This window comes from Thermobia domestica, chromosome 13 (genome assembly GCF_964235325.1).
Source record: "Thermobia domestica chromosome 13, izTheDome1.hap1.1, whole genome shotgun sequence".
Classification (NCBI taxonomy): domain Eukaryota; kingdom Metazoa; phylum Arthropoda; class Insecta; order Zygentoma; family Lepismatidae; genus Thermobia; species Thermobia domestica.
The window spans coordinates 133,176,986-133,438,870 of record NC_137466.1 but is presented as its reverse complement, the minus strand read 5'-3'; the positions used below and the strand labels follow the sequence as shown (position 1 = coordinate 133,438,870).

General features: G+C 35.5%; 2 protein-coding genes across 3 annotated transcripts; one reads left to right on the top strand and one right to left on the bottom strand.

Annotated features, from left to right (window-relative positions):
* Window positions 1–34,395: 34,395 nt before the first annotated feature.
* Window positions 34,396–192,915, bottom strand: LOC145668524 (uncharacterized). Its single transcript, XM_081736501.1, has 20 exons — window positions 192,815–192,915; window positions 110,156–110,290; window positions 109,366–109,462; window positions 105,256–105,412; window positions 103,054–103,191; window positions 88,204–88,317; window positions 87,492–87,599; window positions 86,376–86,489; window positions 85,687–85,794; window positions 84,587–84,700; window positions 83,609–83,716; window positions 80,106–80,213; window positions 78,941–79,048; window positions 75,604–75,711; window positions 73,438–73,590; window positions 71,618–71,776; window positions 66,976–67,140; window positions 62,104–62,238; window positions 51,507–51,608; window positions 34,396–37,358 (listed from the first exon to the last, which is right to left on the bottom strand). The coding sequence occupies exons 4-20, from the start codon at window positions 105,277–105,279 to the stop codon at window positions 35,670–35,672; spliced, it is 3,555 nt and encodes a 1,184-aa protein (XP_081592627.1). The 5' UTR covers window positions 105,280–105,412; window positions 109,366–109,462; window positions 110,156–110,290; window positions 192,815–192,915; the 3' UTR covers window positions 34,396–35,669.
* Window positions 159,378–207,969, top strand: LOC145668525 (uncharacterized). Of its 2 annotated transcripts, none has more exons than XM_081736504.1 (4): window positions 159,378–159,535; window positions 178,278–178,453; window positions 202,291–202,446; window positions 206,686–207,969. In XM_081736504.1, exons 2-4 carry the CDS (start codon window positions 178,280–178,282, stop codon window positions 207,568–207,570), a joined length of 1,215 nt encoding a protein of 404 aa, XP_081592630.1. In that variant the 5' UTR covers window positions 159,378–159,535; window positions 178,278–178,279; the 3' UTR covers window positions 207,571–207,969. The 2 variants fall into 2 exon arrangements, with proteins under 2 accessions (XP_081592630.1, XP_081592628.1); XM_081736502.1 differs by having other exon boundaries at window positions 206,644–207,969.
* The last annotated feature ends 53,916 nt before the right edge of the window (window positions 207,970–261,885 follow it).

Genomic DNA, 261,885 nt, shown 5'->3' with positions numbered 1-261,885 from the left:
CGTCCGGACTTAAGCCCCCCATAAATTTTATTTACTATTTTAAAGTAAATGAAATATCTTGCAGAATTTTCACATTTTCAGCAATAAGGTTAGCAAAGCTCTCCCCGAAACAAAATCGTAAATACGTCATTGTTTTTTCTGTAGTGTCTTGTTGAGGAAGGGTATCAAAGTCTGGATTCTTCGTCGTTTGCATATACCTCTACTTTTGTATCTACATGTATTTTCACAGGTAACACTAACTCCGTGGTGAATATTTCTATATGAAAGTTTACGTTAGAGTAATACAATGTTGAGTCATAAGTTTAGGATTATTCAAATACACAACATCTGTGTATTTGTGATGCAGTATAATGAAAGCACGTTAAGATTCGAAGTACAGTCATTCGTGTTGGACTTGTCTGCAGACACGTTTCTGTCAGTTCCTTGATTCCACGTCTCCATAGACACAAAGAAGTCAGTCACTTCTATTTCCACCTTCTGCTGCTTAGTGAAGCATCGTGATTTCAGTAAGTCCGCCAAGAACAGAAACAAGTAGTAATCGTGGGCAAGGTCAGGACTATATGTCGAATGTGCCATCAGTTTGATGCCATCAAGTTGCTGAATTTTTGTTGAATTTCTCGAGCTGAACATGATTTTGTGTTATCCTGTTGCAGGTTGACGCGCTTCCGGTTCACCAATGCAGGATATTTTTGTTGTAGTGCAGCATACATCCACTGCAACCAGTGTTCGAAGTGGGAAAAAAAAGTAGAGACGGTATGTTTTATTACGATTTTGACTCGACATACCGACTATCTAAATGTTAAAATACAATGAGGGTATGTTGCCTAAAACACTGCATTTCTATTTACATAATGACTGAAAACCACTAAGGAGTTTCTCTTTAGTTATTGGGGAGGGGGCATGGAGAGATTTTGATCCCTCGCCAACAATTTTCTATAAAAAAAAATTAAAAATATCCCCTTACGTTGTATTATAGAAAATTATACATGAAAATGCTCAAAAACTGACACACACGAGTTTTTATATCAACAGTTTCCTGCGGGAAAACTTCACAATCCCTCCCACTCGACTGAGGAGTATTGCAAACCCCCGGAAGAATCTCCCAGCAGAAGATAACCTCTAAATCCGCTCATGCTCAAAACACGACATTTATATGAATTACGACAAGAAGACACACATACAGTGGCGTATTTACGATTTTGTTTCGGGGGGAGCTTTGTTAACTTTCGGAGGGCTTTCATATTTCATATACTTTACAATAGTAAGTAAGATTTCGGGGGTCTTAAGCCCGGAAGCCCCCCCCCCTAAATACGCCACTGAACACATACATACGAAAGAAACAATTCAATATGACACATCAAAATATAAACTAGATGAACTTCTTTGAAGACACCTCATTTGAAAAACAAAAGATAGAAAAAAGATAACAAAAATGTTGGTGTTGTCAACTTAGAAATTATTTCTACATAAGAAATAAAATCTCTTCACGTGGAAAGCTATTCGTCAATTACCGTATATAAAAATGGATTTATTAAGGGTATAGTAGCATCTACTTTCCAGTAACGGTATGTCTTGATCACTAAAAAATCAGAGGCGGTATGCCTTCATCACTGAAAAACCAGAGGTGGTATGGCATACCACCGCATACCGTCTCACTTCGACCACTGACTGCAACTGTTTAAAATAAAGGTCGACATAGATAGTATCACATTAGGAACAAACTCGAATGAACTAGGGGCAGCGGTGGTTCAGTGGTAGAGCGTTCACCTCTGATGCATGGAGTCTTTAATTCGATCCTAGCTCGCGCCAAGTGAACTTTGTGGTGAACAAACACCTGTGAGTGGGTTTTTTCGGGGTTCTTCCGTTTCCTCCCACTTTCTTCATTCAACCATTTTATTAATTTCTTATCATCACCATCTTCTTTAGCCTAGCCGGCATAAGCGAGTTCCACCACACACACTGCATGTCTTTGTGCTTGAAACTACCCTGTTTGGTGACCAATGGAGGGTTTTGGTTCGTCGCATGAGACAATCCATTTCAGGAAACTTACTTCACGCGGATTTTACAGCAATTATCATCACACATCTACTCTTCTCTGGGCCTCAGGTGAAGTCAACTCCTATGGCACAATGCAGCAGCTCCTGATGGACTTCCGGAATTTGTGAAGATGATGCACTACAGTCCACCGGGACATGCCCAGTTGGTTTAACAATCGTCGTGTGCTGGTGGATGGATTTTCCTCAATAGCGTGTTGTATGACCTTAGAATTTGTTAACCTATGGGACGGCCGTACCTTGGCCCAACTTCGACACTTTTACAACCTGGATGAAATTTCTGGAACCAATGAGTATTACTGTGTTTCATTGTACCTTCCCCTTTCGTATAACAAGTATTGAGGCTGCTGCCTCAGCGTTATATCCAAGTTCGAAATTATACAGTAACAGTTGACGTATCAGACGTTGTTGATCTACCTGTCACTATCACTGAGAATAACTGAAGATACTGAGGGAGTGATGTCCTCCGTGTTAAATAGTGCGCTTGCCAGTATTTCTTGGGCAGTTTTAAATTATACTTATGATCGATCACGACGGCAGAACTGAATTACAAACTCAGTTGCTGTTTGAGTTGTGAAAATATTGCCAAACAGATTAACTCTTGTAATTAAGGACGAATAACTGTAGTAAACTATACCTGCATGGAGACACAGTGGTTCAGTAGTATAGTGCTTGCCTTTGATAAAAGTACTAGATCGATCCTAGGTGATGTGATCCGGGGACAATTGCCTCCCCCCTCTAATTACATATGTATATTTAATTAAAAATAGAGCTCCTCCATGGCTAAGCGGTTAGCGTACACGCCTTTGGCGCGGGAGACCCGGGTTTGATTCCCGGCGGGAGCTCACGTGGTTCGGATTCCACGTTAATCAGTAGGTCCACGTCTCATATAGCCTCGCTGCTGAACGGGACGTAAAACTCAAAATCAATCAATCAATCAATTAATTAAAAATAAATGTTTCCACGTTTGACGACTATCTACTTCCAAACCGCTGCAGCGATTGTGATGATTTTTGGCACATGTATAGACTAATTTAGGTTATTACTGCATTTTCGGAATGAGGGAGGATGAGGGTTTTAGGGTCTTAAGGGGATGACGTGAAAAAATAATTATGAAGGATCAATATTAGTGTTTAATCCATAGTTTTTGGTAGCCCTGTGATGTATTGTGATACTCCTGATCAGGGATAAAATTGAGAGGGAACGTCGTGTATATGGCGTCCTTCCACTTCCTGAAAAATTACAATTGGCAAAGATAGGAACGGGGAACGGCGTGATCTCATGCGTCCCCTACCTTTTCAGATCCACTTTCACCCCTGCTCCGGATGCCATTTAATTTCAAATACATTCCAAATTGACATGGAGGATGAGGAATATGGTAGTGACATTATGGATTTCTATCATTACACTTTCATTGAAATGGATATCCTAAGAGAAAGAAAGGTTTTAATACTTTTCATAAATATATTTTCCCCACTAGTGTATTATATTATCAATTGTATGATAAAATCCCCCATTCTTCCCAAGACAAACCACCTAAACAATGTATTATATATGTGCTTGTGATAGACAACACCGTGTGAGGGAGTTGTCATAGGTTTAACGGTCTCTTGTCAGTATTATTATCATAAGAAGATAACCAACAATAATGTTCAGGGATGGGGACTCAACTTTGCTTTTGTACAGTATCCATTTGGAAAAAAAAAGAAAAGTCCACTGACTTACTCATAGACACAGAGGCGGATGTAGAAAGTAAAAACTGGGATCCAGCTCAGGGGCGGATTCAGGGGGCGATCGGGGCAATCCCCCCCCCAGAAGAGGAAACTTTCTTATTTTATGTATATAAATAAAACCCATCCCAAAGTTTGGAGCCCTTAAAATTAGCAGTATGACAACCCACCGCTCCCCCAGAAGTCGGTCCTGGATCCGCCCCTGGTCCAGCTAGAACCCAGACCATGATAGGTATATCATGAATCTGCAATTTTTCATGGCTCCAACAAAAGTTTCCAACTTACTTCTCTTCCGATGGATATTATACCTAGGTTCGACATTGACGTTGTGGGCCTCAGGTATTGTTTTATACATTGCATAACAGAAAAACTGCAAATGAAATTATATCTAACAATAAGGTTTCAAAACATTTCCAATAAAGAATAAAAGACAAGGCTTACTTTAAACTTTCAAAAACATATAAATAATAGGTTCAATTATTTTTGCTACTCAAATACTGCGGGGCCTAGCCCCGGGCAAGATCTGCCACTGCACAGACACATTCTTCACCAGATCTTCGAAACTGTAGAACGTAGGAACTTGAAATTTTATACAAATATTCTTCCGGTACCATGGACTTTGTATAAGACTTCTGGTTCGATCCCGGCTCGCGCCGTGTGGACTTTGTGGTGGACAAACACCGTGCTCGTGGGTTTTCTCGGGGTTCTCCTGTTTCCTCCCATTTTCTTCATTCCACCATTTCACTCATCTCTCATCATCACCGTCTCCTTTAACCTAACCGGCATAAGCGTGGGATTTTCATTTTTACATTTTGCGTAGTTTGATTCTTAAGAGGGAAGGAAGAATGAACGTTTTTGTTATACTTTACCAGTTCCAAAACTGTCCCGCAGACGAACTACTAAATTTTGTACAAATAATTATTATCTACGGACAATATATTATATGGTATGACAGGCTTTGAGAAATCCCACCTCACAGCGGTGGAAGTAAAGGTTTTGTTTATCCATTTGTTGAAGTTTAGCGTCCCATTTCAGCACTGAGGTTACATGGGATTAGGTCTACAGTCTTAAGGCGAAATCCGAACCATCTAATGCGTTCAATGCTCTCCCACCGGGAATCCAACCCGGGATTATGTGCATCAAAATGAGCACGTTAAATGGAGGTAAAGGGTTTAGAAGTTTTACACTATTACTATATACGTTCGTTGAAATGCTGGACGTAGAGGAATGAAATACAAAATAGGTGCTGTTGATAGACAAAATTTGAACCATTATTTATTTGCATGAATTTTGGAAATGTTGCTCCAAAAGGCTTGGGGGAAAGAAATACATTTTATACAATTATTCCACAACATCATTAAACTATTAAACTGGATTTAATGTTATGAAGTTTGAGCTTTTTGTGAGACATAAAACGAATCTCATTCACTTGCACGTATTATTATGGGAGACTCAGGAAGAGTGATCAAATGGAAGACTCCGCAAAACACTAAGTGCCGGTTACACATTAATATATGAACGAAATATCAGTGAGATAATAACTACTAGTTCTTCGGAACTCCGTGATTGACTAAGATTAAGTGTCTGCAGGTTTTTACTCTTAACTCATTCTTCATGCCTGCTAAAAGATCATATTTTTTTACAGTGGTGCCCACCTCCTCATGTCCATGACGCCCCCTCCCTCAATTGCCTATCCGTAGGTGTTCTGTCATGAAAAAAAAATCTTCTCGATTAATTTTTACACCCCCTCAAACATATTTATATAGATTTTTACCCCACCCCCAAATATTTCAATGACACAGTTTGCGTCATAGTCCCCCTTTGTGGGCACCCCTGTTTTTTTTAAAAAAAATCAATTCCACATGAAAATGTATTTCAACCAACCAGAAACGACTTTTAAAGTAATACATGATACAAAATTTGTACCGTACATGAGGGTATTTTATTTCAGAGAATGAGAATATTGTCACAAATTATGTAAATATGAACGATGACTAGAGAGAACTTTTTTTTTAAGCAACTTTAAACCAACTGATATAAATGCTAGTATCTGGAAGCTTTTTTATTTCAGACAATGCGAATCTGTTGCTCACTTTCACGGAATCAATATAGATGATCGAAGAGTTGAAGCATGAAGTAGAAACTCTTTTTTTCAGACCCATTCCACATAACGTTTTGAACCATTTAATGCATCGAGATTGAACTTGGTGGCTAAGAGCTTTCAGTTTCTCAGAATACGAGTCTGCTATTCACTAGTACCAAGTTAATTTCAGTGAATTAGGGGCGCAAAAATACTAACCACCGTCAAAACTGGAACCAATCAATCGATGTTGCCTAACATTTTCATGATATTGGGTAAATCACTTGAAGTGCAACATAACTCTTTTACGTAAGTCTCGACTTTGGCAAAAGTCATTCAGGGTCATTTTCCACTAAAGCTTTTAGAAGAAACGTGTGCTTTATTATGTGTATACATTTCATGGGCCACTTAACTTGATTATGAAAGTTTTTTATTTATTTATTTTAAGACAATCAAAACTAATCCAATTTTCATAAAATTTCAAAATTGAAAATTTTTCAGGATACAGATTTTTGGATTAAAAATTAGGAAAAGCTTTCTCTATTTGTCCTAGTTAACTTTATTACTAGGTTGACTTTGAGACAAGAGTTGAGGGTATCTCGTCTCGAAAATGTGAAATGCAAGTGACATGTCTCCTGAGAAAGTATACCTGTTTCTACTGGAAGAACTCGAAATTTCGTCACTAAAATTCTGTTTCGTCTCGTTTCCTGGGTAATCACTTTTAAGCCTATACGCATTAGGAAGGAAGACCCCACATTTTCTCAGGTAATACGGACAGCAGCACACTCGGCATTCTTTCCCTTTGGTTACCCCAAGATTCTATTTGGCAGAACTTAGGCAAACTTCATTATGGATGAGGGCAGGACAAGAATAGATCCTATAGAACTCGAGTCATCTAGTTGGTAAGTAAAATTCTTACGAAACCTACGATACCGCAACTAAGGCCTTGAATTATTATCTACTAAACCTTGGTGAAGTAGTAGCACCATGACAAAGGAAATTTCTAGGGGAAATAGTGTCATCTTGCTCACTAGTTTCACCCCATCTCTAAAGTAAGTCGAGGTTTGAAGAGGGAGGGCACAGTAGCTTACCTCTGGTGCGAGAGGTCCCCGGGTTCCATAAACCGACCACGCGAACTTGTGGTCGACAACATTATTTTCTTGGGTATTCTCGGACCTCTCGTTTTCTCCTACATTTTCATTCCAACAATTATTTCATAATAATTCATGATTGGACATCCGTCTCCTTTAGGCTAAGTAGGATATCTCAACCTTTTTCCATTGGCGTACCACTAAAGCATATTATTATTAAATACTACCATATGTCGTACCTACCACCAACAGCAACTCACGTACAACCACTGGTACGCGTACCATAAATTGAGAGCAATTGTTCTAATGGGAATAACAGTGGAACGTAAAAGCAGAAATTTCATATTATTTCATTTCTAATAAAAGTCAAGAGAAAAGTATGGAATATAGTGTTATTCCCCCTAAAGAAGACAAAGCATCTGTTTCATTGACACAAGATTTCCATTGTGCAGTAAGGCTTGTAGGATATCAAATGATTGGAAAAGAATTTAATCTCTTTCCTCCGTATGCACATCTATACATATTTTCCCAATTAGTCGGTAACCGTAAAGCTGGGAGCGTACAAAGTCATTGTCATTGTATGCAATTAGTTACTTGATTTCCATCTTAAGGTACAAGAGGTTTCTTTTTTTTTTGGGGGGGGGGTTACTCAGGACGTTTATATTTGATATGAATATTAAACGATACCTTCCCACTTCACCCACCTTCTGGATTTGAATGGTAATTCTTCTGCTTGGTAAGAAGGGTTTATGTCTCATTCCGTGCATTAAAAAAAAAAAAAAAAAATCTTTCTGCTTGCATATCTTAACCCGAAATTCCCTACGCCGCGACAAAGAAATTTTCCCTCAAAGTAGTAGACCAATCAGTGCATTCACAACAATAGTTCTCTGACAGTGTTTCTATTGGAGCCTCTACTGGGGAGGGCGATTAACTAATTCAGCTTATGGGTCAAAATTGATTTTATTGATAATTGATTTTAAACTTCAGTGTTGTGATTAAAACTACTTATTGAGAAACGACCTTTCTTGATACGTATGTTTCACAATAATTAATTTCATAATGCATTTTAACTGTGATGATTTTAGAGACTATTCCTCCCATCTTTTTGTTTTTTATATCATTTTAGTCTCTCGAAGATTTTCTTTGATTTTCATATACACATATTTCTTTCTCACATACACTATTTCGTTTCTCCTCTCTATTTCGTCATCTATTTATTCCAAAAATGGAGATTAACTTTTTGATTTAACGTTTAGGCTAAAAGAGGCGAATGGTTAATGACTATGAAAGAACTGGTAAAAAAAAAGTATGTGGGAGGAAATGGAATGATCCCGAGAAAATGTGGGGTCACGATGTTGTCCACCATAAACCTACATGGTGTAGGATCGAACCAGGATTTTCTGGTATGAAAGGAGTGTGCTCTTCCAGTCGGGCACTAGGTTCATTTTATATTTATTACTGTTATTTGTTTACGGGCGAGATTTCTTAACCATCCAATATACGTAAATTCTTCGTACTGACTCAGATCCCAACTAAAACTGTAGGGTATAGTCCTCCTTTTATAGTCTTGGAGTAAATTCCAATTGTCAATCAGCTATACGCTAAAAGATAAGATCTGTTTCTTGATGTTGCTACCAATATGCAAATTATGCATGCGTCATTCAAAGGTAGATGCTCCGATTCTTCAGAAGGCTGGTTCGCTGATTATGAAAGCAAGTATGAAACAAAACAAGAAAATTAGAGAGAAAATCCTGTGATGAAGTCTGGTTCTTTGATGTGTTTAATTATCAGCAGATGCTCTGGATTGGGTGTTGCTAATCCGCAGCACGCGGCCACTTCTTGCGTACTATTATTTTGCAAACTCGCCACATATATGATATACTTTTTTGAAGTAATATCGTATAAACATTTGTCTAGGAGAGCTGTGTTATAAAGTACCTAAATAAAAGTACATGATTTCATTTCCTTTTAAATTTCTTTATTTTCCAAACAACATTTTCTTCATCACCATCTCCTTTATTCGTAGACCAGTAAACACTATACAAAAATAATTTAAATCAGACAATATATTGTAGTCCTGTAGTAACGTGATCGAAAAGACGTCTAACTTTCAACTGGGCGTCCCAGGTTCGATTCCTACAGCGATGGGGGTGCGAGGTTTTTTTCTCTCGCTCCCAATGCGCTTCTGAGAGGTTTACCCAGACTCTTTAAAGTGGATACATGGAGCACCCTGAGAAAGTAAAGAAGCCGGTGCGTGGTGCTGCATCACCCCCATGAATGCCAGAGTTGAGAAAGTGTGAGATCTTTGGCTTGTCCTGAAAGGAGAGGAATTACGTAAAGTCCGAATGTATAACTCAATAGTCTACATAAAAGTTGACGCATGGTGTACTGCGGATTAGCTGTTACATCGAGATAATATATAGACCTAGAGGTGCCCTGATGCGAGACCTTACATGGTATTGAACTCGCATATATCGAATCGATCTTCCATATTGGAACGGAAAAAAGATGCATTTTCTCGTAATGCTCCATAGTAATTTATGTCTGTTTTTTTGTTGATTGGCTGTGTTCCTAACTACGAAAGAAATATCAACGTTCTTTGAAATTTCATAATATGTCGAAGATAAGTCATTTTCTTTCTTCTTTTACCATGTAATAGTAAATATTATAGTGTGATTGTGTACTTGTAATAACACTGGATGAATGGGAATATACACACTACCAATAGGCTCTTAAAGACTACTACCTAGGGAATTGTCAAACTATTATTAAGTTTACTTATTTATTGAGGGGAAAGGTTGTATACCAATACACACTTTTCCCTCATGCCTATTCCGTTTATCAATACAAAACTTAGTACACTCATTCCTTATTCCCTATAGTATTTTTCGAGACACATTTGGATTGTGTGCTTTTATCCGGAGCCACTCCAGAGGAGTCCAAAGTTGATAGGATGGATTTCTGGAGAGAATTTTCCCGGTATTCTCCCAATTTTCCCTGTACGTTGTAAGCCTCAATACATAGCACATCTGGACAGCTTGTTTCATGCTGAAGAGAATAAACTATAAACCATGACTTTCCAATGAACAGTGCTGATGCAATAGCTATTTCGTTGCGAGTCTACGATTTTCTTTATACTAACAAGGTTAATGGGCCCCAGGGGCTTACTCCGTTGTCTATGGCATCTATTTTTTGTGCATGAAAAAATCTTTGTTATGTTTATCGAATGGACTAGGTTAGATTCGGATGTCCGGATGACTGGTTCATGTCCGTTCCTTGTCAGTGCCTTAAAAGGACAGGACGTGTGAGTTACAGCAGTTTGTCTCGTTACCCAGATGTGTGTGTGTTTACTAAGCTCGGCAATATGCGCTCTATAATCTATATTTGATATAAATGGATAATCAGAGTGTTGACTTAGCATTTGGATTGTCCTGGGATCGATTCCAGTGGTCAGCCATTCTGGTGTGCGTTTCATGTTTTTTCCTCAATTACATTAGGCGAATACCGAGATGTTACTTAAATATCAGGACCTAACTCCTAACTTCCTCTATTCCGGTCTGAGTCATAGATACCTGAAGACTATACACCTTTATTCAAGAAATGTTAAATTGAAAAAAAAGAAAAAAAAAGAACTATTCACTGATTCCCAGAAATGAACAATATCCACTGCACATATTTGATTCATTGGACACTAACGGGTTAACAATGCAGTTCGTGGATATATTACCACATACTTTCAAAAAATCTGAACTTCAAATTTCCATAACATTCATTCAATAAGTGTGGAAATCCACAACGCTGTAATATAATAAAATTTAAATGTATTAGTAGGTTACAATAAGATATATTAGAGAGAGAGGGAGAGATAAAGAGAGAGCAAACAAACAAACAAAAAGATGAAAATATCCAACGGCAATTGGATATTCAAATTTCCTATATTGTATTTGAAGGATATCGGTACCCTCCAGATTTCCCATATTTTATTTGACGAAAATTATTTAAAGATAATCATTACTCTCTGGCTTCCCCACATTTTATGTTTTATTAAATAGCAGGAATTACCTACTCCAAAACAAAACCTATTAACCCGTTACCGCATGCCGGGCCATATATGGCACATACCCTTTTTTCACTTTAGTTTCTTTGTGATTTATCAAAGGCATCAAATAACTGTTTTGTCTGCTGTGTGAGGTATTGACGTGTATGAATAAGAGATTTTGGTGTCATCTGGCATGTTCTTTGTGAGTTGTAAGTGTGTCATATATGGCACTTACTTATTTCTCGTCGAAATTAAGTGAAAAATCTAAAATTCAAGTTTTAATTCATTTTTCAAGTTCCCATATGAGGATTTCCAGTACTGATTATTTTTTTTTTCCGCTAAAAGAAAACAATCATGCAAAAAGGGATTTAAAAAAACTGTTCTGATGTTGTTTGTAGGACGATACAATAATAATAATAATAATAATCATAATAATAATAATAATAATAATAATAATAATAATAATAATAATAATAATAATAATAATAATAATAAGCTGTAATAGAAAAATGGACACAACAAAATTCCAAAGACAAGAAACGAAACAAGACTACACAGTGTCTTTTTACTTGCCAACTTTAGCTAAACTGCAGAAATGTATTAGGTAGCAGACATTACCGGCCGCGTGTGTATCCACTTATAAGAAAGCATTGCTCGTGACAAAGCTGGTACGCCGGCATTGTCGGCGGCTTCTCCGGCTGCATTACCGTCGCTGGCAGTAAAACTGGCAACGCTGGTGTTTGTTGAAGCTAGGATTTGATTACATTGAAACCGAGTCCATCACTGTCATTGCCGTATACGGCGCCAGCATTGCTGGTGTGCAAATGCACTAAGTGAATGCAAAATCAGCTGAAGCTTTTTAACTTGTCTCTCCTGTCGTTCTAGGTAAGTGCAAATGAGCTGAAGCCTTCTAATTTGCCTCTCCAACCGTCTTCGATGGGACAGTTTACTCGGTGGCGTTTGTCCAGTTGTTCGTCCGCAAGGCGTCAATTTGTACTTTCATCTGTTCTTTTGTCTTTAGTGTTCATGTTTGACACGGTGGTGATTAAGAGGTTTCCCTTCTGAACTCTTGTATATTTCCTTTAATATTGGCATCCTATTTAAGCTTGTGTGTATTGAGAGTAATTCTTATTTTCGCTTTGATTATTATCAACCAAATCCTGAACTGTGGATCTTCACAAACGGATTACAAAAGAATTAAATTCTGGACTATTACTATATATATATATAAATGAAATTGTTCATTAAGACCCGGAATAGACCCGGAAACGCACTCCCCATTGCCGTTATTCCATTAATTGTAACTATTATTTCTCAGATGTAAAAGACACCAACCTGCACCTGGGATTAGAATTTTGCACAGAGGATTGGATTCCTTCCTCTTTTGCCTATTCCTGTTTCGCCTACTAGCCCCCCAGCAATATGTATCAACATTTCTAAGTTATCAAGATTGTAGGCGAAACAGGAATTCCTGTTTTTCCTATTCCTGTTCCGCCTACTGTTAAGACAAAGGGAAATTTTTGAGTTGGGGATTTTTCTTGGGGAGTTTAGCTTTATATGAATTCAGGATATTGATTTAATACAAATCACAAAAAGAAAGTTAATTCGTTTTAGCATGGAATAAAACTAAGTGATCAGGATTAAAAGAAATGAAAATTACAGAAGAGCTATGTTATTGTAAATGTTCATTTACTTTGTACACTTTCTGTCATACCCTCATACTCAGTTTTCCAAATGTATGCAATAGGATACAGTATCATCGTAATCCATTAAACCTGTAGCTCTAGATTTTAATCTCTCCTTCAAAGTATTTGGTCTAGGAATTAATTCGTGCGGGTGGACAAGAGATGGCGCAACGAACGGAGCGTCCCACAGTTCCGTGTATCCACACATGTGTTGCAAACCCCTGTCATCGCGTATCGTTCGTAATATAGGGCAGTGGATTAAAGCGTCAACAACACCAGTTTGTAGTTAAGTGAACATGGCGCAATTTGTGCCTGATAAAGTGTTTTTGCGGGGTGTCCTGCTGCATTGCTTTAACATGCAGAAAAGTGCGACTGAAAGTCATCGTATTTTGGTGGAAGTGTATGGTGACCATGCTCTAGCTGAGCGAACGTGTCGGAAGTGGTTTGCACGGTTTAGAAGTGGTGATTTCGGCTTGGCAGACCAAGAGCGAGCTGGACAGCCAAAAAAATTTCAAGACGAAGAATTGACAGCATTGCTCGAGCAGGATTCGTGTCAAACGCAGGAACAACTTGCAGCAGCATTAGGCGTTGATCAAACAACAGTCTCCAAACGCTTGAAAGCCATGGGAATGATTCAAAAGATGTCACATTGGGTTCCACATGAATTGAAAGACAGAGACGTTGAAAGACGAAAAACCATTTGCGAATTGCTGCTTCAACGACAGAGCAGAAAGGGGTTTCTGCATCGAATTATTACGGGTGATGAGAAGTGGATCCATTACGAGAACCCTAAACGAAAAAAGGCCTGGGTGAAACCAGGTGAACCAGGTCCATCACAACCAAAACGAGATATTCACTGTGCAAAGGTTATGCTGTGGATATGGTGGGATATGAAAGGTGTGGTGTACTATGAGCTGCTGCAACCGGGTGAAACTATGAATGGAGAACGTTATCGACGACAATTAATGCGTTTGAAGCAAGCTCTGGCCAGAACACGACCAGAATGGGAGAACAGACATGATAAACTTATTGTTCAACATGATAACGCTCGCCCACATGTCGCAAAACCGGTCAAAACCTATTTAGAAAATGTCGGATGGGAAGTTTTACCCCACCCGCCGTATTCACCAGACGTTGCTCCTTCGGACTACTACTTGTTCGATTGCATGAACAACGATTTGATTGGACAGCGGTTTACTTCTTCAGAAGATATCGAAACATGGGTCTCTGACTGGATCGCTTCCAAGGATGAGGACTTCTTTCGCCACGGAATCCGTACATTGCCTGACAGATGGGCGAAAGTGGTGGCTAGCGATGGACAATATTTTTCTTAAGGTATTTATGTATTTTGTGTTTGTACTACAGCTTCAATGTGTGCGTACCAACCGCACGAATTAATTCCTAGACCAAATATTAATTCGCTGTACTTCAATTTCTGCACTTTTGGCCGGTTCCCTACCTCCAGCAACATCATTAGACTTTCATTCTCCTGCTGTTCTTGCTTCAATAATTCCAACAATGTAAATATATTGGGATGATCATGAGACAAATTTCCATTCAGTTTTGAATTCCATCCCTCAACAATGTTAGTCGTTCTTGCCCATTTGTTACATTTGTTAATAATCCATACAATACAATAAAAATAAATGGGTGAATAGGATGACTATGAAATTTCCTTCACTCTTCCACTTGTAATTAAACTTATCATTGGTGAAATCTCACATGTGCTTATTATACTACGAAAGTCTGTGACTTGTACTAGGATAGCAATAACCTTTCGAAATAATAATAATAATAAAACTAAATGCTACTGTGTTGTGCCTTACAACAAAAGAATGAACGTACCTTTCAAATCTTTGGAAGTGGTTAAATTGGATCCTCGACTACCCTGTTCGTCATTTTATCCACAAAACGAATGGCTTCAATTGACGTTCCTTGTGGCTCATTGGAATGTATAGGCCTACCTTACGATTTTATGGGCTCATCTCCAAGAAGAACTGCAGTGGCTTTGCATCCGAGTGTACATTCATGAAAGTCTTCTGACTATAAATCCTGTTAACCCGATATATATATAAAGGTAACCAAGAAAGTTCTGTCGTTTTTTCACCCACCACCTTCGAACATCGATATGTCACCTAAGACGTACCTACAAGATTAAAAATAGTCTCCATCAGCATTGACGACCTTCTGCCAACGTTCTGGAAAGCCATGGGTTCCATCGCGGTAGAACTTGGTAGGTCGTGAAGCGAAGAAGGTATCAAGTGCATTTTACATCTCTACTAGGGATTTGAACTGGCCTCCTCTACAGTGATTGTCCAAGGAATGGAATAGATGATAATCAGACGGTGCCTTGTCCGGGAGTATGGCGGATGCAATAGTGTTTCCCATACATGGCGTAGAATAGTTTCCCAGGTCATCCTAGCTACGTAGGGTTTAGCATTGTCCTTTAACAGGAGGACCCCTTTGCGATTCAGAAGTGCTGGCTCCAGAATTTTGAGTTTTTCTTGAACACGACTAACTACCGGCAGTACACAATTGCATTGATGCTCTGAACAGCTGGTAACAGTTCCCGATGCACGATGCCGCGAGCGGTCTACCAAACATACAGGAGGACTTTCTTGTGGTGCAGTGATGGTTTCGGCTGGTTTGGAACCGGTTCATGGGATGCTAACCAATGATGGTGGCACCGTGGAGCTTCATATAGGACCCACTTCTCATCACACGTTAACACCCTATCCAGAAATGGCTTCTTTCTCAGATCAGACAGCAAAGAAACACAGGTGTCTGCTCGCGTTGCCTTCTGGCCCGGAGTCAAATTATGTGGGACCCATCGACCCAACGTGTAGTGCTTCCCAAGTTGATGGAGATGCTGCCGAATGGTTTCTCCACTCACACTGAATTGTAGTCCCAGTTCCTCACATGTCTGGCGACTGTTCACCTCAATTGCTGATCTTCATTTTGTACAGGTGTTGGTCTTCCGGCACGTGGTGCGTCTTCGAGTGTTTCGTCACCGTTCTTAAACTTATTAAACCACCGCTGCACTGTTCGCGTAGTCACGACATCCTCACCAAAGACCTGGCATATCTTCCTCTCCGCTGCAGCGGCGTTTGAGCCCAGTTTGAACTTCTACAGCATATACGCTCTTATGACGCTCTGTGGAGGTCCCATGTTCCCCTGTCCTTACGCAAGTTCGCGGTGTAACTGAACTGTCACAATCAGGTATTATGTTGAATATACTCACACCAACAACTGGCCTTCGCCTCATCTCCATTCGCATTTAATTCATGGTGTGAGGGCCAATTGAACACAAACCTCCACAAAAAGAGACAGAACTTTCTTGGTTAACTTTATATAACCTCATATTCAAATAGTTTGCTTCCACACTTAGTGTTAATAAAGTTCGACGTATCTGTGAGGGTAAGGACACTTGTTACTAAAATATTCTCACAAAACACTAAGAAGATAGTTCTATCTATAGTTTTATGATATGCGACACGGGCCCAGGAAAATTCTGAGCTTCCACAATTCTGACAAGGAGTGGAACTCCGAATCAAACCTAGCCCTTTCGATAAACCTAACAAAGATATGTTCATACACGAAAAATTAGGTGCCGTACCCAACCGGGTATGCCCCTGGGGCCAATTAACCCTGTTAGTATAAACAAAATCGTAGACTCGCAGTGAAATAGCTATTCTATCAATACTGTTCATCGGAAATTCATGGTTTATAGTTCATTCTCTTCAGCATAAAACAAGCTTCCTAGGAGTGCTATGTATTGGCGCTCATAACGTACTTGAACACAAAAAATGAGGAGAATATCGGGAAAATTCCCTCCAAAAATCACTTGCTAAGATGATTATTGGTAAGAGTGAAAATACGTACATCTACTTCCCCTCTTTGTTGTTCGTATTGTACTTATTTATAATCGCTAATATTATTGCATTTTCGTTAATATTAAATTATTTTACGAAATAACTGAATTCACTTTAAATATAAAATTCCCAAGAAAAATCCCAAACTCAAAAGTATCCCTTCATCTTATAGTAGGCGAAACAGAAATAGGCAAAACAGGAATTATTGTTTCGCCTACCATCTTGATAACGTAGAAATCTTGATAAATATTACTGGGAGGCTAGTAGGCGGAAGGAATAGGCAAAACAGGAAGACACCGAGGATTGTACGTGTACAGGGCCATGTTTTTAAATCAATCTGAACCAAATCTGGTTCAATGTTTATGGGGGTGCGGTGGCTCAGTAGTAGAGCGTTCACCTCCGGTGCTTGGGGTCCCTGGTTTGATCTCAGCTCGCGCCGTGTGGACTTTGTAGTGGACAAACATCGTGCTCGTGGGTTTTCTCGGGGTTCTCCCGTTTCCTCCCACTTTCTTCATTTCACTCATTTCTCATTATCACCGTATCCTTTAGCCTAACCGGCATAAGCGTGGGACGTTAAACTTAAACATTTCATTTTTTTTCAATGTTTGTTTAAAATGGCACATGTAGTCATCTCATTTAATTGTTTCCAAGAATAATTCCTTTGTACGGATACAAGTCAGATATACAATTTATTTACTGAGATCAGTGTACTTTTGTTTCTGCCTACTATTGCGAAGGATTTTGTTAATGGTTTCTTTCTTGCAGAAGTATGTGGAATCAGCGTGATAGCAATGGACAGGATGGCAAATGGGCTGAAGAGTTGCATTACAAAATATTTAAAAAAAAATTTAAAAAAAGCAGCAAATCCAAACCTGAAATATAGAGATTTATAGATCTATTAAAGCAGAAATAAGTAGAAAATAAAATGACACTGGACCAACTTCTGATCTGGCACGTTGCTAATACAAAGAAAACAGTGGCGGCTCCTGAGAGAAGATAGATCGGTAAAAATTAATATTTTCTCGCTAGAAGCTCAGGGAAGAAAACTTACCTAGTGTCCCAATAAGAACTAGGAATTCCCTCAGACCACCCATTGAAAGGAAGCGAAGTGGTGTCGCCTTAATTGACATATTGTTGAACAAAAAAAAAAAAAAAAATGGCTAGAATCACAAGAAATTGACATAATACAGCCATTTATTCAGTATTTCACTGCACTTCGTTTATTTGATTAGTGATTCTTGGTGATTTGTAAATAAAATGAAATAGATCTGTAGTTTTACGTTCCAGACTAAAGGGGATGGATGGTTAATGTGAAAACGAATGGTTATGAAAGAATTGGGGAAACAAAAATGTGGAAGGAAACGGGAGAACTTCGAGAAAATAATGGACGATGTTGTCCCCAAAAACTCACATAGCTTGAGATAGATCCAACTATCTCTCGTACCACTCTTATCACTGAGCCATCATACACCCCTTGATGATATGAGTAGGGTCTACCTTTATTATGGCTTATGCCAATTGTATTATATATATTCTTTTTGTAACTTTTTGCAACTTTTTACAGTCCTGTTTCAAGCTTATCTAGACATGCATTGGGCGTAAAATATATTCATACCTTAGTAGACATAATTTTTGAGTCATTCCTTGCCAGTACTACCAACATAATTTCACATTAGGCGTATCTTAAGAGATGAATATTGAATTCAAGATTCGATTACATTTTGTTTCAAGATTCGACATGAACATTCCATTGGCAAAAGTTATTAGGCGAAACTTGATGTCACCTTTCGGGAAGGAGGGAGAGACTTTACTTAGTCATGTCCACGGGCGTTAATCCTAGCGGGGACAGCGGGAACGTGTTTCCTCCAATATTTGTAAAACGGTTTTCGTCACCCCTAATTTTTTCAAGTAACTCAGGTCAACTACAATCCTAAAGAGAATCAATCATGTTGCAGTTTGCTACGTTCACAGCGGGGGCTTTCTAAGTCAAAAATGCTTCAAAATGTAATATACGAAGATTATATTTTTTTTTCTAAACTTTGACTTTCCGGGGAGGATCCCCAGACCCCGCATTCCTGGGGGTATTCCATATATATCACAGTCCCCCTGGTAGTCTGCCTCCCCCCAAAGTTTAGGTGCTGCTAACGCCAATGGTCATGTCTGACATACATCTGTTTCATATTTAAATTTTGGTCAGTGTGTGCAACTTGAAGTGGGAAACCAGTGTTTTCCATTCTCGATAAAAGCTGATATGGTTCGGATCTCACATTAAGCTACAGGTGCAAGTCTCGAAAAGGACACTAAAATCCAAACCAACCAACCAACATACACAGTAGTATCACAAATTATATCCGTCATTTTGTTCGCATGTTGTTAAAAATTTAAAGCATAAAAAAAAATCAGTTTTATGTTCCACGATTATGCCGGGTAGGCTAAACGAGACGGTGATGATGAGAAAAGAATAAAATAGTGGAATGATGAAGTGGGAGGAAATGGGAAAACCCCGCCCACGGTGTTTATCCACTGCTAAGCGCACTTGACGCGAGCTGGGATCGAACCACGGACCCATGCACCAGAGATGAACACTCTACCACTGATCCGCCGCAGCCCCTTGAAGCACAAAGTATTGAAACATAAGGCATGAAAAAGAGAAATTCACCAAGTTTCAGTTACGAGTACTACAAGTACTCGATATGCCCCCATTTCGTTACGTGATACATCTTAAGACGGTAGACCTACTCCGTCCGCACACATTGGAGTATATTTTGGTCAAATTTAGGTATAGCCGCTCGGATTCGATTCTTCAGGTCATTAACATTAGCTATCAAGAGTGGTACATAAACTTCATCTTTGACGAAAATCCAAGGAAAATAGTCATCATATTAGATCAGGTAAGGTGACCGAGGAGATCATCTAATCAGAAAATGATCTTTGGAAACAGATCAGCATCCGACGACTTTCTTCTTCCAGGGATATCCAATTGTTTTAAACTTGGAGTTGGAATATCAATCACGTACTCTCTTTTCTCTCGGTACTTCCTTAATAAATCATGTAGAGAAGTGTTTTTGCATAGTGATTACTGATCTTGTAAGAAGAAAATCAAGAATCGAATATACACAATCCTCTACTGCAGTCGCCATTTCTCAAAAGTATTCCTTTGGTGGTCAACGAACGTGGTGTGCTAAGATCTGTCATGATATCTGAAACGAAATTTGGTTAGATGTTTCTTTTCTTTTTTTTCTTTTTTTTTTCGTGTTATATGTTTCAATACTTTACACCTTATACTCTTAAGGGTCTTCACTACAGTGAAATTAAACTACCGCTAATTTTAGTGTTTTTCTTTAATATCTTCAAAACAAATGAAAATATTCAAAAAGCAGAAACGTAGATTTTGCAATATGATTTTGCATGTGATACCACAACTCATCTATCTGCTTTCGATTTGCAACTGTAGATAGATTTAGCATTTTTTGCGGTTCTGTAAATAGCGGCATACCAAAAGCAGACAGGTGAATTGTGGTAAAGGTATCACATTTAAAACCGAATTTTCTAGTTCACTACGTTTTGTTTTTCGAACATTTATATTTGTTTTAAAGATATTACAGAAAAACTCTAAAATTAGCGGTAGTTTAATTTCGCTGTAGTGAAAACCCTTAACACATCATGCAAACGAAATCACGAATATACAATGGCTCAATAAAGAAGTCGGACATATACATATTCACACATTCGAAGAGAGAATAGACATTCCAAGAGTACGCTTCAGAAAACAAGAAATATATTCTAATTACTCTATATTATTTACTTATGAAAATAGAAACATCAATGATAAAACTCAATTTGATGACTATAAAAAATAGCAAAAGTGAAAACATAGCGTAAATCCATGTCAAAAAAGAACTCGGATAGGCAGACCACTCTCTTTCTTTTAGGACTTAATAGGGGAATTTCCAAGAGTTTGTCTATTTGACAGTGTTAGGTGTCCAAGTGAAACGAGTTGAAGCCGTACTGTTTGTACGTGGATAAAACTGAGTGTTTGAAATTTAAAATGGGAAGTCAATGTGGGTAAACTTCTTTAGCAGTAAGAGAACTTATTTTAAAATATTATAAAGAGGGAAAATCCGTTCGTGATACTGTTGAAATAGTAAATAAGTCACACTCCACAGTTCATGACATTATTAGACGTTTTAAATCAACACAATCAATGAAAAATAAATCAAAAAGACGTAGACCTAGAGTGTTTTCAAAGCCAGACGAGAGATAGATTGTACTATAGGTTAATAAAAACTCCAAGATAAGTGTCCTACAGTGGCTAAGAAGTATCAAAACATCTTAATAGAAGTGTGCATCCGAAAACGATAAGATTGATTTTATGAAGAAGCAATTTACGTGGAAGAGTAGCCCTAAAACTGTTCGTGAGCAAGTGCATTAGACAAAAGAGATTTAGTTTTGCGAAAACTTATAAAAATAAAGACTTTTTCATTTAGGAGCAATGTGTTATTCGCGGACGAAAGCAAATTTAATTTGTTTCGGCCAGATGTCAATGTTATATCTGGCGAAAACCTAATGAAGAACTTTGAGAGCGTAACCCACGATCGGCTGTAAAATATGGAAATGGCTCGGTAATGGTTTGGAGCTGTATGTCCGGTGCTGGTGCAGGTAAACTGTGTATAATCGATGAAATTATGGATCAAATAAAGTATTTAAAAATTCTGAAGCAAAATTTGGTACAAAGGGCTGAAACATTGGGAATAACTGATAACTTCCAGTACTACCAGGATAGCGATCCCAAGCACAAAGCACTCAATGTGCGTTTGTGGCTCCTGTATAATTGTCCGCATGTGCTGGAAACACCTCCACAGTCTCCTGATATTAAAGTTATTGAGCACTTATGGGATCATTTGGAATAAAACCAGTCAAAATATCATACTATTAGAACAAAGGAAGACTTGGAATCAGCACTTCAGACTGAATGGGCAAAAATTGATCCTTCCTTCTGCAAAAACTTGTAAAATCCATGTCCTAAAGATTGAAATGGATTATGAAAAATAAAAAAAATAATTGACAACAAAATATTAAAAATATCTAATAACATTCTAAAAATTTTGCTACAAATTAAGTGTCCGAGTTCCTTTTTTTGACATGCATTTACGCCATGGTTTCACTTTTGGTATTTTTTATAGTCATCAAATTGAATTTTGTTATTGATGTTTATATTTTTCATAAGTAAATAATATAGAGTCATTAAAATATATATTAAGCGCACTCTTGGGATGTTTATTCCGTCTTGAAATGTGTAAGCATGTATATGTCGGACTTCTTTATTAAGCCACTGTACTTAGTGTTATCACTGTATAATTCATTCAGGTAAAAAAAAAATAAGCAAAGAGAGAGTGAAGAGCGAAACACAATTCTTTGCCCTTTGCCCTAAACGTGAAATGGAGCAACTACTTCTACGGCTATCAGTGTTGCCACAGTCCTAGCTCCGGAGTGGGCTGAAAAATAGTAGCAAATTGAAACAAAAAGGGCTGAATTCATTATTTTATACCAGTGTAATGCATGGTATAACACGAAACTAAAAGAGGTAAAGTTCTACAACCCCTCCCCCCCTCTTCCACAAGTCCAAATCAAGAAAGTCTTTATCTTCGTCAATATGGCGTCACTAGTAAACAACTTATCCCGGTAAGCCGGCAACTATGTCAATGTATTTTTTCGTACTTTTTTTTTTTTTTTTTTTTTTTTTTTTAGAATCTTTGCAACGACATATAAATTGAATACTTACTTGAGCACACGCTGGTCTTCTTCAGAATGTTCAACACTTGATACAACGCCTTCTTTTCTTTTTTCTTTTTCTTTTCTTTTCTTTTCTTTTTTTTAAGATATCAAGCTAAAATTTCTACCACACTGCTTCTTTCTCGTCTCCTTCATGCGCCCATCTAGCGTCATTTGTTTCCCGGTATAGTTCGAATTACGAATTTTCCACACGAAGTTCGTAGTGTTATGCGATGCAACGTTACTGAATGAATGTTCAACAGCATTTTAAGAGTCCAACACACAGTATGAGTAACGTGAGATGTAGGAAATGTCTTACTGACACTTTTGAAAATGTGACAAGTATTTGCTAAATGGTGCTGAATTGGGTAGAATTGTACCAACTTTTTCACAAAAGGGGCTGAAAATGCCAGCGTGGTACCAACGGGCCGATGAATGACAAAAAGGGCTGAATTTGGTACAATTGTACCAAGTGTGGCAACAGTGACGGCTATCCACCCTTCTCCTGCAAGATCTTTCCAGGGCTGCCAACTTTTCAAACCTGCTCACCCGTACATTCACAGCTTGAGTCCACCAATTTCAATTTCGTTAAATTAGAAACTTATTTCAGATGAAGACATCCATGTATTTTTTTTTTACATATATTTGTTAGGGAAGCAAAATAAGATTGATTTAAAACTGTGATTAACATTTATTTTTGAATAGACTTAAACTTATAGGTCTACTACGTGTTTTCATTTTTAGCACTTTTCAATAGAGCATATTTTTATTTATTTTTTTACATAAGAGTAAAATTCTTTTTCAGATTTAGTTTCTTGCATCAGTAATAGCATTTCCCACACACTTTCACAAAATTCATTGCTTGCAAGTATTGATAATAGAAATGCAGCTAAATTAAATAACTCATGCTAGGAATAGTCACCGTGGCGACACGTAACTCAGCACCGGAAAACAAAATTGCTGGTTGTATGGGGGTTAGGCAATTACTATTGGGTTTATACATAGTTACACTCTGTTCGCAACTTGCTTTGTGATTCTGATCACAGTAAGGTAGGCAAATAAGACTGTTTTTAATTTATTTAGTTATTTAGATAAATGGTAATAATAATCGAATTGTTGCTTTTATCCATTAAAAGAAAACCAGTGTTAAAATTATTAGTATACCCGTACACACGTATCTGAGATGTTAAACCTGTACAGTTGGCAGCCATGTCTACAAGACTTCCTGCATAACAAGAAAATACTGCTTTAAAGAACAACATTAATTCTTGAATACTGTTTGAGGTTCGAGCAGTGTTGCCAATTTGGGGGAAAAGTCGCTAAATCTAGGGGATTCGACTTCCAGGATAGCGACAAAAAAAAAAATATATATATATATATATATATTTTCCGATCAGAGACTTTTTTGGTGATTTTTGAATGAAAATTTGGCGACTTCCTTACAAATCTAACGACTTTTGTGCTCCGAACAACTTATTCTCTAATCAAGTACTATTAGCTCGCATAAGTTCTGATATATGTTTATTTTCTTCTTGCTTATCTGAATTAACGCAAATGTTGACGAACTGGCAAAGGACGTAGCATTTATCTCCATATTCCCGCTTTGATTGTAGTTATCTGTTGCCTGTAACTGCGACCAACTATAACTTTTAATGTCCTTTAATTTGCGGAGCTTTCGTTTAGAAGCACAACTAATATATTACCGATATAAAGCTGATAATCTGTAGAAGCGAAAGTAAAAGAGAGGTGAATGTAAGATTTTTTGTAGACTTTAACTTTTCTTCGTTTTCTAAACTCATTTTAGATTTCGTTGAAATGAAATTGAGTATAAAGTAAAAAAATATATGTTGAATTAAAAGTGAAATTATTGTTATTTGCATTACAATTCTTTCATTTGCGTTTTACTTATACATTTTTATACCCATAGATAATATTATGGCATGATAATAATAATAATAATAATAATAATAATAATAATAATAATAATAATAATAATAATAATAATAATAATAATAATAATAATAATAATATATCGTCGTCGGCAATTCAAAACCTGCTATGTGCATTTTTCAGGAGAAGCGAAAAACAGTATCCTGGTTAGATTTTTCGCTTTATAAAAGTGATGTTATAAGTAATATTTGATGCTGCACGTAACTTGATACCTTCTTAAGTAACTTGGTATCAAGGTATCAAGTTACGTGCAGCATCAAATATTACTTATAACATCACTTTTATAAAGCGAAAAATCTAACCAGGATACTGTTTTTCGCTTCTCCTGAAAAATGCACATAGCAGGTTTTGAATTGCCGACGACGATATATATATATATATACATATATATATATATATATATATATATATATATATATATATATATATATATATATACTTACACATACACACATACACACACACACACACACATTTATATATACATACATATATATATATATATATATATATATATATATATATATATATATATATATATATATATATATATATATATATATATATATACCACGAATAATGCCACGAGAGAGATGAAATGCCAAGAATAATTTTTAGCGACTTTTCACCCAAAATTGGAGTGATTTCATATTCCATTTAGTGACTTTTTGCTGGGTTCGAGTGAGAACTACCTAAACAAAGGAGCAAACAAGTTTCTCTTCTTAGCCTGGTGTAATTTGCCAACAGCGTAGTGTAGCAAAGAATGTTAAACAGTTGCTTATCACTAAAACAGGGATTGTTATGGTTCATTTACGGCTTGGGTAAACGCTAGTCTACTGTATGAAAAAGTACGATTGCAAACTTGGTCTTCATAACATTTATCATTAACTTTTATTTGTTCTCTTTGCTAAACCAAGAAAAGTTGAATAAGCTCTGAAACCAAGTAAAAATTCTATATATTATGAGCGTTTCAGTAATATAGCCCTATATACAGGAGGGGTGGGGAATAACTCTTGAAAATTGTTATACATTTTTTTAAAAAAAAATATTTAACCAATTTTCATGAAACAAATTGCATTTTGCCTTTTGCGATTATAGAAATGTCATGCATTCCTCAAATTCTACATAAGCACCAACATTATTCACAGTTTTCGTAAATAGTTGGGGATATTTGCAACATACTTCTATAGATTCTCAAGCAGAACGTTTGCAAAAACTTGGCGAATTTGCTCGTCCAATTTATCAAGAGCTTTTGATTTTGTGTGATAAACTTCGTTCACTTCCAGAGGAAGAAGTTGCAGGTCGTTAGGTTAGGACTCCTTCCTAGCCATTCAAGGGATCCATGACGTCCGAACCAGCGATAATCCGTGGCAGTAATCTGGTTTCCTTCGACAAATATTCAACTCTTCCTTTAGAACAGTTCGGATTGTGTGTCGGGTTAAACCACTTTTGCGAGATGCCTGAGGACTTTGAGTGAGAGGTTTCCTGAACCAGTTGCGAATTTTCCTCCGTCTTGGATGTTGAGGGGCGATCACATATCCAACTATCAGCTACAGAACCTGTGTCAATTAGTTTCGAATGAAAATTCATTATGATCTTTGCATTTACCAAGACACGAGGCTCTTCAACACTTCGTCACTATCTCTGTGTACTTGTACCACGAACTGCCAAAGTTCCTACGGAATGCCAGCTGAGCCCACCACTGCACATCTGCATTGACATAAATGAGATACCACGTAATAAAGACTACCGTTTCAAGGAACAAGATGCAAATTAAAATAATAACAAATTTTCAATAGAGAGTTAATTCCCGTCTACTACAGTATATGTAAGATAGACATATCAGTAACGACGCTAGAAGGGAGCAAGGGAAAAGACACGTATAGAACTGTAAGTGATAAGCAACAATAGCCAAAGCTTACTTAAAAACTGTACACTACTTATAGGGGTCGGTGGCAAGATAATGTGATAAAAGGGGTTTTGTGATGCGAATAGTTGAAAAAACCTGTTGTAGTCTTCTACAGTATCCATTTTTAGGTTTACAAAAATTTTTTTTCTCAATTTTCTCGAAGAATACGCATTAGGATTTACAGTCACTCATATTATTTTGTCCAGCTTAATGGCATATATTAATTGGTATCAGTGACGACGCCAGCTTTAGTTTCTTGAGGGTGTACACATTTTTGGTTGGGAGATTTTTTTGAACATCGAAAATAATAGTTTTATGTATATTATTTGACGTACATTACAATACAAAATGTCTGGGGGTCAGTCTGGAAGTTGAACGATGCCACTGATGGGCGTCTGCCCACTTGCTCCCTCCTAATGTCATTCCTGATGAGTTAGCTGAAGAACGTGATGCACAAAAGTGTCTCAGTTTCTGACAAGTGACCTGCCAACAATGGCAGAACATCTATTATGATGATGATGATGAAGTCGATAATGTGTATCTTGGAGTCTAAGATATTTTTCCAGGTTAACATGAAAACAGAAATACAAGTGCCCCTATCTGAGATAAAAATCATGATCCATATCCGTAGAAACACACTGGTAGATAATCGGAACAGGAGCAACTGTATATACGAGCTCAGGCAATGAGCGTACAATGTAGCTTTGGCACTCATAACATTATAAAAATAAGTGAGTATCGTTTCACAGTGTGAAATTAAAACTTCCAAACGATGCGAATTCAATCTCAAACTTCAAGTACTGCATCTATAAGAATTGATTGCAATAGAGTAATAAGATCAAAGTTAGAACTTGATCCTCGGACGCTGAATCCATATCAGACAGTTATTAATCACTATTCCGTACTGTTTTTGGTGTATGGTAAGAAAGGTTGAAAAAATAGTTTATTTCAATCACTTCTGGTTTGAATCACTTCCGGGCTAAGGGAGAATATGGAACCTTTTCTTGGGGCACTGAGTCGACTCCAGGCCGGTAGCCAGCCCCAAAATGTAGGGGGGGCGGTAGAAATTAAGGGGGGCCGACCCAACCATATTATAGTATCTACATTTGTAAGCCTACCATGAAAATTTTAGGGGGGCAGCAAAAATTTAGGGGGACCGTCCCCCCTAGACCTCCGTGAATACGGGCCTGGTCGATTGCAAAAAGCCACATCTTGATATTTTTTAACATTTTTGCTGTAGGAAAATTAGTATTTAAACCGTAAATAATTGTAAATTTGAACCAGTTCAGGTTTCGGTAGAGTGTTGTGGATAGTTATGATACGTTGTCTTGGGATGCTGAATCGTTTGCAAGGAAACGTTTGTCGCTATGTATTACCGAATTTGTTATTTGGCGATAAACGTTGAAACCAAAAATGGTTAATTTTAACCATTTCTGGTTTGAATAGAATTTCAGTGGAGGAGATAAAACATATTATTGAGACGCAAATCGATTGCATAAACCCCAACTTGATAGCATTTACCGTTTTTGCTCTATGCAAGTAAGTATTGAAATAGAAAGTAATAGAAAATTTGAACCACTTCCTGGTTTGGTAGAGTGTTGCGGAAAGTCGTGGTATGTTGCCTTGAGACGCTGAATCGTTTACAGAAAACAGTTTCTCGCTATCTGTTACCGTATTCCTTCTATGGCGATAAACGTTGAAACCGGAAATAATAATGAATTTGAACCATTTCTGGTTGTGGTAGAGTATTGGGTAGTCGTGTTATATTGTCTTTAGACGCTGATTCGTTTGCGGAAAACCACTTCTTTTTATCTGTTACCGTTTTCGTTCTATGGCGATAAACGCTGAAATTGAAGAAAAAACAAATTTTTAGCAACTTCCGGTTTGAACAGAGAGTTAACGGAGTAGATAGAATCTTCTCTTGTTACGCTGAATCGATCGCAAAACAACCGTATTATGCCGTTTTTAATCTGATACCTGTCGACAGACGGAGACGGAGAAATACATTCTATAAGGCTTTCGACACTTTTGCATAGCATAGTTTGGAAATCTAAAAGCATGTGTATCATTTTAATAAACTATATTATACAATACCCAGTCAGCAATGCTTCAGTATTTTAAATTTTGTTTTGTTTTTTTTATTCTGTTCGAATAGCTTGTGAAAAACAGGCTTTCTAAAAGATGACAATTGAGATTTGGGAAATGTTCTAAATTCATTTTTGATGTTTCTCTTTACAAAACCATATTTGAGAGGTGATTTTGAGCGCTAATATTTACGTCTTCAACGACCAATAATGACGTCTGCCAACAATAATTATGGTGTCTTCTAGTATTAATTATGACATCTACTAATACTAATTGTAACGTGTCTCAGCACTAAAAATGTTATCTTTCAGCACTAGTATATACGTACGTCTTCCACAACGAGTAATGAAGTGAAAATGAAATTTTGAGTTTTACGTCTCACGCTGCCGGCTAGGCTAAAGGAAACGGTGATGATGAGAAATGAATGAAATGGTGGAACGAAGAAAGTGGGAGGATACGGAAGAACCCCAAGGAAACCCACGCACACGGTGTTTGTCCACCACAAAGTTCACTTGGCGGGAGTAGGGTTTGAACACGCGACCCCATGCACCAGAGGTGAACGCTCTACCACTGAGCCACCACGGCCCTACAACGAGTAATGACTTATGCCAGTGCTAGTTATGATATCTTTCAGCATTAATTGTGACGTATATTAGTACCTGTTGAGACATCTTTCAGCGCTAGAAATAGTGCCTTTCAGCAGTAGTATTTACGTCTTCCACAACCAGTAATGGTATGTGCCAACACTAGTTATGATATTTTCCAACATTAATTATGATGTTGATTAATACCGTTTGAGACATCTCTCTTTACTAGAAATGGTGCCTTTCAGAACTACTATTCATGTCCTCTACAATGAGTAATGACTTCAACACTAGTTATGGTGTCTTCTACCACTAACTTTGAAGTATTTCTTCAAGTAATAGTTAATTGCATATGCCAGGATTAGTTATAATGATTTTAAGTAAAAGTTGTGACGTTTACTAACACTAGAAAAGTGTGTTCTGGGAAAAATTATGACGTTCATCGACATTACTTATGATGCTTTTGAAATATCACGCCAATTATGTTGTCTTCAGCACCAGTTAAATTGTTTTTAGTGTAAGCATAATACCTTTGACTATGTAATATTATATAATTATTGATATAGTCACGAATAAATATAAAATAAACCACCATAGAAACTTTTAAATAGTCTGCAGTAGAAATTTTGAAATAATATTAACATAATCATTATAGTATAAAAAATATGTGGATAGGATTATGTTATATCCTATGTGTTATATGTTATATTACTTTACAATGATTATTATAAAGATAGACGTGAGTTGGTGCATGATATATATATATATATATATATATATATATTAATAAAACTTTCTGACTTCCTATAATATTTTCACATAATTTTGAAGTTCTAACCTTACTCTTTCTGGTCATTTTCTAACGTTTTGATTTAAATATTTTAAATTTTGGTTAAATATTGTTTAATGACCAGTGTAAGAAAATAAATATTTTGTTTATGAGCTTTTGAGAAATTAGTGCAGGAGAGGCAACTAAGAACACTTGAAGTGCACATGGGAAACACGCAATTGACGAGAGAACAGCAAGAAAATAGTTTATTCTGTATTCGCTAAAACAGAGAAATCTTGGCATACAGGATGTAGGCCTATAGCGTTCAAGACAAAAACGCGGCTGTGAAAGAAACTGTTTAGGCGCTTTGATTCAAGGTATTTCCCGTTAAGGAACATCTACCAGTATAGTTTGCCCCGCAACACTTTTTGGTGATCTACAGCATTGTGGAAAAAGTTCAAAAAGTAGATGCATGGATTTCTCTCAATTTAAAATAAACGTAAGTGTATTTTCTCTAATGCTTTGTTCACCTGTCTCATCTAGCCGGCCCGGCAGCGTCCCTTTCGGCTATATGATATCGTACGCACCTTTAATGTGGGAGACCCAAGTTCGATTCCTTGTGGGAGCTCATGTGGTTTGAATCCCAAGATTAAGTCGTAGGTCACGTCTTATATATAGCTCGCTGCTAAAAGGGACGTTTAACTCCAAATCAACCAATCAATCATTCAGCTTGCAATTGTTTTCTGATTATAGAAAGTGAATGTCTGTGTTCATTAAAAAAGAAAAGGATTCGTTGATCCCCGACCAGCAAGGAAAACAACAGATATAAAATGAGATCTCCCTGCAAATATTGCTGTACGTCTGTGAGGCAAATAGAACGTCATATACCAAATTGCTTCTAAGAAATACACCTATCTTCTATCTATTGATCCCTTTTATCAATAACTTTGTACACTCAATGGCAACTACACCTTTAGGTTAATAAACAAAGCTAAGGAAGAAATTTTGCACTAAGCCGATTTTTTGACCATGGTAACTTTGATTTCATTTTCTTTCTTTCCATCCTCTGTGGTTCTCTGACTTCGCCTGGTGGTAAGCAACACAGCGTAACATGAATGCAAATATGGTTGCATACTTGAATTGTAAGGCGGTGAAAATGAAATTGCGTAACATGTATGCAAATCTGGTTGCATACTCGAATTAGGAGGCGGTGTAGATCAAATTTACAACTTCAACAATACAATTTCTTGAGTTGAGTTGATTTTGGGTTTAACGTCCCGTTCAGCAGCGAGGCTATATGAGACGTGGACCTACTGATTAACGTGGAATCCGAACCACATGAGCTCCTGCCGGGAATTGAACCTGGGTTTCCCACGCCAAAGGCGCGTACGCTAACCGCTTAGCCACGAAGGAGCTCAATACAATTTCTTGTGACCCCACTAGTTGCTAACGGTATCGCCTTTGCTGCGGATGGTCTCGGTGGGAACACCCAATCGAAGAAGTGAAAAAGCTTTTCCAGACCAGCCATCCCAAGTGAGGTTTTTCCTGAATTTTTCTTAACATCAGCCAAATGTCGGGATTGTACGTAACATAATGTCTCAGGCAGCTTTCTTTCCTATCTCTTTCTTCCGTCCCAATTCGCCAGGTAGTGTGATAGCCGAGGAACGTCTATGTGACGAGCTAACATGGCCATCTCAATACGACTAGTTGGCATAATTACGTTAAACATAACATCAGAAGAGCATGTTGTAAGCTTCCGAACTCAATGCTTTTCTCATTAAGATACGTCTTAATTTGAAGGTGGAAAAAACTTTTAAAATGTGCAGTTTACCAGATTAATATGGCGTGGAATGAATCATAGAAGTCTGAATGGTAGCAAAGGAATATTACACCGTTCCGACTGCAGTGTATTATTCATCTCCGCGAGAGAGGATGAAGATTCCGTGTCTCCGAAACAGACCAGAGATATTCAGCTGTGTTCAGGTATTATGCGGGTCAGAAGGGGTGTTCAAAGTTCCTCAAACCACACCGCAACAATTCCAATTGTGTGAATGTGCACATTAACATCCTGGAATTTGGCGTTATTGCCCGCAAACAACTTCTAAAACCTAGGTTGTACATGGTTTCCTAAAATAGCGACATAATCATGTACAGTGAAGCGACAGGTGAGCATCAGAACAAAACCCACTGAAAATCACGGTATTGTGGCCAATAGTATTAAAAAACGCCTCACGGTTGGGTGGGTTCATACGTTTCCTCTGGAGTCCGCCACACATAACATAATCTGTAGTTTAAAATACGGTGAAAGATGACACCCTACGGAGCGGCGTGATCGTCCCATTTCAGCAGTTTTACCCGTGCAACCGATACCGTATGTTCATATTTTCGTATAACTGTGATTGTCAATACAGGCTTTGGGAAGTGGTGCTTGAGTTCCTCCGTTACTTGCACAGTAATCGTAAAACCGTTCTGAGTGGCAATCCACTCTAATGCTCGGTGCGACTTTGTCACTTAGAGCTTTGTTCCGATCACTGTTTCTCTTCGCCGATGTGTTTTTCCCATTAGTCTTGCAGGCCGTCATCATCTTGAAAACTCTCCTTCCCGATACAATTAACACGCCTGCTACTTTTGTCACGCTTGCACCACAAAACCGAGCACCAACCATTTGTCCTCTTAAGAACTCAGAGAGATCGCCTATTTTATACAACCATTGTTTGACGAGTTCACTGCATATTGTCATTTTACTGATCCTCACATAGTGTGGAGTTTTCTCTAACATACACTACCAACAGCCCGTTGCCAACCCCACGTGTATTCAACTACAGATGTTTCTATTACATTGATAAGAACTGAGTGTTCAAGCGTTCAACCGAAAATACATGTAACAACATGAATAAAGAGTTCAGGCACCATTAGCATATTCCTCCGCGAACGAGATTAATTTTGTAGAATTTAATGCTGTTATGTATTGGTTTCCAGAACACATTATATGTTGTTTTCTTACGAAAGTAACTGCGCAGTTTAAGAGAAAGTTAAATTTACTACAGTGGTAATTATATCTGCTTATCTTGTCTTTCTACACTCACTTAGTGTAAGACTTATATAGTAAAAATAATATAAAGATCGTAAAAGGAACATACAATAAATGTGTGAATTTTCCCGAGATGGTTGAGTATTTTTAGCATTTTGAATATAAAACAGTCTACAAGATTCTAACAAATCCTTGTTCAATACTGTATCAAGTTTTTAGTAATCGTTTTTTTAAATTTAGTTTTGAATGAAAATGTGTTTTTTTTAATTATTGTAAAATATTTATGTATCACAGCCATAATCAATGTTGCGTTACCACTTACCTACTTCTTTTTAAAAATTAATCTTAATGCTAGACAATACTTATTAGTCTTATTAAGGTGTAATTAGAACTCTTAGAATAAATGTTGTTCCTGTAATGAGAAGTTGGTATTAGATATGGAAATAGGTATTGAAATTTAAAAATATTTTCTTGCCATTTATTTTTTAAAAAAGCTATCACAGCTCTAATTACAGTTTAATTTTACTGAACATATACATATATTGCAGAGTTTTGAAATTTATATATGATGAACTACATTACAAAATACCTATTTACAAAATAAATACAAAAAAAATACAAAATAGCTACAAATTGTGTAATAGTTACTCAAGGATTTTTTGGTTTTGTTATTTACATAAGTTGTTAAACTTTTATAGCCTTAACTTGGACTTAATTCTACATGGTAATATCAAATATTTTACACATATTCAAAGATTTTTATTAAATATACTCAAGTTACTATACACAATGGGGAAAAATTCACACCTCTTTAAATTGTTAAGTTTAATATATTCTAGATTTCCATAATAAACTGAACGTTCAGTGGGATGAAGATTTATAGCCATGACACTGAGTGAATACTTTATAATACAAGTAACACTAAATTTTCAAATTTTGAAACGATATACAAAATCTTTATTAAAATTAAATTTAATGAATTCTCTATAATGGTAAAAAAATATCACACCCGTTTATTGATGAATATCTTGAATTGAATTATATGTTATCTGTAACACAACTGTATAGAGATTATAGCAAAACATATATGTACGCTTGTGAAAATTTCTCATTATTTTGTTGAACTGACTAAGCTTAGAATTATCTGTATTTTTAAAATTAAAGATTTGGTAAGATTGCTGTTGTATTTCTTATGATATGCTGGTAGTAGTTTTTGTAGTCAGATTTTAGTTGAGAGTATCTTGAACTATAAAATCATTTCGTTTAATCATAATATAACCGTAAAATATTCCACTCCTCCGTTTGATATCTGGATTATAAAATTAAAATAATTCCAATAAGTTAAAGCTTCGTAACGTGTCACTTAATTAATTAAAACTTTAAAATAGTATTTTATTTACAAAAATAATTTTTCAGAAAAAGAAAAACATTTTCTAATTCATGATATCTAAAGTACTCTACAAAATATTATATTTTACTTAATAAGTTCATTAAAATTACTGTACAAACATAAACTCAAATGAAGGAAGAAGTAAGAAATTAGTTCTAAAAGTAATCATTTTATTCTTTTTCTCTCCTTGAGAACTCAGAACTTTATCTTAGATGTACTTCTAAAAGCATTATTATAATGAGATAAGCGTGCTCTTTATTTTTTTATAAGTAATTTGCTTAATATTAATACAGTTGTGTTACAGATAACATATAATCCAATTCAAGATATTCATCAATAAACGGGTGTAATATTAAGTTGAATTAAAATGTAACTTTTTGTATACAAAAACAGTAAATTACATTTCTCATATTCTTTCAATTACAAAATTAAGAAAAATTGTTAACTTATATTCATATATTACAATATACTTTTAACGATTAATTTAGATAAACCTTGAAGTGGTCGAGATGCTTAAGCTGTCAATAAATCATTGGAAGATCAAGCTGTCTTTTAATTGTAAAATATTTGTGTCATTCACTAGGTGCAGTCTTCTAATTGGAAAATATTTGTGTCATACACTAGATGCATTCTGCCTAGCATTAGGAATTTGCTAATATACTACAGGAATTTGTTAATATTTTTATTGATAGTAACGAAAGTGTAAGGTAAATATATTACAACATATCTCTTTATAAACACCGTGCAAAGATCAATTTTTATTATTTGCTTTCCAATTGGATTTCAAATACAACTGAAAATATTTTCTAAGGATTTCATTACATACTTATAATTAAGAATCTATATGGACACATTACATTCAAATTATCGAATATCTCTTTTATCACTAATATACATAAACAATGAATTTAATGGTATGAGATTTTGTATAAGACCTGTTTGTTACAAATTATTAACAGAAATATGGTCTTTTTAAGTGATATGTGTCTTATATTAAAATCAATTATAAGTTAGCAATAATATAAATAAGAGATTTGTAATATTACTTGAAAAAGATTTTACATATGAAAGCGTCTTTTAATTTTAATTGTTCTATCATTAGCAAACTTTCTGATATTCTTCAACATCCTCATAATCAGATGGGAAATATTATATTCCATTTTCTTAACCGAAAAATACTGATCAAATTTTTCTAACACTTCTCAAAGTTGGCTTTGGGATAAAATCAAAGCTCTTTGAACGAATACTTGTTTACAATATCAATATTTAAGAGTTCTAAACTTACATGTTTCAATATTTGATGCCAAGAAGATTATATTCCTCTTGACATGCGAATAAATTTGTAATGTCATAATGTCACACTTTAGCAATATCTTCTAAATAGTATACGTTGTTAGAAATACGTAATGTTATATCCTAATAATAAATTTATCATATTTGATTTTCAAGATTCTTAAATTGATCCTGCATAAATTTTATACAGGCAACCCAAGTAGAATATCTTGAAACTTAGCAAAAATGTAGAGTTCTGAGAAAAATTAATTTACTCTTTTTCTTTTCAAAAAAACTTACGATTCCCATAAAATTTTCAACCATACATAAGTGAGCATAAATAACTTTCTTGAGCATTATAATTGCTTGCTGTCGTTGTTAGCAAATAGTTGTCCATAATGATCATATAATATTTCATTAACCATTTTGTCATTTTGTGCTCCCATAGTAGTAGGCATTCCAACACCAAATGCGTTTTGTTGAGTCTCAGTATTGTTGAAGTTATTATTGTTTGATCTGCATAAGCGATCCCACATCACACCATATTCACGTCCATCACTACTACTCATGTCAGGATTAAGCAATGATTGCGTTTCTCTTGAAATGTTCGCGTTCACGCTCTGAATGGACGTACTTGCAAGAAATGGCTCTTCACTATTATTTGTCTTTTCTTTTTCTTTCTCATGCATCAAAAATTCTACGATGTTATTTATTACTGTAGTCTTGCTGAGATCTTCCACTGGACTGTTATCAATGTAATTTGGAGCTATGAACTCTAGGTTTTCCTCCTCTGTTGAATTGTAATTAGATCCATGCGGATGTACAGTATCCTCCGTCTGTCTGCTTTCATTCAAATCACATTGCAACAGGCAATTACTTGTTGCTATATTGGAAGTGCTAGGTTGGTTGAAATGCTCTGAGGATGTGGTTTGGCAAGGGGAATCTGCATATTGCTGTGTTGGTTGTCCATACTGTAAATGACTGTTCCAAGGTAATTGTGATAGGTTGCTTTCCGTTCTAAAGTTGCAAAAGTTAGATGAAACTTCCGATTGTGGTCTCATGTTCTGATTTAAGAGCAAATTTCTTTGAGTTTCTTCGTCGCCACCACAATTTAGCGGTGCTGGCTGTAATATGTTATAACGATCTTGTGGCATATAAAAGTTTGTAGTTGCTGTTCCAGGTTCCCTTTGGTCATTATCTCGCACTGTCATATGATTTTGAACATTTGATGATAGATGACAGCTGGGTGGCACAGATTGTGATCGAGTATCTACACGGCCATTTCTGTTATTTAATTTCTCAAACTGTGTACATCTCCTCTCTCTAGTATATCCGCTTGTACGTCTCGCTGCCAAATTTACGAAAATTGGCACACTATTTGGATCATCTCTACGTTCTTTCGCTAACATCAATTTGAAATCTTTAGACAGATGCGTCAACTTGTGCATATTGAATTGCTCTTGATTATAATAAACTTCCCAACATAGAGCACATCCAAGAGAAATATGCTTTCTTATATGTTTATTAAGTCCAGCAAGAGTTTTTAGTTTACGTAAGCAGACCTCACAATGAAATCCATAACTCTTACGCACATAGCCTTTCTTCGATAAACGTTCAGCAAGTACAGATTTCAGTTGTGGATCATCCGATTTGTCATGAGTATTGGGATCCACATTAATCGAGAGCGAAATAGTATTTTGCATTAACTGATGTTCGTCAAGAACCGTTGATGGACCTTGGTAAACGCACTCCAATTCAGATGGACTGTCTAGGGCTTGAGGAGAACAAGGGGAAACAGGAGAAAAGGGTGCCTGAGGAGGGACAGAATTTTGGTCAAGGTAAGGAGATCTGTAAGGTGGAGGTGGTGGAAGTTGGACTTCTGATGAACTATGACTATTTTCTTGTGGCAATGTACTAAGGTACTCGTTATGGATTTGTGTTGGGACGTAAAACTTATTGCTTTCAAATCGCTGTCCAGAAGTAGAAGGAAAATTATGAATGTTCAACCCATCACTGTAGGAGGTGCTTCTAAGGGCATCCCCATTCTGAAAGAGAGATTTAACAATATATACCATCAGAGAGATTTAACAATATGTACCATCAGAAAGATCAGCAAAGAAAGTACGCTAAAGGGAAACAAGCAATATTATAAATATTACTATGCATTCTTAAAAGGTAATCTATGCCTTACTCATAACGTTGACTAATTTTATCACGAAAGCAAGGAATTAGATCGGATTGTTTGAAATTCATATCCTGAAGGAGGATAAAGATATTTTAAAGAATACAGTATCTCACGAGTCTCTGAAGTTAGAAAATTGAAACTCGGCATATAAATCCTTAATAAAAATTTTAAAAACAAAACTAAATAGAGCCTAACTGTTTCGACATTTCACCTCTAAAAAGAAGAATCTACTTCTATCATATTCACATTTTCGACTCTTTATTTCCTTATGTGAGGATTCGCATACATTAGAGATGCGAAAGTTGGTAATATAAACTTTTTCATTCAAGTTATAGGAATAAGTGCCTCAGTATTTTCGAAAATTCCTTTCCTAAAAAGCTCGATTTCTACAATATTCATATTTCCAATGTTATGTTCTTCAAAACCTATTCTTCCTGTTTAGATCTGCGCTGTGAGAGTGCCACGGAAAACAAGGAGTGCAAGCCCCCTCCAAGAAAAACAGGACTACACCATAACACCACCACCTCCGAATTTTACTATTGGAACTACACACGCTGACAGATGACGTTCACCGGGCATTCGCCATACCCACACTCTGCCATCAGATCGCCACATTGTGTACCGTGATTCGTTACTCCACACAACGTTTTTCCACTGTTCAATTGTCCAATGTTTACGCTCCTTACACCAAACGAGGCGTCGTTTGGCATTTACCTGCGTGATGTGTGGCTTATGAGCAGCCGCTCGACCATGAAATCCAAGTTTTCTCACCTCACGCCTAACTGTCATAGTACTTGGTGTGGATCCTGATGCAGTTTGGAATTCCTGTGTGATGGTCTGGATAGATGTCTGCCTGTCGGTGGTCTCTGTCAGTCAACAGACGAGATCAGCCTGTACGCTTTTGGCTATACGTGTCCCTTCATGTTTCCACTTCACTATCACATCAAACACAGTCAACCTAGGGATGTTTAGGAGTGTAGAAATCTCGCGTGCAGACTTCTGACACAAGTGGCACCCAATCACCTGGCCACGTTCGAAGTCCGTGAGTTCCGCGTCGCGCCCCATTCTGCTTTCTCATGATGTCTAATGACTACTGAGGTCGCTGATAATGAGTACCTAGCAGTAGGTGGCAGCACAATGCACCTAATATGAAAAACGTATGTTTTGGGGGTGTCCGGATACTTTTGATCACATAGTGTATAACATACAACTTTGCAAGCGGAGGCAAAGAGACCTAACGTAACCATACTAAAGACGTCGGGCATTTTTTTCACTTTAGGATTTTTGATGGCGATTGATCGGCGATGACACACGTTTTATTATATTCAGATATTTGAATACTCGGATGTTTCAATACTTGAACTATCAAATCTTCAGGAATAATAATAGTAATAATAATTATAAACTAATAATAATAATAATAATAATAATAATAATAATAATAATAATAATAATAATAATAATAATAATAATAATCTCGTAGAAGATTAAAGATTAGAAACTTAGGTCATACCATTATAAGCAGAAACGTGATATGTGGCAAGAATATTTCGGGTTTGTTTAATGTTGCCCACGAGAAGAAGAATTTCTCATCTCGATTCTGAAACAAAACAAACAAAATCGGGACGAGAATTAACATTTTACATTCGAGACGGGACAAGGCTAATTCAAGTTATCGTTTCGCTTTGGAGATGAGAATCGACAGGAGGCGAAAAGTATCGTAAACATTTCTCGTCTTGTCTCGATTCTCGAAAGATTGAATCTTATACGCTGTTTTGTTACTTTGTATTTAAGAGCTCACTGAATTATGGTATATCTATTTTTGTAGCAAAGCTTTATAATTACATCTGCATATTCTACAAGTTAGTTTATTATATGCCTTACTGTTCAATGATATTTAGTTATTTTTATTAAAGTTATTTTCCTTAAAATTACAGTAGAATACTTTCTACATGAAACTTTAGTGGGACGCTTTCGTTTAAAATTTGGGTAGTTGCAGAGATGTGTCTTGAAGGTACGGAACTCCTTCCCCGAAATCCCTAATTTTAAGTAAGTTTTGCCAAATTTTAGGGCAAGTTTAAAACTTTTATACCATTATTATTATTATTATTATTATTATTATTATTATTATTATTATTATTATTATTATTATTATTATTATTATTATTATTATTACTGAAGTGTTGTGAATTTAATGGTTCACTGTGTTCCACCCAGCTCACGCCTAATAGGCATTGTGCTGGACAAACGTCGCGTGTGTAGGTTTTCTCCGGGTTCCGCTTCCTCCCATTTTGTTTATTCCAATATTTCTTTCATTCTCATCATCGACCTCTTCTGTAGCTTAGCCAACAAAACCATTACTTAAAAACAAATTTTTTAGGGCTCTTGTGAGTTCAGTAGCCCTACTTTCTACATGATATTTGCCTGGAAACTTTCCGTTTAACATTTAGCTAGTTGTTGGGAGTATGCAGAAGGTCCTGACTCTTCTCTCCAATCCCGACTATTTTGTAACTTTTGCCTAAAGCTAGGGGCGATTTACAGATTTTAATACAATCTGTCCTCATACAGAATTTGTCTTCTATATAATAATAATAATAATAATAATAATAATAATAATTATTATTATTATTATTATTATTATTATTATTATTATTATTATTATTATTATTATTATTATTATTATTATTATTATTATTACTGAATATTTGAGACCTCAATATTACCTCCTATTCCAATGCAAATAAGCATAGTGAAGTAAAGAAAAATGAAAAGAAATTTTTTGGATCCTCTATAAGGATGAATTGCCTTATGAGAGATACTTTGGAAGGGAAAGAGGGGAAAAAAGATGTCAGCCCCTGGACAATATGAAAATCGAACCTTCGGATGCCTTAACAGAAACTAAGTAGGATTTGTCTTCATCACGATACATAGTAACGCCCTTTCTTTGGGTAAAAGACTTTGGATTATGTACGCGTTATATTAAGTCTATTTTAACTTCCTACTTTCCAATTTTGGTTGAACGGATGTATGGAACGTGTTGGAAATGACGAACGATAATATTATTATTTCTAGTAAGAGTGGAAGAATTTAGAAACATTCCACAAGGAGACAATAACGTTTCAGACACATTTATGACTCACACTAGGAAATAAGGATGACCCTTTTGTATTCATGAAGTGTTTGCGGAACACGCTAAGTTTTGAGACAGTACGAATCGAGATTGTAGACTGTGACGTCATGTTGTTAGTATTTCCCTTGTGAAGGAAGTCGTTTTCACTCTAACTTGTAAGAATGAGAGAAATTGTCTATTTTTCATGTATTGTACATCTGAAATATCAACGGGAATCGAACCTCGGACCCCTAAATTACGAAACGAATGCTCAAGCTACTACCCTAAGACTGCTCTGTTAAGTAAGAGTCAAACAACACTCGTGTATGTAGCAAATTGCACACGCTTACTATTCCAATATTTTATTAACGATGAAACACAGATTCGGGTCATGATAAAATACTATCATCCAGAGAATTCAAATTTAAATTTTAAAAATGCATACAAACACGCAAGAACATGAAGGAGAAAGTAATCTTAACAGTAATTCGAACCCTTAATTTTAACTTGGTGCCTCAGACCACCTTTTTGATTCACCTAAAGTATCTCCGTAACTTATCTCTATTACACTCGGTTATTCTCGTTTCACAGTTATTTCGAGTAACATTGAACGACAGGGACACGAATACAGATACATCGAGGAAATTTAATATTTCAAAGGCTCTCCCACTGGGAATCGAAACTGAGACCCCGCCCACTGAACAGTCTGATGGTGGGGTACCCAGTTCGTTCCCAAAGCAAGTAATCTTGAGACGGACATCGTACTCATTGGTTTTCTCGGGGCACTCCTACTTTCTGATTCCACCAATTTGTCCATCATAATTCACTTGCTTTAATCATAGTCTTCCTCAACCTAACAGGCATAATCGTGGGATATTAAAGGTAAAGATTTCATTTTCAAGCTGTTAACCCAAACCAATCCGAATCGAAAAACTGTTGTATTTTCTACTGCTCATTAACGTGTTTTCACAAAAATATAGAGAAAAAAATAAGGGAAGTCGTAATTCCACTCAAAAGTGAAACAGCAGATTCATAATACCTTAATTTCAAACGAAACAATTATATATCGTTTGGAACTTTCCCAAAATATGTACGGATATTCTGAAAAGTGTCAATATAGTGCTTCAAACAAAACTGAACCAAATTACCGCTCGTTTTCTGGAATAAAGGGACACATTCTGTTTCAAGCTTAAACCGAACCAAAACCAATTAACCGGTTGTTGGAACAAGTCTAGTACCTAGATTGTAGTTGATGTTACTATTGTCTCGTGAAATCAACTGCGATTATGTAGATCAAATTTGGAGATAAAGCCCCTATAGTCCGCTCTTTCCGCCCTTCTATATGTGAACATTTGAAATGTAGTCGTGCAGACGGCAAGAGGCCAGATGGTATGACCCTAAAACCGTGGAAGAAAGGAAAAGCACTTCTATGGGATTTTACTTGTTCCGACACCTTCGCCCCTTCAAATCTGCATTCTTCCTCAGCACAAGCTGGCAACGTGGCTGCTCGCCGGGAAACAGAAATGCGCAGGAAGTATAGCAATTTACTCGACAAATATCATTTTGTCGCTCTAGCTGTCGAATCAGGTGGTTCATGGGGTCCCGAAGACCTTAACTTTATAAAAGAAGTTGGTCACCGCATTTATTTATCGTCAGGAGTAGAGATGCAAAAAAAGCCGGCTTTTTTGAATCGATGTTTTTTTTTCACATAAAAAGCCGGCTTTTTGGGAAAAAACCGAGAATTTTGGAAATTTTGGCTTTTTTCAACTTCATGATTTTTCTATCTAAATAGCTTTCTTATAGTATATTCTATAGTTAGATAAGAATTCCATGATCTGAATGTGATATTTCGCTCTGAAATTCACCATCAAGATGGATGGAGCACATGTTTTACGAATTAAAGCTAACATGAAGAATGTAGTATTTGAGGGTAATTTTAGAGGCTATTTAACTTTATTTTAACTTTTGAGTTATCGACATCTTTTTTCTTCTCTAGTTTGTCATCCGTGTTTCATTTCTAAGAGCTTTTAGTACTCTAGCAAAAGTTAAACTTGCCCGTTTTTCTATTTATCCGTCAAAGCGTACGTTTTTCAATATATCCGTCAAACCGTACTTCCACATTTCTGTAGCTGTGAAGTGATTTAGCAATAATTTTCCGGACACAACCTTGAATACCAATTTATACAAATAATCAGTAGCGGATTTAGAAAAGTACTTTAGGGGGTTTTTTTCTGATTGTTTCGTTTCCTAAAAAGTCCTAATTTTATTTGGGAAGTGCTTGAAGTTTATGAGTACAGGCATAACTAATATTTCGATACGTTTATATGTTTAGCAATAATCTTCCGGATACAACCTTGAAGATCATTTTATACTGAGAATCCGTGGCGGATTTAGAAAAGTATTTTGGTAAGAGTTTCTTACTAATGTTTAGTTTTTTTAAACATTCGTAATTTTTATTTGACGGGAGCTTAAAGTTTATGAGTAAAGGCATAAATAATAGATATTTCGTTTGTTGCAGACATTCCGTAACATTGGGGAACGGGCTTCAGTCCGAAAGACCGCCCCCTAACCTTCGCAAAACCGTCACTGCTGGTAATTAGTAATAATAACGATTTAAAAACAATAAAAAAGGAAGTCGCCCAACTCACAGTACACGCACTATTTCTACATTCACAGATGGAATGAAGAAAAGCTTTGTCAGAATGGTCGAATGCTGGTTGAATCTCGGACTTCCCGATAGAAGCGCAAAAGCTAATCACTCAGTCATGTTTGTTGTGCAGTTGTATTTAGCTTAACTTAAATATATTCCGTAGTCTTTTTTTTGGGGGGGGGGAGTTCCGTAATGATATGTTGAATCCCTTTTGTTAAAAATTCAGAAAACTTGAGGATTGGGTAAACTGTGATGGTGGTTCTATAAAACTTAACTGTAGAATTTCAAGAATATACAAAACCAAAAGCTCTAGATGTGCAGCCTTTAAGTGTATCATATAAATCTAAGTATTTCTCTTATGTTTTATTTTAATTTTATTTTGTTTCAAAAAGAGGGTATGGAATATTTTGAAGTAAAAATACTACATACTATTTTGCTAGTTATTTGTGTATTCTTTAAAAAGAAGTGTTTACTTTTAGGGTTGGCTGATTTACACCAACTTTTTTTTTAATAACTGGTTTAAACCACAAAAATAAAAAGAATGAAAAATGCGAATCGTGTGAACTTCATGGTAACGTTTCCAGATATCAAACCACCTGCAATAGTTTTATTTCCCTTTCACCTTTTAATCAAGGTGTCCCATGTTCAATTCTCGGTCGAACCACAATCCTTCTTTCATGCGTAACCCAAGTAGCGGTTCGGATGTCAGTTTAAGCGAAAGTCTTCTTGATAACCTCGGTATTTCGTAAGGATGTTAAGCCTAAATATACGAAACAAACCAAATTGTATATTTCTACATGCCTAAATGCGTGTTGTTTTATAAAGAAGCTAATATTGCTTAAATATATTGATAGAAATTGGCAAAATTTATCGATTGCCTACGTAGCTTCCAACATTAGCTTGGATTGGACTTTCAATGATATCTACGTACCGGTACTAAATTTGTAATTTAATACCTCAGTTTTAGCGTACTGATTATGGTACGTTGACCTTTAAATTTTACATGCAAAGCAATAACAGGATTTTCCCGTTATTGTCTTACATTTCAAGTAATGACGGGATTTTCCCAATGGCTAGGGCAGGAGATTCTCAACTTAAGAAATTTACTGACCGCACCTCTTTAAGCTTATGGGAGTTCTTCCGGCATAGCCCCGCTGTTGCATAATAACATCAAGGCGAAACAAACTTAGGCTGTTTCTGTGAATATGTAATATAAATACATAAAGCAAAAAATCTAAGTCAAAAAAGCCTGGTTTAAACCAAAAAGCCTGGTTTAAACATCCCCCCAAAAACGGGTTTTTGGCATATTCAAAAACAACCACGGTTCTTGCCAACTCTGCTTACTTTTGTATATAGGAGGTTAAAAAATTCTTATTATATACATTGGTTAATCCTGTGGAATTCATAATGTAAATATGTTGAAGAAAAATTGTTTGAAATATATTTCGAAATTCATAGTTTATTTTCGATGTTTTATATTATTATCAGCATCAACCACTAATTAAATGATTTTTTGTGTTATAGAGAAGCGATACAAAGTCTGTTTTATCAATTTAAAGCAGTATTTTGAAAAAAGCCTAAAATTTCCGAAGCAAAAAAGCAAAGCAGAAAAAACCGAGTTTTTTTTTCCAAAAAAGCCGGTTTTTTCCGAGCCCTTGCATCTCTAGTCAGGAGACGCTAGAGCAACCTCGTTTCTACTGCAACGCATCAGTATGGCAGTACAAAGAGGGAACGTTGCATCAGTTTTGGGAACACTACCCGCTGGTAAGGAACTGGAGGAGATCTTTTGTCTGTAATCTCGGCGAAGGTTTGAGAATGCTGTTGCGAGGCTTATCACAATAAGGTGTATTAGTGGATAATTATATTTTGATATTCTGTAAACTGTAAATTGTGCACTGTTCAAGGAATGTAATCTTTTGTAGTTTTCCCAGCGGACTTAATGCAAAGTGGGTTCTGTGCGTAAAATTGTTCATGTCTGGTTCCTTATTTTTTGCTGTTTTGCTGTTTTTCTATCGCTGTTAAAATTTGCATGTGTTACTACTAAAAGACGCACAGAGGAATATTTGTACCAAAAACCTGGCCAAAATTATTTACTGTTTCTTTAAAAGTTCCTGAAAAAGTATGTATATTAAGGTGTGATGAAGATTTTTTCCGTGTTGAAGGGTGTATTACAGAATTAAAGATACTAAAATTTTAAACATTTTGAATAGTGTAAAACATATTTCAAAATCGTATAATAACTTATTTGGGAAGACTGTTTGCTCTTTACTTGCAACCAATATTACAGATTCATCCTGTATATACTGATTACGGCAACATTGATAAGGAATAAAATCGTTTGAATATATATATATATATATATATATATATATATATATATATATATATATATATATATATATATATGGCCCCAGGATACAACTTTCAAATTTTAAATGGAAACATGGGGCGAGTGATACCTAGTTCGATAGATCTTTAAAAACTAAAAAGTGTAGTGCCAAAAGATTTTTCATATCGGTCACAGTATTCAAAATGGCCGCCAAGACATGGTGCTTGTATCAGATAAAAGTCAAGTATCACTAACATCGAAACCGTTAGACATAAATAAACTAAACTAAAATTCAAATAGGAAAGACCATGGAGCACATCGAATGGGATTGTCGCGGTGCCTTCCAGGGCCATCATTCATAGGAGCCCAGGGCCCAAATTAAAAATTTTAAATGGAAACATGATGCAAGTGATACCTCGTTCGATAATCTTTAAAAACTAAAAAGCGCTGAGGTAAAAAATTTTCATATCGTTCACAGTATTCAAAATGGCCGCCAAGACATGGTTCCTGTATCAGATAAAACATCCAGTCCGAAGAAAAACTCAAATAGGAAAGGTCATGGTGCACATCGCCCTATCCCCCTGGAAGCAGAGCTAAATTCAAAATTTTAAATGGAAATAAGGGGCGAGTGATGTCTCGTTCACATTGCAAAAACTGCAATGTTCGACAATTTTGTTTTGCATTTCAGTTAATTGATTTTTGCATGAAATCATTGCATGCAATAAAAAAGGAGGGTACCATTTAAGACGAATTTTACCTACTTTTACTCATTACAGAGACATCTATCTCTTATACAACACATTTCAGATAACTTTGTTGCATAGATTCAATTTTCAAAAACTAAGGTTGTCAATTGCAATTTCACCATTCCTTCCCACTTCAGAGGAGGGAGGTTGCAGTGATAATTTTCTAGGAATTAGATTTCCTCCTTTGCATTTAGTCACTTTTCTGTTGCATCGTTCGCGAGGCATGGAATAATAAATACCCTCTGTGATTTCCCATACGAGTTTTATTCTGTTCATTTATCTCCAATCGTTTTCATATTAGTGGTACTGGACGTTTTATCTGATACAGGAATCATGTCCTGGCGGCGAATTTTAAAACGGTGATCCACATGAAAAATGTTTTGCCACAACATTGTTTAGTGTTTAAAGAACGGCCACTCCTGCGGCCCTGGAGTCACATTAACATCATCATTCGACGTACCTCATACCATTTTCCTGTTTCACTTTTTGTTCTGTTCATTTATATCCAAGCATTTTCTCACTAATGGTACTGGATATTTTATTTGATATAGGCACCATGTCTTGGCCGCCATTTTGAATACAGTGACCGATATGAAATTTTTTGCCCCAAAGCTTTGTAGTTTTTAAAGATCTACCGAACGAAATATCACTTGCCTCATGTTTCCATTACATTTTAAAGTTGGGCCATGGGCCCTCTTCAAGGGTGGCTCTGGAGGGCACCACGAAAATACTATTCGATGTGCTCCATGGGATTTACTATTTAAGTTTTTGTCAGTTCATTTATGTTGAGAAGTTTTCGAGATATTTTCGTGGAAAGATCAAAATGGGCCACCCTATATATATATACTGCAAGGATCCCCACATCACAACAGACGCACGTGTCAACTCCACACCTGCTATTGATTATAAACAACCTAGCAGACAAGAAGCCGACACGAAGGACACCGAGGACCACCGAAAGCAGACGGACCTCACGGAAGGACCCGAGGACTACAAATAAAAGGATAACCACCGAGGGACCCAGCATAAGTCGACCAACTGATCACCTAATCTATACCTTGCTATGTCGCTGTGGACTAGAAGCACCTCTTCCCTACCCTATGTCGCACTGGACTAAAGATTCCATCTTAATCTTATAATCCGAATCTAACCTACAACCTGCCAAAGTGTTCAGGAAACTGCCATGAGTGGAAGGGGCACCCGGCAAAACATTTAGTATTCCTTCACTTGGTCATTGAGGAAGAGACATTGAATTAGAGACACTTGTAATAAAACACTTGTAATAAATATATTTTGTAATAAAACTTGGTGAAGGGGAAAAGACACCCGGTCTATCATTTCACTCTACCAAAACATTACATGGTGCAGGCACCAGAGTGTTGTACGGGGCGCTCTTTTTCTTAACTTTTATCTAAACACTGACGAGGTTAGTATCATAATTCAGCTAAATTTGACACAATAAATCCCTTCCTCCCTCTCTTCTTACCTTTCCTGAGTACGATTTACGCCGGAAACTAGGTCAGGTAAACGGACGTACAGATCAGGAGAGAATAATACGAATATGACAGAGGGTGCATCTAATTTATCCTTTGATATGCCACATTTAGCGAAGTATGCGGGACACGTGCACGAGGATCCGGACAGGTTTTTAATGCTATGCGACCATATGGCAGCAATGCAGTGGTAATCGGCTAAGAAAAAGAAAATTCTACTAATATATTTACCAGACACGGCACTAGATCTCGTATTACAGCTTAAAAATCAAAATCAATTTGATACGATGACATATGACAATCTAAAATCTAAGTTAATAGCTTTATGTAGGTCAAACGTCCCGTAGTACAAAGCAGAACAGGAATTGTTCGAGGTACAACAAGGAATGGACGAGCCAATAGACTCTTACTTTTTACGTAAACTTCGAGCAATAAGGCAGCTATTACCGGAAGCGAATGAAGAACAAAAGATCCACCATTCATCTTTGGGTTTACAGAAGGATTCCTTAATAAGATTGCATTTAAAAGGTTTGCAACGGTAGAAGCGCTACAGAATAAATTAAACACACTGGGAAAGAGAACACGCATTGCTATCACAAAAATTACATATGTTATACGGCCAGAATAATATACCTAACCCGCAGAATATATCCTATGGTTTACCAACCGAACCATCGTCAATATATCCCGGACAACAGTTATATCATCATACCTATCCTGTGCAGATGTAACCTGTTACACAACCAATGAACATCTATATACCTGTATATCAACATAAAAGTAATCCTTCCATGAGAATCCCTCAACCCAACCCTCAAGAATTTCAAACCTCAAGTCAAAAACCTAAGACCGTTCCCCACCAAGAGCAAAATCCTCCACAAAGTGACCTCTCTACCTTGGCCAATAAAATGGCAGAATTGTCGCTGGTGATAGCCCAGGCGAATTACAGAAGTCAACCGAAAAATAGGAACCAGGGAAACAGAAGGAGAAATAACAAGAGTAACTGTAAGAACAATCAAAAAACTCCTCTCACGGAAGATCAAATTTTGGTGTGCGCAATACGCCGGAAGCAGGGGCATGGTGCATCTGTTTGCTACAAAACAAAACGCATAAGGCAGTCTCTTGACAAGGGGAGCCGACAGTCACCGCCACACGGAACGAGGAAACCTAAGACAAACTGGCGAAAATTACGAAATTCCTGCAATAAAAGAACAATCACGACAATTGGCGGAAAGACGGGAAAACATTGCATTAGAGGACGAAAATAACAGGTCGAATTTAACAATTAAAACTAAATTAGGCCTTCAGAATGCGATAATTGATACAGGAAATACGGTTTCCCTCTGGCCAGCTCAGGCCGTTCATTTGAACCAAATAACATTCATTTGAACCAAATAGCATTAATAAAATTTAAAATAGGTCAAACAACATTCACTCATTACTTTAGAGTAATTGACAAGACAATGCCACTAATTATAGGAATCGACTTTCTCCAACGTTCACATTCCACTATCTATTTAAACAAGAATACAATCTCATTTTTTAAACGACCGAGGAAACCGCAATTACCAGTTCAAAGCACAGAGAATACATTATCAGCTCTAACGACTCAGATAGTATCGCAGACAGACAACAATTGTTTATACGTGACTAAGCAAATAACTTTGCCTCCAGAGCTCCTCCGTGGCTAAGCGGTTAGCGTAAGCGCCCGTGGCGCGGGAGACCCGGATTCGATTCCCGGCGGGAGCTCATGTGGCTCGGATTCCACGTTAATCAGTAGGTCCACGTCTCACATAGCCTCGCTGTTGAAAGGGACGCTAAAACTGAAATTCAACTAAACTCAACTTTGCCTCCAAGATCGCATACATATATACAAGAAGCAGGAAAGAAAAAAAATAGCTGACAGAGAATATGCATATGTATCACTGCTTTCTGGATTACGCGAGAAGTATAGGTTAAATGCCCTCGATCAAAAGATAGAAACAAGCAAAATGATATTTTTAATTTCAAATCCAAATGGCAAAAGCGTAACTATAAAAAGGAATACGCCAGTGGCGGCTTTTGAGGAAGGGTACGAAATTTCTTTCAACACCCTAGAAGAACCAGATTTTTTTGAAAAAGCATATTAATTTAACACAAAAGAAGAAACGTAAGAACGTCTAAAATACACAAAAGCACTTTTCAATAAAAAGCTCTTTGACGTTAACCCCAACCTGGACAGAAAGCAAAAACAGGCAGTCTATGATTTGTTATTAAGTATGGAGACGTTTTTACATATGCCCCTGATGGTATCGGATATTTTAAGGGATACGTTCATAAAATTAGAATTTCTAAGTCTGCCGTATTCCACGACCGCTCCCCACCTGTCCCCTTAAATATCAGAAGTCAGGTAGATAAAGAGATTCAAGACCTTATCAAGGCAAACATACTCAAGCCTACTGACAATAATAAATTCTCTTCTCCACTTCTTGTGCTCAAGAAACCTAATATGAAGGAGTTTCGGATAGTTCTCAATCTGCAGAAGTGTAACAGTTACACCAAGTATTTATCAATGCCATTTCAATCAACAGAAGACGTTCTAAACTCCATAAAGGGAAAAACTTTCATAACAACGGCCGATCTTTCGAATTCCTACTTCCAAATTTTGTTGCATCCTAAGAGACGTAAATATATGACTTTCGAGCTCAATCATAATAGAAAATCATATGAATTTTTGAGATGAACAATGGGCCATTGCAGGTCGAGTCATAGCTTGTCTTTAGCCGCGAGAATGATTTTGGAAGGACTACCAGATAGGAATACAAATTTTGCCGATGACCTTGTCACTAGTTCGTATAATTTTCCAAAACACTTGCAGGATTTAGAATTATTATTCCAGAAGCTTAGGAAACACGATTTGGTGTCGGGAGGTGATTTCTGACACCAACACAAAACAAAAAGTATAGAGCATCCTGAGTGCAAAAATGCTTCCTTTCGGAGTTATAGACTGCCGAAAACATGAAAAAATGAACTTTAAAAGGTCCATAGCTCCAAAACTATGGGACACGTTTCAGACACATTTACGGGGGGTGTTCCGAGATCGAGCACAATGTTGTCTATCTCAAGCTTACTTGTTTTGGGAACGAACCAGGAACCCCATACACCAGATAATTCACTGAACGGAGTGTCGGTTTCGATTCCCGGTCGGTTTCGGTATCCCTTTGAAATATTAAATGTCCTCAATGTATCTGTGTTCGTGACCCTGCCGTTGAATGTTACTGAAAATAATTGTAGAACGGGAATAACCGAGTGTAAGAGAGACAAGTTACGGAGATACTTTTGGTGATTGCACATTTTAGTTAACTTTGCCTTTCTAAAGTTAATTGTTGAATTGCTGAAACATTAGTACCTTTAGAAAGAAACATCTATCTATTTCCTTCCTGATCTTAGAAGTTTATATTAGTAACGATTTGTATAAGAAATTATATTCAATGATCTAGTTCACATATATTAACACATTATTTTGAATTCATGTGTTTCATTTTATATTTATATTAAATAATAAAAAACTAGAATCTTCCTGTTTTCTTCTAACATAAAAGTAAACCAATTCATTTTTCTTTTAGGAAAATTGTCTGAAATTAAAAAGTACACATATAAGAGAATGTTAGTTCAACTTGTATTTGAAAATATTTAAAATACCTGGTTAACGTGGTACTGAAACTGCTGTGATGGTTCTGCTACCTCATTAGTTGGCATTGCATTCTGGACATAGTAACATTCCTGTCTCCTTTGTCCAGGATCCTAAAAGCAAGCAAACCATTTTGATTATTTCTATACAGATTGCTCAAGTATAAAGCTAGCGAAAATCTCTGACGATAACTTAAAATTATTACTTAGAAATACTTGGTGTGATTCGTTGTTATAGTAACTGAAGTGCATCCTGCTGGAAGATCATCATACACACGACTCAGGGCTCCCACTAGATCATAGGCATCAGATATCATAGGCACTAATCTACACAAAGGTCCTGATCTAGCTAACCAATTCAAACTTTTCTGCACTAAGGTATTTCTTTAAATGAGCGGAAGAGCAGGAATAAACGAAAATCACAGGGCGACAATTCTGGACTCTAAAGATGTTTCACTGCTCAGAGAAACTAACACACAGTAACAATTTTTGACACTCAACGCGTTATCAATAAACAACATTAAAAAGTATTTCTAAATGTTTGAGCTCAATAGCACTCACACACACATTGCAATATTCAATAATTAGTTGTACTGTTGGCAATCTCTTGCTCGTAGAAGATGGTTAACAGAATTTTTTCTACTGCTGACGCTTTAAATTTTACCACGAATCAAATGGTAGATACGCGATAATTTTCGTAAAGTGTGTCCGATTTTCACAGAACATAATGTACCTTCCTTTTGGATTAGTAAAGGAATATATTGTTTGCTACTTTTGATTCGAAAAGGATAAGAAGTAAAAGGGAGTAAAAATCAGCTGAAAGCTGCAAATTTTCACATATGAGATAAGAAAATCATTTACACTATAAGTTACTTTTGAAAATGAAGTTATATCGTAAATGCTTGCTTACGAGCTTCCTATTATCTCTATTGCCTAAGGTTGATATTGTTCGTAGATATTAGACACGAATTACCAAGAAATAAGGAGGTAATTCGACCTAAGCTTTCTAATGTGTATAATGTGACAATAATTGTATATTACTTTCATGTCAACTTTTGTAATCATTAATCGATTATGATCCAACATCGTGTATGTTTTTGAGATTTCTTAATCTGTGGGTTGAAATCGGTGAACATCTTAATTATTTATCGCTAATTAAAGAAAAATGTGTTACGCGGTAAATTTAATTTTTTTTTATTTTGATTTGATATAATGTACAATTTCTTCGAGACTTCATTACCAATATTACTTGAGGTTGAAATTGTCAAGAATCAAGATGTTATTTAGCCCATAATTTAATAAAATATATTCCAGAATGATTTAAAATTTACTCTATTTTAGCCTAATATTATGTGTATTTCCCCCATATCTTACCAACCAACCCTCCAATTTGAGGTTAAAATACATTAAGAATGTGGTGTGAATTTGTCCTCCTCCTTTAATTAAAGAAATACTATATGTTCACGACAATATGAAAACTCATTTTTAAATATGGCGTTTGTTTAATTTGAGATTACTTCTGTTATTTGGGATTTAATAATCAGATATACGGTGGCAAATCCATCTCATCATCTTACCAAAGAAACACTGTTTTATTAGTTTTTCTAAAAAATGACCCTATTTGTATGAAGCATTGTTTTTTTTATAATCATAACTTAAGTTCCCCATCTTGCTTAGTTTTACCCTAAAAGCGTACTATTTTCTTTTAAAAAATTATTGATTTAAAAGGTAACTTTCTAAAAAAAAATCTTATTTTCAAAATTTTGGTATGTGTTTTATTGGAGTGATACGAATTATTCCTTTCGATCGGAATTGAAATTGGTTATGGGTGAGGTTTTCGAAACCTTCCACGTAAAAAACTCTACCGCTTGTAGAGTGCACAGCACTAATATTTCGATAGCTTAAAAGTGATAGACAATCATATTAATTGAAGCAGACGTAAGCAGCCTTCCACCAATCGACTCAACTGGTGTATCGTTCTGTCTCCTCGTTTCTTTGTCTGTTCTACGATAACTTAAATAAAATTTATTCTATTTTCAAAAAACTTAGCACTTGGCTTCTTGCAAATTTAGGGAAAAAAAGCTCATTTTGTGAGGTTCAAATATTCACCATCAAGAATAAGGGGATAAAATCCGCCACATATTGTAGATTTGCACACATATATGATAGCATAACGACCCAAATTTTCAGTGTGACTTTTATAAAAACTATTCGACTTTCACGTAATAACGTACCTATTTTCTTTGGTGTTTTCCCTACTTGGAGTTGGAATCGTGAAGAATAAGGGAATTAAAAGGGTAAACTCACTCTCAATTTCAGTTTCCTTATAAAAATAACAAGAAAATATATTTCCACAATAACTTCCATAAACTTTGATTTCAATTCTTTACAACACCACTGCTTGAATTGACAATCGATCTATAAAATGGGTTGAATTTATCCCATCTTGCAGAAAAAGAATCCAATTGTATCTTTCAGAGAAATCATCCGATTTTCATGAAACTTAAGTAAGAGTTGTTTGATGTTGATATACGGAGAACACACATTGTGTTTGAGGCTTCCCAATTATCTAATTGTCTCTAAATAGGGTAATGCATAAAGTCTAAATCGTTCAAGATCGAAGGTAAATTTCCTCTTTTCGAATTTCAAAATATGTTCCACAATAAGTTTGGTAAAATTTATTCATTTTTTTGTGAAAGAAGATTTGAGACTTGCCCCTGGTGTATTAGTCAAAGCATGAAAAGATGAATTCACATTATCGTGAAAAAATCATGCTTAAATTAGCTTTCTTAATATTATCCGATTTTCATTAAACACGATGTATGTTTTAATAAGGATTTCGCAATAGAGTCTATCACTTTCCAAATGGACGCTATAGGGGACATTATATAGTGCTTAAAGTGAGATTGATTCAGTATTAAGATTTCTATCCGAAGAAATATCCACAGTGGGAATCGAATTCAGAACCACGTGCACGAAATCAATAATATTACTTATCATCATTGTTTGATAGGATTTCCTGTTAAAAGAATTTATCTGATATGTTGATGTGTACAGAGTGAAGTAAAAATTCCTGAAGAACTGCATGACTTTATATTAGCTCAGATGTGCATGATGGTAGAACAAACAGAATATATGTGTATGATAGTATATTTATCGTAAGCAAATGAACGTGCTACCCAGGTGTAAAAAATGGTTTCTAGCATTACCAGTCTTCCAGAACCCATGCGCTAGCACTGAATCTCAAGTTTTTAACATTATTTGATCTACTTCATTTGAAGAATAACAACGACATTGGATGTGTATTATGTTATACACAATTACCCACATAATATCACGATCCACATAATATCCTCCTCCAACATATAGTAGCTACCCAATGATCTGCCTTCACACGGCTGTAGCTATGCCAGGAGTTCGGAGATGATAATAATGTGTATTTAATCAAGTGGTGCATCATACGGCAACAACTACTCTGCGTTGTAGCCACCACTTAGGACAATTTTCTTTGTTACATAATCTTCCACAGGTACAGAAACAGTCATATGATGAATATGAATCATATGAGGCCTTTCGAACTTAAATTTTTCAGTTTGAAAGCCATCGCTCTTTTACGAGTTTGCTAGATGCATGGTATTACCCAACAACTGGTGTAATACTCCATTACGTTTCATTCTTCGTAGATTCTGTATTCTCTTGATTTCTTTACGTTCTTAATAACATCTTATTGTGCTTAGCAGATTTATATTCTGCCGAAATATATTCAATGAAGTTCGTCGCTTTTCATTCTTATCCTTCCTCATATTAATTTCTAATAAATATGTGAAATTGTTATGCAAGGCAAAGCTTTCACCTAATTTCTATATGGTAGGTGGGAAGTAATTACATTTTTTCAACAATATATATCTCGTCAATTTATGTGAACATAACAAGGAAAGTTACGTTGTTTTACTATAACATATATGCAATTATTTATACTATTTTATTTATTTCATGTTCTATATGTTTACCTTGTATTATATTGTTTGTTTCAGTATAAGAGATGGCTTTTGAACGGACCATTGAGGGAATTGCTGAAATTACTGCAGTGTATGAGGTATGAAGTAGATGCAAAGCGTACCGATGAAGTGGTGCATCATACGACAACACCTACCCTGAGTTCTAGCTACCACTTAAGACAATTTTGTGTCTCATAATCTTCCACAAAACAGAAACAATCATAATGATGAATGTGATAAAGCATCAACTTGATAGAGATGCTCTTCTTCTGTATGAAAAAGTAACCTAAAACTATTGACAGAACGTTATTGAATACAAGTACTGTAGCGGACATAAAAAGAACTAAACATCTTCAGCATCCTGCTCTAATAAAAAGAAAGGCGTCGGCAATAATAATAATAATAATAATAATAATAATAATAATAATAATAATAATAATAATAATAATAATAATAATAATAATAATAATAATAATAATAATAACAATAATAATAATAATAATAATAATAATAATAATAATAATAATAATAATAAAAGGTTTCACACTCCATGCTACGCGTGTTGTTCTTCATGAAGATTTATAAATCAACAATGAAGTCTTGTTATGTCCAAGAATTATTTCATGAAATTTGTGACACGCGCGTAGAACCTTGAGAAGTGATACTACAGTTAGGAATAGGATACTGGTCTATTTGACAATAAAATTTAGGAAGATGAATTTGTGTTTCATACTGGTAGTACGTTAATTGACATTTCAAACACAATTCGGCAGATAAAAATCCACTAGAAACGGTCAAAAGGATACAGTAAAATCAAAAGTACCAGTTTAATTAGTTGATATGGGTTCTAACGGGACATAAGTTCTGAGGTTATTTGTCCCTTTTACGAAAAGGCAAATAACCGTCACATGTACCTCATAAGAGAATAGCCGATGTAAAACAATGATCCAGAACATGAAATCTAGAGTAGAGAAAAGGACCTTGGTCAAATACGAAGTAAAAAGTGATAATGACAATAAAATATTATGAAAGTCAAAAATGCAATCATAAGTGGCGGAAAATCTGAAAGAGCAAATAGCAAAATACAAAATAAATAAAGGAAAGTAACTATAATAATAGTAAAAGAAACCAGGTAAGAGATTAAAAGGAGACTCAGATAATGTTTCAATCTCACGAATGGAAACAAGAAATAAGTTACTAAAAATTTTGGCGCCCTTGCATAGAGATTATTAGGTATCAATTAAATATAATATAATATCATCTCATATTCTTCGCTCTATCTACTACAAGATACCATGAACGTTGAACGTTACTTGAAAATATTGAGGACATTGCTTCCCTGAATTTTAATTATTCTGTTAGAATTCGGTTAAGTTACATTTTTCAGAACGATAGATAGTCGTCAAGGACTCACAGAATGGCCAGCATGAAATGTAGGCCTCATCTGCTGTGATTATTTCTATGAGACTAGGCCAAGGAATAAAAGTATTGCGGTAGCCCTCAAAATTTTAATGAACTTCGAAATAAGATTCGTGAAGTAATATTCTAGCTCTTACAAAAGACCGTAGAAAATACCCCTCTCCTTGAGAGAAGTGTTTTGAAAATGCAAAGGATCCCCCTGAAGAGTTACTTTAATAGAAGTAGGTATAATAACAAAGAATAAACAAGAAACCCTTTCTTTATTTTCTATATTTTAGGGAATATAAGATTTTAAATCACTGCATTACATATTCTGCTAGTGCTAACCATATAAGAAAAAAACATAGCCACTCTGCTAACCACCCACAACCACTTTACCAAAGCTTTCGTAAATTTTCAAATCCGAGATTTTATTAGTCTCATTACACTGACAAATATTATACGTCTTTTCGATTTTGAAAAAAAAAATCTGAAGCTATCTTTTCTTTACTGTTGTTGGTTAGATACGGCAAGCCATACTCCTCACCCTTCTCGACCACGATATTAAATCTGGCGCAAAAATACATTAATCAAATTTGTGCACTTACAGTGGCAACTAATTCGATATTATAGTACTATTTTTCTATTTCTTAATTTCTTTTTACCAAAACTACATCTTAAATCATACTTGTAGACTCCGCATCAAAAAAATTGCGACAGCTAACGCCGTGTAGTTAGGCCACCCAATATACACCTTATCCCATAATCGTGTCAGGTAAAGAGACCCCCCTCTCTCCTCCTTTCTTCTCTCCCATACTAAAATTAGCTAACAACATGAGCGCAATTCTAATTCCAAACTACACGACTATTAGTTTCGATAAAGTGAAATCACAAAACCGAGGCAAAACAAGATTTTTAGGTTGATGTTGGGAGAAATTGAAACACACACAATGAAAAATTGAAACCAACGAATGTCTATTACACAGAGATTCAGAAAAGAGGCAGAGAGAGAGAAAGAGAGAAGAGGAAAGAAGAAGAAAAGAAAAGGGAGAACAGATAAAGCTGTGGAATTCAAACATAGTAAGAAAAGAACCTAACATTATATAGTTCCGTTCCCAGAAATCCAACAGTAATATAGAAATAACGTTTGTTTTTACATATTTTTTCAGAACTCTTCGAATATATAGAGGATGCTTTAAACATTCATTATGTCACTTTCATAATGGATAGCATACTCAATTTCAAGTAGAACTGTAGATCTCCGAGACACATCTAGGATAATGTCAAAACTTTAACACTCATGCTTTGTTTCCGCGGGTTCGATTGCAAATTCGGTAGTGTTCATTGGATTTATTGATTCAAAATACATTCTAATATACACAGTAGTCATATCCTACATTTCAGACTACTAATGCAAACCGAACAAAAAAAAACGAAAAGAAAAGAGAAAGAAAGAAAGAAAGAGAAAATTGAAGTGTTATTTACTGCTAATTTCTATCAGAAATAAACTATATAAAAAGTCCAAACTGTATCGTAATGAAAAGTTACAAATGATCTAAGGGAAAAGTTTATGCTCCTCATAGATGTAGCATATTTCAAATTTCAATGTGAATAAAACATTAAATTATAGGATGGGAACAAATTTTGTGTCGAACTAGTATAAATAAAATTTTGTTTTCAAATAACCAAGGAGGTTACCATTTTCAAAGTCTCTTCCGAAGATTTATCTGTTCCGAACATCCAGCATTGATTTCATCTCTTCCGGATGTAACGTAATTAGCACAGATAGAATGGACACGCTAAGAGCTCAAACGGATCATCGTGTCAGTCGGATGATCTTGGTTGGGTTATAGACCACTACTTGGTCTTGGATTCAAATTCATAGTGATCCGGTAATTTGACTCAGACTCGGTAACCCAGAGGATAAAAAAGAGATTTTACTTATTCCCTTGCGTTTAAACAGTATTTATGTCAGAGATGACCAGGACTGGAGATGTTATCTCCAGAGCACGAAAAACACAACGCCGAAGTTTCCAGTTAATTAGATTCTCCAGACCAGGTATATCGGGCTCTTGCTCCGTTTTAACTTTGTAAAATGAAGTGCGTGTGTGTGAGAGGGAGAGAGAGGGAGAAGTGAAAGATGCAAAGACAGGATAGGGAAACGTCAAGAAAGAGAGAGAGGGGGACGAATATATGAAACATACTTATCATTGCAGTTTATGATGTAGAACGCACACACTGTTTACTCGAACTATAGCAAGTGATGCTTTGTAATTTCTCCATCAGAAGATGAATCTCTGTTTGCAGCTATTATTTTATGCGAAAAAATCATGCTCCCTGCTGGGGAATCGAACCAAAATTTTCCATTTGGAAGTCTGGCACGTTACTACTACACCACCGATTGCTTTAGCCAAACTTTGTTTAACAAATAGTGTAGTGTTTCTTTCTGAAAACGATAATACGAAAAGTGTATACTGGAGATCAATGATGTCTTTGGAATGTCCTGGTAATTCCCTTGTCCTTTCCTAACTAACATTCGTAAATCTTTTCTACCATGATACAGGTGGTTTGCTTCCACACATTCTTTTATTGCTTGTCCAGTATGATAAGCCGACTCTTCACAATGACTTTGTAAAAATTTAATTTTGGCGTGAACAGGATTTGAACCTATGTTAGATACCTGTATTATTCATAAGACCATTACGTTACCCCTACACTATCATGCCACCTGAAAAAAGAAGCCAAATTTTATTTACTTTAGCCCTCATGTTTGGAACGAACCAAAGTGCACAACGAAATCAATTTATTGGACGGCCTAGAGAGAAATTAGTGCCCACTAATAAAGGAAAATCATACAATCCAGGAAAAATTACAGAAGTAAAAATATTTTGTAGTAATTTCGTCGTGCAAGTTCAAAAGTACGTGAATAATAATAATAATAATAATAATAATAATAATAATAATAATAATAATAATAATAATAATAATAATAATGATAATAATAAACGTTCACATTCACAGTATAGTAGTCTATTATTATTATTATTATTATTATTATTATTATTATTATTATTATTATTAGCATCAATTACCCGCTTCATTGGGTTAAATTGAGAAAAAATAGTAATATATTCCGTTACCCAGTCACTGTTTTGTATTACTAAAGCGCTCTTTGATATCGGTCATTTTCGAATAGTTTTATATATCCTCTCCCCACCCTATGTTGTGAGGCACGACATCTGAAATGTCATTGTTGATCTCAGTGAGCCGGAAAACTATGAATTCGACACTGATATTGTTATTTCGATCATTTTATATGTCTCCCCCTCCTCCAAGTTGAGGGGCTGAATTTGGATTTAAACATCATTAGATGTGCCACTGTTAATCTCAGTTACTCGAAAAATTTATAGATTCGCCGCTAACACCGGTCATTTTTAGTTCTTTTTAAAATGTTGCTTCTCCCTCCCCATCTCTTAAGTTACACCGTCAAAGTGATATGACGGAAACTATCTCAGGTTCGAACTTCATCTAGGTTGAAAATTTGATCGAGATTGGTTTGGTGGTTCAAGAGTCATTAAGTTGTATTTATTTTCATATATATATCTTCCTTTCCCATTCCCCTCCCCAAGTTCTCCCGTGAAAGTGAAATGATAAAAATCATCTCAGGCCCGAACCTCACCTATGTTAAAAATTTGATAGTGATTGATTTTGTTTCATGAGTTATCAAGTTTTACTTATTCTTTTAACTCCTCCCTCCCCTCAACCCTAAGTTATATCATCAAAGTAAATAGATAAATACCATGTTAGGCCCGAACCTCATCTATGTTGAAAATTTAATCGAGATCGGTCGGGTGGTTCATGACGAAGTCACAAAGACAGTCACTTTCATTTTCATTTTTTACATATATATCTCCCTCTCTCCGGCCCCTAAGTTGCACCGCCAAACTGAAATGGTAACCTCTTTGGTTATTTGAAAACAAAATTTTATTTATACTAGTTCGATACAAAATTTGTTCCCATCCTATAATTCAATGTTTTATTCACATTGAAATTTGAAATATGCTACATCTATGAGGAGCATAAACTTTTCCCTTAGATCATTTGTAACTTTTCATTACGATACAGTTTGGACTTTTTATATAGTTTATTTCTGATAGAAATTAGCAGTAAATAACACTTCAATTTTCTCTTTCTTTCTTTCTTTCTCTTTTCTTTCCGTTTTTTTTTTTTTTCGGTTTGCATTAGTAGTCTGAAATGTAGGATATGACTACTGTGTATATTAGAATGTATTTTGGATCAATAAGTCCAATGAACACTACCGAATTTGCAATCGAACCACGTGGAAACAAAGCATGTGTGTTAAAGTTTTGACATTATCCTAGATGTGTCTCGGAAATCTACAGTTCTACTTAAAATTGAGTATGCTATCCATTATGAAAGTGACATAATGAATGTTTAAAGAATCCTCTATATATTCGAAGAGTTCTGAAAAAATATGTAAAAACAAACGTTATTTCTATATTACTGTTGGATTTCTGGGAACGGAACTTTATAATGTTAGGTTCTTTTCTTACTATGTTTGAATTCCACAGCTTTATCTGTTCTCCCTGGTTTCTTTTTCTTCTTCTCTTCTCTTCTCTCTCTTTCTTTGCCTCATTTCTGAATCTCTGTGTAGTAGACATTCGTTGGTTTCAATTATTCATTGTGTGTGTTTCAGTTTCTCCCAACATCAACCTATGAATCTTGTTTCGCTTCGGTTTTGTGATTTCACTTTATCGAAACTAATAGTTGTGTAGTTTGGAATTAGAATTGCGCTCATGTTGTTAGCTAATTTTAGTATGGGAGAGATGAAAGGAGGAGAGAGGGGGTCTCTTTACATGACACAATTATGGGATAAGGTGTATATTGGATGGCCTAACTGCACGGCGTTAGCTATCGCAAGTTTTTTTGATGCGGAGTGTACAATTTTCTTTTTCTCTGATGTAAATTCTTTGGATTCAAATCAAGTTTAAAATCAGTGGTTTTGTACAGAAATTAATGTTTAAATTCCTAATTGTCGGCAAACTGTCCTGATTCACAATCCTGAAATTTTACATTTGGATTGTATTCAATCATTTGATTTACCAACTTTTTTACAGAAAGGTTTTTAAACAGTAAAATTATTTAAGCATTACTGTGTTTCTGGGATATCATATGAAAATAATAAACAATACCTCTTTAATCTGGTATCTTATCGGCTCCACTGTCCCTGCAGCCTGATTGCTTTGTATGAAATTTGGCGTGATATGCATTGCACTCTGATTATCCTTGAGCTCCATTGTACTTGCATTTGAAACCTGAATTGGTTGCTGTAAACCAAATTGGCAAATTATATTACTAGTATGAAATAAACAAATTCTTCAATAAATGAAACATATTACCAAGCTACAAGTTTAAGAAACCAGTGTCCTATTTCTGAAAGCTACTAGTCTTGTAATATGTGTTTTTCTACAAGTCGTAGAATATCATGCAGCAGAAATACTACAATAATACGAAAAAATGTTTAAATATTAATGGTGATACATCTAATTCGTCATGATCTTACGGTAGGAGGTCTGTATTGGAAAGTTTCACACTAGTATTTCAAGACGAGTAGCTTTGAGAAAAAGGTTTATGCTTTATGAATTCTTCCATGGCATTCTAAGAGCACTTTTATTCATCAAATATTACTCTAATCGAGCTAGTTCGGTTCATCAGTTGGCCCTTCTTTTGTAACATTCTTTTCTATTATTACTTAAAATGGTTTATCAAAAGTGAAGCAACAGTGGCGTACCATGAAATAAAAAGGTGATGTTTTGTGTACCCAAGATAATCTCTTAAATATGAATGTTAACATAATCAGATGGGATCAAGAATTTCACATAATCTATTATGGTATGGGTACATATAATAATGTATGTACATTTTCAAATTTATATATTGTGTTCCGGTTAAAATGCACTTAGAATTTTGAAGCTCCCTCACTACTTGAACAATTGTTGGACTCTATATAACGTCTTTAAATTGTTAGATATCTTTGTGTTTATGTATTACAAAGAATATATAATCCTATAAAAGAAGTTTTGCTTTATTTAAATTTCATGTTTCAAGTCATTTAAATGTGAACCAAGAACCAAGAACAAGTCTCGGAGTACATGTCGTACATATCAGTTAGGAATATATTATTCTTATTATCAAATCTATTATTTTAAACTATGAAACACTTGAGCTAATGACTTTCTTTTAATAGAAAGAACAGAGATTGCCCATGTCCTGAAATGTTTTTTGAGTATTGTAAATTTGTTAAGATTTAAACAAAAGCTTACCAGTAGATCAGAGTTGCAAGTGGGGAATATCTATGTAATGGCTACACATCACACAATTGACTACAGAGCGCTATTCTTCAGGTCAAAATAAAGCAAAAATACTACATAATGGAATATCCTCCGGCTCCTCCTTCAGCCGCTATGAGAAATCAAAATTTCACAATGTGGCAACGTCGCATATTAACTTGGAACCATTAGCATTACTCTACGAATCCATCAAGCAGTTACATCCACTATTAAGTGGTGCTAGTGTCAACGCCTATCGACTTTAACTGCCATCTGGAAAGAATCGATATAACTATTGGATTGGTATTCTGTATGGTTCTTTATCTGTGACGTTGCCACATAGTGCAGTCCGTGTCTATAGATGAGGATCCGAAAAGTATATAATTACATATATTTTTCGCCTTATTTCAGTTATTTCGACTTATAGAGTATTGCATTGTAGTCCATGGGCGCCATTTTTAGAACACGATAATATACTATATATATGTAGGGTGCACGGTAACTTCGTGGACAAACTTGGGTGATAGTACATCTAAAAACAAGCAAAAAATTATTAGTGAACATGGGGGAAATTCCGTCCATTTAGGAGTGACAGAGCGTCGAAAGCGTGGGAGCATAAACTTCAGAGGCCAACAGCTTAAAAACAATACATCGTAGAGAGTGCGGTTAAAAACGTCACTTAGAAAGTCATATCTAATCCATTGAAAAATGCATGTTTGAAAACAGCTACATGTTCGCACGGGGTTAACAACATGTAACACTTCTTTTCTTTGCAGCATGTCCGGGAATCCCTCCGTTCCATTGGGGAATCCCGTGCGCACGCATAATTGAGTTTTCAAACATGCATTTTTCAATAGAGTAGGTATGATTTTCTAAGTGACGTTTTTGACCGCACTCTCTACGATGTATTGTTTATAAGCTGTTGGCCTCTGAAGTTCATGTTCCCACGCTTTCGACACTCTGTCACTCCTAAACGGACGGAATTTCCTCCATGTTCACTAGGACTTTGTTGCATCTTTTAGATGTACTATCATCCGTCCAAGTTTGTCCACGTAGTTACCGTTCACCCTGTACATATATCGACAACGCAATTCATATTACCTGTTCAACATAATTTTCTGTCAATGATCCTGTTGTACTTTGAAGCTCGCTAATTTGAAATTTCCGAAGTTCATAATTGAATCGAATGGGTGGTAACGCATTTAGTGTTCCATTGTCATGCTCGCTGTTTATAATCATATCTGTACCTCTTCTCATTACTGTTAACTGAAAACCGCATAAACTCATCAATAATTTAGACACCAATTTGAAACAAAATTTAAATCATTTCAATCATTTGCATGTTCTGGTATTTTTAACTCCATGATTTAGTAGATATAACATAAGAGAAAAAAGTATTCGAAGACTACTACGGAAACCTCCTTCTTAACTCTCTAATAATAATAGTACTAGCAGCATTGGGCGAGGAATAAATTAGTGTGTAATGATAATCGTACTTTACTGTCTAAAATAGTACAGCAATGTAGTAAAATCCGAATGAATTCATGCCAACAGAAAAGCATTTAAGCTTATTTTAGACAGTACTTTCAAATCTAGAAACGTAAAACTATACATAATTTTGATTCTTACATAGTACGGTAGTAGTTGAGATGCCTGATCTAATAACCCAGCTCTCCCAATTGCTATTATGTTTCAAAATTCATTTCAAACAGTACAGCAGTTACTTTATGTACAAAATGTAATTCCCCTAACCCCTCCCCTTGTCCGCTAGAATACGCATTTCAATTCAAGTGTAATGATGAAAATCCAGATCAAACCAAGAGCTAACTATTTCAAAAGTTCATTTTAAATGGTTCAACCATCTCCTTAATTGTGCTATTTTATGAATGCCAGCCAGCAAATTGCTTTCTCTCCCCTTAAAAGGTAAATATTAAAATGCGGTGGAGAACACGGCCAATTATTTTTGATAAGAAGTTCTATATCGCGTTTCTTCTTCCTAACTTGAGGAGCTTCTAATATACTCTACTTTTACTATAAATATTAAAGCTTCATCAAGAAACACATTTTAATGAAAGTCAGATGAATATAACACGGCTCGAAATACATGTTAAATTTATTTCCAAATTCAATTCAAATAGTTCAACGGTAGATTTGTGTAGAAGACAAACAAACAACATTCACCCTCGCACACATATAAGAAGTATGATTGGATATCTATCCTAACGTATTCTTGATATGCCATCTCATGGTTTCTGATTATGTAAACCATACTGGGTTAACCAAACTATCCGTAATTGGGAAAAAAGATAATATCTTTCTTTGTTTCTTTCATTGTATGTCACCTACGTTGACATAAAAATTAACGTCAATACATCTAATGAAGTTTTAACCACTGATTTCACAGCTTTAAACAAATAAAATATTTTATTATTACTAATTATTCCTCCAAGTCTTTGGCTCGCCTAGTAATTGGTCTAATTGTTAACATTTAACCTTTCATTTTTTTTTGTACACACTAAATTGCGGTTACACAAAATTAGTGCTCAAATTTAAATGTGGTTACTACCTGTTAATGATAGTATGCTTCGTGTGAGTTGCCGGTAAAGCTTGTTAAATATCGCATTGTCCTAAAAGCGAAGATAACAACTGCCTGTAGACCATATACTGTGTTAGTGTAGCTCAGTTATTAAATAATATAATGCTTAACATCGAATAGACGCTTGAGAATTTTATATAAGTAATTACGATCTTAGTGAATATTAATGATAGTACGCTTCATGTTGGTTAAAGATATAGCTTGTTAAATATAGCATTGTCTTAAAGGTGAACGTAATAACTGTTTATAGTTCATAAATTGTATTCATGTTGCTTAGATATTAAATTATATTATGCTTAACATGAATAAATACATCTGGACTGTATATTATAGTAATTACAATCTTATTTGAAGACCACAGGGAAAAAAGGAGATAAGTCAAGAAATGGTCGAAAACGAGTTAACAGCAGAATAATATAATCTGTAAGGTGTAGTTGCATGGACTAAATCCCATAGTAAGAAGGTTAGTCACTAAGAAATTTAATGCTAAAGGGTTTGCCTATAGAGGAAGAAGTAGGTAAGTCAGTAGAAAATAAGGCAATTATGTAAAATTATTTAAAAAAAACTGACTTATCTCCTTTTCTCCCTGTAGTCTTCATTTACATTTAATAATGAATGTTGTCGTAGAGGTAAACGCACTTGTAACATGCTTCATGTTAGTTGACAGTAAAGCTTGTTAAATGTAGTACTGTCTTAAAAGTAAACTGTAACAACTGTTTGTAGTTTATATACAGTATTTTGTACAAGTTACCAATTAACTAAATTATATTGTGTTTTTACAAACTTATTTACATTTAGTAGAGTACTTGTCTTAATAATAAATAGCAAGGCACGTTCATGTTCTGCATCATAACTATCTATTTTCAAATAAGAGTCGGCTGGCAGTGGAGAGGTGACTGTTAACTTTTAGGAAATAGCATTACTCACCGGCTGATACGTTTCCTTTTATAATAAGAATTATTATAAAGGATGTAAAGTTCGCATCTTTATCTCTTGTGATATAGCCATAGTGATATTTTCATCAATCTCTAAGGCAATTACCATGTTTTTCAACCGAATTACTTACAGGTCAAATATTCTATTTAAAAAAAATCATGTTAAAATATGACAGGATGTTGAAGTATGTATGTAGGTAATACCTCTGAAATATCATCCGTTGTAAATGGTCTTGCCACATTAACGGATTTTTCGGGTCGGAATCTGCCACTCTTCCTATTCCTTCTTGTGGGTGGTAAAATGGAAGAAACTCCATCGCTACTTCTGCATTCGAGCCAGTTACTTGTACTTGCAGTGTCCCTCGGTTTCTTAAAACCAAACAGAAGTGTCAACACACGTATAATACTGTTTAAGAAAATATTTACACAAAACTTATTTTAAAATTTGCCAATGTAGTTCTAACGAAAAATAAACTGTGATATGGGAAGAGTTGGAACTCACAGTGGAACAAATTCGCTTCATATTTTACTCCGAATTTTAATATTTGCTATTGTTTTCTGTGCGCAGTTACAATTTCTCTTCGGCAGGGCCGTTTTTAACCTCCCGGCGCCCTAGGCACTTCAAATTGTTACTCTCCCAACTATATCCAGAGCACCCTCGTCCTTCAGTTATTACCTTGCCAGCATTGGTTTGGGAGAAATTTTCCCTTACTCTTCCCTTTCTTTGTTTTTGCTCTTTCCATTATCCACCATCTATGGACCCTCCGTGTCCAGGACTGGCAACCGGCAGCCGTAAGGAAAGGATAGTGGCATGGTTTGGTCACTCTTGTTCATTTCTTACTTTACGCACCACGGACCACCCACATATTGAGTCAATATTATAACATTGAGTGATAACCTAGTAGTTTTAAATGGACGGAGGTTGCATTTATAGGTTTCTCGTAAATTATTATAATTAAAAAGTGCACAAGGAATCATTTCCACAGTCTCGGCTTTTGTCTGCTAATAGCAGAAAACATGTATTTTTACAGCTAATAATTTGTTTTCACCCCCAGTTATCCTCAGATAACTGTCCTTTAGTATTCTTATTTATCAAGCAATATATCCTCTATTTTCAATTAACAAAAGTAAAATTATATATATCATATTTACATTAGTCGCCAAGATCTAGTTTTTTTTTTTTTTTAACCAGGTAGCTCAACTGGAACGAAAATGACGTTGTTTTGTACACCAGCGTATTTCAATTTTTTCTCCTTTTCGCCCTCCAATTTCTTGCACTATAGGTACGTGCCTAGCGTGCCTAAGCGGAAAAGTGGTCCTGCTCTTCGGCAGTGATTTTCCAAAAAAATATTTTTAACTACTTTCTGGTTGTTAATGGGAATTTTTTATTGACTTTTCTTGGGAATGAGAATTTCTAAGCAGTCAAAAATAATGTATAATTTTGTAGTACAATATTTAAAGATATGAAAAATATTGTTCAGAAAATACAGAAAACCGCGAGAAAAGTGACTAAACCGTGAATACAAAAGTTGGATGTATGTCATCGATGATATTGGATGAAACTCAGAAATAAAAGCAAAAAAAAAATTAGTGCTTTCTGCTTTTGTTTTTCCGAAAGTATGACTTATAATTTAACTGCCCATAGTTTGAGAACCGAAAGGCTGCACACGCTTATACAACATGTCAAGGTATATCATCATATCAAGTTCGATCCCTATGGATGAGTTCGGTTTACACATAATCTGCATTATTTATATATATATGTTTATTTTAACACTTTTATACTATATTATAAAAGTAAGTGAAATTAAACTCGGCGAAAGTCCAAAAACTTACCTATATGTCAATACCTTCCGCGATTAGCAACACTTTCCTCACTATGATACTAGGCGACAGATATCTCAATGGAAGTATTTCTGAAGCGATATTAAATGCAAGGAAGACATAGAAACAGAACGGGAAAGGCGAAGGGATAATTTGATATATTATGCAGTTTATATCATCTACTGCCAGCTATGGGAAAATTCTGTAAAATACTTGATGCATAAATATCACTCTCCGAGTGACCGATGTTTATCTGGACTCTTTGGAATAGAACACATACAAAATACTTTCTGGTACATTTTATTTCAACGGAAATGGATCTCGTACGAACTTTCCCTTAACTTTCCAATACATAGAAATCCATACAGACAAATCAGAGATATACGGTAAGTTGGAAAGACCAGGACATCAAATCACTTCTCACATCTTGATCTTAATCTCTTCTTATAACGAACGATGCAAGGGTGTTGTATCGGTTAGTATTGACTGTCCCTCTGTGAGAAAGAACTTCGTGAGTTTAGGTCCGCGCTGTTCAAAAAATATCGTCAATTAATTGCCTTCTATTGAGTTTCATTTGTCTCTTATAGTTGAAGCTCGATTCAGAAAGTTAAATAAGTTTTTCGACAGTGAAATAAAACAAAATATTAAAAAAAAAACTTTTCAAACAAACAAACTTACAAACATATAATGGTAATGCTATTTTGAACATATAAGGAATTCTTGTATTGTTTATTTTTGTATACTTATATGATAACATAAAAATATAAAAACACAGTATAATACAAATATTAAATAACAAATTAAGCTTAGGAGAAACGGAATTATTTTCTCACGCCAGAACGTTCCTCCATATTTTGCTGGAAACAACTTTATCAAAGGCACTGAAGATAATAAAACAAATGACTCTGTTCAAAATTATGTTGTTTAATGTTTTTTTTCTAGGATGCTGAAACAGATAAATAATTTATTCCCTTTCACTTTACATTCGTGTACCTCGTAATATGAAAGAGAAAAATAATTGAAAAGAGCGTATTTATAAACTATTAAAATCATTATTGCTTTAAAAATATATCATTGCTTTTATAGTCTATAATAAAAAAAAATGCCTTTTCGAACAACCATCTGTTCTTTTGAGGATGGACATCTAATAAAAACACTTATTATATTTTACCATAAAATAATATTTCGGGATTCTAAGCAAGGGAAGAAATCCATTAACTAATAAAAGGGCACCATCATTATACAATTTGTTACATTGGCCGTAAAATTGCTAATGCAAACAGAGAGTATTATTTGATATGCTGTTTACTTTTTATGTAATAACTTCAAAGGATCCAGAATAAAGATATAAGAGCTCAAAAGAAAGTATTTTTTTAAAAAAGAGTCTAGATAAGAGTGTCCAACGGTCACATCAAAATTATAAATTGGGCAAATCGCCCACAAACGGCCATAACACCAACAAAAACAGTCAAAACGCTCAACGAGCAGATCTACCACAACATTGGTCACAATGTCCAGCCAATTGGTCAGAACGCACAACAGAAGAAATCTGCAGGTGACAAATCTCCCAACAGTCACCACGGTCAAAAATTAAAACGGAGAAATCGCTAAGAAAAATAGTCATATTGTTCCAAATTAAAAGGTACAGAACGTGCAATTGCCAAATCAGTCAGAACGTCCAACTGTCATATCATACATAAAAAGACCAGAACACCTAAACATACGATCGGAATACTCACATAAACAGTAATATCGCTCAAAAGCTAAAACGGTCAAATCACCTCTTCCCCTCCCAAAGAAAACGAACAGAATGCCCAATTTCCGAAACTTCCAAAACATTCACATACACGATCATAATGTCAAAACGCCAAAACTGTCAGGCCATCCAAATAAACTTCCAGAAAAACTCCGAAACGGCCAGAACGCCCAAAAGAGAAAACGATTAAAACGTCCAAAATGAAGAGATTATCAACTAAGGTGGACAAATTGCCCACTAAACGGAAATAGATAGCGACAAGCAGTTTATTCCAATTGACTCAATGTATCAAGAAAACATACAATCTGTACCCGTAACATACTATTAAAGCCGGAAGTGTTATAAATTTATTAGTACTTCCGGTTTAAATGTTGATTTTCATAGAGCAAAACGATAATAGGAAACGACAATAGATTCCCAAGATTCCCAGGAATAGATTTAATCGTAAATCTTGTTTTTCTACTGAAACCGAAAATAGTAAAAGCTAGTACAACTTCTGGTTTTGTTCCTAAGTTACTAATAATTGTCAGAAATGACGATAAACTGATTTTTAGTGTGGATTCATCGTCCGATGGAAAGATTCTAACTCTGGTTTTCCCTTAACACTTGTAGCTACGCTATTTACATTAACTAAACTGTTACTGACCGACATTAAACCAAAGACTTCATTTTTTTTCTGTTAGTTATATGATTTTTCTCCTTTCAAAATGTTTCACTTCTCTCCGTCTAGGTTTTTAGTCCTCTTAATCATAGGAATTCAGTATTGGATTTGACCGTGCTCTAAATTAGACGTTTAGTTTTCAGCATTTTTACTTTTTTCTTCACTTCTATCCTTCTTTACTGTCTTTGCTTTATCCTACACTATACAATATTTTATTGTCACTATATACATATTTTTCATCATACAAGTGTGGCAGTTAACGTATTAAGAACATTTCGCAAGTGTATGGATTTCAAAGTTACACCAAAGCACACAAATTTCTGAAATTACGGATAATAATAAAATACTCTAAATTTAACTAATCCATACGTAACTTACGTATAAATATGGAAGATTCCAAACTGTACCAGAATGTACTGAAGATGTCAAGTTAAAACAAGTAACATCGGAGTAGGTAAATTCCTAAGTTTAAGCTAAAGCATGGAAAATATACAAGACTACTCGTACTTGAACTAGGAAGTTCCCAACTTAAATGTGAACAATAAACAATGTATCAAAAGATAGCCTTATTTAAACAGCCAGATATCTAACTAAAATTGATATACCTGTTCAACATTTATTAGTTTCTTAGCTATGCGGTCAAGCTTATTGAGAGAGTCCGTCACATTTGTACCACCGTAATACTGTTTCCATTGGCGAGATTGAGTTTGACAGGATGTCTCTTTGGTCACGACAATATCTGGACTCGAAGACTCTTCAGGTTTCTTAGAACAAAACAGGAACAGGAAATATTTTAGTGCAAAATATTTTAAAAAATCACAAAATCAAATTTAAAATATTTTAAAATACTTTCAATTGTGGATTTCTTAATTTCTAGACTACTAATGTTTAAGCTTGATTTTCTCATGTGTACAAGTTAAAGTTCACTATAATACGCATCTACTTCAAAACGTCAACTACAGTTTGTTAGAAATAAGAGATTAAATTGTGTATATCATTCTACAAAAATACATAATAGAACAAGAATGCTCATTAGAAATTGCAGATCACACTTTGAACACGGGTAAGATTAGTTTGATAATATTGTAATAAAATCCACTACCTACTCATTTTTATAACTTCCATCTTTGTAGTTTTGAAAATACGCTCTTTAAGGTTCTACGTAATCTCTGGTTTCGAAAAAATATGCAAAATGACCTTTTTCCACTACTTCGAATTTCAACATATCTTATCGTGTTTTGAAAGCAATACTGTTTTGAATTTTTTTTTACACAAATGTCATTTAGTACCATGTACAGCAAGTTTTCATTGCGTTGTTCTGTTCCCAAGTTTTGCACTATCCTCCCTTACTTTACAATATAGGGTGTCCGAAAGATCCCGTACTATAAGAAAAATTGTAAAAATGATTTTTTGTTCTTTTGTTGTAGTGAATGATACTATCACAGGACAAACGTCTATAAATAATAATGCTATGGGTGTGAAGGTTGCCAGAGAGTTCAAATGATGACATTCTGAACGACAACCAGTGTTCCATACCGCTGTGGGATGATTGCTCAAGAAATTTAAAAGTATGGCTTCTGCTATAAAATTTGTTCCGGGTCAGGAACGCCACACAGTAATGAAGACTTTCTTGAAACGGTGTTTGTCAAAATCTTGGACTTCTTTAGATTGCTAAAGTGAATGTCAGCCCCTTCCCCCAAAAATACAAGATTTTGCCTGTAGTGCCGGACTTTTCGGACACCTTATACATCTTTTGACTACTGAGTGTTGTATGTAGGTCTATGATCTCTCTTAAGCTAATTTTCTCCCGAATTTCGAAGAAATGTGCAAACTTTAGTTGTTTTGCACATGTGCACCAGGAAATGGCACCACGGACTGATACGCGAACCCATTACCATCCAACACCGCATGCGATTACTTACCCGACCTCCTAGAAGATAACAAGTGAAGTATGAAAGGCGTCAGCTGTGTTTGCATAGGAATTTTCGCATACGAAATGCGGAAAAACCATATGGCGTCAGTAGCACGGTGGGAATCCATCGGGGCTGACGTCGTATGGTGTAAGTAGCAATCAAAGGCTTAATACTAATTTTTTTTTAACTGAAAATAGAAGGATAATATGTATCATTTCTATTTTCTTAACGTGGAATCACACCTACTGCCGATATTACATGAATAATTTCAAACTACTGATATCTCGAATACCTTAATACTAAATAATAAAAGAAGTATGTACTATCATATTTGTTTTACCTCTACTTTGATTTTCATTATTTTCTGAAGTATGTAAGATTTGATTTAATGCTACTCTTGAAAAGATGAAAGTAAAGGTGAAACGTAATACAATATGATTGTTATTCTTATTAGTTATGGTACGTATTACTTGAAACAACAGCATATGGGTATCATTGTAAGTACATTATACCTTTTTATCTTCTCGGAATAGCAGATTTTCTGATCCACCTCTCAACTGATTGCGATCTGAATTTATAAATTCACTGTAAGTGCAAGCTTGGGAAGAGGACGGTTTATCATAATTATCATTTCGTGTATTTTCAATCGCATCTGTACTTGAAGCCTGCAAAGTAAATAATATTAATGGTATTAATTTATTAATTTTAATGATTGTATTCCACCAAATCTTTATCTTTATAATCGCATATTATAAGTAACTCAAATTAATAATAACTCTCTGCAATCTTTTACTATCGTTTTGTTTCCCCAATACAAGCATATATATATATATATATATATATATATATATATATGGATAAGTTAAAATTACACTGGAAACCAAGAAAATGCGCCACTGTAACTTTAACCCGTCCATATATCAGAAATAAAGTAGTCAATCTCAAGCTACGACTTAATTTCTGTCTTGATATCATGTTTATACATGATTACTATCGACAAAAGAATAAACGTGTCTCCTGCGATATTTTCAAGATATATATTAACTACACACTTGATGGTTTAAGATATCCCAAGGTATTTTACGGCAAAAAAAAAAAAAAAAAAACGAAAACTCGTCATCTCTATCCTGTAAGGATTATAGTCCTCACACTCTATATTATCCTCCCGGTAACTAATGACTGATCAAGGATTTAAATGTAGTAGCGCTCTTTGCCACATTTATTGCGTGTGCCATTGAATCAGAATCTACAGAGACAAGCAGGCTAAAAAACATAACTATCTCTAGGGACTATAGAGCCCGGAGGTTCAATGCTAAATTCACAAAAGCTCTCTACCCACTTATGTTCTTAGCCAACTGCATCTTTTTTCTGTTTTGTACTCCTATTTCTGCTAGGTCCATCTTAATATTGTCCTCCCATCTGCGCCTAGGTCTTCCTAATGGTCGTTTACAGATTGGATTTCCAGGGAAAACTTTGGATGCAGTCCTACATTCTTCCATCCTGACTACATGGCCTGTCCATCTGAGCCTCCTAGATTTCATAACCCTAACAATGTTTGGTAAACGGTGTAAATTATGCAGTTTCTCGAAAGCAAAATAAATAAAAGTACAGCTCAACTTACTACACTTTCTCGCACCCATTTCTTACACTTAATCATGTCATACTTCAGTAATTTTCCGAGAAACTTCGCCCGAAAAAAAAAACTTACTCGAAAAGTAAACTTCTCTTTGTGGACTTTTTGAATGGAAATGACTTGTGGCGTACTGTAGGAATGGTTATAAAATATTTAAATATGTATGAAATATTAGCAAACTCAACTATGTGTCTGAGAAAATAGTCCGGGAAATACTAATCCTAAGAGTAAATTACTTCTTGAGGATTTTTGTATTAGAAATTGTTTACGTCATATTATTGACATTTACTTATCAAATATTTAAAAAATCCTAATCATGTGAGAATTACTTCAGAAAATTGTTCAAAAAAGCCGGAAAGAATGACTCTGTTTAATATAGAACATCAACTACAAACATCCGTCTCCTTCCAATTGTAACTCCTATAATATCTCACATTTCATCATTCCTATCTCACATTTGTCGGCTTCAGAAACAATTAAATCTATTTGTAATGTATTTCGTTTACCAAAACTCAACTCCTTTATACATTTACTCTGCCTGTCCGTCAGGTGGACATAAGAACTACTTAGTGAACCACCATCAACTTTGGCCCGGATATAGAGAGTCAGGTGTTCGGAATCGACTTTGTTGATAAAAATGTGATTCATTCATTACATCCCAAAATATGGACATTCAAAAGTCGGTTCCTCATGTATTCCTATGAGAGTAATTAAGGATATCATCCTTGCTGCATAGACTGCCCGCAGTGCTGTTAAGATTAACTGGATAGTATAATATTCAGGAGGCAAAATCTGTCCAAGGAATATAAGGCTAAAATGTAACTTAGATTGTATTACATTTAATTTGAGATAAAATGCTATGTTTAGGTTTGGTAAAATTTAGCTTGTTAAGAAGTGTTTGCTTAACTAAAACAAAACAAAACTCCTTCACGTGTTGACGCCGCTACTTGTTGATGTTTAAGCACAAAATTCGCGACAATATTTATTTAAATACTTAATTAGTACTGTTCAATATACTCTTTAATTCTAATTGTGTTTGGCTTACCTGCACTTTGACGTTACCATAGTTCATTACTGAGGAAGATGTAGCTTTTGGATCTGAATAGCTTGTACCATTGGAGTTTTCTGATACGCTAAATGACTGTATAGGTACCTTAGAAATAACAAAAAATCTTCTATGAAAATTATATTCAAATGCATATATATTATTACCAAGAAATTAAATGAATACTAAAAATACAAGAATGGTATACAGATTGAGAGCAAATGGCTATCATATAGTTCATTCTGATAAGCTTTAGGTGTCAATATATAGTTGTACCATACCAAGTAGGAGAATATTATCTCATATTAATTCTACCATCGTGGAAATAATGTTCAATTCCGCCAATTGAGAAAATTATGGAAACCAGCAAAAGTGATTAGAGAAATTAGACACAAACTTGATCGATAAACACATTTTGTCTTGGAATCTGCACAACAGATATGAAAAGACTCGTGGTAGGAGAAGGATTACCCAAGCAGAAATGAGGATGAATTTCTATTTTGCAGACGGTGTTCAGAAATACTTGGATTTCCTTGAGTTTATGAGCTTTGTGGTGGACAAACATCGTACATGTGGGTTTTCACGGTGTTCTCCCACTTTCTTCATTACAGCACTGTGTTCATTGTCATTATCACAATCTTCATTAGCCTCAGTGCATAAAGTAGGACGTTAAATTTACAAAATACAGTATATATGAAATTTAGTTATCGTTTAAATGCAAATTTCATTGTTAGAACACAGAGTTAAATTTCAAATCGCATAAAAGAACTATGCTAGCCCTTTGCATAGAATTGACTTTGTTCCTTTACAGACTAAATCAATTGTGTGCAAGTATGTACCTTAGCTTAGTTCTTTCATGTGGTACTGAATTCAATTTCTGATTGAGTGTATAATCTGGGTAAACAGAACGGAAAATACAGATCAAAGGAACTAAGACTAATACTCAGTTGCACCAACCGATGGTTAATCTGTGCATACGGATAAAACAAAAGTTAATTATCGAAATGAGGAAAATGTGTTGCGAAAACACTAATCTTAAGACTATTTCGACAAATCATCGGATTAATATAAATCATTTAAACGGTAGATTTATCCGTGTTCAACTTTGTTGTAGGGTTGCTCCCAAGAAATTACATAAATAATTTGGATATTTATGTGGTTATTTGTATGATTATCCAGATATAAATATTACTACGATTGTTAATTCAATTGTGTCACAAGCAAGAGTGATATTTGCACTACTCTCATTACTATAATGAAACGATTAAAGTACCTTATTGAATTATTTATTTTATTAATTAATTTACTACACTTTGTGAGTTGAAGAAATTTTGCTTTTAGTGACCACTTAGTACAGATGGACATAATAGGTTAGGCTTCCTCCTTTAGCGTGGGAGACTCGGGTTCGATTCCCAGCAGGAGCTCATGTGGTTCCGATTCCACGTTAACCTATAGGTCTACATCTCGTGTAGCCTCCCTGATGAAAAGGACGCTAAAGTGAAAATCAAATAATTAACTATGTCAATAAGTGTGAAAGAAAATAATTAAATAGAAGTAGTAAATCAAATAATTAACTATGTCTGTCATAAACTAGAACTGCTCCCATCTTTGCACTAAATTTGCTGGCAAGTTATGCAAATTTATCCAGATTCTACGGTACAATGAAAGCTATTGGCATACTTTAATCGAAAATATAAAATAAAACGGAATGCTAACGTGCTTTTAACAATGAGTCAAGCAATACCTTTTTCTTTTACCATCATATCAACCTCATGTTTGTAGATTTAATATATATATATATTAGCATCGTCAATTGGTAACATTATACAAACCAGACAATGAGTTTTAAAATAAATTTATTTACTTAGTTGAAAAAGTTATATTTATGTACAGAAGTGCTACTTTCTGGAGTGGAGAAAAACCAACTAGCGATACAAATATCAACTTAAACCAAAAGACTTGTAAACCGTTGTTACTTCTTACATCAGAGCTTCTTAACTCTGGAGAGCTACTTAATTCTTATTGGAGTAACTATTAAATTCAGTGCCATGGTGTGACGCTGCCATACAATGAGCTAACATAACCTAAACTAACCTAGTCTATCCTACGTTTGAAAATAATGGCTAAACGTTGAATGTAAGGTGAGCTAACGTAAATTAACATAAACTAATATCCTTTATATTTGAAAAATGATAGCTATACATTAAATGTAAAATGACTTAACGTAGCCTAATCAACTCAACCCTATCCTACATTTGAAAATAGTACTAAACATTGAGCTAACGTAATCTAATCTAATCTACACTACTCTACCCTACAGTACCGTATGGTGCCCTAATCTTCTCTATTCTTTCCAACCCTTCGCCATACTTGAAAGCAAGGGTCGAACGTTGGATCAAAGAGAATACAGTATTTGTGTGAAATTTTGCGTAATTTGTAGTCAAATATTATGTACGAAATTGGTACTATTCCGCTACAACCTACCTTTGCCTGAAAATGTCGCTTGCTGTAAACGCATTATGATCTTTACATATATTGGAAACCACCTTTGCGATTAGATGAGATACATATTTTTTTAAAGTTTTCTCGAAATAAATTATTTTGAAAAATCAAAATTTCAATCCTTTTGCCCTAGTAACTTTGTATATATTCATTCGAAATCCCTCATACCATAATCATAGTATTATACGCTAAAATATTTCCGGCGCGCATTGCCCTGTCTCATTTGTGTTATTACTAAGTAGAGGCCAGCAAGATTTAAATATTTGTGATACCATAACGTCCTTAATTTGCAACACAGAATAATAAATATAAAATTGTAAATTTTCGTTGATCATATATATCGGAAATACGTAGTAACCTGATGTAGTGCTATTTGAAAAACTAGAACATTATGTTGGGTTGCAACACTGTTAACTTTGTGCTATTATAGAGTATTTCAAACAATTTCCCTTTACCAATATTTGCATGGTTTAAAATATCGCGTGTTTTGTCCGTCAATTTAAAAGTTACAAGGGCGTATCAAGATACTGTAACTGTCCATCTTATATTGAGACAGACAGAGAGAGAGAGAGAGAGAGAGAGAGAGAGTTCAAGAATGTACACAAAGTTTCAAGTTAGTTTTTTCACATAACTACTTAACGACAAACAATATAGGTAAATGTTCCTTCTCTCTACGAATTTGTTTCATTTTTTCCATAATCCCTTTATTGAATTAAAAGAAATCGATTTATTTTTCTTTTAATTTTTAAATAATACAATTTGCTTAATGTGTACTCAAAGACTTTACTAATATTATTCACATATATTCTTGAGTTTTATACTTGGCTTCATTTACCTCCAAATTACTGAATGTATAACTGGTTCCCGAGGAAGAAGTTGATGGTTGATCCAAATCATTTCCACCATTGTAGTTTCTTGGTGTACTAGTTGTCGGTTTATATACCTAGAAAGGTAATAATAATGATTAAAATAATATTCAAACACATATTATATTGATAAGAAATAAAATTAAATACTAAATATGCAACTTATTTATAAATACTAAATACTAAATATGATACTTTGATTGTTAACTTAAATTCATTACATCGTTCATTCTGGCTACCTCTAACTATCAATGAATATCATGTAGGAAAACATTCTTACATATTAACCCTATCTACATGTATATAATGTTTAATTGTGCCAATTCTGAAAATTATGCAAACAACTAGAAGTCGTTATTTACATTATACACACAAACTAGTATGATAATTATTTAAATATTCATTATTTTACAATCTGGTATCTGTACAACAAATACTTAAATTTAGGTAGTAAAAGAAAATTAGGGAGCAAGAGGATTGTCGAAGAGAAAGTGAGGCTGACTAAACTTCTATTTTGTAGATGAAATTCAAAAAAATGTTCGATTTTGTTTTATATTCTTTATCGATTTTAATTTTAATTCTTACATTAAACTCTGGCATTAACGATGACAGTAGTATTCACTTAGATATTTACAATAATATCCAGGATGTGATAGAATAGAGGATCTGCCTATATGTATTTTCATCCTATTAACTCAATGAAGCCAAAAGCAACCGAGCATCGGCACAACAACCGAGTCTAATTGGCTACTCTCATTTCCATCATGAATGTTCGCTGAAAAACATTGCGATCTTATGGGGCGGAACAGGTAGAATGGGGGTAGCGAAACTGTGACGTATGGCTTCCAGCTGTTTATTACATAATTAATGTGTAATATCTCTATTTGTTTTATAACACAAAGTGTTTAATTAGTGTTTCTCAGCTCTATTTAGCAATTCATAATGTACGTGCATTTCTCCTCTTCAAAAAAATGATTTCGTCATTTCTACAAAACTTTTTATTTGCTTCAGAAACAATTAAGTTATTTCATAACAACTTTAATTATATAATTTACGGAAATATGAATTTAAACACCTTATGAATACTGTTTTATTTGTACAGTACTCTGAAGTGGTACCCATGATTTGACTTACCTGTAACTTGGTGAAATCATATGTCAGTACTGAGGAAGAAGTTGATGGTTCATCTAAATAATTTGTACTATTGGACTTCATTGATGTACTAGTTAACGATCCACGTACCTTAAATGTCACAAAAATCTATGATTAAAATAGCACTCAAAGATTATATTGGTAAGAAATTGCGTTATATTGATAAGAAATAAAACCAAATACTAAATATAGACGAACGATATTTTGATTGTAAGCACTAGTTCATTACATCATTCGTTCTTATTACCTATAAATATTAATGAATATCAATCGGAAACATGCCCTCACAATCTAATATTTAGATAATATTTAACACTACGAAGTCCGAAAACTATGGAAACTTAAAAAAATCTTTTAGAAAAATTATAACTATTCAAATTAGTATCAATATTATCTAACTATCCACTGTATTAGAATCTGCACAACTCACAATTATTATAGAGGAAAGCTGGGTAGCAGAAGGAACATTCAAGTGAAATGAAGATGAATAGAGTTCTCCTTTGCAGATGGTGTTCAGAAAATGTTGGAATTGCTTGTGTATTCAGTATCAATGTTATTTTGATTTTAAATGGAAATTACCTTGATGAATATAATGCCACCAAATACTCCTTTAAAGTTTGTTGATTGATCGTTGGTTTTTTAAAATCATTATCACGGATATGTAAGACATTGACATAAATTAAGCCTGCAATCGGAAATGCAGGAGCTACAAAACGAATTAAATACAGGACTCTGGTACTAAAGTTGACAGTGATCTTCACTTAGTCATGAGAATATTCTTTTTGATATTTGTATGCCAAAGTGTCTAATAAAAGCTATAATTTGAGTCCAATTGTTATTTTAAAGAAACAACTTAGGATTGAGGTAGATATATTTGAGAATACTTCCTATTCAAAATCTTTTCCTAAAATACGTTATATAATATCAAGCAAAGGCAACACCAAATAGTATTTAAGACTTATTTGTTTCACTTCGTATGCATATGCATGGATCTAATAACTTATATACTAGACTTGAACACGAATAAGAAATTATAAAAAATCGTGTGAGGGAACTGCACTATGGTTATTTGTAGAGTCGATTCTGTCTTTATCCTGATTTCTGTTGCTCCAATGCTAAAACAAACTTATGAGGCTGAGTTGTTTTCCAAAAATGTTTGGTTCTTACACTGTTTTGCTCCCCTATTATCTCAAGAAAACTGTTATTTGAGGACTCAGTTTAAAGGCTAATTCAAACCAGTGTTAAAGCTTGGTCATCCGTTTAACTTGCAGCATGACTAGTGAACCATGTACTCTAGTTACAGCAATGGCCTAATATTTTTCACTACATTGATCATACATATACGTGGAAATAATTTTAAGGGAAAGCAAGTGGATACAAATACATGGTTGCATCTCTTTTACTTATATGCGTATGTTTGCTTCAGTTCTACGTTATGTTTTCTAAATTAAAAATTACATAAATACTTTCTTTTAACATTCCACTATACGGGCTTGTTTCACAGTAGCTAACAGAAAATTCAGAAATGTAAATAGTTACGTAATGGGCAATTGATCGAATGAAGATAATAGAAGAAAACGATAGAAAAGAGAGACACTATTACCTACATCAGGAAAATACTATCTAAGGTCAAAGTGGTGACCTTTACTCCAAAGAAGAGTAGTATACATCTGAGTCACCGTAGCAATCAACATAGACGTAATTATTTGAAATATCAAGATTAAATTGATAAATACAAATATAACTAAATGCATAGTAATATTCACGACGGGACTTAAGTCATAATTAACATGTATCGTGTTCGCCACTCTAGCAGCAGAGACTAGAAAGGCAGTGAGAGACGCTAGAATTTGTACTTAAATATATTATTTTCAGATTCCATGATTATTTTTATTATTTCTAAAAAGCAAGTATAAATAAATATATTAGTTTCTCTTACATTCTTCGAAAACAATTTAGCAGAAACCGTCACGGACATTCTTTTGAATTCAATCGAGAATAAGGAAAATCTCGGCTACGGACATAAGGTACTCTATTCAATTAGGTTAGCCTAGTTTCTTCATTCGATCACAAATTGATTTCTGATTGGGTCTTAATCAGAGTGTACAGAACACAAATTACATGAGAAGAGATAAATCAAACAACCTAAATATTAACTTAAATATTCTATCTGTTGAATACTACGCTACAATTTCTAGCACAGTGTTAACACATCAATTTACCTTTTTTAAATTTATTTTTAAAACTAAGTCAAATTTCCGTTTGAAGATGAAGCTGTACTCTAATTATATATGCATCGCAAATTTGGACTCATACATGTAAGAAAAGTTATGTAGTGACAGAAACACACAATCTTTAGTACTGGAGACAATAATTTGATCTCGAGGAAGTTCTTGTATTTCCGATCCCACATGAAAATTTTAATTCATGTCTCATAATAGCATTGATACTAAAATAGATCTTCAACTTACAGAAAACTAACAACAAACTTCCAGTCAGTAAAAATTACAACGCAGTTTTGTGTGATTGCATAGTAGCAGCGAATAGGATTCGCCTTTAAGTGAAAGCAGAAATTGATGATTAAGGTTCAACATCGATAAATAGAAATCAACTGTGAGCATATTATTCAACATACATTCTCTTTATGAATTCTCTCATTATCTAGACTTTCTAATGTAATATAGGTACCAAGTGTCACACAATCGCCTATGTATAAAACATTCTTATATTTAATTTATTAATTTTTATAAAATATGGACGCTCAGATATTTATAAATGAGTGAGATCAAGTTAGTTTAGTTAGTTACCATGCACATTGTGCATTAACATGTCTTTACGAACACTTGTTTTAACTGCACACGTAATTTCACATGTATTTCAAATATGTGTTGTTAAAACCAGTTGTTTTAACAGAAAATTTATTAAGCGATTAATTAGAATGTATATTCATAAGAAAACTCGAGAAATATCACCACCATGTTTTTATTCTTTCGTTAGTAGCAAGTCACGTACCGTAAACTTGGAGATTCCGTGTACTAGAATCTTTGATTCATCTTGACGTAAAAGTTGTTCTATTTAATATCATACATCAACTTTCTTTCCACTGCTTCTGTTACATTTTAAACATACCTAAAACATAATTTCTTTCAAAATAATGTCCCAACGAAATCTATTTCCTCTTTGTAGTATTTCCACTTTCGATCATTTATTATATCACTATCGTGATGTCCATCCTTGTCTTATATCCAGCTCAACAATTTACATGAAATGTTTAACGACTTTTTCTTCGTAAATACACATCATATAACAATTCCTTCATTTCGTGTATCCATTTCTCCTACTCAGAAAAGATTCTTTCGTCATTCTTGTATCATTCTTTTACTGGGTTTCAGAAATAATAATTCGAGACAGTATATATTTAAACACTTTACCAGTACTGTTCCATATACACAGTACTTTTGATTTTAACCTATGACGTAGCTTACCTGCAACTTTGTACAATCATGTCTCATTCGTGAGGAAGAAGTTGATGGTCGATTTGGAAAGTTTGTATCACTATAGTTACTTGATGTGCTATTTGACGGTTCCCTCACCTTAAAGTTACAAAAATCGACGATTAAAATACTATTGCACCACATGAGTTGTAATAATATAAAAAAATTAATGTGACGTTAAATGTACAGAAACGATATTTTGATTGTGATCACAAGGTCATTACATCATGCATATTTGTAAGCTTTAATGGATACCACATGTGAAAATACTTTCAAGTTCTAACTTATCTACTTCTAAATAATGCTTAGAAATTATGGAAATCACTAAAAGTTATTAGAGAAATTATATACAAACTAGTACAATGATTATCTAAATATCCATTGTCTCAGAATGTGCGATGTCTGTACAGAAGGTACTATAAAGGAATTTCAGATAGCCGGAGAATTATTGAAGCAAAGATGAGGATAAATGAAGATGAATGTTAAAAGTAGATCCAATTTTATTGCATGTTCAGTATCAATTTTAGTTTTAATTGAAATACAAATTTTGTTGTTTCGTATTATAACATATTCCTTTAATGTTTGGTGAGAGAACTTAAGTTCGTTTTAAGAAAGCACCGAGAGTATCCATTTAAAATATTAATTAGAATCGATGACAAACTAAAACGCACATTTATATCACATTTTGAGACATATCACTAGTATAAATACTCTATCGTTAGAGTTAAGTCATTTGAAGCAAACTTCGAAAATTCCGTACGCTAGAATCTTTCAATAATCTTAATGTAAGAATTGGTTTCTTGAATATTATACGTCACTCTTAATGTTTTCCCTCGCTCTCATTAACTTCTCTAAGTTTCTAATAATATTCTAGCAAATACACGTCCATTTTTGCTTTAAAATTTTCAGTATTGCTCTCAGGTTTCGCTAACACATATACTCTTAAATTTCACGTGCGCTTTGCTTTACCTGCAAATTAGTGAAGTCATAACTAGTTCCTGAGGAAGAAGTTGATGGTTGATCAAAATAGTTTGTACAGTTGTGCTCGTAGTTTCTTGATGTACTAGGTAACGGTTCAGGTACCTTTGAATCACAAAAATGGACAATTAGTATGAAATTAAAACAGAATATATTACTAGGAAATCAAATATCAAAAGTTGCAAAATGAAATTTTAATTCGAAGAGTACATTTCATACACATACTTTCTAACGTAATGTAAATTATCAAATGTCATACAATCCTCTATTTATACAACAGCTATTATATTTTATTTCTCAATTTGTATAAAAGATGGACCCTCAGGCATTCATAAATGAGCGAGACAAAGTTAGATTAGATAGTTGTCACGCATATTGTCTATTAAAACTTCTTTGTACAAAAACTGCTTGTAACTGCACTCTTAATTCTTTTTTATTTCAAATCTATACAACACTTGTTTTAACAGAATATCTATTTAAACGATTAATTAGAATCAATGGTAAACTAAATTACATATTCATAGAAAACTTGAGAAATATTATCATCATATTTTTTTCTTTCGTGAGTAGCAAGTCACTTACTGTAAACTTGGAGATTCTGTGTACTAGAATCTTTGATTCATCTTAACGTAAGAATTGTTCTATTTAATATCTACATCAACTTTCTTTCCACTGCTTCTGTTACATTTTGTAACATATCTAAAAACATATTTTTTTAAAAGTAATGTCCCAGTGAAATCTATTCCCTCTTTGTAATATTTTTATTTTCGATCACTTATTATATCATTACTATAATACTCATGTTTGTCCTACATACAGTTCAAGAATTTAATGAAATATTTAATGAGTTTTTTGTAACTATCTTATAATCCAGAATATCTATTTCTCCTACTCAGAAAAGATTGTTTCGTCATCTTTTCTATCATACTTTTACTGAGATTCAGAAACAATAACAAACTTTTCTTGATTATATAATTCAACAAATTATATCGAAGTTTTTATGATATAATTCGAGACGACATATATTTAAACACTTTATCAGTATTGTTTCATATACAGTACTTTTGAGTTTCACCTATGATTTGGCTTACCTGCAACTTTCTACAATCATATCTCATTCCTGAGGAAGAAGTTAATGATTGGTTTGAATAGTATCTACCTCTATTGTTGCCTGACGTACTAGTTGACGGTTTACTTGCCTTAAAATTACAAAACAAACGATTAAAATATGATTGCATGACATATGTTATACTAATATATTAATATAAAATTTAATGGGACATTAAATGTACAGTAGCACAAGTTCATTAAACCATACATGTTCATAAGCTTTAACTCTCAATGGATACGCATGGAAAAACACTTTTAAGCCTTAACCCACCTACTACTAAAAATCCTTAGAAATTACTGAAAGCACTAAAAGCTGTTAGTAAAATGATACACAAACTAGTATAAGAATTATCTTAATATACATTGTCCCAGAACGTGAGGTGTCTGTACAACAGGTACTATGAAGGAAATTTAGGTAGCCAGAGGATTATTGAAACAATAACGAGAATAAATGAAGATTAAGGTTAGAAATAGGTTCAATTTTATTGTATATTCAGTATTAATTTTAGTTTTAGTTTTACTTTTACTTTTAGTTTTAATTTTAGTTATCTTCACGAATAAGTACTTTTGTTTCTTATTATTATTATTACTAAATGTACAATATTTACACACTTTATCGATATTCTTCTATGTCTATATACTCTTAAATTTCATGTATGCTTTGCTTTACCTGCAAATTACTGAAGTCATAACTAGTTCCTGAAGAAGAAGTTGTTGGTTGGTATAAATAGTTTGTGCAGTTGTACTCGTAGTTTCTTGATGTACTAGGTAACGGTGGAGGTACCTTTGAATCACAAAAATTAGTATAGAATATTAATTAGTATAGACAATAGACAATTAGTATAAAATGAAAACAAAATATATGTCTAAGAAATCAAATGTCAAAAATTTCAAAATGAAATTTTGATTCGAAGAGTACATATCATACACAAACTTTCTAACGTAGTATAAAGCATCAAATGTCATACAGACCATACAACTCTAATATTTTATTTCTCAATTTTTATAAAAGATGGATTCTCAGGTATTCATAAATCAGCGAGACCAAGTAAGTTTAGATAACTTCACGCATATTGTGCATTACCACATCTTTATGCAAAACCTGGTTTTAACTGCATTCTTAATGTCATTTCAGTCACTAGAATCTTCCAAATATATTCAACAACTGTTGTAACAGAATCAATGACAAACTAAAATACATGTTCATACGAAAATTCGAGAAATATCACCATCACGTTGTTTTCTTTTCTTCTTTTTTTCTATGTTCTTTCTTTAGTAGCTTACCGCAAACTTAGAGGATTCCGTATACTAGAATCTTTGACTCATCTTCATATAAGAATTGTTCTATTTAATATCATATATCAACTTTCTTTCCACTGCTTCTGTTACATTTTGTAACATATCTAAAAACATAATTTCTTTTAAAATAATGTCCCAACGAAATCTATTTCCTTTTTGTAGTATTTCCACTTTCGATCATTTATTATATCATTACCATAATGTCCATGTTTGTCTTATATTCAGCTCAAGAATTTACATGAAATATTTATTTATTTATTGTATCTAATTATATTAAAACCGTTTCTCCGTTTCGTTGTATCCATTTCTCCTACTCAAAATATATTCTTTCTTTATTTTATGTAACATATTTTTACTGGGCTTCAGAAGTAATAAAGTTCTTTTTCTTAATTTTTGTCATATAATTCTCGACGGTATGTATTTAAAGACTTTATCAATACTGTTCCATATACACTGTGCTTTTGATTTTAACCTATGATTGGCTTACCTGCAACTTTGTACAATCATATCTCGTCCCTGAGGAAAAAGTCGATGGTTGATTTGAATAATTTGCACTACCATAGTTGTTTGATGTGCTAGTTGCCGGTCCGCTCACCTTAAAATTACAAAAACTTACGATTAAAATATTAACGCACCACATGTGTTGTATTAATATATAATTTAACGGTACATTAGATGTATAGGAACGATATTTTGATTATGAGCACGAGTTCATTATATCATACATGTTTGTAAGCTTTAATGGATACCACGTTGAAAAATACTTTTTCTAAGTCCTAACTTATCTACTTCTAAAAATTTTTAAAATTGTGGAAAGCACTAAAAGCTGTTAGAAAAATTATATACAAACTAGTAGAGCGATTTCTAAATATCTATTGTCTCAGAATCTGGGATGTCTCTACAACAGATTGTTTTTGATATTTATCTTTTTCAAAATGCTCACATCTCTGGTTTTCATTGTAATACAGTGCAATAAATCATACGAAGTTTTTGATCAACTTTTTATTTTTTTGTATATTTAAACTTAAGAACCACACAATACATACTTTTTTCTCTTTCCTAAAATATTCATTCACTATTCCAATCATAATTTTATTAACTTTACAAGTAACTACACAGTATTTACACACTTTATCGATATTATTCTGATATTATTCTATATCTATATACTTTTCAATTTCACGTAAGGTTTGATTTACCTGCAAATTACTCAAGTCATAACTAGTTCCTGAGGAAGAAGTTGGTGGTCGGTCTACATAGTTTGTGCAGTTGTACTCGTAGTTTCTTGATGTACTAGGTAACGGTGCAGGCACCTTTAAATCACAAAAATGGACAATTAGTATAAAATTAAAACATAGTATATTACTAAGAAATCAAATGTCAAAAATATCAAAATGAAATTTTAATTCGAAGTGTACATTTCATCACACTTATTCGGATAAGTATTTACTATCAATTTATACTGGGTAATAAATATTATCTTATATGGAATATATCACCATAGAAAAACACTAAAGAAGGAAAAGTCACAAAGTCATGGGATTGGAAACGGTTCGAGAATGATAGGACCTAAAATAAAGACAAAATGTTTTAAAATGCCAAAAAAAAAATCATACAAGAAATGCATCATGTCTTACCCAAATATCCATGGTATTAGAATTATACTATATTTAAGGAGTTTATTTTCAAAAGGGAAAACTCCACGTTTTTTTCGAAATTAACTTCCCAACGATTTCTGAATATTTTGGATAAGCTCTATTGTGTTATGCATCAGGATTTATGGATATGAGAACGTATTTGGCATTTATCATAATGTAAAAATAGTAGTTTCTATCACATGCGTCCCATTCAGTCACCTCGGCATTTTTCATTCACAATGGAATATAAATAAAAATTTCGTATTTGTGTTAAGTTTTTTTTTCAAAATGGCACAGTACCAGAAGCATTTTCGAAGTAATTTTCACTTCTACTGTAAAATTACTAATTATGTAAATAAGCTCATTGGCGCAATAGATATTATAAAGGAAAGCTTGCTATTCAAGTGCAGTATAAAAGCAAAAATCAAACTTAATCAACTATTTTCGAGATGGTATCACAAACATGTCGGGTGTTTATTATCAGATTTTGTATTCTATTAATTGCAAATTTTATTCTTGAGTATTACAATAATTATTTCGAAGTTGGTTGCTTTTAAGTTAGCGCCAAGGCTATTTGAGCCATTTGAACCTTTTATGAGATGAAAAATACACGATCTACATCCCGAATTAAACCTACTCTGACACGAAACCTGAGAGAAAGGCCTATTTAGCCATGACGAATCTTTTTCTGATTATGGTACTTCACAACGTACGTAATACGTCTATATTTACAGAATTCAGTTTTGATGATCAAACACATGTTATGATGTAGTTTAAAAGTATAAATATCTAATACTTTTTTCACCCATAAGTAGTACTAAAAATCTATGAACACATCATCTCATAAAGAGAATACCAATTTTGCTTTTATTTAGTTCTGCTTTCTTCGTTCATTCATTCTTGTTTTGTATGTTAGACTCTGACATCAACTAACAATCGAACATAAACAACAACACCAAACGACGCCGTGGCCACTTCCTCATAAATAATTTTGTCTTTAGCCGAATTTTTCTTGTTCCCATATGGAAGATTTTTTAAAAAAAATCGCGGTTTTCTGCTCAATTTGTTTCTGATAATGTCTCAATTTCCAATTTTATTTCTCTCCATCACGTCAGGAAAACTGAACTCACAAGTAAATGTTCTCTCCCAAGGATCAGGGATCCGGAAACTGCGCATATATTTAGATAGAGGAGGACCACGAAGGAATACTGGTGAAATATGCCGGGCCGACAGCAAAGGATAAATCCAATATGGCCGCCCGAATGTCATGTCAATCGACTTTTGCAAGCAACCTCTCATCCACTTCCCATGGGCGGATTGACTTAATGTTTTGCAGATTGATATATGTATGAACACTACACATCTATTGGTTTGAAATTTCGCGGACGTTGACGTATTGAACCCAATATGGCCGATCAAAATGTCAATGTGTCAACGACTCGTGTCTGGAAAACGAATTGTACTATGGAAGTACAGTATCACTAGACGTGTACGAAGAGCATTCAAAATATCGCCATCTGAAAACCAATATGGCCGAACAAAATCCTGAATCAATATGCTCGTACTACAAAAACGAAATTTGGTGTAAAGGTCCATTACCGCTAGTAGGTGAGGAAAATAATACAAATGGGTCACAATTTCTACATCGTGTATCCAATATAGCCGCGAAATACACATATAAAATATACACTGTAAACAGTTCAGGTGGTTTCGCATGAAAATCACCTACAATTCACTGGAACAAATTCTGCAGGTGAAATGCCAGTAAATTAAAAATGTTGCCAGTGCCTCTCTTATCTGTTTGAAGTGTTACACGCAAACATATACCGGTACTGTTCATTTGGGAAGATCTAGAACGCACTAACCAAAAACGTCCTAGAATACGCGTCTTAAAGTTTGCAAACCATATCATATATAACAAAAATCTCTCTTGCCAACACTGGCACCGTGGTTACACAGGTAACATCATGGTTTACGCTCCAAGGGTCCTATGTTCGAACGCGGCGCAAATCAAAAACATATTTTACGTTACTCACTACAGCAAACTAAATACGTATTATTTTTAATGTATTATTATGATCCATTTGTATTATGTTCCTCAGCCTACTAGTGGTAATGGAACTTTACACCAAATTTCGTTTTTGTAGTACGAGATGTTTGGTTCAGGATTTTGTTCGGCCATATTGGTTTTCAGATGGCGATATTTTGAACCGTTTAATGCTTTTCGTACACGTCTAGTGATACTGTACTTCCTAAGTACATTTTGTTTTCCAGACACGAGTCGTTGACACATTGACATTTTGATCGGCCATATTGGGTTCAATACGTCAACGTCCGCGAAATTTCAAACCAATAGATGTGTAGTGTTCATACATATATCAATCTGCAAAACATTAAGTCAATCTGCTCATGGGAAGTGGATGAGAGGTTGCTTGCAAAATTCGATTGGCATGACCTTCGGGCGGCCATATTGGATTTATCCTTTGCTGTCGGCCCGGCATATTTCACCAGTATTCCTTCGTGGTCCTCCTCTATCTAAATATATGCGCAGTTTCCGGATCCCCGATTCTTGGGAGAGAACCTTTACTTGTCAGACTATAGGACAGAGTAAACACTGATAAGGATTGGCCATCATGACTTTAGTATTATGTTGCTCAGTAAGTTGGACATCTCTATTAATAGAATGTTTTGTTTTAGAAACTAAGGACAACCAAGTATACAACTATGTAATTAATTAACTAATAAAGATAATGTGAGAAAATATGGGAACGACAAGGAAACCTGAAACCTATTTTGTTTCTCACTCCAGGAAAAGGCGATCAACCATTATTTCAACAGTTTTTACCCTAAATTAAAAGGTATATTAGAGAAATGTGTTTCTAGGAGTAAGCCGTGCTCTTTTGTTTAGTATCAATATTATTAATTTGAACTAATTAATTACAAATTAAAAGTATTTTATTTTAAAATAAATTTAATTTATTAAAATATAAATACTCTGAATTCTTTGTAGCATAATCAGAAACAATATATACGAGGGCTATCCAGAAAGTAGATTACGTTTTGGAATAAAAAATCAACAAAGTATAGGAAACAAATTTTATTATATACAGATGAAAGCCACACACAAATACTACTTTTCGACATAGTCACCATTCAAATTAAGGCATTTATCGTAGCGATGTACGAGCTTGGAAATTCCTTCGTCGAAAAATTCGGCCGCCTGCGACTTCAACCACTTCGTTACCTCTTCTTGCAGCTGTTCGTCGTCATCAAAACGCTGCATAGCCAGCCACTTCTTCATTGCTGGGAATAGGTGGAAGTCGCTCGGTGCCAGGTCGGGACTGTACGGCGGATGAGGAAACAACTCCCACTGAAAAGATTCAAGAACTTCACGCGTGACATTTGCCGTGTGGGGCCGGGCGTTGTCGTGAATCAACAAGATCTTAGAGCTCAACATTCCTCTGCGCTTGTTTTGAATTGCTCTTCTGAGGTTTTGCAGAGTTTGGCAATACCTTTGAGCGTTTATTGTAGTGCCTCTTTCCAGGAAGTCCACCAAAATCACACCTTTTCTGTCCCAAAAAACAGTCGCCATCATCTTCCTTGCCGACATTGTTTGCATGCATTTCTTGGGTTTTTGGGGAGAACCTGTGTGCCCCCACTGCATTGATTGCAATTTCGTTTCACAGTTCACGTGTTTCACCCATGTTTCGTCACCAGTAACGATGCGATCGAGTAAAGAGTCACCATCCTTATTGTAGGCGTCCAAAAAGTGCAACGCTGCAGCCATTCGCTGATTTTTGTGGTCCTCTGTCAAGATTTTTGGAATCCATCTTGCACAAAACTTGTGGTAACCAAGCTTTTCGCTGATGATTTCGTGCAACAAACTTCGCGAAATTTGTGGAAAACTCAAAGAAAGTTCCGTTATTGTGAACTTTCGATTTTCACGGACTTTAACATCGACTTTTTCGACAAGTTCGGCAGTCACTTTGCTGGGTCTCCCACTTCGATCTTCGTCGTGAACATTGGTTCGGCCATTTTTAAATCTTATGACCCACTGTCGCACTCCACCTTCAGTGATAATGTTGTCCCCATACACTTCACACAGCTGCCGATAGATTTCTATCGGTTTACAGTTTTTTGCTGTCAGAAACCTTATTACTGCAAGCACCTCGCAGCTCGCGGGATTTTCAATTAACGCAGACATTTCAAACCGTCACAGTATCTTAACGGAGCACAGCACGAACCTCTCACTAGCACGGCTAGATGCCGACTGAGCTGCGCAACGCTCTGACCCCAAGATGGCCGCGCTAGCCCCGCCCCTAGCGGACACAGACGAAAACGTAATCTACTTTCTGGATAGCCCTCGTACGATAAATGTATAGTCTGTTTATACTATTGCTATTTTTATCTTCAACTTTTTAATTGATAAAGTATACTATTTTTCATAAAAAAAATAAAAGGTACGGGCCACCGCACTAAACTTTCTCGCTTCAATTCCTTAAAAACTGAATCATGTAGTGCTGCAGTTATTAATGAAACATTTTCTTGGGAAATATGAGAAAAAATATATTTTCGGAAAATTTCACGAAAAGAAAACTCATTCCCAAAAGTAAACTACCCTTTGCAGATCTTTCCATAAGAAATATTTATGTAATATATTAAAGTTATTAATGAAATATTTGTTTATAAATAATAACAAAGTCACATGAGAGGTATTTTATATAATTGTAAAAAAATCTCATCCCAATAGTAACTACCCCCTTGATATTCTCATGGAAATGATTTATTCAACATTGTAAGAATAATAATAAAATATTTATTTATGAAATACGACTAAAATCGCCCGGCAAAGTAGTCTGGAAAGAAACTCATCCCCAAGAGTATATTACCCCTTGTGATCTTTTCGTAAGGAATAATTTATACAATATTGTAGAATAGACCTATTAATTAAATATTTATTTATGAAATATGAACAAAATAGCTTGAGTTCTTTTTGAAAAAATCATCCGAAAAAACTCACCCTCAAGAATAAACTACCCCTTGTAGATTTTTAAAAGTAAATGAGTTATGCAATATTGCCAGGATATTAATGAAATACAAGATTAGGCTAAACGATTCGTCAGGTTTCAAATCACTGTTTAACGACAAGCATACGACGTACAAACACGGGTTATATATGGAAAGATAGATACACTCACGAAGTTTAAAAAGCCCTCCTCGTGGCTCGCGTGCACGCTATATGACAGCACTCTACATGGTTGTAATGCAGGAGAAGAGTTTTCGTGCGTTATAATATGCGAAGTGTTAGTCGGTTACCAGTGTTTAGCGTGCATTCGTACGCAAATACGGAAAAGCTGCACCTGATCACAGAGCATTTTGAATTGGTTTCGCCAGTTCCGTGATACTGGTTGTCTATGTAAAGGGAAAAATACGGGACGATTGCATGTCTCAAAGAAAATCGTGGAGCGCGTGAGACAGAGCTTTGTACGCAGCCCACAAAAATCAACAGTTCGTGCAAGCCTTGAGCTGAGCATTCCACAGAAAACAGTGTGGAATGAATTGCAGCGACGTTTGCATTTCAAACCCTACCGTTTGCAACTGTTACAACATCTGACTCCAGATGATTATACCGTATCCACCGATTGAAGTTTTGTACCCGAATGCAGCAAGCTATGAAAGATGACGATGACTTTGCGGGGACATTGATACTGAGCGACGAGGCCACTTCCAATCAGTGACGACGTCAAAGGGGGGCAAGGGGGCGAGCGTCCCCCTAGTGACTACTCGTGCCCACTGACTGTCGCCCAGATTGCCCCCTCCCAGACTCTTACAATCTTAAAACACCCTACATACTGAATGGTACCGGTACTTCATATCAGTATCATAACCAATCTTATTGTTAGATTGTATTATCCATGCATTTACTATGTGGCAGATTAGTGCTCAAGTTTTCTTCTTTGAACGTATATTTCTGTTTTCTTATTTAGGGCTTTTTCCAGTAAATTTTAATTATAGTTCTTTCTTGTGATTTTAAACTTCCAACAATGAGAGTAGGCAACATTGTAGTTCCGATTCAACTGAAAACGAAACTTTCATTGTGCCTAGCAAACAACAATAGTAGAGTTGGTCGACTTGTTTTCTTCGCATTGGAGATTGGATCAACTTTGATTGGAAACCATTAATTATATTATATACATTAAATAACTCGTATATATTGAAGTTTTCCATGTTTGACGTTTTTAGTTACATATTTTGTTTTATTTAAAGGTTCTATACTTTTTTCTCGGCATTCAATATTCATAGGATGGGCTTATAACAGCTTAATTTGTGAGCACCAGAGCTTAATTTTTGGAGGGGATAGAAAGAGTTGTACCTTTCCTTACTGCAAATAATAATAATAATAATAATAATAATAATAATAATAATAATAATAATAATAATAATAATAATAATAATAATAAATGTATAAAATTAACTTGATTAGCTCCGAATAAAACGTATTGTCAAAGTACTGATCTTTAGTTGGTAATTAGTATGTACTAGTGCTCCCTTAGTTATTTTGCTTCAAAGTACTGATGTGACGTCCACTATATTAGTAGAGATGTACGAGGAGCTCCTGAAAAATTCGTAGCCCAACTCAGAAAACTTCCTCGCATCACTGTTCGTAGTACTACCCTTATCTGATCTAAAATGGCGTCCTTTCAACTGTTATTTGAGTTTGGGAAGTAATAAACGCAGCTAAATCTGGAGAATAAGGAGGATAATCTAGACATTGAAATCCTAGGTCATACAATGTCAGTTGTGTTTGCAGTGCTTGATGGGCATGTGCATTCTCCTGAATTAACAGAATTCGTTTCTTTTCATTTTCCGCGGAGTTGCACTTTCAATTTTCTTTCAGTTTTCTGAATAATGCAGAGATCCTGCATTAAATGTCTGATCCTTGGATATATAGTCTATGAGTACGACTCCATCCTTATCCCAGAAGAATGCTGCAGACACTTTCTCACAGTGTTGCCACAATCCTAGCTCTGGAGTGGGCTGAAAAATAGTACCAAATTGAAACAAAAAGGGCTGAATTCATTATTTTATACCAGTGTAATACATGACTCTATAACACGAAAGTAAGAGGTAAAGTTCTAGAACACCCTCCCTCCCTCTTCCAAGAGTCCAAATCAAGAAAGTGCTCTTTCTAAAAATTACTTTTAAAAAAAAAAAAACATCCAAATAGGATGATTCTGTACAACCTTGGAAGTAGATGAAACTTTTCTCGCACGTAGGAAGTATAACAGAGGCAACAAATTAAAAGGAAAAATAGTTACAATCTTTCGTATGAATTGTAAGGAAGTCAAACGTGACTCTAATAAATAGTGACCAATAAACCAAAACGGTATTATAGCCATATATGAAAACATATATAAAACGAGGAACAAATCAATCATCTCCGAGTTTGTGTGTAAACAGCACGTTATAAATTATTAAAATATAAATTATTGCACCTTATTCTCGTTTATTTTACGACCGAAGGAGAATAATCGACTGTAAGAAGAATATAAGGTAAGTAAACTGCATGAAGTTAAAAAAATGTAAAACCGGTCCGAGGTGCTAGATCCTTCCCTGAAAGACATCACAAAACATTATTAATAATTTTAAGTTACAATCGTATATATTATTACTAACTAGTGCAGCACATATTCACATACAGAAGCAGTATTTGTTAAATGGTGCTGAATTGGGTAGAATTGTACCAATTTTTTCACAAAAGGGGCTGAAAATGCCAGCGTGGTACCAACGGGCCGATGATTGACAAAAAGGGCTGAATTTGGTACAATTGTACCAAGTGTGGCAACACTGCTTTCTCAGCCTAGTGCTTGAACTTCTTGGGCGAGGGGAAAATGAGTGCTACTACTCCATTGATTGTTCTTTCGTTTCAGAATCGTGGTGGTACAACTATATTTCGGCCATGGTTAATATTCATGATAGAAATTGATTGACCTTACGTTCAAAATGGGAGACTTCCCTTGGTGGCGCCACTCTTTTGATCTCCTGACAGATTTTTTGGGAACCCATCATGCCAAGAACTTGCGACTTATGAATTATGCTACTAGCGCGTTCCAGCTACTGCAATATCCACAATCTCTGACACACGTTTTGCTGAAATTCTGCAATTTTCAAGAATAATGACGAACTGCATCCTCGTTTCGGGAACAGTCACTGATTTTGGTCATCCTGGATGCAAAGCATCATCTGTTGAGAAATAGCTACGTTTAAACTGTCATTCACTTCTTCACTATTGTAGACCTATACTTCCGTTTATGAAAATTGTAACACCCAAAAACGAATGGCTCGAATGAATCCAAACCTGGCGAATATGTGTAAGGATATTGTATGAGGGAATGATTAAAATTTCAGACTACCATACAAGGTCAGTTCATGTCGTAGGAAGGCATTAGATAGTTGTCAATCGAAATGAAAACACGTAGGCAAGTTCCTGTATGCTTCGTTGACATCAAAGAGCGCAATATATGCAGTTGATTGAGTTCAAACGGAGCAGAATGATTAATCAGCGGGAAGCGGGTTTCTCGTACCGCAAAATTGCTGCTCGAAACGAACATGTTGCGACAACAGTGATGCGTGTGTGGAAGCAGTGGACAGAAGGGGGCCGTACAAAGCGATGAACAGGGACTGGACCACGAAATGTGACTACAGCATGGGATGACAGACATTTAGTCCAGATGGCTATAATGGATCGGACAAAGGCATCTATGGTGTTGCTCAATGCTGGAGCACTGTCAAGCGCATTGCAATGTCTGTGTCGACTGTTCGACGTCGTTTGCTAAAGGCTCTCATACTCGCATACCGTTGCGACGGCTCCCCCTTGACTAGAAACCACAAACGCAACAGACTTATATGGGCACGCAAATATTATCACTGGTATGCTGAATGGCAAAATGTGATGTTTTCGGTTGAATTCCGCTTCAACCTATCCAACAGTGATGGCCTCCGTAGTGAGTGCAATCTGCCATCTTGTATTGTTGAGCGTTATAGCGGCAAACGCTCAGTGTGCTGGTGTGGGGCGCCATTGGTTACAACATGTATCGCAACTCATCCGTATCCAGGGCAATCTGAACAGCAACAGGTACGTTGGTGAGTTTTCAGAGCCCGGAGAGATGCCCTAACTACAGGCAACTCCAAACTCCATATTTCAGCAGGACAATGCTAAACCACATGTAGCGGAGAGTGTGCACACTTTCGCAGAATGCCAGGTATCACTACTTCTCTGGCCTGCCCGGTCGCTTGACATGTCACCCATTGAGTGTGTCTGGGATATGGTTGGGAGCGAACTTCTTCGTCACGGTTCACACCGACAAATGTGGATGCTTTGTGGACTCACCTACAAACCGCGTGGCGGACTATCCCTCAGGAAAATACCCAGTACAATTTTGTAATTCTAATAATCTGTGTATAGTCATGTACGTAATCTTTGGAATAAATTTCATTGGTCTAGCGTAGGTCTTTCTGGGTGTTGCAATTTTCATAAATAGCAGTGTGTGTATAACGGAGGAGAGTCTCGTAGTGTTTCGCTGATTTCCTTATGTATTTACTTCGGTTACTTTCCTTAGAGGAACAAAAATTTTATGACAGTTGTGATCTCGATGTTCGTGAAATTGGCTGGTTAGGCATACATGATCACTTCAGAGTCGTTAAAAACACATTAAGAATTTCACTAATATGAAAATTACTATTCGTACATACAAAAATATGTTCTTTAAAACTGTATCATTTCATCATTCTACCTACTCTTCTTCTGGGTTGGGCTACGAGTTTTTCAACAGCCTCTCATAATATATTGTATATATATTACTACGTATGATATAGACGAATGTGTTACTTGTAGCATACGCAAAAGTCGTTCAATTTATGTTTAGACTATCAAAAGTTGTATTGAAAAATACTTCATGTTCAGAAGTTACCTTATTTGTTAGTTACACATTTTACTTAAAATAAGTTTAATTTGTAATTATATAATATGAAAACAACAACGAAATACACGTTGTACTGTAATGTAAGTCAAATATCATAAAAACTATCATTTTGAACATGATAAATAGCCCCTCCCCCGGGAATTTATCTGACCCTCCTTTGCCACTAAAAAAATTAGAGCTGGTATCGTCACTGCTTCCAATTTTGTGGATGATATTCTTCTACTACGAAATACTACATCAATACAAGCAATTAATAAGAATTTACAGCATACAATAGATCTATTTTCCTTATAGAGTCATGTCAAAACTATGGTGAAACTTCAATACCAATTGTACTAAAACAAATCCTAATGTGACTTCATGTTTTCGGTGTTTGGGTGACTGAGACACAAGCTTTAGTTATCCGACTATCGAAAACAATAAATACCATACCGCAAGTCCATCATGACTTAACACTAACTAGGAATGTATTTGGACCTGAACCCAGAAAGTGAAGGTGATGTGTATATATTAAGTGAAAGCTTGAGTCAAGGTAAGATCAAAAGATCGGACTAGTGTCCTTTACCAGTCAAGCGCATTTCAGTGTCTATATCCATCATAAAAAATAGAATGAGATACTTTTTCGTCTCACTTTTGGTAACATATTATGCATAGTTTCTGATATATATAGTACTATACATACTTTCTGAGCTTGTAATTTTTCGAAATAATATGTAATACATAGAAAATCAATGTGGTCATATATATAGCAAGCAAGTTGGGTCTGGGAAGTTTAATGCGATATTGTAGTCGTAAAACCTGACTTCGTGGAATTCACAGATTACTACAAAACTCATTGTCAGAAATTGAGAAGCTGTGTGTCAGGGACGGTGAAAGAAAGGTCCTAGGAAGTTCTAAGAATTGTATCAGGTTCTAGTTAGAGCTAAATGCTTGGGTAGATTTTCGTCGTTTGTTACTTTTCCTTTAATAGCTAGGCGGTGTGGTTTCCAGACAAACTTTGAATCCAATATCAGGCGTAGAATTTGGATGTACCTGCACATTGTATATCTTACCCGGTATGTACTTGAGCCTGAACCCACAAAGTAGGATTGATGTATATATTTCATAAAAGCTTTGGTCAAGATAAAATCAAAACCAGATACCAAAATTGGGGAGGTCTCATGTATTCCGCTTGGGGGCAGCACTTTATTAATTTTTATTAAAATCTTTAAGCGTGTCTATAAATTCCGTTGTAACCCCGAAAAACCTGAAACGGTGAGACAGATATGAAAATAGAAAGACATATCTTTCATCATTTCAAAAGTGCAACATATCAAAGTAAAATAAATTGTCCCAGGGTCCCCCGCAGGGTCCCAGACGGGGTCCAACTCGAAATTTTTAAATGGAAAGGGGGGTCGATGTGCATATCTTTGGTGTTAAATGAAAGAAGATAAATCAAGTATCGACTCTCTACGATAAGCGTGTGCAAAATAGCAGTGGGTCAAAATATCAACACAATCTTTATTGCAAAGTCTATGGCCACTCGTATGAATCTGAAACGGTGGAATAGGTGTAAAAACAAAACCACGAATATGTCATTATTTCAAAAGTATAACGATTCAAAGTAAAAAAGTGTTCCAGGGTCCCAGACGGGTCAAACTCAAAATGTTGAAATGGAAAAGGGATTCAAGTTGAGTATCGTATGAAAGCTGATGTTAAGTGAAAGATGAAACAAATATTGACTCTTGATGATAAGCCTGTGCAAAATGGCGGTGGATCAAGCGTGTTGAAACTTTTTTTTAGCTTTACAGCTGTCTCATCTTTTCAGATTAATAGAAGTGGGCATAGACTTTTTAATGACACTTGTGGTCACAGTTTGACAGACCATTTTGCACAAGCTTATCACAAGAGTCAAGACTTGTTTCATCTTTCACTTAACGTCAGCTTTCATACAATACTCAACTCGAACCCCTTTCCCATTTCAACATTTTGGGTTGGACTCCGTCTGGGACCCTGCGAGGGACCCTGGAACATTTTTTACTTTAAATCATTATACTTTAGAAATAATAACATATTCGTGATTTTGTTTTTACACTTATCCTACCATTTCAGATTCATACGAGTGGTCATAAACTTTGCAATGAAGATCGTGTTGATATTTGACCCACTTCTATTTTGCATAGGCTTATCGTAGAGAGTCGATACTTGATTTATCTTCTTTCATTTAACACCAACTTTCATACGATATGCAAGTTGACCCCCCTTTCCATTTAAAAATTTCGAGTTGGACCCCGTCTGGGACCCTGCGGGGAACCCTGGGACAATTTATTTTACTTTCATATGTTGCACTTTTGAAATGATGAAAGATATGTTTTTCTGTTTTCATATCTGTCTCACCGTTTCAGATTTTTTGGGGTTACAATGGACTTTATAGACACGCTTAAAGATTTTAATAAAAATTAATAAAATGCTGCTCCCAATCGGAATACATGAGACCTCCCCAATTTTGGTATCTGGTTTTGATTTTATCTTGACCAAAGCTTTTATGAAATATATACATCAATCCTACTTTGTGGGTTCAGGCTCAAGTACATACCGGGTAAGATATACAATGTGCAGGTACATCCAAATTCTACGCCTGATATTGGATTCAAAGTTTGTCTGGAAACCACACCGCCTAGCTATTAAAGGAAAAGTAACAAACGACGAAAATCTACCCAAGCATTTAGCTCTAACTAGAACCTGATACAATTCTTAGAACTTCCTAGGACCTTTCTTTCACCGTCCCTGACACACAGCTTCTCAATTTCTGACAATGAGTTTTGTAGTAATCTGTGAATTCCACGAAGTCAGGTTTTACGACTACAATATCGCATTAAACTTCCCAGACCCAACTTGCTTGCTATATATATGACCACATTGATTTTCTATGTATTACATATTATTTCGAAAAATTACAAGCTCAGAAAGTATGTATAGTACTATATATATCAGAAACTATGCATAATATGTTACCAAAAGTGAGACGAAAAAGTATCTCATTCTATTTTTTATGATGGATATAGACACTGAAATGCGCTTGACTGGTAAAGGACACTATATATGTGTTTATCTCTATCGTCATTCCTTAAGTTTCCCATCATAATTTATCTTGAAGAGCTGGCTGTCTTCGGTGAAAAGGAATTGATGTTTGGCCGTATCATGTTCCGTCGAAAACTAGTTGAAATGATACTCAGAAAGCATGTATAGTTTAATATATTGTCTACGAGAATCATGGAATTTATTCTTCCATTTTATGACTATCATTTTCCACATGAAATTTCAGATCGCTATACTAAATATTACAAAATGGTTTCTTTTTATCACAATTCTCGTTAAATTGAAAATTTGAAACGACTTTTGTGCATCATTGAGGGAAATAGTTTAACTTATCGGTATCCCGAATAAGGGTACAACTCGTGTATCAAATATTTCGATTGAGACCTTAAGTTGAAAATGAACAAAAAAGATTACAAAACAAACATGGTTAAAGTCAAAGTTAATTTATATTTTGTACTCGAACTGAATTTCTACGACAGAAGATATGAGTTTATGCCAAGTAGTATCTCCTTTTAAGTTTCGAAATCATGTACATCATAAATCGAAGAAATTTAGAACAATCATTAAGCCAGAAACATGAATACATTGTCTAGAGAAGTAGAAAAAAGTAAGTTCGATTATAGCAACACACTATATGATAAACAAAACTGAAACATATCTACCTCATACAATGTGATTACACCCGAGAATTGTTGGGTTAATAGGGAGTTGTAGAGAAATCATTCGAGCAGTCTAAATTGACGTAAGAAATAGCGAAATATAAAAAAGACAGAGTAAACTAATTAAGCAAATTTGTTATAATGTGATTAGTTAATGAGATGACTCAGATACGCTATGGTGACGTAAAAAAAGTTAATATTATTTTTGCTCTACATAAAATAATAACTTTTCTCATAACTATTGATTTTCGCTTTTTTCATATGTTAGTGTAATCTCAGTGTAAGTAGGATTCTAATCTTTGCCAATTCAAAAACAGCATTGTTCTTTCTGTAAAGGAAAATTTTTGGTCTAAATTACTAACTAGTTTACCATCGCAATAGTCATCTTTTGTTGTCTACGTTCATAAATGCAAGAATATTTTTATGACTAAAAACCAACAAATAGGACTCTATTTATACATATAAAAAACATAGTGGAGCAATTAAAATTAGCCTTGCAATTTCGAAGTAGTTTTTAGTATGTAGATACTATGCATATACGAATACAAATCAAAAAGCCTTGCTTTTAGCAAAATTCTATGCAATAAACAAAGAAATAAATTAATGCGTTTGTTCTCTTGCTTAAGTGATCTTTTCTTTCTAAAAAAAATCATATTTAGTAATACAAATGTAACGAAATATGTTGAGACTACCTCAATAATACTGTTGCAGTCCTGCTCTGGGGCATCTACTGTTTGGTTGGCCTGCGAACGTCCAAATTGACCGCTGTAGTCTTGAGCTTGATGTGTTTCTCTGGTACTGGTTCTTGTGTTTGAAGTCTTCTTCGAGACCTTAATAAACATACATATATAAATGATTAGAATTATTTACAAACGATAGATTGGCTGAAGAATGCTTGAAACTTATACAATCCATCTAGGTATTTGTTTAGCACTAAACCAACTCCTACTATTGAACATTATACAGTAAATTGTTGTAAAGTGTCATCACCAGATGATACTAAACTATTGGTTACTAAACATTATTGACCGAACTTTGAAAACAGAATTTCATGAGTATCAATATTTTTCTATATCATTTCAAGGACGATATAGTTAGGAATACATACTTCTTATTACATGTGAGTGAGGATTACATTTTATATCTTAATGGAAAATAATTGGAGCAATCTTAACCAAGATTTTACCACTTCAATTTACGGATATTTGTAAGTTTGTCTGTTCCATAAAAACTCTTATAAACTTACATGATTTTGATGAAATTGGTACACTCATGTCCAAAATGATTTCGCATATCTATAACTGTCTTCTTGTAAGAAAATAATTTGATAATGATTTTGCAGGGTACTTTTAATACTGATACTATGTATATCATCGGAAAATGTATATTTGTGATAAATTTCATAGGAAAAGAATTATAAATACGAAAATTAGAATGACTAAAACAAAATGTTGCTAATTGGGAAATAAGGTTTTATTTTCGTTTTATTGTTCTTATTTGCTGCCTCTTTTAACATGAAATTTGCCACATACATGTCTTTACTGATTATAAACATACTTACATTATAAGAAATACCGAGCGAATTCGTTATCAAATTATATTTCTACAACTACATATTTATAGACATGCGACAATAATTTTGGACATGAGTGTACATACCTCCCTCCAATCTTAGAAAATAAAAGCATGTTGTATACAGTTGAGTCCCGTCAAGAATGATGTGGTAAAAAAGTAAAATCTATACCGTGTGCCAATTTTAGGTAGCTTATTCAAGGTACGTGTATACAAAAACATAATAACGAAACAATTTTCTAGTAAAACTTCTAGAATTTCTATGCGCAATACGATGTATATTTTCTTTAAGCCTTTTCGATCATTGCTCATTACTTTTGATTGAAAACGGTCTTAAATGAGTGTAAATACACTTACATGCTTAAATATAAACGTGAATGCATTCCCTATTATAGCTACTTATTTATAATAATTAGGAGCAATTTAAATTATTCTGAACACTCTTTGAAAGATCATATACATCGACATTCTAACAAACAATTTTCTTTTGCATGTATTTCAGTTCATGTTTTCTAATTTAGTAATCAGCAGTTACATTTCTGAATACAGCTACAAATTAACAAACTTATCAATCTGAAGTTTACTCAGAAAATAATGTCACATAATAACTAACAATATTAAAAGTTCGATTATTTCTGCATCAAACTGCATATATAACGAGATTCATTAACTACACTCCTAATAGAGCTCTACAATCATATATGCATTTGAATACTAATAGCGATGTGAATTATAGAAACGAGTTGTTTTTTTTTTTTTTTTTTTTTTTAACTGTTACAATATTATTATTTACTTTTCAAGTTTCAAGTTTTCATTCTCTTACTCATTCCCAATAAACAGAAGTAATTCTTAAGCTATCTATAACACACACACAAGCCTTAAATAAAACGTATGCCATATTGCATCATACTTGAATAATTTGGGCGGAAATTATTTAGGATTATATTATTTGATGAGAAATCTTTGAAGTTAGGTAGAACTTACCCGTTTTATCTGCTCTCCTTTGACTGATTTCAAGCACTAACAAGAACTATAGGAAAACCCTAGAGAAAATTATCACGTTACGAATATGACGAAACATTTTTCATAAAATACTCCATCTTCTTATTATTGAAGAATTTCAATCCCAAACAATAGACCTCTTTTCTAAGGTTAGAGGAACATACATGCTAAAGTTTCATTAAAATTGAATGTATACGAAAGTTATTCTTTAACAGACAGACGGACAAATAGGCTACAGCCGATTGAATCGAGTGGTAGTCTGTTGAGTCTAACAAAAATCTTTACCTTAAAATGCTTATTAATTTACGTCAAAAAAATACCTTTCTAGCACGTCTGCGTCTCATCTGGACCCGTGCAGTATTTGTGCAGTTGAACTGGAAAAATTCAAATTGAGCGTTGGAATCCTGTACAAAGTTTGACGAAGCTTGAATATTATTTCCTGTGTCGAAGACAGTGGTTACACGATGTAGGGGTAACCTAAAAAGTTAATCATTTCAATTAATTTGAAGTGCAGTAAAAATAATTAAATCAATGCAATTAATTGAAGAAGTGATTTCAATGATAAAACATTTTAATCAAACAAGAGTTAAATAAATGTGTTTAAAATAAATCGTCTCCACAGTAATAATTCAATAAAGATTGTGAATTATATTTCATACCTATTTTTTTATCATTATTTCATTCTCTTCTAAGCGTTTTTAATTCAATAAGTAACTACTAAGCTTTACAATTACTAAAATAATAACCCAAGGTAATAGTGACTTCTCAATCTTTAGAAATAATGACTCATTTTATTGTTCAATTTCATATACAATTGAAATCATCAAGAGAAAATCGTACCAAACCGTCAAGGGCATCACCTAGAATCGTCACATAATCACGACAGTAGTTCCTGCTTTGAAGATGACAACATAATACCACGAAATTGCAGTCAGGAGCAGCACAGAGCTGCTGACATGTTTAACGAAAAGAAGTGAAGTAAGCATTCGAGAGCATATGCTTCTTTCGATGTCAACTATTCATAAATCTGGCTTGTTGTTATAAGAGTTATCCAAGTGAAAAGGCGGCTTTGACTGTAGCAGTGTTTTATATACAAAAAGAAAGAAAATATGTTTGTCGATAAATAGCGTGGTGTGATCCTCTTACTTGTGCACTTGCAGTAAACAGGAAACTCTGGGGGTACCTTAGTTGGGGAAAAGTTGCTTAGAGCGGGCAGGTGCATTATGAATTCCTCGAGAGCAGCGCAACAAACTGTTGAACAACTGCTTTATGCAGAGGGCGTTCGTGCTTCATAAAATTTATAGCAGAATGCAGTAAGTGAATGTATTTCACATATTGCACCATATTCTGTTGGTGTTAGTTTATGAGATGGGATAAGAAAGCATAAAAATCAATCCGCATCCAGGGGCAGATGCTCATTGTCATTAGCCCATGTGACTCCCTAGAAATCTCCCCATATGACTTCCATATCTTATGGCTGTCAAAGAATTCACTGTAAAGTCAACGGTCCACCTGTGGCAAGAATACCGTGGAACAATGAATCCATCAGCAATCCAAAAGTTTCTACATCGAAAACATTCTCCCTTCCAAAGAACAATTATTTGTATCAATAGGAATGGGAATTATCTGTAGGCGTCATATTACACAGTAACTGTACTTCACTTATTCTGTAAGTAACATATTCTATAGTAAACTATTTTTATATACGACCGTGGATACAAAAGTTGATAACATATTTATATTTTATATAAAAACACGTATAAGTTACCTCTTTTATATAAATATCTCTTCCTTTCGATAACTGAATCAATAGCTACAAATTACTATAGACTAGAAAGCCAAACAGACATAGGCATAATAAGTTCAATTTTTAATGCTCACAAAATCTTTGTTATAAAATACAGCCATAGTTCCATTATTAGGGAATTCTTTGGCATGAAGGTAGACCTTGATTTACTAAGTACGCATGGGAACTATTCTCTTGCGTAGTCCCCGAATAATTAAACCATCAAAATTGGAATTTAGAATTAGAGTATGAATCGTACACAATCTACAGAACTCACATTATCTTGACCAAACGACATGAAGGTAACTTAAACTTACCTAGTAAGCACGTGAAATATTTTTCTCTGAAGATCTTTTGTTCTCTAGTTATGGGCTAGCAGAGATAGTAAACTTACTAAAATGTATTGAAAAAATTACTGCTATTTAGAACACAAATTAGGAAGAAAATCGTGAAACATCCCTGTTCTAACCACTAATAATTCCAGTGCGTACGTTTTAGTAAAGATTTGCTAAACTCAGTGAAAGACGACTTTTTCCATAAACGGGGAACTCATTATTAATTACTTAAAATCATCATCACAAAACCCGTTAAGAAACGTTCAGAATTTCTCAATATGTTAAACAGTATTTACAGTGTTTTCATCTATAACACATAAGGCTAATGTACAGATACTGTACTTTTTATATCTAACAGACTAATATTAAGAAAACTTACATATAAATCAGTAAAATGTCTACCAAATAGATATATACAATAATTTAGGATATAAATACTTTTACAAATGTGTGTTTAATAATGGATAATTTGTTGATTATAGTTTCATTAACAGAAATGATTAATTAACTTGTGAATTCATTATGAGAAATCTATAGCTTGGATTTAAATCACAGCTAATCACGTCAGAACTCTTACTAACATTGAGAAATAAATCTTCGTAACAAAATTCTCTCACTTGTCAGACACCAAATATCCCTCGTCGATTGAGGGTAGTCGGAATGAGAATAGGAAAAATGGGAATATCCGTTCTGTTTACAGATAAGGCAAGATGAAGATAATGAGATAAATTGGTCAGCAAGCAAAGTGGGAATAGGCCAAACGGGAATGAACCTTCTGCGCCCTGGCTGTGATATAAACGAATGGTGGTAATAATCTGGGCTTTTTCGACTATTTGCATAAAGATATATATATATATATATATATATATATATATATATATATATATATATATAATGTAATCTTTATAAAATACTTTATCTATATACTTTATAGAGAGCTCCTATACTTGTATGTATGCAACGACTTGTATATGTCTTTTATTCCTGCATTTCATGAGCATAATTTTACTTGCTATACTCATATTACTATATTTACAAATGAAAGCAAAATTTCTGTCAAAATGTCTGATACACATTGTGTGCCAAGACCGTTAAACATTAATTGCTTCGACCTGTTATCTTAGTTGGTAGATTATATATATATATATATATATATATATATATATATATATATATATATATATATATATATATATGTATATATGTGTGTGTGTGTGTGTGTGTGTGTGTGTGTGTGTGTGTGTGTACCACAAACCATAAAATTTTACTTCTAATAAAACTCTATTACAATATGTAATGAAAGACATTTTATGCGTTTTTCTTCACTTTTGGAAATATTAATTTTATTAAAAATATGTTTAGCAATATAAATTGTGAAACCAAAATATGTTGAACGTACCTTTTTTAATATTGTTACTGAAAACAACGGTAAAATTTTTAACATCATTTCCTTCCAATACATTAGTTTCTTGTACCTGAACTGATTTCTTTTACAGATTTTACTACGCACAAAGGATCAGGTGTCAACGTCAAAATTAAAATCATTTTCAAATGAGGTAGATTGATTCAAGATAATTTTTTTTTGCAAATCCATACAGCTATTAATTAAACAGTTAAGAAATTGATATCACCGCATGATAAATTGCCACAATTAAATCGCTAATAAAATTCTTGATTCTGGAACATTACAGTTCCAATTTCAAAAATGAGTCTCATGTGTATCAATATTTTTCGATATTATTATTTCAAGGGCTTATATAGTAAAAAGTACAAACGTTTACTTTGATGTGTGTGCTCATGGATTATATTTTAGATCTAATGGAATCTAATCTACACAAAATTAACTGAAACTTCACTACATGTTAACATATAAATGTGAATGTAATCATACTTAAATATTCTTATTACAATTTGAAATGTTTTAAGATATCATGTTTGTATTACGATTTAAAGATCATGTGCAGTAGATATTCTATATAAGGATTTTCTTATGTTTGTACGAATTTCAGTTTCACTTTTTAGTTTTTTAATCAGCAGTTAGATTCCTAAAATTAAAGCCATAAACTATCAAACTTATCATTAGTTTACACAGAAAATGACATAATATAATAATTATCTATATTAAATTTCGATTACGTGATTAGTGCGTTCTTTATATTTTATGCTTCATCACACGAGATTTCATTAATTTTGCTCCTAATGGAGTGCTGCGATGATACATGTATTTGAAAGGAATCTACTAACAGTATTCTTTGCTTTCACCAAATTTAACTTTTTCAGTTGCTATCTATCATTTATACCTTACACACCTCTAATTTCGCCGTTGAAATCTGGAACAAACACGGATGATGATTGAACGTTCTTTCCTCCCTCGATCCTGGTGCTTACGCTTGACGATTGTACACTCTGAAACGTTAACATTAATAATTTTAATTAAATTAAAGTGCAGTAAATATGATCAAATAAAAACTATGCGATGAGGTAGTAATTTACACAATAAAATTTTTAACCAAATTCTTTTTTTAAAGTAAATGTATGTTATGTAAATCATATCGACAGTATTGACTCAATGAAGGTTGTACAGTGCATTACGTTCTTTTTATTTTCTAATCATTATTTCATTCTTTTCTAAGCTTTTAATTTACTTACTACTAGTAACTGCTAAGTCTTTCAACTATGATTTTTCGTTCCCAGTCATAATTACTCATTTTACCATATTTTCAATTAAATTTCATAATATTTCATACAAAAATGAACGATGTTTCAACTCCAGTGACACAGTTCATCGGAGTAAAACCAAGTATCAAACTATTACATTCACATACAGTATTATACTAACACAAAGCGATTATAAAAGGATCGAATGAAAACGCAATCTTTAAATCGCAATTGAATTTGATAAAAGTATTTTTTGAAGAAGCAGAAGATTGCAAAAGATAAATCAAAATTTAAGTTTATACACTGGCTACAAAAGAAGAAATAAAGAAAGAAAAAGAAAAGAAAAATTAAAATAATAACCTATCAAATTATATGTAAGTATGTTTGTAACTTCAATCTACATAGTGAGCAACGAATCTGAATTTGAAAGCTTCGAATTACCTCTCTAAAACTGCTACATCGCGACTGCTCCACTCTACCTGTGTCTTCGTTCACTTCCAAAATTCCAACTTCGTTATTTATGTGCGAATAAAAAGATACACTTTTCCTGGCTATGCTTCAAAATAGAGCAAGTTCCTTTAAAATAAATAAATAAACACATTAATTATTAATTTATTTTCAGATACACACAATTATGCAATAATAACTTTTAAAAATTTTTTACCTCGTTAATAGAGACACAATTTTGTCGTAAACAAGAATTCGTAATTTCGTTATAAAAACACGCGTAAAGCGGGATAAAATCGATGAATAAAAATTCGATGTAAGAGCATTATTTTTCTTGACAATTACAATTAGTTACCTTTTATTTCATCTTAATTTCCACTTATCAATCATCATGACATAAACTCTCATGCATGACTACATTAAACAATATTTGAGTTTTTAAAAAATAACACTAAGCATCCTCATTGAATAAAAAGTTCAAAATTGCAAAGTTCTAGCTTACTGGTCCACCATATGTAATATAAGGAACAAAATTTTAAAAGCATTATGTGCTCCATGAAGAATTCTGTTGTGATAATTTCGTGAGATGCAGAAAGCTGATGAAATAGTGTGAACTGGGCAATGATGAAAATAAAACCGTAATCGAAACGTTTGAATGGAAATACATTTTGATTGATTGTTTGATTAGATTTTAACGTCCTTTGACAGCAACTGGTTATATAGGACGGGACCTATGTTCAAAGTAGGCGTCAAAAGACTACTCGAGTTTGTAACCGAGGCTTAAGCTCCCAGCAGGATTTGAACCTGCTATCACGCGCACCAAAATGAGCTCTAGCCATGTGGCCACGAAGGGTCTATGAATGCAAATACATGTCACGTGATTTTCTCACATTTTCACGCTAAACAAAATCAGTGCGTACAAAGAAAACACGTGTAAGGTTTCACCACTAAGGGTTTACTCAAGGTCAAGTATGCAGAAGGGAGAAATAATGGTAATGAATAAATCGTAAAAGCGTCAAAAAATTGCCACTTTTGCGTAAATTTCGTGGAATATCGAGATTTGTTGCAAATTTCGCTAATTCGACAATTTCGCGTTTCATCGCGAGCGTTATATGGCCTAACAAATAGTGACAAAAATATACATTTTTAGGTACACAACATTGTCATACAACACTGATACATTTCGCGTTTTCGCGTGTCACCAAAAAATCGTGTCTCTACTCATTGATCTGGAGTTACTATAAAATTTATTATGTATATTTAGTTCTCTCTCTTTCTCTCTTTCTGAAGAATTTAGCATCCTCTCTTAGTAGTAGATTCTGAATCGTAAACAATGATCGGAGATACGCAAGCATACAAAATTTGAAAGATGCAAATCGCTGAAAAATTGATTCCAATATTTGACTCAAACAAATAATGAGGGTCTAACAAAATTGTGAGGAAGAAAACGTTATTCATTAGAAATAATTTTCAAATAGTAATATGATATGTTCTATCATATTCATCGACTAATCTGTTCAATGTCAATCACAAAATTAAAAGTAAGATCACAAATAAATTACAAATAATAATTTTACAAAAGAGTAACTGAAAGCATTTGTGAAATCAAGTCCGAGCAATTTGCCATGGCATAAAGAAGGATTCTGAACATTATGAGGAAGACATTTCTGCGCGGACAAAAGACAAATTACAGATATTATACCCAGAAAACATGTTGTAAATATCAGGTAATCTTATTTATATTTTTTCTGTATTCCATGTGAATACCAACCTAAATATTGCTCTAATTAGGTACATAAGTGTCAAATCTGCTTAAAAATCAATGTATTTTGATAGGTTAAAATATCAAATACGCATTAAAACTATTGTATGTATATACAATTGTGACAATACCTACTATTGTACCTTACAAACTTAGTTTTGCACCGTAGATGTAATATTAAGAAAATAACACTGGTTATTCATACACAAATATATATATTATTATTTCGTCTATATGTTTTTTATGATTTAATTCATAAAGTTCTCTGCCGGCTTTTCTTCCTCCATTCACATACATTCATTTCCTGCTTCGATAACGTTAAATTATACATTTCATTTTTGAATTATGCTACGGAACTTGACTCCTGTATCGCGGCTGGTTGGCAAAGTATTGCAATCGCGAATCGTAGAAAATATGTAAACATTACAGTAAAACTGCAGCGAATCACTGACAAATATGAAAAGCCGTCGTCATCAGGTTGATATTGTTTTATATCAAATGTAATTTTGTGTTACGCCCTTGATTGTGATTTAACAATAATCAAGAGTGCAGTTGTCGGAATTCACAATTTTACTCAAAATACATTATATTTTAATTCTTAATACCAGTAAATTTATGTAAATATATTTAACCAATAGGTCTAATTTGCATTTATATATCACGATGATGTGGCATAGAAAACACTATAATGTGAAACAAAAATATAGCTTAACATTGAAATATTCTACTGCTCAGCCAATCATAAGACAAAACAAAATATTCTTGCAATAAAATATTATTTTATTATTTTTGTGTATAAAAATTGTGCTGTTTCATCTAAAAATTAAAAGATATACTCACCTTCTCAGCATGAAAAGCAATATCCATACTGACTGCCTTAAATACGACAAAGCACGCAAATGAATATACCTAATAACCTTGGAAAATGGTTATTTTATACCTAGCACACAATGGCCATTGTCCTCTTTCCAGTAAAGATAAGAAAGGAATGGAATAACAGAGACATTAACACTTACTCAACCATAAAGTATTATTATTACTATTATTATTGATTCAGTCTCAAAGTACACTGAGCATTTCAGTTTTTATATTACGCAATTAACGCATGCTCTTTCTTTCTGATATTTTCTAGTAAATAACTACTAAGGTAATTAAAATATTTTGTTCCTATTCATAAGCATTATTAAACTTGTGAATGACATCTTCCTGTTTTGTTATCGTTTTAACCAATAGCGAAGATTTGTATTAATTCCATGATTCAGTTTATGACAAGAAACAGGTATCCCTCGTACAATGTCTTCAATTAAAAATCTTTCAAATAATTCGAAACTCAGATTCAAAAATTAAACATGCCCTCTTGCTAACTTCTTTTTTTGTGTGTGTGGTAAAACTGAAAAAAAAAAAGTCTTAAACTGAAGAATACTAGAGTAACCCCACATCTTACGAAATACGCGACTTATGTCAATTCGAAGTTACGTAATAAATCTCGGGAATTACAACTTCTAGCGCCTATGAATACGTATGTATGTGGCTTTTGCAAATTTGATATTCATTACAGTATGCAACGACATACATAGTATATAATTTTCTGCATAACTGAATATATATAAATAAAAGAACCTGATTATTTTTCATACTTTTATAGTTTATATCCGAATATCCGAGTGCATACGGTATATTACTGCATATTATTTCATTTATTAATTTAATATTGTCTAAATAATATTTTACATATATATATATATATATATATATATATATATATATATATATATATATATATATATATATATATATATATATATATATTGATACTAAATTTCAATCAACAAATAAATAAACAATAAGAAATATTGCATTTTATTTACAAAGTTACCTTAACAAATGTACAATTTCAACATAACAAAATTGCAAATTAGATAAAGTTTTACAAAACTCATTGCTTACGTAATTCTGTGGGTTACTATACATAGAAGCGTTAAAATCGTCAGTTATATAATTTACAAGTAAATTATGTGCTGATATAATAACAGATATTTTAATCATTATTATTAATAAAATGATAATAATATCACACGATTGAAATTTAATTCCCTTTCTAGCACAATTTCTATACGTCGTGAACTTAAATGTAGCGTGGGGTCCGAACTCGTAATATTCTCCAACCAGAAATTGAACTCGAGTCTCCAGTACCGAATTTACGAATATTAACCATAAAAGATACTTTTCTTTTTTATAAAAATATATATTTTATGTTGTGTGAATTTGTATGAACGGTCAAATTGAATTTTCGAATAAAATTGTTCAATTAGGCCATTTAATTTTGTAGCAAATAGGAAAGGCTGAGCAACCTCTGGTGTGAGGGTCCTCTGGCTCGATCTCAGACCATATGAGTTTGTGGTGGGCATCATGTGCATGGGATTTCATGGGGATCTCCCGTTTCCTCCCACATTCTTTTTCGGTGACTATACATAAGTATATATCGTCGCATGACAACCAGAGGAACGTGACTCCATTTTCGTAGGTTTACAGGCGAGAAGACAAAAATATTATCTTAGAAAGATGTGTTTTTAATAAGATGATAAATGAGCTACATTACAACAGATGATCGATAAGGAGAACAGATGGCGTTACGTTCCATTTACACCAAGTGGGGCTTCCAAAATTGTGTCCAAACATGAAGAAAACGAAAACAGTATTTCTGGCGTTACGTTCCTCTGGTTCTCGATAGTAATGATATGTAGCTAGTAATTTGACATAACATAATACGCAATACAATATTCATCTTCCTAAGCTTTAAATCTTGGTTTCCCCCTCGTCTAATTGTCCTATCTCCTGTTAATCTAGCTTATTATTTAAGATATCTTTTGAGCACGGAGGCCATATAAGCTCTACTCATAAGTACGACTTTTCATAGACTGCAGAAAGTTAAAATCCTTTGTCTAAGTTCCTCAACCACTAGTACAAGATATTAATTTTGTGTGGTGTGTCTAAAATTAGCAATGTTGTGTACAATACAAATGAACGAAGAAATGTATCTAAATTTGAAGTGAATTTGAAATTTATCTTTGACCGAGCCCTCTTCTCTGATCTGGTGGCTAGTGCGTGCGTCATTGATGTACGTGATTCTAGGTTCGATCCCCGGTGAGAGAGCATAGAACGCATTGCTGTTGCTCGGATTTTACCTTAAACTGAAGAAGCCCGTCTCATATAGCCCCAGTACTTAAAAAGGACGATAAACTTCAATACAGAAACAAGTATTATCTCCAATCGAGTTTTTCGAGAGACAATTTTTAAGTTTGTAGGAAAATGTAGGAAAATTTTGGTTCGTGGAAATCAGACAATTAACGAAAGTTATAAAAGATGAAGGGCCTTATGAAGAGTCATTTGGACGTACGATTAGCGCCATGTTAAGGGTTTGACTAACGCATGGTTATCATAAGTATTCTAAATCTCTGATTAGTTTGTAGTAGTTGACTAAATTAATCACATGTGACTAATTAATTTAGAGCAGAGGGTACCCTGGTTCAGCCATAGTTTAGCCATAAAAAACTTTCATTATGAAAATACAAAGCAATTAATTACCTGTCTTTCTTTCTTTCCTTTCACTCTATCGTGTGAATTACCTACGAACCAGCTAAGACGAGTCCTCTGCAGAACTGTTTCTTACAGTAAACAGTGAGAGACAGAGATGGGTAGAAAATTCCCAGTTTCCTAAGGGATACATACAACTGATCGATAAATTATCATCCCTTGTGATTATAACATAAGCCCGTGCAGTTTTACTATACGGATCCATAGTACAAGTAGTAGTAGTAGTAAGAGGAGGAGGAGGACGACGATAAACAGAAGTAGTAGTAATACTGCCGTGTCGTGACAAAACGCTGTAACTTTGGCGAAGAAGTTTTGCGAAAATGAGCCTTAAAGTTTTCATCCGAAAATGTGATCTGTATCCTGTAGAACCAGTGTAACTAGGCAATAGTGGTCAACCAATCAATTTTCACCAAATTTAATCACACAACATGCATTTACGTAACATTACATGTAACCACGTGTTTCCAAAGTCAAGATACACTATTTCTACACGATACAGATCACATTTTCGGATGAAAACTTTAAGGCTCATTTTCGCAAAATTTCTTCGCCAAAGTTACAGCGTTTTGTCACGACACGGCAGAATAGGAACGGGTTAGAAGTCCCGCAGGAGTTGGTTGGGTTCTGTTCTTGACACAAAATGGGCAAATTAAAGACTTGCCTCTTTTTTTATTATTTTTTTTTTGTACATATCACAATCTGTGGATCCGTATAGTAAAACTGCAACCATAATTTTTCTATTGTAGTTAATATTGATTGAATTCTACTTATTCCTTCAGAAATGAATACGTTAATTATAATTCGATTTCATAACTATTTATAAGTTGTTGTGATGTCAAACCACAAAGAAAACATTTCGAATTTCGTATTTCATATATTTTCATTTTTATAGACAACCGATGCGCACATCTAGATTTCTGTACTTCTCGCATTTATTTTTCTCACCCGAGATATTGGTGTTATATTAGTTAATCATAGCCAAATCAACTTACTAGCTAACTCCAAAAGTCTCTGAATACCCTACTTAGTACAGAGAATACAACACTAACTAATCGCGTAACTAACGCTTGATTAACGAATTCTCTCTGAACACAGTTCGGAAAGTCTATTTTACCTCTTGAAGTTAGTCTATTTTACCTCTTTTGATCCTTGGCTCACTCTTTCACCCAGCTCAACTTGGTAATCTTCAGGGAACGCACAGCAGATTTTTATCGAAATCAGATAATTTTTACGGAAGTTATCAAAGCATATGCCTCAACATAGAAACGCCTGTTGTATTGAATCGTAGCAACTGTGTGAGGGGACGCCTACGCTCTCCTCAATAATAAACCATTGATTCATCAGTATCCTGTTTGTCTTTGCAGTACAGGGCAGCTAAAGAAAAAAATCTTCAGATTCTTCGTCCGTCATGCTCACGTGACGACGACAGTACAAAGTTGTGACAGTCGACGCTTTTATAACACGTTATCTTTGTAATAGAACACTAAGTATTATATCATATAATTGCCTTGTAATGTTATGTTGGTTTTGAGGCACATGTAGGGGTATGAGTGTTTTAAGTAAAAAGTTACTATGCCGAGAAGAATGCTAGCAGTGGGGCTCTTAAAGGAAGTCACGTCGGCAAAAACGATTCTATTTTATCGCTAGAAGCTAAGGGTATAAAACTTGCGTCATGTTCTAATTGTTGTATACCAAACTAAGTAGACTAGGCAAGTGTTTTTCTCTTAAGTTTCTAGCGATAAAATTGATTTTTTTTACCGATGTTACTTCCTCAAGAGTCATCACTGAATACTAGACTTTTCTTCTTTAATTATTCCATAACTAGCACAAGTGCCCGACTTCTTACGGGAAGAATATAGTTTAGGCACAATAGGTCTATTTGAAAATAAAAACTAAGTAGAATAAATAAAAGCTAGTGACGCCTTAACCCTCTTCTTGACAATGTATCCTTTACGATACATAATGTTTTTGAATTTTTGGTTACTTTGTAACTACTTATTCTTGGCCTTGTATCCTATGGGATACATTACGTCACAGCCTTTTCTAAATAAAACATGTAACTAAAATGTGCAATTATGTATTATTTTACAACAATTTGACACGGAAATCGCATGCAGTATTTTTTTCTGAGCAACGCAAGTATTCTTGCCAAGAAAAGGATTAAGGACTGTTCCTGTCAATTCTAGGGCCAGCTGACATACCCGTTCTTCACTCAACTTGAGTTGAAATGTCAAAATGTGATCAGGATCGTTACCAATCAGCTTAACGGCCACGAAAACTATGAATTCGACACTAATCTCGGTCTTACTAACATTAACTAGGGAAGTACATGAAGTGGTACGCAGGAATCTGCAAGTGTTATATATCGTTGGAAAGGTCACACCGAGTATACCTGACATGTGAAATATCTCGCTTGAATGGTGCCTGTAAGGGGCCTGGCGACCATTTGAAAATCAGAACAAGGTACGCTCCGAAACACCAGGAAACATGGACAAAATAGGAAGCTATGATGTAATTGTTTTGAGACGCGGTATATATAGGTTTGAAAGATAGCTGAATACGAATCTAACATCAAATGTTTACAAATCAAAATGTCGGATCCAACATGGCGGACACAAATTACAAAAAAAAAACAAGGTATGGATCTAAAATTGGGTATATAGATACATTCGACGTCACTATGAATAAATCGGATACCAAAAACTATATAATTCAAAATGGCGGATCCAATATGGCGGACAAAATGCAAAACACTGCTATGGAGCTGAAAGCAAGTAAATAAAGATTTTCGTGGTCGTGGGGTACGAATCCAATGCTAAAAGTGCAAAATGCAATATGACCCATCCCATATGGCGGACAAAATGTGCAAAACTACAGAATGGACGTATATGTATCGAGACAAACCTGGGCTCCGTCTCGATTTAGAAAAGCACATCACGGTCTCGAATTAAAGACAAGACCGAGACAAGATCGAAACTATCTCGCTGTCAGTACCATCCCTACTACGGAGAGTAGACATTTGTCATACATATTTCTCATAAGTGTACACGGCATAATGTGAAACCGGAAAGACAGTTATGGAAGCATAACGATATTCTAAACACGCACTTTTCACTGTCACTGTTCGGATCTCCAGATGGTATCTGCCAATAGTCGCAACGTACCCTACAGGCGCCATTCATGTGAGACATTACAGATATAAAGTATAGTCGATGTGAGCTTTTCAACGATATATAACCCGCGTATCTGTTCGGGGGCGGGGGAGGGATTTGGTAGTAAAATAATTATCGTCTATGATTGCAATCTGTTCGTATCATAAAACTTTCATATGCGCTACAAAACCTGACCTGCATTCTGTGCCTCAATTTCGGCATGATTGTATAGCAACACACGCTCCCTGTTTATTGTAAAACATCATCTGCCCCTATTTATCCCCTTATGTACTATAGGTATTTCTCTACTATACTGTATGTCTAAGAATAACATGTCCGTTATGTACATTTTTTTATTTCTCGTCCTCCACATTGGATCCGTCATATTCCATTTTGCACTTTTTACATTCAATTCGTACTCAGCGACCACGAAAACAACTACCCAATTTCAGTTCCATAGCAGTGTTTTGCATTTTGTCAGCCATATTGGATCCGCCATTTTGAATTTTACACTTTTTGGTATCCGATTCATACATAGCGACGTCAAGTGTCTCTATATACCCAATTTTAGATCCATACCTTGTTTTTTTTTTTTTTTTTGTAATTTGTGTCCGTCATATTGGATCCGCCATTTTGATTTATAACATTTGATGTTAGATTCGTATTCAGCTATCTTTCAAACCTATGTGTACCGCGTCTCAAAACAATTACGTCATAGCTTCTTATTTTGTCTATGTTTTCTGGTGTTTCGGACCGTACCTTGTTTTGATTTTCAAATGGCTGCCACGCCCCCTACAGGCTCCATTCAAACGAAATATTTCACATGTGAGGTATATTCGGTGTGACCTTTCCAACGATATATAACACATGCAGATCCCTGCGTGCCACTTCATGTACTTCCCTAGTAAGAGTAAGAATAAAATAAGTGACAGAGGATAGTTGAATTGGAAGAGGTGTTCGAGAAAGATATTTTCTCTCACCATCATTATATATCTATTTACAAGAAAATGAAGCAGAATTATTTAATTTGCAGATAATATAGCTGTTGTAAAATCTAAATCGTAAATTAGCATGGTGTTAGAAAATATAAGGAAGAGATGTAATTTTCTTTAGCGTAACATGAAAATAAATACAATGATGAAGGGAGTTATGAAAATTATAGAAGTTAGAGAGAAGAAAGTAGAACAAGCGAATAGTCATTAGTACCTAACTACTATTATTAGCCTATTAAAATTTTAAAATTGAAATGGGAAGTAGAAAGCAAAGATTAAAAAAGGCGAAAGATTTTTAAGAAAAAGAAGAGAATGTTATGTGAATTATGAATGAAGAAGTACAAAAGAAACATGGAAGCCTTCGAAATGTGGGTGTGGAGAAGAATGGAAAGAATTACCTGGGTCTAGAGGAAATCGAATGAGAAATGGCGAGGGAGAAAAGAACACTTTTAGATATTGTTAAGAAGAGGAAGAGAAACTCGTTGGGACATTGCCTAAGAAGAAATTGTATCATGAGGGACGTCCTGGAGGGTATGGTGGCGGGAAAGAGAAGGAGGGGGCGAAGGAGACTGCATTTAATGGATGATATACAAACAGAAAGATCATACGTGAAGACGGAGAGGTTAGCGGGGGACCGTGGAGCATGAAAGTTTCTCAGCTGCTGCAAATGACCTACTAGTAAGGGTAGAATACCTATGATGATGATGAATAGTATTGGACCCTACGAAGCAAAAAACAAGAATATTATTTTAAAAAACGATGAGAAGAAGCTAGAATTGTCCAAAATTTTTGTCTGGAGGCAATGGAATGGATGTAAGGTAAAACCAACAAATATTGTGGAAGTAATAGGGAAGATAATGATGCAATTGGAGGCATTTAAAAGTAATTTAGGACATCGTTGGAGAGAGATTGCATTTTAGAGGACGTAATGGAAGGTGTAGTTACATTATCCCCTGAAAGCATTTATTACTCATATTTCTTCCATTAAAAAAATAGTTCTTGTCTATACTTCTTTTTAGTAGTTATTGGGTTGAATTTTCTGCTCTCTCGTTTAACTTCCTTATTTCCTTGAGGCATTTGTTTTGCTATTCTTTGTCTTAATTTAGCTTTGAACAAGCAATGATCTGAATCCCAGTTAGGTCCTCTTGACTTCTAACATATATTATGATTGTCTAGAACTTGATCGATTTAATTAATTGGTCTACTGTCAGCCGACTCCTAGGGCCGCGGTGGCTCAGTGGTAGAACGTTCAGCTCTGGTGCATGGGGCATCAGGTTCAAACCCTGCTCCCGCCAAGTGAACCTTGTGGTGGACAAACACTGTGTGCGTTGGTTTCCCCGGGGTTCCCCCGTTTCCTCTCACTTTCTTCATCCACCATTTCATTCATTACTCATCATCAACATCTCCTTTAGTCTAGCCGGCATAATCGTGGGACCGTAAAACTCACAAATTTCATTTCATTTTATGTCAGCCGACTCCCATTATTCCTAAGTGTATACTTGCACTCTTAATGCGAAAAACAAGTACTTGTGAATATCATTCTATGTTTTGTTGTAAACTGACTCAACATCGTCCTGTTCTCATGGTTTTCTTCATGAATTGTATTTTTTCCTGCTACTTCTTCATGAAATCCTTTACCTATTTCCCAGCTCTCCCAGCATTTAGATCTCCTAGAATTTATTTTAACACAATGTTTTGGTATTTTTTTTCGAACTCTCTTTTTAGTAGTTGATAAAATTCTTCTTTTTCCTTTTCTTCTCTTTCTTCTGTTGGAGTATGGACTATCATAAAAGTAACATTTTCAAATTTGACTTTATTCTTAATCTAGACAGTATATGTAGGGCTAAAGAAGCAATACAGTATACCTAGAGTCTGGGAGACCCATATTTACTTCTATGATTTCCAATAGTTTCCCAATTGAAATTGCTTTATTTTCTCATATTTGTTACACTTATAACATTTATTTTTAACATTTTTTTCATTTTTAATAACAATATATAATACAATATTCGCCACACATCGTCCTCTGATAATTGTCTGCACAAACGCTTCAATTTCTGACCCCACATAATGTCCAATTGTTAAACGGACAGTGATATAAACCAACACATCAGTGATCAGCAACAAGGCAGCGAGAAATGAAAAAAGGTACGAATACATAACGTCTTGCCTCCTTGGGAACATATGTGCCGTCTGTATAAATCTCCCCCTCCCCCCATGTATGCTGTCTACGGTTAATATACTTATTCGGTAAAGAAAGTAGTAGAAGGAAAGCAAGCAAGAAAGAAAGACTGCGATAAGTGGGTGCTATTAAAACTAATAACTTCTATGCCAAAGCGCCAAAGCTAACAGATGGTCCGCAATGCATAGAAGTTTCTCAAATTGTAGAAAGTGGGTAAGCATTGATGACCTATGTTAATGAATTACATTGGTAGGAGGAAAAACGGGAGACTAGAACCGTTTGAATGTAACGGAAAATCCGCTGGCCGCTGGAAACTGCTTTCCCTATTATTTTTATTTAATTAATGAAGCCAAACAAATGTCAATGCTCGACATGAACGGATTAAAATATTTCATAAATCTAATTTTACTTAATGCAAAAAAATTCATGATATACTACGAAGGAAAGAACTAAGAAGTAAGTCGAAAACTTAATTTAGTTGTATCGTGTTTCGTTTTCAAAATCCTCTTCCAACAGCTCTAGTTGAACAAAACCTGCTAGAAAAAATCTCGACTGCATGACCTAAGTTTAATGAGCATTTAATGTCTCGTTATTTTTCTCTCCTCAGTCATAGATCGGTGGGAAATATTTAAAATGTTTTCTGCATTTGACAAAGCAATTTGTAAGATTGATATGACCTCTTCTTCATAATTACATTAAGGTATTCCATTCTTGGTCTTCATCTTTCCAGTCTTCCCTCTGTTTTTCCCTCTAATAATACGTTGATCCAATCTAAGTGTCGAATGTGACAACCAATCGTGCTGTTTCCTCTTTTCTATATTACTTGCATGATATGTATCTTCGTTACCTTCCTTTTGCAGTTTTTCGTTTTTCTTCTTTGCTATTCACAGGATAACGAGCATTCTGCGCCGGCACTACATTTCGAACGCTTTCAATTTTCATATTTCTACTGTCCCCAGTGTCCACGTTGAGCCATACAGCACGACGCTCCTTGACACCACGCTGCATCTCTTCCTATCTTCCAATGACAGATTTTTTATAGCATTCCTGCCGTCCTGATGAAGGCTTATTTTGTTGTTTTGTTATGCTATCCTTTACGCTACGTCTTTTTCGCTTCTCCTGTCAGAGTATATTATACTTCCCAAGTATGTAAAGGGAAGGGTTTGACTTTGTCAATTCTTTCTCCTTCTAATCAGATGCTTGCTCTTTATTGTTCTTTTCATACATTTTAGTACGTCTGTGTTCTTTTAATTTATTTGCATTTTGCATTTTTCTTTCAGACATCCATTCAAAAAACTTTATAAGTATTTATCTGCAGATCTTCTTTGTCTCTGCTACTAGTGCTATGTCGTTCATTGTACTGAAAATCTGGTCTTTTATTTTTGTCATTTTCGTTACTAGCCAAGAACTTTTTCATTACTTCTTCTACACAGATCTTGAATAGTAGTAGAAACAGTACACATCCTTGCCTCAGTTCTTTGCTTATGCTTATTTCCTTTTTACTGTTCACGTCCTATGAGGGCTGTTTGGTTCTTGTATATACAATTGATACTTGAATATTATTTTTTGTTTCTATTGTCCACCTTCGGATTCTCCAGTGCTCTGAATATAATACTCTAATCCAAATTATCAAATGCTTGCACAATATCTATGAGCGCAACAAGCACCTGCTTATTTATCCTCAAGAGTTGCTCGATAATCAGATGTAGGCTCAGTATTGCTTCCAAACTAAACAGAGTATCGGAGGATTCAAACTGATCCTCCGATAATCTCTTCTGATCTCCTCTCCAACCTCTGTGCGATAATTCTGCGTAGAATTCTTGAAGTGTCATAGCAACGTATGTGTTTGATTTTCTTCACGTTTTATCGCTCCATTCTTCTTTAGTATATAGATCATGATATATTTTCCGAAGTCTCTTAAGACTTTTCCGATCAAATACATTTCGTTAATATTATGAAATAACCTCTTTGTCTGTTTTCGAGATTCTTGAGCATCTTTGACGTATTTCATCCACTCGTGGGGCATTTCCGCTTTTTTATTTTTTCCACTCCGTTGTCGAATTCACATTTTACAATCGATGGGCCTAACTCGTTTTCGTCTACGTCGCTTTGATCTTTCTCTATCGCTGCTTCATTCAGTTTGTCATCTTTGTTCAGCTCTTCTATACATTCTTTCCATTTTCGTGTTATCTGATCTTCTACTTATGTCCTCCCATCCTTGTTCAATATAGTGTCCGATCGCTTCCTTTCTCGTCAAACTGATTCTTTACCTTCTGTACACCGTCTCTGTGTTATTTTTAACCATGTTTTCCTCTCCCCAAGAATAAATTACCCCCCTTGAGATTTTCTTCGTAATAGTAATTTACGCAATATCATATACTTGTTAGTGACATATTTATTTATGGATTATGAACAAATCGCCTCAGTCGTTTTTGAGAAAACTATCTGAAAAATCTCAGCTCCACCATTCACGGATTTTTCAGAAAAAATATTTTATACCATAGTGTCAGGTTATAAATGAAATGTCAACAAAATAGTCTAAGTCGTATAGGCCTACCCCCAAGAATATCCTATCCCTCGTAGATTTTTCAGGACAAATGCCATATTATCTTGTTATTAATGAAATATTTAATTATGAAATACAAACAAAATCGCCTGAGTCATTTTTCTTAGAAAATCATCCCAAAAACTCACCTCCAAAAAAAAAAAAAAACTACCCCCCTTTTTTTTTTTTTTTTTTTTAGAGAGAGAAATGATTTACACTACAGTATGGGGTTGGTAATGAAATGATGATTTATGAAATATAAACAAAATCGTTACAATCGTTTTTGAGAAAATAGCAATTTATTTTTATTTTCACCCCTCAGTTAACTACACTTATTTTTAGCAGGGTTGATATGTTTAAAACAAAATGTTTAAAACAAGTGTTTAAAACATGTTTAAAACGAGGGCTGTTGTTTTATTCAGTTTGTTTTAAACGTTTTAAACAAATTGTTTTAAACGTGTTTTTTTTCGATGCTGGTTGGACATGTTTAAAACAACTAAAATATCAGATTGAAGAAGCTAATTTAATTTTCTAATAAACAACCCATCCTCCGCAGGGTTTGTGCATGGAGTAAATTACAAGCAGAGTTATATTCTTATTATAACAGCAATTACTGAACGAAATTCTGCACATCAGTGTGCTTATAACTAAACCAACAGAAGTTCAAGTGAAGTATTTGAACATTTCATGAGATATACATCATTGAAAAGCTTATAGACCACAAATTCCAACGAGATAATATGCGTGAAATTCCCGCCGTATTCGCAGAAAAAGAACAGACATAAAAATCATTAAAAATATGAAAATATTGACTTTGCGGGGCCCTGGCAACCCTTGCAGTTACCTGCGCTGACAAAATGATGCTAATGTGTAGGCCACATACTTGTGACAATAATATAAGAAATGGTAGCCATTGCTGCCATTGCGTAATGAATTCGTTTTATGTAGGAAATATTTAAAAAAAAAAAAAATATGCGTAGAAAAACATTCATTGAATTAGACATTCTCTCCCCTCCCCCACTATAGTACCACGTCCATATGCAAATCATTTTTGCTGCACACATCATGTATACGAACAAGAATTATGCTTCTAGACCACTTCAGTGAAATATATCTTGTGTTATACGGGACCGTCCCGAAAATAAATGTAAATTAACCAAATTTTGACCCCCTCTTCCTCTATAAACAAGTACACATACAGGTTACTATCATGTAGGGGACTACTTCATTGCTTCACATACCAATTTTTATGGATGTACCACACAGAGGGGAGGAATACCCGCCAAAACCTGATGAAAAAAAATTGATAAAAAAAAAAAACTTCATCCTCCCTCTCTCGGCCGTACATACGTACCCCGTATATACATAAAATGCAAGTGACGGAAAGCTTTATCTCTCAAAAATACTTTGGTACCAAATCACCTTTCTAGCTTAATTAAGGACTGAGCTATTGATGTTTGTTGTAAAAATAAATGTAATTTACGTCAAAAAACTGAAACTCCAAAAATTGGCTAACTTTGTCCCCTCCCTGCTCCCCATAATAAGCAAGAAGTACAAATCAGGGTTGGCAAAAACCATGGTTTTTATTGAAAAAACAAAAAACCGTTTTTTTGGTTTAAACCAGGTTCTTTTGGTTTAAATAATTTGCTCTATATATTCATATCATATATGGTCAGAAATAAGTTTGTTTCGCCTTGATGTTATTATGCAACTACCGGGTTATGCTGGAAGGGATCACATAAGCTTAATGCGGAATAAAGACTGCTTCTCGAGTTACATCCGAGAGAAATTGTCCTCCATTTGAACTCGGAACCAGGACTAATTGGCCACAAATGCGATACGTCTGCCGACTCACTCACGAAGGAATCTTGATAAAAAATACGTTGTACTGATCTTTACATGCTTCTTAATATAACTGTCAAGAGTCATTTGAGAAGGACAAAAAGATAAACAGTTGCACAAGTGAAACCATTATACAGAATTACATATGGACAATTTCAAAGTACTACGGAGTACAGAAGAACTAATTTAGTTCGAGTTAGTTAACAACAACTTTTATTGGTCCAAATTAAAGAAATACGACGACTTAATTTGCATATTAGTAAGAAAAGTGAATAAAGATACGAATTATTTGAGTCCACTTTGGCTCAGACTCATTTATACATAAATAAATACCAAAGAGACTTCTCATTTCACTAAATGTCTCTCGTGGGGCCTGACCCCCCTCCCCCCAAACACAAAAAATACGGCATTTCGATGTATTTTATCAATAGTAAACATTGAAACGAAACAATATTTAGAATTTTTCTTTGATTGCAATTAAATAAAAACAATAATAACAACTACAAAAAAATCACAAAACAAACATTTATAAACTTTGCTTATGCAGTATAATCTTTTTGAGTAATGAATGGGGAATTTAGGTCTGAATATAATACGAATAATATACGGGAGTGAAATGTGATAACCCACAAACGTGTCTTCATCAAGATTTTACAAACACTTACACTTTTAGGAACATTTTTCGTTTTTTGGTTTAAACCAGCCAACCCTGGTACAAATACACGATATTACCATGTAGTAACCTACTTCATTGCTTCATGTAACAATTTTTATGAATCTATCCCCCAAGAGGGGGAACGGCCCCCAAAAAACTGTTGAAAACAAAACAAAAAAACACGATATTTACCCTCCTCCCACATACATAAAATGCACACCAGGAAAGTTGCATCTTTGAGGAATAAATTAGTACCAAAACCATCTTCCAGCCTTAATTTGAGGTTTAAGACTGAGCCATTGAGGTTTAAAGCCCTGACACAGCAGTTGCGTCAATGGGAGTTTAAAGATGAAGAATGCAGACGACCAGTAGAACGTAACACAAAGAAACTAAACTACATATTCTGTGAACGGAGATCGGGAAAATCCCGATTTTTTCTCCGGAATTGAACATTTGGGCGGATCGAGATTAGGGAAGTTCCCGAAATTTGATCTAGCGGTTGAATATAGATGGCAAGCAGTACCTAAGAGTGTAAAAATGTAATTTATATGCTTATGTAGATTATTGTTTTAAACAAAATAAACGTTTTAAACATGTTTTTTTCTTGTTTAAAACAAAGTACTTTGTTTTAAACGTTAAAAACGTTTTAAACAAAAAAAACATGTTTTAAACATAAAAAACGTTTTTTATGATTTTTTTAAAAAAAAACATGTTTTTTTTCAACCCTGATTTTTAGGGGTAGAAAGAAAATTCAGGAAAACAGAATCCTGGAGAATCAAATAGAAACTTTAAATTTAACATTTGATTCAGATATGTTGAACGGTGTGGCCTCTAGGCGAGTGCATATCAGAACGAATAAACAAATAAACAGATAGATGCCGAAAAATCGCTTTTTCAGTTTCTGTGGGCCATGAAACGTGTAAATGCGTTGAAATCTTGGATACGATTCTTTTCGCGATCGCCATATTTTCTTTTCTTCTTTCGTCGCTCGAAAGTGAAAACATAGAAAAGTCACTCTACGTATAATGTTAGTTTTGTACGTGAGAAGAAAGGATTGGTTATTTTTTATTTTAACACATTGAGCGCCAAGGGTCAAAATAAGAATTTTCCTCTTGGGACCAACTACGTATTTCGTGTTTTCCCTTATTTGGCCGTGTGCATAAATTGTATGCACAAAAAGTTTTTACCTGTGAGCCATGTGCATATATTTTCTACACGATTCAGTGTACAGAGTATAGGCTTGTGTAGAGATTTTCTATACAATTATCGTTGAAACAAATGTACAAATATTTAGTACTGGCCCCTGGGAACAGCATATAGCAATAGACCAATAATTACTCAAAAGTTGGTACCACTGCAGGCAATCAAAGTCCATTGTCTTTAGAAGCTGAATTGTAGTGCATTTCAGTTAACATTACACTGTTGTGAGAAACACCTGCTCCGTGTAGTAATTCTGTTTCACCTCAATATGGCAAACGAAGACGCAGTAAGAGATATTTTACAAGGAATGGAAAGTGATATGAATGACTAGACGCACTAACATCACTAATTCAGATAATCCTCCTTTTTCACCACCCGAAACTGTGTATGATTCTTCTAGGGTGATGAGTATGAATATATCCTTAAGGCATGCCGGAAAAGAAGACATAAGCCAGAGAATGATTAATCGATATTTAGTGGCCATCAATTGAGTGATTCCGAAATAGATCCAGAGGAGACCGAATCTGGGACTAGTTGCACAAAAGAAATTGTGTGGTATCCAGTATTTGGAAACTTGCACGATTTCGAATGTGATTTTGATGATGGTGTGACGGGCTAGGTTATTGATATTTTGCAAGGTACAAAAGACGTGCTATAGTACTATGAGCTATTTGTTGATGACTCAGTATTGGACTTAATTGTAACTGAAACGAACAGATACCCAGATCAGTGTATTACTTCTCACATTGAAAACGAAACGCCAACTGATCATGTAAGATTTTCCATGTGGTATGATACAGATAAGAGTGTAATACTCCAGTTTTTAGGTTTGATTTTGTGGATGGGGTTGGATGTAAATATTAGGAAATATTTATCCAGAAGTCCACTATATGAAAACAATATTAGTAAGTGTATGCCTCGAAACCGGTTTGAACTACTTCTTAGTATGTTTCATATCTCTGATAACGAATCAGTGGAAAACAAATCTAACCGAATGCATAAGATCAATCCCCTTGTTGCCATGCTGAATGAAAAATTCAAGACTGTGTACATACCCGAACAAAATGTATGTATTGATGAGACAATGGACCGTTTCGAGGAAGACTTAGTTTCAAGCAGTACATGCTAGGTAAGAGACAAATACGGGCTGAAATTATTCAAGCTTTGCGTCAAGGGTGGATCCACTTGGTACGTAAAGCTCTACGGAGGAAAGGAGGCCAAATCATCAAAGCAAGCTATGCCAACTAAGATAGTAATGGATATGATGAGTCCATTATTGAATGCCGGTAAACGTTGTTCACAGACAATTTTTACAAAAGTGTTGTTTTGACTAACGAACTCAATGACAATCAAACACATTTGATAAGAACCTTAGGAGGAAACGGATAGGTAATCCAAAACCTGTAGTTTCAGCGAAACTCTAAAAAGATGAAATGATCACTCTGCAAAGCAATATCAATGTGATCGTTGGGAAGTAGAGGGATAAGCGTGATGTTTTATTTGTTTCCACCAAATACGTGCTAACCATGACAGAAGTTACATACAAGCACAACAAAAACACAACAACAAAAATACCATCTACGATTTTTGAATAGAATGAATCAAAAATCGTATATTGATGTATCCGACAGATGGCTTCTTATGGAACAACAACCCAGAAGGGAGTGAAGACACAGTTCATTCAGATGCATGCGCGCCGACTACGTGGGTGCTCCGGGGCTCAGACACCCACACAAATAATCTTGTGGGTGCGCTGGACCCACAAGATTTTTAGTTTGGACCCGGGTTTGAACCCGTTTCTATTGCGTTTATGTCAGCCTTTTTACCACAGAGCTAGGGCGAGCCCCAAATTACATTTATAGTACCGGTATATTTTACTTTATGACAGAATAGTCCTTTATGAGATAAGGGCTATAAGATTTAACTAAAAATAAATCAAATCAGATATAGAGACTTCTCTGAAAGCACATAACACGTCCTGGCATTGATACACATCCACATAAATTTTGGAAAGTCGGCGCCGTTGTTCCGATGGGCAACCTACTCGAAGAAAACACATTCTCCAAACATCAGGCAAGAAAAGACGTTATTCTACAGAATGCTATACACCAAGCTGTCTCAGTGCTATGGAAGAGCAGACGCAGCGAAGCACTAAGTAAGTTTTAACTGTGTCGCGGATATTCAGAAGGCAAAGCGACCAGTCAAGATTGTTTTTAAAAAAAAAAACACATTGTAACTGAAAAATTGAAAGCAATGGTGATATTTCCTCCTAACTCTGAGATAAACTGTGACTTGTTCTTATATTTTCTTAAGAGAAAATCTTTGTTATCTCATCGTTTATAAAAAATAAGAATGGACATTTAGAAAAAAAATATACTTTTCGAAATGTTATCTCCAAACACTTCGTAATTTCGAGCAGTATAGGAAGCTATTTAGCAAAACTTTTGAAATAAATTTATCGTAAATTTCAATAACATGAAAATTTACCTCGCAATTTTATCCCAGGGGCCATGTGTATATAATTTATCCACACTCGTATTTTCGCAAAAACTCATCATAAACTATAGTCAAATGTATAGAACAACAACAAAATTAATATTTTTGAAGAAACAAAGAAGAAAAAAACTGACTCGAAGCAGGAAAAAATGAAATACATGCCTTGGCCTCCAGGAGAAAACCAAAGTGTGCATAAGATATATGCAATAGCCCCCAGGAACAGACCAAGTGTGCATAAAATGATTCCATGTCAGAAGGGCCCGGACAAAAGGGCGAGGACAGAAAGGCCCGAGTCAAAACGGCCCCACGTCAAAAGGGCCCCGGTCAAAACGGTCCCGGTAAAAACGGCCCAGTGTCAAAAGGGCCCCGGTCAAAAGGGCCCCGCGTCAAAAGGGCCCGGGTCAAAAGGGCCCTGCGTCAAAAGGGCCCGGTCAAAAGGGCCCCGGTCAAAAGGGCCCGGGTCAAAAGGGCAGCGCAACAAAAGGGCCTGAGTCTAAAGGGCCTCCCCTCAATAGACCCCGCGAGAAAAGGGCCCGAGTCGAAAGAGCCTCATGCCAAAAGGGTCCCGCGAAAAAGGGCTTGAGTGGAAAGAGCCCGGTTAGAAATAGTCCCACGGCCAGAAAGCCTGAAATCAAAACAGAAGTGGAAATCAAAGATGCACGAGTGGATAGTGCCACCTTAGTAAGTAGAAGTGATTGTCTAATAGAAGGAAGAATATCAGTGGTTATTAGAGACAAAAAGGAAACTTGAATGGTGATCTTAATTTTGGTTGGTTGGTGTTTGTTCTGCAACAATCCCTATCGCTTAAGTCATTTCTCGATGAAAGTTTGCTTTCAACCGCGTCTCTCTGAGTTTGTAGACGTGGAAGACCCGGGTTCGATTACCGGCGGGATCTCATGTGGTTCGAATTCCACGTTAATCAGTAGGTCCACATGTCATACAGCCTCGCTGCTGAAAGGGATGCTAAAGTGAAAATCATATCATATCATATCTCTAAGTTTGTATTCTCGAGACCTATCCCAATCAGACTATCTATTAATGACTGTTCCCTTAGTTCTAAAATTCAATTTCTGCCCCTGAATCAAAGTAGAAAAATACGTATTATATGAATAATATTATCTTGAAAACGTTTCTTTAATTTTGGTGTAAGAACATACATGTGGATCTCCATACAGGGTTAGTCAAAAGTATTGGGACAGAACAATAATAACGACACGCGTGGACGGGGGAAAATCAAATGTTGCAGTTGGTGTTACTGCAAAAACTGCATTGGCTTGGAGTGTGGTCACCGTGGAAGCCATTTTGAATTACACTATATTGCGGATCGTACATTTTTTAATGGAAAAGGCTATGATCTTACACTTCAGTTTAGGCTTTATATTTCCACAAATGTGAAGGTGAACTCATTTTTGACACATTACCATTTGTTTATGAGACAGGTGTTTGACATGTATCTAATAGAAAAAAAGTATCATGACAGGGCAGTAACAAAGAGACAAATGGACAAAGGAAAAGTAAATGTTACAGGTTGGTATTGGTGTTAAAACTGCGTTAAATGATCATGGCACCCAACTTGAATTCCGCATATTATATACCATAAAATATTTTCAAATAGACAAAGGTACTTGTGTCACATAAATTTAGGCTAGAATCTTGCTACAAACGATAATCTGAATTAGGGATGCGCACGAGACAAGATTTGAGGCTGTCTCGTCTCAAAAATGTACTGTAAATGTGATGTCTCGACTCGAAAAATGTGAATTTTTCTATTGGAAGAGCTGTCTCGACTCGGATATTCTCAGGAAAATTCTGTCTCGACTCGTCTCGTGCGCATCCCTTACTGAGTCGACTTTTCACCGATCTCTATTCATTTACGCGATAGTATGTGCTAAGTTTGACATTTGTTTCTAGTAGAAGAAAGTATTTAGACAGGTAACTAATAAATAGTCTTACTCTTACTTGTTCTTAACGTTTCTGTTCGTTTGCTTACGTTTGTAAAATATTGAGAAGTTACCACGTATGTATAACATACTTTAATAGTAAGTATATTTGTGATTAATTGTTATTTTACGACTATAAAGCAATAGAATGCTTTTAATGTGCAGTTTCGAATATTTGGTAGAGCTCAACAACGTTGTTCAAATAGTAGTGGGTGATAACGATGTTTCTTCTGGTCAGTGTATTGTACCATGTAGAGTTAATACGGGAAGGATATAATGGTAGAATTGCTAGAAAGAAACCATGTATTACCCAAATTAAGAAATATAAGATACTTAAATTTTCTAGAGCTTTTGAAAATAAACCCAAAAACTGGTGGGAATGCTTTTATCGACGAATTTAAGTTAAACCTGCATGAATATGATGGTAGAATAATAGTGTTTCGACAAGTAAATACAGAAATAAATGTCAAGAACTTCCAGCCTGCTTTAAAATACAGAAGAAATATATCTTAACGTTCTTAGAAGGACTTCTAATTTTATCAAGATATTTATCCCAAACAAAGTATATGTTGTAAAGAAAAGATTGCTTTAAAACTGCCCAAAAGTTCGCTAAACCCCACCACACAGTACCGGCTTTAATCCCATTGAGAATCTTTGGAGCGAATTGCAACGTAAGGTCAATATATACGAGTTACGGTGAAAGAAGGTTTGAGAAAAGCATTACATACAGATTGGAACAATATTTCCCCACACTACACCAGGAAAATTGTAACAACGATGCCGAAATGCTTAAAGAAAGTTATAAATCATTGTGTGTTTGCTATTAAATACTAACTGTATTAACTTGGAGAGATAAAATAATTTTAGAGGACATTTTATAGTAGTTTTTTAATAATATCTGAATATTTATGTGATCAACAGTGTCCACATGCCCATTCAATGTAGTTTTTGCAACAACACAGACTTGCAACATTTGCTTTTCCTCCGCCACATTATTATTTTATTGTCCTGATACTTTTGTCTACTACACACTAATGTCAAACATAGCACACTTTCCTCGTAAAAGAATGAGGATTGGTAAAGAATGAATCATATTCTCGTTTGTAGGAAAATTCAATTCTAAATTGATGTGCTAAACATACTCCTTTCCATTTAAAAATATTATGTGATATCCAATATGGCGAATCTAGGATGGCTGTCATTATGTCCACGCCCTCACTCAGTGTAGTTTTCGCATCAACCTGCAACCTTTTACTTTTCTACGTCTACGTGTCTCTTTGCCTGTCCAGATACTCTGGTCTACTAGATACAAATGTCAAACGTAGCATCCTATCTCGCAAACGAATGAAGATAGATTTTAAAAAATGAGTTCTTCTTCTCATCTGTGGGAACATTCTAGCCTAAATTGATGTGTCAAACCCACCTCTTTCCATTCAAAAGATTGTGTGATATCAAATATAGCAGAATCCACCATCTGCAATATTTACTTTACCTCCGTCCACGCGTATCGTTATTACTGGTCTGTCGTAACATTTTTACTAACCCTATATTTTTTCCACATGTATGTTCTTTCAACACAAATAAACAGGTATGTCCACGTAATATTTTTCATCTAATAAGTATTTTTATACTTCTGAAGTTTTGCAGGCTATATCTCAGATTTCTTGACATGGGGCCTTTTTGTTAGGGGGCCCTTTTGACAGGGGCCCTTCTGACCAGGGTCCTTTTGACTCAGGCCCTTATAACTGGAGCCCTTTAGACTAAGGCCTTTCTGTCCTCGCCCTTTTGTCCGGGCCCTTCTGACGTGACACCGGTTATAGGATAGGAAGAGATAATATACAGAGGTACAACAGTTATTTAATGCTACATTTTCCGACCATAACCCAATTTCGAAGTCAACTGCCTAAGAGACCATTGAATGTTTTGCAGAAAGGTACCGCATGCGATCATGAAGGCCGAAACAATGTAGCAATTTGGCAGTTTCTTTTAATTTACAATCTTTTGTGGAAATTCCGCATTCATTGATAACCAGAGTTGCTAACAAGCTAGGTGTTTCCCAGAGTTCAGCGCAATGAATTTTTGTACACTATGCTCTTTATGTAAAGTCATTCTAAAGTATGATTAGTACCATACTAAAGAGTTCGATTAACATATGTTAATTGCAGTAGTCAAGCCTTTAGTATGACGCTAATCATACGACAAAACGACTCTGCATAAGGCGGTATAAGTAGAAACCCTAGGAGAATGCGTTTAGTGCATGAAATAACGGAAGACGACTTTGATCACCGCATTGAGTTTTGCGAAGTAATGATATGAAATATCGATGACAGCAATATTGTCGTAAATGACATGTTATTCTCTGGTAACTTTCAGACTGTCAGTTTAACGTCCCACATTATGCCCTTTAGGATGACGATGATTAAAGCAAGTGAATGATTATGAAAGAATGGGTGAAATCAAAAGGAAACGAGGGTACCCCGGGAAAACTCACCTATACAATATTGTCCACCACAACCTTACTTGGCCGGGAATCGAACCAGTAGTCCTACACACCAGAACTAAGCGTTCTACCACTGAACCACCGTGCCCCTCCCTCCGGTATTCTTTGATCAAGTGATATTTACCTTATATGGTCTGGTGAACCGAAAAAATTATCACTATTGGAGCGATGAAAACCCACATTGATGGGATGTTATTTCGAAGAACAGAAGTGCAGAAGCTACTGACAGAAATAAACTACATTCTTAATTAGAAATATTACTAATGATATAAGAGATATGTTAAATTAAAAGTAGGAATGCAAAATATTTTTTGAATACGAGCTGTGGTTTAATTAGGAATACAGCTGGTAAATAATAATATTGGTAAATAATAATAACTACAAAGGTATTCAGAAGTCTTGCCAGAGGAAATATAAATATATTGAATTATTATTATTATTATTAGTATTATTATTATTATTATTATTATTATTATCGAATTGAAAATTCAATGGTGTATCTGAAATCAGGTAAAAGATCAGAAAAAATACGTGTAGCCAACAAGCGGTAAGAAATGTGTGAAGTATTAAGGGCTTGTATTGAGGGTGCCAGGTAAACATGATTGGGAGCCACTGATATACGATATTGCATTGAGGACGACCCCTTCTGTACACGTCGTTCTTTGTCTAGGCCTTACTGACATGGAATCAAATAAAAAATAATGAAACAAGAAGTATATTATAAACAAAAAATCCTTACTAAAAACTATTATATATATTTTCTCCACTAAATCTCATCAAATTATATATATAAATATATATAATATTAACAACTTGACTTCGGTGAACATTACATTATTCTTATTATATATTAACGGTGCTAACCTAACACGAAGCCTTATAATAAGGATTTAAAAACAGCTGAAAGACAAATGACAAACATTACAAACAAATAGCATTTGTTTGTATTTTCTGTTGCATCTGATTAGATTTTATACGTATATAATTATTTTACATTACAGTATATTTTTTGAACAACTTGACTTTGATTAACATTACACTATGATCATTATATTTTAGAAGTACCAATCTTGCATAAAGCCTTACAGTAAGATAAAAAGAGTGAAAAAAAGACATTACTAACAAAAAGTATTTTTGAGATAAACATATTACATTTATTATATTTGAAAAGTACTTACTTAACATGAATCCTTAGAAAGAAAAATCTTCATATCTTGTCGATTAAATTGGGTCTAAAAGGGCCAGTATCACTTTTTGGCAAAAAAATGAGATGTTCGTCAAATTTTAACGCCTATAAATGGATATTTTCTTTTGCAAGAAAACCAAATGTTAATATGAATAGTATATATACTCCAAACTACTTCGTGTTGACATTAGCCCTTTTAGTCCCAAGTCGCAGATATATAAAGTATGTGAACTTACATTGAAAAATTCTGGCTACTTTAATCTGTTTTGAAATTCTTCCAACTTATGTTGGACATAAGTTTATTATCATTTTTGCTTAACTTTCCAAATGCCAAATACGATTGACATTTGTCTCAAACTGCTTGCGTGGATTGCAAATTAAAATTGTGAACCAAGCCACGAAGATAGTTCTCTAAAGGTCTTTGAGCATACTCCTGTACAATAGTACGTACTTGACTTGCAGTTACTCTGTATTTTTTTTCTGCCGGTGGTCAATACTTGTCTAGCAACTTCTATTAATTTGATCAACAGAGTGCTCCTTTAACCGTGTATATTCGACGATAACCGTTTACGATAATATAAAATTCGTTGCGCCATATAATTTTATGGTAAAATTACGCGCATCTCTTTACTTTATTTCATAGTTCTACCATATTCACTTTTTAATATTCGGCGACAGTTGCCATCGAAATTCATACAGTTATACGCAAAATAATAATAATAATAATAATAATAATAATAATAATAATAATAATAATAATAATAATAATAATAATAATAATAATAATAATAATAATAATAATAATAATAATAATAATAATAATAATAATAATAATAATAACAGAATTACAATATCAATTACATAAACAATACCTTCGAATAAAGAAAAAATAATTGTCACGCTGGGATTCGAACCCGAGTCACTGAAATGGCAGTTCTCTGCTTTCACACTTGATACAAAGATAGAAAATAAACTAGTAGCTATGTTACATAAACAAAGCACACACTATTTCTACACGTGTTGATGCAATTCAAAGGATGCGAAAATAATGTCTGCCGGCTTTTCTTCTTTAGAAATTAGAAGTTACGGTGAGGAAGAATTGCAGTAATATAAATCGGGACCAGTTAAAAACAATGAGGTAGCCTCATCTTGAAGAACGCTTCGCGATATTTTCCTCATTGACGAAGGTCTATATCACTTGTTTTTGAGTTAAAGAAGGAAACCTCTAGTAAGTCATTGTGACACTCATAAGGAACATCTCCTTATACGAGTATTAGTACGAGTATTTTGTGTATAGTCTTACATGCAATGCTTTTAACTAGATAATAGTTTAGGCGGAAGATGAAGTGACGAGGTGGGTAAGTTTTTAGAGCATTGAACTTATATTCGGCGGACCCGTGTTCAAATCCCGGTCATTTTCTAACTTTTTCAAGTGTTTCAATTTCAATTTCAATACATACTCAGTGTGACAACCAAGATTTTCTCTCCTCCAGAAAGAAAAAAAATGTTGGAATGAGGAGAATTGGAGAAGGTCTCTCAATGAAGGCAATCATTTACTAACTTATTTCCAGCAGTTGTTCTAGATTTGATATTTTCGTCTACTTTCAAGCATTTTCTGATTTATGTGTGATCAGTGTTTTTATTTCTTTGAATATACAGTATATAGTGAAATAATACATTACATACACAACAATATTAAGATTAACATATGATGTTCGTTGGACAACACGCTCTAAACCAGAGAGGTTCATCTCAGAATGGAGAAATGTTTCGTGCGTCATCTACTCACAATTTTACTTGCATAAAGACTGGATTCAGTGCTACCAACTGTTGTCAGTGCCAGAAAATTTACGTGTAAATTGGGTTGCATCTGTCCAGGCGTTCTCACAACTGCAAATTACCTGGACCCCAAGTTATGGAATTAGAGCACTTAGGGTGGAGAGACATTTGTTGTTGGGTGTACATAGATTTTCCTAACGCGAGTAACACTATCTGCTATTGATCTAAAATATTCCAAGTAATTTTTCCTCTTTCTCTTTCTTTCCTTCTTTTCTTTTATTTCTTACTCCCGAATTTTGCGCCACCTTACTTCGGCTGCCAGTGTCGTTGTCCCGCTCACCCGCACCATGACATGGCACTGATCAATACCTACCTACAACACTTTTCTCTGTTCACATGAATCGTAACTGAGCTGTCGTAATAACTTTGACTAACACTGTATACAGATCCACATGTACGTTCTTTCAACACAAAGCAGGTGGTGTCCACTGAATACTTTTAATCTAATAAGCATGTTTATATTTCTCATGCCTTTCACGCTATATCTCAGGCTTTTTTGACGTGAGGCCCTTTGATCGTGGAGTCCTTTTGACTCGGGGCCCCTTTTGGCTCAGGGCGTTTTTGACTCGCGCCCTTTTGCTGGAGACCCTTTTGACCCGGCATCTTTGGACGCAGGGCCCTTTTGACTCGGGCCCTTATGACCGGGGCCCTTTTGACGTGGGGCCCTTTTGACTCGGGCTCTTTTGACGTGGGGCCCTTTTGACTCGGGCCCTTATGACCGGGGCCCTATTGACGCGAAGCCCTTTTAACCCGGGCCCTTTTGACGCGGAGCCCTTTTGACTCGGGCCTTTTTGTCCTTGCCCTTTTGTCCGGGCCCTTCTGACGTGACACCGCATAAAATATATGCACATTGCGCTTAAAGTGTTAAATATCGGCTTCACATGGTCTTCACTTGGAACTTCAAACTCAGTGACTATCTTACTGTTGTTAATTTTATTAAACATTATAAAGTATTTTAGGGGACTCACTCCTTTCTTTCCGTGAGAGGGCAAGGTGTTGATTTGGTCCTGTCGAGGCCCCAATTGCCTTATAGTTTAGCCCCGTAAATTCAGTTGTTGCCCCTACAATTATGACATACCAATAATGCCCATGAGAACTAAAAGTACTTATTTGAAATTCATAAATTTTGAGAAGTACGTCCACGCACCCCCAGAATAAGACTGTCGTAACTCAAAATAGATTTTTAATTGTTATCAATTTTTAACGTGTAATAATTGCAATGTGTATGTATTTAAAAAGACTTTGTCTGCAATAATTATTACTATACATATTGAAAAAACGTTACAATCTTCAAAAAGAGACGAGATAATGAAGTTCCTTTAGATATAACAAATTTCTTTGGCTTACTCTTAAAAGTGACATTTCAGAGTTACGACAGTTTTATTCTGGGGGTACTTAAAGTTTAGTGATATAATTACTCAGGATTGAAAATGTTCTTGAAAACATTAGTTATAAAGGAAACCAAGAAAGTTCTGTCACTTTTTGTGGAGGACTGTGTTCAATTGGCCCTCACAACGTGAGTTGAATGCGAATTGAGATAAGACGAAGGTAAGTTGTTGGTATGGGTATGTCCAATATACTACCTGGTTGTGGCAGTTCAGTTACACCGTGAACTTGCGTAACAACAGAGTAAACCTGGGACCTCCACAGAGCGTCATAAGGGCGTGTATACTGTACGAGTTTAAAGGAGTCAAACCCCCTGCAGCGGGGCGGAAGATATGTCAGGCTTTTGGTGAGGGTGTGCTGACTACGCGGACAGTGCAGCGGGGATTTAACAAGTTTACGGACGGTGACGAAACCCCACTCGAAGACGCACCACGTGCCGGAAGACCAACACATGCATAAAAAGGTCTTCAGGCAGCAATTGAGGGGAACAGTGGCCAGACATGTGAGGAACTTGGACTACAATACAGTGTAAGTGGAGAAAAAATACGGCAGCGCCTCCATCAACTTGGGTAGCACTACAAGTTGGGTCGATAGATGATTTGACTCCGGGCCAGAAGACAACGCGAGCAGACACCTATGTTTCTTTGCTGTCTCGTCTGAGGAAGGAGCCATTTCTGCACAGGATGTTGACATGTGATGAGAAGTGGTGTGATATGATTTTGGATTATTAGATGTGTATTTTAAAAAAGAAACAATTTAGTACACTATTGTAAAAATAGGTTTAAGTAATACTTTTTGAAAAATAAGAATGTGTGTGTTTGTTGGACTACCCGCAGCATCATGCATCGGGAACTGCTAACAGTTGGTCAGAGTATCAATGCAACTGTGTACTGTCAGCAGTTGAGCCGTGTTCCAGAAAAATTCAAAACTCTGGAGCCAGCATTTCTGAATCGCAAAGGGGTCCTCTTGTTACAGGACAACGCTAAACACAATGTGGCTAGGATGACCCCACCATTCTACGTCTCGGATGGGAAACACTATTACATCCGCCGTACTCCCTGGTCATTGCACCGTCCGATTATCACCTGTTCCATTTCTTGGACGATCACCTTAGAGCATGCCAGTTCAACTCCCTAGTGGAGGAGCAAAATACACTTGATACATTCTTTGCTTCACGGCCCACCAAGTTCTACCGCAATGGAATCCACGGCCTTCCAGAACGTTGGAAGAAGGTCGTTGATGCTGATGGGGACTATTTTTTATCTTCCAGGTACGTCTTAGGTGACATGTCGATCGATGTTCGAAGGTGGTGAGTGAAAAAGCAACAGAACTTTCTTGGTTACCTTTATATTTTAGCGGTGTAAGGCAATAAATAGTTGGGTGATCCCATGACAATTCCTATCAGAGGTAAGAATACCGCTCACGGCATGAGTATTACGTATTTGTACTTTCATCAACCATTTCATTATTATTATTCATTTCTAATCGTTTTTCTTTAATCTAAGAGATACAGTCGTAGGACGTAACACTCAAAACTAAATAAATAAAAAAAAATTATAAGTACTGAAAAAATACTTTGTGCAATTTTATAAGTCCTATGGGTGTCACTGTTAGAGCTAAATGCCACCTATAAGAGAAAATGAGCAGCAGATTAGAGACCTGCACGGGCCGGGCTTGGGCGGGCCGACTCTGTTATTTCTTTGGGCCGGGCCGGGCTTGGGCGGGCCGACACTGTTATTTCTTTGAACCGGGCCGGGCTGGGGCCGATCAATTGCAATTCTTTAATAATTATTGACTTTCGTTAAACGATAATTGGAATAAAGCCAAATGTTGAAGAAGTGTGTCCTTGAAAACTGTTACAAAGAATGCAATAGCTATTTACAGTTTGTGTTGCTTAGCGGCTCCACTTTCACTATAGAGGATTGCAGGCATTATTCGGTAAATTGAGCTCTGACCTTGATCTTCACTGAACTCAAAATATAAAAAGAAGGGGTGAGAATGTTTTTCCTGTCGCTAAGCAATATTGCCATCTTCACTTTATGTTAAAAATCAATTAAGTTAGATTTTTGTTACAGGGAATGGAGTTTTTGTTCTCTCGATGGCAGGCAAAGTTCTAGAACGCAATGGTACCATTCGGAAGGCAAGCGTCAGGTTGTGAACCAAAGTTTAGAAAATGTTTCTGAGGGTTAGGTCAAATTTAGAACTAAATTTTGAGAAAGATTCGAGCTCGAGCTAATTTTTTAAAAAAATATCGGGAAAACGATCGACATTAGTTAAGAAAAAAATCAGAAACAAAAAATACAGTGCTTTGCTTCATATATCCATTGCTTTCTATTATAATAATTGCTGAAGCTTATGTTTATTATATGGAGCGCTTACAGCACAGGGCAGTTAACCCATAAAGTTGTGAGAAAAATAAACATAAAATTTGTACTGTAAGCTTAATTACACGGATATTTTAAGTTTGGATTGTACGCATAATTATATGGAAAATTTTACTCTTTTTTTCCCCCTTTATGTTGGTCTATTTACCTTGATTTGGGACTTTCAAATTTCATCCTCTTTTTCCACTGAAAAGTATCTGTAATTTAACAAGGAAATAATTATACTATGATAATTTAATTGAAATTCCTCGTAATTTGGCACATGGCAAACAGCAGTGTGGTAATTGAAGGGGAAGAAGGAGGGAAATTCCCATTCGCCTCTGAACACTTTCCAGGAACCTCGTTCCCTTTCGCTTTCTAGAGAGGGGAGGGAGCTTGGTAATGGCATCAAGCCTTCATGTGTAATTACAAAAATTAAATTTGTAAACAAATAAGAAATCATCAGTTTATCAGGCTTTAATTGATAATTTATTCACAAGATTCCCTATCGAAGGTGTGGTAGATGAAGTTTTTGTTCTCCATAAGTTGACAACTGACATGGTCGATATGGAAAAGATGTTGTATGGTGATAGAGAGATGATACTTTTTGCTGAGTATTTCAAAACTGACCGAGAAAAATCGTTATCAGACTTAAGTCTAAAAAGCAGATTGTCGATGTGGAGCTGCAGAATCGGGTAGAAGTATTATCAATTTCCACGACAGAGTGGGAACGGAAAATTCTCCTTATGAATTTACAGATGACTGATATTAGAAATAGACTAACGGTAAGTGCTCAAACATTGTCTAACTTGTTGTTCATCAATATTAATGGCTCACCGCTAGACAACTCAAAGTAGACGAGCTAGTTATTTCTTGTCTGAAGGATGGACACCATTCCGCTGCGGATGATTTACCACGAAAAAGTTCTGGAGACCAACAGGAAATAAACCCGATTTGAGAATTGTTTAAAGGTGGCAAATTACGAGTTATGGAAAATGTATACTTGTATTACTAATGGCTTATTTGTGTTATTCAACTTTTAGGTAAACTACTTTCAATAATTATTCATAATAATTGCAATTATGCATATTTGTAACTTAAATTTAACGTGGTGTTTTAGTGATTACACAAATTACAATTATGAGCATACTTTATGGAGATGCTCTCACATAGGGTACCCGAGCACCTTTATACACTATGAAAAATTGATTTTTTAAGTCTTTTGTGAGAAAAATACTGTGAACTGAGAAACCATAACCTTTTCCATATTGTAAAGGGGTATTTTCCTGTGAATAGAAGTTTCTTTTGGAATGTGTTGAGAAATTAAAACTTGCAAGAATACTCTCTTAGTACAAGTATATTTTAGGCACATACTAATTTCCCCCCACCTCGAAGTGCTTCAATTTCCTCACTGATACACACTTTACCATTTGATATTGTAAACGTCAGATTCACCGTTATTGCAACAGAGTGGTGCTTGAGCGATTGACTAAAAATTCAAACTCTGATTAGTGACAATTTCACACTCTTGTTTTATTACAAGTGTAAACTCTTTAGTCAGTACAGAAGAGGCCGTGGATCGTGTTCATAATTGATGACGATGGATTTTGGTGAATCAGAGTAGGTCACAGTGGATGAGAGTAGTTCATGGTGGGTGGTGGGTCACGGTGGGTGGTGGGTTAGAGTGGGTCACGGTGGGTCGTGGATCAAGTTTTCATTGACCCACGCCAACTCTGATTCTAGCTACATGACCCGCCCACCTAAGCCTCCTAGACTTGACGACCCTAACAATGTTGGGTAAACCGTATAAATTATTTATTTATTTAACAATCACCAGATACAGCTCAGAGGCCATTTTACACTGGATATCCAACAACAACAATGACAATGGAAAGGATTTGGGAAGGTATCGGCCAGGGCCTGTTTAGTAGGTACCATCCCGGCATTTGCCTGGTAGGACTGAGGGAAACCCTGGAAACCCTGGAGGGAAACCTCAGTCAGGATGGTCGGCAGCGGGATTCGAACCCACGACCTCCCTAATGCGAAGCCAACACTCTACCGCTTGAGCTACTTCGCTCGGTTAAATTTAACCGAGTTAATTATGTAGTTCCTCCTAATATTCGCATATACGCTACATAAACAAATAAGCAATCTATTCCAACAGAATATAGGAACTGTCAGTTACTGTTTGCACGGAATGACATACTTTACAATAACATTTATGTTTTTCGATTTTCTCGAAATCTACGCATGAGAATTTACTGTCAAGGATGATATTTTGTTCAGTTCAATGTGGTCTATTGATTGATAGGTCTATATATCTTATGTGCGGACGATTTTATAATTAACTAGCAGAATACCCGTCCTTCGCAGGGGGAAAATACGTTTCATTTTGGAGATAAAGGGTTGAATTTAGATTTAAACTGCATCGGAAGTGTCACTGTTTGTTTTAGCAATCCCGAAAACTATGGATTCAACACTCATATCGGTCATTTTCGATCATTTTTATATATCATTCCCTTCCCCCTCCCTAAGTTACATCGTCAAAGTGGAATGATAAAAATCATCCAAGGCCCGAACCTCATCTATGTAGAAAATTTGATCCAGATCGGTCAGGTGTTTCAAGAAATTAAGAGTCACAAACACAGTCACTTTCAATTTAAAAATGTAGACTGAAACATAAATTGTGATAATAATAATATTGGTCTATAGCCTATCTCATTAATCATACTGTAGACTGTCATCTTGCTTGTGTTATATTGTGAAAAGCTTAATTATCGTATATTTCAGCATCGAGTTTTATCTTAATAGTTGTCGTGGTTATCGTAAAGCTTCAATTTTTAGATTTACAAAAAATAGTATTTATTTTCTCAAAAACTACTCATAACGATTTAAATTTAGTCATGCCAGTTTGTTGAACTCAATAAAATTTATCGATTTGTATTTTTTTTTTTTTTTTTTTTTTTGGTTAAACAAGACAATATTATACAATTTTATTTATTTGTTTATTAAAGTATCTTGAAAAAAAATATAAGACCTTCAAATTCAGCAGACAATATTCAAAGTTTGACAACGATACAAGCAGTCCCGGGTTCGATTCCCGGTGGGGACATTCGGTCGAAAAGTGTAAAAGCTTTTTCAGGTCAGTCCTATCCTGAGTGAGGTTTTCCTGGGTTTTCCTCATCTATACCAGGCAAATGCCGGAGTGGTACCTAACATATAGGTCCCAGGTCGCTTCCTTCCTTCCCCAATCCTTTCATCCTTGCCATTCCTCGGATAGTGTGATCGCCAAGGGACGTCATCTCTCAAACGTGACGGGCTTGAAAGGCTGTAATACCGAATGCCCAGAAATATAATTCCTAATTCAAAGTTTCACGAATACATAAATTCAATGCAGAGATCTATTAGTCTATATTGAAACTATAAGAGAGTTACGTAAATACCAATGTTTTCCCTGTACAATCTTTTCCAGCTTTATTCTCTCATATAACACATTTCGAAATCTTATGTGCATAAAATTGAATACAGAAAAAGATATAATACACACCGATAAAAGCAAAAACGAAAAATCAAGATTTTTCTACCTACTGCAAGCATGATCGATTGGAAATGAAAGTTATAAATTATTATTAAGGAAAAATAACAGCCATGCGTAGAAAGATTCTTTGATTGAAACAAAAATTTCTTGTTTAACTTTTGGAATACTCGCAACTGGCAGGTGCGCACAAATATTTATCTAACATTCCAGCGATATCATTTTCTCAATGACATTCTGTTTTTCTTGTTTGTGGTGTTTCGACCCACGCTTCCTTTTTTTCTGCATGGAATATACATATACATGCTATAAATTACACAATGTCCTTTTCACTCTTATCTTAATTATGTGGGAATGGTAATCTAACAAAAGGAAAATTGTAGTCTCAATTGCCATCTGGAAAAACAAAATATTATACAGAGAACAAAGGCTCGGTATGGTCACGTACCCATATTGGTTAAATAAGCCTATCAGTTTTATATAACTTCTACGTTTATACACAGTATGTATTGCAGTAGTCTTGAACTGTTTTCTTTTCTTTTTATTATGGCAAATACTGATATCATAGTTTAAAAGAAAACTAAAACTAATGCATTTTCTTTCAAAAAAATTCTAAAAATATGAGTAGTGGTCATAAAGTTGTAATTATCATCTCGAAAAAATAAAATTACTTAACTTTTTTGTTCTTTACATGTCCATGTCTGTTGTCCTGGTACTGGAGGTTGCACGGGCCGAAATCTTTAGCCGGCTCGTGAATTTATAATGTGAGGCCCGACCCGGAGTCCAAAATATGTTTTAGCATTTAGGAGCGAGCCGGCTTGAGCTCGTGTGATAATCAAATGAGCCCGAAATAAACCTGAATTACAGAAACTTAGTAATTAACGCAAAATTGTATTTTTATTTACAGCAGGGATGGAAAAAAGAACCGGTTCTGACCCACTTTTGAACCGGTTCAAGCACCAAGAACACATGCTAAAGATAGGAACCTGTCCGGAGCGTTTTCACAAGAACCGGTTCATTTTCCATCCCTGATTTACAGCAATTAGAGGTTTAATTTTGCAGTTGTGCTTTAAAAGTTCTCCATAAAGAGCCGTGCTATAAATATCGTTTTACAGTATATTTACAAAGTTAGGCCTGAAAAGGTCGGAGAAATATGTTTGTATATTTTAAAATTTACGGTTCGAATCCGGCCCATGCCCGAAGTGTTGTATGCTTTGTAGGCCCGAGTCCGGCCCGCAGGCCCGGTCGGGCTTAAGCCCATGGACTCGGCCCGAGCCCGTGCACAGCTCTACCTGGTACATATTGAAATTCTTGCGCCACAGTACCACTGCATGCTACTAGAAGAGGCAAAACAAAGTGGCGCAGCTCATTGATAAAGTGGCGTATCATGCTGTAATTCGTTTTCTGCATTTGAGGGAAAGAACGCTGCAACTATCCATGCTGAGTTGGTGGAAGTGTATGACAACAATGCACTATCATATGACACACATTGGTCAGACAAGTCTAAATGGCAAAGAACGAAGTGACAGAGAATCTCTCTGCGAAGAACCGGGGATTGCAAGAGAAGTGGAGGCCCTGCTGCTCGCAGTTCGGCGTATCTCAATTGAGGTTATAGTGGGAAATGTGAAAATCACACATGGATCAGTTTTCAACATCTAGCAAATGACAAAGGTCGCCGCCCACTGGATTTCAAGACTGGTCATATCTATTCAAGAATCTATCTACCCAGCTAATCTCAACAGTGCTACGGGTAGTCTATCAAGCAAGGATGGTATCCATAATTACTTTCATACGAATGCATGGGGAATCAATTTTTGATTGTCCATAACTCGGGATCGACTGAACGGATCATCTCCATCAACGAATTCGATTCCTTAACTTTCGACCCTCCACATCATGGCAAGAATTGATGCTGATCTATCAACTACTCTTGAGATTTTGTGTCTCCCGAGCGGCCACGCGGACAGACAGAATAAGTAAATAAAGGAGTTTTTGGTAACACTGCTTAACAATGAAATCATTCAGTTTCGCGTCCCAAGATTATGCACCTTAGGCTAAGGTAGACGAATGATTAAAGTAAGCGAATGATAATGAAAAAAATTGATGGAATGAGAGTCTGAGATGAAGCTGGACAACCACGGACACGGTATAGACCACCAGAAACTCACTTGGTCGGAGATCGAACCAGGGACCCCACGCACCAGAAACACTCTATCACTGTGCATATGTGAAAAATCATAATATTCTGGTATTGAGACTTTATTTCTAACTGTGAAAATATTTAACTGTTTGGTTACCAAGCCCTCTCTGCAAGGTAACGCTATTAGCGCCAGACTGATTTTTAGAAAAAGGCAAATTTCTACTTAAATTACTTCTGTAGAGTTACTGAGTAAAGTTACTTTCAACTGAAGATCACAGAGAAGAAAGACGGAATGTCACTTTATGGTAAAAATTAATTTAATGGGTATCCGCGTCTATACATTGAGGAGTAGAATCTCGTATTATGACTAGTGCTCTCAAACGGGTCGGGTCAGGTCAACTCGGGTCGGGTTATCGGGTCGGGTCAGTCGGGTCAGCTCGGGTCGGGTTGTCGGGTCAGGCTAATCGGGTCGGGTTGTCGGGTCAGGCTAATCGGGTCGGGTTGTCGGGTCGGGTCAGTCGGGTCAGCTCGGGTCGGGTCAATCGGGTCAACTCGGGTCGGGTTATTCGGGTCGGGTTAATTGGGTCAGCTCGGGTCGGGTTATTCGGGTCGGGTCAATCGGGTCACCTCGGGTCGGGTTATCGGGTCGGGTTGTCGGGTAGGGTCAGTCGGGTTATCGGGTCAGTCGGGTCAGTTCACTTTGGTCAACTGAGTTTAGGTTGAGTTTACACTCGGCTGGAGTCGAAAGCTGCTGTTTTTCACTAGCTGCCTAATTAAAAATAGCAATTTTCAATTGATTTTATAGAAACCATAAATCTATTTTGAACACTTGCAGCTAGTGTTTTTATGATAAATGCTTATTTTTCTACTTGTGTGTACTTTAATTTTTAAATGTGGAAGATTGATTTTACCAATCGACTGTAATATTAATATCTACGCCAATATGGAGTCTGGATTTAGAACAAAACTAGAAGTTGTTTAAGTAACGCCAAAAGAGAGATTGGATATGGACGACCAAGCCCAAGCAAGGCCGCGGTGGCTCAGTGGTAGAGAATTCATCTCTGGTGCATGGTGTCCAGTAGCGTAGCTAGAGTTTTTTTCAGGGGGGGCAATGAAGGGCCCAAGAGGATTTTGAGGGGGACATCTCCAATATATATATATATATATATATATATATATATATATATATGTGTGTGTGTGTGTGTGTGTGTGTGTGTGTGTGTGTGTGTGTGTGTGTGTGTGTGTGTGTATTCAAGGTGAATGTTTCCATCTATATTGTTCATGATTTTACTCTTTGGAAAACAGTGAAAATATAAGAATTTAGTACCTCAAACAACTAGGATTCATTAATGCAATTGATTTCTAATATAAGTAAATAGTTATTTAATCATGGCGTTTAAAATATGTGTAGCTGGTTGACTTAAGTGGAAGCAAATACACTTTTACAGGTAAAGAAAATAACTTATAGGTTCATGCCTCTACTTGAAGAGGATCTTCATATTTAATGAACTCATATTTAATGAACTTTCTACTTAATTCATTGTAAAGAGATGTGCTTTGCTCGAATTAATTTTTTCTATCATTTGTGTGCGCCTTACAGGTACATATATACAGAAAGGGAAAGTAAAAGATGCCACCAAAAAGTACAGAAAGTGCTTAAGTTCAAAAAATAAACATAACAATACAGTGATGACGCCAGAGAGGGGCAAGGAGGGCGAGCGCCCCCCTAGTAGCTACTTCTGCCCCCCTGACAGCCACCTAGACTTCCCCCCCCCCAGACTCGTACAATCTTTAAACATTCTTTATGTAGTATTATATATCAGTATCATAACCAATCTCATTGACAAATTGTAGTCTACTTTCAATGAATTTACTATGTGGCAGATTAATCCTCAAGCTTTCTTCTTTGAGCGTCTGGGTATGCACGCATATTTCTGTTTTCTAATTTAGCCCCTTTTGAGGTAAATTTTAGTTATACTTCTTTCTTATGATTTTTAATAATTGTGCCTAGCGAACAATAGTAGATTTGGTCGACTTGTTTTCTTCTCATTGGATCAACTTCGATTGGAAACAAAAGAAAGGTAAAACCAGTTACGTAACTTGTTTGTATTTGTCCAGGTTTGAAGTTTTCAGTTTCATATTTTGTTTTATTTAAAACTTCTTTTTTCTGAAACATTATTCTCGGCTTCCAATATTCAGAGGATGTGCTTATAACAGCTTAGTTTGCAACTACCAGGGCTTAATTTTTTGAAGGAGATAAAAAGAGTTGTGTTTTCCCTTCCTGTAAATGATAATAATAAAATTATGGAATGAAATTGATTCCCAATAAAATGTATTGGCAGAGTGCTGATCTTTAGTTAGTAATTGGTTTATACTAGTGCTCCTTTACTTATTTTGTTTCAAAGTACTGACGTGACGTCTACCATATTGACTAGGAACTGCTGAAAAATTCGTAGCCCAGCCCAGAAGGATTGCACGTGGATTGGTGAGGTTTTACTTCTTCTTCTCTTCCCCCGAGAGTCAATATACTACCTTGTACAGTGCTCCAGCTTTTGCAGAAAAGTTAAAAAAATCTAGATTTCCTCGCACCACTGTTCGTAGCACTACCGCTATCAGATCTAAAATGGTGTCTTTCAAGTGTTATTTAAGTTTGGGAAATAAGTACAGGTAATAGTTAGACGGAGCTAAATCTGCAGAATAAGAATGATGATCTAGACATTGAAATCCTAGATTATGCAATGTCAGTTATGTTCGCAGGGGCTTGATGGACAGGTGTATTCTCCTGAAGGAACAGAATTCCTTTCTTTTCATTTTCCGCAGCGTTGTACTTTGAATTTTTCTTTCAGTTTTGTAAGTAATGTAGAGATTCTGGATTAAATATCTGACCATTGAGTAGGTAGTCTACCACTCCATACTTATACCAGAAGAATGTTCCAAACAGTTTCTCAACCTACTTCTGTGTCTTGAACTTCTTGGGGCGATGGAGAAATGAGTGCTACTACTCCATTGACTGTTGTTCCGATTCAGGATCATAGTGGTACAACCATATTTCATCTATGGTTACTATTCGTCAGCGAAATTGATCAGCATTACGGTCAAATTGGAAGAATACTTCTCTTAATGTCGTTACCCTTTTATTCTCCTGACATATATTTTGGGAACCCATTATGCCGAGAACTTGCGCATACCCAAGCCATTCTGAATTATGCTACCGACGAGTTCCAAAGAAATGCCCAGAATCCCTGACACAAGTTTTGCTGAGAAGGTAAAAACTGAGAAAGCGGGGTGCAGACCTCAGACTATAATAAAATATAAATAGCTTAAATTATTTTTGTCACACAAAAACTGGAGTGGCCTAGGCCCTCCGGCCCCGGGCTATATCCACCACTGGCTGAAATGCTGCAATTTTCAAGAATAATGTCACAAATTTCATCCATAATTTCAGGAAGAGTCGTTGCTTTTAATCTTCCTGGATGTAAAGCATAATTTGTTGAGAAATTGCTACGTTTATACTAAGCCACTTACTTCTTCACCACTATATATAACGGAGGAGAGTCCCGTGGTGTTTCACTGATTTCCTAATTAATTTACTTCGGTGACTTTCCTTGGTGGAACAAAAATGTTATAACAGTAAGGATCTGAATGTTCGTGAAATTATCTGTTTGGGCACACATAATCACTTCAGAGGCCTGAGAAACAATAAGAATTTCATTATTAATATGAAAATTTATATTTGTACATACAGAGATATGTTTTTCTAAACTACGGTTTCATTTTTCTACCTAGTACCTACACTCCTTCTGGATTGGACTACGACATTTTCAGCAGCTCCTCGTAAATTCTCTCTCTCTCTCTCTCTCTCTCTCTCTCTCTCTCTATATATATATATATATATATATATATATATATATATATATATATATATATATATATATATATATATATATATATATATAGAGAGAGAGAGAGAGAGAGAGAGAGAGAGAGAGAGAGAGAGAAAGAGCGAGAGATACGTAGCATATAGACGAATGTCTTACTTGTAGCATACACGAAAGTAATTCAATTTATGTTTAGGCTTCAAAAGTTTCATTGAAAAATATTTCATGTGCAGACGTTACTTATTTGTTAGTTACAAATTTTATTTGAAATAAGTTTAATTTATAATCATATAGATCTAACATAAAAACAGCAACGAAATGCACAATGTAATGTAAAATAAGTCAAACATAATAAATATGTCATTTTTGGTATGGCAAATAGCAGCCCCCCGAAAATGTATCTGCCCCTCCTTTGCCCCCCTAAGAACTTAAAGCTGGCGTCGTCACTGTAACAATATAGTATGGAGTTCTTGCATACTATTCATTGCTGCCGGAAAAATTTCTTCTTTTACTTTCTTTTCTCCACATCAAAGGATTACACCGAAAAGTTTATAGAAATGAAAATAAGCTTTTCATTGTTGCATTGTTATGTTCTCAATGATTTTGCATTGTAAATATTGGCTTTAAAAATATTAACACAGTATGTTAAACTTTCCAAGAATTGTGCTATATATTTTAAATTATGCTTTATGCTTTATTTTCTAAAATTATAGTTTTAAAACTAGTTTCCCAATGTGAGTGCATTTTGGCGTTCACCCAGTGTCGTGACCATAGTGCTTTCAAACGGGTCGGGTTGACCCGACCCGACCCGTGACCCGACCCGACTCGGATCGGGTCAATTCGGGTCGGGTTGTCGGGTCGGGTCAGTCGGGTCAGTTCGGGTCGGGTTGTCGGGTCAGGCTACTCGGGTCGGGTCAGTCGGGTCAGCTCGGGTCGGGTTGTCGGGTCGGGTTATTCGGGTCGGGTTGTCGGGTCGGGTCAATCGGGTCAGCTCGGGTCGGGTTATCGGGTCAGGTCAATCAGATCGGATCACTGTTCGGGTCAGTCGGGTCGGGTCAGTCAATTCGGGTCACGGGTCGGGTCGGGTCGGTCTTCAACCCGACCCGACCCGACCCGTTGAGAGCACTAAAGACAAATGTGCATACGTTATTTGCAGTCAATAGTTTTTTTCTCTTCTGCTGTATACTAAGTAGGCTGTGGTTTCAAAGTTTAAAATTCAGTTTTCTCAAAATAAAGAAAAGCTGTCATTTCGCCTTTTCTCATCTGTGGTCTTCAAATGTTCGTAGGTTAGGCTCTAATTGGCATAGACAAGAGGTGGGGAACCTGCAGCCTTCTGAGCCTGTTGTGAGAAACAGGAGCGGATTAAGGGCGGAGCCAGTGGAGCCCAGGCTCCAGGGCCCCCAGGCTCAGGGCCCCCCCCCCAAACATTTCTCTCTTAATTACTAAAATATAGCAATCAACATATAAGCATCAGATCCATGCCTTTTTTCCCTACGCTTGCGGTATCGCAAGAGTTAAGTCATCTTCTACTAGCGTCTTCACGATACTTATTTTGTGAGAGAGTGAGCTATTTGAGAAAATTTGTAATATAGGACCCCTTGAAATAGTCGGCTAAAGGTCCCAAAAGCCTTAACCCGCAGTAGCACGCGCCGCGGAGTGACATTCCGCGGATACTCCGTGGATAGAAAAATTTTAGTTTTCTTAAAACTGTTAAGAGAATTTGTGCTGTAAAATATACGTGGGCAATTGTCAAAAACATTGCAAAGAAAATATTAAACATTTAATATCGCTTCGAAACAAAATGCACATTAAAATAAGATAAATAAATATTGCGGAGTGAGATTCCGCGCAAGTGCCTGGATGTTACAAATGACTAAGCGGGCTATGGAGAGAAATATTAAATTTCATTAAGAATATCAAATATACAACAAATTTTGGGACTCAGAGCTTTTTGGGAACTCAGATCACAGATGTTCATCTCGAAGACCAAAACACCCATGCTAAAACCTGATATTCCGTTGTTGTCCCGACAAAAGCAATCACACACAGTGAGCAAGAAGTAAATAAATATTTTTTTTTTTACTTTTTTTAATATGAGTATTTCATAGTGCTATATATTTTAATGTAAATTATTAATATAACTATGTAACTAATAACGGTATAATTAAGTCTATTCAAAGCCAGGAACGCCCGGAGGATTTTTTCGCAGGGGTGGTAAAAAAAATCGATTCTGAGGGCGACAAAGACCGACACACAAGCATAGTTCTGAATACACAATACTTTGATGTGCTCGTGCACACATTTTCTAATACATCATATAAAACAATTGATTGGCTTGGGCAAACATTATGGTAAGCGCCACTTCCGGTGAAATAAGGTTATTAAGTGGGATGGATTGGGAGTGAATCATAGAACTGTATGTAGTAGTTTACTTTCGGAAATGCACCTGGTGACAGGAGAAGCTTGTCTAGTATGTGTCATTGCATTGAATTGCATGGGAATGTTGAATCTTCTTTGCCAGCTTATTCGAAAGTTAGAAAATGTGATAGACTGTTATATTTCGCCGAGCTGCTTAATTATTCATGCATATATGCTTATTAACTACAATAAACAATACTACGGGTTTAATATAAATACAGTATATTAAGTACAATAATATATGAAAACAAATGAGCATGTTTTGACATGTTTTTCCAAGAACTGAACAATCTTCGAAAATCCAGGGGCAACTGTCCCCCTTGCCCCCACTGCGGGTAGCCATGTCCAAAACTATCATATATGCGGCCTTTTTGGAAAATGAACATTGTAAATGTGACCTTTAAAATAAAGAAAAAAAGTTCCCCACCCTTGGCCTAAGACTGGATGAACTAGTGTTACCCACAAGATTAGAGAGATTTCTCGTCTCGAAAATGAAACGAGAATTGTCGTGTTTCTTGTCTCGTCTAGAATTATAAAATGTACTTCTACTCTCGATTTCCAGATCAGAAGATAAGTGTCTCGTGTCATGGGCACCACACATATAAATTACAATAATAACACTTGAATAAAAGTACAAATATTTAAAAAGAAGAAAAAGAAGTGTGAAGACGCACAACGTAATTGATTCTAAAAGTTTTCTCATACTATGCAATAAAGACAGTCTGTGCTGCTTCTTGGCCAAGCGGTTAGCGTACGTGTCTTTGGTGGGTGAGACATGGTTCGATTCCTAGCGGGGGCTCATGCGGTTTCGATCTCACGTTAAGCTGTACGTCCACTGTCATATAACCTCGCTGCCAAACCGAAACGGAGACTCAACTTTAAAAGATTTTTAAAAAAAATCTAATATAGACAGTCCAAAGTAACGCAGATTCTAGATAAAAGTAGGAGTAATAAAGTAAATAATTACTACAGAATTTTCTTTTAGTTTTTAAATAAAATCATTGGAGTGCCAAAAGAGAAAGATATATCACCTCATATTGCACTCCTTCCCCATCTCGTATGGACACCTATGCATTCCATTCAAGAAAAGAAAATCATAATATGCGAAATAAGAAACAGAATCCATAAACTTGTTTTACGTATTGTAAGATTAACTTTTTGTTTGTTTGTTTGTTTGTTGTATTCTAACACCTCTTTCAGCATTAAGGTTATATGAAACATGGATTTATAAATTAAGACGGATTCCAAAGCATCGTAATGCGTTCAAATCAATGCTTTCTGACCGGAAGTCGAGCCCTCCCTGAATCCTCTGCATCAAAGGCTCGTGCGTTCATACAGTCTTGAATGTCTGTTAGACTCAACAAGGACACTCGAACCCAGAAACATTGAAAATACTTAGAAATGTCTATGCTCCTCAGATGAACTTAAATTTCCGACGGATTTCTTCTCTCGACTACTAGACCAGCAGCGTGTCTTACGATCCTTTTAGTTTCTTTCTTTCATTTTCTGCGATCGTATTCAATAGAGTAAACGTTGAACAAAATCTGTAGATTTATCTTTTAAATACTCAGCAGCAAGGCTATATGAGACGTGGACCTACTGATTAACGTGGAATCCGAATCACATGAGCTCCCGCCAGGAATCGAACTCGGCTCTCCCACGCCAAAGGCGTGTCTCTGGCGTGGGAGAGCCGGGTTCGATTCCTGGCGGGAGCTCATGTGGTTCGGATTCCACGTTAATCAGTAGGTCCACGTCTCATATAGCCTTGCTACTGAACGGGACGTTAAACTCAAAATCAACTCAACTCAACTCAAATACACACCCACCCACACACACTTCATAATTTTATTCTGTGTCAATTTTAGAATTTATGGAGGAGGGGCTTTCTAACTGTCTGTATCACCTGTAAATTCTATCTTGAATCTATGCGTAAAGTATGAACAAGATCTGGCGATAAAAATAGTAATGATATTCAATTGTTCAGAAGTTACTGAGTACTATTTTGTTTCTTCCATTTGCATTTCTGTACCTACATCCTAATAATATTCGCAGCAAATATTAAGGGGAAAAATATAGATAAAACACACATACCTGTAATCTCCTGAGCAAGTAACTGCCGTAAGCCGCACTTCTAGCTAGTCCACTGTAAGAATGACACAGACACTACTACGTTACGTCTTATTACCAAGCAATCCAACCCGTAACTGACGCGTGAGGCAATTACGTCTCTCGCAAAGGAATTTGTCAACAAATTTATGGACGAGTTGCAAGTAAAGTAAATAGCACATTGTCCATCGACATTTCATAGTACAAAATTAGACATATTTTCTTCACAATTTGTATTCATATACTTAGTAGTTTTATTTATTTGTTTCTTTATATGGTTGGATGAGAATCCCTGTAGAAACAGACGTCAATGAAATAAAGACAAAATATTTCAGAAATTATATTCTTTTTCTTTTAGTTTAAAGTTCGAAGAATATGCACCGAGGCTAAGGAGTCAGTAGTGATGAGATGGGTGATAATGGATTGATGAAAAATGAGAGGAAACCGAATAACCCCGAAAAAAAAACACGCATGCGGTGTTTGTCCACCACAAAGCCTACTTGGTAGAAGCTGCGATCGAACCAGGGACTTCATTTTCAAATAATTAAATTAAAACAATACAGTTTAAGTTGCAATTATTTGTCGCAATAGTTTTTACTCTGCAATTTGCCTCCACGCTAACGATATTGATTGGAGTCAGAGGAGTTCGCACCCATGGAGGGGAACCGGGTCTGAACTCCCCCACAGCTTTCTAACTCAACATACATTTGTACACTTTTTCAATAAAACTAGACTTGTTTGTCAGGAAAATTATTCGTGTAGCACGGAAATTTGATCTTACGTTTCACCCGTACTCTTTCTCTTATAAAAACAATCTAGTTCTATTATTTTTTTCTGAAAATATAGCTTTAAGTCAGCGTTTCCCAACCGGTGTGCCGCGAATGGTTCACTGGTGTGCCGCGAGGAAATCGAAATAAAATTATTAATTCATGGCAATCAAATTGCAAAACATAGGAGAAAATGTATATTTTGTTTCACATTACTATGAACCTCTACTATGAATCTACAATTTTAATTTTCATATTCGGTTACGTTTCTGTACATTTTTAATGTTGAAAAAAGTATTTGTTATCGTTGTTATGACAATTATTGCTTCTTTATTGTTGCAGACTTTCGTAATATCATTCAATCTTTTCGACAAAGCAAACATGCATACAAATGTGTTTTAAAAGTAAAATAGAATTGTTTGTTCGTTCTTTATTTAGTGATCTTCCTTCTTAGTGAAAGGTTGGATACAGTTTTCGAAAAAGAAAGTGTTTTTTTAAAAAACCTGAGTCTTATATCTCATTGCAATTGTTTCTTATTTTTAAATTAGAATGAAAAATAAGCATAATAATTTACCGAAAACCAGTCATCGAGCTTTCTTCTCTGTGAGGGGATCAGTTATCACAGAAATAAATTACCACAGTATTTTATATTTATAAATAATAATAATATGCACATGAGTGTGCCGCGAAAATTCAAGTTACACCTGTAGTGTGCCGCAAGTTGAAAAAGGTTGGGAAACGCTGCTTTAAGTATTTCAGAGCAACTTTCGCATGTTTTCGGATGTAGAATAATACCCGTTTAATAGACGTAGTAGCTTGTAGTATTAAAGTCCCCCTCCCTCAAAGCTTGAACCCCTTCCAAAAAATCTCTGGAAGCACGCCTGGAAAAAGACAGTGTAACTGTTGCCACTAATTAATGTGACTGTTTGTTATTACGAATTAGCACGGTACACTTTTTATTAGTGTTGCCATGAGACGAGACTTCAGGCTGTCTCGTCTCGTGTCTCGTCTCGAAAAAATGTGCTCGTCCCGTCTCGTCTCGAGTGGTTTTGTCCCATCTCGTTTCGACTCGTCTCGTTTGTCTCGGCTTGTCTCGTAAAAAATATAACAGCATACCATGGGAACGAAAGTAAAATGTAGCAGGCTGCATCATGCTAATCAAGATACAACTAACTTACAAGTATTACCCAGAACACATAAGACAAGAAATGTCACGATAGCTACACCATGAAGCCTTCACCTCTGGTGTATGTGGTAGTCGGTTCGATCTCGGTTAGTGCCATGTGAGATTTGTGGTGGACAAACATTGAATGTGTGTGGGGACCGCGGTGTCTCGTCTAAAAGGGTTCTGTCTCGTCTCGTGTGTCGTCTCGTTTACGAGACGAGACGAGACACGAGAAATGTCTCGTCTCGTGGCAACACTACTTTTTATAAATAGGTTATTCTCACAAAATCTATAATTTTCTTTCTCTCTTGTTTTGTTCATATATATATATATATAATATGCCAAAGCACTACACTGAAAGATAACGGCAAGATGTATCAAGATATAAGCGTGTGATACTCACATAAAAGAAAAGTTACATTTTTTGTGTGTCTGTGTAAAGGATGTCAAAGTTTAATGGAGTAAGCCACTAAACCTTATAACCTTTGTAATGAGAGATACTTCTGAGCTCAACTAGTATTTTGCTAATTTTCTTTATACAATATGCAGTAAAAATCTCTGTATTATTTTGCATTGTTGGAAGATGAATAAACATGGAATTATATTTTAAATATTCAAGAAATCGTATCTTGATTTTTTTTTTTTTTTTTTTTTTTTTTTTTGTAACATCAAGACCCGACAACATGAATATTCGATCTCAAGTAATGGGCTTTATTATTCCACTATAAAATTCTGCACTAATGCTGTATAGTCAATACTATTTCGGCTACTTCCAAGTCATCAGGATTGTCTACGTCACCAAATCAGTCCTGGTTACAGGATTTGAGAAGTGAAACCTAGATCCAAGTTACCTAAACAAAACGCTTGACCAAATCGGTTCAGATGACCTATGGCATCACTGGTCTATAGGAGACATGGACATTGGAGATCTTCCTGGGCCATCAAAACAAAGAGGGAGAGAGATATGGACAGATCAACTTAAGATTCGAAACTGTGTACTACCACCAGGAGCAAAACTGAGTTTCTTTCAAGAAATGTCAGGACTCTAATCACTTAGGGCCTTATGCAGAGTCGTTCTGACGTGTGATTAGTGCCATTCTAAGAGTTCGACTAACATATGTTTCCTATGCAGCAGTCAGGCCTTTAGTATGACGCTAATCATACTTCAAAACGACTCTGCATAGGGCCCTTAGTTATTTATTTACATTTTCAAATTAAGAACTCTATGACACCGTAGATGAATATAATAACCTCCAATTACGAAAAATTTGAAATAAATAAATTTGTAAATTTGGCTAAATATCTTTAATACTACTAGAAATATTTGTGTCAAGAAATTTATGTAATCTTTCAAGTGTACTCCGCCCATAACCTAATAAACTGTCTCGAAACAGAATACACATAGATTTTGTTTATACACGGACAGACAGACTTCTAAAAGTAACAAAATAAAGTTAATGTATCATAGAATCGACAAGGAAAAGTAATAATTAGAACTACAGCGGCTTGACAAATATTCTCCTTTTTTTTTTTTTTTTTTAATTTTTAACTAAGTATGATCGAAGAAACTGTTTAAACATTTTGATCCTGACAAAAGGCTGTTGGGTACGGTGGAGCCATCTGAAACAATCAACAGAAAAAGGAGCAGTCACGGAAACGAAGCTCTATCCAGTAGCTGACAAACCAGTGGAAGAAAAATTGAGCAACTGACAGAAACCAGTGGAAGAATAAGTAAGCAATTTCATTTTATATGAATATATACTTTAGTAAGATCAGTATGACAGAAATTCTTATTTGTCAATTGAAACTATCAGATGATGAGGTACATGAGGATCATTGAACTATCTTTGCGAAAGCAATAATGTTGTCTGTTATACAGTAACAATTAATCCAGTGATTATTATATTTATAAACTAACAATGCTACTATACAATTCTCATTAAAATTCCAAATTACTCTTCTTTCGTGGTGAAATAGATAAGTATACTGCTTGTTACAACAAAGTATCTTAATAGCAACTCTCTTCAGACGGGTACATTTGATTTTACTAAAATTTAAGAGCAACGTAAACTTCATTTAGCTAGGAATACTAGTTTAATATAATAGTTCAACACGCACCCAAGATATTATCAAGCAGTGATTAGAACTACACTGAGTTTAACCAAATGGTCAAAATCTCCATTCCTTTTCGAAGTTATTGTAAGCAGAAAATTTTGTCCTGAACAATGGCAAAAATCAACATGTAAGGGAGCTTTACTGGAATACTATTTGTTAAAGGATGTAACACACATTCGCAATTAAATATGTCTTCGCGGGGGGACAGGAAGTTTGCGGTTCGTCTACTAAATACAATTGAGAAAATATATTATTTCAGTATGAACTGCAAAGCTGCCCCGGAAGTGTGCCCGGATTAAACAGGGAGTTACAGTAGCTCAGTGGTAGAACCCTTAACTCCGGTGCGTGGGATCTTTCGTTCGATTCCCAACCTAGTTAGTTTGTGGTGCACAACAGCGTGCTCGTGAGTTTTCTCGGGGTACTCCCGTTTCTTCCCACTTTCTCATTCCACCAATTGTTCCATCATTCATTTGCTTTAGTTATAGTCTCCATTAGCCTAACAGGCAGAAACGTGGGACGTTAATCTCAATGATTTCATTTCAATTACCAGATAAAACATTAATGTTGTAAGAGATTGGATATTTCAACTGTATTCATTACAATTGCAATGAAGTTAAACTAAACAATTTCTTGTTTAATGTAACACGATTATGCTCTATAGGCCAAAGGAGACCGGTACTTAAAGTGAATAATAACGAAATTGGATTTGAGCTTAGCATCCCGTTCAGCAGCGAGGCTTTGACCGACGTGGAGCTACATCTTACCGTAGGATCACAACTACATGAATTTCCACCGGGAATTGAATCCAGGTATCTCAAAAGCGGGCACGCTAAATAACGAAATGTTTGGTGGAATGAGAATGTGGGAAGAAACGGGAGAATCTGGAGAAAACTCACTGGCACAATACTCTTCATATGACCTAGGTTCGAACCTTGTGAATTCCTTGCACTAGATGAGCATTCTACCATTGACCTACCATGCCTCCTATTCGTAACAATTATTTAAAGTGTTTTTATAGTATTAAATGTCTTCTGTCACATTATTTTTTTATTCTATGGTAAATAATGAAATAAGGATTAAAAATAGTGTATCTTTAGAAATAAATAACTGCTGATGTATCATATGACTGTCAATATGCAATATAGAGTGACCAAATTTCGGGGCTTAGCAACTATTGTCATAACTTGCGTATGTAAATTTTTAACTTGTGAGCAACGATTGGAGATATATGTTAGTTCATCGAATAGTATTGTATTATCTAACTATTAGGTAGGGGGCACGGAGACTACATGGTAGAGCGCTTACCTCTGGAGCGTGGAGTCCCTGATTCGATTCCCCGACCAAGTAAGTTTGTGGTGAACAACATCGTGTCCGTGGGATTTCTCGGGGTACTCCCGTTTTCTCCCACAGTCTATTCCATCATTCACTTGTCTTAGCCATCTTTTCCTTAGCTAAAAGGCATAATAGTGGGACATTAAATTGAAACATTTCATTTTAATTTCTTATTAGATATCCTAATTTGGGAAGGTTCTAGAACACAGGTCCCCCCCCCCCATATAGTTTAATAGCTAAGTTGGTTCTTTTCTGTACCAAAGTAAAATATTAATTCGCATTGCCGAGCGAGCATTAGCGAGTAAAGGTAGATTAGAGCCCCGCAGGGCACGTTGTTTTCTGTCTTTATTACAGCTGAGTGCGAAGGGACACCTGTGTTCTAGAAACTGGTCTCCTAATTTCATAGATCATTTTTTTTAATTTTCAACACCCCTAATATTGTTGTCATTCATAAATTTAGAAAAGAAAAAGTTGTGGAGGAAGGGAGCAAAGATCTTAGTGAAAATAATGTTAGACCAATGTACTATTCTATCCTGTTCTCGTAGAACTAATACGGGTGAACTTTACAATGCCTCCAGTTGGTGCCTTACGTAGGCACTAGGAATGATACACTATTAATTTTAACAAAATGGGTCCAAACTTCCCTAACCTTAAGCTAATCCGACCCTCCCCTACTCCGCTAATATACTGCATAATTTTTGAATGGGAAAATTAAAAAAAAAAAATCTGCTGACCAGAGAAGTTGAGAGAATATCAGAAGCAAAGTTCAATGTAATTTACATTTAACTAAGATATTCAAAAAAGAGGCTCCAAGCTGACGAGCATTGAACTGCTCAACTGAGATTAATCTCAATAATCTCCGAGAGCAAGTTTAAAGGAAAATGGCATATCTAGATGCGAATAAATGTACTGACACTTTGTGCGAACCTGGGCAAAAAGTAGGCGGGTGTTTCCGTGATCAATAACGCATCTTCGAAATCCTCCTCAAGACATCCGTCTCTTCCGAAAAACATAGAACATACCACTTTTAACTTTACTCAAAAAATCTGACTGGGAGTTGGGAGCTCAGTGCTAGGAATCCCTGGTCCGATCTCTGTCCATGTGAAGTGCAATTGTAATGGGGATCATCCCATGGGATGAGTTGTCTCGGAGTATTCCCACATCCTAATTACACAAATTCTTTCATATTCATTCATTTTAATTATCAGTCTCCTTTAGTCTAAAAAGTATAAACGTTAGACGTTAAAGTCCTTCAATATATCCGCCCCTTCGCTAGCTATAAGTGTCTTTTTTGATTATAGCTATAGTTCTGTATATTTTTACATTAGCTGTTTCATTGATACTTTCTACCTTTCTTCTCGAACTCGTTAAAATTTGTAAGTCATTTTGTTTCATAATCTGTCAAGTCTGGTTGTACACAGAGGCTGGTAATACCATTCTTGGATGGAACTGATTTCCATAGGGAAATGTCTCCATCTTTGGGTTCTTTTGTCATTGCATGACGTTAATGGATAGTATTTTAAGCGAACAAGTAGTAAAACCTCGAAATGTTATTAGACTTTTAGAAAATAGGTGCTTTTAACAACGATTCTGGCCCGCTTTGGGTTACTGAAGTAACTAATTACATACCTTAAGAAACCCTGAAGATGATCACCGTAAAAGCGAAAGAACGCTACTGGAACCTATCCTCTGCGAAACTAGTTCAATCTCAAACTTGAAAGTCTGGTCGTCGCCCTCAATCGAGGTAAGAGGTCAATAATTTGAACGCAAGTCATGTTCCAAGTTCGAGCGAGCTTCAAAAAGGTTAGGGTGCGCAAAACCGAGAGCACAACCATAATTGAAGATGATGAGTCAGAGCTCAAGCAAATGCGAGCTTCATTAAAATCAGTGAGCGCTAGTCTCATTCATGATAGTCCGGTGTCGAGAATGTGGCGACCCCATAGCCCATTTATTGGGAACTGCAATAGCCCAGGTTTAGGAAGGATTCATTTTCCTTTCTGTCAAACACCTGCTACGGATATTCTCCTAAACCACAATTCTGCTACAGCGGAATTATTTATTGTGCACATCTCCAAAATATAGTTGCGCGCTTAAGTCCCTTAAAATTGTGAGTTTGGCAACAAGGCACTCGAAGTAATAGGAGGGGAAGTCATGAGAATAAAACAGTAGCAAAGCATTTCCAACAAACCTTTCAAAGGTGCTGTTTGAAATATTCAGGTCCCATTCCATTATTTAATGTTATTTTCAGAGCAAAATAGTACCTTGGCATATGCAGAAAACTTTTAGTTAAAGAAAAGCACACACTTTTTAACGCAAAGAAAATCATTAAAAAACAGGATGATTTTAGAGTTCCCTTGCTATCAATATACTGAAAAGAGTTCCAGAGTGACTGTGTTTTGAGAGTCGTGCGTGTTTAGTTCGTTCTTTCTGCTGGAAATCCAATTTTGATCCTGATTCAAATCCTATAGACTGCTTTTATTTATTTATTTTTTAACTTTTCCGCTGTTCTTAATTTACAGTTTTTCATTTATTTCCTTTTCTTTCTTTCTTCAGAAGTCAAGGTATAGAAAGTCGCTTATTCCCGTTTGTATCCGACGATTTCCCAAATACCAAGGAAAATGAATGATCCAAGCATTTTCTTTTTCCTTTTCTAAGGGTACACATATATTACCGGTACCAAATTGTTACTAAAATGGGTTAAAACATTTATTCTTCCCAGTGTGCGTATTGATGAAGAAATGCTAGAAATTTCCCTCTGACAAAAATATATGCGCTCTTGAAAAAGAACATTTTCATTTCTAGCATTTAACTTTTCCCCCTCGAAAATTTATATATTCCCCCTTCTAAAATGTTTTCGAATGTTCATGAGGAAAGAAACGGGGACAACCTTTTTCTTTTGTAGGCGAAAGTAAAACAAAGACTGAAACTTAGGAATAAATCTTGTTAAGGAGATTGGTTTATCAAACCTCCATTATATCTCTACCCTGTCCGTGTGTCCGCAAGACTAAAACATCTCGAGGATACTTCATAGGTCACCATCGCATGTATTCAGTATGTAGTGAGTCAAAAGGTAGGACTCGAGTTCGGTTACGGAGGCAATATTCAAACCTGTAGTAATAGAAATAAACAATTAACGGTTCTCACGTTGATCACTTAAGCATTCCAAGAGCAAGGGCGCCGATTTCTCTGAAAATTTGTGGGGGGACATTCAGATGCAGATGGCATATATATGAGGATTTTAAGACAAACTGCATTCAAATTATGCCAAACATTGTATATTCACAAATACAATGAGGGGGCCCACATTAGTTTTGGGGGTCCTGGCCCCCTCCACCCCGGGATCGGCGCCCTTGCCCAAGAATAAATTTTATTTATATCCGTCACTTTCTACTAAAAACTGTAAGCAGCAGAAGTCCACTAAGAATTTGTTTCAGTATTGATCTAAACAGACTAAAAATAATGATAGCAAGAAGCGCTTATTTAAAAATAAATTTAGCGTTCTAAGAATAGGAAATATCTTCTGTCTTAACCCCCTTTTCAAACCAGTAGTTTCAGGTATAAACCACCTTCGGGTTTAACGTTAGTCCCTATAGCACGTAATAGGTAGCGAAAAGTGATTTCTTGTGCCAGAAAATCGACCATTTTCAGTTTTAACGTTATGGCTGATTACGTATTATATGTAAATTTATCCCCGAATTGGAAAATATTTAATTGGCAAACTGATTCTTCCTTATTTTTAAATATCTGGAAGTTGTACCAAACAACTGAACTTCCAGTTAGTATTTCGAGGCCGCGGTGGCTCAGTGGTAGAGCGTTCATCTCTGGTGCTTGGGGTCCCGGGTTCGATCCCAGTCCCCACCAAGTGAACTTTGTGGTGGACAAACACCGTGTGCATGGGTTTTCTCGGGGTTCTCCCGTTTCCTCCCACTTTTTCATTCCATTTCATTCATTACTCATCATCACCGTCTGCTTTAGCCTAACCGGCATAACTGTGGCAGGAGCGTCATTTCAGATTTTGCTTGAATAAAATTTCGCATTTTTCTCTGATTTACTATTATTCTATTGATAAAATCTATATACATCTCAAACTCAGGGGGCAAATGCCCTTCCCTGCCCCCTAAATGACGCCCCTGAACTGTGGGACGTAAAAACTCAGATTTTTTTCCAGTTAGTTTCATTTTTATCTCGTTCTCTTTCACATTTCAATACTACAGTCGTAGCTGCTGCTTTAGTTCAGTAAAACCAGTAATTCGTGAACTTTGTGTCGCTATTCCCTGGTGTTTCTTAACAAGTTTGAATAGACGTCGCGAATTAGTTAATTATGTAATTACATACTTGAGAGTAATTACAAGTATTTTGGCATAAAGTATGTCTGAATTTTAATAGTCTGCATTTATACTTATTATAAAATGTAAATCAAACTAACCCATACCCCACACTAGGTAGACCTATGTGACAAAATCGAAGCGCGTTTTCCAAAGTAGGGCTGTTCCGATAATCGAGTAATCGATAACAATTCGATAAAATTTCAAAACCGTTTCATCGATAAAGAATTTTAATTTTATCGAATTATCGAACTTTCGAGACTCCCGAAATGATTGAGAATCTCGAAATGTTCGAGAATCTCGAAATGTTCGAGACTCCCGAAATATTCGGGACTCTCGAAGTGTTTGAGGCACTCGAAATGTAAGAAACATTAGACAACTTCGAGACACTCGAACTGTTCGAGCGTCTCGAATTGTTTGAAAGCAGCAAATACAAAAATATATCAATATGATCGCATTTGTCGAGTCGCTTGAATATTTTGAAAAGTTCGGGGTTATCGGAGTGTTCGGAAGAAACAATGCATTCGAGGTTAGCATAGTTGTATATAATATGTATTACATATATGCAGGGTGTTCATATTATAACTTCTCTCCTTAGCAATGAAGTGAAGAAAAAGTTTTTTTTCGCACAGATCTGTACAAGGTTTAAGCCAGCCCTGCCCACGCCGAGCAGATAGTGGAAACTCTCCTCGTGAACGCTCACGAGCATTCTATGGGCAAATACCATTGTTCGTGCTTCGTGGATCTTCGGGTTTCGTCCTTAGAGGAGCGGAAGTGTTGTCAACCTTGGCGGTAATCACTAGCTTACCAAAAAAAAAAAAAAAGTATGTATGGTAACTGATTGCCATTTAGTGTAAAGTGTTTTTTTTACAATGTGGTAACCGTTAACTATAGACAATACAAACTTGTAACAGCAATCAAATGATAAACTATGTACGTTCCTTTTCTTCTTTTTTCTTTCCTTTTGTTAAAGAAGGATGTGGGTTTGTTATATCCGAGTGTGGGTTTGTTATATTATGTTGTTTTCGCTTTTTAGGAAAAGAGATAATCTGTTGATACGAAAAAAAAACTGTAGCACTTGTTTGTAATTATCTAAATATTATCTCCAGAAAATTAGCTTATGCATGTATGTGTGTACGAATAGGCTTAGCAAGGGGTTGGTTGTGGAGATTAGAAGAAACTATTACACTATCAATAGGAAGAATAGTATTTCTTACTCCACTTTTAAAGTTACTTTGATCGCAAAGAATCAAACAAAATATTAAGAGAGCCAAAGAGATTTTCCATTTTTAAGAGTGACCGTTAGTGACTGCAATTAGTTTTTTTTTTTTTTTTTTTTTTTTTTTTTTAACAAGGAGTGTCTTTTTAATAAGGAAAAATGTATTGTCCCTGGCTGGTTGCTTGCCGGTGGCTTGTTAAAAGTGAAAAAGAATGTTAAATCATTTCAACGACTGAAGCTACACGCTTGTCTTTCTTCGATAGTTACTGACTGATTTTGAAAGTCACAATGTTGTAGGCCTACTGTAATAGTGTAGGCCTACTGTAATAGCGTAAATTCGGAAGGAAACGTTCCAACTGAATGATACGAACAATTATTCCCAATGTCTTGAACATGAAACGTGGGTTGCACGGATAACGCTTAAAGTAGGCTGGACTGCACTGGAATTTCCTTCCGGCAAATTAGTGTTTGGTCGGAACTCAGTTCTTCTGTGTAATTGTCTGTTAACAACATTTGAACATTTCTTTTAGATAATAATAACTAACTAACTCTATGGTCTATGGAACCCGAAGGTTCAATGCCGCGTTTACAAAATATTTCCACTAACTTATATCCTTAGCCAACTGGATCCAGTTTCTACTCTGTACTGTTATTTCTGCAAGATCCATCATAATATTGTCTTCCCACCTACGCCTAGGTCTTCCTAGTGGTCTTCTTCCAATTGGGTTTTCAGTTAAAATTATGAAAGCGTTTCTAATTTCTTCCATTCTGGCTACATGGCCTGCCCACCTGAGCCTTCTACACTTAATACAGTGGTGCCCACCCCCCCCCTCAATTGTCAATCCGTAGGTGTTCTTCCATGAAAAAAAATCTTTTCGATTAATTTTTACACACCCTCAAGCATATTTATATAGATTTTTAACCCCCCCAAATATTTCAATGACGCAGTTTGCGTCATACCCCCCCTTGTGGGCACCCCTGCTTAATAACCCTAATAATGTTAGGTGAGCGGTATAAACTATGCAATTCCTAGTTATGAATTTCCTCCAATCCGCATTTTCATCCCTCTTTGGTCCGAATAATAATAATAATAATAATAAGCATTATTATTATTATTATTATTATTATTATTATTATTATTATTATTATTATTATTATTATTATTATTATTATTTTCAACCTCCCGTCGTTCTGCTATCAATCTAGCAACAAAAGGCGTTTACAACTTAGCAAACGTGAAGCGAATGACAAGTTACAGACCGAGTGCTAATGTAATACAACGTCACGAATTGTGTAAGCAAGCTAAAAAGGTCTGAAACAATTCGTTTCCGATTTTTGCAGTCGTCTTTACGTCTGTAAGATGAAATGTTTAATATTAGTTTCTTTCTTTCTTTCTTTCTTTCTTGTTCATTTGTTAGTTACTTCAACGCTAACTGTAACCTCTATCATGCGTCTTCCTCGACCAAAAATGTACCAATTTTATTTCCTGCAGTGTTTTCGCGTCACTGCTTTCGAAATGGGGAGGGGGAGAGCACACCTGCACATTTCACGCTTGCGTCTGCTCAATGCTTATCATCGTGCGAATTTCTGGCCAGGCTTGGCTATAGGCTTTTTGCCATCATGTGTGGTTGGCAACACTTATCGGATGCAGTGGAAGAAGCGAAGCTAGCAGCACCTGTGCTCACCTGTTCTTATCTTCGCTCGTGCTCGCTCATGCTTTGGCTCCGGGAGCCAATTCATGGACAGGCCTGGTTTAAGCAGTCTGTCAGAAGAGAGAAAGAGGAAGAGAAAACATGCATCACCCGAATGGAATTGGAACCCAAGACACCATTAGTCTACTAATAGTCACTTTGCCGATTGCGCTAATAACGGGACAGGCAGGAAAATAATTTTACATATGATTTCGACAAATACAACTTTGCAATAACTTAACTGGGTGAAAAAAAGTTGTTTGATTAGTTTGGCTGCAAGAAAAAAATCATTGGAGAGGTGAAGGAACCAAACTATCCATCACTACTTTTGATAATACCCGAAACTTCGATAATACTCAAAATGTCGATAATACCCGAAACTTCTATAATACTCGAAATGTCGATAATATCTGAAACTTCGATAATACTCGAAATATCGATAATACCCGAAATTTCGATAATACTCGAACTTTCGATAATACCCGAAACTTCGATAATACTCGAAATTTCGGTAATACCCGAAACTCCGATAATACTCGAAATGTCGATAATACCCGAATCTTCGATAATACTCGAAATTTCGATAATTTCAAATACTCGAACGGTTTCGAGTAACCGATGACAACTCTATAAATTTTCACTCCCGAAGTTCGATAGGTCCTCAGCCTTATCGAACACTCCTATTCCAAAGACGCCGATATTCCTGATACACTACCTATGGGGCTCCGCAGAAAGATCTAATATGTTAACAACGAATCTATTTTATTCCTAGGTCGCCATCAAACGAAATTGTTTATGGTGTTTGACGAATCATCCTTTGGAAGAACTGGTGCCAAATATTAAATTAGTTGCGTCTATGAATCGTGTTTTACAGGTCCTGAAAGATTGTAATTTGCATAGGAATGGTCGTACTGGCAGAAGAGGAAATGGGACATTGCCCCAGACCCCATGTTATATGGGAGTGATATCATAGGACGCCCATAGACTGTTTAAGAAAAATATAAATTTGTTTTTTGAGATTCAGTCTTGAAAATAAAATACAGTATTTAGAGATGGTGAAACTCATTTTGTACGCCACATTTACAATTGTTGCAATTAATGGATTGAAATAGTATGATGTCACATCGCTCTCGCTGCTATGGTGATTGCTATATTATTTTCTAAACAACATGGGTTAAGAACGTAAATAAGCGAAAAATTTTGTGTCGAGATACGAGATGATACACATCTCCTCCAATAGAGACCTACATTTTTTTAGTGACGAGACTACTTTTAAGATACCTTTCCGAGACTAGAGAACCCGAATCTAGGCTTGTGTGCAACACTAGTGAAAATGAGGGCTGAATATCATTTAAGGGCGAGCAAATTGACTTGAGAATAAGGCTGAAAGCATTAATATTATGAGGCCTATCTCTTTTAAGATTTATTGTAACTTTTGTTACCATGCAGTGGTGTTCCCTTTGACCGCTTATTTAGGTCCTATAACAGGTATTTAATTGGTGAGATCAAGCATAGACCAAAGAACACCTCAGATGCATTTTGGAACCGGATGGTCAACTTGGCGGCGCCAAGTGGGGACTGAGAGGCGTAATTTTTTTCTTAAGGCAAATTTTAAATTTTTTCACGACCTTAGTTTCAAGATATCAGATTGAAATTTTGCATACGGATTGTGTGCATCTTTGAGTATTTCTCAATTTTTTTAGATCCCTACCTAAACACGGGCCGGGCCCGAGGGGCGCAACTATTCCGAGGGGGAGATTTTTCAAAAAAATTTCCGGGTTTTCTCGAATTTTCCGGTGCAGGTATATTTTACTGACACGTGAGTAGTACCGTTAGAAAGGATGTGTTATACTGAAGAAAATGGCGTTTAAATCATAACTCTCTAGAATAGTAATGACGCAGTAAAATTTTAATATATCTATCTATGTAATATATATATATATATATATATATATATATATATATATATATGCTCAGAGACTTTCAAAAAAAATTAGTGCTTAGTTTTCAAGATACAAGATTGAAATTTTGCACATGCATTTTGTACATAACTACATATCTTTTTTAAAAAACGCAGATCCTTATGTTAACGCAGGCCTGGGCCAGAGGGGCGCAAAAATTTTGAATTTTTTTCGAAAAAACTACAGGTTTTCCCCGATTTTCCCTTTTCTAGTGTATAGTACGGACAAGCGAGTGATACCGTTGGAAAGTATACTCTATTCTGAAAAAAGAAAAAAACTAGGTATGAACCATGATCCTGCGATAAATAGTAAGAAAGTAGTAGCTGTTTGACTGAAAGTCTAAAATTTACCTCAAAAAGTGAAAATTCTAAAAGGACTATTGATATTGAGTCAGGGCAAATGAATTGAGGATGAGGGCATTAATATTAGTTGGAGTGGATGTATGAGGAAATTGAGTGAGAAAGAGTTCATCAATATTACTTAAGGGTGAGGACGAATGCGAGTGAGGAAGTTCATTGAGGGTAAGTGTAGATCAGGACGAGTGTGTTCAAGTTTCAGGAAATTGAGTTAGAAAGAGAGAGAGTTAGAAAAATGTCTATCTCTAGTAGAGGTCTGTACGGGCCGGAATTTTTAGCCCGGGCCCGGCCCATCAATTTACAAGTGGGGCTTGATCCTAGTCCGAAATAAGTTTTAGCATTTAGGCCCGAGCCCGACCCAGCTCGTGTGATAATCAAATGAGCCCGAAATAATCCGAATTACAGAAACTTAATAATTAACGCAAAATTGTATTTTTATTTACAGCAATTAGAGGTTTAATTTTGCAGTTGTGTTTTAAAAGTGCTCCAGAAAGTACGGTGCAATGTACATCGTTCTACAGTATATTTACAAAGTTAGGCCCGAAAAGTCCCGAGAAATATGGTTGAATATTTAAAAATTTACGGCCCGGGCCCGAAGTAATATATGCTTTGTAGGCTCGAGCCCAGCCCGCCGACCAGGTCGGATTTAGGCCCGAGCTCGTGCAGACCTCTAATCTCTGGTGCAGATTATATTGTTCGACGTTAAACTAAAAACTTAATTTTACTTCTGTTGAAAAAGTCTAGCGTAATGAGCATCATAGCTCAATCTTCATGTATGTCGATTGTCACTATATAAATATATAGGCTATTTTCTCATATCAAAAATCTTCCTAAGGCCTCCTTCATCCTGAGTAACCTATTTCCGCTCATGGTTCTTCCAATAGATCTAATCTGAAGTGTTAAAAATAATCTAATTCAAAAGTTCGAACCCAAGGCACACTGCCACTATTGCTACCAATGCACTTTTTAAGTGGCATGCACAAAGTCAATTTAAAATTAATTGCGGTTAAAATAAAGTTAATATTGTTGGAGTCGCGTAACTAGGCAGGGTGCTAACCAAGCTCAAGTTCCTGCTCCCTCTGTAGTATAGTTTCTTCCCACCTCGTTCATTCTACCACGTCTTTGACTATCGTTGACATTTTCTTTTTGTTCTTTGCGATTTTCTATATATACAACAGGGTGTAGTGTAGCACGTTAAACTTACTTTCGTGGTTTTATCATGGAACTTAAACAAAATGGAAGAAGTCAGATTTTTAGACATAAGCTACTATCCAACAGTAAAACCACAGTATTCGAGCCCTTTAATCAGTTTGTCGATTTAAAGTAATTATAGTCCGGCAGAACTAGGTCAGGACCAAGATTTGTCGTCTATAGAATATCTTTTTACACTTTTGTGTTGAAGTGATAACAGAAAATGCCGGGTGACATCATGTCACTGTTGGGCCTTTGCTAAAAAGGCAGGGTATCAAACTTGCAACAAAAATCACTGTAAATCAAATTTACAATGTTAAAAATTGTAAAGAATACTTTGTAAATATAAAAGCTATAGTTGTATTACAAGCAAAAAAATCCTGTCGTGAAAAATGCATTAAGAACACGCATGTAATAGTTTCCATTAACTATTCAAATAAAGGTACGGTGTTAAATAATATAAAAATATGGTGACGTCATATGATTGTATCGTATCTTAAAACAGCAAGGTATCTAACTTACAAAAGAAAAAATTCAATAACAATGGCATTAGAAATATCGCATATGATAACTATTGTTTCTTTTCACTATTCATTTCAAACACAGTGATGATATACCAGAGAAAATCTAGGACAGAAGTTCTGACTCAGAACAAAGATTTAACCGTTTATTGATTTGTCTTCCCTTTTGCGTTAATGAAGTACTATTTAATACAAAATTAAGTGGTGACACGAGCATCTATGTTTGATGAGAATGGAGAAATGCGAATATCAAAAATAAAATCAATCCTTAAGACTTCTGCAAGTCACTACACCTGCAAGATTAACCCCTCAATCCAATGTGACCATCATTGATCGTGTTGCTCTTCTGTGGACTCTCCACTGGCCTAATCATGGAACAACGAAGGATTTAATATTAAATCTAAAACAACGCATAAAAGCCAAGCTGCAAATAGATGATGTGTACCTAATTTTTGACAGATACTATGATTACAGTCCAAAATCTGCAGTAAGAAGAGGTAGATCTACTTCGGCAACCAGTGTATGAATTGCAACAAAATACACCAATTCCAGCACAAAAGATTGTAATGACAGTGACACTAAACAAACAACTTATTGAACTTATCTGTAAAGATTTGTCAAGTGATGAGTCCTTCTTTGAGGATTTATTAGGTGGCAAGAAAAATGCCATTACAGGTCCAGGTAGTATACCTCTCTAAATATCTTCAGGCAGTGCAATGAGACGTCTACAGAACATGGAAACAAACCATGAAGGAGCTGATGTAATCCTTGTAGAGCAAATGCTTGTAGTTGCAAAAGAACAACGGAATACAATCATTGTAGTATCCGATGACACTGACTTTTTCATACTACTTTTGTACTACTACTATAAGGAAAATATAACGAACTATGTACTAATGGAGTCTCCAGTTGAAGACAGATTAATAGTTGATATTGGTAACACAGTACAGAAACACACTGAAATCGTCTCAGAACTTCTACCAGCACATGCCTTATCTGGGTGCGACACTGTAGCCTGTCTTTATGGTATAGGTAAAATATTAACGGCAGTTCGCTCAGGTTCGTGGGGGGCGTGAAAGTGCCATTCGACAAAATTCTACAACAGGCGACAGAATTTGTTTCTGCATGCTACTTCGAACAGAACAGCAATACAATTTCTGATGTTCGTGTGAAAGTTTGGGCGAACAAAATAGCAAAAGGTTTGCCATTCCTTCAAGTCTGTTCTCTTCCACCAACCAACGAATCATTTACTGAAAATGTTAAAAGAGCACATAACCAGGTGTATCTATGGAAATCAGCAGGAATAAGCAATCCAAAAAGTCTCGATCCTGTGGATTGTGGGTGGGTTAAGGACGAATTGAACAAATCACTGGTACCCATCACAATTCCTCCTGGAGTTCCGTATGCCTCTGAATCAATTTTGACATTGGTAAAATGCGGTTGTTCCAAAGGGAACATGTGCCGAACCTCGGCATGTTACTGTTTTGTTAAAAGAATACATTGCACTTTATTCTGTAGTTGCAGTGATCTAGATTTAGAATGTTTGAATTTTCATTAATGGAAATTCATTCACTGAATCCTAAGACATTTCATGATTAATTATCATCAAAATGATTTTTTTTTTTTTTTAAATACTGGTTTCTGAACAACAGTTCATATCATTTGTGAAATATACATAAATATTTGTTTTAAAGAGCTGAAATTACCGAAGTGTAAATATATGTAACTTGCTTCTAATACTATAGAATACCAATTGCTTTATGCATATAACGTGTTCTTAATGGAATCACATGAGGGTATTTCTTTTTTATCGCCAGTTTGATACCCTCTGTTTTAGAAAATATTAAGTACTGAAAGATATTTTAAATATATTTATGTGTATCTTTAAAGTGAAAGTTGAACAATTAATTTAGCTTTCTGCATTTATATTATTCGTTATCTTGTTTTAAGTTTGATTTACACAACATGTACTGATAGATTTGATACTTTTTCAAATACTGTGCATTGACAACAATATGCCGGTTAGTTTCTAATACTTAACATCTGGCTTAAAAGTCAGAGAAAATAAATTGTATCAAGCTTTCTCAATTGGCAGTTTGAGTTTTTTGTAAGTGTAAGTTTCATATCCTGTTACACTTGTAAGTTTCATACCCTGTTATCATAGTGAATGATATGTTATCATTCACTTGCTTTCTCTGGTTTAACATCAGTGTGTTTGAAATGACTAGTAGAAAGAACCCATAGTTATTATAATGTAATATTTGTAATGGCATTGGTATTAAGTTTTTTCACTTGTGAGTTAGATACCTTGCTGTTTTAAGATACGATAAAATCACATGACGTCACCATACTTTTCTAATGTTAATACCATACCTTTATTCAAATAAGGAATAGAAACTATTACATAACGTGTTCCCAACGGGACTCAGACATACGCATTTTCAGCTTGTAAGTTGGAAACGCTGTTCATACATAAGTTATAGACTGATAAGTAGTATACACCTTTTTCTATGGTATCCTATGCCTATCTATGATGTAAAAGCAGGATTAGAACTATGGCTTTCATATTTACAAAGTATTCTTTACAATTTTTAACATTGTAAATTTGATTCACAGTGATTTTTTTTGCACGTTTGATACCCTGCTTTAGCGAATGCCCCCCCCCCCCAAAAAAAAAAACACTCTCAGGAAAGAAATGTTTATCTGCCGGACTATAACAACAAAAGACTCCTTATATGAAACACAGTTAATTAAGTAAGAAGTCATGAACTCTTAATAATAGTTGTGTGTGTGCCCACACGCGCTTTGATATATATATATTATTAGCCTCCCCATGATGTTTTCTGGCTACGCTACTCTGCTGTTGTAAAGTAATTGGTGTGGCACATTCAAAACACTGTACAACAATAAAGGAATATTGGTTAAGCTTTCCTTAATCTAGTTATATTAAGTACTAGCAGCGTTCACCCCGCTTCGCTGGGGTCACCCCGGAACGCAATAAACTTTGTTACTTAGATAATTTTTACTTTTTCGCTTTCAAGTGATATGATAAAAACCATAGAAGATTGGAGTAAATGTTAACATTATATCGCCTGTCATTTATGTTAACCCGCCGAGTGACACGGTCATGTGGGTTGCATATAAATACGGTTAGATTTAGCTATGATGAGCTAACAAAGGATTTGTACGTTATGGACACTTGAATGGTCAATTATCTCAAGACACTGGTAATTGAAAATTAAAGTGATATGATAAAAACCATCTAGGGTCCAAATCTTAATAACCCCCCAAAAATGAAAGAAATTGGTTCAGCCGTATTAGCGTGATGAGCTAACAAAGGATTTGTACGTTCTCTTTTATATATATAGATTGCAAATCTTAAATTTGTTTATTATTATTATTATTATTATTATTATTATTATTATTATTATTATTATTATTATTATTATTATTATTATTGTGGAGTTTTTCCTAGCAAAATAAGAAAAAGTTTTGTACTTATCGTGGGGAACTCGAAACAAGCAAACAAGATTCCAACAGGTTTATTGTTCTAAAAAGTTTAAAACTGTTGTAAATTCACTCCGTATTATGAAATTGTTCCTTTCTATTCTTGTGGTATTTTGAACTTCCTTATATTGAGGAAGAAAATTATTAAGTTTGAAAAATCAAACTTGATAGCGTGTGCAGCGTCCTTGTGATTATTTCTAAGTTCAAAACTTTTTACTAACACGCTAAAAGTTTTGGAATTTCTATTAGGTGTTAAGGAAGACTGGTGTATTGAGGATCGATACCAAGAGCAATGTGGTTGAGAATTCATCTGAAAGTACAATTAAATCTCATATCTATATGATTTAAGATTGAGGGCACAGTGGATCGGTGGCAGAGATGGTTATTTTACAGACTCGCCCATTCAAATTCGTTCAGGCTCAGGCTTTTTTATCTTCAAAGGAGCTTACAGTCACTAACCTCAATGAGGTTTACGGCTAGGTAAGACCAGCACTTGCTAGAGCTCTGGCTCACTGTTGTCAATAGGGCTCGAGGCCAATTGTATTGCTTATATTATGTCAGACTTGAAAGTTACAATCGTACGTTATCTTTGGTCTGTAAATCAAGTATTTTTACGAGTTTAAAGTAATATTAAGTCACTGACGGAACTTGATATGGCAAAGAGAAACTAACCCAGCAACTATCAATTGCAAAAAAGTATACTTATTAGTATGTCAATTACTTTCAAACAATGTGTTTGAATTATATATTGAATCATCAGATGCCCGTTCTTCGTATAGGAAGAATAAGGTTTATGGAAAATATTTGAAAGGTAAATACTGATATCTGTTTTCAGGTTACTTGTTGATACAACTTTAATTTCACTGAGATTATGTAAACCGTCACTCAATGTCCGTAAATAACGTTTCATAACTTCAAGACAGTCAAATAGTTTTTCTTACGCCTCAAAGCATTAGATTCACTCAATTCATGCAAATCGTTAGACAAAATCCAATCACCCTCATATTTTCTTCCTTAATTTCTTTTGTGTTTTTATCCCTTTATTTTGTTTCAAGAGGTGTCCAGAAGTCTAATACGGCAAAATTGAGACCAAATTAAATCGCATTCTTATAGGAGTGGAAACTGAAACGCTTATTACTTATTTTCATTGAGGACATCATTTCCCTAACTTCATGAACTGTTTGAAACATTATATTCTTAAAAAACAATTTTCTCCTAGGATACATATTTCAAAATATATTTTCTCAACCCTCGTTTCCATGACTGAAAGTAGTATTCTGTCCAAACTTGACGTTTCTTGCTGAAGTAGTTTGCATCTGGGTGTAAATGAGTAAATGAGTAATTTTAGTTATTACATACTAGTATAAATTAAGTTCTTAAGGTTAGCTAACATTACTAAAGTAAATAAGTAAGAGAGTGTGTGTGCGCGCAAAAATTAGTGGTGGCTCTTGAGGGGAAGTAATATCGGCAAAAACTTTTATTACTTCAAGAGCCTTGTGTGTTACATCGGTCAATATTTTTCATCTCGTCTTCGATATTGCATCCAAGTAAGTAACACAAACAAATGTTCATGGGTCTGCGGTCAATAGTTTCGTTGATATAGAAGTTAGAGGAAAATAACTTATATTCCTTCTTAAATTTTACATTTACAAAATCCCATCTAATCCAGATCCTAGAATGTAAGAATAACATATACAAACTTCCAGGTTCTACACCTGATAATTTGGTAGGATTGGTGAATGAAAAAAAAAATACAATCCCATGAACCCTCTTTTAGCATATACAATTCTCAAAATCCCTTCTTTCTACAGTCTAGGGTGGGAAGAGCATATATATATAGTTTCGGAAATCTGGCGAACGCAAGAAAATAAATACATGTATATACATTAATAAATAAATTAAATAATAATAATTTAATAATAATATTTAAATAATAATAATACGTCCTCTCTTAGAGTACGTAATTCCCAAAAACCTCACTTGCTTTGCAGCCTAGGTTGCAAGAAGAATGTTTGTTTAATATTTCAATGATCTAATTCTAATGGTTTTTCTTTAAAAAATGTGCCCTCCCCCAACTCTTTAGGATACAAAGTTCGCAATATCCTGTCTTATCTACAATCTAGAATGCAAAAAGAATATTTCCGGAATATTTCAAGGCTCTATGCAAGGTAGTTTCTGAGATGTGTTAAGTGACTGTGAGTCAGTTAGTGGATTTACTCTTCTATATGTAAAGTAATTATGTTTATTTATTGCAGATATGGCAAATGTAGATTGGAGTGTAATATTAGATGAAATTATACAGGACTATGAACATCAGTTGCCTGATACAAAAATTCCAGAAACCTTTGACGTACAACAAATGCCTGATATAATCCCAGTAATCGATTTTTTGCCACAGCCAATGGAAGCGTCAGGTCTGGAGGAATCTAAGGTATGCGTTCGTAGGTAGAACTTTACACGTCATGCGCTTGTGGGCTGACACGTGTTGTTTATAATTCCTAAAGGGTAAAGACTTAAGAAAAAATACTGTTTAATTTGAAGGAAAAAAAGGTATTCAGCACAGAGGCGTCATTTGGGGAGCTAAATGCTTTTTAATAAATTGTGTACTCATATACTGCACTAATAATAAATCAAACTCTTATGTATGTGGACAATCTCGCCTATTGCTCGCCCTCCCCTGCCAAATCTGAAATGACGCTTCTTTTTCAGCATTGCAAATCCGTCTTCTTCATTAATTATATTTAGGAAAATATTTAATTCAAAACTATTTGAAACAGTAGCGTCATTTCAGATTTGGCTTGGGGGGAAGACCTCTTGATATAAGTAAAATTTCCCGTTTTTCACTGACTTACTACTATTCTATTCATAAAATCTATATAAATCTCAAACTCAAGGGGGGGGCAATTGCCCCTCCCTGCCCTTCCTAAACGACGCCCCTGATTTGAAAGAAGGAAACGATTTTATCATAAAATTTACCAGTGACAAGGACATAGCGTAAATTACAAGATTTTAATAACACTTCATTTTATGAATCCGTGACATTTTCTAAATGGTATCGTCAATATTATTATCAGATCATATTCCGGGATTTATGGTGGCTCAGTGGTAGAGCGCTTACCTCTGGTGTGTGGGGATCCCTGGTTCAATCTCCGACCAAGTATGTTTGTGGTAGGCAACATTGTGTGTGGGGGTTTTCTCGGGGTACTCCCGTTTCCTCCCGCTTCCTCATTCTACGAATTCTTCCATCATGTATTTGCTTTAATTTTCGTCTCCCTTAACCTAAAGGGCATAATCATGGGATGTTATAATGAAATATTTCATTTCATTTTCAGATTATATTTAAAGATATATATAGTGTCAGAAAGCTCGACTCTGGGTTTGCTCGTGGCTAAATTGTATAGAGTTACACGGTAATTAGGATTAAATAGAAAATGCAATTAAAAACTAAATGAAATCAAACACTTCAGTTTTGCGTCGCACGATTGTCGTCTACCCAAAAGAAAACTGCGATGATAAAAATGACTGAAATGGTGGAATGAATAAAGTAGGAAGAAATGAAGAAACCCGAAAAAAACTACGTTCACGGTATTTGTCCACCACAAAGCTCACCTGACACGAGCTAGGATCGAACCAGGGATTCTACGCCCCAGAGATAAAAGCTCTACTACTGAGCCCCTGTGGCTCAGAGATGAAATAGAGGCGAGACTATATACATCTCGGTCAACAAATGACAGTCTCGTCTCGAGTCGAACATTGTCTGAATCTCGTCTCATTCAACGGATTCTTATATGATCTCGGTTTCGTATGGATAATCTCTAAATAAATTGTGTGAAATTAAAAGTGCATAAGTAATATAATTTTACAACCTATAGCTTTCTTTTTTTTTCACACCTCATTCTTGATGTAGAAAGGCAACGTATTCCCTTTGTACTTTCTGCCCTTGTATTCGCGGGTTCAATCCTCAGTTAGTATATCAAGTCTTGAATAAAACTCGAATAGTGGTTCAGATCACGCTTTAAGCAATAGGCTTTGTCTCAGTCTTGGTACTGAAAAGGAAAGTTAATCAACAGGAAGTACGGTGGCTCAGTGGTAGAGCGCCCATTTTTGGTGCAAGGAGTTCTTGTATCTTGTTAATTATTGCTTTTGAATTATTCCACAGTATTAATAAAACTAAATTCACCAAATATATGTTAAAACACTTGTGTAACAGTTTCGTAATCTAACATCGCCTTATCAGACACGTTATCATTTCCCAGATAACGTGTTTGATGGTGATGTTATGATGTCGAAGCTATATATATTTGGTGCTTTAGTCAGTTTTGTTTTATTAATATTGAAGGGGGCTCCCCTGGCTCAATCCAAATCCAAATTTATGCTAGACAGCATTGTACCCTTTGGCTTTCTGAGCATCCTCTTACATTGTTTATCTCTAATTTGGGCCTTTCACGAACATCTTCGACCTTCGTGTAATAGATGCGAAGATGAAGTATTTCTAGCATGTCCGCGTATCGGGCGCACCTCTCACGCATTCTTATTTATTGTCCACTTTAGTTCTCCTAGTTATTGAAGAATGTCCCTTTGACTATTTGGCACATTCTTGTCGCATGACTTGAAAATACTCAGGTCTCAGAGAACGTTTAGGACTGCCAAGTAATAATCATCATACATTGAGAATGATCTTTCTGTAGCTCGTGTTCTTGACTGTTCGTGCCATTGACTTCACTAATGGTTCCTGAACCTATTTACTCCTTGCATCAGGGACGCCCGCAGTATTTTTCCAAGGGGAGGCGGCAAAAGACTGACACCCAATCACAATCGCAAATACACATACAATTTTATGCACGCTACTCCGGCCAAGTTAACTTTGTGGTGGACAAACACCATGTGCGTGGGTTTCCTCGGGCACCTCCCGTTTCCTCCCACTTCATTTCACCGTTTTCATTCATTACTCATTACTGTTTCCTTTAGCCTAACCAGCATAACCGGGACGTAGAACTCAGATTTCATTTTTTTTTCTTTTACTTTGATGCACGCTTGCACATACTACATCATACAGAACAATAATTATTTTTACGCACGTATCCTTAACAACTACAGTACTATGGTATTTAATAGAAATATATGAAGTACTAGACTATAGTATTTAAGAACAAATTAGTATGTTTTGATATGTATTTCTAAAAACTAAACACCCTTCGAAAATTTAGAGGGGGCAACTTCCCCCATTATCCCCCGCTGTGGGCGACCATGTTCAGCATATTTTCTTTTCCGTTACTAATATTTTTACTTTCTCTTATTTCATTATTTTTCTATTTATTGTAACTGTTATGTTTTATCTCCAGTATTTATTATTTTGACTCAAGCTTGTTAAATGTTCGTTTTATTCCCTTTCTTACACTGTTTCTCTTTTCATGACTTTGTTACTGTTCTTGCAGTGGCGGATCGAGTCCAGGGCCGGGAGGCCAAGGGCTCTCAATTTTTTAAGTGACAAAAATAATTTAAGCTATTATTCATATATTTTTGAAAGTTTATAGTAAAATCATGATATACCTATCATACCTATCATAGTCTAGGCTCTGGCTGCACCCCTCCAGTTTTTTTCTTTCTTATTTGCTTCTCATTGTTGCCAGTCCGTGCTACACATAAATTTGGTCCATATATTTTACCGTCCCTGGGACAAATGATCAAATTGCTGAGTTTCTCATTTTCCTCCTTCTGCCTCCAATCAATATAGCGATCTTACATTTTCATTCTACAAGTATTTTAGAATCACATACTTTCATTAATCATCCGTCTCCTGTAGTCTACAGGGCAAAATCCTGAAACGCAAAACTGAGTTTTTTTTTTTAATCAATTAACCTTAATGCTCTAGTTTATTTTCTTGCAATTGAATTAGTGTTGTTCAATACCACGTACAAGATAAATAATTATACTTTATTTAATCGAGCCGTTAGGGATGCGCACGAGACAAGATTTGTGGCTGTCTCGTCTCGAAAATGTGCTGTAAAAGTGATGTCTCTACTCGAAAAATGTATATTTCTCTATTGGAAGAGCCGTGTCTCGACTCGAATTTTGTCAGGAAAATCCTGTCTCGACTCGTCTCGTACGCATCCCTACGAGCCGTAATGAAATAAAAATCCACTTATTACTCATCATATTATTCTTTGGCGACTGCTGTATTCACTACAGAAAATCACGCTCAGTATCTTAAGAAATATTGGTACATTAAATTACGTCTATGAACACATGCACAAGATTAGATAACTCTTAGCGATGAGCTTTCTTCATAGCTTGGAATAGGACTCATGCGATTTCATTAATTTTATAAACAAATATTTTATTAATCGTAGCATCTGGCGTAAATAATTTTTATGGCTAAATCTAAGATCAGTTTACTTTTGGGGGTGAGTTTTCCTTAAGGAAGTGTTCATATATCACAAGAAAATGCTTCATTAATGAGTGCAGCACGACATGAAAGTATAAGAAATTGTAGCGAGAAAGTTTTAGTATGGTGGTCCATACCTTATATTTACTTTCAGAATTTTAAGCTAATTTCACACTTACCTAGAGATTCAGTAGTTCGGGAAAAAAATGCTTTTTAAAAAAAAAAAGTTTTTCCACTTCGTTTTTGCCTGGGAAATTTTGGGCTTTTTAAAAAATATTTCTATTTTAACGAAGAAATAACCGATCTTTCTTACCCGATTATAACACAGAAGAGACACTTAATTACTGTATTCTACAGAAGAGTCATTTTAAAAATCTTTAGTCTGGGTGCATAATTGTGGGCTCTTAAACTATCAAAAAAAAGTGTGAGAAATATATGTCCTGAAAATGGAATAAATTTTGTTAAACAACATTATATAAATTTTATAAATAAATTAAAACTTATTATTATTATTATTATTATTATTATTATTATTATTATTATTATTATTATTATTATTATTATTATTATTATTATTATTGTAAACATGACTTTATTTTAGAGTTTTTAATGTAACTTAGTAGTTTTTATTTTTACTTTTAATTTTTGACTTCTCATTGCTTTTAGTAATTGACATATATTTCATTGTCAGTATTTTTATTATCAATAATTTATGTTTAAGAGGTATCAATTTTATCACTAGTACTTGTAGCACTAAAATAATGTATAAGACAAAATGTATTCTTGCTGTATTTTAGCTATTCTCAGAACGTAAAATAATGTTATTATTTATGAAATACACTAAAACCAAATTAATATTTACTGAAACCATTAAAATTCGAAGATAAAAAAAAACTTAAAGGCGCCACCCGAAAGTTTCTTGTTTCAAACATTTTTACGCGATATAACAGTATAGGACGTAGGAATTCTGTGAGTAATGTAAGTTTTACTACCGCATATTGCTTTAATTTCGTTAACTGAATACATACTAGCATCTAACATAATATCTTAAACCAGTGTGCGAATTAGGTAACCTATATTGGGGGGGATAAAATTAGGCCAAAGGACATAGTCTGAAGGTTCAAATTTCAAAATGAGACAATAAATGCCTTACCCCCCATATATATATATATATATATATATATATATATATATATATATATATATATATATATATATATATATATATATATATATATATATATATATATATAATATATGTGTGTGTGTGTGTGTGGCATGTGTAATAAATAAGAGATTTATTAATTTAATAAATCTACCAACAATAACTATGCACATATATATTGTGTGACATACACACACCCCACTAAACCTTTCTGAACGTGTTTTAATGTTGTACTCACTCTTGTCCCCGTAGCTCTCTAAGGTTTATTTAGTTAATAATTCGGCTCGAGCGATAGCCATGATCACAAGCATATGTTAATTTTTCCACTCATATTGAAAGCTTCCACTTTGCATTAATACATACAGGTTGCGAAAAGAAACCTACTTCAGTCTTGTGAAAACCACTAAAATTATCAGTTAAACCGGATTTTCAAGAAAATCTAGATATTAGCCTATCAAATAAGAAATGGATTGTTGCTGGTCCCGATTTCTCACATCAAGGTCAAATCGAAAGCCAAATATTTAAAATCTCTCAATTCAAATTTCGAGCTTGTGCTTCTACTTCCTGCTAAAGCTGTGATCATCACGACTTTTTTTTCTCCAAATATCGATTCCGTGATGGGCACGGAAAGTCAACACTTAAAAATTACTTTACTATTAGGTTGAAGGTCACTATGGGCTACGTTATTCAAATAAAGTAAAACATTACACTGAAGTTTTTCAGACAACATTAATTGCGTGGACAGCAAACTGTACAACGAAAAGATGAAAAAATGAAGGGTTAACTTTAAAAAAAACCCGCTCCAGTTGAAATGCTTATACCGACACGGACAATGACACGGACAACCAGTCGTATTAACAAATGCTGAAACAAATCTTGAATTATTCGCTTATTCACCTAAAAATCACCTTCATTAACATGTCTGCTCACTAGGAGCGTATCCCCCAGCGTGTACGTTAACATATACTTACGAGAGAATACCTATATCTCAGATTTTGAGTACAGTTTCAAAAGTTCATTTCCGTAAACTGTAAAAGCAGTGATTACTATGCTAATTATCACAAATTAAATGCAACTTTTGAGTTGCATACACACAACCTACTAGGGAATGAAGACCATGTGCTAACAAAGAGTACACTGGAAAATCAAATAACATGTTATAACAAAAATTAAAATAAGATGATAATCGATACAGATATAGAGGATGAATATGACATATCCGAACTTCGCCAACTATGGTAGAAGAAGCTATTTGTTTACTTCTTCTTGGCCAACCGCTAAGAACATTTATAAATCTATATGTGGCTTTGTTATACGCAATTAGTACATTCAAATTCACAAACGATGACGAACTGAAGGGTACGAAGGTACAGTTGCAAGGAACAACCGTAGTCATAATAATATAGTTCTACTGAACAACGTTGAAAATAGTGGGTAATTAGGTGGTAAGTAGAAATGACCAAAACTGAACAGTTTACATCGGTCATTTCGAAATACAGCTAGAAGATTAAATTTACAAGAAATAACAAAAATCAGTGAAATTTGGAGTTATACTAAGCATAGTTTGAGGGGAAAGCGAGCATCCCCGGTGGGGATACTTCAGCTGACTTCTTTGGGGGGGAACAAAATGTGATTGAGGGGGGGGAAATCCCCCTCATCCCCCCGGTAATTCGCACCCTCTCTTAAACGCACAAGAAAATATCTCCCGAAAGAAGAATGAACGACATATGAGTGAAATTTCATACCTAAAAACAAGTTGTTGTTTCTGCTTCTTGGTTTATAGTGCTTGTATCTTGCCTGCCAGTTTGAATTTAGGCAACCAGTAAAACACGTATCATAAGATGCGGGTGCACAAACAGAAATCTTCGTTGGGAGGGTCCAAAGGCTGGTGGTCCAATAATACAATACATTATTTATGTAGTATCCAACGGGTGTTGTTCTACAGCCGAAAAAAATTTCACGAAAAAATTAAATTATTTTTATAAGAAAAGAGATAATACAGATGATGAATAAGGTCAAAAAACAAGTATAGTTTAAGAAAGTGTACAAATGTATTACAAAGTTTTGGGGGGGAACCGGACCCGGTGGATCCCTCCCCCATGGGTGCACCCTGACAAGATGTGTAACTTCAAGCACTAGATAAGATTGTTAGGCAACCAACACTACAGTTTTTATATTGTGAGTTACATAGCTTATACTTGCTAGCTAGCAACAATACAATGCCAGTCTGAGAATCAATCAAGGCAGCTAACCCTTGACTGAACATAGAACATTTAATGTCGTAACTGCATTTCTTAGTTGTAGAATACATCAGGGACATAAAAGTAGTCTTGAGCGAGAAAATAAAGAAAAAAAACACAAAAGTGATTTTTTTTTCAAAAAGATAGTACATTTTATGAAAAAAAAACTCCGTTCCCAAAAAGACACTTTTTTTGCAGCTCTACACTTACCTGAAATTTTACATTACGTTAGTATGATAGAGTGAACCATTGGTGAATTATAAATTAGTCTCTCTAAAATGTTTAGGTTTCACATTTTTTATATAGTAATATCAAAATCACTTAAAGCTCAGAATAAATTCTCTTTATCTTTCCTGTTCCATTAACTAGATATTAAAACAGTTACTAGTATAAGATTATAGACGGACTCTACTAGTAGGGGGCCGCGGTGGCTCAGTGGTAGAGCGTTCACCTCTTGTGATAGGGGTCTCGGGTTCAAACCCTGCTCCCGCCAAGTGAACTTTGTGCTGGACAAACACCGTGTGCGTGGGTTTTCTCGGGGTTCTCCCGTTTCCTCCCACTTTCTTCATTCCACCATTTCATTCATCTCTCATCTTCACCGTCTCCTTTAGCTTAACCTGCATAACCGTGGGACGTAAAACTCAAATTGGACTCTACTAGTAACCCTAGAAACAATTGCAGGGACCCTAGACCAAAGGGACCTTAGCTTGCAAACTAACTAACTAAAATGTATAGGCTCTCACTCCCTTTTCCTGTTATCCTCAGATTCCAATGAGTTTTCAATTCTTGTTCGCAAGCCCAAAAAAATATGCTATTCACAGTGTAAAGACGAGCGAACAGCGTTTGCAATTTTCCTTGTTGCTCGTGAAACTCATTTTTATTCATTTAAGAAAATTCACGTTTTATAAAACAAATGTTTTAAATTTTTTACTAGTAACACATCGACTAGTAATAAAAATACTTCAAACCTATATATTAAAGGAAAATCTACAATAACTAACTCTATGGCCTATGGAATCCGGAGGTTCAATACCGCGTTCACAAAAGCTCTCCACTGACTTCTATCCTTAGCTAACTGCATCCAGTTTCTACTTTGTATTTCTATCTCTGCGAGATCCATCTTAATATTGTCCTCCCATCTGCGCCTAGGTCTTCCTAATGGTCGTTTTCCGATTGGTCTTCCAGTCAAGACTTTGAAAGCGTTTCTACATTCTTCCATTCTAGCTACATGACCCGCCCACCTAAGCCTCCTAGCCTTGACGACCCTAACCATGTTGGGTAAACCATATAAATTATGTAGTTCCTCGTTATGAAGTTTCCGCCATTCCCCATTCCTGTTCCTCTTGGGTTTGAATATTCGTCTCAGGATCTTATTCTCAAATACTTTCAGTCTACGTTCTTCCCTCAGTGTGAGCGACCATGTTTCGCAACCATACAGAACAACAGGCATGATTATCGTTTTGTATATTTTAAGCTTCAAATTCCTCGACAAAATTCGCGACAAGAGATTTTGAACCGAATAGTAACACGAATTCCCTGCTTTTAGTCGACATTTAATATCTCCGTGAATATGATTTCCCCCCGTTAATATTGATCCTAGATATTTGAAACTATCCACTTTATCAAAAGCATTATTTAATATTTTAACATATCCATAATTTGCCGTATTACGGTCCCGACGCACTTCCATGTAGACCTATTAAGTTTTCTCTGCAATTACTTCTAAACCCATGTCCCTGCAAGCGTTTAATAAGATCTCTGCATTTCTTTCTATTGTACTCCTATCATCCCCTATTAAATTTACATCATCAGCATATGCCATAACCTGGTGAATACCGTTCAACTGTAGGCCCTGTTTCTATTTTTGATTTTCCTTATAGCGTATTCCAGAACGAAGTTAAATAATAATGGCGACAACGCATCTCCTTGTTTCAGGACATTTTCGACGTGAAAGCTCGTGGACAAAAATTTTCCTACCCGGACTTTACTTTGGGATTAATTTAAACATATCTTGATTAATCTAATTAGCTTTCTCGGTATTCCAAGTTCTGAAAGAACGTTGTATAATGTTTCTCTCCTAACCGAGTCGTAAGCCTTTCTAAAATCAATAAATAGTTGATGTACCGGGTTATTTTGTTCCCACTTTTTTTTTTTCTCGAGTATTTGGCGAATGGTAAATATTTGGTCGATAGTTGATCGATTTCGTCTAAATCCGCACTGCTAATCTTTAATAATTTCATCTGCGTATGGGGTCAGTCTTGCTAATAGAATATTTGAAAGGATTTTATAGGATGTTGACAGAAGAGAAATGCCTCGATAATTATTACAGTCAGTTTTGTCGCCTTTCTTGTGAATTGGAACAATGATTGATTCTTTCCACTCTTGTGGCAACTCTTCCTTGTTCCAGATAAGGAGAATGAGTTTGTGTATCTTGTTCCACAATTTTTCGCCTCCAGCTAAAATTAACTCAGCGGGAATTTCATCTACACTCGGAGATTTGTTTCTTTAATTTCTTTATAGCGGTTTCTACTTCTGTTCGGTTGGGTTCTGGAATATACGGTTTTGCGGTGTGTATCTCCTTTTCTCCATGCACACTAGTTTTTGGTTGCGTGTTAAGAAAATCGTCAAAGAAATCTTTTTATCTATTTAAGATGCTATCCGTATCAGTGAGAACTGTACCGTCAGATTTCTTTAATATATAAGCACGAGGTTGATGGCCTTTCTTAAATTCGTTGATTCCCTTATACATGTCCCGGCTGTTTTTATTTTTACTATCTTCAAGTTCCTTAATTTTAGCTTTCAGAAAATCGCGTTTCTTTGTTCTAAAAGTTTTGGAAGTTTCCCGACTGATATCTGCGAAATTTTGTATAGTTATATCATTCGGATTTTGTAACCAGCGTATTTCCGCGTGTCCCAATTTTTCTTTTGCTGAGATTTTAATGCTATCTCTAATTTCAATCCAGGTATCCTCAACACTAGTGCACTCCGAATCTTCTAAAGCCGAGAATCTATTCGAAACTTTAATCTGGTATTTCTCTCTTACCTGGCTTTCTTCTAATTTCTTTAAATTGAATCTCTCCGTTTTCAGACAATGAATATTACCTTTATTCAACGATAACCTCTCTCGTATTATCGCTGCTACCAGGTAGTGATCAGTGTCACAATCAGCCCCTCTAAACGACCGGACATCAATTATGCTAGATTGCCTTCTTCTATCTACTAAAACGTGATCAATTTGATTGTGTTTTTTCGTCTGGTGATGTCCAAGTGTATTTATGAATGTCGCGATGTGGGAATTTTGTACTCTTCACGATTAGGTTTTTGGATGTTGCAAAGTTCACGAGTCTAACACCGTTGTCATTACTTTCCTTATGCAGACTTTCGTTCCCTATAATCGGTTTGAAAATATCCTCTCGTCCTACCTTCGCATTGAAATCCCCTAATAGAATTATCATATGGTATCGCGGGAGTTGGTCAAATATCCGTCCCACTTCTTCGTAAAAACTGTCTTTTATATCGTCATCCTTATCTTCAGTTGGTGCATGTACATTTATAACAATAATATCACACCACTGTCCCGTAAGAGTAATAAAAGAGTCTGTTGGTAACACATTCAACCCGTTTAATTGCTGGTAATACACGTTTATGAACGAAAAACCCTGTTCCTAACTGGTGATTTTTATTTCCTTCCCCGTAAAAGAACTAAAATTTCCGGAATTCACAGTACCATTTCCTTCCGACCTAACTTCCTGAACTCTTACTATGTCCATCCGGTATTTCTCTAACTCACTCGTTACGGATTTTAACGCGCCTGCCCTATAAAGACTCCTAATATTCCATGTTCCAAATCTCATGTCCATTTTCTTTTGCTGAGGTCGTGCCAAGTTATCAGTCCTTGTCCGAGGCTTTTGTGAATGTTTCTGAACTAGTGTCTTTTTTTTTTTTTTTTACAGGATGAGGTTGTTAGCCCTACCCAAACCCCCAAGCTGGAGGACCACTCCTAGTCGGCTGTCCGCGACTGCTTATTCAGTATATTCGCAGCTAACCTCTATATCTAGAGGCATTATTATTATTATTATTATTATTATTATTATTATTATTATTATTATTATTATTATTATTATTATTATTATTATTATTCAGTGTTACAGACTAAAGATTCTACCATGACCATAAACATTAAATTATTGGAGGCCTTTACAGCAGAAATAATGTGAGACAGAAGATATAATACGCATTCAAAATACCTTATTGGCAACTGCTATGACCAAGATATGACGTATTCCTAATTAAAAGGAACAAAGCTACAAGGGATTAAAAATTTGATTTTTTTTTTCAAGAAAGCTCTTATTTCGAAAAACTGCTTAGGTAAGTACCATATTCAGTTGTATAGATGGTTTTCAATTGATGTGAACATCAGAATGTTGTATACAGCAATTTGATGTTTCAAACCATTCCGGAAACATGGAAAACATACTAATACGCTTAAAATGACGTATTTGATTGAACTTCTAAACATGATTATAGCTTTCATCTGATTCTATGACATTGGAGGAAGATTTTTTTTTCGTAGCTGTGATTGCAGTATTTAAACTTGACCAATGGTTATTATGTCGATTTGCAATATCAAATTATTGTAAATGCTTATGATCTTTGCTTATGTAAATGCTTATGATCAAGTCTATTGAAAACTCTTATGTAATTGGATGTGATAGTTATCTAAACAGTTTCTTGAAATAAAAGCCTTTTAAAAACAAAAATTCAATCCCTTGTAATTGTGTTCCTATTCATTCGAAATATGTCATATCAGAATTATAGTATTTTAATGTTACACTAAAGTTCTTGGGATATGCATTGCCCTGTACATCTTATGTGTGTTATTACTATTATAGAGGCATCAAAAATTGGTTTGTGAAAAGATACTGTTTATGATACTATATGTTCCTTCGTTTATAATACTGAACAATAAATGTAGGGTTATAAGTTCTTGTTTAATATTAGATTTGACAAGATGTAACATTAACCTGACCAGGAACAGTTCTTAAATGTAAGTAAAAAATTTCTTATTACAACATGTGTAATTATGAACATGTAGTAGCTGCTCTTGAGTAAAGCCACATAGATAAAAAATTCTGTCGCTTCATACTAATGGAAAACTTACCTAAGGTTTAACTTTGTATACAAACGTTAGTACGTTAAGTTTTTTCTTCCCTTAGTTTGAAGCGATAAAAGTTAACTTCCGTCAAGAGCTGCCACTGTATTCATTACAACTTCCCTCAAGATTCGCCACTGTATTCATTAAAGTTTGCTGGTTATTGAGTTGTCTTGGATTTAATTATCGATAAAAATGTAGTCTTGACAATTCCTAACTAGGAAAAAGGTAACAATCTACTTTAAGAGGTAGCAAACTTAGGTGTGTAAAACCGGAAATTGAGTGTTGTTGAATCTCGATGACCCAACTGCCAAGATCTAGTTTTCCAGAGTAATTTGAGGGCTCTGTCCTGCAAAATTTAAATTTTAGTTTTCACGGATTCGTTTCTCATAGTTTGATACAGTATGTCATGTACAAAGAATATTATTTCCAGAAACTAACAACTGAAGATTAGAATAGAAATCAAAACTAGTTTTGAAACACTACTAACGTTTCTACTTTCTTCCTTCGTAGAACCCAGTGTGTAAAGGCTGTATTGTAATATGATATAGGCCTACATATTTGCTTTTTTAAGAGAAAATAATTAATTGAAATTTAGAACATATTTATTTATTAAAATGTTCTTTTAAGGAGGATTGGAAAGAAAAAGAAACGTACGGTATAGATGGACCAATAAAACTGTGACCAATTATTCACTGTTGCCAACTATCCTTACTTGAATACATAGGAACAAAGTGGAGCTTGTAGGCCCATAGTTGACATTTTTTAAGCTAATATATTGTTTACGGAAACTGGTGTTTAAATGCGCAAGGTTTCAGTTTCAACTTTCCTCCTTTTTGTTTAAATTATACATAATATATATACATATTTGAGTCACGGTGGATTGATGATGATACGAGTAGTTACCACTATTTATCATGGTGATTGAAGGGCTTCAGTGAATCACTTAAGGTTGATTCACAACAAGAGGGTCATTTCAGGTTTTGCTTGATGATAGCGCAAGATTCTCTTCGGATAAATATATAGTTTAACATTTTTCATGTATAGGTGCTGTATTATATATACGAAGGCTCTTTCTTTTTTCAACTTCCGCTGAGCTACGAAAGGAACACTACATGAGAAGACGAAACTGTTCATTAGATGTCACTCATCTCCACACTAATAGACATATTCTGTCGTACAACCATTGTGGAGTAGCGAGCTTGAAAATATATGGAGTACAATTAAAGCGCCCACCAATTCTGAACTATGATGTAATTCAATTTCTCTAGGTGAAAAAGCACGGTACAGAAGCAATTCATCGTGGAATAAGTAAGAATTACGGGGAAAGCTTTATAAATTGTGGTTGTGTGCATTAAGGACAAACTGACGTACATGACGAGGGCTTCAAAGATGAACATTTTTGACCACCTTGCTGCACATGTGAATCTTCGTAACATGAGGCATTGAGTTCATGGAAGACGTGGATTGATTTCTGAATTGTCAGTTGAGTGCTCTGAAATTTCAGGATCAGCGTCTGGAGAAATCGAATCATATAAGTTTTAACTGAGCGGGCGCCTCGATTGCATTCTATATATGTGTTTAAGCTCGCTATTTCAAAACAATTGAACAGCAGTTTGTGTCTAACTGTATGAGAGATAGGTGACGTCCCATGAACAGTTTTTTTTTCCTATCTCAGTTTCATCATTTCACGTCGTTGTTCTCTGCTGGCTTAGCGGAGACTGAAAAAAAAAAAAAAACAACTCTCATACAGGGCTAGCACAAATGATTTTCCAGATTTCGTTGGAATATTGTGTTCAAAGTATACAGCATAGAGTAATGTTACGTATAGTATGAAAAGAGAAACTCACCCACTCTCAGATCCGATTCAAGTCCAAATTTTCTTGTGAGGGTTGTTTCCGCAAATTTCCCACACTGTCGATCCGCTGTTGTATACCAGCTCTCTGCCTGCCTGTAAAAAGAAACTTATGTCAGCTTTTCTCTTCATGTTCTATTTCAACACTCTACCACTTATACTTTTAACACATCATGCGAACGAAATCAGGGAGATAATTCGTGCTCGCCCTATATATCAAACTCTTTTCACTAAATAATGCTCCTGATTCATAACCTCCCGATTCGTACTCAAAATTTGATCTGATCTATCAAAATTTGATTTGATCCATTTTATCCCGGAACCAGCGGGTGTACTTATTATATTAAGAGTGACACCTGACCCATGTGCGTCTCTGGCGGGGGGGGGGGGCGAGGGGAGCGCGTCTCCTCCAATATTTTGAAGTACAAAATATTCAATATTTTATTCTAATTTAATTTACTAACGACAGAATAACACATAAATAATATTAATAGTAATAATATTTATTTGGAATGTGATGTTCGGGCTTTGAAACGGTTATAACAGAGTTCTTGATATATTTTAGGGGGGTCCGTGAAGGTAAGCGGAATGGTAACAAATGGAATCGAAGATAATAAAAGATTGGGCTAGGTAGTGCCATTTAAATCACTTTCTTTGATGTCCTCCCAAATTTTACATGCCAGAGACTCCAGTGACCCGACCTATAGATTGAGGTGGGGGTCTCACGGAAAATCACTCACTGACCACCAAATCACCTTTATACAACTATAGGTATAGTTACCCTCTCTATCTATCCGTCCAGGCGAAAAAAAAAATCTGAAGAGCTACTCGATGGATTATCATCAATTTTGAACATGATGCAGAAAGTCAAAAGTTAGGAGTCGAGTTTGTTGATCGAGGTGATAGTCAAACTGAGATTGGTACCAATCAACCATTTCCGGTCAAAAGTTAGGAGTCGAGTTTGTTGATCGAGGTGATAGTCAAACTGAGATTGGTACCAATCAACCATTTCCGGTCAAAAGTTAGGAGTCGAGTTTGTTGATCGAGGTGATAGTCAAACTGAGATTGGTACAAATCAACCATTTCCGGTCAAAAGTTAGGAGTCGAGTTTGTTGATCGAGGTGATAGTCAAACTGAGATTGGTACAAATCAACCATTTCCGGTCAAAAGTTAGGAGTCGAGTTTGTTGATCGAGGTGATAGTCAAACTGAGATTGGTACAAATCAACCATTTCCGGTCAAAAGTTAGGAGTCGAGTTTGTTGATCGAGGTGATAGTCAAACTGAGATTGGTACAAATCAACCATTTCCGGTCAAAAGTTAGGAGTCGAGTTTGTTGATCGAGGTGATAGTCAAACTGAGATTGGTACAAATCAACCATTTCCGGTCAAAAGTTAGGAGTCGAGTTTGTTGATCGAGGTGATAGTCAAACTGAGATTGGTACAAATCAACCATTTCCGGTCAAAAGTTAGGAGTCGAGTTTGTTGATCGAGGTGATAGTCAAACTGAGATTGGTACAAATCAACCATTTCCGGTCAAAAGTTAGGAGTCGAGTTTGTTGATCGAGGTGATAGTCAAACTGAGATTGGTACAAATCAACCATTTCCGGTCAAAAGTTAGGAGTCGAGTTTGTTGATCGAGGTGATAGTCAAACTGAGATTGGTACCAATCAACCATTTCCGGTCAAAAGTTAGGAGTCGAGTTTGTTGATCGAGGTGATAGTCAAACTGAGATTGGTACAAATCAACCATTTCCGGTCAAAAGTTAGGAGTCGAGTTTGTTGATCGAGGTGATAGTCAAACTGAGATTGGTACCAATCAACCATTTCCGGTCAAAAGTTAGGAGTCGAGTTTGTTAACGAGGTGATAGTCAAACTGAGATTGGTACAAATCAACCATTTCCGGTTTTACCGTTGATCATTATAGAACAAAAAACCGTAATAGATAGCTAGGAGTGTTGTTTTCTACAATCGATAGTGTGTCCCAAGAATGCATTTCATCTCCATCTTAACCCTCTACTAAAAACCGGAAGTGATAGAAATCTGTCTTCCGGTTTCAATATTAGATCTACATACAGAAAACCTGAGCTACTGATAAGCTGTTTCTTGGAATCGATTTAGCGGTCTAGGAATAAGTATCATTTCTCTTAAGCCTCTATTCAAACTATAAGTGGCAGAAATCAACCACTTTTGGATTTAATGTTTATGCTATAGAGTAAACAAACTGTAATAGACAGTGAGATTGTTTTTTTGTTATCTAGTAAGCGTCTCAAGAATATATTCCATTTTCACTTTGATCTCTCTACTAAAACCGGACATTGTAGAAATCTTTCCACACTTCCGGTTTCAATTTTAATACAGAAAATATCACCCCATACAAAAAAAAATCTTTACATCGTGTACACTCTGCATTGCTACGTGATTTTTCTTTCAATAAATTTTAATGGTTTGGTTTTACTGGTTTCTCTTTTAAATCTAAGTACAGAAGTTCCTTATTTGAATTTTAATTCTGTGATAATATTTAAATTTAAAAAAGCAAATTTAAATATTACAATATTTTTATATAAACATACATTTATTTCTAGATACAAAGCAAGGATTTGTTTTTGGAAGTTTTTTTTTAATAGTAAAATTAAAAAATTAACATACCTGCTCATTTGAAGACTTTTTTTCAAAACAAAAAACAAATAAATGGACTGACAAACCAATAATTTGGATACGGGTACTCGACATATTTGGAAGCACTGTGTACGGTGTTACATTTCCTAAAAGCTAATCCTAAGAAACAAGTATTAATTAAATATAATATTTTCTGCTATAGTTGGTTGCCTATAGACTGCTAAATCTAACAAATATTGCAAGCAATTTTGATTTAATTGGACCTTAGGAATCTAATAATCTTTCTGATGTTTTGAAACATTAAAAATACCAAAAGTAATTTAAATTAAAACAAAATGAATAGACAGAAGTGCAATACTTAATAATTACTTACTAACACTGTATTCCCGGCGATGTATACCCTTGGAAATACACTTGCAAAGTGACGCGCAAATTTCCCGACTTTATATATACGCCAATTATGATGCGATGACCAGCCACGATGACTTTAACGGCGTAAACAACGTTAGTTTCTTTGCCTGCAGGAACATCTAGTGGCAGGTCTCTGAACTAATCGTATATAATAGTCAACTTGTCTGTACTTTTCCTAATATAAAGAGAATTAAACATTTCGATATTAAATATATATAATGTAGGGTGAACCATGTATCTTGATACGCCCTTATTACTTTTATACTAATGGACAAAAAAAAAAAAAAAATCTTGTACCATGCAAATATCGGCACGGAGACATTCTTTGACATACTCAGTAATACTTCAGGGTTTTACAATGTTGCCAACCCAATATATCTCTTCTTTCTCATCTCAACCATAGGTTGGTTGACAACATGGAAATTTTGGATCTTTTCTCTCCCTTGAGAGAGCTGTTTTATACTTTGATAAGGTCTCTTCTTCGTAACTGCATCTAGATACTCTATCCTTGATCTTCCTCTTCTGGGTCTTCCTTCCGTCTTCCCCTCTATCAACACGGTGATCCAATCGGAGTGCCGAATAGGATGGCCAAGCATGCTGTTTCTTCTTTTTCCTATTATTTTCATGATCTGTCATTCTTCATTAGCTTCTTTTAGTACGTCTTCATTCTTTTTCCTTTCAGTCAATGATATGCTCAGCATTCTGCTCCAACACCACATTTCAAATGCTTCCAGTTTGGATAGATATATAAATAGATAAAAGTCTAAACCTAGCATACTGGGTAATACGAGATAATTCAAGCCTGTAAGAAACAAGATAACCAAGAAAGCTAGGTAGACATAGAAGGAACACTTCCGTAAGTCCTGCTCTCATGGTTTGCTGGTTAGCGTCACGGAACTGCTTATTTTAGTATGGATTCAACATATGTAAGGTGCCTCGGAGTAATTATGAGACTGATTTTCGGGGTAATTTTGAGACGCCTTTGAAGTTTGGCCATTTTTTCCCCAAAGTGATATTTTTGGCTTTAGATATTAAGAACGATCCTTTTTCTATCCATGTAGCACGATTTGTTCCTTTACATCTTAGAAACATATTATATCAAGTCGATTTTAAAAAGTGTTGCAAAAAAAAGTTTTAAACTGCCAAGTTAGAGGTATTAAAATGTAGCCAAAAACAACAGGTATTAAGTCCTACGGTGTTAATCTTTTTTGGCCAGAACAAAATGTGTCAGTGACCTCAGAAATTTGAGATCATTTTTTGAATTTTCGGAGTAATTATGAGACAGATTTTGATCTTCTGTTTATTATTGATGATACTATTATGGCCAAATTCTGAATGTCGAGATATGATGATCAACCTGGAACAATAAAAAGTGTACAGCTACGATTTCTACGTTGGATTGGTGAAAACAAGTTTCAGTGGCCACGTAAGAAGCAGATAAAGGAAGTTCTACCTCATTTATATTTTACGGGCCTATAACTACTGAGTCCGTTGACATATTCATAATTCGTTGTGACTAAGTAGTGAAATCAACCACTGAATTTTTGCAACATTGAAAAAATTAAGAATTGAAGTTTTCTAACTTTCTGAACTCGAGAAAACAAATGATTCCAATCAGGCTTTGAACAGACAACCATATTAGTTGGTTTCTTATGTTAGGAGTAGGCTATTTTAGATTACAATTTCTTACAAAAGTTCGGTCCTGCTTAGTTTTTCTTATCAGTATTATAGTCTAATGTTACAAATACAATAGCTGCAGCGTAATACAAAGTATGTAAATTTACTGTACTTTCTTGTAGTGTATGTGTTTGTGTGTGTTCACTTTCAACGTTATTGTTCTTGGTTTTCGATATTGTCAGTTTTTCACTGAATAAGAAAATTTAACAAAAAAAAAAAAAAATGGTGAACCGGTGTAGTCTTGGGATAGAGGCCTAGCATTTGCTTATGAATATTTGTTTTCACTTTTTTAAAGTAACTTTGTTTCTGTAGCCAAGATATAGCTATGGCTGAAATTTCATTTTTTATGGTGAACTTGGGTTGTTCATGAATGCGTTGTTCATGCGTTGGGTTGTTGTGTATGTAAGTGTTGCTCATGAATATTTGTGTTTACTCGTTAAAGTTACTTCCTTTTTTGTATCTATAAGATTAATCATGTATATTGTTGTCATATGCGGTCTAAAGCATGATAAACTAATTTTTTTTATGTTTTAAATTTTTGAGGGTAAAACTAATATTATCTAACTGGTCCTTTCCAGGGCATTATCGGAAAATGCCAATCTAACTGCTGATATTTAATATTTACTACAATTTCTTTGTTCATAGTAAACAGTCAATAAAAAGTTCATCCTATTCTCCGTAAATCAACTGCTAATACAATGCTATAATAAAACCATATTCACAGACTTTGTATGAAGTGTCTTAATATTCCACCATATCTAGCATAAAGTAGAAACCCTTGTGTCATAATTACATATTCTTTCATCCTAATAAGTGCTTTACAAGCTGAGAAAATCGTGTCTCTCATTACTCCGGAGTGTCTCAAAATTCCCCCGAGCCTAGGTAATTTTGAGATATTGATTTTTCTAATTGTCTCTAGAAACTTGACATACACAAAATTCACTCTAGGTATCTTCATTAATTATTGTGAGAATTAAACTGTCCAAGTTTCGTGAGGTTCTGTCCAGTAGTTTTCGAGATACATCAAAAATTGATTTTTTTTTCTCTCATAATTACCCCGGGTAACTCTATAAACAGATTGAGACCACAACTTTAATTTACTGAGTGTACAAATATGTAGTAGCACGTATACTCCAGTAATTATAATGAAACAAAATACTTCCTCTCTCAATGATGTCATTTAGTCTAAACAATACAAGTAATTACTCCCCTCGAAAGCGAATAATTGAAGAATGTATGGTGTTGAAGACTAGGAGAAAACAGAAGAATCCCTCGAAAATCCACTGAATGATGATGTCCGCCACAAACCAAGAATCTTCCCATTAGAGGTGAGCTCTGTACCACGAAGTAACCGTGCTCCCTTATTTATTTATTTATTTTATTTGTAAGAGTCATTTGGATAAGAACTGCAATTCTAAAATATTCATCCGCATAATACGATACTTTGATAAGGATAGAAAATACTTACATCTGTTTTAGATTTGATTTTGGGTTTTAGCGCCACGTTCTTTTGTAGTAATTTGAATTCCGATTTTAACATTTACAGAGAAAGCTATGTAAGCGTACAAAGGAAATGCAGTCAATATTATCATACCTGAGTTAACATCTTATTCTTGACGTTGTGCTGCTTTAGTACGTTCTTCAATTGAAGCATCATTATTATTATTATTATTATTATTATTATTATTATTATTATTATTATTATTATTATTATTATTATTATTATTATTATTATTATTATTATTATTATTATTATTATTATTATTATTATTTCTCTTCACATATTTTCTACCATGTTTCTCAAAATGCAAACTTCTACTATTCTTCTCAAACAGTTTCATTTTTTCTTTCTAATTCCTTCCAATACTGTTCTTTTCTATTATTCCTAACAGTTCTCATTATTTTTCTTTTCGCTCCAGTTAATTTCTCTATTCTCCATACAAATAATTTGAGGACTCAAATAAAATAGGTTTGACATACTTCATGATGTCCATGTTTCTGATCCGTACAACATACAATGCGTGATGAATCAGTCCTCTGCAAATACAGAATGTTTCAAAAAAACGACAGCGTTTGGGAGGTGATTCCTGACACCAAAATGAGACGAAAAGTATAGACCAACCTGGGTGCACAAATGCTTCCTTTCAGAGTTATAGGCTGCCGAAAACATGAAAAAAAAAAAAAAAAAAAAAAAAAAGAATTTTAAAGGTCCATAGCTCGAATATTGTGGAACCCACTGTAGTTGGGTCAAGACTTTATTTAAGAACTAGTATTGCCCTATCCAAATATCCATGTTTCAGAATCCTGTAGTACTTCCCCAACAATTTTTATAGAGGTAGTTTATGAATACTTTAAATTATATTCCCATAGCCAAACTGCCTCTATAAGAATTGTTGCGTGAGTACCTTATGATTCTGGAACATATATTTTTGGGTAGGGCTAGTGATGTGAGGTGGAAAATTTTCCGCTATATTTTTTCCGGAAAATTTTCCGTTCTAATAAAATATCAGTAATCAAGTAACAATTCCTCAGCAATCATAAAATTGTTTGAATTCATGTATAGAAATGTTAAAAAGTAAAAGATCGTTTAAAGAATCCGAAAATTTTCATGGCTCAGACAATTTTCAGTACTATGTAAGAACAAATGAAACAGTTTTTCATGAATCGAAATATTTTCTCTTATATGGAAAAATTGAATAACTTTTTATGTCGGAAAATTTTCATCATTTTGAACCAAAAAGTAAAACAACTTTTTGTGAATCCGAAAGTTTTATTGGTCTGTAGAAACATGAGGAAAGGAATTTTCATAGATCGGAAAATTTTCATCACGATGTAAAAACAAGTGGATTTTTTTTTTTCATAATCCGGAGAATTTTGGATATTATGTATAGTGATGTTAGGTGGAAAATTTTCCACTATATTTAACTGCACATAGAGCTACAAAATTGAATTTCTGTAGAGAAAAGTTAGTCAGCAACAAATTATAATTTTCCAATTAGCTTTCGGGAACCGGAAAATTTTCTAATATTTCGCTGAGAAGTAAAATTTTACAGTGTTTCTCTCTCTCTCTCTCTCTCTCTCTCTGTCTTCCTCTGCGAGCTCCGTTGCTAAGCGGTTAGCATACGCGCCTTTGGCATGTAAGACCTTTCTTCGATTCCCAGTGGGAGATCATGTAGTTCGGATACCACGTTAATTAGTTGGTCCCGTCTTATATAGTCTCGCTGCTGAGAGAGACGTTAAACTCAAAATCCACTCAATTCAACTTTCTCTCTCTCTCTCTCTCACACACACACACTCGCACTCACACACACACTCAGAGAGAGAGAGAGAGAGAGAGAGAGAGAGAGAGAGAGAGAGAGAGAGAGAGAGAGAGAGAGAGAGAGAGAGAGAGACTATATTTTTACTTTCCAACTTGAAATAGAAAATTTTCTGGTTTCCGAAAGCTAACTGGAAAATGATAATTTGTTGCTGTCTAACTTTCCTCTACAGGAGTTGAATTTTATAGCTGAAGCAGTTAAATATAGTGGAAAATGCTCCACTAAACATCACTATACATAATATCCAAAATTCTCCGGATTATGAAAAGCTTTTTCACTTGTTTCTACATCGTGATGAAAATTTTCCGATTCATGAAAATTCCTTTCACTTGTTTCTACAGAGAAATAAAACTTGCCGATTCACAAAAAGTTGTTTTACTTTTTGCTTCTAAATGATGAAAATTTTCCGACTCATAAGAGTTCTTCAATTTTTCCATACAAGACAGAAAATATTTCGATTCATGTAAAATTTTCACTTGTTCTTACATAGTACGGAAAATTGTCTGAGCCATGAAAATTTTCAGATTCTTTAAACGATCTTTCACTTTTTAACATTTCTATACATGGATTCAATTAATTTTATGAATACTGAGGAATTGTTACTTGATCACTGATATTTACGAACGGAAAATTTTCCAGAAAAATATAGAAGAAAATTTTCCACCTCACATCACGGCTAAACAACGATGTAGGAATAAGTGAAGTATATTTTTATGAATCGAAAAATTTTCCGGAAAATTTATCAGTGGGTAGGGCTCATAGTTTTAGTTCCTAAGTGAAGTCTTGACCAGACTACGGTAGGTCTCAGTTTTGGAGCTGTGGACCTTTAAAGTTCTTTTTTTTTTTTTTTTTTATGTTCTCGGCTGTCTATAACTCCGAAAGGAAGCATTTGTGCACCCAGGTTGGTCTATACTTTTCGTCTTATCTTGGTGTCAGGAACCCCCCCCCCCCCAATGTTGTTGTTGTTTTGAATCACCCGGTATATTCCTCTGTATTGGTTGAACCAAGTTTCATATAATCTTGTAGTACTATTGACAGAAGTTCGTCAGTCTGTCTTTTTTCCAATTTATTTCTTCTAAATATGTTTACGTACTATATGTTGAATAACTTTCTATATCAAACTAAAATACATCTTTCTTTTTCCATGCAGCCCCATAATAGAACTGTGGCTTTGTACGGGGAAAAAAAACTTACTATTAAAGTTGAACTTAGGTATCATAAGTTATGTTGAAAAAACATAACATATACTTTTATTACAGATTCTGCTTTTATTTTTATTACTTTTACTTTTAAGTAAGATTGTGGGAATTACAATCATATGTTCATTTCTTTAAAGCATTTCGTAATGATAACATATACCAAACCCTTTCTCTTATAGGTGTAAGTAAAAGGTTCTTATTAAGTATTATTATTTAAGTATTTTTAAGTATTTTTTTTTTCTTTCTTCGTAGACTTCTGACTTCAGTATGCTTGAAGATGTGGAAGAATTGATCTCATCTTTAACCGATGAAGTTCTCAACCACGTCTCAAATCCAGTGCCTGTTGAAATAGATCCAGTGGAAGATATTATAAGATACTTAGATTCCGAAGTAGGACAAACCAAAGAGGTACGTCGTAATATGAAGATACTAAATGACCATCCGTGGAAGAATCATCAGTTGTGATGTATCAATAAATGTTCCGATTCTAATGTTTTAATAAATAATAATTGAGTGTTAAGGTAATTTTGAAATTGATAAAGATACACTTCCCATAAGTGCAAACATTGAGTGATAATTGTGTAATTAAGATAATAATTTATAGTTTTAACTGAACAAATAACTCAATTTATAATTTAAAGTAGAATATTTCTAATTTGTCGAGCATGGAGGTGACAAGTTCTACATTTAACAAAGTATTCCATATTTCTACATATGTGACAGATTAGTGACAAATCAGAAAATTAACACTAGTCTCAACTGTAATCAATGTAACATAAAATCTTCGTCAAGAAGGATCTGTACTTCTTTTACCTTTACATATAATTTTTTTCGTAACTTCCAAATTTCTCCTTATAAAGTTCTGCAACCTATATAGCATTAAGACAATTCTGATCAGATATCCTACAACATAAAAATTTATAAAATTTTACTATCACATCACATTACATTTTTAAAGATCTTTTAAAAGTACATTGGTAACTTCTTATGGTTTTTATTAAGTCAATCGACTTGGTAACTTATTATGGTTTTCTCAGAAACGGCTTTGCTGATTTGGGCCGAAATTGGCACGGTCATACATGGTCTAAGCGGATTGGATGCTGTATTGGATTTGGTTGAGATTGGTCAAGAAAAGCTTTTTTTCCCTTTTTCAGAAAATATCCAAAGAAAAAATATTTTCAAATACTACATTCTTACGGGCAATCTACCTATAGCTATTTATCAAAACAAGAGTTGTACATTTAGGTATCGTATTGTTAGAGGTTATTCTGGCCACCCAAAAAAAAAAAAAAAAAAAAAAAAAAAAAATTGCTATTGTTCCTCTTCTTCCATTTTAACATGTTCACTGTGCAACCTATACTAAATCCATTGAATGCATATGATGTTCAGGTGTCTCATCTGGAACACTATTTACCTTGTTCTGTTTCATATTAACTAAGCCTTCTGGTAAGCTATTGTAACTTCACATGAATGGCTTCATCTTTTGCTAGAAAAAAAAAAAAAAAATAAGAACGTCACTTTACGTATACAGACTGTATGACGGATTGTTTAGGGAGACGCCCTTGTAACCTTTGAAACTATTAGATAAGAAAACGCTGATTCTTTTTAACGATGAACTATCGAGAATGTGGCGATCGCATTGCCCTTTCTTCAGAACTGCAATAGCCATTTATCGTCCAGGTTGAGGGTTGGAGAAAGCTGGCAGCTCGAATGGAACCAGACTATCAGCAATAAATTACATGTACTCGAACCTACACTTGGTATCTGAACCACCAGCTCAAGATCTTCTCGACAGGAGGAACAAATTCTAACTCGACTTCGCATTGAACATTCACACTTAACACATAGATTTCTTCGTGACTAAGACCCACAATTGTGTGCAGGCTGTGGAGGTAGACAATGTATTCAACATCTGGTTGTGGATTGTTTCCTCATGCTCAGCTTCAAAAACAGCATGCAGATAGATTTACTAACAATGAATTTACCTTACCGGCAAACTTACCAACACTGATTGGAGATTATAAAGTTTTTTTCTTTTTTTCATTACCTCCATGTCCTACTTATATTGTGATTGTCCTATTGTTTATACTTGACTCATTTCTTGCTTTCTCCTATGTTAGTTCCCTGTCTATTATCACTCAACGTATTTTACATGTCCAATTGTGTTGACAATACCGACAGTATTTGATTTTTGTCTTTCATATCAAGTTGGGCTTTAGTTTATCCTTGCCGCGTAGCCCTGACAAAAAGATTAATATCCCATTGTTACTAATTTTACTCTGCTGCTTTTATCACTGTGCTTGCATGTTTGGCAGCAAGGGTAAAAGTGGATCTGAAAAGGTAAGGGAACGGTAGGTAGCGGCATGACATCACGCCATCCCCCTTCCTATCTTTGCCCATTGTATTTTTTTTAGGAACTGAGGGAACGCCGTACATATTTTTTGAAGGTGGGAAGACTGCGTCCCCTCACGTTCCCCCTTACTTTTACCTCTGCATGGCAGATTTATTACTGAATTTTAGACACTGATGAGTGCAAAAACACCTTTGAAGTATAACGCACTCACTACAGTATCTTATTCTTGATGGAAATACCGACAGGGGAAATATTGTTCGACGTACTCTGCAATGTCAGCAGATTAACAGTGTCTCAGATTCAACATACAGTAGGCCCTAATTATATTTTTCAAATGGCACTACGTAAGGTTATTTAGATATTTCTTAAACAAAAACTAACACTACCAAGTGTATTATTCAGTATTGCAAATTAAGGATGCTACAATATTGCAAAAATGCACAAATAGATTTCAGACGCCTCTACAACAGTGATAATGTGAGTAATACGGATGGAGCAATGCATATTCAAAGTATCTTAGTGTCAGATTCTATGATCATGATATAACTTATTTCGAAGAAAAGTTTTTGCGAGTTCATTACATTTCAATCGAGTTATATAAGCTTATGTAATGTAAATTTTCTGACTAGATGGAATGGCTTATGTAACTCATGAGATTTTGAAATTTCCTTCGTTGCTATCTGGAGCGATGTTTCGCCGGCCCATTGGTTTGATAACCGACTCAAACGGTTCCTTTACGGTATGTATATTTGAAATATGTAGTACCTGATATTGTGCCGTTTGAAATAGTAAGACTCTGTATTGGGTTGGCAACTGGTAATCTGGTAGTATTGCAGAGTATTCAAACAATGACCCCTGTTGATATATACATCGTACAACTTTCAGCGTTTTTTCAGACTTATTAGTTTAAATTTTATAAGGGTGTTTCAATATAAACAGTCCATACTGTATGTATGTTTATAATTCCAATCCAAAACCTCCGTATCAGAAAGAAGCGAAGTTCGGAACGAATACAAAGAAGTAAAGCCAAAGAAAGATGCAAGATCAGTTCTCTCAAGTTCTTGAAATAAATTTCCTCATTTTGAAAATATTTGAAGAACTTGACCAATTAGTTACATTAGCAATACAACCATGTTAAGCATGATCTGTTGTACCCAGTTGGCCAAGTTTTTCTAATACTTTCAGAATGAGGAAATTTATTTCAAGAATTTGGAAGAATTGATATCATAACTTACTTTGACTGTATCAATAACTTTACTTTTTCTTTGTATTAATTTGGAATTTGGCTTCCTTTTTTGTCACGGAGTGTTTGGATTGGAATATAAGAACTTTTCGTAGATTTAGTTTGACTAGTTTCTGCACTCTTTATAACTACTTAAGTGTATTTTGTAGTAAATAGTTCAGGAAAATTAACATTTAAATGAAGAGGTTAAAGAAATATAATCACATTCACGATAAGCATTAAATTTCCTACAATTTAACAACCCACATTTTTTTTTTTTTTTTAAATTTTGGCACCATTTCTTCAAAGATTTCATATGACTATGTATATTTTTAATATGTTAATTCGAAGAGTATTGACTTCACTTCAAGGTAGAAATCATTTGTGTGGGAATAAGTTGTATCTTTTTTGTGTGTTTTTCAGAATAACAGCTCACTACTCTTTATATAAATGCTATCTTTAATTTTGTTTGGATTTATTTAAAACTAACTGCAATACAAATTTAGCTAGCATCCATCTACCACGTCAATGTTTATATATTAAAACATATTAGTTGTTAAGTCTAAGCCTTCGGCCTGTTGTACAGTAGGCTAAAATCATGCTTAATTAAAAACTTAAATTCTTTACATTTAGCATCTTTTACTTTATTTATTTCAACTTTGCCCATCAACTACCCCAAATTCATTACTAATATTTTTCTGTTCAATTCAATGACTGCCTTATACACAACAGTCCCACAGGTAGCGACATCTATTAATGCCAGTTCCGGAAAGGAATAGCACGCGTTGCGACATCTATCAGCATGGTTGTTTACTAACAAGAATTTGCATAATGCACTATCAAGTATGTTTATTATTAGATTCTCATTGTACCTATTGCCTTTGTACAACCAGCGTTACAAATGCCTTTAGTAAAGCTGTTAACACTCCTCAGAGTAGTATGTTTCTTTTGTAGTTAGGAGATTGGTTGTTACTTTTATCATCTACAGTTTTAAAACTTAATGCGTGTGTATTTTTTTTTCTCTTTCTAGACGTTATGTTACATATGTGGATACTCTTTCTCCTCAACACAGGATCTGGAAAACCATCTACAATGCGTACACAGTTGTATATTGCCATCACCAATGACAGAAGAGAGATTCTCGCCACCCAGTGAAGACAAATCTAATAGTGTTACTGGTTCCGAGACTGATACAAACCAAGAACTTTCCGTAGGTTCTCATTCTCTGAACCATGCTGAAAGCATTCCAGAAAAATCCAGTGATATTCATGCTAGCCCAGTTGAAAATGATCTGAACTGTGATGATACTCAGATGCTTGCCCCAAGCAACGTCAGAATAAGGTCTATCAAAACAAAACAACGAGGAAAGAAGGAATATATTTGCAGGACATGCAACAAACAATACAAGAGTCGATGTGGTTTTCGGAAACATCTTCAGACAAAACAGGAAATTTACTGTCGCCGATGCCTAGTTGTGTTTGATGACCAAAACAAATTGGAAGAACATATCGTTGATGTTCACAAAAGACGTTACGGTTCAAACTCAAATCAGACTGTGACCTTTTCCGAATCTCCTATAAGTACTAGACAAAAGACAAACTTAACACCTAAAAACTTGAAAAGGGATTATGAATATGAAGGATTCCAAGGTGAAAATGGTTGTGAATACGGTTCTGAGAAGAAAGTTAGTAAAGAATTAAAAACAGTGTCAAACACTGATCCTGGCCAGGAAAATATAAACATCCAGAATCTTCAAAATACTGGAAGTCATAAGGAAGAAGAATCCTCGAAAGCTGTAAACCTTGCAACTACTTTCAATAGCAAAATGTCAATAATTTTTGTCAATGGTTGTAAATCTATTTCGTGTATCTCGAATTCTTACAGACCACGCAAGAATCCTTATCGTTCTTCAAGGAATAGGTTATTACTACCAAAAACAGGAATAATCATAATTTAGGCAGAGGCCTTCCTAGAAATGTTAAATGTTTCAAATACATTATAATTTGTCAATTACTTAGAGGAAAGATGGGTTGGTTATGTTAACATCTTGTTGACGAAGTCTTGGTTTATAGACTATATTTGCTCTTTTATATTTCTCATTTATTATTTACCATAAATAACTACATTATATAGAGTTTCATGTACTGCAAAGATCCCTCGTTTTACCTCAGTAGTTTAATCCATTATTTTTAATTTTTAGACATACTATATTACGTTTATGAATAAATCAAGTGATTACCAACATACAAACACTTTTGTTTTCTTTTATATACTTTTCATCTATATAATCTGTCTTTAACATTTTTTTTTGTTTACGTATAACTTTAATCATTAATAAAATCAATTAATTTTAGGAGCAACCTTTAATGTTATTTTTTACACCATTTTAATTATTCTAAAGCATAAGCATCAGCATATTTTGATCTAAACCAAGTCTACTTTTAACTGCTCTTCAATCTCTCTCTCTCTGTAAATTTTCATATGATCGACAATGCTATGTTTATCATGCGTGTAATTTTAGTATCCCTGTGTAATAATATAATTCTCTCATTCAACCATTTTTGAGTTAGACTAGTGTTCTTTTTTTCTGAAAATGTTTTATATATATATATATATATATATATATATATATATATATATATATATATATATATATATATATATATATATATATATATATATATATATATATAAAAGTATATTGAATGCACAGAGGTTATGATCTTTCTACTAGCTCGCTGTAAATATTTTCTGTTTTAAGCTTTTCTAAATTTGAAAAGAGAATTTGAGATTCAAATTTCACTGCTGTTAGTTATGCAGAAATTGTTCAAATGGTTTGCAACGTGGAAAGTGAAACATTTTACTCAATATTAGGATCATTATCTAGAAATTATATTTCTATAATAAATCTCTGTTTAAAACTTATTTTTCATGGATACAATTTACAATGGTGCATTTCAAAATAAGAATATACTTAAGTTCAACTATTTTAAAAAAAGGAACTAGATCATGAATGCAGAATAGTTCTTTTTAATTTGTATTAATAAGCAAGTGATATAATTCTACCATAGTCTCAAATGGCTGTCATGATTTCTCTCTGTGTGAAAGAGAAATCGTAGCATCAAGAATACATGCGTAGCAGTTTTATCTCTGTATGTAATAGTATGGACCTGGTTTTGTGTGTCCTGCCAGAATTATATAGGGTGTTTGGGAACAACATTAAAAACTTTTAAGAAATAAATCCTCACATGAAAGTGTGAAAATAAATTATAGACCAAGATCAGTGCACAAATGCATAATTTCGGGGCTAATAGCCCACCGAAAATTGATCGAAAAAATATCGAGAGCGAAATCTCGAACCAATGTCGCATAGAAGAAATGAATGAAACATAATGAAATTAAATATTTCAGTGTAACGTTCCATGATTATGCCCTTTTAGGCTAAGGGAGACTATGGTTAAGGCAAGTGAATGATGGAAGAATTGGTGGATTGAAAATTTAGGAGGAAACGGAAGTATTCCTAGAAAACCCGCGGACACGATATTGTCCACCACTCAAGCGCTCTACTTTTGAGTCATTGTGCCCCCTGTGATTATTTTAGACTTAGATTCCATTAATATACCAGCGGATATGGAATGTATCATCAGTTCCTGATGTTTCATTTTTTTGTTTCTAGAATATCTGAATTGTTAATGTAATCTAGAGTCAACTAATAACTATGTTCTTTTACCTGTCCTTAAACCGACATTTCCTTCTCGAATTATGGCCCTTTTCTGATCAATTTTCGGTGGCATACCACTCCGAAATTATGCTTTTGTGCACCCATCTTGCTCTATGTGAGGATTCGTTTTCGGATTTTTTTTAAAGTGAAATGGGTGACATATTTGTACATTATCTATTATGTTACTCTACGACATTTTCTACACCAGTGAAACATACCACGACACTAAACTTTCCTCCTTAAATGTGAGATAAAGAATCAGCCCTCCAATACTAAGGTGACCAAAATTTCATTAGTAGAAAATGGGACACCTAGAAAAAAGTTGCAGCTTATTTTGGAATAAATTCATAATTTTGCAATAAAACACTACAAAATGAAAACTTGAAATAAAACTGTACTTATTGTGCAGTTGGAAACGCAATAAAGTAGTTCGATATAAACATATATAATTATTTTAAAATAAAACTTAATTATGGTGGTAATGGTAAAAAAAAAAAGTCTGTGCCACAATACTGTTACTAGCTCGTTAATCTTACAAGTGATTTGGTTATGTTCATTACTCCAATCATACTTGTTTTAAGCCACTATTACTCAGAGTTACTAACAAAGTAATTGTGGAAGTCACTAGAACTACACTTCCTCTGATAGAAACAGGTGAACAAAATACATTTAATGGTTCTAGTACTGACTCAGTTCCTCACATTTGTCTACTGTGAAGACGTAACATTGAAATCTATAGTGGCATTGAATGCTGACAGTGACAAAAAGTTTTGTCCTATGTGTATATTAACCTTTTCAGGACGAACGGCTCAACCCTTGAGCCAGCTAATTGAATATAAGATACCATTGTGCTAAAGTAAATTCTAAAGATTATTAGTTACCAAATAAAAAAGGACAAAATGGCGTTATTCTTTGAAAAGTTGAGACTACATTTTCTGATCTGACAACTGAGCATCTTCAAATAATCGGCACGTATGGTTAGCATAATTAACATTCAGATTCTGTACTTCCATTCAAGTTGGTTAATCGCCGTGCTCGTGGGCTCTCTCGGAGTTCTCTCGTTCCCTCCCACTTTCTTCATTCCACCATTTCACTCATTTCTCATACTTACCGTCTCCTTTAGCGAGCCAAAGGTGGACATGCTGACAATTAGGTAGGTAGCCATAATGTTCTGGCTGATGTGTGCGTATATTTTGTTTCGACTCGAATTTCGAGACGTCTCATCTCGAATTCGAGTCGAGTCGAGACAAATACATTTTCGAGTAGAGACATTTTCTGGAGACGAGTCGAGACAGGCTTAAATCTCGATTCGACTCGACTCGTGCGCATCCCTAACTGGGAGGGTTCGTTGTTGAAGAGGTATGGAAACTAGTCACCATAAAGACCGCCAAACTTTGCAAGTTATCAGCTACAAGAATGTTCATCAAAGTTAAGTCAGTTTCGTAGAATACTACTGTGTATAATGGGACTTTGATGCAATAGTTGAAATGTGAAAATTTTTGAAGTCTTTAAAAAAGTAAAACTGGGAAAAGGCGGTTTCAGCCTCTACTCGGGGTTACTTTGCACCGATCCAAAATATCCCTTGGATAGGAAATTATTATTACTGAAACCTCCTGCATTCTAAATTTAGGTAAATTTCCTATTTAGATAGATGCTGGAATGAATTTCTTGTTGGAAAATAAATTATGAACAGTGACAGATACTGAAAAGTAGTTTGAGAGGGGCTTCTCTTAGAAAGGCTTCGTTTTTTTTAGAAATCACTAGACTTTTGGGAGGCTTGCAGCTTATACGCTTAAGAATGACTAACGTTAGATTCTTTTAAAAAGAAATCATACAATTTGGGTGGGCTTCAGCCTGAAAGTTCCAAACCCCGTAAATCTTGCGCTGATTACGGTTATGATGATATTCTTGGACATAAGGAATAACCAAGGCAAATCAGTTCACGGGGATTTTTTTTTCTGTTCCTGAGTTGGCATTTTTGTGGGACATATGCTAAACTATTAGAATGTGGTTCCTGTGGCGGACCAGAAAATACATAATTTTCTTTACAAACGTAGATAATTCAAACTAAGTACGGATACCGGTACCATAATTCTCATATCAATATTTGTAGACTGCATGCAGTTTTGTGTAGAAAATAAAGTGTATACCTATTGAAGGAATAACATTGCACAGAAACGTTGTTTGTATGTCATACTCTTTTGTATGTTGTGCAAAGTAACCCCACCTATGGGGTTACTTTGCGCCAAAGTTTATATTTCAGTAACTATGGCCATACTAAATGTTTACTAAAGCACTTGCACTAATGTTTTCCTTATATATCTAACTATTATATGTTTAAAATACAGTTTGTAAATCGTTACGTTTGTAAGTTACATGCGATTTTCTTGCTAAAATTGCTTAAATCTTGTGGAAAATAAGCCCGTCTTATGATACCTTGATTTTAGTATAGTCAACGTCGAAAATCCTGATTCACAGAGATAAGTTGTCCAGAACCGAACAAGAACTTTTAAGACTTCTTTTGCTACTCTTGTGTAAACAGGCAGGAAACAAACCCAAAATTCTTTCAAAGATGTTGACTGAAGGAGTCTTTTGATGCCTGAATTTCATATGGAAGTAAATCTATATCAATGGTAAAATGTACTTTTGCTAATTTGCTCTGCCAGTCTTGGCATAAATCAGGAAAATATCGCTTGAATTCATCATGAGTGTAGTTTGTGTTGATATTCTCTCTCCAAGTGGTTAAATCAAACTCTTTACTGTCAAGAAGGTCATTTAATTGAGGAAAAGATGAAAAGTATTCAGATGGCGTTTCCATAGTAGGATCTTTTTCATGAAAACCTCTGTTCGTGTTTTTGTCTTGGAGATTGAGATAATGTAATACATCAGAAACGTTAGCAAGATATGGAAGAGAAAATACAAATACAACGTATGTCATCAGTAAAAGAAGCATGAAGTTCTTTTCCTACACTTAGGAGAAACATTTCCACATCCGACTTAACATTTCCACTCGTACGGGCTACTTAGCATATTCCTTTTCGACAACCAACGAACTTCGGTAAGGAAATTAAAGTTTTATGTTAAGCACTGAGGTCGTTACACAAAGCCTCAAAGAGACGAATATTCAGAGCACTTGACTTTACAAAATTAACAACTTTAATTTCCAATGATAAAGACCTGCTTTTTGCGGCTAAATCTTGCCTGTGAATTAAGCAGTGCGAACCAATAATAATTGCAGGATTTATATTTTTGCCAGCTTTACAAATCCAGACTGTGAACTTTACATTGCTGGAGTTCTTTACTTGTCTTCATTGTACTTCGAATATAGTCTTATAAGTGGCGAATTTCTATAAGTTTCTGTTCTGGCTATCTTTCAATAAAATAACTTTGTCTTACATTAAAACCAATTCTATTGGAAAAGTGCTGTTTTATGTTATTTCATTTATGACTTTATAAAGAAATAGTTATTCCAAATATTCTCTCCTGTTAGTTAAGATATAAAGCCAAGCTCCTTCAATAGCGCAACATAAGGTATTTTATTTTCATAAGCATACATATTGTACTTTTTTAAAATATAAACATCTTTAAAATTCCTCTTGAATTAATTCAAGCTGTCTCTGGAGATATTTCTGATATGGATTCCATATGAGACCAGTATTCTAATTTTGATTTTACCATAGCGTTGTAGATCACAAAAATGATATATACGTTATGGAAATATTTTGAATTTCTAATTACAATTCCTAATCCCGTATACGCATATTTTATAATTTTGTACGTGGTCGTGATACGACAAATTAGAATTCATAGGTCTTTCATTGAATATACTCTTAATATGGTACTACCATTAATTTTATATATATATATATATATATATATATATATATATATATATATATATATATATATATATATATATATATATATATATATATATATATATATATAGGGTGGCCCATTTTAATCTTTCCACGGAAATATCTCGAAAACGGTTGAACATAAATGAGCTGAACAAAAACTCAAATAGCAAATACCATGGGACAAATCGAATGGTGATGTCACGGTGCCCCCCAGGGCCGCTATTCAAGGGGGGCCGGGGCCCAACTTTAAAATTTTAAAGGGAAACATGGGGCGTGTGATACCTCGTTCAATAGATCTTTAAAAACTAAAAAGCGGTGTGGTAAAAGATTTTTCATATCGGCCACCGTATTCAAAATGGCCGCCAAGATGTGTTACCTGTATCAGATCAATGTCCGGTAGCATTAATATGAAAACGGTTGAACATAAATGAACCAAACAAAAACTCAATAGGAAAGCCATGGGGCAAATCAAATGGTGATGTCGCGGTGCCCCCTCCAGTGCCGCCTTTCATGCGGCCCCATGCCCAACTTAGGAGTTTTAAACGAAAATATGGGTCACGTGATACCTCGTTCGATAGATCTTCATACACTAAACAGCGTTGTGGGAAAAGATTGTTCATATGGGTCACCGTTTTCAAAATGGCCGCCAAGCAGTGACGACGCCAGAAGGGGGCAAGGGGAACGAGCACCCCCCCTAGTAGCTACTTCTGCCTCCCTGACTGCCACCTAGACTGCCCCCCCCAGACTCGTACAATCTTGAAACATTCTACATGTAGTATTTTATATCAGTATCATAACCAATCTCATTGTCAAATTCTAGTCTACTTTTCATTCATTTACTATGTGACAGATTAGTTCTCAAGCTTTCTTCTTTGAGCGTCTGGGTATGCACGCATATTTCTGTTTTCTAATTTAGCGCCTTGTGAGGTAAATTTTAGTTACACTTCTTTCTTATCATTTTTAATTATTGTGCCTAGCGAACAATAGTAGATTTGGTCGACTTGTTTTCTTCTCATTGGATCAACTTCGATTGGAAACAAAAGAAAGGTAAAACCAGTTACGTAACTTGTTTGTATTTATCCAGGTTTGAAGTTTTCAGTTTCATATTTTGCTTTATTTAAAGGTTCTATACTTCTTTTTTCTGAAACATTATTCTCGGCTTTCAATATTCAGAGTATGTGCTTTAACAGCTTAGTTTGCGACTACCAGGGCTTAATTTTTTGAAGGGGATAAAAAGAGTTGTATTTTCCCTTCCTGCAAATGATGATGATAAATTTATGGAATTAAATTGGTTCCCAATAAAACGTATTGTCAGAGTGCTGATCTTTACGTATTGGTATATACTAGTGCTCCCTTACTTATTTTGTTTCAAAGTACTGACGTGACGTCTACCATATTGACTAGGAACTGCTGAAAAATTCGTAGCCCAACCCAGAAGGAGGCACGTGGAATGGTGAAGTTTTACTTCTACACTTCCCCCGAGAGTCAATATTCTACCTTGTACAATGCTCCAGTTTTCGCAGAAAAGTTAATCTGAAGATTTCCTCGCACCACTGTTCGTAGCACTACCCCTATTAGATCTAAAATGGTGTCCTTTCAAGTGTTATTTAGGTTTGGGAAATAAGTACATGTAATAGTTAGATAGAGCTAAATCTGCGGAATAAGAATGATGATCTAGACATTGAAATCCTAGATTATGCAATGTCAGTTGTGTTCGCAGGGGCTTGATGGGCAGGCGTATTCTCCTGAAGGAACAGAATTCCTTTCTTTTCATTTTCCGCCGCGTTGAACTTTGAATTTTTCTTTCAATTTTGTAAGTAATGTAGAGATTCTTGATTACATATCTGACCGTTGCGGAGGTAGTCTATGAGTACGACTCCATACTTATCCCAGAAGAATGTTGCAAACAGTTTCTCAACCAACTTCTGTGTCTTGAACTTCTTGGGGCGATGAAGAAATGAGTGCTACTACTCCATTAACTATTGTTTCGATTCAGGATCATAGTGGTAAAACCATATTTCATCTATGGGTACTATTCTTGAGCGAAATTGATCAGCATTACGGTCAAATTGGAAGAAGACTTATCTTAATGCCGTCACTCTTTTATTCTCCTGACAGATATTTTCAGAACCCATTATGCCGAGAACTTGCGTATAACCAAGCCATTCTGAATTATGCTGCTGACGATTTCCAAAGAAATGCCCAGAATCTCTGACACAAGTTTTGCTGAGAAGGTAAAAACAAAGTCGGGTGCAGCCAGACCTCATACTATAATAAGTATATCGTGAGTTTGCTATACACTTTAAAAACTATATAAATAATAGCTTAAATTATTTTTGTCACTCAAAAACTGGGATGGCCTAGGCCCTCCGGCCCCGGGCTATATCCACCACTGGCTGAAATGCTGCAATTTTCAAGAATAATGTCACAAATTGCATCCATGATTTCGGGAAGATTCATTGCTTTTAACCATCCTGGATGTAAAACATAATTTGTTGAGAAATCGCCACGTTTATACGAAGCCATTTACTTCTTCAACACTGTATATAACGGAGGAGTGTCCCGTGATGTTTCACTGATTTCCTAATTAATATAGTTCGGTGACTTTCCTTGGTGGAACAAAAATATTATAAGTTAGGATCTAGATGTTCGTGAAATTATCTGTTTGGACACACACAATCACTTCAGAGGCCTGAGAAACAATAAGGATTTCATTATTAATATGGAAATTTGTATTTGTACATACAGAGATATGTTTTTCTAAACTACGGTTTCATTTTTTTACCTAGTACCCACACTCCTTCTGGATTGGACTACGACATTTTCAGCAGCTCCTCCTAAATTCTCTCTCCCTCCCTCCCTCCCTCTCTCTCTCTCTCTCTCTCTCTCTCTCTCTCTCTCTCTCTCTCTCTATATATATATATATATATATATATATATATATATATATATTATATTATATATACCGGGTGCACCATTTATAATGTCCCACCTTTATAACAGAGGAACCAAGAGAGAGAGAGAAGCGAAACTTTGCACAAAGCAACTACAGGAAGGGGGACATCTATCGATGTATTGGGTAACATCACCAGGTGAACAGTGTTGCCAACCCAATATAAAGTTATGATTTTTTAAATGGAATGACCTAAATTTAATTTCATAATTCGAATTAGCAATGAAAGCAAAGACAAAAGAGATGACACTCGCAGATCAGTGTTGCATACTTTTTGAGAAATATTGTAAAACATGTGTCAAGTTTAAACGCCTTTAACACATACAAGAAATGAAGTAGTAACTATTTGTGCACATTAAATGAAATACTGGGAAGAACTCTTTAAAATGACTTCAAGTTTACAAGGATCAGTTAAACAGTGTTGCCACAATAGAAGAGAGAAAAGTTGAATTTGGAAATAGTGCAATAACTTGAAAAAGGTCCCTAGTACAGTATGATTTAAAATTCATAGAGCAAATCAGTGTGTCATAAGGAGCATTGTCACGTTTATTTGAGATCGATAAGTACTTACCAAGATATTCGGTACTCTGTAAAAGCTGAGAATTTTGTGCTGTACAAGATGGTAACGCTGTTTCAAAATTCCCTTTCTTCCCTCTGCGTGGGAGAAATATTAAAGTATTAATCTGTGACATAAGTTATATTCTGTGATATGCCGAATTAAAGGAAACAGAATATGTATTCTGTTTCATGAATTTTGTAATGTATGTTACGAATAATTGTTTCTTGATAATCATAAACATATATTTCTTTAATTTAATTTCTTTCTTCTGAATATAAGTTAGAAAAGACAATAAAACGTAGATATTAATAGTTGTAAAATTTGAATTGAAAATACATAGGCTAAGTTCTCTTAAATGGTAGCAAAATTTTTCAAATCACCCAATATTTATCCAATTTTAGGGGACCATACACAACTTATTTTGTATTTCATTCACCACGAAATTAACTACAAATAATGTATAAATATTGTTTTTTAAGAAGTGAGTTGCATTTATGGATTCATAGGTGCCGATTCCTTTATGAGGACTCAAACGTGATGAGTAAAAGTACAGCACGTAGAAATATCTCATAAAAGCTATAGTGGAACAAACACCAAACAACCCCTGTTAAGTGGCCATTAATAACAAGAAATGTGTGTGATCGGTTAAGAAATGGAGAACCTGGTGGGACCATGAACGGTTGGATCCGTAGTGAGTTGACGAGTAAACGAGTACAGTATAAAAAAAAATCAAATCTATGCTGGATGGCCACAAAAAGCAAGGAAGTATTTAACCAAGTCAGGGCAGGGCCAAAGTAGTGGAAACTCAAGTAATCTATAGGGGCCAGGCACGTTAGTAAAGGTGGGTAACTTGTAAACAAAATAATGTAAACATACTGTGTAAAGAATATTCCATAGTTCTTCTGCAAATTATATACTAGATCGTATTCCTTAGCGCAGCGTAACTTTCTGTATAACGTCCCACGTTTATGCCATTTAGGCTAAGGGGGACAATGATTAAGGCAATTGACTGATGATAGAAGAATTAATGGGATGAGAATGTGAGAGAAAGCGAGAGTACCCGACAACCCCATGGACACGATGTTATCCGCCACAAACATACTGGATCGGAAATCGTATCAGGGACTCCACGCACCAGAGGTAAGTGCTGTACCACTGAGCAACCGTGCCCTCGCAGTTTAACTTTAAGAAGGTATAACCACACAATTTTCCTATTATAATTCAATCAAAATCTTTTGTTTTTTGTACAGTGGTTCACAATAATTGAATATAGATTTGTGATATACTGCAAAATGATATATCTGAAAAGCGATTATTCTCGGAAAAATACGTACAAACCTTTGCATGGTGGTCACTAGAAACTATCATTTCATCTATTTGAACAGAACGAAGTTGGAAACTCACACGGGCTTTTGGTCGTGTAGAGGAGGCATGTCAGCGACAGTGTATATGCGCGTAAAGGAAGACAAGGGAGAGAGACAAGAACCATCCTGTGCTACGTGGGACTGTATCCGTAGAAAACACGTCACCACGTGAAAGTAAAACCGAAATGCTTATTCGCTTTGTGTTGACGCAAACCGTTACGAAATGAGAGGGTCCAGGTATAAATACGAGGATCATTTCAAAAGTCTTGCACACAGCCTATACACGACCGTTTGAGTGGTTTGATCAAGTTCACTTTTAGGTCAGTTGTGGGTCAGAGTTTGGGCTTGACGATTGTTTCTATGTTTTCTGGTTTGCTTAGCTGTGTTGTGAGAAATTCAGTGGTGAACGTGCCTGAAATTGGGTTACACATGATGATAAGCATTCCTATATCAACATCGAAACTCTATGTGGAAAGAATACAACTGAAATTTACAATACTTTGCGGGAGAATTGTCGAAATAGTGTAGTGGATCATAGCACTGTATTTCGGTGCTCAGCTCGTTTCCGTGAAGGTCGTGTAAGCACTGCGGACACCCCAAGAAGTGAAAGACCATCAACTGCAACAGACTACACTCCTAAGATTATTGTGAATGACATTTTGAGAGAGGGTCGACGAAAACATGTACGAAAATTGCATATGAGGCCAAAATATCTGTCACTTCACTTTACAGAATCATTACTGAGAAGCTGAAGATGAAGACGAGATGGGTTCCGCATGATCTGAGTAAAGAGCAGAAAGCATATTGCAAAAGAATGTCAGAAAAATTGCTTCAACGTTATCAAACAGAAGAAGATAAGTTTTTCCAAACGACTGTTGCAGTTGATGAAACCTGGATACGAGAGTTTGAACCAGAATTGAAGTTTCAGTCGTCACAATAAAACAATTCTGACTCTTCACGCCCGAAGAAATTCCGCTAGCAACAATCAAACGTTTAACTCACGATGATCTTCGCGTATGATACGAATCGAGAGATGGCTACAATAGAGTGACACAGGGGACGTCTATAGCAGGCGTATACTACAAGCTGTTTCTGCAAAATGTTTTGCGCCCGAAAATTATTGAAAGAAATCCCGACATGCTTGCAGCTGGCGTCTTCATTCTGAACGATAATGCAAGGCCGCATTCTGCTCTAGAAGTAAGGGTGACAATTAACAAGTATGGATGGGAAAAACTTTCCTTCCCAATATAGTCCTGATTTGACCCCACCAGACTTTGATTTGTTTCCCAAATTAAAAGAACTACGCTGTGGAAAATTTTTTGATCAGATTTACGAAGCTTTCAGTCAGGTGACCCGAGTGATCAGACACCTCAACAATGAAGGTGCAATATCCAGAATACAGAATTTGTCAAATGTTGGGAATCTGTCATAAACAAGTATGGAGATTGTATTGACGGCCTGTAAAGGTATTTTGTACAATAAATTATTGGCTTGCATAACATCTTTCAGTGTGCAGAACTTTTGAAATGATTGTCGTACAATATATTGCAAAAAATATTCCGAACAGTTGCTAGGACATGATATTGTACGTAACGGTACATATAAACACTAAATGCAAACATTAGAAGCTATTGGTACCATAACAAATAACAGTCTATGTGCCACGCTAAATAACAGTATATGAGTCTATTTTCGTAATAATGTTCGCAAAATTTCCGGATCGCAAACGAACACAAACAATGCAATGAATAATTATAATTGCATACCGAGAATCGTTAAAAAAAAAAAAAAAAAGTCATACTTTACATTTCGTTAACACAATCCACTGCAGAATGAAGCCGTATGAAACATTTTAAGACATTCATTAATTACGGCCTAGCAGTTGTGTATGTAGAGAAAACATGAACCTATGATTTTTGTGATATTAATGCACAATTCACAAATTTTTACGTTTGCTGCAGTATTATAGAAGAAATTTACCAAATGTATACTAAACTAAGCTAACCAAAGCCAACCTACGTATCCTAACTCATATTTTATGTTCAAGGAAAAAAGAAAGAAAAAACACCTAAGTAAAATTTTAATGAACCCCATCAGCACTATATTACAAAAGTTAAACATATCATGCATTGTTGTGCGTGAGCCAGTGTATAGTACATTACGTCATTCTTAGTACTTGCTACTACTTGCATTTTGGTCAACTTATTTACCTTTGAGTTTATAGTAAATATGGTGCTTTTTTACTTTTGGCGCACCAAATTTTGAAAGATTTACATGTAAAATTCCGTACTTCGCATGAAAAGACAAAAAATGTTCTGCAAGCGATAGAGTTAAATACAAAGTAATACACCTGTATTTCATGTTTAGATGTGTAGGTTACCATAGTCCGCGTCCCTCGAATTGGCGTGTGGCATCAGCCAACAAGCTCGCAGTGCGCTGTTACTATACCTTCAGGGAAGAACTTAACTTTCAAACTTATTCGATGATTTGTAACTATACATTCAATAAATGAGCTGACAAATACAGAAGATAACGTACAGTTTGACAAGTTGGCGGCAAAGTAGAAATTTAAAAAAAAAAAAAAACACGAATTTTATGGTACAAATAATTAGTGGTCCAAATTCAACTTTTCTCTCTTCTATTGTGGCAACACTGTTTAACTGATCCTTGTAAACTTGAAGTCATTTTAAAGAGTTCTTCCCAGTATTTCATTTAATGTGCACAAATAGTTACTACTTCATTTCTTGTATGTGTTAAAGGCGTTTAAACTTGACACACGTTTTACAATATTTCTCAAAAAGTATGCAACACTGATCTGCGAGTGTCATCTCTTTTGTCTTTGTTTTTATTGCTAATTCGAATTATGAAATTAAATTTAGGTCATTCCATTTAAAAAATCATAACTTTATATTGGGTTGGCAACACTGTTCACCTGGTGATGTTACCCAATACATCGATAGATGTCCCCCTTCCTGTAGTTGCTTTGTGCAAAGTTTCGCTTCTCTCTCTCTCTTGGTTCCTCTGTTATAAAGGTGGGACATTATAAATGGTGCACCCGGTATATATATATATATATATATATATATATATATATATATATATATATATATATATATATAGAGAGAGAGAGAGAGAGAGAGAGAGAGAGAGAGAGAGAGAGAGACGTAGCATATAATAGCCTACTAGACGAATATGTTACTTGTAGCATATGCGAAAGTAATTCAATTTAAGTTTAGGCTTCAAAAGTTTCATTGAAAATACTTCTTGTGCAGACGTTACTTATTTGTTAGTTACAAATTTTACTTGAAATAAGTTTAATTTATAATTATTTAGGTCTAATATGAAAACAGCAACGAAATACACAATGTAATGTAAAATAAGTCAAAGGTAATAAATATGTCATTTTTGGTATGGCAAATAGCCGCCCCCCCGAAAATGTATCTGCCCCTCCTTTGCCCCCCTAAGAACTTAAGACTGGCGTCGTCACTGCCGGCAAGACATTGTGTCTGTATCAGGTAAAACGTCCAGTACCACTAATGAAAACGATTGAAAAAAATAACGGATGAATAGAATAAAACTCGTATAGGAAATCACAAAGAGTATTTATCATTCCACGGCTCGAAAATGTTGCAACAGAGATGATGATGATTAGGGTAAAAGTGCCATAATGCAGAGGAAGAAATCTAATTCCTAGCAAATCATCGTTCCAATGTCCTCCGTAAATGGGTGAAGCGGGACGGGAAGGAACGGTGAAGTTGCAAATGAGAACCTTAGTTTTTTGCAAATTGTATCTTCACAATAAAATTATGATGTCTGTAATGGAAAAAAAAGTAGGTAAAATTCTTGTTAAATAGTACCTTCCATTTTGATTGCAGGCAATGATTTGTGCAAAAATGAATCAACTGAACTGCGAAACCAATTTGTCGAACAATGCAATTTTAGAAGAATGCCTACAAACGTTGAGTTTGCTCAAAAGTCGTCTACGCAATATTGGTTCATCACAGTACCAGTCACTTGTACACCCAAGTGTTTCAGACAAACCATATCTATTGCAAGTAAAACTGGGGTTCTCATTTGGGATGTTACCACTCATTCCCGCTTCACCCACTTACGGAGGGAGGTCGGAAAGATAATTTTCTAAGAATTAATTTCCTCTTTAGCATTATACCACTTATACTTTAATAATCTTTTTCTCCGTTGCCTTATTCTCGAGGCGTGGAATGATAAATATACTTTGTGATTTCCTGTATGAGTTTTATCCTGTTCATTTATCTCCAACCGTTTTCATATTTGTGGTACTTGACGTTTTATCTGATACAATGTCTTGGCGGCCATTTTGAAAACGGTGACCCATATGAACAATCTTTTGCCACAACGCTGAAGATCTATCGAACGAAGTATCACTTGATCCATATTTTCGTTTAAAATTTCTAAGTTGGGCCTGGGCTCCGATGAAAGGCGGCCCTGGGGGACACCGCAACATCATCATTCGATTTGCCCCATGGCTTTCCTATTGAGTTTTTGAATGGTTCATTTATGCATATGTTCAACCGTTTTCATATTAGTGCTACTATACGTTTATCTGATACAGGTAACATATCTTGGCGGTCATTTTGAATACGGTGACCGATATGAAAAATCTTTGCCACACCGCTTTTTAGTTTTTAAAGATCTTTCGAACGAGGTGTCACTCGTCCCATGTTTGCATTTACAATTTTAAAGTTGGGGCCCGGACCCTCTTGAATAGCGACCCTGGGGAACACCGCGACATCACCATTCGATTTGTTCCATGGTATTTGCTATTTGAGTTTTTGTTCAGCTCATTTATGTTCAACTGTTTTCGAGATATTTCCGTGGAAATATTAAAATGGGACACCCGTATATATAGATATTTCATTATATGTTTTACTTACATACCTTAAGTAATAACACTTTTTTAAACACAATGGGAGATCATTATCTACATTCCAATTGTATATAGCAGTTATATATCATCTTGTAGCAGCAATGCATCTCGTAAATATTTTTTTTTATGTTTTGATATCATTATTTTGAACTTTTAATTTTAGTCGGTAGGTCTATAACCAAGAAAAACCAAAGGTGTCAAATTGGACCCTTGTGAAGCTCACAAGTTTACACCATATTTATAATATTCTACATTCTTGTATATTACATAAGTACATTTTCCTGTAAGATACGAGGCCACAAGATTTAATATTTAACTAGGCATACCAAAGGTAGAAAGTTGTCAAGGTAGTAAGATGTCAAGGTTAATTTTATTGGACGCTTTAGCAAGATCTATGTATACATTATCCATCTGTATTTTCCTATGAAATGCATCATGTATATCATGAATAAAATCTATCAATTTAGTCAATGTTGATCTACCCGGATAGAAGTCATATTCGTTTTTCTTTGCTCCAATATTTTCGCAATTGAACATACTATGTTACTGACCTATAATTTTATACCTTACTTTCTTCTCCAGACTTGGGTATAATTTTCCAGATACCGGAAAATGCTTGTGTCTTCAGGATTAGATTGTAAATTGTACATAAAGAATACATCAATACTTCGAAGCAAACCTTAAGTACATGTTGGCATATTAACCCTTTCACAGAGGAAGTCGACTTTTGTCGACAGAACCAAATTTCCTTAACATGCGAATGTCGACTATAGTCGACTTGTTAAAATTTGTTTGTCCGTATCTTGGCTTTGTCGAGAGTAGTCGCCAAAGTTGTACCGTTCATTTTTGTTTGTGTTCTATTGTTTTCGATAAACAATAGAAATCACACAGAAAACCTTTGGCGACTACAATTAGGGATGGTATCGAGACGAGACGAGACGAGACTTTATACAATCTCGGTCTCGTCTCGGTTTAAAAATAGCTGTCTCGGTCTCGTCTCGAGTCAAAAATCGCCGTATCGGTCTCGGTCTCGTCTCGGTCAACAAATGCTTGTCTCGGTCTCGGTCTCGAAGGCCAAATCTCGGTCTCGTCTCGAAATAAATAGGTGAAATTAAAATTGTAAAAATATTATTATTGTAAAGTCTGTCGTATCTGCTTCTTATTTTTGGCCTTATTCTTGACTTAGAATTATAGTATGGTGTACTTCTTCAGAGCTAATTTGCTAGCGCTGATGCCTTCCATGCGTGTGTTCCAGTTTCAATCATCAGTGGGTATATCATATCTAGGATAAAATTCTAATAGTAACCCATATTTCACTTTCAGCAAAAGACTTTCTCATATGGCCTCAGTACTGCCTATACAATTAAACTCTATCAAATTAACTTCAGTACTATACAGTAGTTTATTTCCTTCCTTAGAATAAGAATTGTTCAATACCTCCTAACGGATAACGCAACACATAGCAGCATGAATGTATTTAATCGTACCGAAATTGAAATTTTACAATTTCTCATTTATTATCCAATACGTTCTGTTTTGACTGTCATTTTAAAAACATAATATAACGTTCATTATCTGAACAAATAGGGTAAATTATTACTACAATATATTTTGTTTAAAATTGATCAAATGTTTTATTACCGTTTCACATCTACGTGTTTAATTGACAGCTTATAACACGAAATTCCTGAACTTTGTGGTGGGAGCTACGACACTCATCTTTGCTATGTGTGGCCTCGGGTTGCATCACGAAACAAGTTAGATTCAAGTCAGATGTTTCGCATAGTTCGCGTCTAAATTTAAGTACATTCTGTTTCTTATAAAAGTTCCTAAAGTTGTAATGTAATACATACGCATACGTATATCCACTGCCGTAACATAGATTAAGCTTATTCCTGAGCTCTTAGCGGCGCATGTGATCTTTATTCGAGAAAACCAATCGTGCGTTCATTACGTTGAAATTTTATATTGATTGAAAATTACTTGCAAAACATGAACATACATTAAATAGTCAAAAATATATATTTTTTTTTTCGCTGTATGACTTTCGTTAAATTTTGGATCCAATTTCACCCTACCTTACCTAGTAAATTTATACAATATATATATATATATATATATATATATATATATATATATATATATATATATATATATAATATCTGAACATAGTGGTAGACTATGTTAAGTCACTTTTTGGTCAAATTGAGTTCGAATACTTTTTTTTTTTAAATAGACTACGTTCTTTCTAGTGGTGTAATAATGTGAGTCTAATGCCATCTTATTACTTTGTAACTACTTAGTATACTTTGAAAAACAATATTATAGATCTTAGTTAAGGAACCGGTTTTTCGCTTCTCCTGTAAAATTACGAAATTATGACTTGGTTTAGTTTACCTCTGAGGTCTCGATATAAAATCATCATCATCATCATAATCAAGCATTATCAATCCACTGCTGGATGAAGTCTTCCCAAGTTTTCTCTACAACTATCTATCTTGGGTAATTCTTTTCCAGGTTACTCCCCAGTGGTTCCTGATTTTGTCAAAATTTCTTGTATGCGGACATTTCCTAGGCTGTTTTTGTCACGTGGTATCCAATCTAAAATTGTTTTCGGCTATCGATCATAATTTCGTCTTGCAATATGTCCATCACATTTTCCGGTCTATTTTAAACATTATTTCATTAGTACCAGTTATTAGTTGCCAAATAATTATTTTCTATATACGTATTTGGGCTACAAATAGTTCATATCCTCTACTTTTGGAGCACAGACACGCTACTTTTTGATCTCTGGCAACACTGACTCAATTATTTAAATCAACACAATGTAAGAACCCCCATTTGCTGTAATGGCTAGTACGCTTGATTTTGGTTCGCATGGTCCCGAGTTCGATTCCTGGTTGCGGTAATGTTCAACGACCAAAGTTTTTCGGATTCCACTATGATCAGTAACTCCACGTCTCCTTTAGCCGCCCTAGCATAATCGTGAGACGTTAAACTAAAACAAAACAAAACAAAAATCAACACAATGTGTGTTACAAACTGTAAGTCTGAATAATTGCATATAGCTATATGATATGGATCGAGTTTGAGGTGGTCGGTGATCAAACTATAACAAATGAAATGCAGCTAGGGTGTAATTAAAATTTTAATAAAGCAGCATCTAAAAAATACACCAGGCCTAAGGCTTAGGGAGAACAACTAGTGGTACTGAAAAGTTGCCAGTTACGTTTAATTTCAGTTTCAATTTGCTTTTACATGTATTGCTGGAACGAAAACTTTGACATTAACATTATAAGTAGCCCAAAGACTATGAAAAACATCGTGTTTTGAAAACATTCTTGCACCATAAAACAAATTACGAGTAATCTATTATATAAAAGAGAACGCACAAATCCTTTGTTAGCTCATCACGCTAATACGGCTGAACCAATTTCTTTCATTTTTGGGGGGTTATTAGGATTTGGACCCTAGATGGTTTTTATCATATCACTTTAATTTTTAATTACCAGTGTCTTGAGATAATTGACCATTCAAGTGTCCATAACGTACAAATCCTTTGTTAGTTCATCATAGGTATAAAAATAAACGTATTTATATGCAACCCGCATGACCGTGTCACTCGGCGGGTTAACATAAATGACAGGCGATATAATGTTAACATTTACTTGAAAGCGAAAAAGTAAAAATTATCTAATTAACAAGGTTTATTGCGTTCCGGGGTGACCGCAGCGAAGCGGGGTGAACGCTGCTAGTTTTAAAATATTTTGCACTTTAGCTACGTTATTTGCACTATATTTATAATAACGTTATTTGCACGTTATTTGCATATATTTAAGTTCCCAACACTGATTAAAATAATGTAACTGCGACTTGTAATTAAAACTACTGAACTCTAATGTTATAATGCTCCTGCCATTTGAGTTATTAGAGATCTCCAAAATGTTGATGTTAGTTATATGTATTGTCCTTTGTTACACTGAATAATATATGTGCTTTTGTGGTTTAATTTAATATCTAAATTAGAAATATGTAGAGCTCTTTCGTGGCTAAGCATTTAGCCTATGGCGTGAGAGACCCGGGTTAGATTCCCGGGAGGAGCTCATGTGGTTTAGATTCAACGTTAATCAGTAGGTTCAGTCTCATATAACCTCGCTGCAGAAAGAGGCGTTAAACTCAATTAGAAAATGAAATGAAATTTTGAGTTTTACGTCCCACGGTTATGACGGTTAAGCTAAAGGAGACTGTGATGATGAGAGATGAATGAAATGGTGGAATGAAGAAAGTGGGAGGAAACGGGACAACCCCGAGAAAACCCACGCACTAAACTAAATTAACTGAACAGAAATATGTAATATCAAACGTAGTGCAATTTGAGAAATTAGAACTTTATGTTGCGTTGGCAACATTGCTTGTTTATCTAGTGGTATTGCAGAGTATCTAGAAGAATTTCCCCTTCCATATTTCACACAGCAATGTTAAAAAAAATCAGCATTTTTAATATATATGACTATTACATATAACTAGATGAAATACCCATTTTTCGCATGGGACCAGTATTTGGAAGTCAAGGCCTGTGGGAGTATCACTATCTCAGCAACCGCGAAAACTATGTATTTGACACTAATTTCGGTCATTTTGTATTATTTTTACATGTCTCGGTACCCCCTCCCCAGCAGGTGAACCCCGGCCCGCATGCACTGGTAGCTGAATTTGAAAGTCATCGCTAATGGAAGTGACACCATTGATCTCAACGACCGCAAAAACTATACATTTGACAATAATATCGGTCATTTTCTACTACTTTTACAAGTCCCGGTAAACGCCCCTTCTGATTCAAAATTTAAAAAAAAAAAAAAACCGCTTCTTCTTGGTCTGAGGCCTGGGACATTACCCAAATTTCGTTACTCTTGGACACTTGTCTGGTCCTTAGGCCGCACACAGGCAATCAGAAAGACAGGCACGCAGACACACAGACAAACAAACTCTTCCATTTACTTATATTAGATATGATATACAGGCGAGGATCCAAGGGGAGTGTTAAAGGGGTTATACCTCCCCTTGACGCTCAGCTATACACTGTATAAAATGAGCTTCAATCCTACTTCTTTCTTTACACTGGATAAAATGTCAAACTATGGTTTAGCCCCTCCCTCGATCATATCCTAGATCCGCTGGTACATATATATATATATATATATATATATATATATATATATATATATATATATATATATATATATATATGTTGAGAGAGGGAGACAGAGATGACTATACACATCAGCAGTGGATTTTGTTTCGGGAGAGGCTTGAGAACAAGTAAGAAATATTTGTGTTGTACGTGCAATGCGAAAAAATGATCATAAATCTATTTCGGGAGGGGCTTCAGTCCGATAGTCATCCCCTAAATACGCCACTGAACATTAGTCAACTGTTTCCATATTACCTAGTACAGCAACAAAAGAAATTTTGAGTAAAGAAATTTTGAGCGGTCTCGGTCTCGTCTCGGTACATAAAAGGCCGTCTCGGTCTCGGTCTCGTCCGATAATTCGAGACGATACCGAGACTAGTCTCGGTCTCGGTACCATCCCTAACTAGAATCGACAAACCCAAGATACAGACAAATTTTAACACGTCGACTCCTAATAGACATTCGCAGGTTAGGGAAATTTTTTTCCGTCGCCTTCCACAGTGAAAGGGTTAACAGACTCACTCGTATTTATTATTATTATTGCTGCTTTTATCTTTTTTTATAGAAATGAAATGAAATTTTTGAGTTTTACGTCCCACAGTTATGCCGGTTAGGCTAAAGGAGACGGTGATGATGAGTAATGAATGAAATGGTGGAATGAAGAAAGTGGGAGGAAACGGGAGAACCTCGAGAAAACCCACACACACGGTGTTTGTCCACCACAAAGTTCACTTGGCGAGAGCAGGGTTTGAACCCGAGACCCCTAGCACCAGAGGTGAACGCTCTACCACTGAGCCACCGCGGCCCCTCTTTCTTTATAGAGTGTAACGCTAAAGAATTATTTACGTGTAGGTTAGCATTACGGATGGCCACAAAACTCCGTTTCCGGTGGAACCGGTTCCGCGAAGAACCGGTTCTCGGAGATCCGCTTTTCAGAACCGGTTCCGGACCTGGATCTGAAAACCCGGTTCCAGAACCGGTTCCAGACCTGGATCCGGAAACCCGGTTCTAGAACCGGATCTTAGGAACCGGTCCCAGACCTGGATCCAAAAACCCGGTTCCAGAACCGGATTTTATGAATCGGTTCCAGACCTGGATCCGAAAGCCCCAAAGACCCATAAAGGAGACACAAAGTTCACCTTCAAAAAAAAAATGCAAAGAGGACCATGCGCTTGTGTCTACCCCGTCCAGACCCGCTTGTGCCCCCAGAAAAAAAATTTGGTCCACCAGTAGGTGTTTAGCCAAATGAGTTGGCCAGTTTGCCTGTTTAGCCAATGAGTTTGCCAGTTACCCAAATGAAATGAAATGAAATCTTTAAGTTTTACGTCTCACGATTATGCCGGTTAGGCTAAAGGAGACGGTGATGATGAGAGATGAGTGAAATGGTGGAATGAAGAAAGTGGGAGGAAACGGGAGAACCCCGAGAAAACCCACGAGCACGATGTTTGTCCACCACAAAGTTCACTTGGCGGGGGCTGGGATCGAACCCGGGACCCCAAGCACCAGAGGTGAACGCTCTACCACTGAGCCACCGCGCCCCCCCAGCCCTGCCAGTTACCCAGTTTATTTAGCCAAATGAGACAAGCTGCCGCCGCCTGGGCGCCTGCCTGTCGCTTCCACCATTTCATCTAGCATACTGTTCACAGCCTGCCAGCAGCTCGCGTTTAGCGTAGGGATGGTCACAAAGTTTCGGTTCCACGAGGAACCGGTTCTTGGAGATCCGATTTTCAGAACCGGATCTTCTAGAACCGGATCCGTTCAGACCCGAAAATCGGTTCCACCAGAAACCGGTTCTGGCATTCCCTAGTTCGCATACGCTGTAACACTGATTACCCTGATGAACACTCCATATACATTCCTAATGGAAATCTAAATCGTTCACACAATGCAACGAAAGTGACTCTGCAACCTTACCGGCTACAGTTGTAACTAACTGCCTCGTCTGCTACTGGCAGTAGCTAAGTGTATCATTGGCTAATTTTATCAAACTTACGACGCGCCCTGAATGATTGATTCGTTCTTGCTTTTAGTAGTTCGTAGTACCCAACTTCCTTGAGTGGCGGCGCTGCAGTCTTCACAGTTTCAGCGGGAAGAGCAGCTGAAACCTCTTATATTATTACTTTATGCGTTGTAATATGTTTTGTTCTCAGAATACCTAAAATACTTTGCAAAATCATCAGCTACATTTCTAACATCACCTTCGCCATCATTATCTTTGGGCTTGCTTTTGTCGTTAAGTGTTAATTAACATTGCAAAAAATCGATAATAGAGAAACTGTAATACATAAGGCTGGGGAGAGGGAGTGAAATATGCTGCCCCATGGCTATATGCTACGTCACGCTCCAACCCACTCAGCCGAGGCGCTAATACGGACGATCTTGCATCGTTTGGCCTAATTCTCGTTTCGCCTAACCAATTACCTGACACTTTTATGACAGATAAAAGATAAGCTTTATGTCCGCCATTTTAGGCGAAATAAGGATACTCGTTTGGCCTAATCCTCGTTTTGCCTAAAATGGTGGACTATTAAAAAATCTTGGAGATAAAACTGGAGGGAAATTTATCGAAAAAAAAATATTCCCTACTATGTGAAGAACTGGGCAATACAATTAGTTTTACCATAACTAATTTGTAATAGAACTATTTGCTTTCGGAAAAATGTTTCGACAATTGTACAGTTACTTTTCCGTTCCATTTTGAGAATATTAATGCCCCCACAGGGTGTATAGTAACTATATTTGAGATGAGAGAAACACAAAAAGTTACACCTGTTATTAATTTTGTTTAAAGGTGAGTGCTGTTCAAAAGTAACTTTTAGTTTGCAGTTTGTTTCCAAATATCTGATATTGTCAAATGGTATTGCTAATCGGTACGTTAAAGGAAATATAGTTTGTGTGTTTCTTCTTATGTAGGTGTAAAATTTGTTTTATTGTAGGTTTTGATGATCTTTCAGACGATTTCATTCCAGTTTCAACGCTTTTTTGAAACTGTTAATGCATTATAGGAGATCCCATTGTGATTCTATTGTAATTAAAATTCGTATGAAATTTGTAACTATTTCGAGCTAGATCTGACAAAAGATCCCTAAATTTGCTCATAACTTAACAATGGACAATTGTGATCGCAATGAGTGATTTGTGACAAATCGCTCCGCTGACAAATTGCTCTTTGGATAATTCCACAATTCAAACATCTTAATGTGTTACTGACAAAGAAAGAAGAAAAATATATTTCATTTCTTATTATTACTTTTGAAATTACAACTTTTAAGTTGAATTTCCACTCGTTTCACATACTACCGGGAATGTCCATAGCATAAGTCTCTGAGATGCACAATGAGATTGAAATCCGGGCTTCTCGGTGGTTGTTTCAGCAGAAAGAAGTTGAATGCTACTCCAAACAGATGGTGGCCAACCGGGATCTGTTACGAAGGTGGTTGTCCTGCTGGGTGAGTGAGTCGGCAGACATATCGCATTTGTGGTCAATTAGTCCCGGTTTCGAGTTCAAATGGAGGACAATTTCTCTCGGATGTAAGGCGAGAAGCGATTTGATTCCGCTTTAAGCTTCTGTGGCCGCTTCCAGCATAACCCGCTTGTTGCATAATAACACCAAGATAAAACAAACTTATTTATCTCCATATGTGATATAAATACATACAGCAAATCATTTAAACAAAAAAAGACCTGGTTTAAACTCAAAAAATAACGGGTTTAAACAAAAAACGGGTTTATTGTTTTTTTTTTTTTTTTTTTAACGTGGTTTTTGCCAACCCTGCATCGCACCATGCTACTCGTTTTTATGGTCCAGTCACGGCATTCTGTTGCCAGTGTAAAACATTAACCGTAGTGACATATAATGACAAGCAGTAACCTCGTGGGTTATCGGCTTCTGAAGTCCATTAGATGAAGCGAACGTTGTCTACTAACTATCCGGCTGAACCCCTTATTCAGTTGGGGGTCCGTCTTGGCTAAGGTTTACTGGTGTTCGGTGCAGTAAGCAAAGTTATGAAAACATTTATACCTTGTTCTCTTACACGTGAGTTTCTTTTTACATTGTTAAATTACTGTAGATTTCCAAATTATGCAGATTCAATATTGAAACCGGAAATATATCTATAACTTACGGCAGTAATAGAGTGATAATGTGAGACATGCAACCTGTTTATCGGAAACTGAATTATCATCAAAAACGATTTCTCATTATCTCTTACGATTTTTAATATTTAGGAATCAATATTGAAACCGAAATTTGTACTAGTTCTTACTTTAATAGAAGACTCAAGCTGAGATGAAATATATTCTTAAGATTTGGAATCCATACCATAAATCGTTTGGATCGTTAGAGAACGTGTCGATATGTATACGATATATGAGTAGGCCAATGACAAAACCCGTTAACCGTGCAGTGGTCGCTTGCGGACTCTAAGTCCGCAGTCAACAATGGTTGAAGTTCTTTTCCGCGCAAATCACCCCTCCACCTTCCTGTTTTTCATACCTCCTAACAATCGGCTTCTGCTTATCAGTACAGAGTTGCACTTCGAAGCGTGCACTAGTGTTGGAGATATTAGCTAATGCGGAGCGTGAGTCCGCAGCGACCATTAACGTTAGCTAAATATAGTGGTAACCAGAAAGATGTGGGAAAGCTCAGTGGGAAATAAGTATGAATATGACGAAGAGAAAAGGCGTATCCAGCGATTGTTGGATGAGTGCTCAGTCGATGGAAATGATACCGTGTATGAAGATGAGAGAGAAGACGACAATTTGACTACTGAAATCATGGACACGGACACCGAACAGGAAATATCTGATGAAGAGGAAGTGCCACATAGCAAGCAAGTTAGTCCATTTTATCTGGGGAAAGATCAGAAGACAAAGTGGAGTGTGCACGTACACCCGAAAAACGTAAGAACAAGATCAGTGAACATAGTGACACATTTACCTGGTGTAAAACAAGCCACGAAGGATTTGAAAGACCCACTCCAAATTTGGAAATATTTTTTTCCGGAAGAAATAATGAACGCTATTGTAGAAAATACAAACAAAAAAATTGCACTTGTAAGACAAAACTATACGCGTGACCGAGATGCAAAAGAAACAGATGTTGCTGAAATTCAGGCCCTCATTGGCCTGATATATTTAGCAGGCGTTTTGAAATGTAGTAGGCTTAACGCTGATGACCTGTGGCGAACGGATGGTACGGGCGTAGAAATTTTCAGACTCACTATGTCTCTATCCAGATTTCGATTTCTTTTACGTTATGTTAGGTTTGATGACCCCGCAACTCGTGAACAGCGCAAAGCTCAAGATAAGTTAGCTGCAATTAGACGGATTTTTTTTATTTTATTTTATTTTATTTTATTTTATTTTATTTTATTTTATTTTATTTTATTTATTTATTTATTTATTTATTTATTTATTTATTTATTTTTATTTTTATTTTTTTTTGCGAATGACACTATAATACAACAATATGCATACTATCTCTTTTATATTGTATAAGCTCTGAGTTACAATAATGCTAAACAACTGTGATTTTAATTAAATTTTATCACGTAAAACACGTTTTGGAACTCATTCTAAAGCAACGATTGACTACAAGAAAATTAAATAAACAGAAATACGCTAGCGATAAATACAATCACTAAATCAAGTGATGAAATAATAATAGTTTTATAACAAGTGTTTTCGTGAAGGTGAATATTTTTTCAATAAAATAGTTAATATTCTTTGCGATTTTTGTAATATCATTTATTTAGTATGCAATTAAAATCTTTAATATACCTGCGGAATGTCAGTCCGCAGCGACTACTCATGTCATAAAATGAGCGCGACTACCGCAGGGTTAAATTCACTTTTTTTAAAAAATGAGATAGTGGTTGCTCTGGAAACCTTAGTTGGAAAGCTATTATTTCCAAATAGTATTCAGTAGAAAAAGCCATTTTAACTAGTTGAAAATTGAGATTGAAATATGTGCCAATTACCAAAACTTGTTAAATCCATCATGGCAACAGATGCAAAACCAGTTAAATCACTCTTCCATATTCAGTTTCATAAACTGTTAATTCCCAAACCTGCAAATAACCTAATGAGAAAAGCAGAATCAAACCCGGTTAATTCCATATTTCAAACAATTTGAGGTTTCGCACTGTATAGGATTAGTTTAATAACCTGAATATTTATTGCAACTCTTCGTAAATCATTCGAAATTTTATTTGGCAGAATTTGAAATGTGTGCTTTCATTATTTTTTTACTTTTGGACTGAAAATTGAAAAAAATAAAATGAAATCTTTAGTTTTACGTCCCACGGTTATGCCAGTTAGGCTAAAGGAGACGGTGATGATGAGAAATGAATGAAATGAAGAAAGTGGGAGGAAACGGGAGAACCCCAATAAAACCCACGGTCATGGTGTTTGTCCACCACAAAGTCCACATGGTGCAAGCTGGGATCGAACCAGGGGCCCCAAGCACCGGAGGTGAACGCTCTACCACTGAGCCACCGCGCACACTGGACTGAAAATGGAGACACTATACGTCTTAACCTTACTGTTCGTGAAACTTTTCTGTGCTTACTTGGTTTTCTTTAATAATTACTAGACAAATGCACGCAAAATCGAAAGAAAACGATACTCTAAGCAGCAATGATCATAATTTTGTTATCAGACAACACCAAAATTGTCTAGAAAACGTACAAGACACATGAAAAACTGGAAACGAAATGTAGCCAAAAAGACAAGGTGAGTGGACTATCTATGGTTAAAAGTCGTTTGTTTTGTATTTCAGGGTAACTCTTTACTTTGAACAGAACATTGTTGGATTAGGTTCTTCTCTAAACGGTCTCTTCAGCTTCAGCAGAACCTCATTCTTAAAATGTCTCGTGTCAATTATCATTCAAAATTATAACATGCTTCTGGTACAACATGTTAAAAAATTTTGCCACTTATTTACCATTTCTAATTCTCTTTCTGCCACTGTTTTGCTCAAACTCAACATTTGCACATTTTGTTTTGCTATATTTCAAATTCATATATTTTGATAATTGGCAAATTAATATTCACCCTATATCAGTCCATAAAAGGTTACAAACTCTTCCAAAATATAGTCATTCAGTTTAGAAATGTATACAGATAGGTATAATTAACTCCGCTTGTAGTTACGAAGGGTTTGACGACGTTTACGAAGGGTTACGAAGCTCACGTTTTACAAAGAGGTTTTTGAGGAATAGTAAATCGAGAAAATGGTGGTTCACCAGAGGACTACGGCGATATGGATTTCCATTTAGTAGATGATGATGGAGAGGAGGTTACATAATTCAATTTTTTTCACATTTGGATCTATTGTTTTCAATTTAGAACAAAATTAATGTAGCATTTATATATCCATATTCATTTGTGCTAATCTTGTGCAATGTATAGTTGATAATAAATTCCACCCCACCCCCCCAATATTTTAGTAGGCATAATACTGATTTCTGATTCTGACTCCCTTTCTTTTTCCTAGGTTTTGTATCTTGAGCCTCAACAAAAATGGCCGCTCGTCCAGATGCAAAAGCTGTTATGTCCATTTACATACGCAAAACCTGTTTAATCCAAACTATTTCCTTCAATAACGCAATTCACAGACTAGTGTGATTATACAGCTTTCGACAGACCAACACTCACATTGTTCTTAATTTTTTTAATGTTCTCTAGTTTCTAATGTTATTTTACAATTATGACGTGTTTAAACAGTTGTTCTCGATTTGTCACAAATTATAAAATTTGAATTTAACGGGTTTTGTTATTCTCCTACTCATATATATTCGTATATATCCATGATCCTAGTAAATACATAAAGGAGTTTTGGTAATCCTAACTCCTCGAAAATAGTTAATATAATATTAATTTGTATATTTCGCATTTCTTAATTCTTTATATACTAGGGAATTTTCTCTTATATAATATCCCTCTAGTTGAATTTCCACGATTTTTTCATTGTCCGCCATTTTAGGCGTAACGAGGATTAGGCCAAACGAGGATCCTTTTTTCGCCTGAAATGGCGGACACAAACCTTATCATTTATCTGTCATAAAAGTGTCAGATAATTGGTTAGGCGAAACGAGGATTAGGCCAAACGTGGCAACACGAATACGGACCTAGTTAGACATACAAAATAGTAAAAAGCTCCCTGGAAGCTTCAGAATAAAGGAAAAAATATAGGGTAATAGCAAAGAATCACCTGCTCAGATAATCGGTCTTCACCAAGCATCGCTAAATTCTTGCATAATACTGTCTTATTTAACGATGGCCTAAACATTAAAACTACATATGAGATCATGGTAGCTCAATAGCAGAGCGCTTACTTCTCGTACGAAGGGTTCTTGATTCGATCTCTGGTCATATGAGTTTGTTGGGAATAACATTATGACCGTGAGTTTATTCCAGGCTCTTCCGTTTCCTCTCTAATAATTATTTTTTTATTAATCACCCATCTTCTTTAAAAGTGGGACTTTAAAGATTTTATTTCAGATTTAAACAACATATAAAGTAGTATCGTTCTACCAGCATATACTACGTATTAATACCAGAAAAGCAAGCTTATTAAATTATTGCATAATTTCTCAGACCATATATGCTATCTCACTAGTCAATTGATATAGCGAAAATCAATTCCTCGCATTATTTCCTGTTTTACATGCCATTAAAACTGATTTGACCTTGGAAAGATGTTTCATTGTTAAAAATATAACATGTATTTAATCTTATCCTTCTACATCTTCGATATGTCCAAAGTGTCGCTTGCTGCATTTACAATTCACGCTACTAAATATTGGACGGAGATGTTCAGAAAACCAATCTGGAAATCTGTTTGTAACAGTTACTTCGCAAACAAAAAGAGTTGATGAAAACTTCTTTACGTATTTTCTTTTACTGTTAACTTTACATTAACATTTTAACCATAGTTGGAGAGTCAGTTATAACTTAAAGTGTTTGATGCGCCGTTACGGTTAACTGCAAATAACGAAACAAAAATTATGCATACAGTTTTCTTAATCCGCCATAAAACAGTTTAATCTTCGCTAAGGAAATATGGGATTATAGTGAAAAACTGGTTGTAGATCGTCAATGTTTACAGTCATATTCAAAAGTATGCGTACTCTACAAGTACTTTTACCGAAGAGGTTAGTTAATAATACTGATTTAACGTTCCCAGCTATTGCTAAGTGAACTTTGTGACGGACAAACATCATGCGCATGAGTTCTCTTGGGATTTTCCTGTTTCTTCCTTTTTCTTCATTCCACAATTTCATTTACTATCATCATTGATATCTCCTCAGTCTCGGAGCATAATCGTCGAACGTTAAACTTTTAAAAAATACTGATATATTCAGAGGTATATAGATCATAGTTACACTATATTGAAACAACTTTTAATTAGTATAGTTTAATTTCTATATTAGTTTCGTTTACATAGTGTGCCAATATACAGCTGTTACTTGTCATTTCACCATTGTTTTTACTTTGATCTAGTACTCTATACACTATAATCTGATTTTCATTTTAAAATAATAAGTTTAACATCTCTGGCGTGGAAGACTCGGATTCCCAGTGGGAGCCTATATGGTTTGGATCCCACGTTAATCTGTGGGTCCACGTCTCACTAACCTTGCTGTTGAAATGGACACCAAACTCAAATCAATCTAACTACTAGCTAAAAAAATAAATAAATAAATAAATAAAAAATAAAAAAAAGTAAGGTTTTAAATTTATAATTATTGAGTATCTTGTCTCTTTTTTCAGGTCACAAAGAAATGACAATAAAATGAAATTGTTCAAAAAAAAAAAAAAACATTTCAACAAAACCTTTATTTCGTAATACTAAAATCATTACTTGTCCCAAGACGTCCGAAGACAAATTTCATATTTCTACAAAAGAAGACAATCTCATCGAAAATTATTATGCTTTGTTGCCTAGAACTGTATTTTTAGAACTTGTGAACATTGTATTAGGAAACAAAAATCGTTGCTCCGATATAATAATCAAAGAACTAATCAAGACTATTATCGACAATAATTATATTTACTAGAAATATTTCTTTAAAAACATGTTCACGAAATTAATATTCGATTACGGAATTACATATTACCTTCCTATTAAGCAAAAACAGTGACAGTATAGTAAAGCTAAGTTTGGAAATTGATTTTCCACCGTATCAACTCGATAATTCACGACTGTGCCTTCTGAATGAAAAGGACTGTGACTATTTGCAACAATTTCTATCTTCCACTGATAATCTGGTTGAATTGACGTTGGATAGATATGCTAAAGATGAGGTGTTAGCTGTTATTAAAAAAGAATGTAATAATCTTAGGGAGCTACATGTTTCATATTTGCCAATTACTGATATTGGCCTGAATCTCTTAACACAGAACATATCCGAACAGGGAGATGATGATGATAATAATAGTGATAACTATGAATGGGAAAGCACTTTCTAGAAGTTTCCAAATCTTTTTCCTCCTATTAGTCATCTCAGATTCATATGTGAGATCTTCAACAGCACGAAGGAAAGCGCTATAAAAGAACGAAAACTTCAATGTGTACTACATTGCATAGGTTGTATCCATACGCGAAACACATTTCATGGAGAGGTCTCTTGATAGTGTTGGATTTAGTACCAGATCTAGAAACTTTAGAACAAAATTTAGACGAACCAATGACTCATTTGATAAGAGAAGCATGGAATCAGCAACCGAATAATGAGAATACAGTATTAAAGCTTAAAGGTTTGAAACTAAATACTGTGACTAATGAAATAATCAATCCCCCCCCCCAAAAAAAAAACTTTGCCCACAAATGAAAAAGTTACAATTTGATGTCATTGGACAGATTTCAGTAATTTATGCAATACCCCCTCTCGAATTCCTAATTGCTCTACTCAAATCATCAAATGGTGATTTTGACAACCTTCTTCCATATTTCACTGATAAAGGAGAAACTCTTAAGAGATTACGTTTACACTGTATTCGTTCTGGTCCTTTGTTGAATGGTGAATTGATGAATATCTCCACCATATTGATCAACTGTCCAAACTTAAATAATTTCTCTGCTGAGAATGAGTTTCAGACTTTGCAAATAGACTATTCACCTTTACAAAGTATGTTCCTAAAAGTTATCTTTTTCAGAAACAATTGCTGAAGACAGTCTTATTAATTTGTTGCATAGAGTGCCAAAATACAGGGAGTCCATAAAGTCCTGCAGGAAAGTAAAACTCTATAACTTGGAAACCGTTACGTTTAAGTGTATAAATTTTGGGGGTTGAAAGAAGGGAAGTGTAAAGTTTTGTCCTGACCACAATGCTCGATGACGTTTGCACTGGTAATCACTTGACTTAAGATGGCGTCTATTAAGGAAAAGGCACAATGTATTTTGTGGTTTGTGGAATTAAAATCTTGCGTTTCAGTGCGGAGAAAGTTCCAAACAACGTATGGGAAAACACCCCCAGCAAAACAAGTATCAAGAGGTGGTACTAGATGTTCAAAGAAACGGGAAGTGTGTCAGATTTACCACGCAGTGGAAGGCCAGGAACGAGTGACGATGTTATTCACACGTTGTAGGACAGCGTAGCCAGGAGTCCAATGAAGTCGCTTAAACGTAGGTCATTGGAACTGGGAATACCGAAGTCAACGTTACACAAGATCGTACGCAAGAATTTGAAGGTCCGGCCCTATAAGTGAAAATTTGTGCACGAGCTGATAGAGGAAGACTGTGACATGAGAATGGAATTCTGTGAGTCAATGCTTACCCGCTTACAAGAAGATGGTGACCTGTCTCGATTTCTGTTTTCAGATGAAGCCACATTTCATGTGTCAGGAAAAGTGAACAGGCACAACTGCCGAATTTGGGGGGTGGAAAATCCACGTGAATTCAAGGAGCATAAGCGGAGTAGTCCCAAAGTTAATGTGTGGTGTGCTGTTTCAATGGACCACATTATCGGCCCCTTTTTCTTCGAGGAAGAGACGGTAAATGGTAACAATTATCTTAACATGATACAGACATTCCTTTTGCCAGAACTTACTAGGTTAGGCATCCTTAATGAGGTCCACATGCAACAGGATGGGACACCGCCGCACTATGCCCTTCAAGTTCGACAGTTTCTTAACGAAGAATTTAAGGAGTGATGAATTGGCCGAAGAGGACTCACACCTTGGCTTGCAAGATCACCAGATTTGTCGCCTTGTGATTACTGGCTGTGGGGACACGTGAAGACCAAGGTGTATTTGCAGAAGCCAGCTAATCTGCACGATCTCAAGAACAAAATAACTGATGTGATTTTGAACATTCCAGACCAAATCTGCCAACACGCAATTCTTGGTTTCCCAAAAAGACTGCAAGAATGTTTGGTCGTGAATGGTGCACAATTGGAGGTTTGGCGATGAACCTTAACTAGCTTAAACAAACTTTGAACCTTTCTGTAAGTATACCAAAAAGTATTTGTTAATACACTACGTAGTTTCCAAGTTATAGAGTTTTACTTTCCTGCAGGACTTTATGAACTCCCTGATGTATAGAGGAGATATTCATTATGGTTCTTCTGGATAAATCTGAAAATTTTGTTCATAAAATTTGTGATGTATCGCCACGATCAAACTTGAAAATGCTTTGGATAAACCTTGGACGATTTTTGGAAACTGAAGAAGTAAAACTTTTCCTGTCAAGCTTTGAGCAAATCAGGATTTTAGGAAAGCTTCCAAAAGCACTTAAAACATTTGGTTTAGAAAATTACTATTGCGAAGAGAACAACTAAAAGACTTACCCTCCTGAGGACATTATACTGTGATTTGATTAACTTGAATTAAGAAATGTTAATGATATACATATTGTTCTTTTACGTTTTAACTTGAAGCAATATTTCTTCACATTGTGCTAAAATACTCATATGTTTCCTAAAAATGAAAAGTAGCCTACAACTAAAGGAAGGTGAATAAATTTCTCCCCTTAATATGTATTGGATTTTCTTTATACGTTTTTATTTACAGGTTTTGCTGTCTTGTGATCTTTAAGTCAGTTTACAAATTCTTACCAAATACAACACATTCTTATCAAATATGTCCAGAAAGAAATCGAACTTTCAGAAAATACGATCAACGAAATTGCTCTTGAGTTTCTGCTTGCCAGCGCCGCGTAGTGGAATACTTTCCAAACATTTTAACGGTGATTGTATCATCTTGCCTTTTATCATCCGATTGTCTTTTTTTATAATCTCAACCTCAGTTTTATGTGAAGCAATGTCCAGCAAATCAATATCTAGATTGATTTTAGCTCAAGTATGAGAAGGTATCAAAAAGTTGTGCAATTACCTAGAAAGTAGGCCTAACGAACTACAAACTCCCTCGAACGTGTATGTTATACGAGGGCTATCCAGAAAGTAGATTACGTTTTCGTCTGTGTCCGCTAGGGGCGGGGCTAGCGCGGCCATCTTGGGGTCAGAGCGTTGCGCAGCTCAGTCGGCATCTAGCCGTGCTAGTGAGAGGTTCGTGCTGTGCTCCGTTAAGATACTGTGACGGTTTGAAATGTCTGCGTTAATTGAAAATCCCGCGAGCTGCGAGGTGCGTGCAGTAATAAGATTTCTGACAGCAAAAAACTGTAAACCGATAGAAATCTATCGGCAGCTGTGTGAAGTGTATGGGGACAACATTATCACTGAAGGTGGAGTGCGACAGTGGGTCATAAGATTTAAAAATGGCCGAACCAATGTTCACGACGAAGATCGAAGTGGGAGACCCAGCAAAGTGACTGCCGAACTTGTCGAAAAAGTCGATGTTAAAGTCCGTGAAAATCGAAAGTTCACAATAACGGAACTTTCTTTGAGTTTTCCACAAATTTCGCGAAGTTTGTTGCACGAAATCATCAGCGAAAAGCTTGGTTACCACAAGTTTTGTGCAAGATGGATTCCAAAAATCTTGACAGAGGACCACAAAAATCAGCGAATGGCTGCAGCGTTGCACTTTTTGGACGCCTACAATAAGGATGGTGACTCTTTACTCGATCGCATCGTTACTGGTGACGAAACATGGGTGAAACACGTGAACTGTGAAACGAAATTGCAATCAATGCAGTGGGGGCACACAGGTTCTCCCCAAAAACCCAAGAAATGCATGCAAACAATGTCGGCAAGGAAGATGATGGCGACTGTTTTTTGGGACAGAAAAGGTGTGATTTTGGTGGACTTCCTGGAAAGAGGCACTACAATAAACGCTCAAAGGTATTGCCAAACTCTGCAAAACCTCAGAAGAGCAATTCAAAACAAGCGCAGAGGAATGTTGAGCTCTAAGATCTTGTTGATTCACGACAACGCCCGGCTCCACACGGCAAATGTCACGCGTGAAGTTCTTGAATCTTTTCAGTGGGAGTTGTTTCCTCATCCGCCGTACAGTCCCGACCTGGCACCGAGCGACTTCCACCTATTCCCAGCAATGAAGAAGTGGCTGGCTATGCAGCGTTTTGATGACGACGAACAGCTGCAAGAAGAGGTAACGAAGTGGTTGAAGTCGCAGGCGGCCGAATTTTTCGACGAAGGAATTTCCAAGCTCGTACATCGCTACGATAAATGCCTTAATTTGAATGGTGACTATGTCGAAAAGTAGTATTTGTGTGTGGCTTTCATCTGTATATAATAAAATTTGTTTCCTATACTTTGTTGATTTTTTATTCCAAAACGTAATCTACTTTCTGGATAGCCCTCGTAGTTAGGTCCTTGTATGTTAACCATGAAAAATCTGAACTCGTTAGAACACTTCCTTTTTTTTTTTTCGGATAAATCACTGAAGGTGTGATGATTGACAAGCTTGAACCACGGAGTGTCATTAAGTTCCTCCGTCTTCAGGGGAAATCAGCAAAGCAGATCCACGAAGAGATGAAAGAAGACTATGAGGATGAAAGCCCATCCTATGAAATGATATCCAACTGGAAACAGGAATTCCAAACTGGAGACATGACCACCACGGACGCCTCTAGATCTGGAAGACTATCTTATAAAATAAAGTACTCTACCAGCAGTACTCTATAAAATAAAGTACTGAACTATCCAACGAGGAATGGGGACAACATTCGAATTTTCGAAGGGGACAAGCACGAATAGATGTCGTCTCTATGACTTTTTGGAGCATGAGTTTAGGAATTAAATGAACAGCCCTTGTATGACACAAAATATTATGTATGGTAATTATAAATTAATACGCAGATGTTATTGTGTGATTTACATTGAAGCTTTAAGAAAATTTATTAAAGAAACTGTCATGCTCATATAAATTACCTTTAACAATGCACGCAACTCTGAAACAAAGCATCTATTATTTTTTTCAGTTCTAATTAGCTGGCTAATTTTTTTTCATTAATTGGCTTAAGTCTTACTGATAAGAACAATGGCAGCATAATGCTTGCAACTAAAACATTGAATTAGATATACAAAAACAAATCATCCTCTGTCAAGTCCAACGGTCTGATATCTACGTAATCAACGTACGTATGTGACGTTATAATTATATTATTGTGACATTCCAAGGTTCTTAACATACAGTTCGATGAGTACATCCTTTGTTTTGCTTCTCTCGTTTTCCTTCGCTGGCGTTATCTAAAACAGAAGTAAAGTGTTATTCCCTTTTTTTCCGCAAACTACAAAGTCCGCAATCAACCATGTATTTGTTGTCTTAGTTCTTCAATACGCATCATTTATCATGGTGATGCAATAATAGATTTCACTACATTTCTTTCACACTATTTACTTACAGTAACATTTGAGTTAGCATAGATGCATTGGTGTTGAAATTGGCTCCCCTCCAAACCGTTCCACTGAACTAAAATAGAAGATATATATGTGCGGATCAAATTTCAAAACTTGGATTAGGGTTGACACCCTTCAATAAGCGTAAAGCGAAAGAATATGTGCAGATCACTCACTGATGCCTGATGCATAAATTTGTAACATGAAACAATGTATTAATATAAGGATAGTATAAATAAATACATATACTCACGAATTAAACACACAAAACAGAAAATTCGTAGCGTCATGTTATTGGCGGTTAGTTGAACAGATATTATGAACCATTGAACCGGTACAAATAAAGAATATTATCATTAACGGTGACTTCTCAGTTCAACAATAAATAAATAAGCGATAAAGGTATCTCGATGAACGTTGAAAATGTTCTTAAATTTCAAACTGATCCTCTAATTAAGGACAGGAGACTACCCTAAATTAACTGAGTTCCTAAATTTGGGAACCCCAAACTGCGATGCTATTATCGTAGCCACTGCATAGGTGGTCCACGACGAATATCACCACCCAGTGGTTTATTTACACTCCTCTTTCCGCAATTTTCACAAGTATGCATAGGCGCCGACTAAAAAGATGCATCGAAACTCAAAGACCAAGAGACCCATGACATCGTTCTCTAGAATATTTCACACTCTGGAATATTTCAAAGCGACTCTAGAATAAGTTCCATCTCTACCCTTAGGTATTGCGCTGTATTGAATTAGGAATTTGTATATCAGCAACTTCTGGTTTTAATATTGGTTCCACCAGATCAAAAATCATAAGATACAGTATTTTAATGGATCCAGCAAACTCATCAGTCCCTTCTTGTCTCTATTGAAACCACAACTTCCAGTTTCCATATTAGATTCCTATAGTTTACTGTCTCCGGTGCGAGCGGTCCCAGGTTCAATTCCCGGTGGGGACACTCGGTCGAAAAAGTATAAAAGCTTTTTCAGGCCAGCCATCCTGAGTGAGGTTTTCCTGGGTTTTCCTTATTCACATCAGGCAAATGCCGGGATGATACCTAACATACAGGCCCCAGCCCGCTTCCTTCCTTCCCCAATCCTTTCCTTCTTCTCTTTCCTCGGATACTGTCATCGCCGAGGGATTCATCCCTTATATGTGACGGGCTGACATGGCAATAGATGCCGAAAGCCCAGAAATATAAAATCCTAATGCTATAGTTTAGAATTCTGCCGTAATTTCACACAATGAAACTAGTTTTTTTTTTTTTTTTTTTTTTTTTAGCATATTAAACATTCTACACTTACTAAATTTCGTATTCTAAACTATTACCGGATACTGTACTTTCAAACACTTCTATACCGAATTAGAATCCAACGAACACTAACATTAGTTCCTTTACTTGTAGATTCGTTGTAATTTAATGTCCTTTTCCAATACCGATGCTACGTGGATCTACAGGTAGAATCCGAATCACTACAATGCTTTAAATGTTCACCCCCTCTCTGGAAATCGAAACCAGAACCACGTGAACCAAAGGTGTGCTTCTACCTCCTAGACTAGCAGGAAGAATTAATCATGAGTTTCACTCTGAGTAATTTGTAGGCTGTGAATTTTAAGTTTAGACACTAATTGTCGAAGAATGGTAGCATTATCTTCACTTGTAAATTTTACGTCAATATTTGAATTACTCGTAATACGTAATGAGTGAAGATTATTCTTCCAGTATCATCATTCATTTATCTTAACAATTAAGGTTGATTAGATATGATAATATAATTTCCATCATATATTGTATAAAAATTCCATCAACTAAATTTGCATGTCTCATAGAATCACGATGTTGGCCCGTAGGCTACGATGTTGAGTTATATATAATTTTGGGGTTGCATACAATATTTAATGCAATATTCTATTTGCGTTCAATATTGCCTTACAGAAAATAAGTGAAAAGCGCTGTGTGCGATATCACTAATATCTTCAGTGTGGATGAAACCAAGTAGCAGTGTCACGTGTTCACCACGTGAAGGAGTTTGGTTTTTATGGCGTGATATTTTGTAGTAGATTTCTACCACTTCTGTTTTAGTAGAGAGGTTAGAGTGAAGATGCGTGTACTGCTTCTCGCTATCTATTACAGTTTTTGCTCTATAGTGATAAACGTTAATACCGGAATGGTTGAACAGAAGCTTAAGAGGAAAGATGTGCATAAACTAAACGTCCACGTCCTGGGAATTGTTGACGAAGAATTGCCATGGGCTGTATGACAAGTGGTGTCCTATTGTATCCACATGTGGTACGTACAAACCATGGTGTTGTAACTCAGAATTAAAAATGAGTTGTTCGTATAGTTGTAGCGCTCGATAGTAACTGTAACGGCAAAACAAAGTTCGTTTCAAACCGATCACACATGCATGAGTCAAGGCGAGGTTACAGTTATTTTGATACTGTGCAATGACTTTTGGACAGATTGCGAGGGTTTTGTCAACCCCAAAACTAACAGTTTTGTTTGTTAAGGTAAGCAGACACGTGAAAATGAGCCTCATCTAACCTGGTCAGGGCTGAATAAATATTTTATCTTTGTCTAAGAAAGTCCTATCATAATAAGTATTTCCACTCAGCCCTCCTACTGGGAGCAATAATTGCTGAGCTACTTGATTTTACATGGATGGTGTTGCAGATAGGGATGGTATCGAGACGAGACGAGACGAGACGAGACTGTATAGTGTAGGTCTCGTCTCGGTTGATAAATAGCGGTCTCGGCCTCGTCTCGGTCAACAGATGCTTGTCTCGATTTCGGTCTCGGTCTTGAATACGAACTCTCGGTCTCGTTTCGAAATAAATAGTGTGAAATTAAAATTGTGAAAGTATTATTACCTTACAGTCTGTCGTTTCCCTTCTTAATTTTGCTTTCATTTTTGACTTAGAATTATGGTATTGTGTACCTCTTAATAACTAATTTGCTAGCGCTAATGCTTTCCATGCGTGTGTTTCAAGTTCAATCATCAGTGGGTATATCATACCTGGGATAAAAACCCTAATAGTAACTCATATTTCACTCTCAGCAATAGACTTTGTCTCATATAGCCTCAGTATTACCTATACAATTAAACTCGATTGAATTAACTCCAGTACTATACAATAGTTTATTTCCTTCCTTTGAATCAGAATTGTTCAATATCTCCTAACGGATAACGCAACACGTAGCAGCACAAATGTATTTAATCGTACAGAAATTGAAATTTTACAATTTCTCATTTATTATCCAACACATTCTGCTTTGACTGTCATTTTAAAAACAGAATATAACGTTCATTATCTTAACAAATAGAGTAAAGTATTACAACAATATATTTTGTTTCAAATTGATTAAATGCTTTATTACTGTTTCACATCTCCGTATTTAATTGACACCTTATAACAAGAACTTCCTGAACCTTGTGGTGGGAGCTACGACACTCATCTTTGCTATGTGTTGTTTCGGGTTGGATCACTAAACAAGTTAGATTCAAAGTCCGATGTTTCGCGAACTTTGCCTTACATAAGCATATATCCAGTGCCGTAACATAGATTAAGCTTATTCCTGTGCTCTCAGCGGTGCGATCTTTATTCAAGAAACCTAACCGTACGTTCATTACGTTGAAATTTTATATTGATTGAAAATTACTTACTTACATACATATCATACATAAATTCGAGCTGTCTGTATCTATTTTCTCTCTCTCGCCAAACCCAGTGACTCTTAACTTTCTAGTTTTCTTTTGTATTAATTTTCGTAGTTTTGCTGCAACATGAAGAATTGAATAGTCAAATATATATATATATATATATTTTCGCTGTACGACTTTCGTTAAATTTTGGATCCATTTTTACCCCACATTACCTAGTAAACGTTATATATATATGAACTTTAGAGGTAGACTATGCTAAGTCACTTTTTGGTCGAAATTGAGTTAATACTTTTTTAATAGACTCTGTTCTTTCTAGTGTAATAACGTAAGTCTAAAAGCATCCTACTACTTTGTAACTACGGGTTAAGTTCCAAAGTTGGGCGTCCGTTTGCAGCAAAATTTTAAAAATTTACAGGAAACAAGAATAATTTGATCGTTTGTGCGCTTGATAATATATGAGAGTCTCGAAAAATATGTTTTTTTGTTATATATAAGCGGCTATAAACATGGGACTATACGGCGAGCGGAGGGAACTACTTGGAGCAAGGTAACCGAACAGTTGCATTGTGGGAAAGAAACGAGCATTTATGTTATTAACATGGCGAATGTACAATGGCAATGAACTAACAGTTTTAACATTTGTGAAGCAATACGTTGATAACGAGCAAAATCTTTTAAAAGTTTGTGAAGAGCACGGATTAGTGAACCTAATAACAAATTGCAGAAAGTGTGCAAAGGAGATAACAGCGAAAAAACGTGGCGAAAGCGGACGCCCAACTTCGGAATAAACGCCGTAACTACTTAGTATAGTTTAAAAAACAGTACTATAGGTCTTAGTTAAGGAACCAAATTTTACCTTTTCTTGTAAAATTACGAAATTATGACTTGGTTTACTTTACCTCTGAGGTCCAGATATAATAAAATCATCACAATCATCATAATCAACCATTATCAATCCACTGCTGGAAGGTCTCTCCAAATCTTCTCCACAACTATCTATCTTGGGCAATTCTTTTCCAGATTACTCTCAAGTGGTTCTTGATTTTGTCACACCTTCTTGTATGCGGGCGTTTCCTAGGCTGTTTTTGTCTCATGATATCCAGTCTACAATTGTTATCGTAATCAATCATAATTTCTTCTTGCAATACGTCCTGCACATTTTCCAGCCCATGTTAAAATTATATCCTTAGTACCAGTCATTAATTGCAACAAATAGTTCTTCGGAGAACGTACTTTTTGATCTTTGGATCTGGCAACACTGACTCAAAAATGAAATCTTTGAGTTTTACGTCCCACGGTTATGCCGGTTAGGCTAAAGGAGACGGTGATTATGAGAAATGAATGAAATGGTGGAATGAAGAAAGTGGGAGGAAACGGGAGAACCCCGAGAAAACCCACGCACACGGTGTTTGTCCACCACAAAGTTCACTTGGCGGGAGCAGGGTTTGAACCCGGGACCCCATGCACCAGAGGTGAACGCTCTACCACTGAGCCACCGCGGCCCCTACAACACTGACTCAATGATTTAAATCAACACAATATGAGGTCCCCCATTTGGTCTAGCGGCTAGCACTCTTGACTTCGGTTCGCGTGATCCCGAGTTCGATTCCTGGTGGAGATAAAATTGAACAAAGTGGTTCGGATTCCACTATAATCAGTAGTTCCACGTCTCCTTTAGACGTCCTAGCATAGTCGTGGGACGTTAAACTAAAACAAATCAAACGAAAAATTAACACAATGTGCTTTACTAACTGTAAGTCGTTGAATAATTGCATATAGCTATATGGTATGGATCGAGTTTGAGGTAGTCGGTGGTCAAATTAAAACAAATTAAATGTAATTAGGGTGTAATTAGAATCTAAAGTGTACACCAAGCCTAAGGCTTAGGGGGAACAACTAGTGTTACTGAAAAGTTATGTTACATTATATTTCAGTTACAATTTGCACTTACATTATTGCTGGAACGGAAAATTTGATATTAACATTATAAGTAGCCCAAAGACTATGAAAAACGCGATCTTTTAAAAGCATTCTTGCACCATAAAACAAAGTATGAGTAATTTAAAATATTTTGGAGTTTAGCTGCGTTATTTGCACTATATTTAGAATATTTAGCAATTTATTCTAGTGGGCAACACTGCTTAAAATAATGTAACTACGACTTGTAATTAAAACCACCAAAAACTATTGTAGAAGTGTTATAGAAGCAAAGGAAAGCAACAATCATTATAAAAATTTAACACAAATGCGTTAGCAATATAACAATCACTATCAATGTGTTTTACAGCAGTATAACAATCACTGCCAATGTGTTTGGATCTCTAAACGGTTTGAAATCACATATTGTAAATGGCATTATAATCATTTAAGTCTTTTGGAATAATCTAAATGATGAGACATGATAAATCAGCACGTTTTCGAAGTAAAGTCTTTAGAAAAAATTAAATTTTCCATGTTTTGTAACTTTGTTCTTTAATTCATTTGAAATACGTTATACCATGATCATAGGTTTTGACGCTAAGATACAGTTGATGCGTAGTTCAACGTCCATGCCATTTGAGTTATAGAGATCTCCAAAATGTTGATGTTACTGATACTGTATTGTCCTTTGTTACACTGAATAATGTATGTGGTATTATGGTTTTATTTAATATCTAAAGTAGAAATATGTTATACCTCACGTAGGCAATTTGAGAAAATACAATTTTATGTTGCGTGAGCAACACTGCTTGTTTGTCTAGTGGTATTGCAGAGTATCTAGAAGAATTTCCTCTTCAATATTTCACACAACTTGGTACAAAATTTCAGCTTTTTAATGTACTGTATATATAGTGGATCCAATGGGAGGGCTATATGGGTTATAGTCCCCTTTGACCCTCAGGTATACATTCTATAAAATGGGCTTCAATCCTACTTCCTTTATACTGGATAAAGCTGCAAACTATGTTTTAGCCCCTCAATTGATCATATCCTAGATCCATGTCTCTCTCTCTCTCTCTCTCTCTCTCTCTCTCTCTCTCTATATATATATATATATATATATATATATATATATATATATATAGGGGTTTACAAAAAATCTAAAACGTTTGCGTGTGGAATTTTGTACCATTGTTCCTCCAAAACATGCTCCAGTTCCCTAAGGAATGCTGGTGGAGGGTAATGAGACCGAACACGCCTCTCAGACCACAATGGCTCAATGATGTTCAGATCTGATGATTGTGGGACCCAGGGGAGGTGTGATAGCTTCTGGTCATGATCCTCAAACCATGCATTCATCGTTTTTGCAGCGTGACCGGGAGCCAAATCATCTTGGTAGATGCCATCACCATTAGGGAACAATATTTTGGGCATGGGTAGAACCTGGTCTCTCAAACTGGCCTCATACGCCTTAGCATTCATCATTCCATGCAGGGCTATGAAGGGACCTGCAGAAAAGCACGATATCACTGCTCATATTGTAACAGAACCACCCCAATGCTTTACAAATGGGAGCAGACAGTCTGTATCATAGGCCTGCGACGGTGTTCTCCATACGTAAACACGGCGGGTTGTTGGGAACAAGGTAAAGGTCAATTCATCGGACCACATTATGTGTTTCCACTACTCATGAGTCACGCCTTGTGGTCCTTGCACCACTGGATACGCCTCTTTGCATTTACTGCTGTGGCCAGGGGTTTGGCGATATCGGTCCTGCCATGAATTTTCATTCTATGATGTTCCCGTCGCACTGTTTTCGATGAAACCAGATTCTGTAGGCCGGAATTGAGTTCAGACGTTATTTTCATTGCAGTGGTCTTCTTTTTAGCTGCTACAATCCGTTTTAATGCCCTCCGGTCCCTATCTGACAGGATTGTCTTTCGACCACTGTTGTGCTTTGCAGACGTCGTTTGCCCATGAATTGTGTAAGCCCTCGTAACATTGGACACAGTGCCTTTCGATATTCCCACCCTGTTCGCCACTGTTGCCAATGGAGCTCCAACCAGACGGACACCAACGATCATGCCTCTTTGGAAGTCTGTCAGGTCGTCCATTTTACCGCACCACTTTCACACCACGGCACCCACAGGTGAATTGGTTACTGCTGACGGAAGAGGAAGGTCCACATGACACATTGAAAACAAAAAACGATCGGTAACCGCAACACGTGTTGTACAGTGGAGGGTCAAAATTACGTGTCCTGTATGAAGTGTTTTAGATTGTTTTGTCTACCCCTATAAATATTCTGTTAGCAAGACTGACCCCATACGCAGATGAAATTATTGGAGATTATCAGTGCGGATTTAGACGAAATCGATCAACTATCGATCAAATATTTACCATTCGCCAAATACTCGAAAAAAGTGGGAATACAATACCCCAGTACATCAACTATTTATTGATTTTTAGAAAAGCGTACGACTCGGTTAGGAGAGAAACATTATACAACGTTCTTACAGAACTTGGAATACCGAGAAAGCTAATTAGATTAATTAAGATATGTTTAAATGAATACCAAAGTAAAGTCCGGGTAGGAAAATTTTTGTACACGAGCTTTCACGTCGAAAATGGCCTGAAACAAGGAGATGCGTTGTCGCCATTATTATTTAACTTCGTTGTGGAATACGCTATAAGGAAAACCAAAGATAGCAACCAGGGCCTAGGTATTCACCAGGTTATGGCATATGCTGATGATGTAAATTTAATAGGGGATGATAGGAGAACAATAGAAAGAAATGCAGAGATTTTATTAAACGCTTGCAGGGACATGGGTTTAGAAGTAAATGTAGAAAAAACTAAATACATGGAAGTGCGTCGGGACCGGAATACAGCAAATTATGGATGCGTTAAAATATTAAATAATACTTTTGATAAAGTGCGTAGTTTCAAATATCTAGGATCAATATTAACAGAGGAAAATCATATTCACGAAGAAATTAAATGTCGACTAAAAGCAGGGAATTCGTGTTACTATTCGGTTCAAAATCTCTTGTCGTCGCGAATTCTGACGAGAAATTTGAAGCTTAAAATATACAAAACGATAATTATGCCTGTTGTTCTGTATGGCTGCGAAACATGGTCACTTACTCTGAGGGAAGAACATAGACTGAAAGTATTTGAGAACGAGATCCTGAGACGAATATTCGGACCCAAGAGGAACGGGAATGGGGAATGGCGGAAACTTCATAATGAGGAACTACATAAGTTATATGGTTTACCCAACATTGTTAGGGTCGTCAAGTCTAGGAGGCTTAGGTGGGCGGGTCATGTAGCTAGAATGGAAGAAAGTAGAAACGCTTTCAAAGTCTTGACTGGAAAACGACCATTAGGAAGACCTAGGCGCAGATGGGAGGACAATATTAAGATGGATCTCGCAGAGATTGGAATACAAAGTAGAAACTGGATCCAATTAGCTAAGGATAGAAGTCAGTGAAGAGCTTTTGTAAACGCGGCATTGAACCTCCGGGTTCCATAGGCCATAGCAGCGTTTCCCAACCTTTTTCAACTTGCGGCACACTACAGGTGTAACTTGAATTCTCGCGGCACATTCATATAGATATTATTTGTAAATATAAAATACCGTGGTAATTCTTTTCTATGATTATTGATCTTCTCACAGAGAAGAAAGCTCGTTCACTGGTTTTCCCCCATGTTAAACCATTATGCTTATTTTTCATTGTAATTTAAAAATTGAAAACAATTGCAATGAGATAGAGCAATCAGTTTTTTTTTTTTTTTTTTTTTTTTTTTTTTTTTTTTAAAGAAAAGAACATCTTCTCTTTCGAAAATTGTATCCAACCTTTCACTAAGAAAGAAAATCACTAAATAACGAACAAACAAACAAATCTCTTTTACTTTTAAAACACAAATCTAGTTAATTTGTACGTATGTTTGCTTTGTCGAAAGGATTGAATATTTTAAAATTTCAAGTTACGAAATAGTCTGCAACAATAAAGAAGCAATAATGATAACAAATACTTTTTTCAACATTAAAAATGTACAGAAAAGTAACACAGTACGAAACTTAAAACTGTAGATTCATACTAGAGGTTCATAATAATATGAAATACACATACCCATTTTCCCCTTTGTCTTGCAATTTGATTGCTATAGAATTAATAATTTTGTTTCGATTTCCTCGCGGCACACCGGTTGGGAAACGCTGGGCCATAGAGTGTATATATATATAATATACAGGGTGTTAATGAACTATACCGTCAAACTGTGAGAGGTGATTCCTCACATCAAAATAAGAGAAAAAGCTCATATGAACCTATGGCGAAAAGTGCATAGTTTCAGAGCTAGGTCTGTCCAAAATTGCGAAAAAGCCAAATTTCAACAGGTCCTATTCGAATTCCAGAAACTGTGAATGGGGTCCTTGTCAGCGTAAAGGAAGTCACTCATACTCAATCCAAAAGTGCGTATTTCGTCAATTGTCAGTATGAAATGAAATGAAATCTTTGTGTTTTACGTCCCACGATTATGCCGGTTAGGCTAAAGGAGACGGCGATGATGAGTAATGAATGAAATGGTAGAATGAAGGAAGTGGGAGGAAACGGGAGAACCCCGAGAAAACCCACGCATACGGTGTTTGTCCACCACAAAGTTCACTTGGCGGGGGCTGGGATCGAACCCGAGACCCCATGCTCCAGAGGTGAAGGCTCTACCACTGAGCCACCGCGGCCCTCCATTGTCAGTATGTGTATAGGGCATTCCCTACAGGGTGTAATTCTCACATATGCTCTCAATAGAGTTTTCAGATATACCCTGATTTCAAGGAGGCTCAAAGTAGGCAGGTGGTAAACCTTGGCAACAATGGACATCCAGTGCTTCGGAGAGAAGTCGGAAGTGTTGAGAGAGAGAAGGCTACAGACATCAGCAGTGGATTTTGTTTCGGGAGGGGCTTGAGCGCGATAACCATATTCTAAATATGACACTGTGTATCAGTAAACTGTTCCCATATTATCTAACACAGCAACGAAACAAAGTTTGAGTAAAGGCAACTTTAATGGGGGTAGATATCAATATCAATATTCGAGACTGATTTAAGTCTCATCTCGGTCTCGTCTCGATTTATAGAGGTCTGTCTCGGTCTCGTCTCGGTATATAAAAGTCTGTCTCGGTCTCGGTGCCATCCCTAGTTGCAGATCTTGCTTCAGAATCCTGTGGATACTGCTACAGGGAACATTCACTTTTTGAGACAATCGACGGCTTGGCCTGAGCGGACCTTGTTGAATGAAGTGTACAACATATTGAATCGTCTCTTGGCAACGAGACTGCCTCGGTCATTGATTTTCAACCTTCGGTCCTGTTAGATTTTAATTACGTTACCCTGACAAGTAAATAAACATACCGAAAATAAGCCTATTGCCATTGCTACATATCAGTGCGAAGGAGAAACCATTCCTGATGCTGGAGTTAGTACTTGGTAGAGTATCTTTTGGCAGCAAGTAAAGCCTTAACCTTGCATGATATGATATCTGGTGGGGAGCTTTTTTTCAAAAAGGAAACATTTCTATACCTAGTTTTTTTTAAAATTATTTTATTTATTTGTTTATTTCGAAGTTGGCCGTTGGTTTCTCAATCTTTGGGATAAAAATGTTCCACAATTGCTAATTTTATAATAGAAATGAATAAATCATGTGGATATATTCCTTTTTTATAAACACTACTAACTTTACATTGTGGTTTCTAGCATAATTCTTTTGCACAACCTTTCTACCGCCAGGGATTTGAACGAAACCATAGACTCTCATGTTGGGGGCCATGGTGCCCCTAATCATCACAGAGTCATGATTGATACATTGTCGGAAATATGGAATACAGATTCCAACGAGGTAACATTTGTGAAATTCCCGCCCTATTCGTTGAAGATAAAACAAAATATGAAAAAAAAAATAATTTGGGGGCCCTACCAACCTTGTAGTCACCCTACGCTGACAAAAAGATGTTGATGTGTAGACAACACACTTGTGACGATAATATAAACATTTTTTTTTTTTTTTTTTTTTTTTTTTTTTTTTTTTTTACAAAGCAAGATAGAAATTCAGAACCAAATTCCTATAAAAACGCTCTGTATATCATTTTCGAAGGGCTATTGCAGACCTTCGCGTTGGCGGCCCTGGTGATCCCTTTTAATTATCAGTTTTGCTGTACACATTATGTACGGTAACAAGAACTATGCTTCTAGACTAATCCAGTTAAAAGATATGTCTTATATGCAAGCGACTTAAAAATAAATGTAATTTACGTCAGAAATCTGAGACTCAAAAAATTTGCCAACTTTGTCCTCCCCTCCTTCTCAATATAAGCAACAAGTAGACGTACAAAGTATTATTACCATGTAGTGGACTACTTTATTGCTTCACATACCAATTTTTATGTGCGTGCCCAAAGACGGGGAAATGGCCGAAAAAAAAACTGATTCAAAAAATAAAGAAACTCGAACTTTACCCTCCCCCTCCGCTGTGATACCCCTTCACATACATAAAATGTGGCATACCAACGGAAAGCTTCATTCTTTAGGAAACATTGATACCAAAATTATTTTCGTAGCTTCATTAGGGGCTGAGATATTAAGGTTTAAAGCAAGGACGAAGTAGTTGCGTCAATGGGCTTTTAAAGGATAAACTCTATCGTGTAATGCGACAAAAGTTTATTCCACCGAGTCAGAAAGTGTTGAAGATCAATATATCAAATCGATTGAGATGAAATTATTCCCTTAGTCTTTGATAACATCGCTTCTACTATAAACAATTAAAGAAATAGAATTTTAAAAAATGCCAACTGAATAGAAATCTTAACTTTGGTTTACTTTGGTACACATGCAATTCATATTTTAATATTTTTTTTACGCCCTTTTTATTTTATGTTATCTATCCGGATAACTGGAGTTCAGATAACTGGAGTTATACTATGCTAGGAAATTTTCACTTATCTCCTTTCCGATACGATTCTGAGACAGTGTCCCCTTGTGTCATCTTCTCCCTCACCAGGCCCGTACTCAGCCCAAAAATAGTTCAATTGCAAGCCTACCGTGAAAATTTTAGGAGGCAGTAAAACTTTAGGGGAGCCCGGCTCACTAGCCCCCGTAGGTACGGGACTGCTCCTGCCTGACCCAGTGGCGTCGGAAGTATTTTTCAGCTGGGGGGGCAAACTGCTGTCCTGAAAATAGACACGGGAATGTAACATAGGTAAGATAATACGAATATATGTTTGTAATGTAACAATAATTTGATTTGATTGGTTAATAATAATAATAATAATAATAATAATAATAATAATAATAATAATAATAATAATAATAATAATAATAATAATAATAATAATAATAATAATAATAATAATAATAATAATAATATAATGAAGCTGTAAACAGTTTCGTGAGAGAGAAATTTCTATCTATGAGAAGCATCTTAGTTTACATCTTTAAATTAATTAATCCTGTGTCAGTTCTGTGCAGAAATTTTCAACCGTGAATTTTGGTCTGGTGCAGAAATTTTCAACCACTGAAATCAGAATTAAAAACATATATAAAATTGTAAAATTTGTACTGCACACAATGACTATTTGTAAGTACAATTTTTACCATTTTATATACTGGTACATATCTTGAACTGTATTGGGCAAGATCACACGGTCACTATTAAAGAGTCTTAAAGCTGCTTAAATCACTTGGAAACGAGAAAATTAAAGTTATATTATTAAAAATCCAGTTCTAGTGTTGCAGTACACTGTAATATTAGAAATTGCTATTTAGAACTACAAACTTTGTAGCACTGTAGTAGAAAGTATCTTGAACATTATAAAACAGGCTACATAATCAAGTAAAAAATAAGAAAATATATTTTTTCTACCTCCTTCACTTCGTGCCAGAAATGGAAAAATGCAATTTTCACTAGACTTCATAAAATTTATATAGAAAATTCAATTACACTAATTATCCAGAGTTATTTGTAGTTTTTACTACACTTACTTCAGTATATCTAGTTTGTTATTACATTCACCTCTCTTCCTAATCTCATTATATTCACTTCACTTCACACTAATAAAGTACGACACAATTAATAAGGAATAATTCAAGTTTATATTGAATTTTAAGTGCTATTTTGTAATTTAAATAATTGATTATATAACGCATAACATTTTCGCTTATGTAATTCTACATTTATTTCTTTTCAAAATTGACCAAAAGTATCTTTTCTTTCGCTTGTCTTTGATATGAATTCTCTTGCAATGATGTTTAAATCTAAGTCTGGTCGCTATACATGTGCAACAACAGCAGATGAGCCAATCTTTGCTGCGTCATGGACGTCCTCAAATATGGTTTTGGACGATGCAAATAGCTGAATGATCTTTCGCAAATGCTCAAGAAAATGGCATAGTGAGAACGACAGTCCCTAGACGATTTGGTCGAAAAGGCTGCGAACAGTTGGGGTTTCAGCACCAATAGTTTTTAATATTCTGGTGGTCGTCAGCGACTCAATCGTCATCAAAGTAGGTGGAAGCAGCCTGAGCTGAGCTCATAATCTATCCAGGTTAAAATCCGACACGTGAACTCCCAATTCCTACTTCAAATATTCTCTTGAGAGAGAGCCACCAGCACATATAGCTCCTTCACAAAGTATCTTCTGGAGTTTTATGGGTTGTTTGAGGCCTGAATGATTGAAACGACGCTGTACTTCATTCAACATATAGTCAATGATTTCGATGTACTTTTTCGAAGAACTGATACAGGTTCTAGAGTAGGTGCTATAGAAAGGTTATCAGTCTGCTCCAACCTGATTGGTGGTCTGTTTGATCTTGAAATGGGCAATTTTAAGTGTGGTCTGTCTGCATTTTCCTTTGCTTACTTATAGATGTTTTCAAATGCACTGTCCCCTCGTAGGTTTCTCAGAGTATCCTCTAGATAGAATCACTGCTGCTCTTTTAGCTCCAGAAGCAGAAGCTTCAGAATTTTGAAGCACTTTCGCCAGTTGTCCGCAAGGTACAAAAGCACGTATACTGACTATCATAAAAAAAAAAAAATACCATTCTGAATTTGTTCATTCTTTTCAAATACCCTTTTAGAATTACTTTTTGATCATCATTTGGACCACTTGTATTACTGATGATTCTTTTCCAACGTGATTTAAATTCGTTTGTAGTAAATTAAAATCTTATTAGAGATTTTCGCCTAACACACCAGCGAGTAGGACAAAGAGGCAGCAAATGTTTAGGATTACTTTCGTTGATAGTTTTACAGGGCTCAAGAACAATGTCAGCGTATGTTGTCTGTCGTTTTGCAGAATCCAGGTTTATGTTTCAAACGTCTTTCACTATGGCCCGTACGTCACACAAAAATTCGCATTTTCGTGCTACTTCCTGCAATGGAAGATCTAATGCATGATTATTGCAATGAATGTATACAGCTTTCGGATGTTCAGTCGAAATTATCTTCTGCACATCATTCACTCGTCCTAACATAATAGCTGCATCATCATGACATTATTCGCGTATATTTTCTGCATTCAGGTTAAGTTTCGTTAGAATATCTTTGATCGTGAATTCTGTTTGTGCCATGTGGGATGATCATTCTCAAAAATATTTTGTTGAGTTTGATGAATCAGAGTCAATACAGCGCACACAGAGATAACTGTTCTTTCTTTGAAATATAAGTCGTGGAGTCGGCTATGATTGCATAAAATACAGACTAACTTCTGCTACCAAGTTTCTCTATATTGCATGTCCCATAATCTTTAAAATTTCATTCTTTCAATCAGCACTAAGCCAGTTATCCCGTCGATTAATCCATTGATTGAGAACAGGCACATCCATTTTTCTTTCAGCCAGGAGCAACATCAAATTATCCGTACTATGCAAATGTCCACTGATTGCTTGTCCACTGCGAGCTAAATATCTAAGACTACTAATTATTAGAAGCAGCGACTGTCTTCCTTATTCTTGTTTACGAATTTGGTCTGAAAGGAGAGCTGAAACAGGTGTTCCATTTCTGCACTCAATCTTAACCTTTCACTACCACTGGGACATGTGTGTCCCACGATACATTCTCAGAGGATCCGTGATAATTTACCGCATGTTATTGCTATGAATCGAAGTTCCACTAGTAAAGAGAAGCCTGCTAATGGTTCACAGAATTCTTATGAACATTATCAAATAGACAGTAGTGGAAGTGAACGTGGTGATAATGAAACAGATGAAAGTGAAGAACAAGGTGCTAGTGATAAAGCAGTAATTGCACGTACTGTCATTTGGAAAAGGATGCCGAAATGTAAAATATTTATAATCATAAATACGACCCAACTGTTTTTTCTGACAATATACGTATCATAATTGAAAATACAAGATGATCATTCATGTCACTACCACTGGGACATATAGATCCCACGTAAAAATATCAGTGGGATGGTATACGGACAAAATCTCGCGGCCGAAACATCGCCGCCCAAAATCTTGCCGGCCGAAACCTCGCGGGACAAAATCTCGCCGGGCCAAAACCTCGCGTGTTCAAAACCTCGCCGGCCAAAACCTCGCGGGACAAAATCTCGCCGGGCCAAAACCTCGCGTGGCCAAAACCTCGCCGCCCAAAACCTCGCGGGACAAAATCTCGCCGGGCCAAAACCTCGCGTGGCCAAAACCTCGCCGCCCAAAACCTCGCGTGGCCAAAACCTCGCGGGACAAAATCTCGCCGGGCCAAAACCTCACCGCGAATGAAACTTTTCTTTAAAATTTACCCAATGTGTTTCCCAATGCAATTCCACATTACAAATAATAATAATAATAATAATAATAATAATAATAATAATAATAATAATAATAATAATAAGAAGAAGAAGAAGAAGAAGAAGAAGAAGAAGAAGATACAAAACATCGTGTGCGTGGACTTTCTCGGGTTATTCCCGTTTCCTCCCACTTTCTTTATTCGATCATTCCCTTCATCCTGGTCATCTACGTCTCCTTTAACCTATAGGACATAATCAAGGGACGTCGTAAAAACTCATATATTGTTTCATATTTTCATAAATATTATTAGATTTTTGTTAAAATTTTAAGTTTTTGGATGTTCCAAAGTTCACGAAACTAACCTCGTTAGTTGTCATTACTTTCCTTATGCAGACTTTCTTTCCCTATAACCAGTTTAAAAACATCCTGTCGCCCTACCTTCACATTGAAATCCTCTAATACAGAAATATAATTTTCATATGGTATCGCGGGACTTGGTCAAATACCCGTGATACTTCTTCTGAAACAGCGTCTTTTATACCGTCATCCTTATCATCTGTTGGAACATTTATATTTTGATCAGGCGAGATTTCGGGTATGGCGATATTTTGGGGCGCGAGGTTTTGGGTGGCGAGGTTTTGGCCAGGCGAGGTTTTGGCCAGGCGAGGTTTTGGCCCCGCGAGATTTTGGCCCGCGACGTTTTGGGCGGCGAGGTTTTGGCCCGGCGAGATTTTGTCCCGCGAGGTTTTGGGCGGCGAGGTTTTGGCCAGGCGAGGTTTCGGCCTGGCGAGATTTTGGGCCGCGAGGTTTTGGGAGGCGAGGTTTTGGCCAGGCGAGGTTTTGGTCCGCGAGGTTGTCGCCGCGAGGTTCTGGCCGCGAGGTTTTGTACCCAAACCCAGTGGGATACATATGTCCCACCCTTCTCACGTCGAAAAACGAAACTGCGAAAAATGTTTTATATATATATATATTTATTTTCATTTCAAATATATATGTTTGAAAACAACTTAAAGTAGCCATATATTAATGTTTCTCACTCCGAAAAAAATGGTAGTGAAAGTGTTAAACGAACGGAACGACAATGGAGTTCGCATTTTTCATGTGTTCTGAATTATTAATCCTACCTTATACATTTTCCCCCCTTACTAACAAACCTTACTGCACTCTGCATATTGTTTGTAAGAACATTAATTTCCCTTTGTGGAAAATGTATTTAGGCCCTAAATGTCGTGTTACTCACTTAAACTGTTATATTTTTCAAACTTTAAAATCTCGCTCGACGACTCGTTTCGTATTGCAGACTTACGATTACTTAAACAACAATTTTTAAAGAATTTAGTGTTTTGAGAATGCACACCAATGGAAATAAAGAGAATTTTCAATTCTTTTTCCTAACTCTTTCTGTCTAACATGGGGGCAGAAAAAGCGCCCGGTCCCTTGTTTCAAAGAGAAAGATGAATCTGGAATAGAGAATTTTTTTTACATTACCATAAAAAGCAAAATTTAGTTCTTATAATCAATGTTGTGTGATGTTTTTACAGTCTGAAAGTGAGGGGGCAAAACGAGTATCTTGCCCCCTCT

What these genes read in the sequence shown, in the direction of transcription:
- LOC145668524 (XM_081736501.1), bottom strand. Translation starts at nt 105,279, where the DNA reads ATGAGACGCAGACGTGCTAGAAAG. An exon ending in ATGGTAACGTCAAAGTGCAG is followed by an intron (nt 73,591 to 75,603) that starts GTAAGCCAAACA and finishes TTTACTTTGCAG; the next exon opens with GCTTCAAGTACAGATGCGAT. An exon ending in TTCAGTACCACGTTAACCAG is followed by an intron (nt 37,359 to 51,506) that starts GTATTTTAAATA and finishes TCTCTCTTTCAG; the next exon opens with AATGGGGATGCCCTTAGAAG.
- LOC145668525 (XM_081736502.1), top strand. Translation starts at nt 178,280, where the DNA reads ATGGCAAATGTAGATTGGAGTGTAATATTAGATGAAATTATACAGGAC. An exon ending in CAGGTCTGGAGGAATCTAAG is followed by an intron (nt 178,454 to 202,290) that starts GTATGCGTTCGT and finishes CTTTCTTCGTAG; the next exon opens with ACTTCTGACTTCAGTATGCT. An exon ending in AAGTAGGACAAACCAAAGAG is followed by an intron (nt 202,447 to 206,643) that starts GTACGTCGTAAT and finishes TTCTCTTTCTAG; the next exon opens with ACGTTATGTTACATATGTGG.